The sequence below is a fragment of the Cucumis sativus genome, chromosome 6 (assembly GCF_000004075.3).
Source record: "Cucumis sativus cultivar 9930 chromosome 6, Cucumber_9930_V3, whole genome shotgun sequence".
Classification (NCBI taxonomy): Eukaryota; Viridiplantae; Streptophyta; class Magnoliopsida; order Cucurbitales; family Cucurbitaceae; genus Cucumis; species Cucumis sativus.
Window position 1 is genome coordinate 24,532,052 of NC_026660.2, and position 205,291 is coordinate 24,737,342.

General features: G+C 31.1%; 19 protein-coding genes, 1 long non-coding RNA gene and 4 other non-coding genes across 41 annotated transcripts; 14 read left to right on the forward strand and 10 right to left on the reverse strand.

The window, feature by feature from the left end:
• Positions 1-7,396: 7,396 nt before the first annotated feature.
• LOC101208318 (WAT1-related protein At5g64700) lies at positions 7,397-12,623 on the reverse strand. 3 transcript variants are annotated; one of them, XM_031886756.1, is made up of 8 exons: positions 12,579-12,623; positions 12,010-12,084; positions 9,914-10,185; positions 9,745-9,807; positions 9,458-9,574; positions 8,303-8,711; positions 7,940-8,091; positions 7,397-7,800 (listed from the first exon to the last, which is right to left on the reverse strand). In XM_031886756.1, exons 3-8 carry the CDS (start codon positions 10,084-10,086, stop codon positions 7,626-7,628), a joined length of 1,089 nt encoding a protein of 362 aa, XP_031742616.1. In that variant the 5' UTR covers positions 10,087-10,185; positions 12,010-12,084; positions 12,579-12,623; the 3' UTR covers positions 7,397-7,625. The 3 variants fall into 3 exon arrangements, with proteins under 3 accessions (XP_031742616.1, XP_031742617.1, XP_004142049.1); XM_031886757.1 differs by lacking the exon at positions 12,579-12,623 and having other exon boundaries at positions 9,914-10,161; XM_004142001.3 differs by lacking the exon at positions 12,579-12,623 and having other exon boundaries at positions 9,914-10,164.
• Positions 12,624-29,310: 16,687 nt separating this feature from the next.
• LOC101211592 (probable mediator of RNA polymerase II transcription subunit 26c) lies at positions 29,311-32,573 on the reverse strand. 2 transcript variants are annotated; one of them, XR_969854.2, is made up of 9 exons: positions 31,265-32,573; positions 31,097-31,165; positions 30,917-30,999; positions 30,724-30,794; positions 30,565-30,614; positions 30,436-30,469; positions 30,061-30,338; positions 29,824-29,920; positions 29,311-29,725 (listed from the first exon to the last, which is right to left on the reverse strand). XR_969854.2 is itself a non-coding variant. In XM_004141933.3 (9 exons), exons 1-9 carry the CDS (start codon positions 31,655-31,657, stop codon positions 29,610-29,612), a joined length of 1,038 nt encoding a protein of 345 aa, XP_004141981.1. In that variant the 5' UTR covers positions 31,658-32,570; the 3' UTR covers positions 29,311-29,609. The 2 variants fall into 2 exon arrangements, 1 of the variants encoding a protein (XP_004141981.1); XM_004141933.3 differs by having other exon boundaries at positions 30,214-30,338; positions 31,265-32,570.
• A 3,068-nt stretch (positions 32,574-35,641) lies between these two features.
• TRNAI-AAU lies at positions 35,642-35,715 on the reverse strand. The gene has a single exon. It is a non-coding gene; the product is annotated as a tRNA-Ile (tRNA).
• Positions 35,716-36,110: 395 nt separating this feature from the next.
• On the forward strand, positions 36,111-43,129 carry LOC101211343 (WD repeat domain-containing protein 83). The gene is made up of 9 exons (XM_004141932.3): positions 36,111-36,477; positions 36,587-36,689; positions 36,813-36,920; positions 37,013-37,122; positions 37,423-37,530; positions 37,626-37,671; positions 37,941-38,072; positions 41,831-41,974; positions 42,592-43,129. Exons 1-8 carry the CDS (start codon positions 36,269-36,271, stop codon positions 41,912-41,914), a joined length of 900 nt encoding a protein of 299 aa, XP_004141980.1. The 5' UTR covers positions 36,111-36,268; the 3' UTR covers positions 41,915-41,974; positions 42,592-43,129.
• Positions 43,130-52,161: 9,032 nt separating this feature from the next.
• On the forward strand, positions 52,162-58,989 carry LOC101211094 (cellulose synthase A catalytic subunit 2 [UDP-forming]). Its single transcript, XM_004141931.3, has 14 exons — positions 52,162-53,211; positions 53,876-54,071; positions 54,147-54,382; positions 54,475-54,574; positions 54,660-54,831; positions 55,085-55,351; positions 55,454-55,799; positions 55,955-56,092; positions 56,265-56,390; positions 56,532-56,744; positions 56,836-57,106; positions 57,209-57,402; positions 57,506-57,856; positions 58,098-58,989. Exons 1-14 carry the CDS (start codon positions 53,131-53,133, stop codon positions 58,677-58,679), a joined length of 3,273 nt encoding a protein of 1,090 aa, XP_004141979.1. The 5' UTR covers positions 52,162-53,130; the 3' UTR covers positions 58,680-58,989.
• A 2,916-nt stretch (positions 58,990-61,905) lies between these two features.
• On the forward strand, positions 61,906-62,829 carry LOC116404425. Its single transcript, XM_031886795.1, has one exon. It carries the CDS (start codon positions 62,109-62,111, stop codon positions 62,511-62,513), a length of 405 nt encoding a protein of 134 aa, XP_031742655.1. The 5' UTR covers positions 61,906-62,108; the 3' UTR covers positions 62,514-62,829.
• A 2,489-nt stretch (positions 62,830-65,318) lies between these two features.
• LOC101210844 (ribonuclease P protein subunit p25-like protein) lies at positions 65,319-69,208 on the reverse strand. Of its 2 annotated transcripts, none has more exons than XM_031888210.1 (9): positions 68,897-69,208; positions 68,660-68,785; positions 67,987-68,067; positions 67,815-67,903; positions 67,650-67,724; positions 67,142-67,203; positions 66,989-67,045; positions 66,263-66,445; positions 65,319-65,759 (listed from the first exon to the last, which is right to left on the reverse strand). In XM_031888210.1, the coding sequence occupies exons 2-9, from the start codon at positions 68,783-68,785 to the stop codon at positions 65,677-65,679; spliced, it is 756 nt and encodes a 251-aa protein (XP_031744070.1). In that variant the 5' UTR covers positions 68,897-69,208; the 3' UTR covers positions 65,319-65,676. The 2 variants fall into 2 exon arrangements, with proteins under 2 accessions (XP_031744070.1, XP_004141978.1); XM_004141930.3 differs by having other exon boundaries at positions 65,319-65,768; positions 68,897-69,207.
• A 704-nt stretch (positions 69,209-69,912) lies between these two features.
• On the reverse strand, positions 69,913-77,960 carry LOC101210603 (RNA-binding protein 39). 4 transcript variants are annotated; one of them, XR_004217635.1, is made up of 13 exons: positions 77,123-77,960; positions 75,642-75,720; positions 75,498-75,554; positions 74,974-75,029; positions 73,937-74,159; positions 73,299-73,385; positions 73,126-73,200; positions 72,906-72,995; positions 72,261-72,325; positions 71,903-72,098; positions 71,744-71,832; positions 70,455-71,421; positions 69,913-70,343 (listed from the first exon to the last, which is right to left on the reverse strand). XR_004217635.1 is itself a non-coding variant. In XM_004141929.3 (13 exons), the coding sequence occupies exons 1-13, from the start codon at positions 77,752-77,754 to the stop codon at positions 70,305-70,307; spliced, it is 1,797 nt and encodes a 598-aa protein (XP_004141977.1). In that variant the 5' UTR covers positions 77,755-77,959; the 3' UTR covers positions 69,913-70,304. The 4 variants fall into 4 exon arrangements, 3 of the variants coding, with proteins under 3 accessions (XP_004141977.1, XP_011657782.1, XP_011657783.1); XM_004141929.3 differs by having other exon boundaries at positions 70,455-70,569; positions 72,912-72,995; positions 77,123-77,959; XM_011659480.2 differs by having other exon boundaries at positions 70,455-70,569; positions 77,123-77,959.
• A 1,115-nt stretch (positions 77,961-79,075) lies between these two features.
• On the reverse strand, positions 79,076-85,006 carry LOC101210357 (protein LIKE COV 2). 2 transcript variants are annotated; one of them, XM_004141928.3, is made up of 8 exons: positions 84,841-85,006; positions 84,427-84,715; positions 83,000-83,052; positions 82,799-82,908; positions 81,352-81,519; positions 81,058-81,155; positions 79,859-79,985; positions 79,076-79,527 (listed from the first exon to the last, which is right to left on the reverse strand). In XM_004141928.3, the coding sequence occupies exons 2-8, from the start codon at positions 84,541-84,543 to the stop codon at positions 79,427-79,429; spliced, it is 774 nt and encodes a 257-aa protein (XP_004141976.1). In that variant the 5' UTR covers positions 84,544-84,715; positions 84,841-85,006; the 3' UTR covers positions 79,076-79,426. The 2 variants fall into 2 exon arrangements, with proteins under 2 accessions (XP_004141976.1, XP_031743734.1); XM_031887874.1 differs by having other exon boundaries at positions 84,427-84,968.
• A 4,362-nt stretch (positions 85,007-89,368) lies between these two features.
• LOC101210105 (ribonucleoside-diphosphate reductase large subunit) lies at positions 89,369-94,310 on the forward strand. Its single transcript, XM_004141927.3, has 17 exons — positions 89,369-89,779; positions 90,081-90,142; positions 90,246-90,333; positions 90,557-90,820; positions 90,936-91,176; positions 91,253-91,329; positions 91,456-91,626; positions 91,740-91,832; positions 91,914-92,063; positions 92,162-92,248; positions 92,356-92,520; positions 92,602-92,721; positions 92,821-93,023; positions 93,125-93,274; positions 93,360-93,507; positions 93,628-93,711; positions 93,810-94,310. Exons 1-17 carry the CDS (start codon positions 89,552-89,554, stop codon positions 93,900-93,902), a joined length of 2,424 nt encoding a protein of 807 aa, XP_004141975.1. The 5' UTR covers positions 89,369-89,551; the 3' UTR covers positions 93,903-94,310.
• A 731-nt stretch (positions 94,311-95,041) lies between these two features.
• On the forward strand, positions 95,042-101,631 carry LOC101208073 (serine/threonine-protein kinase/endoribonuclease IRE1a). The gene is made up of 7 exons (XM_004142000.3): positions 95,042-95,398; positions 95,510-95,744; positions 95,910-97,453; positions 97,915-98,087; positions 98,677-98,923; positions 99,160-99,463; positions 101,200-101,631. Exons 1-7 carry the CDS (start codon positions 95,220-95,222, stop codon positions 101,344-101,346), a joined length of 2,829 nt encoding a protein of 942 aa, XP_004142048.1. The 5' UTR covers positions 95,042-95,219; the 3' UTR covers positions 101,347-101,631.
• Positions 101,632-102,025: 394 nt separating this feature from the next.
• LOC101207832 (pentatricopeptide repeat-containing protein At4g13650) lies at positions 102,026-106,715 on the forward strand. Of its 3 annotated transcripts, XM_031886587.1 has the most exons (4): positions 102,027-102,391; positions 102,507-102,609; positions 102,909-103,040; positions 103,201-106,715. In XM_031886587.1, the coding sequence occupies exons 1-4, from the start codon at positions 102,326-102,328 to the stop codon at positions 105,609-105,611; spliced, it is 2,712 nt and encodes a 903-aa protein (XP_031742447.1). In that variant the 5' UTR covers positions 102,027-102,325; the 3' UTR covers positions 105,612-106,715. The 3 variants fall into 3 exon arrangements, with proteins under 3 accessions (XP_004142047.2, XP_031742447.1, XP_031742446.1); XM_031886586.1 differs by having other exon boundaries at positions 102,374-102,391; positions 102,746-106,715; XM_004141999.3 differs by having other exon boundaries at positions 102,026-102,391; positions 102,507-106,715.
• Positions 106,716-112,372: 5,657 nt separating this feature from the next.
• LOC101207587 (ethylene-responsive transcription factor ABR1) lies at positions 112,373-114,050 on the forward strand. Its single transcript, XM_004141998.3, has 2 exons — positions 112,373-112,710; positions 112,972-114,050. Exons 1-2 carry the CDS (start codon positions 112,434-112,436, stop codon positions 113,709-113,711), a joined length of 1,017 nt encoding a protein of 338 aa, XP_004142046.1. The 5' UTR covers positions 112,373-112,433; the 3' UTR covers positions 113,712-114,050.
• A 2,373-nt stretch (positions 114,051-116,423) lies between these two features.
• LOC105435896 lies at positions 116,424-117,812 on the forward strand. Its single transcript, XR_969855.2, has 2 exons — positions 116,424-117,220; positions 117,448-117,812. It is a non-coding gene; the product is annotated as an uncharacterized LOC105435896 (long non-coding RNA).
• LOC116404818 lies at positions 116,609-116,733 on the forward strand. The gene has a single exon (XR_004217922.1). It is a non-coding gene; the product is annotated as a small nucleolar RNA SNORD14 (small nucleolar RNA).
• On the forward strand, positions 116,889-116,990 carry LOC116404848. The gene has a single exon (XR_004217946.1). It is a non-coding gene; the product is annotated as a small nucleolar RNA snoR99 (small nucleolar RNA).
• LOC116404817 lies at positions 117,053-117,176 on the forward strand. The gene has a single exon (XR_004217921.1). It is a non-coding gene; the product is annotated as a small nucleolar RNA SNORD14 (small nucleolar RNA).
• Positions 117,813-118,315: 503 nt separating the features above from the next.
• Positions 118,316-125,287, reverse strand: CPC-1 (bifunctional 3-dehydroquinate dehydratase/shikimate dehydrogenase, chloroplastic). Its single transcript, XM_004141926.3, has 11 exons — positions 124,703-125,287; positions 124,081-124,316; positions 122,615-122,720; positions 121,995-122,213; positions 121,288-121,634; positions 120,959-121,022; positions 120,636-120,744; positions 120,407-120,550; positions 119,393-119,541; positions 118,914-119,076; positions 118,316-118,801 (listed from the first exon to the last, which is right to left on the reverse strand). The coding sequence occupies exons 1-11, from the start codon at positions 124,712-124,714 to the stop codon at positions 118,761-118,763; spliced, it is 1,590 nt and encodes a 529-aa protein (XP_004141974.1). The 5' UTR covers positions 124,715-125,287; the 3' UTR covers positions 118,316-118,760.
• A 10,128-nt stretch (positions 125,288-135,415) lies between these two features.
• Positions 135,416-141,246, forward strand: LOC101207337 (crossover junction endonuclease EME1B). The gene is made up of 12 exons (XM_004141997.3): positions 135,416-135,878; positions 136,069-136,230; positions 136,392-136,465; positions 137,848-138,006; positions 138,090-138,243; positions 138,326-138,435; positions 138,714-138,886; positions 139,577-139,640; positions 139,718-139,836; positions 140,157-140,246; positions 140,784-140,898; positions 140,998-141,246. Exons 1-12 carry the CDS (start codon positions 135,587-135,589, stop codon positions 141,175-141,177), a joined length of 1,692 nt encoding a protein of 563 aa, XP_004142045.1. The 5' UTR covers positions 135,416-135,586; the 3' UTR covers positions 141,178-141,246.
• A 2,564-nt stretch (positions 141,247-143,810) lies between these two features.
• Positions 143,811-148,690, reverse strand: LOC101207096 (probable serine/threonine-protein kinase At1g54610). The gene is made up of 7 exons (XM_004141996.3): positions 148,055-148,690; positions 147,560-147,844; positions 146,882-147,199; positions 146,174-146,395; positions 145,563-145,663; positions 144,997-145,102; positions 143,811-144,597 (listed from the first exon to the last, which is right to left on the reverse strand). The coding sequence occupies exons 1-7, from the start codon at positions 148,403-148,405 to the stop codon at positions 144,256-144,258; spliced, it is 1,725 nt and encodes a 574-aa protein (XP_004142044.1). The 5' UTR covers positions 148,406-148,690; the 3' UTR covers positions 143,811-144,255.
• Positions 148,691-150,159: 1,469 nt separating this feature from the next.
• Positions 150,160-154,501, reverse strand: LOC101206861 (TSL-kinase interacting protein 1). Of its 7 annotated transcripts, none has more exons than XM_031886582.1 (9): positions 154,379-154,501; positions 153,887-153,927; positions 153,377-153,602; positions 152,970-153,136; positions 152,628-152,863; positions 152,332-152,536; positions 151,514-151,930; positions 150,651-150,770; positions 150,160-150,553 (listed from the first exon to the last, which is right to left on the reverse strand). In XM_031886582.1, the coding sequence occupies exons 3-9, from the start codon at positions 153,516-153,518 to the stop codon at positions 150,452-150,454; spliced, it is 1,389 nt and encodes a 462-aa protein (XP_031742442.1). In that variant the 5' UTR covers positions 153,519-153,602; positions 153,887-153,927; positions 154,379-154,501; the 3' UTR covers positions 150,160-150,451. The 7 variants fall into 7 exon arrangements, with proteins under 7 accessions (XP_031742442.1, XP_004142043.2, XP_031742440.1 ...); XM_004141995.3 differs by having other exon boundaries at positions 153,883-153,927; XM_031886580.1 differs by having other exon boundaries at positions 153,883-153,927; positions 154,393-154,493.
• A 6,027-nt stretch (positions 154,502-160,528) lies between these two features.
• Positions 160,529-167,286, forward strand: LOC101209368 (UDP-rhamnose/UDP-galactose transporter 4). 2 transcript variants are annotated; one of them, XM_004141924.3, is made up of 6 exons: positions 160,529-160,955; positions 161,650-161,881; positions 162,051-162,235; positions 162,330-162,530; positions 162,775-162,936; positions 166,562-167,286. In XM_004141924.3, exons 2-6 carry the CDS (start codon positions 161,752-161,754, stop codon positions 166,886-166,888), a joined length of 1,005 nt encoding a protein of 334 aa, XP_004141972.1. In that variant the 5' UTR covers positions 160,529-160,955; positions 161,650-161,751; the 3' UTR covers positions 166,889-167,286. The 2 variants fall into 2 exon arrangements, with proteins under 2 accessions (XP_004141972.1, XP_031743709.1); XM_031887849.1 differs by having other exon boundaries at positions 160,529-160,727.
• An 11,438-nt stretch (positions 167,287-178,724) lies between these two features.
• On the forward strand, positions 178,725-182,321 carry LOC101209118 (systemin receptor SR160). The gene has a single exon (NM_001316763.1). It carries the CDS (start codon positions 178,725-178,727, stop codon positions 182,319-182,321), a length of 3,597 nt encoding a protein of 1,198 aa, NP_001303692.1.
• Positions 182,322-196,853: 14,532 nt separating this feature from the next.
• On the reverse strand, positions 196,854-199,414 carry WRKY43 (probable WRKY transcription factor 13-like). Its single transcript, NM_001375782.1, has 3 exons — positions 199,028-199,414; positions 198,242-198,499; positions 196,854-197,215 (listed from the first exon to the last, which is right to left on the reverse strand). The coding sequence occupies exons 1-3, from the start codon at positions 199,315-199,317 to the stop codon at positions 197,029-197,031; spliced, it is 735 nt and encodes a 244-aa protein (NP_001362711.1). The 5' UTR covers positions 199,318-199,414; the 3' UTR covers positions 196,854-197,028.
• Between the last annotated feature and the right edge of the window lie 5,877 nt (positions 199,415-205,291).

Genomic DNA, 205,291 nt, shown 5'->3' on the forward strand with positions numbered 1-205,291 from the left:
TATCAATATTTTAAAATAATATAAATATAGTAAAATATATTACTGATAGACTATTTTATAAGTATTGATAATAGACCATAAGAATCATACAACAATAAATTTTGCTATATTTTTCATTTTCTAAAATATTACTATATACTTCATTATTATTTTTGAAATTATCATCAATTATAATTATCAAGCATGTTTTAGAAAAATGCAGTCCTATTTTTAACTTTAAAAATGTCTACGTACTTATATTTTTTAATATATTTAAATTAAATATGGACCAATATATCTCTCCTCAAAGTTTACATCATTTTAAAAAAAATCCTAAAAAAATGTAAAAGATAATGAAAAAGCTAAATTGTTTTTTAAAATATAAAATTATTTTAAATTGATTTTTGAGAAATTAGGTTATAGGTTATTTTTTTACATAAAAAAAAAAAAGAAAAAAGAAGGGAAGATGCACCCGATCTCAACAATATTTTTCAAATAATAAGCATGTCACCTCAATTTTATAAATTGCAAATATAACAATTTTGTAATTAATTAATTTGATTTTGTTAAATTACCAAGATGTAAGTTACATGGAACAATAAATAAATAAAGTAGAATTGAATAATTTAATTTGACTAAAAAATAATATCTCAACCTATAAAATTTGGTGGATTTTATTTTTTCTATAAAATGCAACGTTAGAGATGTAAAAGAAGTAGAAAGTTTCTAGTGGCCACTACCTCTTCTTTAATAATTCGTGAACATTTTATAAGTTATTTCTATAGACATTTTTCAAAATATATCATTGTAATTTCTCTCAGAAAAATGGGCCAAAAAAATTTCACATTAATTAAGATAAATTTTGTCCATTTAAATACTAATCTTCACCAATCACAACTAGAATTGATGGGTATTGGTGATCAATTATATGCAAAATGCAATCCCAACAATATAGTAATTGCCAAGATGAACCAAGATTTTATAAATTTTAAATAATGCTTTCTAACAAAGTAATTACTATATATGTTTTTTTTAATTTTTAACATTATTATATATTAATGTATTCTATTGATAATTATGTTTATGGTTGTATCTATTCTTAATTTTTTTTTAAAAATCTCATATAATATATATATATGTATGTATTTGATCAATCTATATTAAGCATATTACTGCACATACGGATCAAAATGTACAACTTAAGAAAGGGTGAGAGAAAAACTAATTAATATAGCATGAAAAAAGTTTAATGAGTACATAATATGTAACTATAGACCATCGTAGATTCAAATTGTGTCTGATTGACCGGTTCTTCATAATGATTTTATGGTAGAGAATCTGGAGATGGTTGGTCTTGGTTATTTGGAGTAACCACATGCTTTTTGCTTTTCCCCCATAAAACACTATAAACAATCGTTACTAGCAAAATTGCATTGATTACAGTGTCAATATATCCATTAGCACGTAACATGTATTATAATTTATTTTTTTAGTTTTACATCTAATATTAAATCTTTAACCTATTGAATAATTTAAAATATAGAAGAATATATGAAAATATTAAAGTTTAAATATGATTACCTTCCCAAAGAAATTCCTTCTGCCAACAATAACTGAGAACCGATGATGGTTGCGACTAAATTCAAGGGCATCATCATGGCTTGGAAAACTAGACCCTTTTCTTTTATTTTCCAACATTGTGCATTATTTGCAATTCCAATCACCACAATACCACGAATCATGTCACCACGTTATTTTAATTCTATCGTATGGAAAATAAAATTTTGCTATATTTTAAACATTTTATGGTTCATTTTACTATATTTAAAAACAAGTTTTTTTTAAATTAATTTTTTATCAAATAAAATATATATTCATTTGTATGAAAACTTATTTAAGATTTGTGGAGAGAGCTAGAGAGATGCTTACACAATACAGAGAATAGCATAAAGTCTAACATTCCAACCGGTTTCCAATCCGAAGGATCTCTTTCCATAATAATAGCAACAATAAATCACTGAGCCACACTCATCACCGTTTGGACACACATGAATTCAACTTGATGAGGGTAACCCTTCAATAACTTAGCTTGAAACACGAACCAAATCCCCCAACACAATGTAACCACTAGCAGGAAAAAGCACCCCAACAACCATGACTTTTGAGATGTTGTAGTAATGTCGGTTTCAGATTCCTTAATGTCAAAAATTGGATGTGATATTATTGGCTTTGGATATGGTCGTCCTTTATAAAATGCAAGTATTAATTGCTGCTCCTCCCACACATATCACCATTCCTGCCACCTTTGCTATCCGCGTTGCTTGCTTCAAGTTCACTTTCTCCATTATGTGTAAGTTTTGGTCGCCAACACGAGCATACTTTAATCAGTTTAGGTTTATTTTCTCCCTTCCATCCAACCTTTTTAATTAACTTAAGATTAATTACATGATTTTTGAAAGACAATATAGGTTGATTTTTAAAAATGAAACAGGTTTCAAACAAGAATTATTAAAGTCTCACTTTTGATATTTTGTAAAGATAATGATTAGGGTAATTATTAGTAATTCAATTCTCGATAAAATTTATATATATATATCAATTCTCGATAAAATTTATATAGTTAAGTCTAAACAACTTTACTCTTTTACGTCAAAAGTATAAAAAAATACCTAAATAAGAAGGAGAGGATGAACGTTGAGACAAAAAGTTGCATCTCCAAAAGTTGTTGAGGTGTAATCAACCGCCACTCGATAAGCATTCATTATAAGAGTTATCCTAAAAACTCAATTCATTAATATAATTAAATTACCATCATTTTCATGATTCAACATTATTTATTTGACATTAAAATAACACTAAAATAATTTTTACTTAATAACTATTAAATTAAACAATACTATTTTTTAATAGGTAATTAATACGGTTATTATTATTATTATTATTATTATTATTATTATTATTATTATTATTATTATTATTATTATTATTATTATTAAACATTAATGAAGTACAAACCCTATCAGTGAAATGAAAAAAACATTGGCAGAGCTGTTTGAAAGACAATGATCTCTTTCTCCATTCTGAAACATAGTATACAAATATATCAAATGGTTAGCTTGGTTTCAACGAAGTTATGCTCGTATTGACGGTTCGAGAATAAAAAAAATTAGACGTATCCTTTTAAAAGTAAAGTTAGTGGGACTAAGATGAGATTGCCAATGGCTTGACGATAGAAGATGAAAATATACGTGTTCATACGAATAGTGAAGGCAGCCTTCAACATTAAGCTCATTCCAGCAAAAGTAATTTCAACTAAAATTGCAACAATGTAAGGCTTCTTGGAACCCATTTTTAGTAAGGTGAAGAATGATATGAAACTCAGTGTAGATTTCTGGGTTTTTGGCTGTCCGTTATATAAGGGCAAGTTCGAGGGCTGCAGATAGGAGAATACAAGGGAAGCTGAATGAAAAAATAATGATAATGATAAACACTCGTACGAAAACACAAAAGTATTTTAGACAATATTCTTTGTTTAGAAATGAGTCGTTCATATACATCATATGTGGTTAATAACGTGATAAGTGAATTATGTAATTTGAATTTTAAGTAAATAACATATTTCAATAAAAAAAAATGATTTTGGGCTGATTTTAGGTTTGCCTTTTGTTTTTTCAAAAAAATATCTTGCTGCTGAAAATTGATAAAAATCGACATGGATAAATTTTAAACATTTTTTTATATTTATAAATATTTTAATTTAGTTTTTATATTTGAAAATATATGTTTATGATTTTGGTAATGCTGTTTAGTTTTTAGTTTTATATGTCACTTATCAGCTTCTTTTCCTTTCACTTGTGAACCATTTGTGTCTAAAATAAGGTGGGAAAGCTTGACTTCTAACTCATCCTTTCCTATATATTTTTATCTAATGTTAATGTGTATAATAATTAAATATAGAAACAACTTTCTTTCACTGCCAATTCCATATTCATATATTGGAATTCTTTGACAAACATAGAAAAGAGAAATTAGCCCCCTTTGGATTTTTCAAAGATATGTTAATTTTCTTGTTTATAATGGATCCTAGTCAAGTTTTTAGAAACAAAAAATAATACTATTTTTTACTTTTTACTTTTCTACTTCTTCACATGTGTTTTCTTTTCATTTGTTTTAATATTTGAGATTGATTTTGAAATTGTTAAAATCATAATTATTAATGGCTCGAAAACACATGTTTAAACCACTAAAATTTAATATATTATTTAATTTCACTTTTAAATGTAATTTTCATATCATAAGCAACAACTTTTTAATATAATTAAAAATATCTTCATAAACTTTGGCTATTTAATTTTAGTATTTTATAATCACTTTTAAATATGTTTTTAAACGGAGATGATAAAACAAACAAAGAAAAAGCAAGAGGCATTAAACCAAGGATAATTAAGATCAAAATCCAATGAGTTATAGAAAACACAACTTGAACTTGAAAAACATTTCAAAATACTATATGCTGATTAATTAGACCTTGTGAAGCTCCAATCTCTATTCATATAATAAAAATTTTAATTAAAATTTAAAAACTAAAATCATTATTATGGCACACAAGACTAAAAGAATAAAAACATTAAGAAACAAAGTTCAACAAACTTATAAGTATATAAAGAATGAATCTAGAGTTTTTTTTTCTTCTTATTTTATTCCTACAACAAAAAAAAAAATATTTGAAAGCAATTCTCATGTTTTCTATCGTCACCTAGCTTGTTCATCATGTTTCAACATTGAGAGTAAAAAAACGTTGTTTGAGCAACCATATATACACGTACACAATATGGAAATAGAATATGAATAATAATAATCAAACTCCTATTTTCAAAAGTTGAATATGATATAATATTTTTTTAAAAAAATCACATGAAATGAAAGAATGACGTAAATTACTCAGAACAATAAATAAAGTAGAATTTAATAATTTAGTTGGACTAAAAAATAATATATCAAACCTATAAAGTTTGGCGTGGATATCATTTTTTTTAAAAAAAATACAATGTTAGACATGGGATAAAAGTAGAAAGTTCCTACTGTCTACTAGCTCTTCTTTAACAATTCGTGAACATTTTATGAGTTATTTCTATAGACAGTTTTCAAAATATATATTGTAATTTCTCTAAGAACAATGGGCCAAAAAGTTTTCTCATTAGTTTAGATAAATTTTGTCCATTTAAATACTAATCTTCACCAATCACAACTAGATTGATTGGTACTGGATCAATTATATGCAACATGCAATCCCAACAATAATCTGCCAAGATGAACCAAGATTTTATCGATTTTAATAATGCTTTCTAACTGAGTAATTATTATATATATGTTTTGAATTTATAAGTTTATTAGAGTTGCCACTTGAGTTTGTCCAACTTTATTTAAAATTAATTCAATTGTTAGATTAATTTTTATCGACTATATTTTAATTTTGTGATTAACCACTTTTTGTAAAATCAAAGTTATTTGTTTAGTTAGAATAACTAAATTAATTAGGTTAGACTAAGTAATACTAAATATATAGTAAATTATTTAAATTAGTTTTGATTGTTAAAAGCCAAGATAAATGTGAATGTTAATATTCTTTCAAATTAAAAAAAAATTAATCATTTTGAATTTTTAGCAAACGATAAATCATTTCTTCTTCTTCCAAAAATCAAAATTGTTGAAGATTGATTGGCAGACATCGAAAACTCAATCGAAAAGAATGGAGATTTTAACTGTAAGGAAAGGTGAATCGATTTGCTTTCAAGCATTTTAAAGGCGATAAGATTTATTCTAAACTTTTAAGTTCTATGTTTACTGTATACTCTTAATCTGTTTGATGAAATAATAGAAAGAAACTTAGAGTTGAATTCCCACACGTTTGGGGGATTATGAAGTTGGTTGGATCTAACGTATGTGTTTGTTTCTTTGCTTGGTTGTTAAAATCCTACCTTTTTTCAATTAGAAAACTACAAATCACTTTCTTTCATCCTTATCTAGGAAACAATGGTGAAATATATAGTTGAATATCATCTTCTTTTTAACTCAGATAATTAATGTGTGTTCAATCAACTGCCCCTTTGTGATTTTGTCCTCCTTTCAAGATTGCTTAGCAAAAACAAGGAACAACAAATCTAACCTCAATGCCAATCCTTCAATTGATGCGTCTCCTTTCAAGATTTTTGACATTCTTTCTTCAGGGACGTTTTTCTATTTGCAAGAATGGTAATAGTTAATACTTAATTGGAAGCTTGGGTACAATAATGATATCAAGCTTTTGGATGAACTTATCCCAACTCTTGAATAGAGATTTCCAGATCAGGTAATGAAAATAATAAAGCAGCAGCGCTCTCGAACAGATTAAGAGCATACAGTAAACATCAACTCTAGCAAAGGAAAGAATGATGGAGTTTTGGCCACGAAACGTGCCAACGCAAAAAAAAAAAAAAAAGTCAACTTCTTTGCATTGGCAAAGACCAAAATTCTTGTAGACGGATCAACTTTACTCTAATTACATCTAAAGTAATTAGAAATTAGCATGGTTTAACTATCCTAATTAAAACAAAATTAGAGTTATATGAACACTACTTAGCTTCGTAGCTTCCCATAATCTTCTCGCAAACTTGCCACTAGATTTGGCCCACTATTCTCTAGATTTAGAGTTATGTGAAGAAAATTGAGAGAGGTGAAAATTGGAGGAAGAATTAAGTTTGAGATTTGGGAGAGAAATGACTTTCGTATAATTTTGTAAAAAAACAAAATTTTCAAAAGTCTTTATAAAAAATGAAAATAAGTCTTTAAATAACCTAATTAGTTGGTCGAGTCTCAACATCTAACATTCCACTAACTATTAGTGGAACTTAGTGGGGTATGTAAACACCTATTTCGAAGTCAAACATTAATTCAAAATATTTTTCTTGATAGAATGTTTATCTTGACGGTCATGTACGTCAAAAAAGTCTTATTATTTTGTTGAAGAAATACAAAAAAAAAAACGTTAAAAAAAATGTGAATTCTTGATTTCCATGATTTCCTTAAAGAAATACAAAAGTCTCTTTAATTGAAATTATTGTTTCAAATATTGAAGTAACGAGGGATAAAATAAGAAATTAACAAATATTTTCAATTCAAGACTTGAAATTTAACCATCATATTTTAAACGAGTGGTACGGGTGCTAACATCTTCCTCATACACCATAAAAAAGATTGGTGGTGACTCTTTTTTTGTTTTGTTTTAAAACTAATCAATTTTGAAGATGTTGACCGCTCCACGTCGATTTAGGCATGACAAGTATATATTAGTGTTTTATTTATAATTATGTTTTTGTTTGTGTCTATTCTTAAAATTTAAAATAATAAAAAAAGTTGAGTCAATTCCATGACTATCCAATTACAAAACAATATTTTAATTTGAAGTGGATAATGCTTGAATTTCATCCTTCTTTTTACAAAAGATTGAACCTCTGACAAGGTTGAAAGTACATTCTTTATGTATTACATCAAGCTATTAACTGCATATTACTGCATACTCTGATAAAAATACAACTACAAAGAGAAGAGAGAGAAACTAATTCATATAGTATGAAAAAAAAAGTTAATGAGTACAAAGACATGTAATTTTAGACTATCGTGGAGTCAACTTGAGAACGATTGGCCGGCTCTTCAGACTCTTTTTGTGGTAGAGAATCTGGAGACGATGGTCGTTCTTGGTTAGTTGGAGTAACCACAAGCTCTTTGTTTTTTCCCCATAAAACACTGTAAAGACTTGTTACTAGCAAAATTGCACCGATCACACTGTCAATACACACAACATATATTACAATCAAGTATTTAATTTTACGTCTAATAAATCTTTTAACCTATGAGATAATTTAAAATATATAGGAGAGTGAATAATATATAAAAATTATTAATGTAGAAATATGGTTTATACCTTCCCAAGTAAATTCCTTCGGCCAAAAATAGTTGAGAACCGATGATGGTTGCGACTAAATTCAAGGGCATCATCATGGCTTGGAAAACTGGACCCTTTTCTTTGATTACCCAACATTGTGCATTGTTTGCAATTCCAATCACCAAAATACCCTGAATCACGTCACCACATTATTTTAATTCTATCATATGAAAAATGAAATTTTGCTATATTTGTAAACATTTTATAATTCATTTTACTATATTTAAAAACAATATTTTAATTAAATAAATATTTTATCAAACAATTAAAATTAAATATATTTATATGATCTCTTATTGAAACTTATTTAAGATTTGTGGAGAGGGAGAGAAAGATGCTTACACAATAGAGAACAGCATAGAGTCTAACATTCCAACCCAATTTCCATTCTGAAGGATCTCTTTCCACAATAATAGCCACAACAAAGCACTGAACTACACTCATCACTGTTTGAGCGCACATGAATTCAACTGGGTGAGGGTAACCCTTCAAGAACTTAGCCTGAAACACGAACCAAATCCCCCAACCCACAGTAGCCACTAGCAGAAAGAAGCACCCCAGCAACCATGACTTTTGAGATGTTGTAGTAATGTCGGTTTCAGATTCCTCAATGTGAAAAATCGGGTGTGATATTATTGGCTTTAGATATGGTCCTTTGTAGAAGGCAAGTATTGCTGCCCCTCCCACACATATCATCATTCCTCCCACCTTTGCTATCCCAGCTGCTTTCTTTAAGTTCACTCTCTCCATTCTGCATATTTGTTTAATTAGTTTAGATTCATTTCCTCCATTCTATTCAACTTTTTAAATTTACTTGAGAATACAACACTTTTAAAAGATAATATATAACATTGATTTTAAAAAATGAAATAATTGTCAAACTAGAATTGTTAGTCTCACACTTTTGATATTTTGTAAAGTTAACGATAATTAAGTGTAATTATTAGTAATTCAATTCTTTTTAAAAGTTATATATATATTTCATGTAGCAAATTTTGATTAAACGATTAAGTGAACGATACAAAAATATGTGTAGTACAGCTAACACTATAACTTTATATATATATATATATATGTGAAAGACTCAAAAACTTATGTGTCATATCACTATTACTGTATTGTTCCATGAGAATTGGGATCTTGACTTTAGAATTGTGTAGATGGGAAGTGTGGAAAATTAAGTATTTGTTTTCAAATCTCTCTTTTTCATTCTTATTTATAAAATATATAATAAAAATTAATTATTTACATTTTTAAAAACTAGTAATCTTTTTTTCTCAAACTAAATAAAAATATTTATATTATCTTAATGTGCATTTTTTTGAGTTTGCTATTGTTTGAAAAAAAATATGTCTATTTTAAAAAGTTATCTTTATGTTTAGCTACTTATCTTATAGACTATAATTTATCATTTTTTTTTTTATTATCAAATTTATATATAATTAATAATTAAGTCTAAACAATTCTACTATTTACTTCAAAAGCACGAAAAATCACCTAAATAAGACGGCGAAGATGAACGTTGAGACAGGAAGACAGTTGAAAGCTGCAGCTCCAAGAGTTGCTGATGTGTAATCAACGGCCACTCCATAAGCATTCATTGCAAGAGTTATCCTAAAAAACCAATTCATTAATATAATAAAATTATGATCATTTTCATCTTACAACGTTATATATTTGACACTACAATAATTTTTACTTGATAACGTAAATTAATTAAACAATACTATTTTTCAATAGGTTAATACGTTATTATTATTATTAAACATTAATTAAATACACACCCTATCAATGAAATGAAAAAACATTGGCAGAGCTGTTTGAAGGACAATGGCCTCTTCTCCTTCCTGAAACATAGTATGAACATATAAAGAATGAGCTTGGTTTCAATTAAGTTATGCACGTATATTGATAGTTGGAGGAAAAAAATATTTTGAAAGAAAGGAGACGTACCCTTTTAAGAGTAAAGTTAGTGGGATTAGGATGAGACTGCCAGCAGCTTGACGATAGAAGAGGAAGATATACGTATTCATACCGGTAGCGAAGGCAGCCTTGGACAATAAGCTCATTCCAGCAAAAGTAATTTGAATGAAAATTGCAACAAGGTAAGGCTTCTTGGAATCCATTTTTAGGAAGGTGTATAAGGATAGTTTAGAGTACACTTTTGGGTTTTTGGCAGTCCTTTATATAAGGGCAAGAGGCTGCTGATAGGAGGATAAGGGAAACTGAAATGAAAAAAATAATAATGATAATGATAAACATTCATGCAAAGACACAAAAAGTATTTTAGACGATATTCTTTGCTTAGAAATGAGTCGTTCATATACATTATATGTGGTTAATAATGCGATAAGTGACACCAATGGTTGGAATTTTAAGTACATAATTTATTCCACCAAAAAGGATTTTGTGCTGATTTTAGGTTTGTCTTTTAATTCTTTTAAAAAATTATTTCATTGCTAAAATTATTTTACATATATTACAATAACCTATTAAATGATAAATATTGACAGACATAGACTCTATCGATATTTATTCTTTATAAATTCGAAAATTTTGCTATACTAATAAATATTTTGATTCAATTTTCTATATTTAAAAATAAATATTTATTACTTACCAAATATTGTTTAGTTTTTATTTGTATAGGTCAGCTGTAAGCTTCTTTTCCTTTCACTTGTGAACCATTGTATATCTTAAGATAATGTGGGAAAGCTTGAGTTCTAACTCCTTTCCTATGTTCTAATATAAGTGTGTGTAATAATTAAATATAAAAACAACCTTTCTTTGATTAATTCCATCTTTCTTTTTTTAAAAAAATATATTGGAATTCTTTGAAAAACTTTTTTTTAAAAAAAAAGCACCTTTGATTTTTCTCAGATATACTAATTTTCTTGTTCTTAATGGATCCTAGGTCGAGTTTTTAAAAACAGAAACATATTTGAAAAACTATACTTAATTTTTTTTTTACTTTTCAACATGTGTTCTTTGTCTTTTTACAAAAAAAAAAAAGTATTTTTACATTAATATTTGAAATTGACTTTAAAAGTGTTAAAATCATATTTATCTAGTTAAATAATAACTCTAAAGCATATCTTTAACCACTAAAAATTAATATATTATTTAAATTCACTTTTAAATTAATTTTCATATGATTATGAATCATTTTTTAATATAGTTAAAAACATATTTAAATAGTTTAGAATTTTATAATCACTCTCAAATATAACATGGTGTTAAATATAGATTATAAAATAAAAGAAAATAAAAGATGTTAATTAAGTAAGTTAAGACTAAAAATCCAGCTAAGGACTTGAACTTTTAAAACATCCAAAAAAGAAAAGAATAGTTAACAAAGAAAAATAAAGAAACAGGCAAGTGGTTGCATATGTTCATCAAAGAAATTTCTTTAGGCCAAAAGATAAAAGATACCAAATTTGGTTTCAACTTTAGAAGTTATCGAACGTGTAAATTACCACCTTAGTTTAGGATGAAAAGAAATTAAATATATTAATTTCATATATGCAAAATATTAAAAGAGTTTAATGTTTTATTCACCGAAAAAATTCCTCCTAATTTAAATATTGTGGAAAGCATATGTATATATATATATATATATATATATATATATATATATATATATTTGCTTACGTCAACATTCTCTTCATTAGAAAAATGTTTCTTCATAGGATGACTCTGCCCAATATATATATATATATATATATATATATAATTAAATAAAGAATGGTCAAAAGAAGGATGTGTTTTGCTTCCAAAATATGATTGGACAAAGAGTACACTTTCAAAATCCATGTTTACACTAAATATTGAAAAAATAAATAAATGTAAATATAATATTCTATACCATAAACTCACTTCATGTTTTAAAATTTAAATATGTATAGCCTATTATTATATACTATAGTAACTATGAAAATAAGTTTATAAAATGTGATTAAAATATTTAATCGGGTTTAGAACAACTTTTAAATGAGTTATTGTGATTACATATTATTAAACGTCAATATGATAATAAATATAATTCTGACCTGATTTTTCTATTGGATTTCTTGTTTTGAAATCTTTGTTTTCAGCTTCTATCCATGTTATTTTCGATCAACCACCTGTAAATTTGAAGTTTCTATATTATTTTATAGTCTATCATTTTTAAACGAATACAACCAAAATTCAACATCCATTCTTATGTTATTTTAAGCATAATTTTCAGTAACATAAATGTTAGGGTTTGTTTTTTCTACCATCCATATTGACATTTTTTTCTAGTATATATTTTTTTTTTTGGCATTTGTGAATGGAATGGAGTGGAATGTAATAACTGCCAATTTTACAACATTTCGAATATTCGAAGCCGTCTATGAAAAGATCTCATCACTTAAAATAAGTTTAATATATAATCATCTTGTAATGCACTAAATTGACATGCATTTAATTTAACATGTAGTTTATTTATTCATAAACATGCATGCTTGCATGAATATATACATTATCCTAATAATATTACCAACAACTAAAACATATAATGGTGAGGATGATGATCAAATGAAGTTGCATTAATAATATTAATATTAATGATAAGATATGAAAAGAAAAAAAATACCTTAATGAATGAATGAATGAAATGAAATGCATGGGAGATCAGAAAGAAGAAGAAGAAGAAGAAATGGTGAGATTGAATTGAAGGATAGAAGAAGAGAAATGGGGCTTTTATAAAGATCGAAAGAAAATAATAATAATTGAGTAAAAGAGAGTGATTTTTGAAAAAGTACTTTTCCGAAGAGTTTGGTTGCGTATTTTGACCGCCGTGTGTCTACTTTGCCGTCTGCTTTCGTCTGCTTGACTTGCTTCTGTGCTGCCCATGCCATATTGCCAATATGAATCAAAACTTCATTGCCACATATTTGAAATTAATACATCTTTTGGTCAACATATACCCTATCAATTGTCTTGTCTGTTAATTTTCTCTCTCTTTTTCTTTTCTGGTTGGTTAACCAACAATAACTATGGTTTCTTTGAAGTCAACATCAAATCTAAGATAATATGTCTCTCTCGATATAGAAGCAGAGTAGTCAACTTAGGATTCGGGTGGAATTTTGCACCTTGGTTAACACATTTTTGAAGGAAAATAGTTTGGTCTCATGCTTCACACTATACGTAAATATCAGCTATTTCAATTTGGTAGGTCCTAGTGTAATATTGACATATGACAAAGAGTTAATAGAGCAGGTGTGTAAACACTTTTTGTTTAGTTACAAATTCGAATTTGGTCTTTTGGTTTGGAAAGGGCTAAAATATGTTGGAAACTAGTTCCTATCTGAAAATTATTTATTATATATAGTTCCATAACATCTCGTGAATACTTCCTATAGTTTGATTAACAAATTATACATGGACTATTTAAAAAGGTTTAATTATCAAATCATACAAATTAAATTCTCTAGTTTTTTTCTACATTTATTTATTTTGAAACATTGAACTAGATTTTATCGTGGCTGAGCTATAATGGTCAAATGGTCAAATTAGACATTTTTATTACTATTATTTATATGCTGTGATAGTTTTTATAGTTTAAATTACAATTTGTTATTATGTCATTTCTCTATCAACTTTATATATTATTCGTGAATAAGATTTATCCTTTGATCAATTTGATGGTGTGGAGACAAGTGTGTCCTTTTAAAACTTGTGTTCACATTGTGAGAGATGTTTGAATAATTACTTACGTCGTTATACAGAAATTTGTGCGAAAATTTGTCCTACATTTTCTTTAGTTGTGAACTTTTCTTGAGTTATTAGGCGCACCTTTTTGCTTTTTAAAAAAACACTAGCTAAATTATATATGAACTTAATTAGTGTTTATTTCTTAACTCACTTTATACTTTTTTATTTCTCTGTTCATTTATTATTATTTTTTCCTTCGTAAGTGAAAGTCTAACAAAACTACCGGCTATTTTAAGTTCAAACGAAAAGTTAACTAACCCATGTTCCATTCAAATGAAACAGGTTTTCAAATGGAATTTCAAGTCAATTTTGGCAACACAATCGGAACAAATTGTTACCATTGATATGATTTTTCACTCTAGGGTTTAATAATGATCCTTTTCAAACTTTCTCGATTTCCATTTTGTTTCTTTCTCTAAATCTCTTCTTCGGTCTATTTACTGTTGGTTTTTTCTCTTCAAATCTGTTTCTCTGTATTTTTCCCTCCGACGAAGACAACGAATGCAGTTGTTTTCTCTCTTCGTTCAACAATGTGCGGTAAACCCTAGCAACTAACAGGAAGTTTTTTCTAAACGTAAAATGAACTGTGTAAATGCCAAAAGTAAGAAAGTGAACCAAATAAAAGTAAGAGTGATCAAATAAATTAGAGAAAACGGAAAGAAGAAATATAATAAAAAATAATGAGATTTGGTGATGGCAACAAAAAGTTACGAAGTCTTATTGGAAAAAGTTGGTTAAAAAAAGACATATGGTTCATGTTCAAATATTCCAACTCTCAATTTCTAGGTTTGTCCTTGGATGAAATATCACTAGGCAACTTCAGTGAAATAATATCACCTTGATAATCTTTTTTAATCCTTTGTTTAAATCTATCAAAATATAAATAAAAATTTTCCTTTTGGTTTATTTAAAATATTTAATAGCTTATTTCATTTCTTTTATTTATTTAATTTTTAATTATTATTTCATAAAACACGTCCAACCTCTCACCAAATTAAAATAAATTAACAGTTAAAAATCCACTTTTTTTTAAGGTCATAACTTCAAATTATTAAATTAAAAAAAAGAACAATTTATGGACATCTAATATTGAGCTGTGACATAATTATTTAATGAAATCAATTTAGATATACCTAAATCAATGTAATCGTATATATGGACCATTATTAACAAGCTGATCATTATCAAAAACTTGATTGATTTAAAAGTTAAGTCAAAGAATTCAAACCCATCTTTATCTTATACTATAAAATATACATAAACATCTTTGTAGTCTAAGAAATGCAACAATATCATTGCTTTAATTAACTCCAAATTATATGAAAGAGAGAGATTCTCATCTAGAAATTAATTAGACTTAAATAAATAAATGAAAAGATAAGTTAATTTATAAGACAATATTATTGACTAGATTGTGTTTGAGCATATGCAAATATATACAGAGAAGGGATAAATTAAAGCTAATAAATGAAATTTCAAAATAGATGGGCTAATAAAGCAAATTGAAATTAAGAAGGGGAAGGGGGGTTTCACCCAATATACATATGGTATATACTTGATTTTTTGTGTCTTTTTTTTTTTTCTTCTTCTTCTTCTTCTTTTTCAAATTATTCTTATACCTTTGAACTTTACATGGTTTCATGTCTTGGTTCAAATCCCATGCATATTAAATTATGATTTCTATACCATTGTGTTTTGTAATTCCTTGATTCTTCAAATATGTATGTTTATATAATATATATTTGAATTGTCAATATATGTGGATTTCTATATCAATTTTATTTTCTATACACTTGGACCCCATATAGAATTTTGTAATGTATAAATTTTGCATGTATTATATTAATTAGCATATTCTCAACAATAAATTTCAGCTTTAAGTGGCTTAAAGTCTTGCATTTTCTTTTTCAAATTCAGTAGGAGATTCGTTTTCCTTTTTTCAAGTTGAGTTATACCTCAACTATCAATATGTTCTCCACGTCCATATTTTGTGTGTATATATATATATATTGCCGACATTTAAAAATACAAAAATGACAATATATTTAAATATATACCTTGCAATTGTCCCTTTATTAAATATAAATATGGAAAGAAAAAGAATATATAGATGATATATATTATTAAATTTGTATACCTCCGTCGTTGTTGAAGGAGGAAAAGAAAATCAAATGCCGCCAGTTAAGGAATAATTTAAGACAGAATACATAGAGATAGGGCAGTAGGAAGGTTCAAGGGTCATGGAAACTATAACTCATCTATCATTTGTATGAAAAAGATAAGAGGTCAAGGAAACTGCAATAATTTCAAAAAAAATATGATAATAGTAGGTACCCACATTTTTTAAATTGTAAAAATAGTAAATTCAAAAATTAATAATTATATAATATCATTCATTATTTATCATATATATCATATTTATAATATAGAAAAGAGATGTTACCAGATGAACTGTTATTTTCAGCCTGATGTTATCCAATTTTCTATGACAACCAAACTAAAATAAATGGAAATGTTATTGAATGAGATCATAATGTTTAATTAAATAATTTTGAGATCATAATGTTTAATTAAATAATTTTTTTTCTTTTTTTAACTTTCTTCCTTTTTGTATAAATATTACATTTTACTCCTTAATTTTATTTTATAGGATTATTTAAAATATTGTAAAATTTATATACTAAATGATACTTTATTATATTTTGTAAGTAATTTTATAATTGATCTTTTATTTGATGTGAAAATGATGAGAAGAGAATGCACGTATGTAGACAATGGTTACCTTTTTCTTACCGTCACTCAAATTTTTTTCTTCCTAGAATTTTCATAATGGTTATCTTTTTCTTTAAAAAGAACATTTTTCTATATTTTTCTTTCTTCACTTATTTTTAACTCTCTTTCATTTTTCTCACTTACAATTTTTTCTCTAATTTTCTACTTCTTTTTATCTCTGGAGTTTTGTTGAAAGATACACCAAAATGAAACAAATATAACTATAAATATATCAAAATTTTATATTCTATCAATCATAAATATATATGAATAGAGCATGAATTCTCTTTTAAAATTAAAATTATTTTCTGTAAACGTTTTTCATTCTCTTCAAAATGATTTCTCTATCTTCAAACTTATCTTCCTCTTCCTTTGCTTCTACGTGATCATATGAGTGCAACTTATTCTTGATAACGGTACGAAAGATATTAAAATTGATCACCCATTAATCCATGACAAGTTACTCAAAACCAATTATATGTTCGATTTATTCCTTTTAACGAGAAGCCTAGGTAACATGATGAATAAAGCCCTTCCTTCTCCTCGGTTTCTCAGTGTCAAGATGAAGCTCACCATTGTTCAAAACTTCAAACATCCGTTTCGCTTAGGATGATGATAAAGAAGAATTTTCTTTGATTTTTTTATTTTGGGTTGCGTTTTTTTTCTTTTCTATTCTCTTCCCTATCAACTTGTGAAACGTGGTCGTCTATTATTATTTAAAATATCCTCTCAATACTTTTGTTTAGAATTTACTTTGTTCATGTTTTATTGTATCTAAATTTTCTCTCCCAATTTCTCCTTTTTTTTTAACATTTTTTTCTCTTTGAAAATCCTTGTCTACCTTTTTTTCTTATCTTAAATTTTAATTTTTCTCTTTATAAAGTTTGTCTACTTACCCTTTAATTTGTTTTCAATATCTCACATATACAAAAAAAAAAAAAAAAAAAAAACTAATAAAATTAAATATTATAAGTTTAAAAAATTAAAAACAAAAATGAGAGGTTGAATCTTCATCCCGTGGATGATTTTACTACAAAAAAAATGGCAATTTAATGGTTCTATAAATACAAGATACTAAAAAGAACAAATTCTAAAATCGTATTTTGATGAGTTTTAATTTTTTTAAACTATTTTTGTTTAAATCAATTTAAACTAACTCTCTAACAAAAGATATTTTAAAAGTTACTCTTAAATATTTGTTGACCTGTTGACTTTGACCTTGACCTCAATCTTAGATCTTTTTATTTCATGGTTAAAATTTAAAAAGAAAAAAGAAAGAAAGAAGCCAGGAGAAGAAGAAGAAGAAGAAGAAGAAGAAGAAGAAATAGGCAAATATACATTATTGGATGAAAGGGAAAACACAAAGTTTTGAAGGAAAAATCAAGAAGTGGGGTTGCATCATGACTATATAAAAGCAAATTCAATGCCTACGATTGCTTTCTTTCACTAATGGGATTGATATCATGATGTACCAAACTTATCCATTCGAATACAAATTAAAACATTATACACAATATGTGTCCAAAACAAGAAGGAAAAAGTTTTTACAAAGAGAATTGAAGAGAAAAGTGAAGTCCCCTACAAGACAAGGTCCCTCTTTTAATGATTCTTTTTTCTGTTGCCCATTTTCCAAGGAGATGACTGTTCTATAACCATTTTTCGTTAATATTAATTACTTCAATTACTCCCAAAACTGTAGTTCAAGACTTTGTAATAGTTTCTTTGTTTAAAAGAGTGAAGACTTTATAATAGTTAAACCCATTATTAGATCAGAAAAAAGTTTTTGCTTTAGTAGTATTGTCTTGATCATTTTGACATTTGAAGGTAGTGCACGAGGGCGTATTTATAGGGATGTGCATGTGTAGTGTTGAAAGCTGTTGTTTTACACGAATATATTTTAATTGGTCAAAGAGTTACACAATACAAATTTATGAATTTTTAAAAGAAAAAAAATGTGATTAACTAACGTAAGTCATTCATTGATTCAAACATATATATTCATTTTCAGTTCACTGTTTGATCACGACGTACCAAATATAGTTTTAAAGTTTTTCAACTTCTTAGTTTGTTTTTCTAAACTTCTAAAGCTTGTATACAGTGACAAATTAGTATTTTAACTCCCTTTATATCCAAGTTAAAAATATTGTGTTTTTACATTTGTTTTAAGGTTATTTTTACTGAATGTATCTTTAAATCTTGAATATTTATTTAAAGAAGAAAAAGTAAAATTAAACGAAGCACTTGGGTCAAATGTGCCATGCATGACGAGATCTGTATATTTAAAATATAATTTAAAGCTAAAGAGAAACTTTCACCATCAGTATCCAAGAAAAAAGTATATACATAATAATACCACCATGTGTTTATAAACTTAATTAATTTTAATATATTTGCATGCCCAGAATCATTGTTGAAAACACATAACAACTTTAATTTATTTATTTTCTTCTGTCTTCATTGAAGCAAAGTTAGTATAAATTAATTAGTTTCCACTTAGAATAGGATCTAATATTAGTTAGACCAAAAAAAACATCATACTTTAATTTAATCCAATATTTAATAGACATGAATAGGAGGTTTATTATTTCAATTATATTAAATATACTCTCTAAAACAATATATATATATATATATATATACGCCCACAGGTAAAAAAGTTTAAGTGTGAAACACATTAAACTATAATTTTTCTAAGCATATAATTTGCATCAATCTATTTTATTTTAAATTTTCTTTGGATATAAAATCGTTATATATTTGAATAAATATGTCTTTATCATGTCCTATAATTTTTTCTAAAAGAAAAAAGGCAGTTATGTTTTTGTGTTTCATATTCATATTTATGCTTTTTAATTAGGAAAAACACATGTGGATTAAATTCAATTTTAAATTGGTCCTGATTTATTATTTTATATACGAACGTATTGACAATGTGTTTTATTCTATATAAAATTAAAAGTTTAATCAAAGGTTGAAACTTTATTCTATTTTAATTCTTCCATTAATCAATAACAAATTAAGTACACATGAGATGGCAATTAGGTATTTATTTAATTTTTTTTCTATTATTAAATTTAGGAAAATTACTGATAAAAAAATTTAGAAAAGTACCGTCCATAACACCTATTTCTTTTATATTACAAATATAACAATATGACAAATAATTAGATATATTAGACGACTATCAGATAGTTATCAAAAGACTATTAGAGAGTTAATCGCTTTTAAATTTGCTACTTTTGTAATTTCGAAAATATAATGACATGGACTCTATTATCATAATTTTTTTTTTTTTGCTATTTTTGCAAAATTTCTTCAAATTTATACAGCATCATGGATATTTTATTAAATTTTCTTAATTAGGGACATTGTTCGCACGAGATTTTCAAAGAAATTTGATTCGTGGTGTTGAACTTGAGTTGATGTTTTATTTTTGTTGATTTGATGCAATGTGATTCGATCTCTAGAATTTAATCCTCTAATTCTCTCTCGATTTGATGCTTACGCTTGATTTGAGGAAGCAGAACATGTGATGTTCTTGAAGTTGGAGTTTTGAAAGAAAGTTTGTATCTTCAAAAAAAGCTTTAGTCTTCAAGAGAAGTTAAAGTCTTGAAAGAAATTTTGTATCTTCAAAGAAACTTCAATCTTTCAGGGAAGTTGGAGTCTTGAAAGAAAGCTTGTAGAAGTTGAAGTATAAGTTGGAGTCTTAAAAGAAAGCTTGTAAAAGTTAAAGTCTTGGAATAAAGCTTGTATCTTCGTACCTCTTATGAGTATTCTTTCTACACCTTTTGGAATAAAAATTTCTCACCTTTACAATTTGAATTTGGGACAGTTCCAAATTCAATTATTTGTACTTTTCATCATTAATTTAATAAATGATGTAACAATTTGTGATTGATCTCAAAATTTTATATTCAATTGACATTTTTAAAAATATCAAAATATATACTAAAACTATTTACGGTAAAATTCATCAAACTCTTTTTGACTGTTTTTTTTATAAAAAAATTTGCTATATTTTGTAAATAGTTTCGTTTTCTTTTGCTATTCACGACAAATCCTCAAATAAAATAAAAAAAAACTAATTTAATAGTGTCAAATGCACTTAAAGAATTAATCCAAATACATTTTTAATCTACTTGGTATGTATAAGATCCAGTAAGTTTAATTTGTTAAAATTGAAGTTGGACAGAGTATATATTTAACGACAAAAGTAGTGGAAATGAGTTTGGTTTTTCTTTTAAGAAAAGAAAATTCTTCTGTAAATGGTAAGGGAGTGTTATGTAATAATAGCCATCCAATGTTGAAAATTGAAATGAATCCAAAGGGCATCCCAATTCCAGAGGTGAAATTGTGAGTCCAATTAATTAGTTGTATATATTTGCATTTCTGTATCCTTTTCATTTTGCTTGATCATAACGCTCATATATTCTCATTCTGATTATTCAAAAGACCCTTTATTTCATAATATATTAAATGAATATATAACAATAATAAAAATAAATTATTTGAGTGACCATTTAAAGTAAACATCTATTCTATACTATCTAAATTTAAAAAAGGGTAAAGAGAGAAACATTTGTTCCCTATTTGCCATCTTCAATCATCTGTTGTAGGTTATATAATGTAATTTAATTAAAACAATTAGATAAAAATAATTAACTTGAAGATATTGATAGTAAATTATATAAATTAGATTTGAATATTTTGGTATCATTTAACACAATACAAAAATGTATAGATTTTGGTAGATTTTGATTTATTGGTTTAGAATTTAATTATAGCATTTCATATCCAAAATCTAACAATAAAAAACAATTACACAATTTAAATTTGACTCTACTAAACCCTAATTCAACAATACATATTTATACATCCTTAAAAACGTAAATAATTTTCCATTCCAAATCTAAATTTTATTTGTAAATAGCTAAATCTAGTTCATCATTTTCCATCAGGTATGTCGTCCTCTTTTTCAAAATTTGTTAACCCTCTCTTTTTTTTCTCATTTTGTGTTAATGTGAACATATTTAACCAAAGTTTCTTCTCCTTCTTCAGAAGAAATATCACATCTATCTCTTTTTTTGTGTATGTTCTCATTTTCAGCTCTTTTTTCTCTTTTTAATTTTATAAAATCATATATATATATAGTGATTTAATGTATTTTTTACTATGCTTTTAGTATATATCTTTTTTCAATACATCAAATTCACCTACAGGGACCCTCGAGTATTCAATGGGTGGAGAAAAATACCAGATTTTGACGAATGTTTAAGAAATTTAAAAGCCAACAAAGTGACAAAATGAGACAGAGAAGACAGTGATTGATTCGTTTTTATGCTTTTTTTTTTCACTTTTTAATTTTTGTATATACCAATTTGTTTAAGGGTTGTGATAGTTTTTACTATTTTATTATTAAATTATACTTGAGATTTGTAAGAATGAGAGATAAGTTTTTAGGATTTTGATAGAAAAAGAATAATATTTTTTTAAAGTAAAATTTATGCTATATTTAGTATTCTTAAAAGCTGGTTTGAAATGTCAAAGGCTAAATGTACCTATTCTTAAAAATAGTTTAATTAAAAAGATATACATTGATCATAATTAATTTTAAAATATTTATACTATATAACAATAGTTTTTGAAACATTTACAAAAGATTAAAATCTAAATTAAAGGCCACTCATTGAGTTTGGTTGGTGTAAGTATCATTTGCTACACTGAATCTATCTATCAATCTTTACCAAAAGGAGATTGATATGAAACCACAACCATCCATCCCATTCCCTATAAAACTTTCCAATAACCCAAAAATTATATTATTTGATTGAGACTTCTGTGTCTTTTTTGAGAAAATTATTTGATTGGGCTTTGGCTTCCTTTCAAATGAGACATATAGGCTATACCTTTTAGTCATTTATTTTGCTTCTCATGTGTGACACAATTTACCTTCTAATTTAGTATAAAGTGTACTTGTACATAGAACATAGAAGGGGACTATTAGAATAAATATTATGCTTCTTTTGAACAAAAAATGGCTACTTTGATTAAAAGTTCAAAACTAACTATAGTTTAAAAATAGAGAAATTATATTATATAACAAAAAAAAATTTAATTGTTCATAACATTTTTTTTTTTTTTTGCATATTACAAATTTAACAAATATGACTAATAATTGATGCTATCAAATATGTAATCTTCTTTTAAATTTGTTATTTTTATAATTTAAAAACTATTGTTGATTTTAGAAGACAGACGGTAGACGATAGTTAATGATAAATAAATTAAATATTTGAATTATTTAAAGAATTAAAAAAATTAAACAAGTTAAAAAAAGTGAACTTGTTTGATCACTTATTCAAATTAGAGATTTTCAATGTGGATATTGTTGTGATTTAAAAGATTTAATTAGCTTTTAATTCTTAAAAAAATTTATGATAATAAAGTATAGGTGGTTGTTTCATACGGAATATTAAATGAAGATATTTAATAATAAATTAAAATTTTGAATTACTTAAAATTGTGAAAGAAATTCTATTATGAGTAAATTGAGGACCATTTATTTTAGATTATACTAGCAAACAATACGTATAAATAAAATTGAAATAGTCATTTTAACATTTTTATATTTATATATCTTTCATATTTAGAGTGTTTACTGGTCAAATATCTATTAAAAAAAGTAGATAATTACAAATAAATAATAAATAATTAGAATAATTGATTTAAAATTATCGTAAACTCTAAACCCTACATAAAAAAAATAGATTAACAAAATAAAAATGAAAGACGTTACAAAAGAGTAGAAAAACATGATTTGATTTCTTCTTCACCCTTAGCATTTTGTTGTGACTTGTAAACGTTAATGAAAAGAAATATAATATTTATATACCAAAGATTTGAAAATGAAGAATTTGAAAAGTTGAAATAGATACAAATGAGTTAATTAATACGAATAGATGATGTAAATAGTTGAAAAAAACGAGACAATAATTACAATAAATAATTTTAAATTAAGAAATAAAGTTAAAAGAAAAATTACAAAAAAACCAAAGTAGAAAACAAGCAAATAAACTAAAAGAGAACAAAATTAGAAGAAAAAAAAAGTTTCTCCACGTCCATCCTATATATATATATATATATGATATTTCAAACCATATTCTATGTTGTGATCTAATTTTTTTATTAATTATTAAAGATTTATTTCTATATCATTAAATATTAAATATTGAAGAAAAAATACAAAAAGAAAAAATAAACATAAACTTCAAAATAAACAAAACATAGTTTTCAGATATACATGTAGCAGTTAATGTAGGAGTGAGAATTTTAATTAGTTTTCAAAACTTTTGAAGTGCAACGAAAATCTTTAATATAATTTTTTGCTTTTGTCTATATATCTATCAATCATACAAAATAGAATTTGCTAGAGGAAACTGTGTAAACGAAAGTAAAAAGAAAAATCCTTATCTATCATTCAGCTCTAAATCAAAAAATGAATTTTGAGAAAAATTGAGTTGTGTGCAAACAAACCAAGAGAAAGATAGGTTTAAGAAAATGTAACGAATAAAACTCATTTTTATAGTAACAAGAATGATATTGCAAATTGCAAAATAACTAAAATTTCAAGAGTTTAAACCAACAAATCCATCAAAGTTTATCAACAACACGTGATCATCAAAATCTAAATATAATTTTTACTAGCATATCACCCCAATAGATTAAATAAAATTCTTAATAATCTCCTTTCAAATATTAAACATTTGCATATACTCATTCAACTAATCTGCACGTACGAGTGCTTGGTCATATTCATACACATAAATAAATAAAAAAACAGTAGTTATGATTTTTCTTTTCTAAATAAAAAATTAGGACAAATTTTCATATTTGCTATTGCACTTTAATTTGATTATCAATTGTAAAACATTTTTTCGATCATTTATTGTACCAATAATTAATCAATCTAATTATGATTATGTTATATAGTATAATAATAATTATTAGTTTTTGTGTCAGTCATATTGATCATATATTAAAGAAAGATTTGTTAATACTACGAGGTAACATGTTATATATATTTATTTTATACTTAAAAATATATTGTAATTGAACTATATACTACTTTAAATAACATAATTAAAACTCTAAAATATTTATAAAAAAAACTTTTATTTTGCATTTTTCAACTTCAAAAAGTAAGATAATGTGTTTTGCTTTTAAGAAAATATATCGAACCATAAAAAAGATTATACGTTGAAAAAATTATAAGAGAAAAACAAGAAATTAAACCGAGCAAAATAAAGCATCCATGATGATGATTTATGATATAAAACAACAAATTTTGTAGTAGGTTACTTTTTTTTAAAGAAAACAAATACAATTTATACTTTTAGATATCAAGATGAAATAAAGAAGGATTTGTTAGCGCACCAAAGAATATCATACCATGTTTATTGAATATATCTATCTTCATAAATATGTTAATTGACCTTTTGCGCGGCCTACTTTAAAAATCATGACGACACAATGATCTATTTTTAAATTAATTATTGTCATTGTATAACTGTAGAAGGTACCGTGCTAAATCAAGAAAATTGTTTGTTGCAGAAAGAATATGAGAAAAATGATATTTAAAAAAGACAAGAAATATTTGTAAAAACGTTAGAATGTTGAAAAATGAAAATGGTCTTTTTAATAAGAAGAAAGTTATAAAATAAAATTATTAATTAGATGGATTTATGTTCAAGAAAGGAAACAAAAAAACTGACTCATGGCTCTGACTTTAAAATATGTTCAAAAAAGGAAATAAATATGGGTTTGGCTTTGGCCAATCCTCCCTATCACTCCCAAGTCTTTTGGTAATCTCATATTTTTCTATTTTGGCTGCTGCCCATTGCACGTAATAATTAATGGAATTTCATTTACTATACGTACAAAAACTATAGGCAACAATTTATAGTGTTCACATTGGCTATATAATAATGTTCAAACGGAGTGCTGAGGAAGTAAAGTTAAGGCCCTAAGGGTAGTTGTATTATTCTAGAAGGTGAAGATCTAGACCATACCATTTTCAAAGAATATTTCCGTGTAGAACTCTATCTTTTGTTGGACTAAAGTTTAAATGTCAATCCAAACCCAATTATAGTTGAATTTAAGTCCAAATCTAATGTGAGCAATTAACATGTCCAATCTAATGTGAGTTTGGTAGGTGGTGAGAGCTGGCAAAGTGAAAACCATGAATGAGATTTTTTTTTAAAAAAATAGAGGAAATTAAATTATATGTTTAAGAGTAGGGTGGATGAGAGTTGGAATTAGTGAAACCCATCAAAGAATCATCTATTCTAATCCCAATTTTGGAAGATGTGATCATGCTCTATAAATAATATTTCAAACTAATTAAACCTATTATTAAACTTAAATTAAAAATTAAAAATTAGTTCAAAATTTATCCATCATTTTTAATTTAAAATCGTTTCCTATAAGTAAACACGTTTGAAATCTTAAGTTTAAGAATATTAAGTCATACTGATTAGATGAATATTTCAAATTTAAGAAAAAAAAAGAATGTGCTTTGAAATCAAAATTCACCCAATTCTAAAAATATATATTATATATAATTGGTTTCACCTACTTTGTAATTTTAATTTTACTAACTAAGTAATCAAACAAATTATGTAATTTATTGTTCATTTTCTTTCTAGATAACTAAATTAAAATAAATGCATTTATTTAGAGATCACTTGACCTTGATGTAAGCTAATTCTTGTTAATAATTATTCACATTACATCACTCCAATCAATCAATAATGAAAAGAAGAAAAAAAAAAAGACAATTAATTTTAATATTACTCTCCTCGAGTAAAACATCAAAAAATAATAATAATAAATTTTAATAATGGCTAATAAAAAAATTAAAAGCTATTGATCTTACTTTAACTAATTTAGAAATGCTTTCAATTTTATATTGTGGTATATTTTGGAACCTCATACTATCTTTTCTTGACTAAACTCTCAAAATTTTATTTATTTATTTGGACCCGTTGGGCAGATAATGGGCCGATAATTTGGACGTAGAGGCCTTCCTTTGATAAGTCTTCTTTTGGAAATTTACAAATCGGCATTGCCCCCACTTTTAATTCATGTTTCTATTTTGTCCAAAGTTTAGGGTGAAAATTAAATACATAAAGTTTTCTCATTATAAAAATAATTTTTTTAAAAAAAACTCGATTTAGTTCGAAAAACAATCAAAGTCTTATATTAGAGAAATTATCGTACATTATATAAGCAAAAACAATAATTTTCAATGGTATGAATTTAAATGTGGAATAAAACAATTAAATCATGTGGAATAAAACTTGTAAGATGTTTATAATATAACTAATTAAATCATGTATTATTTTAACATCAACCAAAACATTAATGTTTCTTCCTTTTCTTTTCTTTTTTTCTTCCTTTTTTGTTGACTTTGACTCCAATATCTTTTCCCAAAAAAAATCTAATATTTTCTAACATTTTTTCTTTGTATTTGTATTTTCATTTGATACATAAAAGTAAAAAAAAGTAGGTTTTATCTTAATTATACCTATGTTCATGCAATTCAAATGTCCAATTAAAAATTTTCATCTTACGTATTTTTCTTAAATATATATATACGTTAAAAAGTAGATTTTATGAGATTAGAGAAAACCATTGTTGCTTGTAAAAGTAAAATACATTTCAATCAAATCTTGTTTTTGATTTCTTCCTTGCTTCCTCTACTTATTTGTTTATATTAATGAAGTAGAGATGTTCTGATACACATGTTGACATATCTCGTATATTTTTCAAGAAAAGAAAAAAAAAGCAAACTTTGATACAAAATATTCTAACATAATCTTCTTGTTTTGAAGTAAAAAAAAAAAAAGTTGTGTTTATTTTATTTGAATTACATTATGAAGTATTTAATTTTAAAAGTAGATAATTTTTTTAAAAAATATATATATAATTAGAAGGTTTGGAAACCAATTTTAAACAGATTTATCAAAATAATTTAAATAAAAATGGGTTTTTAAAAATATTTTTCTGAAATTAATCCAAACCACGATTAGTCTACCAATTTTGATTAAAAGCCCTAAACCTTTATTTTTCTGTTTTTGTAAAAAACAAAATAAAAACAGGTTCATTTATTACTCCCAACAAATAATCTCTGTAACTTTCAATCATTTTCTTAAAGATTTTCGTAATTTTCTCTCAATTTTTTTTTTGTCAACATCAATGTTCTCAGCAACATATTCATCGTAGCTTAAAACCTCAATAGTCAATACCAACTAACATCAATTTAGCTAAACCATATAATTGTTAAAATGTCAGCCCCCCCATTATCACCAGCTTGGTTCGCCTAGGAATGAAGTGACAAACATGTGTCTACCTTCTCTTTCCTTTTCCTTTAACTTCATTTATTTATTTTTTTCCTTCTCGTGTGTTTCAAATTTATCGACGATCAATCAAGGTTGATCACGCTTTAGCCACAAGGAAATGTTCTGCCTACCATACTCGCTTCTTTGGAATTCAAAAGACATCATCAAAATCATATTTCAATGGGTCATAATTGATTACGCTGCTTTCAAAGTGGACTATGCTATATTTTTGGTCTTTGGCTGAAGTTGAGAAAGAGTGAGAAATTTTGTTTGTGTTAGTTAACTAGTTCTCTTCTATCATTTATCAAAGTTGGTAACATTTCGGACTATTATCATTATTTGAAAGCAACTTATTAACAACATAATTATAGTCAACAATAACGGCTTGGCCATGTGTTTCTTTTTCAATCATTTTCTTTATTCTGTTGTTCTTGATTAGTTCTACTTTCCCTAAAAAGTTTGCTCCACACACACAGTGAAACATCCTCTTAATGATGATGTTGAGCACAGAGGTTTATGGCTTTGGGGCGTTTTACCTGATATTACTGAGGTGGTAGAGTCTTTTAGTTCTAGAGAGTATTACTGAGGTGGCAGATATGTCTTTTAATTCTAGAGAGTTTTACCCCTTAAGTACCATTTTAGAGGGTATCCATCAAACACTGTCTAATAATGCATTCATGTGTGTTACGAAATACAAATGATCCTTTTCACAAAGTTCAACCATTTCTGACAAGTATTTGACATTTAATTTATTCCTACACAAATAGTTTTAACTTTCAGATTGTCCAACAAGCATGGAATACGTCTCTTTAGAGTTTTTCTCTCTAGGTGTGATGATTTTCCTTCTTAGTTGCTTTCATATTGCAAGCACGATACTAGACACTTTGTAATTTATTACGTCCCAAATGAGATTTAATCCGTTTCAAAAAAGAGAAAAAACCTTTTACTGTGGATTTCTAAAAGTAGAGAGATGTCCTAATTAGTGGTTGCCAAAATCTTCAATTCAAAAATAGAATATCATAAAAGTAGGGGATTATTTCAAGTCCAAACACAAATGAAAATATTCATCTTTTGTGAAAAAATGAATCCTTTGTCAAAGATCTTCAAGATCTTTGAATGAGCATCAAGTTTCTCATCCTCTACCCCACACCTTAGAAACGTAAAAAAGCTTTTTCCATGTTGAAAAAACAACCCTTCTTTATGTTAGGCCAAGCCCCCATGTTCCAAAATATATAATATATATTATATAAGAAGAAAATAAAGAAAAACCACTTGCAAAGCCAACAAACCAAACCCCATATCCACATTCACATCCCCCATGTGCTGGCCCCTCTATAATAAATAATCTTTTCTAAGGTCAAAGATGACTAATAAACCACCCTCCCCTGCCCCTTGAATTCATCCAAACCAGAAAAGGCACAATTGACATAAGAAAGAGACTAGAGAGAAAGAGAGATATGGCCTTCCTATTTGAGTTTTACATGATATAGAACAGGCAGTGAGGTTTCAAGACTCAGTAGATTAACAATATATCAGTATTAGCATTGCTTATTAAGAGAAAATTTACGCGAAAAGTAGTTTTTTGATTCTCTTTTTAAACTTGATAGAGAAGTTAAGAATTTAATGATCAAAAGATGTAACAAATAGAAAGGATGATGATAAACCGATTCGTTCGACGATAACGGATAACCCTAATTTAGAAGATGTTGTTTGCTTTTACTGCATTGCCAAATTATCTATCACCAGTGTCTGCCTTGAGAACCACCACCACTGCCTTTGTTCTTTGAGAAGAAGGCATTCTTTGGCTTTGGGATCTCATGGATGTCCATGACTTGAATTGTTCTTTGCCTTTTAGCTTCAAAAAAAGAAACAGACAAACAGAAATTAGTATGTTTTGTTTGTTCTAAAAAGAGCCAGAAATGAAATCAAAGAGAACTTAGATGTAGGCCAAACCATTTTCAGCTTCCTTGTAATTCTCTTGAAGCCTTTTTCTAGCCGATGCAAGCTTTTGGGAATCAAAATTTGCTTCTTTCTGTTGTTCTTTCTGTCTCTGCAAATGGCCATCAATTCAATTGACATAATAAGAAAAACATTCCTAAAACAGCTAAGTTGTTGAAGACAAAATTTGGCTGACTGTAAGTAAGGTAAGACCATGCATATCATCTGGGACCTGAGAAAATTTAGACCTACCACTCAAATTTTGTCAAATTTCAACACAATTGATCCCAGTTTGAGTTAAGTTTGTTATGTTTTCGGAAGCATAAGAATCGTAAGTTTCAATTTTCTTCCTCCATTTTTGGCAACCAAACATAGAGTTAAAAGACTCTAATTTGGTTACCATACATTTTGAGGAGTTAAAGACGACGTTGGAGCTTGTTGTGTTGGTTTCGGAAGGGCATCTCTTCTTGGAACGGATTTCCCCTTCGGTTCCGGTTCTGAGTTATTTCTATCGGACCCAGAACCTCCATCTACCAAAACAAAGAAAAAGGGAGGGATCATGAGAAACCAAATCAATCCGTGGTACATGATGACAAGTGAAACAATAAGCTCTAATTCAATACTCACTGTGTGGATTCGGAGAGTATGCAAAATCAGGAACCTACACAACAACAACAATAAAACATTAGAAACTATGAAAAGGATAAACTTCTTAACGAACATTAGAACCGAATACGATGAATGATTTCAGTTCACCTGATGATAGCCATTTTGAGGAGCTTTTTGCTGGGGTGAGTCGCCATCAGCTGTCATTGACAGTAGAAACCATTCTTAGCTAAATCTTTCTACAAACAGAGTGACTAAGATTTAACCTTACGAAGGAATTGAATGACGAAGTTCAAAACTGGTCTCTACCTAAGAGTGTAGCTGTTTGCTCCCCAGGCTGATTCAACCTGACCCATTCATCAACAATCTCCTTCCATTTTCTGTCGAAAAACAAATTGATATCGTTAACAAACAGTTGAATTGAACTGATAATTCACCAACTATCCTCTTCTGAAAATTACAAGCATCAACCATTCCTTCAAATATGTAAAAAATTATGTACCTGACAAGATGTTTCACCAATCTACGAACATCATTTGATGGATGCTTTCTCAACCGATTCACATGCCTTCCAATATCAGTTTCCTAACAAGAACAAGAAGAATTAAGAAACAGAGAAGAAGAAAAAGAAAAGGAATTTACATACACAAAGAACAAGAAAAACCACCCCATAAACACTTACCTTAAGAGCTTGGAATGTTATATCCATGTCTGCTAAGTTTTGAAGCAGTTCAACCAAAGCATCTTCAGGCTAAAACAGGCCAAAAAACAACAAATTGGTAAAGATAAGAGAAAAAATCCCTCAAAACAATCAAAGAATTCTGTACAATCAGTATCAAAAGAAGAAGACCTGCTGAGGAATTTCGAGCTGTTCCTTTATTTCCAGAACCTTCTTCTGTTCATCATCAAACAATCCTGCATATGGGTCTGCTCCATCGTCATCCCCTTCCACTACAACGAACTGCGGCGTTGAAGGGGAAGCTTCCTTAACCTCACCTGACCCCTGTTTGATTTCACAGCCATTAGAGCGACCGTCATGGTTGCGATCCGTATCACAGTTCCGACATCGAGATGGCGGCGAAGTCAACGCGTAGAGCCTCTCAACGATTCCATCTCTCCGATTCTTCAATTGGTTACCGTAATCTAATGAAGCGACCTCCATAGCTGTATCGATGAAAGTCCAAACATCGACGCCGGCTGTATCTAATATAGTTCGGAAATCATCTAAATCCAACCGAACCATTTTTTTAAGAGTCCGATTAGAAGAATCGGAGATTGATTGAGAGAAGAGAAAGGTTGTCTTCCCGATAAACAATCTGAAAAAGAAAAAAACGTTCGTAGTTCTTGTTTTCAGTAATGGACTCAGGAAACAGAAACGGATCTAAGATGGAAGTTTATTATTCTACTTCCAAACTCTGACAATAAACAAAAGAGAAGGAAAAACGCTAGAAATTGCACAGAAACCCCAGTGGTGGAAAAGCAAAATCGTCATAATCCATTAATGAAATTTTGTGAAAGAAACAAAAAAGAAAAGAAACCCAAATGACATAGAATAGATCTGATTCGATCCTAAAGAAAAGCTTAACCGATCGTTTTCAGAATCCAAACTCTCAGTTGCCGTTCGGAAGGAAAAAGAAGAAGTAGAAGAAGACAACCCGTCAAAATTACAGAAACCCAAGTCAGGAAACAAAATTAAGAACACAAAAAGCAACTGAAACAATAAATTAAAAAGAACCCAAATCAAAACTACGGAATATTCCTTGAGAAGACGAAGACAGCCGGAATTTCGTCCTCAAAGAATTAAAAGGGAAAATTTTGGAAGTGGGTCAATTCACATTAGGTAGAAGAAGAAGAAGAAGAAGAAGAATGTTCCAAAATCAAAACCCAAGTCGAGAAATTTTGTTTTCCTTTTGGAGTTTGTGGTTAAGTTAATAGTCTCATCCATCCATCATCATCATGCTCATAGAATCAATCAATATTGAAACTGATAGAAAACATGACCATGAAAACGAAAACCGAAGTTCCTGAAAGGAAACGACGGCCGGGAAATTTGATCTGAGCAAAGAATTAAGAGAATGAAGAACAAAAAAAGAAGAGAGAATATTGAAGCGTGTTGGGTTGAAATTTGTTCCTATATCCAGATAGGATTTTCCCTTCCTTTCACAGCTCTGACCCTATGAATTCTTCTTCTCCCATTCGCATTCATTGGCGCGTGTTTAATCTTAATTACTTCAATTAAAATTAAATCCCTCATTAATTAGTGGCCCAAATCCTTTTTCTCAATGCCTCTTCAAACCCAGGCCCATTTTTTCTCCTAATTCAGGGATTAGAACCTTCCTCACCTTTCCCCATTTTCACCTAATTTCTTGTTTTTTTATTAATTAATCTCTTTCTTTTTCAAACCCCTTTCTATTTCTATTTCTATATCTTCTTCCTTGTATTTACTTACCATTCTTTAGGGTACCCTTTTGTCATTTTCCTTTTCATTATTCATCCAATTACCTAAACTAAGTCGATTTAAGATCATAAACCGTTATGTAGAGTTTACCACTTTATTGTAAACATATATTAAGATACATACGACATTTGTAATCAATTATAAGTCAAAATCATACTGTCTTTTTCTAACCTAATCTACATTTGTAATCAATTAATGAAAATTGTTCTATTTGCTTTGTACATTACCTTTAATCATCTTTTATATATATATATATATATTATTGCAACAATTATGTTATATTACATATGTGTTAATCTTTATAGGATAAAATAGTGAAAATGCAACAAATACAAAATCTTTCAAGGTATGGTACCAAAGAGTAGTTCATGTGCAACCTTTTCTGGGTTGAACTTTTGAGAGGATGTGAAAGATTACAAATGTAACATTTGTTTGTCTATTGCAATGATTTGTACGGTAAAACTTTACGAACGAATATATATTTAAGAAAGTAAAAAAGTTATGATTTACCTACACGTTGATGAACTAAATTGTGTGAGAGACATATTGATATATAGATGGTATTCTTGTGTTTGAAGGTAAGCTTTAGGTTATGAAAACTAACACATGTTGGAGTACCTATGCTTTGAAGAAATCTATCAAAATTAAGCTTGTCCCTCGTCCTATATATAGATTGTGACATGCAATGTTATTATTTTTGTTGCATGGTATACCAGCTTAATTGATTGCATGTTATTTCCTATGTTATACACAAGGTCCAAGGACCAAGGACCATTGACCATTGACCATTGAGGATGAAGCTTCTTCATAAGATATTTTAATTGAACTTAATTGATGTGATATTCTTGTTAGGTCAATTTCATCCTACCTCAAATCAAGAAACTGCTTAAATGTTAACCAATTACCATGCAAGAAACTTGATTGTTGTTACAAAATTATATGGTCATCAATTATTGAAATCTAGTCATTATTAGGGTATATGATTTAAAAGGAAAGAAATAAGCAATAAATAAATTAAATTAAGGTAAGCCTTGAATGTATAATTTGGTGTGATGTAATGTAACCATACGACAAAATCTTTGTAATACTTTCGTCAAATTTTGAAAAAATAAATAAATAGTTGACTTTAAATATTAGAGTCATCGCAGTGTTGGAAGCATAACTCACATGAAAAACAAAAACGACTAATATACAAACTCTTAAAATCAAATAAAAAGAATACATTTAATAGAGTTTGATTTCAATTTTCTCAAATTTCAATTGTTCCACATGTTGTTAGACTATCTTATATATAATGTATAATCTTAGGTTGGTATATTGATATATATTGCTTTTGATAGAGGAAGTTAAACACAAATTTAGATATATATTAGTTAGATTATTCAAATAAACTAGCATTTTACAACATGATTTGGATTTAAATTTTTTTAATCTATAACATTATGATTAAATAGATATGTTTAATTATAATAGTTTGAAGTATGTGTGAGTTGGGCATTTTAATTGGATTTTAAAATGGTGACATTTGTTGGCCTTTTTCTCTCCACCTCTGTATTGCAATAATTTGTTTAGCACAGGAGTTGAAAGAATGAAGACGAAGAAAAAAACAAACTAAGAAAATTTGATGAGAAATCAAATCATACCAAATTAAATGGCTAAAGGAAGGGGGAAAAAGTAAAAAAGTAAAAAAGTAAAAAAGTAGAAACCCAAAATCATTAAGAAAATGTTTATAAAAAGCTCTATATTTGAAATGTAGCCAATATTTTGTTTAATAAAAAGTGTGCTTTTTCTAATTATTTCCATAAAGAAATAAAACATTAGTCAATTTACAAATATAAAGACAAGTTTGTTAAACTATATTTTTGGGTTTCCAAAATTTGCCTTAGTTTCAAAAGCACTCATAAAATAAAATGTTAACACTTTGATCTATAAACGGGAGAAGATTTATTAAGAGATAAGAATGCCTCTCATATTATCGATTTTTTGTATTTTAATAATTATTTTAAAATATTATATTACAGTATATATTAAATAATGAGTTGTTATAGCATAGTGGTTTAAATCTTGCATTTTTAATAATTTTATTTATTTTGTTTATATCAAAACTGGTTGAGAACAATTGTAATACAAAATTTTTAAAATAAAATAAATGGTTACGGAAAGAGTAATTTTTTGGTTTTTTTTAAAATTAAGCCTATAAAATATTACTTTGTTCATTGTGAATGTTTGAAAAGTATTTTAAAATCCAAAAGTATATTTTCAAATATAGTTTATTCAGAAAAATGGATGAATAAAGTTATGAAAAAGTAGTTTTGAAAAGAGCCGTAAAAAATAGACCATAAACCAACAAATTTAGAGATAAACGAGTGTTCGTAGATTTAATCTTCAAAACTGAAAGTAGAAAATCTTTTATTATCAAATTAGATGTAATTTTAGGGATATTTTCTTTTTAAAAAATAAACTATTTGCTTCCATTAAAAAAATTCAAAAAATACACACATAATAGGTAAATATTTGGACAATTTTACTATTACTTTTTAAACAAATTTTTTAGTACTCAAATAAACAAATTGGAAACTGACATTTAATTTGAAAAGAATAAAAAAAAAGAAAAAGAAGAAAAATAATATAATTCTCTCACGAACTTACAATTCAGATCGGTGGGAGTTCGGAAGTTAAAAAAAAGGCCCCAATCGCTTTTCCACGTGTTAATAATCTTCTATAGGCGGATAAGAACAATAGCGGGCACATAGAAAGGAAAATAAAAAGTGGCCCATGCAGGTTTCGAACCTGCGACCTTCGCGTTATTAGCACGACGCTCTAACCAACTGAGCTAATAGGCCATATGTTAGTAAGAGAACACATATGCTTTTATATTCCATTTTTTAAAAAAGAAAAATACCTTTATACATTAGAACAAATATTGTGAAGAAGAAGAAACAAGAAAAAATTTCAATTGCTTTAGGTTGTCGCGATCACCTCTATTTCGACTCTCCTTCATTTAAGGCAATTTGTTATTCTTTTACATTTACTTACTTCTAAAAATCTTTGAATATCCAATTTCTTATAATGACATTGTTTAAGGTTGAATTGTTTCTTTGAATTTTGGGACTTTAGAATGCTTTCCCATACTATTAGATTTTTCTTTTCTTTTGAGTTTATGGTTATGTTTTGAACTTGTAGGAGATTATTTGAAGAAAAAAAAACCACAATACTTTTGGGGTTATTTCTCATTATTCCCTCGAAAAGCACCCATATGGGCATGATAATTGATATCAATGGTCTTAAAGGGTTAGTTTCTTTTAGGTCATTTATATATTTCTAATGGGCAGTTGAATCTCAGTAATCTCCCGCGCATCTGATAATGCTTCTCACTGAAGCCGGTGAAGAAGCAATATGAGTGTCTCAGAATTACCTACGAAGGAGAGTAATGTCCTGAAAGGTCATGAAGGTGGAGTTCTAGCTGCAAGGTTCAATAGCGATGGCAATTACTGCCTCAGCTGTGGCAAGGACCGCACTATTCGTCTCTGGAATCCTCACCGTGGCATTCACATTAAGACCTACAAATCACATGGCCGTGAAGTCCGCGACGTCCATGTCACCCCGTAATTCCTCTATCTTCTGGGATTCCCCCATTTTCCTCACATTTCAATGTTAGGGTTCTTTTGCACTGCTACTGATCTTTGTATATGTATGCTCCTTTCTTTGCTTTAGAGACAACTCCAAGTTATGTTCTTGCGGCGGTGATCGCCAAGTCTTCTATTGGGATGTTTCTACAGGTCGCGTCATTCGAAAATTTCGTGGCCACGATGGCGAGGTTTGTCGAACTTTGTGACTTTTTATTGGAAATTTCGAGTTGGGTTATTCGTAATTTTTTATTTGGATGAATCAAAGTGCATTATTATAATCTTATGGTTATCGACATTTTTTTTTGGTTTAGGTGAATGCTGTGAAATTTAATGAGTATGCTTCTGTCGTAGTCTCAGCAGGCTATGATCAATCATTGCGTGCTTGGGACTGCAGATCTCATAGCACTGAGCCAATTCAGGTTTTAATTTTTACTTCTTAATTTACTCGTCAAAATAGTTTTGTTAGCTGTCAGTTTTAGCTGATTATTTATTTGATTTGGTTGTTCTTCAGATCATCGATACATTTTCAGACAGTGTAATGTCTGTTTGCTTAACAAAGAGTGAAATTATTGGAGGAAGTGTTGATGGTACTGTTCGGACATTTGATATGCGAATTGGCAGGTAAGTTCAGTTCAGTTTTTTCTACTTCTCTTACAAACCAAAATTCCAGCCAAATGATTTGCTAAATTAAGATAGTTTGTTCTTTTTTATTCACTCACAAAGAATTTTTCTTTAATAATTTGGCTTTGTGCCGCAGGGAGTTTTTGGTTTTATACATTGTTTCTTGTCCAAAAGATAAATTGGTTTTTCTTATTAAAAAAAGATAAATTGGTTGTGAAGATGAGTTATTAAACTATGCAAAGATGAGAAGCCCCTTGCATTCGTTAATGACAACTCGGATATTTTTTTTCCTACAAATAGAGAAATATCAGATAACTTGGGGCAAACTGTAAATTGCATCTCCATGTCCAACGATGCCAATTGCATATTAGCTAGTTGCTTAGATTCAACTCTCCGTCTATTGGACAGGTATGTCTAAGGTTTGTAGTAATTTAAAGGGTCCGTCACACGTGCTTTCTTAATTTTCAAAACTCGTAAACTGGTTTTTTTTTTTTTCATATAAGGTCTTCTGGTGAGCTATTACAAGAATACAAGGGCCATACTTGTAAGGTTAGCATGATCTGAATCTTGGAAATGTCATAGTTTAATTTGGATTGTTTAATCATCAATTTTTAACAAAAATGAATGGGCCTTCATTAGTTTCTTATCCTTGTAAAATTGTACTCTATTTGTACTGATGTAGATCTTTAAAGTATTTTTTATGTGTACTTTCATCATCTTCAAAAGAAAAAAGAAAAAAGAAAATTGGCACCATCGATTACTTTTGAAGCTTCACTTTCGTTCTTTATAACTCAGCACATCTCTGGTATTTTCAATAGTCTTACAAGCTGGATTGCTGCCTTACCAATACGGATGCACATGTAACTGGCGGATCTGAGGATGGATTTGTCTACTTTTGGGATTTAGTAGATGCATCTGTTGTCTCCAAGTTTCGAGCTCATTCCTCTGTCGTAAGCCTTTATTCCTTAACCTTTTCAGTTTTATATGATCTAGTGTAGTGCATTTCTTCCTCTCTATAAGTTTTTTCAGTGTTTATGATAAAGTGTTTAGAATAATAATATTTTTAAAAAGAAAAGAATAAGCTGCATATTCCTTAGTTGTAATTCTGGACCTTCTAAATGAGCTACAATCTTCTTATAGGAAATAGATGAACTTTATCATGTTGTGAGTGTTATTTGACACCGAAACTACTTTTTTGCATAAATAATAGGTAGTTGATATTTACACCACATAGATCTAATCTCACATATTCCAACTCTGCACGCTTGTGTTTAGTTTAGCTCTAACTGTGCTTGTTACCAGCATCAACTAGATGTAAAATCGAGCCTTCATTGAGTTAGAATGAAATTATACAAAGGATTCGAATGGGCATATAAAAAGATAGCTCTCCAAGATAAGCTAAACAAGTAGTTATGCATAAAGGCCACCTTTTCAGGATAATAAGTACTATCAAACAATTACAAAAACCATTGGGATGAGGTGTGGTTACTTGTTAGATTTCATGTGTCTAGCTGAAGAGTGCAATTTTTTCTTATATATAAAAAAAAAAAGATAAGTGCAAATTGTGTTGTCGCTGTTGTCTTGTTTGTAAGGTGAGGTCTGTATGGAAATACCCTTTCGACTTGGGGATTTGCTGACTAACTGTTGGGCACAGCGTAAATTTCCGCATGCACATTGGTATAATAACAAAATTGTCGTTGGCCAAACCAATTTTCTACTTGGTACTGACACCAAAATCTCCAATCAACCTGCCATCCGCACATTTGAGAAGCTGGATAAAATTTACTTGAACACACAAGTACAAGCACCTGACAAGATTGAAAACACTCAATAAAAAACTTGACTTTGGATTGATTGAAGCCATCGACACATAAATATTCTGTCTCTAAGTAGCCAAGTCCATAGCGTATTCGCTCAAGGTTAAACTATTATATTTGAAAGTCGTAAAAAAGATTGGTGCATTCGTTAAGTCCAAAGGTGTATAGAGCTCGTAATTTCCTTTGTGCATGCAAAATGCTGTCTCGAAAACATTCACTAGCTCAACCCAGATTTACTGATGTCTTAGACTCCAAAGCCTGCTTTGAGTAATGGTGTTTCTGCTTAGTTCATCAAGCAGTCTGTCTATGAGTCTATGACAGAGATCAGAGACTCGTATCGAATGATCTTTTGTGAGTACTATGATCTGTATGTAAATCATGGATATAAACAAAGTAGGTCACCAGTTTTGTTTAGCATTTTGAATACTTTGGATGAGTAGAATTGGGGTGGACATTCATCTGCTGCTCAGTTGAACAATTCCATTTTACATTTAATTGCATTCCTACGAGTAATGTGGATGGACCTAGCATTACGGGTTGGTGTCCCTCCCTTTTCTGTATCTTTTCCTAATAAGTTGCGTTATTAGTGGAGTTGAAGGCCATTGCTTGTGTTAGAAATAGTGGGCTTGGGTCTTGTTGAAAGCCGAAGTGTAGTTGAGATTTACTTTGCCCTATTTTTCATTATTTTAATTAGGCTCGTGTTGCTTATAAATATTTTTCCTTTGTACCTTTATCATTATCAGAAAATAATAAGAAACATCTATAGATTCTACACAGTGGTTTTTCTTCCTGTATTAGGGTTTTCACGTAGACCTTGTGTTCTTTCTTTGTCTCTATTTTTTAATAGCTTGGCTTAGTGACACTTCAGAGGACCTCGTTCTAATGCACTTTATAAGTTATTCATATTGTTACCATATAATGATAGATTTGTTAGGTCAACTCTTGCAATGTTTTAGTGACATGGCCTCTCGGCTTCATTGAAGCTTCCATCAAAGAACAAAGCATAACTTTTTAGATGGGTCAAGAATCCAATTCCAGGAACCATTCAGAACCAGTCAAAGAAATAGATGTTAGAAGATAGGAAGAGGGCCCACTCAACAATTTCATCATCTTTAAGATTCCCTTGAAGCTCATCTCTCATCTCCGAAACTTTGTTTTCAGCATGCCACATATTAGCCACATATTAGCCACAGTAACATTAGCTTGATTGTAGAGTATGCAGCTTTTCGGATACAATGTAGCAATTATGAATCATTGGACAAAACATCATGACAAAAAGAAGTGTGAATAGGATTGCCCAAACGTCTTCTAATTGACCATAACCATACTGTTCAACATTGAAATGGATCTCCATGGAGCTTTTGAAGTTCCTAAATTGGAAGATATTGCCAATGTTGGTTAGCTGCCGTGGGGTGGTACTTTGCATTAAGGATATCCCATCTAAAAGCACCATCTTCACGGGGAATCTCCATATCTATTTAGATCAAAGAGCTTCACTCCAATGCTCGAGATTGCCAATAGCTAATCCACCCAATTGAAGAGAAAGTTGAATTTTTGCTCAATTCACATAGTGCATTCTGTCATCTTCCTCGGCATCTCATGCTAAAGAAAATTCCTAATGACTTTTCGATTGCTTTTGCAATCTAGGTAGCATTTTGACTAAGGATAGATAATACATACACATATTAGAAAGGGTAGATTGGATGATTGTCTGCCAACTCCTTTGGGTATGAAAGAAAATTCCAATTAAGGAAGGGACACTTGTAAAAATAGCAAAAAAAATTATGATAATAAGGCTCATGTTACTACATTTTCTAAATTGCAAAAGTAATGAATTTAAAAGTCGATAACCCTCTGATAGTCCTTCGATAGTCGTCTGATAGCTGTGATATCACTAATTACTTGTCATATTTGTCATATTCGCAATATGCAAAAAAGAGGTGTCATTGCCTATTTTTTCTAAATGTTTTTGTCATCTGATACAATTTCTCATTAAGAAATGTCCTATGTTAGATTTTCTACCGGATTTGTATTCTGATTAAGATTCGCTCAGTTTTAGTTAAAAATGAAGTGTGGTCGACGGATGGGTATTTCTGTAAGAAGTTTGAACCATGGGATGAGAAGCTGGAAGGAAGTAAAAAATTCCCCCACATCGAGGGTGGTTTTACACATGTAGTTTCCTTCGAGTCAATAGAGTATTGAATGAAACCACTGTGTTCTTTATTAACTTCAGCCCTGTTTTTTTGGAACTTAGAAATATTTATGCATGGACATTCTCATTTTCCTTGTTATGTTAAGATTGTTTAGAGTAAGTTTAACTCAATGGTATTTGACAAAACCTTCAAATTTAGAGTTTGAAGGTTTGTTTTCCCCTATCATAGTTGTACTAAAAAACGAATGTTTAGTTAAAATAATTATGAATAAATTGATGCCATGCACATCCCACACTAACTAAAGTATAGTTGCACTAAAATTAAATTAACTTGATTTGTACAAAGATTTTCTTTTGTCTCACTAAAATAATTCAAAAAAGAAAACTTTGTTTTACTATTTAATTTCAAATTCAATGTGTTGTTTTCTTTATAATTAAATATGTAGTTTAGAAGGAAATGTCAAGTTAATATGAATTAGTAGCGTAGAAAATAAACTGAACTTAGAGTATACTGTAGTACATTCAGGGCATCTTTGTTCCCAAAAAAATATTTATGAAATTTTATGTAATCATAATACATTATTGGGCAGAAAGTTCTTTTATTTTAAAATAATATATATGTAAAACATCGTTGTCTAAATACTCATGTACAACAGTACAGGTACGACAAGATGTAAATTAAGGCGAGGTGATGGTTCTAAAATACACATGTTCATAGATGCTTCTTTCCTTTTCACAGGTGACAAGTGTGAGTTACCATCCAAAAGATAAATGTATGATAACTGCCTCGGTTGATGGGACGATTCGGGTTTGGAAGACATAAGAGCCAAGAGGAAGAAGAACATGAATTTCCTCGGCTTAATAATGCACATTATGCTCTGAGGTATTTACTTCTTGATACAATTTAATGCAGTGATTCCAATCTTGAATTATTAGAGTTTGAAATTAAACTTGTGGTGTTTAAGACTCATGATAATGCTGGTGGTATTTATTTTATCAATCAATATCAAGTTGACATAGAGTGTTTGATCATGGTCCAACAATAAGAATCCTTACTAGTACAATAATTCATCATTTTGTATCTTTAAACTTAATGAAGTTACTTGATAAAGTAACAACATGGTTGAAAAAGATGTTTTTCCCCTTTGGGTCTCAAACTTGAATTATGTTTGGCCTACAAGTCTTTAAGTGTACAAGATCAGCTAGGTTTTGATATCAAGATATTTTAGGTTTTGATATCAACTTCAACCCCCTAATTTATTGTTCTACCCTCTGCCGACATGAAATGTTGCATCGTATAGAGTTTTCCCCTAGTTTGTATTACAAATTGTTTCAAAACATTGAAAGTTTAATCTCAAAACTGATAATTTCAAGTGAATTAGTTGAAAGTCTGTTTTTCCATTCTCCGAAGTTTCATGCACAGATTTCTTGATTTAAAACAAAAGCAAATTATATAGCTCTGGGCATTTACATTTTTTTTTCTTATATGCTTTCTTTCAGGCTCTGCAGAATGCCAATCATAAGCCAAAGCCTCTCTAACTTTGTCCTTGAGTTTCAACTAATAATCTCATAAAGTTGTTTATTGACCATTCCAATTTCGAACTCCTACCATAATTTGCAAATTAATCGACGTTTTATGACCGCTAAATTGCAATCTCATTCATTGGCTCCTAGAATTGAAGTTTTCAGATCATCTGGTAAGGAACTGAGAAAGAGGTATTAAGGTATGTTAAAGATAATTTGTTTCCCCTTAGAAACATATTGATTACAAAGCAAAAACAAGGTTGATACCTTAACTTTGGTGTACCAAATTTTAGAAGAATGAAGTGGGCTTACACTGACAAAAGTAAATGAAGATTGAATTGAAACACAAGTCAGTAGTTGGACCTGCCTTCCAAATTCAATAAATTTCCATCATAATTTCACTTTGTAATTTCCTTCTTCATTTGACATCATTTCCTATGTCTTCTTATGGCTTTCAGATTTCACCAACTCATCATCATTATTATTATTATTGAGTATACTCTCTCTTACTTAACTTCATCTTCATTTGTTTTGGACTTTTTTTCCTTTTTTTTTTTTTTTATAAACTCTATATAGCTTAATGTGGTAGTTATACTCACTCAACCTTTTATTTATCTATTGGAAAATGAGAACTAGAGAGAATTAAACACAACATATTATAATGTTCAACCATTATCTTAATCACTTCACATTTTGATGTTCGTGTCCGTTAGTCTTAAACTAACTTTAAAGATTTGTCTAATTCATTTTTATGTTTAGTACCTCCTTTACTCTTTTAAAAATATCCAAAACGTCTTTAAACTCTTAATTCTGCCTCCAATGGATCCTAAACTTACATAAGTTATATAATCCCACCGATAGATCAAACGTATTATCTCTAACACCTTTATTCAATTCATATTCCTTTTTAAGCATTAGACCAATTCGTTGGGAAGTACTGATTAAATGTTCTAAACAGAAACTGGTTTGGGCGATTCATTGTGTTCTTTTAAAAAAATTGCTTTAAATTCAACATAAATTTTACATATAAAATAAGGAATTAGAAAACATTACACAGACGCACACACATGGAGGGAAATATAGAAATAAATTTAGGGATGAATTTGAAAATTGAAAATCAGTGTACTTGAAATGTAAAGTTGAATGGTACATAAATGCGAGATGTAAGGATTGTGCACAGAATTCAATGAGAATGTGAGCTCAATGCTCATCTCTAAAATAACCCTTTTGTTTTTTGGCATAACAACAATTTTATGAAATATATCTTTATTAAATTAACTGTTTATTTAGAATGTTTATGTTTTTATTTTTTAAATTAACTTCACTTCATCATCAGAAACAAACATTTCTTTAATCTACAAAATTATTCTCTCTTCTTACAATCATAATATATATAAATTATTTCGCTATAGAAGAACTTTTGTGAACTTTAAAAAGGTCTTGTGTGTGTTTTTTTTTAATGTTTTGAAATTTAAGTTCAATACTTGCTAATGTCTTTTATTAGTATGGTATATTTTTTAGTGGTGTTTTCAAGATCTATATTAAGTTCCAAAAACTAAAAAGAAATGTAGATTTGTTTGATGATAATTTCATTTTTAATTCTTTGGTTTTTACTTCAATTATGATTTTTACCTTTTTAATTAAAAGGAGAATTGTAATAGATGACAAAAATATATATATATATATATATATATATATATATATATATATATATATATATATATATATATATATATATATATTTACAAAATTTTAAATATATATAAAATATTAAAACTATTTACTTTCTTTTTTATATTTATAAATAGTTTCAAAATAACAATTTCTCTTTTGGATTTTCCTAATATATATTTGAATATCTTAAAGAAAACGGATGTGATTGTTGTTATTATTTTGTCACCAAATATCCACACACAGCTATATCAACACATCAATACATATATTTAAGTTATCCAATATATATATATATTTGTTAACAAAAGATTAGCTTGATTAAATTTGTACTAAAAAGAACCAAACTCAATTTCATATTAGAAACGTTACACCTTACAACATGGATAAAAACAAAATATGCAAAACGATAGAAAATCGATAAGAATTAAGATAGGTGGAAAAAGAATAGTATAATTTAGGCTTCATTCATCTTTATTCAATCTAAGATTGTAGAGAGAGAGAGAGAGAGAGAGAGAGTTTGGTGTATAAGTGGTTGGCTGGATTCCTCAATGGGTATAACACATGGGGCAGTCTCTTTTGTGTCCCAAAGACCAAACCCTACTTTCTCTATCTAACCCTAAAATTCCAATTGTTTTCAATTTCACTTTCCACCAAAGCAAAACACAAAAAGAGAAGTCTATGCCCTCCTCACAGCTGTCTTTTAATGGAAAACATCAACACTCTTTCTATTTAAGATTCTATATATGAAGAACTCACCTCTCCATTTTTCTTCAATATATATATTTTTCTTTATGTTCTTAACAAAAAAAAAAAAAACATCTTCACTTCTCTACTAAGTTTTTGCTTTCAAAAAATCTTACGTCTTTATTTAGTTTTGAAACAATCAATTACATAAAAAAACATAAAGTTTGTACCATTAATTTTATTTAAGTAAAAAGTTCAAATCTTCTGCTTCACACACCTAATGTCAACGAATAAAAGTTAAAATGAATGTGTGATATGACAATAGTAGAATCGTAGAGAAAATATGTTTTAGAGCTTTTTATTTAGTTGACATTAAGTTATTCGATGATTGGTTTTTGCTTTAATAAAATAAATTCTCTTAAGAAAGTTATTTTTATTGTAATCCATGGGTGTAGGAAGATGTTTCCAATCTTTTTTTTTTTTTTTTTTGTTGAAAAGCAATCGAGAAATAGTAAATACCAATTTACGTTTGATTTCAAATTTATCCCTAATTGATTCAACTCCATAAGTAGTTTTAAGTTAAAATCGGTTTTTTTTCTTGGAATCAACCATTAGAATTTATATAATTATTGACATATTTTATGAATACAATAGTTGAAATTCTAACCCAAATTCCTAAAACAAAAAAACAAGTTTTAAAAAAGCCTTTTAATTTTTAAAACTACTAGATTTTTATCACAAACAAATTTGAAGTGTTTTGCGTGTGTTCATATAGACTTGCTCTTTGTTTTTCAAAATACAAATTCAAAACTTAGACCAAAACAATCAGCTTTATTATCTAAGTCAAATCTATTCATGATAAATTTTATTGTCGATAAACTAAACAATACTCTAACGCTGATTAATTTGTACTAACAATATATAAAACCAAGATTAACTTTTATAAACTTTTTTTTACAATATATATTATATTTGCTTGTGACCCACGGATGTGGCATTCTACAATTGGTAGACGAGTCCATGAAAGTCTAATCCACGGTGGCTAATTAACTCAATTAAAATAAAATAATGTATTTAAAATATAAAAGTATAATAATTAATTATCATTTTGATTATTATTATTATTTCTATGGGTAATGATGCCCCAAATTAAAGTACTTTTTAATGAGTGGCGTTGGGTGATTGGTTAAAAAACTGAATTAACCTTCTGATTGTAATCCATTTCCCCCTTTTAACCCCCTCCCCTTTTTCCTCTTCTAATAGATTAGTGTTTCATTGCATTTTTCTTATAATTAAAATCATGCACTTAAATTCTCCTAAACTACTTTATATGTTGTACCTTCTCAATAATTGCCTTTATATATATATTCCTTCAATTGTATTTACCATTAAAAAAAAAGTTTAACTACTTTTACCACATCTACTACTTGTGTTATATACCTTCATTTTCAAAACTTTAAGATGATTTATTGATTCACGTGGCCTTGTTATCTTATCATCTCGTAGGCTATATATATATATGGTATAATGTTGCATCAGTTACTATGACTATGTTTTTCCTATTTTTATTTAATCATTAAAATGTTTATATTCAATGAAGATATGGTCCTCTCGCTTTAATTTAGTTGTGTCACGAACTACTCTTAACTAGAAATAAGTTATATTTATAGATACGTCATACCTTTATAACCCTGGAAAAACTAACATATATTTTAAATATTATTTGTCCATTTCCAAACATACTTTTCATTTCATGATTTTATTGTTTGCCATCAATATATCTCGTATACGAATTAAAGTTGTATTACTCTAAACTAAAATATTGTTGGTAAAGACAATGGAACCCTTCATGTCTTCACAAATTGTGTTGTACTTATTGTCCATGTTGAACATAAATTATGGTGGTTATACCATTAGAGATAAGTATTATGACTAATCTAGAAACTCATTGCATAATCATCAACAAACAATATAATATACATATGCAAATTGTACTTTTTAAAGTATGGTGAAGTATGTAATTAAATAAATATCTCAAACAAAATACTTAGAAACATAAATTGAGATTTTTTAGACTCGAATGAATTATAGAGATCAAACACTCGTTTGTAAAATAAGTAAATAATAATGATATAATAACAAATATAAGTAAAAAAAGTAAAAACCTAGACATAACCTTTTATGGTAGAGAAAAGTAATTATGGAACTATATTGCGGGAATGAAATAGTATTTTCCGATAAAAAAAAAGTCTATATCTTGATGCATTATTAATAAAAGTTTCTAATTTTGTTGTAAGAGATAGTTGGTCTTTTTGTCTTTGTCAGTCGATTTCTACAACATGTCACGTATAGATCTCTCTTGTTTTCTATTAATACAAAACTTTGTTTTCAACTCCCAATTGTTAGATAAAATAAGTAAAAGATAAAAGGTGGAAAAAAAAGGAAAGGAGTATGTGGGAAAGTAGAAAGGAATTAAAAAGAATGAATAGCATTATATTGAATTGGAAGTAACTGAATGTTGAAGAAAAGTGAAAATAAAAGGTGAGGGGAAGGGAAATTCACATGGAGGGTTTTGTATAAATTATTATAATGTAGGGTGTGGACAAGAGGTTTGGTTTGGTTTGGTTTTTATGCTTCCTTTGAGGTCACGTCCTGATCACTAAAAAGCAAGCAAAGTTGAGACCCCCATTTCATTTCCATTTTCAAACCTCAACTCTTTTACCCTTCCCTACACGTGTGTTGCCCATAATCATTTTCTCAATTCCCTCCATTACCATTTGCCACCTATATATCCATCCCTATTACCCCCCCTTTTATTTTCCAACTACAATTAGTTTCCCTTTTCTAAAATGAAATAAACAAGTAAATAAAAGAGAAAAAGGGAAGGGTCAAAATGAGAATATAAAAAAGAAGCAAGATTGATACAGTAATGATTCAGGTTAGAAATAGGGGGAGCCCATAACTTTAGATAAAAAGGAACAACTTTTGAATGTAAATTGTTAATTAATATATGAATAAGAGAAAAAGTAACTACGTTCTTTTGTTTCCAAATGAATTGTTTGTACGTTTCGTTCATTTCATCCACCGACACCGGTTGGTACCACGTGGCATTTCTTCAGTTTAATTATATTAAATCATTGCATTATTTTATTTTATTTCTTTTAACATAACATAAAATAAAATAAAATTGATGGGGGAAAAAAGATAAAAACAATTTATTAAATTCCACAACCAGTTTCACTTCTTTCTAAACCAAACAGTTTTAGTTTTATTTTTCCTTTTGGAAATAACAATAAAGAAGGGAGGTGGGGGTGTGTTCATAATTGATATCGTAATAATCTGACACCCATCTCTGTCATATTTGGTGGACTCCGTGACTTCCCCCCCCTCCTCTTTCGCTCAATTTTATTTTTTCACAAAACGCTTCTCTACACCTACGTTAATTTCCGCGCTACCATTCTTACTACGCTAACACCTTTTTTACTCCTAAATAATAATGACATAAAGTTACTCAGCTTTTAACCTTCATTTTAGACAACTTCACCAGATGCCACACTCCATCTAAAATAATATGACGTTCATGAGAACATTTGTCGTTAAGTCAGTGTGTCTAAACTACTCCCATTTGAGAAGAAATTTGAGTGAATATAGAATCATACCAGGAACAAATTACATGATTTTAGGTAAATACTATTTTTTAAAATTCTTGATTAACTATAATTTAACACCGTTTCTATTTACTAAAAACAATGTTTGTTTTTATTTATTTATTATTATTTACCATAATTTACTATTTTATTTTTAAATTAAAACAGTTTAAACCTTCCAAATACACGTTATTTTAATTCAAATTACTTCAATCATAAACTATATTATAACTTAATTATAATTAATAATTCATGACTATAACATTTATTTATTTATTTATTGATTTCACACTTTTGAATTTGAGGAAAAGAGAGGTGAAGTAAAATAACTCAAAATGGTAATAGAAATGATGCAATAATATAAAGATATTTATAATTAACGAGAGAGATTCTCATAATTAGGAAACAAATTTTAAAGTCGAAGAAATAAATATATTGTAAAGTGAAGAAAATACGATCGTCAACATATGTATATTATATTGTATATCAACTATGCAACCAAATATGAATACAGTATCTATAGTTTATTTATATCTATCGATTAGGTTAAAAAAAAAGGTCTAAATTTACGTGCACAAAATTAAAATATGTTGCCACTTTTGCAAACTATTTTTTTGTGGTGTGACGCATGTGCACATATGACAACATATATATGATTTTCCTATTTAATATCATTTTCTTTAAAAATTTTCCTTTTCTTTATTTTCATTTCTATTTTAATGCAAAATATCCCATCTCTCCCCTCAAAATCTTTAATGCAAAATATTGACACATCAATTTCTTAAACCATACATTTATAAATAGAAAATGTTATACAAATACCATATCAAACCATCTTGTACAGTTGAAGCATCCTTTCATTTAATTCATTTCTATAATTGTTACATGTTTACATTAAATATATATATACATGACAATGAATTAAATACATGAAATCATCCGTCAAATTTTTTACCTCAAAGTTAATAGTACAAAATATCGTTTCTATACTCATTTAACTTGTTGTGCATGTCAAAATTTAATAATAGATACATTAATTAAATTTATAATACACACAAGTCAAATAACAAATTCTAAGATTATTCTTTCATTTTTTATATCAAATATTAAAATGTTAGAAAATGTAGTAACCACACCATCTAAAGAAAAATTTAATTATAGAATCAAAATAGAATATATTTTGAATTTTTAAACTAAAATGAAATCTGATGGTATAGGAAAATTGGATGCCCAATACTAAAAAACGTCTTGAGTGATGGAATTGTTGGTGGGGATAATAATGGGTGATTAGGAAAGTTAATATAACTTAGGTGGAAGGAGTTATTTCTTAGGAGACCAAACATATGTACACTCAATTCTCAATTTACTCAATAAAGTGCCCCAGATAATCATTCAATACGTGACTACGTCATTCCCACAAATTTTCAAGTGATAAATTAATCACAATTTGTTAAGGTAAGCCTAACTTAATAACAATGTTTAACACGGCTAGAGGCGAGAGTTTGAATATATATATTCCTCATTCTCATCATTCTAGTACAAAAAAAAATGATTTGAAAATTTATCAAATCTTTATAATTATGGTTATCAATAAATAATCTTATATCCAATATTTGAGGTTAATAGTAGACTCGTGAGATATGAAAAGTTGTGAAGTTCTAGAGCCCGCAACATATATAAGAAGTTAATAAGATATGAATTGATGTTTTTTAATAGCACGACTCATAGATTCTTTGAACAAAAAATTTATCGTTGCTAGATGCAATGATCCATAATAGACCTATAATCAAAATATATTGCTACATTAAATAACTTGAAAAGTGTGTGGTTCAAATTAGCATAAATCTTATTAATTAATACGATTTTTTTATCCAAAAACTTCATATTTCAATCCCACTTTAAAAGATAAAATTTTAGATGAATGGGTGGCATGATGCATTTAAGTCTTTTTTGTTTCCTTATTTTATTTTTAATAAAGTTATGCTTAATTTATGAAGTAAAATCATTATACTAATGGTGTAAAAAATGTGATTTATGTATTCCAATAATTGCATGGGTAAGAACCAAACATGAAAATCGATATCAAAGAACAGCAAAACGAGATGCTTGGAAACAAAATTTAAACGTTTGAATATATATATTATTCATATACACAATCGAAGTTTTAAATATAATTGTGAAAAATAAAAAGAAAAAAACATAAATTTTCATCACACCCAAACAAAACATGAGCAAAATCCATTGATTCGTGAAATATATTTGATTGCTTGTTTTCCTTTTTCTGCCGTTTCAATATGAACCAAAAAGTGGATTTTAATAATCAAATACATAAGATTTTTGAAGGTGATAAAAATAGATTTACCAATTTTTAAATTATGGTCTCATGTTTATATTTACTCCATCCCAATTAACTAGTTAGAATTACTAATACTCCATTCAAACAAGTTTTTTACTTAAAGAAAACCATATTTTATTTGGTTAATGAAAAAAAAAAACGAGTACGGACAAAAATCAACCATATAAAGAAAAACACTCACATACAACTCAAAAGAAAAGGATCCATGGAGTGTAGGATCTCCACAAGAGAAATCTCAAGTCACTTATAACGACAAATAACAACGTTAGACCAAACAATCAAACTAATTGCTTGGGAATTACTCAATGTAGCCTCGTGAATGCACTTATTACACTCTTGCCAAACACGAAGGAATAAAAGCACACCAATCAACTCGTGAGAATTTAAGCCTTAATAAACTATTTTGCTTTAAAGTATCAAATCTAATCGAGCTTTGTATCCCAACGTGAGATTTTATAAGAGCACCTTCCCCACAAAAATATTTCCCCTAACATAGAGCCTTACTAAAAGGGTATCACTAAAGACTATCTCGTACATAGAACACAATTATTTGGTATATTCCAGTAGCATCTACAAATACAATCTCAGGTTTAGTAATCGATTACAAACAATAAGTCCAAAAATAAATGGATGTTTAAGAATTTATAACTTCAAATCAAATAAGATTAGCTCAAGATACCATCAAATGTGTATGATGTAAGAATGACGGAAAATACAACACACAAGTAAACCCTAAAAGAAATTGGGTTACCTTTCCTAATATATATATATAATACAATTAACAAAAAGAATGTTTTTTTTTTTTTCAATTATCATTTATCATTATTATTTTCTATAATTTTAACAAAACAAAAAGAAAAAAAAAAGATATATGGAGATAAAGAAAGTAATAAAGAAGGAAAAGTGAAAAAAAGAAAGGGGGGGGGGGGAGGGTGATGAGAAGATGGAAGGAAGAGGTAAAAGGAAACTTGGAAGGTAAGAAGATGAAGTGAAGCGTATAGTCAAAAGCTATTATTTAATAGTCAACTCCGTCTTCTTCGTAACGCTCCCCTCTAACCTAAACCCTAATTACTTTCTCTAATCCAAACAACAAATTTGTTCATTTGATTTTAGATTTACAACATTTACACCCAAACCCCCAAAAAAGGTTAAAAACGCGTTTGCCAGCAAACCCCCCCATTTCCACTGTTCTAAGATGCGAGAGATAGAGATCAAAGCGAAAGGACATAATCTTCGCCGCGTGAGCAGATCCTACTTCCTTACTTCATCCTTTTTCTCTCTCTATCTAATCTTCCCTTCTTAATTCTTAATCCAATTTCATTTGGGTTTTTCTTTTTTTCTGAAATTCTTCTCTCTCAGATTCTCTCTCTGTTTCCTCTTCACTCACTCAACGCAACTGTGGAATCTGGAATGTTCAATCCCATCTTTCGCACTGGACTCAACCCACTACCACAAATAAAGTAACTATCACCAAACCCGAACCAAACCACCAATTGCTTCTCTTCCTTTGATTCCCTTTGTTTAATTAAAACAAAACAAACACACTGTTTTTTGTTGTGGGTTTTTCGTTTTTCGTTTTAATTTTCTTTCCCCTTCTCTCTTCTTCCCTTTCGCCACCAACTCCGGTGGTGGGCACTGCCCAGCGCCACCACCACACTTCTGGGCCCACCTTTCTTTTCACTCACACATACGAACCCCTTTATCCCTTTCTCTCTCTGTCTGTCCATCTCTTATTATCTCCTTCTCTTCTACGCCTTCTCATTTCCACACAAGGATACAATCTCCTCCTCCTCTCTCTCTCTCTCTCTCTCTCTCTCTCTCTCTCTCTCTCTCTCTCTCTCTTTCTCTTCCTTTTTCTTGTTTATCCCTCTAGCACTGGCGTTGATTATGACCGGGGCTAGCTAGTTTTTGCTAAGGGGACTCACTTTACCGTATGCGGGAATCCTTCAAGATATGCGTTTCTAGTCGATTTTTCAATGGTGGCTACTGAAGATTGAAGTTTTTGGAAGGCAAAGATGAAAACTTTGTTAGGGTGATTTGTGAGGGGAGGACTCATTTACTTTGAGATCGGCGTCTAATTGGGATTCTCCTCTTTCTTCAATCTGGGTTTTGTTTCAGTTCAGGAGTTGAAAAATTGCAGTGCTTTTGTAAACGATGGACACCGCTGGTAGACTCATTGCTGGGTCTCATAATAGAAATGAGTTTGTTCTGATCAATGCAGACGAGACTGCTCGGGTAAGATTAAGACTCCTTGACATAAAGCATTGGCTCATTTGAGGAATTTTCCGACCTTTCTGAGTTTGTTTTTCGTTTTAACTTGGGGTTTCTTCGAAATGGACAATTTGGGGCTTCGATTCTTCATTCTTGCAAGGAATTTCTTCTGTAGGTCTTTGCTTCAACCGACGAAAAGATACTGTTTTCTATCATCCCTTTTCTTTTCCTCCCATTATCACTCCACTCATAGGAAAGCTAAAGATAAAGAAAGTAAAATACCTAGTCTTTCACGGAGTTCTGTGCATGTCGGGTTGCTTCTGTTGTTTTGGTTTGGGGAGGAGTTGATTGAATCGAAGAAATTTAGTGTCTGTTCTTATATAACATCTTGCATTTTGATACTTCAAATTTTCTTCAGATGCTTTCTGGAAATCTATGCGCTTTCTGCTTTGTGTTGTAAGTTTTCATTATTTAACATGTTTGTAGAGTCTTTTAAATCTACCCTGAATAGGGCTAGAACAAATTATCGCCCTTCAGCTCTATTTTTACTGTACTATGTTTGTTATGTTGATTCTGTTTAAGAACAGAAGCAATTTGATTTTAAGATGATCAGTGCTGGACTCATTTTAGCCACCACTCGAGTTTAGGTACTTACTTTACTGTTTCCATTTTTATTTGGTGTTTCCAGATCAAGTCTGTGAAAGAATTGAGTGGGCAAACATGTCAGATTTGTGGAGATGAAGTAGAGTTAACTGCCGAGGGAGAGCTCTTTGTTGCCTGTAATGAATGTGCTTTTCCAGTTTGTAGACCTTGCTATGAGTACGAGAGAAGAGAGGGAAATCAAGCTTGTCCGCAGTGTAAAACCAGATACAAGCGCATTAAAGGTAGGGTTTTTAGTATTGTCAGTCTATTATTGTGGCTTTTTTGGTTGCAATATTAATCTGTGGTGGAAATTGCAGGCAGTCCTAGGGTTGAAGGTGACGAGGATGAAGATGATATTGATGATTTGGACAATGAGTTCGATTATGGAAACCTCGATGATTTTGGCCCTCGCCATGCTGCTGAAGGATCATATGGATCGCACCTTAACTCTGGCCGTGGTTCCCACCCTAATGCATCTCATATCCCTGGACAGTCAGAGCATGAACCTTCTCCTCTTGGTTCTGAGATTCCCCTCCTGACATATGGTGAGGAGGTAAGTGGAGTTCAACACCTTCTTGTTCTCTTGGTTATGAAATTGTTGATATTCAAACCAAACCCGTGTAATGGTTCTTTTTCATGTGCCAGGATTATGAAATTTCTGCCGATCAACATGCCCTTGTACCCCATTTTATGGGTAATGGAAATCGAGTCCATCCAATGCCTTCTCCTGATCGATCAAGTCCTTGTAAGTCATTGAGGCAGTGAGATGCTTATTTCTAATATGCATGGTTATATACATTATGGTTGACATCTTGATTGCCATTCCGTAGCACAATGTAGACCAATGGTTCCCCACAAAGATTTTGCATTATATGGTTATGGGAGTGTGGCATGGAAGGACAGAATGGAAGATTGGAAGAAGAAGCAAAATGATAAACTTCAAGTAGTGAAACACCCAGGGGTTGATGATGGGAATGATATCGACGATCCTGATTTGCCCATGTAAGCCACTGTTCAAAGTGTTTTGTTTGTGTTGTAGGCTCATTTACGTACATTTTTTTTCTGTCTAAAATTGAACTTTTGTGGTCTGTTGTTAAACTCTACATTTTAGAATTCACGTGTAGTTTCATGTGAAAAGATTGGCATGCAATTCAACTTATTTCACAGCTTCTTTCTCTCTTCCTGTATCTATATTTCATCTTTTCTTCTTTAAGCTATGTAATAACTAACCATTTATTTGTGTACCATTCTACAGGATGGATGAAGCTAGGCAGCCTCTATCAAGGAAATTGCCCATCTCTTCAAGCAGGATAAATCCGTACAGATTAATCATCTTGCTTCGTCTTGTTATTCTCGGCCTGTTTTTCCATTACAGAATTCTTCATCCAGTTGAAGATGCCTATGGCCTGTGGCTGACTTCAGTAATATGTGAAATATGGTTTGCTGTATCGTGGATTCTTGATCAGTTCCCAAAATGGTATCCAATTGAAAGAGAAACTTATCTTGATCGGCTTTCACTAAGGTAATGTGGACACAAATCTTCTTACTGCTCATTTGGTAATTTGTAAAATTTTCCATCTACTTTGGGCAGCTGTCCCTGATAATTTGGTTTTCACATTTTTAGGTATGAAAAAGAAGGGAAACCTTCTGAATTAGCCAGTGTGGATATATTTGTTAGTACTGTCGATCCAACGAAAGAACCTCCTTTGATCACTGCAAATACAGTACTTTCCATCCTTGCAGTCGACTATCCAGTTGATAAAGTTGCATGCTATGTCTCAGATGATGGTGCAGCCATGTTAACATTTGAAGCACTCTCTGAGACATCTGAATTTGCAAGGAAATGGGTTCCTTTCTGTAAAAAATTCAATATTGAGCCTCGTGCCCCAGAGTTTTATTTCTCTCAGAAGATTGATTATTTGAAGAACAAGGTCCACCCAGCATTTGTCAGGGAAAGGCGAGCAATGAAGGTTTGTAACAGTTGCTGCTTTTTTCTCTTTCCGTTGATGTGATTTAGATAACCTCATTTACAATTGTGGTTGAAGTTAGGATGCTGATCTTCTATTCTTATGGTTTGCTGCACCAATATTGGTGACTTTATGTTTGTGTACTTTGCTTTCAACAGAGAGAATATGAAGAGTTTAAGGTTAGGGTGAATGCTTTGGTCTCCATGGCTCAAAAGGTTCCTGAGGATGGCTGGACAATGCAAGATGGTACTCCGTGGCCTGGGAACAATGTTCGAGACCACCCTGGCATGATTCAGGTAATATTCATGTCTTGAAATTTGTCAACATTTTGTGAATAAGAATGGCTTGGTGTTTTTGAGGCTCTGAAGCCTATGAACGAAGTCTTAGTCTGGTTGTAATTGTGTGAAACAAGCCAAATCATGTAATGTTTGTACAAGCTAAAGGTACTTCGCATTTGTGCCTTCACAGGTTTTCCTTGGCCAAAATGGAGTTTGTGATGTTGAAGGAAATGAGCTACCACGTTTGGTTTATGTTTCTCGTGAAAAGCGGCCAGGGTTCGAACATCACAAAAAGGCTGGTGCCATGAATTCACTGGTATGTATTAAGCTAGAGTCTTCATCCCCTGATTCCTAGATGATCAGCAATTGAGCAGTGCTCTTATGTGCATCTTCTGTACACTTTTGATTACATTTGCTGCCTTTAAACTTTTTTCTTATTTCATCTTTTTCTTTGAAGGTTCGGGTCTCGGCAGTTCTCTCAAATGCTCCTTATCTTCTCAATGTTGACTGTGATCACTACATTAACAATAGCAAGGCACTTAGAGAAGCTATGTGTTTCATGATGGATCCTACATCTGGAAAGAAAGTTTGTTATGTGCAGTTTCCTCAAAGGTTTGATGGGATCGATCGACATGATAGATATTCAAACCGGAACGTAGTATTCTTTGATGTATGTATATGCTTCATTGGTTGGACAGTGTACATGTAATTTTTTGTACTAATGCCTAGTTGAAAGCCTAATGTAAAAAAATTTAATGCAGATTAACATGAAAGGATTAGATGGACTACAAGGACCAATATATGTTGGTACAGGATGTGTTTTCCGTAGGGTTGCCCTCTATGGATATGATGCTCCTTCCAAGAAAAAACCCCCAAGCAAAACATGCAACTGTTTGCCAAAATGGTGCTGTCTGTGTTGTGGGTCTAGGAGCAAGAAAGGAAAGGCCAATAATTCAAAAAAGAAGAAGACAAAGCACAGAGAAGCATCAAAGCAGATCCATGCACTTGAGAATATCGAGGAGGGAATCGAAGGTAACAAATTAATTTAGTTTTGGAATGTTGTGTTGTATAATACTTTTGTGATTTAAGTAGATTAGGAGAAATCCAACATGACTTGCCATATATTTACTGCAGACCTAAGTATAGAGAAATTAAATGCGTCTGAAATAAAATTGGCAAAAAAGTTCGGGCAATCTCCAGTGTTTGTTGCCTCAACCCTGTTGGAAAATGGTGGAGTTCCCCATGATGTGAGTGCTGCATCTCTCCTAAGAGAAGCCATTCAAGTCATCAGTTGTGGTTATGAAGATAAAACAGAATGGGGGAAAGAGGTTAGTAATAACTGAAAATTTGAACTTTTTCTAAAGCAATATTAGTCCGATTTTGCTTCTTTGAGATTTCGTCTTTAAAATATTTCAATTTGATTGATTTCAGGTTGGCTGGATTTATGGTTCTGTGACTGAAGATATCTTGACTGGATTTAAAATGCACTGTCACGGCTGGCGGTCTGTGTATTGTATTCCCAAGAGACCCGCATTTAAAGGATCGGCTCCAATCAATCTCTCAGATCGTCTACACCAAGTTTTACGGTGGGCTCTAGGATCTGTTGAGATATTCTTGAGCAGACACTGTCCTATCTGGTATGGCTATGGAGGTGGGTTGAAATGTCTGGAACGATTTTCATACATAAACTCAGTGGTCTACCCGTGGACCTCAATCCCATTGCTTGTTTACTGTAGTCTGCCAGCTATCTGTCTTCTCACTGGAAAATTTATTGTTCCCGAGGTAAATCTCTTTCTCCTTTACTTTGGTTTGTTTGATTATTCTTGAACAAAAAATTCTCACATGCAACGAAATGGAACTGTATGATTAAATGTAAATTATTTCATGTATTTCCTACTATGTGTTGAAAGAAAGGATCCTTATAATTACTTCTGTTTTGGTTGCTTTTCTCACTAAATACCATTACGAAGAACCTCGTGAATATATTTGTTCTAATTACCAACATTTTTATGAACATTTGCAGATTAGCAATTATGCTAGTCTTATTTTCATGGCACTCTTCATTTCAATTGCTGCGACCGGTATTCTTGAGATGCAGTGGGGTGGTGTCGGGATTGACGACTGGTGGAGAAACGAACAATTCTGGGTTATTGGAGGTGTTTCGTCACATCTTTTTGCTCTCTTCCAAGGTCTACTCAAGGTTTTAGCTGGTGTTAGTACCAACTTCACAGTTACATCCAAAGCAGCTGATGATGGTGAATTCTCAGAGCTCTATATCTTCAAGTGGACATCATTGTTAATACCTCCCACAACCTTATTGATCATAAACATTGTTGGTGTGATCGTCGGGATCTCAGATGCCATCAATAATGGGTATGACTCCTGGGGTCCTCTTTTCGGAAGGCTATTTTTCGCTCTTTGGGTGATTATCCACCTCTACCCTTTCTTGAAGGGTTTGTTAGGGAAACAGGACCGGTTACCAACGATCATTGTTGTTTGGTCAATTCTTTTAGCCTCAATCTTAACATTACTCTGGGTAAGAATCAACCCATTTGTATCCAAAGACGGTCCTGTTTTAGAAGTTTGCGGGTTGAATTGCGACTAAGAAACAAGTTGGTTGGGACGAGACAGGATGATTATGGTTTTTGCAGGAAATTTGACTAATTTTTGTTGGAAGAAAGTTAATGCAGTATGTTGTAGATAGAGAGAGGGTTGGGTTGGTTGGTTGAAGGGTGAGTAATTGTTATTTGTTCTATAGATTTCTTTGATTCTTTTATTAAAATTACTCTGGCCTCTGGGTGCTTAATTAGCCTTTTACTAAATTGCTCCTTATTTTTGTCCCATGAAAAACACATCAACTTAATATAATTTATTCCCTTATCAAAACTCTTGGGGGATATGTAAAATTTGTCTCATACTCTCTCATTTTTGTTCCCTCTTGTTTCCTTCATAAATCTTTGTTAACGGCATTCTTCATCTTTCCCTCTTCTCAACAATGAATTAAATTAAATTCCACTCTATTGACCTTCCATTTGAATTTCAACTTTCAAATTTATTAGTCCTCAACCAAATGTTCCTTGTGTTTTTCAACATCTGTTACGAAGATGACTGATGCTCATATCCGTCTTGATATACATGGAAGTTTTACATGACAGTTTTTGATCGGTGTGAAAATGAACATACTTTCCAAAGTAAAGTTAAAATTATTAGCATTAGGACACTACAAATTATTCTTCTAAGGTGACATTCCAGTCTCAAAGGACTGACAATTCCATCAAATGACAAAAAAAGCAGATGAAGACAATCTTTGGCCAATTCAAACTATTACAAATACTTTGCTTTGAATTGAAGGTCAATTTTCTCTAACTCATATTGGTTTTTCTTCACTGTCATCTATAACCAACAAATGTTAAAATAAAAGCACAAAATAGGGATACTGTGCTTAAAAAACTTTGATTTATCATTGAAAATTATTCTTAACGTGTTATTCAACAAGCCAAATCTACGTTCTCATTACTAATATTACATAATCAATAATAAGGTTGTAGTTGTTTTCTTGAATTAACACTAAAAATCAAATTTAAATGGTGTTTGATCAACTGATTTTAGTTACATACGTCTCTTTTTTTTTTTTTCTTGAAAGAAAACAATTAGCTTAACTATTTATTTAATTTGATGAAAATGACTAAATTGGAAACTTCCTAAAATTCATGAAAAATAAACAAAATTGATATAGAAAGAGACAAAATGAAGCATGGTCCATATAGATAGACTTTTAAGCATCAATTTGAATAACCACAAAGTGAAAAAAAATAACAATATAAGAAATTGAAATAGTAATTTCCATCAAAGGAATATTTTAAAAACAAATTATAAAAAGCAAGTCACCATTTTCTTGTAGCAAAAGCAATTAGTCTTTTACACGCTTCATTATCATCTCTCAAACCCTAACCCCCAAGAAGAAAATGTCAAAAGTCATTCTTTTATATTCTTCCAAATTAATCCTTAACACCAAAGACATCATACACACCCGTTTGACAATTTCCCATTATTTTTATGTCGACCATGTCGTCCATGAATTCACATATTTCTCTTCATCAGTGGACACAGCTAACACACTGTTTTTTATTTCTTTAATTATCGATTTTATAACATGTTGGTGGAGTATGATCCTACCATGTGATTCCATGCTAACACGTATAATTTTCATTATGGGTCCCGAGATGCCTTTCTTTTCTTGAAAGACCATTTTATAATAGTGATTTAAGTCATAAATTTTTCCGTAATTATAGTCTCCATTTTAAGACATTATTTTTTTTTCCACATGTTTTGAGTTTAGTTTATTTAGTTTTCAGATTTTAAACATTTTTTTTAATATACAAGTTCTTAGTTTAATTTACAAATATTACTTTCTTTCTTTTTTCTGAAATTCAAGTTTTGAAGTCTTCCATTTTTTTTACCTTTAGTCAGATTATTTAATTTAACAGAGTTAAATTAATCTCACTAATTTTATCATTATCAAAATTAATTAAAAATTGTCACATTGTAATTTTCTAATATTTTACTTTTTATATCTTGGTTCAACCATAAATGAAAGTATATACTTAAATCAATAATAGAGTGTCATTTTTATTTTTCAATCTAAAAATGATTTAAGAGAAGTTCAAAGTTTATATATATATTTGCTTTGGTACTATAATAATGTTTTGAGTTGAAAAGATATGGTGCATGTTATGATCCATGGTTGATATATAACTAATCAATATTTTGAATTGAATTTACATACCATAGGGTGAAAGTCTATATTTATTCTTAACGAAAATCTTATCAAATTAATTAAGATCTTAGTAAATATATAGTTATTAATACTCCACAATTTAAGATAAATAAATAAATAGATTGTTAATTCTTATTTTTAGAAAAGGTAAAGTCAAAGTCAGATTTAGTTATTGTAGAAACGTAATTCACTTGTAATAATATTATAAAAATGTAACTGTAGCTTTTAAATACAAATAATACTATTTGTTCAAATAATAATTTAAAAAATGGGAACACTATAATTATATTATTAAGAAAAAAGAATAAAAAAAACAACAAAAATATTAGATACGTTAGATCTTGGAATGACATAGGTCAACAAAGTCAATAATGCATTTTTAAAATCCAAACTTTTTAATAATTTGATCATGTATAACTAATATTTGATCCCTATCATCCATAACTTAGCTTAATTTTTATATATTAAAGACGTATAATAAAATGAAAAAGTAACTTCTTTTTGTTGTTTTTTTTATACTTCTACATTTTTTTCAAATCGTTATTTGGTCACGATTGGATAGCAAATATAAAAATACTATTTTAAAAAAAAATTGTTATTTAGTTGGGCAAATATAAATGACCAAATCTAAACTATTGTTTTTCAAATAAAATTGGTTGTTTCCGGAACAAAATTAAATTAAATTGATTGTTTTTTAAATAAAATCTTAAAAAATAGTAATTGATTTATCAATCCAAATTACCAAAAACTTAGGAAAAGAATATTTTAGATTTAGATTTGATATTTAGCTCCAAATTTAAATTTTTGTGAATAGAGGGTTTTTAGAATTTATTATTAGGAGATTTTGAAGAGCATTTATAAAATTATGGACAACTTTGACTGATCTTTAATGGAACCCTCTAATTGATGTGGAGAAGTATTTTAATTTGGAGGCCCACGAACAAATTGTTTATAATAAAATGGGATGTAGCAAATGACTTGTAACAACTTTTGGTGTGTGTATAAAAGATATAATTTCCACTATTTTCCATCTATCTTCTTGGCACCAACCTCGCAATTTCTTTCTTTCCCTAACCATTCTCTCTCTCTTAAAAGCTTCTGCCAAATTCAACAATTACGCGCTATTTCGCAAAACCAACACAAACCCATTACAATTCACACACAATATATTCAACAACCAAAATTAAAAAGATATCACTACACACTTCATTCTCTCTCTCTTGTTTCTCTCTCTACCTAGAGCTTGCTTTTGTTTCAATGGAAGAAGAATCCTCGAGTTCGCCTAATTCGGAGGAGGTATTGGGTGCGGCGCAGCAGTTGATGCAGTTAAGCAACGACGACAATAGTAGCAATGTCGACGTAGTCGTTGCGGAGGCGAAGAAGAACAAGAAGAAGGATTTTGGTGGGGATGGGGGTGGGGGTGGTGGCTGTCGAGAGGAAGAGGTTGATCAAAAGAGATGTCAAATAGAATCGTCGGTTTGGTTGAAAATTGAAGAGATTTTTGGGAAAGATAATGAAGGAGATCATTGTTGTCATCATCATTCTTCTATTATTAATTCTCGTCCTAAGAAGAGACGATTTCGATCCATTCAAAGTATTTATATGAAGACTAAACCTATCACTAATGGTAGATTCTCTACTAAGACAATGGTCGGGAATTGAACGCGGTGGCAGTGGCCGTGCATGGCGACGACGGTGGTAGGACGTTATCGACTAATTTGGAGTACTTTTTTTAGCATAATTCTATGGTTAAAGTATATACATAATCTCGTATGTTTCGAATTTTACAGCTAATTGAATGAATTATGATCAAGTTGACAGTTTAATTTTGCATATATGATATGAAGTTTGGAGATTCAATGATAGGAATTGTACATTTAGCCTTCCTGCTACTTTCTATGTAAAAGCCATTGGAAGTAGAAAAGTGATGCAAATTATTGAATAATAATGATGGATCTTTATGAAGTTTTTATCTTCATTAATTGCATTTCCCTTCGATTCCATTTTAGTTAATTAGGATCAGTTGAACATGAAATTGAAAATCGTGGATGATGATACAGTGAAACCAATCTTTTTACTCATTTTAACAATTTACTTTCTTTTAATTCAATGATTTATTATTGCAATTGGGATATGGTCATTTACTAAACCCTTCTTTGGGTTTTTTCCAGTTTATGAAATTCAAAGTTATCTTAATGGTTTTGGAAAAGAGATTTGAATTATTCTGTTTAATTTCAAGGGGATTTTAGATTGAATTTCAAAATATATTAACTAAATTATTATCAGAATATTATCTATTTTTAGTGGTTACATTGTTGAGTTTTTATATTCACGTGATTAATATTTTATGTATGAAAAATGTATGTACCATAAATATAAAAAAACATTCAAAAACATTAATGGTAAAAAACAAAAACTTAACTTAATTAACTAGCATTCTTTCCAGCTTTTAAGATCAAGAAGTTTATACCTAAAAAAATGAAATTTTTGTTTGTGAACAATATAACGTTAAATAAACAATTTTTTTCCTTAGAACAAGTAACAATTTGTTTTTGTGTTGGATCTTTCTCTATTTTTTCTTTGCTAATTAGTTGAAATTTTGATAAGCTTCATATACAACTCGGCCACCTTCTACAATACACAGCAGGTAATTTTAGACGATCCTGCTGCTAGAGTGCTAGTCGTTTTTCATTTATGTTTAAATTATAAAGTTTAGTCCTATTTTACTTCCTATGTAGACATCATGTGAATAATAAGATGCACCCTTTCTTTGTAACTTTGTATTATACTTACCCATGCTCGAAGGCTGTCATTCAAAAATCTAGCATCAAGACACATTTCTTCATCTGTACTCGATTAAAGATTTAAACTGCCTACCATATGCTTGAAAATGTTGATTAAGCTAAGTTCGTTTTAACCACGGACAACAAAGTTAATACATCATAGATTACATTAGCATTAGGGTTAAAAATCAACGATAAATATTGAATATTTAAATCACTTTTGATGTTTTTAAAATCACTGTGATACATGCTTTTTAATCATTTATCATGATTTGAAAACTATTGTGCTTTAGACATGTACCGTTAAATAAAAAATTAATTTTGAACGATTAAATGATCTTAATGTAAGAGTGTAATTTAAAAAATACAAAAATATATTTTATATAGATATCAATACTTCACCGTTTCATCGCACTTGTGTGTATGTTTGAAAAGTGGTAGTAGATCCAACATGTAAAAATAGTTAAATTGAGTCGACAATAATATCATTGTAGGATTACTCAAGCATAATTGAGAAAATAAAATTATTAATTATCATTTTATAAGTATATGATTAAATAAATAGGTTGTTTAAAAAATAAAATTTCAAAACTTATTAATTGTTGATTATATAAGAAGACCGTTGTGAGGTAATGATTCATTTCCAGAAGTTTCTACAAATCTTCTGAAAGTGGAATTGTATTAATTTAAATTGGTGTATTATTTTGAACAGGAAAAAAACTATGTAATATATTTAATTATACCGATGATAACTTGTTTATTCAAAAACTATACTATACAATACTATTCATTTCAAACAATATTAATATCAAATTTTGTTATACAAATGTTTAAAGAAATCAATTTCTTTAAATCAATATTCACTCAATCTCTTCATATCTACTTTTTAGACATGTTTGAAATTTTAAATTTGGTTAAAATTATAACTTTTTATTGTAAGAAAGTCGAAGAAAATTGACCTTTCTTCACAACATTTTTTTCGTACGTTTACTTTTTTCATGATTATCCTATTTTTTGTCGTTAGTTTGAAAAAGAAAAATACTATTCTAGTTTAAAAAAAGAAAAAAAAAAGATTTATTGAACAATGATAACATTGGAGAAAAGCGTCACTCACACTAATAAATGTATATAATTCATCAATTAATGTGTCGAAAATTCAAATATTTTAAAATGATAAAAAAAATTATGACTATTTTGGAACAATATTATGATTTTATTAGAAAAAGAGTCGCGTGAAAGCTTGTTAATAAGCAGTAATTGTTGACCATATGGTTTTGTTTAATAGGATAAAAGATCAATGATAAAATGAAGCATGGTGTGCATGTGTTTCATAAATAACTTCACTATTGAGTTAATAGTGCAAAGTTATGGCTTTAAATGCTTTTTGTAGACTTAAGAGAGAAACATTTTCATTCTTCATCAAACAGCAACGTCCATGATTTACACATTGTCCACATTTTCTTTTATTTAGCTTTTTTGTTCTCTTCTTTTTGGATAAATTTTTAATGAGTTAGGTAAAAGGTAATATCACCCTATTATATCATCATCCATTAATTAATTTCATAATAAGATTTGACCTCCTCTTCCTTGTATTTCTATAGATTTGGCATCTTAAAGATTTGAAATCATATAATATAAATGTGTGTATATATATAAAAGAAAATGAAAGTATTCCAAAAAAGAATGAAGAAAAAAGATAGATAAGATTAGAGCATGCAAATTCACTTAAGAATGAAAGAATGTACTGCTGCTGCTGCTGCTACACTACCACTCTCTCCTATTGAATAGAGAATATGAAAAAATAATAATAATAATAATTTACAGCCATTTGCCTCGGATGTACTTGAGAAGTTAATTTGGAACTATGAAAATCTTCCTATCTCGACAAAACTACAGAAACTATTAACTCCTACCTCCATGGCAGCAATTTACGAACTTGAAAAGAAAACAAACAAAAAAAAGTAGAAGACAGAACTATAAAATATCGATATCGAGGCCATTGGCAAAATGCAACCAGCAACCACGTTGATCACGTTTGCCTCTCAAGCAGCAGCTGCTTGCACTGGACCATCGGATCGATAATAACCACCACGACCACGTGCCCGCCCCCTGCCACGACCACGCCCTGCAAAACCTTCAGATAATATATAGTCAACAGAATGTGCACTTCAACAGCCAACAGATCCAATCCTAACAACGGAAATAAACGAATAGCGTGTGCAGGTTTGAGGTTTGAAACAACGGCATTAAGCTTTTGAATTACAGCATTGACATGAAAATCAAGTAACACTTCATTTTAATCTCTTTTTTTTTTATGAAAAACAATTTCATTGACAAATGAAAGAGTATAACATAAACAGCAGAAAAAGATGGACCATAGAGCAACCCTATCAAAAGATAAAAAATTTGCATATGAAAGTATATGGGGAGGGGGGCGAAAAAAACGAGAACCGCGGTTAGAAAGCCAAAACTTGATCATCTACAACTTTTACCCCCCTCTCTTCCCCTACCTACCCTTCTGATTTTCTTTCCTAAAAGTGTCTACTTTTGCAATTTAAGCCTCTTTTTTCTATCTCACAAGCACCCTTACTTTTGGGGTTTAAATGTATCATAAATTCCATAACTTACCCCGACCCGGTACTGGTGGTGCCATAGGTTCACCATAATCATAATATCCCCCTGATTGGCGACCATAACCACGTCCCCTTCCACGAAATGCACGACCTCTTCCACGTCCTCGACCTCGAGGTCCAAAACCTCGCCCCCCATCCCAACCATCTCCCTGATACTCAGATGGACCGTTGTAGTTCCCTAGACAAAAGAAAAAAAATGGCACGGATTGTAAAATTTCAATTGAACATCATGAGAAGATAAATGGGTAATTACAATAGGTAGCAATTTTAGGGTTAATAATCAAGTGAAACAACATTTTAAAAAATTTACAAAAATATCAAAATCTCAATATAGACCAATTTTGCTATATGTGCACTTTTAAAAAAAAATGTAGCTATATATACTAATACTTTGGATCTAATTGCTATATTTGCAATTGTTCCAAAATAAATCTCTCATTAACCGAAAAATGCATCAGGTACATTTAAAAGAAGTGCTTTACTTGCAAGCATTTGTCTTCTTATTTTCTGTACTATAATGTAATTTTTATTTAAAATGAAACTCATCAACGTCATTCTTTTGGATTAATTATGTACTACTAAAATGCAAGTACCAAATTTACTATATCATACACAGGAAAAGTGATACCAGCATACAGTTACACTAAATAAATCCAAACCAAAAAATATGCATACACATCAGATATAACGCAATCTAAGAGAATAAAAAGAAGAATATTACCTCTACCCCTGCCTCTTCCTCTACCACGTCCCCTACCTCGTATTCTAGGTGATCCATCTAAATCAAAGTAAATTGGTGCAAATTAATTAAAATCAGTTCATCACTAAACCCAAATGAATTAAGATACAAAAAATATCATTTTATATAATTTACCTCCTTCATCTTCAAATTCATTCCATGGTTTCACTTGGTCAACGGGAAGAGGTGATTGGTATCTTCATAAAAGTAAAAACAAATGAGAATGATGGTTAAGAACTAAATCTATTTAAATATTCAAGAGCCTGGAACGTTATAATAATAATTATAATCCAAAACATGTAATAGTTACTTCACAGCTCAGACCGCTGATTAATAAAAAACTGCACATGAGTCCTCATTATATTAAAAGGTCTCAAGTATATGTGATTCTAAACGTGCTATGATTATTGATGACCATTTAATGTTAATCACAGCACGTTCAAATAAAACCACATGAACCAAAGTTTACTAAATTTAATCGTAATATTCAACAAAAGGACACAATCCTTAGACTTGAATCCATTTTTAAATATAGAGGTAGAGTTTACAAATTAGCCAAACCACATAAGTGCAATTATTCCCAAAATCAATATATTAAAATTAGAAAATATACATTCTGAAAGGGAATATGACAAATGTTTACCCTGTAGAAGATGTATCTAGCTCCTTCTTGGACAAGGTTATTGACACCATTGAAACATGTCTTGTAGTCTCGAGACTGCCAACAGTAAGGAAAATGAGCTTTCCCTTACTACAAAACTAACAACGGTAAATTTTCAAAAGCATATGAAAGGGTAGGAATTCATACGGAAGAAGGCCTTCTTCAAGTGGCTCCCACATGTCAGTTATATCCGTGGATCCAATTGCTGTGTTCTGATGGAGACCAACAATCCTTCTCTGAACAGAGAAAAGGTAGATAGTACAGAGGATATCACAAGAACACCAAGAAAAAACAAGCACAGGAAAGAGAATAACCCCACCTTAATTAACTCAGCTATCATAACAGTCTTATTAATAGCTCTGCCCATTCCCTTGACAACAATCTCGTTTGACCCTTTCTCCTGTGAAAGACACCAGCAATCACAATCACAATCAAAATAAATTTCAAAAGATTGTTGCAGAACAAAACATACAAGAAAAGCTCTTGATGCAACAAACAAACAGCAAACGAGAGAGAAAGCTATAGCGTGTGGCAACTACTTTATTTTAGGGTGGAGAAAAGTATCAAGTTTAATACGGATAGGGATAAACAACTATGAGAGTTTGTAGGTGAAAGAGGAACATGCATTAGGAGGAAACAACTGTTAGAAATTACCAAAAATGAGAACAAAAATAAAAAATGAAAATGTGCAGCAACCTATATCTGTTAACGATATCAAAAGCAAGTTTTCCCAGATCTCTACAAGGCAAAAGGTGCACTAAAAAATAAAATAACAGAATGAAACAGAAGTTAGACATTTCAGTACTGTATCTAAAGAATTGGCCTCAAATCAGGCATTTCAAGTATTAAAAGCAATAGCACTACAAAATTAGGAAGTACACATTGGAGGTTATACCATCTTCACTCAAATAATTAACAATTACCCATAATTCTTCTACATCAGCAACATAAAAACACACACACACACACACAAAGCCCCCGAAGAAATGAACCTGAAGAAGAGTGGTGGCATAAGTAATGTAATTTCTCATCCTTCCTTGAGTAGTAATGCGAATCTCATTCTCGTTTATAGGAGTATTCTCTGACTTGGGCTTTTCCACTCTCTGGTACCTATCCATCTGATGAGACCAGAAAGAACAAAACACAAATTAGCTAAAATCCCACATCAGAAAGATTAAGAAAGAAATGAATCAAATCTCAAAAATATGAACAGCCCAGTTGATTATTACCGTAAGTGGGTGAGGTCAGTAGTAGAAGAAGAAAGAAAGAAGTGAATGTCAGGAGAAGCTTGGAAAGAGGTAGAAGAATCTACAGCACTCCGTCTGTGTGTGTGTGTGTTGATGATTGGGTATTGGGTGGTTTATTGAAAAATGAAGCGCCTTTCCGAAGGCCCCGGTGGGTAAAGAGAAAGAAGGAAGAATATATAGAAAGAGAAGGAGAAGGAGAAGAAAAGGGGTGGCCGAGTATGAACCAGTGAGAGTAGGGCTTTGAGGTCCCGGTCTTATCGCCGCCGTGACCGCACGTAATCCTCTTGGATCACTGCCACCTACCTCCGCCATCTTCACTATCTCACTCTCTTTCTTCGGCCCAATTTACATCCACCTCTTCGGCCCATTTGGCCCATTTGAATATAGGTAAACTTGGAATGTCTACAATCCTAAAGCTGTGTGGATAATGCTTCCATCTCCATCAAAATAATTTTTCAAATACTATCTAAAGGCTAAATATATTGAAATTTTGATTTTTTATTATTATCCTTACTTTAAGGATAATGATTCTTATTCATAGTTCAAATATTAGATTGAATCCTACACTATGATATTTAAAAAATGTTGGAACTTATGAAATCATCTTTTTTTTTTTTTAAGAGTTAAGAATATATTATACGAATTATAAAATTTTCAAAAGCACTTTCAAATTCAATTAAGGATCACTAGTGTGGAACTACTAGAAAGCTTGCATATCAATAAGTGAAGCTAAAGAGAAATCAAATACTAACAAATCCAAATAATAAATAAGAAAAGTTATCCCTAATGGACTATGTTGTGTTATCATTTATCAAAAAAAAAAACTCTTTAAAATTTTTATTTTTCTTTTATCTAGATAAAGCACAGTTTAATGTTTAAAATCGAGACTTCGATTGATTTGATACATATATGATATATGTGCCTTTTACAAACATGGAAAAATATTGCATAAATTAAAGGCTTCAGAATGATTTACTGGAAGAAATGAGTCTTGTAGATGCAAGAAAACCCAACTCCAAAGAAATGTTTACTAATTTCTGGAAAACTTGTACAAAATGCATTACAAGAGGAATGTTCATAAGAAGTCAACACTAAATGCATCCAAGCCAACAAAAAGTATTCGCTTGACACTGGGTGTTACAAAGCAGGAAATTAAGAATAGGTACCAATATCCTCCCCCATATGAAAAGAACCCAACGTTTTACTTTTCTATTAAGACAATTGACCCAATTTTAACCAGTACTTCTATAACCACCTATTACAGAAAGGAGAAGACATTAGACATTGACCGAACGGGACAGGATGGGATGTCACCCGAGAAAATATAGAGCACGGATTGGCTAGAGGAATCTCCTGATTACTCGTAAGTGACAAGAACCACAGACGGCATTCAAGCTCCTATAAACTTAGCTTCATACACCTGCGGTTGCTGCAAGACAGAACAACATGATATTGAGAAGCAGAAACTGAGGACCAACAAAAGGAAACGAGTTTCAAAAGAAATAAATCAAGAGAGCACAATTTCTTGTTAATAACTAACCATGAACAAGACAGATATCTGTCTGCCTGCAAACCATCTCAGGTGCATTGCACGTTGAGCATTTATGGCCGCTTCCACGGTATCATACTGCAGATACACACATCCCGCGCTATTTCTGCACATTGAAAAATAATAAAAGAAAAAGAAAAACGATGAAAAGATAGAACAAACATCTATTTGATCACGTAATCGAAAGATTCGTTCTCTGATATAAAGGTGGAGAGAGCATCACTTATGGTTCAGAGGTTTTCTCCCAATTTAATGACACTGTTATAAAGAAATTTGAATTCTCAGTCAAAATCTAAAAGTAAAAACTATATTTAAAAAGCTGCCCATTTAGTTTTCGAAAACATTAGTAGAAAGTGAACATAATATAGAAATACAAAGATGAAGGTAGATTTCAAAAACTTAAAACTTTTAACGCAACAGTTATCAAATGGAGTCTTAATACGTTAGCAAATGCATGAAGTGTAAGAGCAATTCCCTACACTATCCCCCCTACCTTTACCTGCCCTCTCTCTTCTCCGTTAATTCAAGTACCATCAACATAAAATGATGAGCCTAACAATAATTGCATTCTTTTTATGGAAGCAATAACTGCATATTATTTAAATTCCTAAACTTTTAACTTCTAGATATATTGACAGTGGGGCTGCAGTGAGAAAGTGTAAGTTTCCCGAACCATCATTAGCTAACCATGTAAAAGTCCAAATAATTTAAGTACCATCTAAATGTTCGATCATTACTACAACTAGTTCTAGTTAAATAACTAATCTGGCTGTGTATAAACTAAATGGAAAATGTTGTCATTCAAGTATAGTTATAAATTTGTGATAATGCATGACAAAGGCTAATGTCAGCATAAGATAGCCCTTTCCATAACCAGCCTAAAATTAAATAGGGAAAATAAGATTCTCCCATCCATGAAGGCATTAGTAATTTTTTTCCATCCCTATTCCGGAAGTATCTGCAAATGAGGATCAAAGATCCAAGTCAATCCCCAACACGTAACAGAACAAATTCAAGAAAGATGTGAACAGGAAACATCCTGTTTTAAGTGTTGTAGAAATATATGAGTAACTTAAAAAGAAAGCAGAAATATAAGTTTGAACCAAAAAATAAATAAAGTTTCACTTGATAATATGACCAGAAATGATTGATATGATTACGGGGACAGAAAAATACTCAGTTATCCACATATATATGTTTAACGTGACCGTATTTAGAAAACTCCTCTCCAATAATATGACCAGATATAATATGATTATGGGGACAAGAAAAATACTCACTTATCCACATATATATGTTTAACGCGGCCGTATTTAGAACACTCCTCTTCAACATCTTCTTTGATCTCCATGTCAAAATCTGGTGCTGTCTGCAAGATGATTCATCTAATAAATAATCCAGCTTGAAAGATGAAAACAGAAAATACAAGTACTCAGTACCTCCGTCGAAGGATCAAACATGTTTTTCAATAGTAAACATTCACTAGGACTGCCAACAGATTGTAAAACAGGTGGAGTAAAATTCGCCGGAAGTACTGGTGCAGCAACTGCAGCTTGACCATTTACAGGCAAGCTCGTAGATCTCTGATTTGGGGCTGACCCATTCAACACTGGAGCTCCAAGAGATCCTGCAATACTGAAACCATGAAGCAATAACCATGAAAAAGTTAACTTCCATTGATCCAATATTTCTTTCTTACAGAATACAAATACATCCAAAGAAGATATAAGCGCACTAACGACTACAGAGGAAAGTTAGGACATCCTGCTACTTAATCATGCCAAAAGGGAGACAAACCTAGTAGCAATGCCAGTGCGGTCAAGCTTCTGCATAAGCAGAGCTCTTGATTGAGCATTCAATGCCTGCAATTAGACATTTCAATTAGCAATCAATTCTTCAGAAAATTAATATGTTAATAAATGTAATGAAACGTACAAGCACTCTATAGTTGGAAGAGAATAAAGAGAAAATTCAGCCACACAGTTCAACAGTCATCAAATAAATGATATGACACATGATCATAATCTGATGTCAATAGTCTCATTTTTCATTTCTTCTTTTCTCCTATATAAAACAAGAATTACCTAACACCAAGGGCAATTATATTATGATAGGAAGATGGGAAGATGGAGAGGAAAGTCATTGCAATTATTTAAAACGATGACAGGCCATTGCAATGTTGCTATAAGCACACACTCATGGTAGGTGCTCACACAAAGGAAACTCACCTAGTCTCCATAATTGAAAGCAAAAATGTCTTCAAATTTTATATCATTATTACAAGGGCAATATACTTTAAACACGAGATAATCACTTATGAGACAGCCACATTAAATATTTTCAAACATCAACTATAGTAAAAACCAAATTCTTGTGCTAAAAAGAAAACATGCTAAAAGAATTGTAAAAAGACATTTATTTAATCATAAAAGAAAACTATACACCAACCAGACCGCCTCCTTCATCATCATCAAGGTCGTTTGATTTTGCAACGCTCTCTTGTGCTCCAATGTGATCCGTTACAGATGAAACCTGCACAAACAGAGCATTATTTAGAACACACAAAACCAAGGACACCATCATTCCTTAGAGGCACTAATAAGAAATAAAAATATCAGTACTGAACATAAGTCAAATCTGAAAGGTTCTAGTAGAACACTACCTTGATGGTTCGGCCAGCAATTTCTAATTTCCCATTCAAGCTTTGTGCAGCCTTTGCATGCTCTAGATGGGCAAACTGGAAAGAATTCAAAAAATTAAGACAGAGCCTTACGAATCTATGGATACGATACATCATCAAAAACTTGAAAAAGTTGATAATAAATGATTACCCACTTGAACAAATCCAAAACCCTTACAGTGACCGGACTCAAGGTCAAGAGGTAACTGCACAAGCTCCACAGGACCAAATGCTTCAAAAATCTAATCAGAAAAGAAGTGATGATCTGTTAGACTTCCAATCCAGAAAATTTATTCAATGAATGAAAACATGGAAATGTAGCTGTTTCCTGTTTCTATATTTAGAAGTCAGTCTTAGGTTTCCTTGTTTGAATATTTTGATTAGGGAAGTTAATTTCCTTGTTTGAACATTTTAAATGGGGAAGTTAAGTTGGTTCTGAATCTTCTTTACATGTAGTGAATGCTGTGTTTTCTGAAAACTAGGATACAGGTGCATTTTCTGTGTAATTAACAGATTCTACAGAGAGATGGATGGCCCTCACAAGTTTGTCCTTGGCAAGTTGGGCTGTCATTTCCTGTGAAACCTATCTGAACGAAAGGGAATAACTACCGGAGCCAAAAGGTTACAATGCTACAGTTACTTAAGAGCCATAGCAAATAATTCTAAATCATCGATAGGCCTATTATTCATGGAATCCTATAGTTGTCACTTGTATAGAAAATAACAGCATATGAGATGAAATCAAATATGAGCGTCTTGAAACAAAATTCCACAGATTAATTGATCTTAGTACCTCTCGAAGGTGAGTTTCTGTCATATTAAAGTGTAGATTTCCAACATATAGTTTCCTGTCTACTGCTCCATATGGACCTGCACCAGAGGCCCCAGTTGTATTTGATTGAACAAGATTCTTCTCAGCCTCCGAAGGTTTAACCATTACAGGTTGCCCAAGAAGTAGTTGACCAGAGAGAGCAATAGCCATAGGCACAGACATCGCATCATAAAACTCAACATACCTGCAGTTTAATCAATGCCTCACAGTAAACTTATTAGAATATGAGACGGCAAAAATAAGCAGCAAAATTGACAAAGCATAAATAAATACACGGAGACCTCTTAGTTTCTTCCAACTGATTTAATGGTCAGATCAGTTCATCAAATGAAGAAGCAACACATAACCAAATACCAGATGACCAGCTTAGACGAGAAGTAGGGTAACTATTCATCACCCTTTCTAATTTTTTCAATGAGCATATTTCCATGTTTAAAAATTGGACAGTGTTTTATAGTAATAATTTAATATATATATATATTAGTCCACAGTAAACACAATGGGGAAGTCAAGATGCCACAGAAAACAAACTTTCTCAATTTCTTCAACTTTTCAGGAAAAAGAAACAATGAAAGTAGATGATACCCAGCCAAGCATGTTCATTTTAATACAGTGTAATAAAACAATCTTTAAAAGTTAATTCGAACCAAGAAAATTTCATAATAGAAAGAAATGATTCTAAAACCAAGACCAGAGATAACAGAGTCATAGGAGTTAGGACTGTTTCTTATCTGCACAAAAACATAGAGGAGCAAAATTAGGAGTACGATGGGGAAAACAACAAAGGAAACCTCAGGTTTATGTTATCTACCTTGAACAAGCAGCATGAATTGATTAAACATGACTGCATTGTATTCCCACCATCCCTCATCATTATCGCATTGCTAGTTCATTTAAAAATACAGTTAAATTTGATACTTGAAAACTACTATGTTAATAACCATATTAACAAGATCACAAGCATACGATACAAAAATTGCTCGCTCAAGACCACATACCCAACTCCTTTTGACCGTCTAGAATTTCTGTCCATGATCAGCCGGACATCTCTCACCTGAAAATAGAAAGAACAATGAAAACAGGTTGTTTTAGGAAGCCAGCAATGAAGAAGTAATGAAGGTTTCTATTCTTTACACTCGAGGCAAAGAGCCATTCAGCCATCAGTGAGATGACGACAGAACTCATACATTTTCACTCACCCCATATAAATAGAATGTTGAGATAGAAGAAATTGATTATAGTTTCGAAACTGAAGGCAGAGGAACAGTAACTGCAATATGAAGCAAATCTATCTCAATATCTATGCAATCATAACATTTCTAGCAGTAACATTGCAACAAAAATGCACAACACATAGAATACATGCCACAGAGGTGAACAAGTACAAGGTCCAAGGGGCATGCATATGACACTGAAAATAATATAGATGACTGTATGATTGCTAACACCTTTAGTTGTTCAATTATAGCAAAAGAAAAAATAAATACACAAATGTTTCGCTTGAGTAATAAGTTTCAAATACCTTTCCCGCTTTTGAAAAGAATTCGTAAACATCTCTCTCTGTGGCCTTCAAAGGCATCTGTACAAAGAATAGTAGGATAACAAAAATGATAAGCAAAATATAAACCGAACATGAAATGTAAGGAAAATAAGGGAAGCCACTAACCTGATAAGCAAATACAGTTCTTTGATCTCTCTCTGGATCCGCTTCAGGCTCTGTCGTGTCTTTCTTTTCCTTCATTCTCCTGCCATTCACACACCCAAAATATCAGGTAAAAATGAAGGAAAATACAGTTATTTAAAGTAAAAACAAATATTTAAAAATTTTAGAATGACTCAGTTTCTTCTTTCCACTCAATATTACAAGGGATAGTTATTGATAAAATTAAAACATTTTATCACCAAGACTTTCAGCGCAGTATATCAGCAATTTAGCCGATGCACTGTACTAAGAAGAGGGCGTGAATAGTAAACATATAAAAACAACTTAGATGTCCAAACTTTTATGATTCCATTTTGGTGCCTTCATTATTGAAAATCCCGAGCAAATTAAAAATAAATAAATTATGGGTTTCTAGGATTTCCACACCATGGTGTTGGTTATTATTGGTTATTTATCAACTTCTTAATCTATTTGCTGCAAAATACCAATTTGGTAACTGTCGAGAAAGCCTTTGCACTCGTCAACGGAACACTGGTGTTTATTCCATTCAAACAAGTAAAAATAGAATAAAATAAAATCTACCGCCGTTACCGGTTTTGAAAGAGGTCTAATTTCCATGGAATATCTGGTTTATCAATAATGCCAACCCAATAGCCTAGTTCTAATATTTACAAGCTTCTCTATCCAAAGCATAAATGGATTCTAATCAAAGCCACAAGTTTAATACAACAATTTATTTACGAGACAAATTCCATACAACGAATTCAAATTTAAGAACAATGTTGGTAAACAATTTTTGTATAGGCATAAAAAAATTTATTATGCCTCAAACTCTTCATCTCAACTAACGAGGTGGGCTGGTGTGTACCGTTGTGAAGATCACCTTATGGATTCCAAGAGGTTTAGGACTTGGAAGTTAAAAGGAAAGGATTAGCAACCAAGTGTGGCTTTTCCAGATTAACTTATTTATGGTTCTGTGCTTTGTTGAAGCATTAGTGTGTGGCTCATTTGGTGTGCATGAGTGATTTTGGTTGGAAAGTTAATGGCTTGTTTCACGAGGGAAATTTTCTATCCAGTTTTGGGTAGTTATCCAGTTAATCTCCATTTAGCCTGTAGCATGGCAGTGTTTGGTGCTTGGTGGAAGCCGTTTCTGTTGCTTTTCCTCGCTCACCTCTCAAGTTGTTCTCTCATGGTTAAGTATTTTCCCTCATGTTCTCAAATGTTTTATTTATCTTTTGGCTCTTGAAATGTCTGGGATCTTTTCTTTATTTTATTGCTTGATTGGTTATTTTTAATCCACTGAGGAGTCTCTATCCTTGAACATTTTCCATGATAAGTTTGTTTCTTGATCAAACACACTGCCCTATAATTTTCAAGAATAATAAGAAACAGACGGACAATAAACGTATAGAAGCAACAGCCAACAGTCAACTGTAAGCTTTCAAGATCCCGGTTCAACGTAAGGCACATAAATGAACAGTTACCTGCTTTCTCTGACATCAACTTCACGTTCTCGCTCCCGAACTGACCGGCTTCGGCTTCGCCTCGATCTCTCCTCTTCCCTCTCCCGCTCCCTCCTCTCCCTGTCTCTCCTCTCTCTTTCTTTCTCCTTCTCCTTCTCCCTCTCCCTCTCCTTGTCCCTCCTATCCTTGTCCCTCTCTCTGTCCTTCTCCTTATGCCTCTCCCTATCTCTTTCCTTATCCTTTCTATCCTTGTCTCTCTCCCTCTCCTTCTCCTTATGTCTATCTCTATCTCTCTCCTCTCTGTCCCTGTCTCTCTCCCTTTCCTTCTCACTGCTACCCCTCTCTCTCGTACGATTCCTTTCTTTATCCCTCTCTTTTCCCCCGTCTGTTTCCTCCTCTCTGTCTCTTCGATGCCGATCCCTCGCTCGCCCCGAGTGATCCCTATCCTCCTTCCCATTTTCATGCTCGCTTCTCGACCGCTTGACTTTCACCTCCTCGTCCTCGCGACCACCGGAGCCAGCTTCCTCGTCTACCTCTCTCTTTCTGGTGCTTTTCTCGTTCCTCTCACTGTCGCTCCTCTTTGGTTTCTTCGTCTCCCTATCATCTTGCTCCTCCACGGCTTTCTCCAAGTAATCGTACTCGTCGAAGTCCATCGAACCTTCAGAAATTCGTTTCCCGCGAAACGAAAAGCTTGAGATCTCGCCGGAATTCGCGTTGGAACAAAATCAGCGAAGCTAAGCTAGGGATGAAATTTCGAGGAATTGAGAATTCTAGGGTTTTTTGAAGGGGTTTCTGGAAGAGGAACTATTGGTTGGCTTGGCTTCACAATAATCCGCGAGTGAAGAGTTGGAGACTGGGGTTGTTGTTTTTATATGGATGAAAACAGATCAGATTTTCCAATGTAAAATTGAAAAATTAGTATTCACTTTGCGTTGTCTTCCAATGCCATTACTTATACATACGCGTGACTTAATACCATTACTATCTACTAATTACTAATACCATTATATGAAGAGCCAAAAATATAAACAGTATAATTGAGATGCCTTTAAAATACAATTGAGAACTACTAAAATTGGATGATTTTAGTATTACAAATTAAGTTCAAAACCTTTAATCAAACAAATGATTTTATTATACGTTGATAGTGTATAAGTAATAAAATGAGATTAAATATACTTAAGTGCAAATATATGCTATTAAGAAGTAATAAACCTTGAAATATTATCATTATTGGATTTCACGAGACTATTTATCCATTTCCAAGCAAACCAAGGAGAGTGCATAAGTGATTTTGAGATTTGGAGGTTGAATATTGACAAAAGTAATTAGTTAAAGCAATAGTGCAATGTGTTGAGGGAAATATGGTCGCATTAAATGTGGTTTGAAAAATACGGTTGCATTGTCACATCTGCACAATGACTTAGTAGTGGACAAAAAATTAATCGTTCTCGAGTCAATTTCCTTTAGGAGCCATAAGCAACTAATGTCTATGTATTTAATGGTTAATTGAAACTTATGTTAAAAGTTTATGCAATTTATTTATCTTGAAGCGTAAGCTCAGTCCGAACCTCTTAAAAATCAATAATAAAAAAGTAGATTGAAATCATTATAATTAAGTTTCACTACATAACATAAACTTGCAGTGAGATACGTGTCTAAAAATATTGCATGTAATTATCAGTATGTACGCCCAGTGAATTACAAGCACTTAGTATGGTACAAAATTGAACATGGCTTGGCATTAATCAAACCGTGTGAATTTGTCAATTGAATCATGGATCAAAAGCAAAACTCAATTTCATTGAAATCAGCATGTTTTTATTTTTTTCAGATTTACTTGCACGGTCGCTAATGAAAAATGATGGAAAGATCAGTGATATGTTGGAAAGTTATTTTTGAGAGAATCTAAAATCCAATCACACAAACAAAAACATTTACTCAGCGAGTGGCAATGAAAAAAGACCAATATTCTGCTGTTCAGTATTTTTTTTTTTTCACGGGCAATTAAATTCCATTCAACCTATTTAAGTTTAAGACACCATAAGCAGATATATTGGTGTAACACTATCAATAGATTTCTATCATTGCTGTGATAACACTGCAAACACATCAAATAAAGGCTAGAAAATAACTGACAACAACGAACCACCATTTTAACTCGCACTTGAATACAATAACTCAAGCTGGTAATAAAATGGTTCACATCGCAAAGCCAAATAGCCCTGTAATATTAGGTTACTAGTCTACAACTTCCACACTATTTATAGGACAACAAACTCCTAAAACAAACCAGGGATATGTTCTCATCTGCTGCTTGTCACACTACTTTATTCTGTTCAAAGTTATTCTATCACCCTGTCTATCAACTCTCTCCAAAGGAGTAATGATTTGTGGCATTGTCATACCGCCAGAAACAATTATCTCTGCACAATTCCCAGTAATATGAAATGAATAAGATGAGTGGAATGAAGTTTTTATTCAGTTTTAAGGCTTAGGGGTAGAAGCAAGAGCCAAGTTATGTGTTGGATTAGATTGGTGTTTGGTTTGAAAATGTAGCACAACTTATCTGAAGGTATAAACAAGATGTTCAATGGATCAACCTAACTACTTTGAGGAAATTATTTACAGCATTATCTTATACACAGAAAGAGAGCTGATAGTATTTTTTTTGTGAAAACGGATGAATAAGATCAAACCTTTGCTAGTGCAGCGTTTTATATAGAATGATGAAAGCAGTAAAGAGAGATGACATACCTATTCCTTCCCGAATAGATAGGTTTGGTCTTATGATGTCCTTAGAATTAACAAGAAATATATCCCCAATATATAGGTGATTCGTTGGCACGAAAACGCTGCATAGCTCTTCATCTTCGCTCTCTCTCTACGAGGAAAATCAATAATTATAAGATCACAAAAAACCGGCAACCTTGCATAAAGCAAACTTCCCAAATTTATGGAAGAAAGAATTCAGTCAATGTTCAGTACGAATAAAGTATAACAAATTCAGACAACAAAGATAAAACCTTTCCCCACAATTCCTTCGGTAGCATTTTCATTTTTCACAAATGACTCGAGCTGTCTCTTTGAAACCCCACAAGGCTTTGTTTAATTGCTATAATGATGGAGTGAAAAAAGTACTACCCCTACCCAAGGTTAAACACTTCAAAGAGAGTTCTGGAGATTTCCAGAAAAGAGGCAATCCGGAAAATATGGTCCTGAGCCGAGCCTATGTTTCTGCATTGCATAAGCATATGGGCGCAACCACAAAATCACTACCAGGATACACCCAAAAGATTACAACAAACCACTGTAGACCTCAGTGAATCAGGGTCTCTACTAGATTCAAATGACTACTCCATCCCACAATTCAGCTATATTTCTCCTTTTGGTGCTAACTGTGTCTTATTAAAATAGTATTTGTGCTCTATCTCCCAATCAACTATAAATCCCAAACCTAGGAAAATAGTATTCTTCCGACTACAGTCTTTATGGAAAGAAGGTTGGTACAAATTTTTCTGCCCAAATTCACGTCCCCCAGGAAAATTTGTTCTCGTTCTCATGATTTCACCTGTAAACCAACCTAAGTCACACCGTCCAACTTTATTCAAATGACAGAGTTCTGAAGAGAATCAATTTCAAATGGAAATCTTAAAATCTACAGCAAATGGCTTCTTCTCTGATTTTGCAAACTCCTAAACCTCCCGCAACTTTGTGACTGATCACTGTCTTCCAATTTTGTAAGTGATTACCGTTTTCAATGACCCAGTGTTTTATTCTTTTTTAGAAAGAAAAAAAACATTTATCCCCTTACCAATTAAAATGAGTAGAGTCCAACATTCAACAGAGAGCATTTATGCATTCTATAACATGGCTAGTTTTTACAAAAGAAATTAAATGTAATTATCGAGGTTGTGTACTTAGCAAATATAGTCTACTGCATGAAGGATTGTTACCTGGAGGGTAACAGTTGATGTAATAAAGCCAAATGCATATTCACCAACACGCGGATGGCGGATAATTGCAACTTCTTTGAAAGCTGTAGTATTTTGATCTGCATGCGAAGGAGACCTAACAAATTAACTCATATTTGATTTTTCTTTTGTGCATGATAATATCTTTTTTTCGTACATGATAATATCAACTCATATTTGAATTTGAGAAGATCATACAATATAAATTACTTATGAGACCACAAATTGCCAATCAACATTAAATTGAAACCAGAATGAGTGCTTATACAAAATTACCAGGAGAAATTGCAGCACTAATTTGTTTGGAGGCAGAATATAGATGCCTGACAAAGGGCATTCGCTGGATGAACCATTCTCCGAGCCAGAAGAGTGTAGAACCCAACCATGATGAGACAAATATACCAACGAAAAATACAAAGAGTAAAGATGTTATGAACCCAAGTCCTGCATCAAAAACCTGCTTTATGAGAATTTTCAAGAAAATGAAGAACCTATATGCAGGGAAAAAATGTCATGAATCATGGACTCCACGTAGAAAAGATTTCTCTTAGTTGATTTAGGTGCTATTCTTCAGCTTGGTGCTCCTACTAACCCTTATGCATCTCTTTTGTTGTGTTGGAAGTTTATTTTATAATTTGTATTTTTTGTATTTTGAGCGTTAGCTTCTTTTTACTAAATCAATGAAAAGTTCAGTTTCTGTTTCAAAAGAAATATATATATATATATATTACCGTAATGAAATGGGTGGTACATATAGTATCTCTTGTATGATCACATGATCGAATCAGATCCTACTTGTAAAAAAAATCATTTTAGGCCCAACAATAGTAGAATATTAAAGTTAAGAAAGAAATGGAACATGAGTAAAATCCAGAGTATTTTCCTTACACAGTTAACAGTGGAGTACAGGTTATGGACATCCACAATCTAAAGCTGAAATATGGAAACACCCTTACGACTGCTTCCTTTAAAATAAAAAAGAGTTGCATTATATTTAAAGCGAACAGAGAAATTCATGAGAAAGCAGAATTTAACAGACAGTCAAGCTAGGACTAATTTTATTGGAAGCTAGCAAATACCAGAACTACCCATATCCCAGTTGAAATGGTGAGCATCATATCCTCAATTTTCTTTTTCAGTTCCTATACACGAGAGGACATAAGAATAAAGTGACCTATTCTCGAAGTTGTAACCCAAGCAAAGCAGGAAATTTACGAAACAAAATAAAGTATAGGGGAAATGGTTCTGCTATTATCAAAGGTATTTCTTGAGGGGGGTGTATGTATTTCTAGGATTTTTCTAGAATTATTTCCTATTTTTTACACCCAAATCTGTGGAAGCATTTTACCGAAGTGTGATGCACAGCAGCAACAGAAGAAATAGCTTACAACTCCATTTTTGTTTGGATGAAAAAAACTCCATTGATGGTAGAGGTTCATCAAGTTAGAAGAAATATTCTAAAACCTATTGGAGATAGTGAATGAATGCCCAGACATTCTTATGCTTCAAGCACAACTGTCAAGGATCTTTCCACGCATGCAATTGAGGGGCATCTTTTAAACCATAATCTGAAAATAGTCGTTCATTTCTCTTCAAAATGCAACTACATTCTCGCGTGATTTGCACCGAGGCCAACATAAAGTTTTCAATTATTTATGTCCATATGCATTTTTTACATGTATAAAGAATTTTAATTCTAGCATACTTAGAAGTTAAGCCTTACCAAATATGTCAACTCCAAGCCTCTCATATAGTGGACTGAAGAAACCATCAACAAACTGAATGAACCACCAAGTAACAAAAAAGGTAACGGCAACAGGGAAAAGAACCACGCTGCAAGATAAACAATTGAACAAAATGTCAGAAATTATGAGAACAAGCGCCACAACACAAAGAAATGGAAGACAGCACGCAGCTAAATTACCATCCAGTCATAAACTTCTTTGACACCCAACTTTGGAGAACATAACAGCAAGCCTGCAGAAAAGAGAGAATTAAAGTCAGACTTAAATGAAAAAAAGGAATACAACCTGGGTATTCACACAGCAACAAAAAGAATAACTACAATTACAAAAAGAAGAGGAAGAAGGAAGGCCGTGAAGACAAGACAGAATAGGTTAAAAACAATCAATATACGACCAGAAGAAATAAGAAATATAATGACTTTCACCATGAAACACACCATATTTCCTACATATCCACCAAACAAGTATATCTCTAAGCCCTATTCTATGACTTCAGGTATTCAAATATGAGGTATCCATTGAGAGAGACACTTTCAACGTAAAATCCTTGAAATGGTTTTCCTGAGATTCCCATTTATGAGCGCTGTATGAAACTGGTCACAAAAAATAGCTGGTATAATACTAGATAAGAGTGTGACGGATAGTTCGGCCTAAAGAAGGTATTTAGGATGGCAGTACTTCAAATATCCAATGCTTGAGCTGAATATAAACAACTTGGTGAAAGCTTCTCATAGCTACAAGCACAGATGCTGCCATTAGAAATGAAACTAACCCATATTTGTCGTTCATTTTAAAGGAAATTAATCCTCCAGATTGTAGACTGAACAGTCCTCAACACTTTTAGGACTTTGACAAAAGTTCTCGGCAGTCAGCAATAAACTAACCCATTTCTTCTCCGATTTACTTACATCATCAAGTTTGTGGACTCGATATAACAACATACCAGTTTTTATATTTTGACCTAGCAAACTAGAATCCCAAATCAGTCAAAATTCGCTCACATCACGAATGACATGCAAGCCCTTGTTCTACTAGTTATTGCCTGGTGCTGTTTCTTTCTATGCTAGATTCACAATTACAGTCTATTTTATATCACGACCCAAATATATTAAAAAATAATAATACCTTTAAGTTTTTTAAGATCGAAAAATATATAACCCAGCTATCATTTTAATGAAAAACAAATTATTCAACCTAGTTGAGTCCAAAGTTATTTTGAGTGCCACCAGTCGTGAATACTTCCGCATTTTCTTTGCTGACTTTCAGTCATGCAAGTATAATATAACAAATATTGACTCGATTTTTTCCGATTATCGGGTGGGCAGCGATCCCTACCAAGGTCGATTCAGATTGTTCCAGTAACAGTTTCGAGTAGATATTCCAATCAGAACTGGATCGCCACCGGATCGAATCTCAACAATTTAACATCCCTTTTACCATAATAGGGCAAAAATTATAAGAAAACCGTCAACGGAAAAAGGGAAGCCTCCAAGTCCCAGGATCCAAAAAATCCGGCCAAATGGATCGGAGCAAATAATGCGACAGTCAAATAATAGGAAAACAAAAATAAACGGCAGATATTGAAAAGCATGAAGAAGATCCATACCTTACGAGTGGACGAATTAGGAGAACTCGGAGGAGACTTAACGGGATCCTCGGGATCCTGGCCGCCATTGTCAACTTGACTAAGGGGAACCGAGGTCGACTCCTTTTCTTCCGCCATACCCTTCTTAAAATCAGTTAAAACCTACTTGAATCTCCGACGAATCAGACCCCAAACATCGCAAACAACCAAACACCACCTAAACCAAAATCGAACAATCAAACTTCAGAGTAGCCACTGCGAGGGTCGTCGCCGCTTGATAGAGAAGGAAGGAAACTGGCAAGCAGTTGCACTATGAAAATGACATTAGCACCAAAATGGGGTTAGTTGAAACCGCAAGCAAATGCCAGGCGAGTAAACACGTGATTATGGAAGGTTATTGGACAAGATGGAGTGGAGGTGAGTAGAGAGAAAAACCTTATCCTCGTAATAATCGCTTGCCGTTGATGGCGTCTCGATCACTCCAAAACTCTCTGCCTGCCATTATTGTACGCTTACACATACGGATATGGTCAGAGAATCAACGATGAAGATCAATGCCGGATAATTCCATCTTCTTCAGCTCACCTTCTAATTTTAATTTAGTCTTAATTTATCGCTTAATAGTTAATTGTTCTTTTTCCAGTTCTGATTTGTGTAATTTTTATGAGTTTCAATTTATCTTTGTCAATGTTGTTCAAGTAACAAAAATCAAATAAATAGGTACACGAGAAAAAATAAAATTAAGTATAATAGGATTAACCTAATGTTTCGGGGTCGTTTTGAGCCTTGCTAAACAATTACAATCCTTTTATAAGATAAGGGTGTCAAAAATTAAAGAGTATGTATACAGGTCTGTGTATAAAAAGTTTGATGGATCAACTCTATAACTAGATGTTAAATATATGAACTTTGTCGACTCCAAAAATATTCCATGTTAAATATGCATATTCGTCGATAAAGTTTAAATTATTCTCTTTGTCACATGCCCTCCATCTAGCATTTATGATGACTTCATTCATTGTCAATATCATCTGATAGCTTCAACATCCATTGTTGTCTATATTGCCCGCACTCACTACTTGCATGTATTTTGACCACATTTGACAACAATTACCTCCAATGAATATCGTGTTTGAAACCAAGCTCCAACAATGGATACAACAATACCCACTTTTGGAGACAACCATCACTCAAACGTGTTTGAGTGAAAAAAGTCCAATTGAACACTTTTTTTAAGTAGGTAGTTAACATATGTACAATGTGATAAAAAACAACACTGAAGTTCCTTTTGCGTGACATGTACAAAAAAAAATGCAACGGTTTTCATGTTTCATATTTCACAATTCATGTTTTTGATTTGTTTGGGTTAAAAAAGTATCAACTACATTGATTTGATAATTAAACTATATACACGTAACTCGTGCTAATTGACTATACATTTTAAATGCATAGCAGCTAGTAGATCCATGTACATATCAATCCATGACAAATTAAGTTGGTTGTTGAAACAATCAAATAGGAAATATACAACACAATAGCTTGTGAGATGTTGTATCCGTACATAGGTCAACACGTTGGAATTTGAGCCAACTACTCATGTTGGTAGGTATATTAAAAAACCAATAGAACTGCTCCAAGTTGAGACAATACAAACTTCGACATCATAAACAATTGTGATGGCACTACATGAAACTAGTTGTGTTGTCCGACAATGATGATATAGACACCTTAATCTCTTTACCTTTAAAAAGGCATACAAACAATTGTAAAATTAGATAATTGTGTAAATATAGATATCACACAATCTAAAAAAAACGAATAAGCATATGTATGATAAAATTTAGATTTAGTTATTAAAATTTGTTGCAATAAAACACATCTTCATCGACAACAAATATCGATAACAAAGTATAACACCGACATAGACTAAGTAAAACCAATATCAAAATTCCAAAACCTAAGACCAAATGGAAAATATATTTTTTCCAAATAAAATTCAATTTTAAATAATCCAACTAGACAAAGGTCATGCAAGCTATAATAACATAACCATCTCCATCTACAATAAACAATATTTAAAAAATCTTCATCCGTAAAACACTTTTTTAAAACCCCTAATATGGTACAATAATTACTATCGGACATCTATAATTTATTTATTATTTGCTACCACACTTACTATTTTTCTATTAAACAAAAGTAGTATGTTGAAGAAAACACATTTTATTATAATTTAGAACTCAAAAGCAAACTAAAAGGCCATTTGGCCCAATAGGTTATTCATGTTGGGTTAGGATTACGATAACTCAACCCTTATTTGGAGAAAATGTTATCATAACCCCTTTTATCTCTTCTTTCTCAACCCCTATAAACCTACATTTTCAATCATCCATGATCCTACATTTCCAACTCCCCATATTTTTACTATTTCATTTAAGAAGAGGAATCTACTATTTTATTTATGAAATGCCATCTATTTTTAATTAATTTAACAATCTTAAAAAATATTATTTTTAATTTATTTTATTTACGAAATTAATTATAGTTAAATACTAATTATGATTAGTTTATGCCTATAGCCCTCCTTGTGAACATTTTTTTATTTCATGTATTTTTTTTATTTTTCTTAATCTTATAATATTTTATTTAAACTATTTTTGATAAATTTAAGGTAAATAAATGAGTAATTGTAATAGATGACCATTTGAGGAATAATAATTAAGGATATAGCAACATTTACAAAAAAATGCAAATATAGCAAAACTATCGCTGATAGACTTGTATCACTGATAGATTCGCATGATCTATCGGTGATAGACCACTTTTTACAACATGATCTATCAGTGATAGACTATATCATTGATAGAATTTGACAAATTTTGCTATATTTGCAATTTTTTTAAAATGTTGTTATATACTTAATTATTTTGAATTTAATTACTAAATTTACAACTATACCTAAATAAATTTATAAAAAAATGAGTTTTATTAAATTTATAAAAAATGAAAACAAAAATCAAATTAGGTGATTTAATATTAAATTAAATAACTTTTAAATGCTTGAATAACCTAAGAAAAATGCATAACAATTTTTTCTTTTTAAAGTATTTAAACTTTAAATATGTAATAATTTTATTTTAAAAAATTCAATTTAATGGTAAGATTTAATTTAAGATTATTTTGAATTAAACTTTTTACCAGATTATGCTCTACTTTTCAAAATCTATTTTTTTAGTTAGAAAAAAACGTCTAGTTTATCATTACTTTTAACTTTTACCATACACGTTATAAATAATAAATGTGGCAGGTGAATAATAAACAACAATAACTATATTTTACTTAAAATTTAGGGAGCCTATAAATTATAGATTTGTTTGGTTTCGGATGATATGACCATATTAATCACGTGCGATCCATGTGATCGCATTGAAGTAAAATAATAAACAGTTGAGAGGTCAATTTAAAATGATGCGAAAATAAAGGGGTAGATGTAGAAACTGAAAGCATAGAGGAAAGAGGGGAAGGTGGTGGGACACCGCTTGTGCCCAAAATACAAAACCCCCGCCAAAGCCCCCACTCCCAAAATGCGCGCTAATCCAAAATTTGGCGCTTGTCTTCTCTAGCACGTCGCCCACATAAACAAAGCTTCCCCAACAATTTTACACACACGGCTTCCACACCAAGTTTCCGTTTTTAAATACATTTATTTTCCTTCTAAATTTAATTAAACTCCAATTTATAATTTAAAAAATTTATACACTTAAAATACGATATATAATTTTCTAAAAAGATAGATATCAAACGACAAAAATATTTAGAAAAAATTAGCTTATGATATATTTTTGTGTATATTGCAAATATAGTAAAATTAATGATATCGAACGGAAATCATATGATTATCAATATTTAAATTTGTTACTTTTACAATTTAAAAAATATAGTAACATAAATCATATTATCGTAGATTTTTTTGTTTTTTTTGCAATGGCCACTGATTTTGATCTCAATATTGATATTATAATATTATAATGTTAAACAAAAAATATAAAATTGTTAGAAAAGCAAGTGCAACATAAAATTTTTGAACCATAATTCAAAGAATAACTATGAAAAATTATATTAAAATGTTAAAAACAATGTTTTTTTTACTATTAGCATAAAAATAGAAAGATAATCAAAATAGAAAAATTTACAAAATATTTACGGTACAGAAATAAAATTTGTGTTGGAGTGGTTTTTTCATCGTAAATATATATTTTTTACCATTTTGGAAAAGTCTACCCAAAATAGAATCTACGCTTTTTTGTGTTGGAGAAAGTATGAATGACCTCTATTAATAACTTTACAAATACAGTAATTAGGAAATTGAACGTCATCTGAAATTTATTGTATTTTAGGTTTTTTAAAATAAAAATACAAATGTAATAAGATACAAAGTGCTTTTCAATTATTTACAACTATATATTTTATAAAAAAACAATAATTACCAAATAATCCAAATAGAAAAAAATAAGAGAAAACATAATATAAACTAAATTTAAAATCAGATAAATAATAAAAATTATTATTGTAGCCAAAGGCAATTTTAGAAATATTAATTTTAAGTTCAATTTTTTATTTTCTAACCAAAGAATTTCACAAATTGTTAAGAAAAAAAGAAGAGAAGTTCATGCAAATAATTAGATTTTGTAGCAAATATTATTTTTATAATAATATAGCACATGTCACTCTATTTTATAAATTAGAAATTTAAAATTTGATAATTCTATAATTACCATTTGATCAGCGGATAGCACTAATTTTTTTATATTTAGATTATGAAAGATTTTTTAAAAATGTTTTTGTGATTTGATTTAATTTTTTAATAATTTAACAAAAACTTCGAAATATTCTTTCAAAATGAATAAAATATAAGAAAACAGACAAACATAATATGTAGGGGATTATCTAACCCTAAGGCGCGCTGTCCACTCTTCTCCCACTGTTTTGCGTGGGAAAATTTTTGAACTTTTTGAAATTCACTAAATTTCCATTTATTCCTTCAATTCCCGGTTTCTCTTCCTATATAAATTCAATTATCTCGACTATCTCTCTGCACACAACCTATTCGACGGAATTCCTCCTCAGTCAGATTATTCTTCCAACCATGTATGTGGTGAAACGAGATGGCCGTCAAGAAGCAGTGCATTTCGACAAGATCACTGCACGTCTCAAGAAACTAAGTTATGGCCTCAGCATCGATCACTGTGATCCAGTGTTGGTCTCCCAAAAAGTCTGTGCCGGCGTTTACAAGGGCGTTACCACTAGCCAGCTTGATGAATTGGCCGCTGAAACGGCTGCTGCTATGACTGCTAATCATCCTGACTATGCTTCTGTGAGTTCTCACTCTTATCCCAGTCTATTTCAATTTTGGTCTTCTAATTTTGTACTCTGCTATTGGTTTTTTCGTTTTTATGATTCTGTTTCGAGTCACTTTCATATTTTTTTTTATGGCGTATTTATGACATTTTTTAGGGTTTTGGTATCTGGTTTACAAATAATCTGTTGTTTTAGATCCATAATTTTCACCCTATTTCCACGAAATGATTTTCTTCATAATTATATGTAATCGATAATTTGAGAGGGAAATGTGTTTTATTTGGCTAACTTTTTTCGTTGTTGTTTTCTTAAACCAGTTGGCTGCAAGAATTGCTGTTTCGAATCTGCACAAGAACACTAAAAAATCATTCTCAGATACGTAAGTTTTGTCTCACTTGATTGTGTATTACAGTATGTAATTTATTTTGTTTATTTCTCTATAGTTGACTTGAAATTAATATTTGGGTTGTAATGGTGTTCAGTATCAGAGACATGTACTACCATGTCAGTGAAAGATCAGGACAGAAGGCTGCTCTCATAGCTGATGATGTTTATGAAGTAATCATGAAGGTAATAGTATATTCTTTATTGAATATTATGTGTCTTTGATGATCCATAGTTTTATAATGAAATTTTTGTCGGTCTGTTGATTGGTCATGTCCTTTATTTTGTTTATATTTGTGTATCTTTATTTTGTTGCCTTTGAGTGCACTTGGACTTTGTTATTGTATGATGGGAGTTTGTTTAACTTGCCATACTACTTAGTTCATGATTTTGTTTTGTTTTTCTATAGAATGCTGCTCGTTTGGATAGTGAGATCATATATGACCGTGACTTCGATTATGATTTCTTTGGCTTCAAAACTCTGGAAAGGTCATACCTCTTGAAAGTTCAGGGGAAGGTTGTGGAGAGGCCCCAACACATGTTGATGAGGGTTGCCGTTGGTATTCACAAAGATGATATTGATTCTGCTATTAAAACTTATCACACAATGTCACAACGTTGGTTTACTCATGCTTCTCCTACCCTTTTTAACTCTGGAACACCAAGGCCTCAAGTATGTTTTGATTTACTTGATATTTATTTTTGGAACGCCAATTAAAATTTTGTTTTCTTTAACTAGAACTTGGCATTTTCATTATTATATTCATGTGTTTGCTGTTATGTGACAGCTTAGCAGCTGTTTCCTTATATGCATGAAGGAGGATAGTATAGAAGGAATATATGATACCTTAAAAGAGTGTGCTGTTATCAGCAAGTCGGCTGGTGGTATTGGTGTTTCCATCCACAATATTCGTGCCATGGGTAGTTATATTCGTGGAACAAATGGGACATCTAATGGTATTTTGCCTATGCTGCGGGTATTCAATGATACTGCTCGATATGTTGATCAAGGAGGAGGCAAGAGGAAAGGTAACTTAGTGATTGAATCTCATGAAGATTTTAATGATCAATATTTGCATTCTCACATTATAACTGCCATTTGCAGGTGCTTTTGCCGTATACTTGGAGCCATGGCATGCTGATATATTTGAGTTTTTGGATCTCAGAAAGAACCATGGAAAAGTAATTACTAATTGCTTATTTATTTTTGGAAATTATGCTACAGTTTATTGAGATGATTCTACAATGGGTAGTAATTATACAGTTTCATATTTAAATGCTAATTGTTCAGCTGTTTCTTTCTCATAGGAGGAGCATCGTGCTCGAGATCTTTTTTATGCACTTTGGGTTCCTGATCTCTTCATGCAAAGAGTCCAAAGTAATGGAGAATGGTCATTATTTTGTCCAAATGAGGCCCCGGGATTGGCTGATTGTTGGGGTGAGGAATTTGAAAAGCTATATATTGGATATGAACAGCAGGTAAATACAATTTAATTGTCATGAAGTTGGTTTTGCAACTACGTGGGGAACTTTGATCAGCTCTATACAGTCAATATTTTCTTGTGTTGATTGTGATTTTATCTAACTTGTAGGGAAAGGCTAAGAAGGTTGTCAAGGCACAGAATCTTTGGTTTGAAATCTTGAAATCACAGATCGAGACTGGAACCCCTTACATGTTATTTAAGGTAAAAAAAAACCATCAGATTTTTTAGTTGTTTTCACCCTTGTTTGCCGTGAAATTTATTCTCTTTTTTGGCAATTTGAAGGATACTTGTAACCGGAAGAGCAACCAGCAAAATCTTGGGACAATTAAATCCTCTAATTTATGCACAGAGATTATTGAATATTCAAGTCCAACAGAGACTGCTGTGTGTAATCTTTCCTCAATTGCTCTACCTCGTTTTGTCAGAGAGAAGGTGAGCTATACCAAATACCCGTGTTTTGCAACATAACTTTGCTCTCTGTTCTTGGGATCCATTACCTTACTTTGCTTTACTATATTTTTCAACTGCAGGGTGTTTCAATTGAGTCTCACCCATCCAAGCTTGTTGGTAGCAGAGATTCCAAAAATCGATATTTTGACTTTGACAAATTAGCTGAGGTATCAATCATGAGATTCATGACTGTAGTTTGTTTTACTTCATGTAATAAAAATCTTTACTTTTTTTTTAATCTACTGATTTGTTTACTTGTTCTTTGTCAAATTAGATAACGGCTTTGGTGACAACAAATTTGAACAAGATAATTGATGTTAACTACTATCCTGTTGAGACTGCTAAAAGGTCAAATCTGAGACACAGGCCTATTGGTATTGGGGTTCAAGGTCTTGCAGATACATTTATTTTACTGGGCATGTCGTTTGATTCACCTGAGGTAATTCAAGCTTTTAGCTTCACCTTATGCTCTTAGCCTTTTACACCCAACTAAAGTTGCCCATATTGTAACAAATGCCAGGCCCAACAATTGAACAAAGATATATTTGAGGCCATTTACTACCATGCTCTTAAAGCTTCTTGTGAGCTTGCTGCGGTGGAGGGCCCCTATGAAACATATGCCGGCAGTCCTGTTAGTAAGGTATGTAATGTGATAAGGTTATTTTCCTTAAAAAAAGAAAGAAAAGGGTTTGATTTAATCTTAATAAGATGCCATGTTGATTTACCTATTTGTTTTCAGGGAATTCTTCAATTTGACATGTGGGGGGTAACTCCTTCAAAGCGATGGGATTGGGAAGGTCTTAGGGCGCAAATAGCTCAACATGGCGTTAGGAATTCACTTCTTGTGGCTCCAATGCCAACGGCTTCAACCAGTCAGATTCTTGGTAATAACGAGTGCTTTGAGCCATACACGTCTAACATCTACAGTCGTAGAGTTCTAAGGTATGTGTTTTTGATTTGGGATTCTAAACCTAAGTTTTTTTTATTAAATAATAACATATGTTTTCTTTACTTGTATTCTAAAATATCTTCCCATCCTCCAGTGGTGAATTTGTTGTTGTGAACAAGCATCTCTTGCACGACTTAACAGATATGGGTTTATGGTGTCCTGCACTGAAGAATAAGATCATTTACGCGAATGGTTCTGTTCAAAACATTGCAGAAATTCCTGATGATCTAAGAGCTATCTACAAGTACGATAAGTTTTTTTCCCTTGCATTTCTCTTGCCCTTCATGTTAATTGTCCCTTCTAACTCGTTCTTTATATATTGAACTCAGAACTGTTTGGGAAATCAAGCAAAAGACTTTAGTAGATATGGCTGCTGATCGGGGATGCTACATTGACCAAAGTCAGAGTCTCAACATCCACATGGACCAGCCAAATTTTGGAAAACTTACCTCCTTGCATTTCTATGCGTGGTCAAAGGTATAGTATTTGTCATCGCACTCTGATTTTTTATGCTTCAGAAATTCCTTTTGTTAGTATTTATTTCTGTTTTAGAACTACCGCTTGATTCCATTTGCTTTTCTTTTTTCCTACATCAAGGGTTTAAAAACAGGAATGTACTATCTACGATCCCAAGCTGCGGCTGATGCAATCAAATTTACAGTGGATCCTTCATTGCTAAAGGTACTAATAGTGTGTCATGATTAAATGTTTGTTTAACATATTGCCTTAGCTACAACATGTTCACTATATAATCAAAATTTCATTGATGGTCTTTATAGGAAAAATCTAATAGTGAAGATGACAGTACCAAAATGGCACAGATGGTATGTTCTCTTACAAATCGCGAAGACTGCATGGCCTGTGGAAGTTAGACATGGCTTGTGGAAAATAGGTCTTGCTCCAAAGGGATGGCTGGATTTCTTTCACTTTATAAATGTCTAAGTAGCTTTAGTATGAAGTAAATTTTCTGTACAGTTTTTTTTTTTATAAAAAGTTCTATATTGGGTAATACATTTACCCTTGTGTTTGATATTGGAGATGAATATTGTTGAATTATTAACCTGTTTGCATCTCAGTTCTGGAAAAGAAGCAAGTATAAGTCGAACAACTCATTTAAGCTTTGAGTTTAATATGAGGAAGTTTAAAGTTTGGAAAGTTATTATACGAGGAAATTAGATGTATTGGCCTTTGGGACTGATAAGTAATTTGCGAAATTTCAATTTACAGTGTAATTTTGACTTTGTATTAATTTAAAATTTGAATTTTGATAGTTGTATTAATTGAAATTTCAAACTGATGACACTCTAAATTTTGAAGAGTGTATCAATTTAGGTCTTACACTTATATTTATCAAATACTCAAAATTTGGATATAGTCATGGAAGTTAGCTATTAAATTAATACATATATGAAAGTTTAATATATTAAAGTTTAAGGTTTAAATTGACGTAAACTTTAAATTGATATAATAATCATAGTTTAAGTTATTACTTAAGTTTTATTGAAGTAATTTTAATAAATTTTAAAAATGGAAGTAATTTGAATAAATTTAAAAAGGAAAGGATGAACTTAACTTAAAAACAAAACATTATCTAAAATCTACCATGTGAGAATGATTAATTAGTGAAATAAGCCTTCTAAGTTAAATATAAAAAAGACTACAAAAATGGAAGACAATAAATATCAATTATTTTCATTAACAGTAGTATTTATCGATTCAAAGCTATCAATTCATTAATAAATGTATTTAAAAGATTCATAAATATATCTAATCAAAACATAATGAAGATTTTAAATTAATATGTGACTTATAAAAATTGAGGATCAAATTAACATAATTATTAGTTTAAGTTTAAACGTATATAATTATTAGTTAAAATCCAATATTTTTTAAAAATAAAAATAAATTGGGTAATATCGTAATTTTATTTTTGAGAAAGGTAACATCGTAATTACGAGAGGGTTCACAATGGCTATTGTAATATATATGTATATGTTACATAGATTAAAAGCAAACGAATTGGCAAATGGGTCTGGATCGAGAGCACCCGGCTGGATCGGAGGAGACGATTTAGGGGTGAGATTCGGATTCCATCACCTTGCTTCTTCTAATTTTCTTTTCGTTTTCCTTTCCAAAATAAAATCACAGATTCCTCTTCATTTTCATCAATTACTTCTCTTGGCTTCGGAATGAGGTGCCGTTTTTTTCGCCGTCTATGGCTGTTTCTACTCTTGATATCAAGATTTCGGAGTTTGACTGCCGAATCAAGAACATATGACAATTTGAAATTTTCCCAATTGGGTTCCTACGGGGAGAATTCTGATGAATTAGCTCAAATTCGTGGCAAATCCCTTCTTCCCCTTTCTTTGTAAGTCGCTTTTTTTTTTTTAATACGCACAATTTTTTTTTTTGATTTAGTACTCTACAATTACTTGATGCTGCCCTGGAGTTTCGCCTAATTACATTATTTCTGTTGCAGAAAAAGCAAAGGTAATACTGCTCTTATTGCTGCTTCTGGGGGTGATATTTATTTGGTAGATAGTGACTCGAAGAAGATTATTTGGTCATTTGCTTCTGGGACACCAATTTACTCCGCATATCAGTCTCCTACTAATTACAATAAAGAAAATGCTTCTGGTTCAACCCGCAGCCCCTTCTTTTTTGATTGTGGAGATGATTGGGAGCTGTACATCCACACAGAGCATGGTAGAACGGTATACTTTTGTGAATTGATTACACGTTGACGATTTGAAGAAAAAGTTTTCTTTTTGATTTTATTGTTTTTGTTAACTTTACTAGCCTAGTCGTGAAAGATTTCTGGGTTGCCCATATGCCTCAACAACACCCTAAAGTGTTTTTTTGGTCATTTGACACTGCAGAAACTACCCCGCACCATTGATGAGGTTGTTAGAAGTACACCATATATATTTGAGGATGGTTCCGTGATGACTGGTTCAAGGAAAACCACTGTGTATGAGGTTAATCCTGTTACAGGAAAGTTGATTCGCAATCATTCATCTGAACTCTCACCATCTGGGCTAAGCAATGATGAGTTTAGTGTTTTAAATGGCAATAGTTCTACGAATAAACTGGAAAATAGAGATCTGATACAACCTGGTTTGATGAAACCTATTGAGCAACGATTGTACATAACAAGAACAGATTATTTCCTGAAATCATCTTTCGCTGGGTCAGAAGAAGTTTCTTGGAGTTTGAATGTTGCTGACATTGGAGCTACTTTAGTCTGTCCAGATGGTGAGAATCCAACAAATAGCGTTCCTTTAGATTCTCAAAATAATGGTAGTTTTGAGTTTGATTTTACTCTGCCATTGTCTTGTCAATCAGAAGTACTTGTATATCGTGAACGCAGTCATGTGTTGACAGAATCATCTGGGCATAAAATGCTGTCAGATTCTCATAATACTGATATTATGCTTCCGGCGTCTGCTTCAAGTCTAATGCTTCCTTCACAGCCAAGTGTTAAGCATTCAAATATTCATCCTGAAAGATTGATGCTTCCTGGACCTGCAGCGAACATAGCCTCCCTTCTGGAACCTAATGCAATTAGTCAGCTAAACGATGATAGTCAGGCACTAATTCCAATGCCTCTGATGAAGATTAATGATTCAAGTGCAGTTCTGGGACATAATATTGGAACCACTAATGTTGACTTCATAGCCATGGTCCTTAATGGACCACTAGGATTATTTATTGCTTTGTTTATAACCATGTTTTTGGGATTAATCAACCGTGGCGGGGCCTTAGTTGCAAAGCTGAAACAATTTCTCTTAAAGGAGAAGCAACCCAGTGCTGTTAGTTCAAAAATTGTATCATCCAAGAAAAAGAAAGCTCGAAAGTTGGGAAAAAATGGAAATTTTGATAAAAAGGATGCATCTGCTTCATCTGAAAATGAAGATATGGTTCGAAGTGAGGGTGATTTTAACAACTGGTTTCCCCCTAATAACCTTATCGATACAAGTGGTAATGGACGTCAAATTGGTAAATTAATGGTAACCAATAAAGAGATAGCTAAGGGTAGCAACGGCACAATTGTTCTAGAGGGGGTCTATGAAGGTCGACTAGTTGCTGTGAAACGTCTTGTTAAGACTCATCATGATGTTGCCTTTAAAGAAGTTCAAAATCTAATTGCTTCTGATCGTCACCAAAATATTGTTCGATGGTATGGGGTGGAGTATGATCAAGACTTTGTATATCTTTCGCTAGAACGATGTACATGTAGTCTAGATGATTTGATTCAGATATGCTCTGATCCATCCCTGAACTCTTTGCTTAGCCTAGATGAAGATGCAGGACCTATGATTGATTACAAATTGCGTTTGGAGTCTCTCAAGAATGTAATATCAGATCTTAATCTATGGAAAAAAAATAGCCGTCCAGCACCACTTCTTCTAGGACTCTTGAGGTATGTACTTAATCAGTCACAAGTTTTCCTTCAATAAATTAAAAGTTCCCTACTTATATGGAACTAACCCTTATAGAAATTCCTGGGGTGTATTGTTTCCTTATTAACTTGCACATAGTAATAGAGTAAATTTTGTTCAGCTTTTGGTAGGACCATATCCTTGTTGTGATCGAATCATGTCACATTCATCCAAGTGTGGTTGTTTCATACTTTGTCGATCTATCTAAGATCATTTGTTATCTTTTTGTTGGTACTTAATGGAGTCCTGATTTCAAATAATAATCACTCTGTTTTTCTTTGACATATTTATGTGAAAATATATGCTAAAAAGATTTAATTCCTTGACCTTCACCTATCTCTATAATTTAGGTACTTAAGTTACTTTACCATGACTTATGAACTTCATTTGATCGGATAAGTTTCATGTCAGTTTTTCTTATTTCCTACCGTGTATGTTGTAGGGATATGGTCGCCGGGCTCGAGCATTTGCATGAGTTGGGGATAATTCACAGGGACTTAAAGCCACAAAATGTATTGATAACTAAGCAAAAATCTGTACGTGCAAAGCTCTCTGACATGGGTATTAGCAAGCGCCTTCTAAAAGACATGTCCTCCTTGGGACATCATGCTACTGGTAAGCTTTTTTAGTGTACTAACTTGTGCTGATTTATCAACACATTATCTTGTAGAAGTTTTCAAGAATTTTTTTAAACACTCTATAAATAAATATTTTTTAGTTTTTTTCTTTACATTTTCTAAGTGCAAACAACTTTGCAAGGGAAATGATATCCAATAACATATTAAATGTTATTTAAACTTAAAATTAACATTGATTTAAATGTGTATGTGTTGAATGATGTAATCGTGTATGCCAGGAATTTTATGTTTCAAACCTCAACAAATAATGTGCATGAGGTATGGTTACATTTGGAAACTCACAGACCTTATGATAGACCACCAGGGATAAAAGTGAATACACATAGGCATAAGAAGGGGAGAAATACATGAGGTAGTTAGTTAGCAAGTGGGCTTGAGAATATTGTTTGTATTGAGGAGGGGCGTCTGTTACAAATATAGAGTGAGTATGAGAGGGGGAGGATATCTTTTAGTATTATCTTGTAATTGATCTCTACTGAGAACTTGGGAGACATCGGGAAGCTCTTAAATACTTCCCCCGTTGTTGATAACTAAAATTGAGACTTAGGCTTATCACCTTACTGCAGGTTGTGGGAGTTCTGGCTGGCAAGCCCCCGAACAACTTCTTCATGGACGACAAACACGTGCAATTGATTTATTTAGCTTGGGTTGTGTCATCTTCTTTTGCCTCACTGGTGGTAGGCATCCATTTGGTGATCATTTTGAGCGTGATGTCAATATAGTGAGGAATCAAATGGATCTATTCTTGGTGGAGGGCATCCCAGAAGCAATGGATCTTATTTCTCAATTATTAAATCCAAATCCTGATTTGAGGTAAGAAATGATGGTTCTAGAACCCAAAGAAAATCCTGAAACATTAGTTTCATTCACATATACCAAAGAAAATGCTTTATAGTTCACTTATACATTCTTTTACTGACAACTCTGTTAGTTTCTTACTTCTGAACGGTAATTTTTTTTCTAAAATTATGTGTTATTTTTGTATTTTGGAAGATTTATACATCATGTAAGTAAATATGTATTTTAATTACTCTTGATTCTATTGTCAGGCCAAGAGCATCAGTGGTATTGCAGCATCCTTTGTTTTGGAGTTCTGAGGTTCGACTTTCTTTTCTACGTGATACTAGTGACCGTGTGGAATTGGAAGATAGAGAGACCCACTCTGATCTCTTGGAAGCACTGGAGAGTACTGCACCATTAGCTTTAGGTGGTAAGTGGGATGAAAAGTTGGATCCAGCTTTCATCACAAATATTGGCCAGTATAGACGTTACAAGTATGATAGTGTTCGAGACTTATTACGAGTAATGCGCAACAAGTTAAATCATTACAGAGAACTACCCAAAGAAATTCAGGTTATTTCTATTTACATGATGCTGTTCCTTTCTTTCTTTTTCTCTATTTTATGGCTCATAAGAAAGATTTCTGTGGGGCCTATGGTTGGTAAAACTATATAGTTATTTTTGGAAAATAAATTATAAAATTTAGTTTCAACTTTAATGATTGTATATCTTGGAATTTGAATATCTTATGAAAAAATACATGAATGTCACTAATTATATGGCTTTCCCTATTATCTTATGGGAAACCCAATTACCGTGGTCTACCAAAACCTTCTCCTTTCTCTTTTGACCTGCCGTGCCAACCTTACACTGCTTCCCTAGCTGGTGATCGTCCTTCCTCCTTCCTCCTTCCTCCTCATTTCCTTTTGTTACCCTTTTTCACACAATCTTGCGGACCCACTTGGAAGGGTAAATGGGATATTAATTCAAAACACTTACTGTGGATATTGGTAGAGGCTGAAACAAAATCAGATTGAGAGTAACAGAGAGAAGCAACCCTTCCATGAAATTCTCCCGGTGTTTTCTGGATCCTTGATGATATCCTAATGGACATTGCTCATCATCTCCCTCAACCATCAATTTCTTCAGAAAAAATCAGAAGATGTTATGTTTTCTTTGGGCTCAAAAAACTAATAGCAAGCCTAGCTTTGGAGGTGGACATGTCAGATTTTCAGCAATGGAAAGGAGAAACCTCGTATCATTGAATAGTGGTGGTTGGCTCACCTTCTAGTTCTACTATCCGCAGATCTAAGTTTGGCTTTCAAACTGAGGAAATCTACCTTGCTAATTAGAAGTAAACTATTGTTGCAACACGACTGTAGTTTCATGGGGAAGCTGTTAAACACCTTGGAGAACTACACCTCAACAGCTAAGAGAGCCAAACCACTTATTGTAGCAACATGACAGTAGTTTCTTGAGGAATTGTATTTGGTACTTAAATCTGTTAAACACCTTGGAGAACTACACCTCAATAGCTTAGCGAGCCAAGCCACATAAGTACGACACTACTCATCTCATTCTAACCATTGTGGTCCAGAGGTTGCCCATATTACATTTTCCTATATAAAATCATAAATGCTATCAGAGAATCAACCAATCCATGTTCTTCATCGATTGTTAAGAGAAGAATTTCGCTTTTAATATGCTTGTTACGAGAAGAACTTTGGATCATCAAAGAGATTGCCAGTATGTGAGAATGGTATGGAATCTTTTTTTGCAGGAGTTCGATGTTAGCTTTGTTGGGCAGAGAAACATTTGGTGCAATAATCGAGGAGTTCCTCCTCCATCTACCTTTTAGAGAGAATGGACGTTTCTTATGGCTTGCTAGGGTGTGTTCTGTGGTTTGGGATATTTGGGGGGAGAGAAATGATAGTGTTTAGAGAGAGGGAAAGGGATCCTTGGGAGGTTTGATCTTTGGCGGATATTCCATGTGTCTCTTTTGGCTTCGGTTTTGAAGCTTTTCTTTGTAATTCTTCTTTACGGGAAACATTTGCTTTCATTGGACTCCTTTAGTTTGGGTGTTCTGTTGGGCTGGTTGTTTGTTACATGCTCTAGCATTCTTTCGTTTTTTTTCTTCTCAATGGAAACAGTTGTTTCATTAAAAGAAAAAACAACTCATGTTCTTCATTGTGGAATTCCCTTAGAAAGAACATGCGGTATACCACTTCCTTTTTAAAAAAATTATTATACTTTATTTTATGAAGCTTAATGATTTATTGTCATTTTGATGTGTTTGCTGTATATTTCAGGAGCTTATAGGATCTGTTCCTGAGGGATTTGATAACTACTTTGCTAGTCGGTTTCCAAGGCTCTTGACCGAAGTATACAGAGTTATTAGCCAATATTGCAGGGAAGAGGAAGGGTTTTGGAAGTACTTCAAAAGTCATGTCGAGTAGACTTGGATACTAATTTGTCGGAGTGTCAGATAAATGATGCTATAATTAACTCGTCTGACGTATTTATAATACAATGTTGTATCTATCACTATCACGTACACTGTACACACACACAATTGTAAATATTGTTGGGACAAAACACAAATATCTGTAAAGCCTTCTAACATTAAAGCATCTTCAAGTTTTCAGAAGCATAGCTTTTGGCTCTCAAATGTTCACTTTCTATTCTTACTTGACAAAGGACCGCAAATCTAACCTAATAAACATTACATTTTCTTGTAGTAATTGATTCTTTCAATTGGATTTTCACGATTTATCTGGATGATATTGGCTCTTTAAAGGACTGGATATGCCATCAATATGCTGCCAAAATGTTTTAATGCTAATGTTTATTCATTTATTTATTTTAAAACTCCAACATTTGGAGTGAAAATTTAATCCTCACGACCATACCTCAAATATACATATTTAAACTAACTGCTATGTTTATCGTAGCTTGTTAGTTTAATATGCTAGTAGCATTTGTTTTGATGTATGATTAACATAAGCATATATAGCTAGCTAACACTTTTTTTTTCAATCTAAGTTAGATGTTAATATCGGGTAACAAGTTTAGGTTTTTACGGGTTCTAAAATACACAATCGAATTACATTAGAAAAAGACTACTTTGAATTGATCATAATACACTGCTAACCATCTTAAAAGTTAGATCCTTGGATTTTGAACTCTGATGTTGATTAGTTATATTGATTATCTGCTAGACGGTTATATTTTATAAAGATTACAGTTAGTTTTCTTCCTCTTTATCTCCCCGTCATCCCTCCCCGTCATCCCTCCCCGCCATTTCCATGAAATATGTTATCCAGTCGTTTCAGTTTCTCCCTCTGCCTCGCAGGCGGGTATAGTTACTTCATTCCTCTTCCTCTTTCTTTCTAACGAGATGGTGCTCATCAATAACCTTTTACAATAGCTTCATCTATGGCCGCAGCAAGAGTTTGGATTAAACCCACCTCTAATTTTAGACCATCCTTCACAACAATGAAAGTAAGTTCTCACTCTCGCTCTCTCTTTGTTGCTGCCTACTATGTTTCTTTTCTACAAGAAGTAAGATATTTAGCTTATTCTGTTTCATTTACGATATTTGGAACTCATGGCGCAGTGTATTGATTGGATTGATAAAACCAATAATGTAGTTCGAGTCAGTGGTGTTGGTGCGACAAACTCTCATTCATTTGATCAGACTACACTCCATATGGAACAAGGTAAATCAAAGAGGATTCAGTTAATGAATTTCATGGAAGAGCGTGGAGTTCGTTCCAACTATCAAAATTATCTTTGGTTATTAGAAGGGTGCTTGACTTCTGGGTCACTGTTTGAAACTATGAGGCTCCACTGCAGGATTTCGAAATCGGGTTTTGATGGAGAACCGTTACTAATCGATAGTCTTGTTGATAATTATTTTCGACATGGGGATCAACATGGGGCAGTGAAGGTGTTTGATGAAAATTCCAACAGAAGTGTATTCTCTTGGAATAAAATGATTCATGTCTTTGTTGCGCAGAAGTCGAATTTCCAGGTGTTTTGTCTCTTCCGAAGAATGTTAGCAGAAGGAATTACTCCCAATGGATACACTTTTGCTGGGGTTTTAAAGGCTTGTGTTGGTGGCGACATTGCGTTCAACTATGTAAAACAGGTACATTCTAGGACATTCTATTATGGTTTTGATAGTAGTCCACTTGTTGCTAATCTTTTGATTGATTTGTATTCGAAGAATGGGTACATCGAGTCAGCTAAAAAAGTATTCAATTGCATATGTATGAAGGATATTGTTACTTGGGTAGCTATGATCTCAGGTTTGTCTCAAAATGGACTTGAAGAAGAGGCCATTCTCCTTTTCTGTGACATGCATGCATCAGAAATCTTTCCTACTCCTTATGTACTGTCAAGTGTGTTAAGTGCTTCAACCAAGATACAATTATTTGAATTGGGAGAGCAGCTTCACTGTCTAGTTATTAAGTGGGGATTTCATTCGGAAACATATGTATGTAATGGTCTTGTGGCATTGTACTCCCGTTCCAGGAAATTGATTTCTGCCGAGCGGATATTCAGCACAATGAATTCTAGGGATGGGGTTTCATATAATTCACTAATATCAGGCCTAGTTCAGCAAGGATTTAGTGACAGGGCACTGGAGTTGTTTACTAAAATGCAACGAGATTGTTTGAAACCAGACTGTATTACGGTTGCTAGTCTGTTGAGTGCTTGTGCGTCAGTCGGGGCTCTTCACAAGGGAATGCAATTACACTCACATGCGATAAAAGCTGGAATGTCTGCAGACATTATTCTTGAAGGTTCTCTACTTGATCTTTATTCAAAGTGCGCTGATGTTGAGACGGCCCATAAATTTTTTCTTACCACAGAGACAGAAAACATAGTATTGTGGAATGTGATGCTAGTTGCTTATGGACAATTGGATAATCTTAGTGATTCATTTGAAATATTTAGACAGATGCAAATGGAGGGCATGATACCCAATCAGTTCACCTACCCAAGTATCTTGAGAACTTGTACTTCTTTGGGAGCCTTGTATTTAGGAGAGCAAATCCATACCCATGTTATCAAGACTGGGTTTCAGTTGAATGTCTATGTTTGTAGTGTGCTTATAGATATGTATGCTAAATATGGACAATTAGCGCTTGCTCTTAGAATCCTGAGACGGCTGCCAGAGGACGATGTTGTCTCCTGGACAGCTATGATTGCTGGTTATGTGCAACATGATATGTTTTCTGAAGCACTTCAACTTTTTGAAGAAATGGAATATCGAGGAATTCAATTCGACAATATTGGATTTGCCAGTGCCATTAGTGCATGCGCAGGTATCCGGGCACTCCGTCAAGGCCAACAAATTCATGCCCAGTCATATGCGGCTGGATTTGGAGCCGATCTTTCGATCAACAACGCTCTAATTAGTCTATATGCCAGATGTGGTAGAATTCAGGAAGCCTATTTAGCATTTGAGAAAATTGGTGATAAAAATAATATTTCTTGGAATTCGTTGGTTTCAGGATTGGCGCAGAGTGGGTATTTTGAAGAAGCATTGCAGGTATTTGTTCGAATGTTAAGGACCGAAGCAGAAGTTAATATGTTCACATATGGATCTGCAATTAGTGCTGCAGCCAGTCTTGCAAATATAAAGCAAGGGCAGCAAATCCATTCCATGGTTTTGAAAACCGGATACGATTCTGAGAGGGAAGTTTCTAATTCCTTAATTTCATTGTATGCAAAATCTGGTAGCATAAGTGATGCCTGGAGAGAATTCAATGATATGTCAGAAAGAAATGTGATTTCTTGGAATGCCATGATTACTGGCTATTCCCAGCATGGATGCGGTATGGAAGCACTTCGTCTTTTTGAAGAGATGAAGGTGTGCGGAATCATGCCAAATCATGTTACTTTTGTAGGAGTTTTGTCGGCATGCAGCCATATCGGTCTTGTAAAAGAAGGGCTTGATTATTTCGAATCCATGTTTAAAATACATGATTTGGTTCCTAAATCTGAACATTATGTGTGTGTAGTGGATCTCCTTGGTCGGGCTGGTCAGTTGGACCGTGCAATGGAATACATAAAAGAGATGCCTATCCCTGCAGATGCGATGATATGGAGAACGCTTTTAAGTGCTTGTGTTATCCACAAGAATATTGAAATAGGAGAGCGTGCTGCACATCATCTCCTAGAATTGGAACCTGAAGACTCGGCGACCTATGTGCTAATATCAAATATATATGCTGTTTCTAGACAATGGATTCACAGGGATTGGTCGAGGAAATTGATGAAAGATCGGGGGGTAAAGAAAGAGCCTGGTCGTAGTTGGATTGAAGTTAAGAATGCAGTCCATGCATTCTATGCTGGGGATAAGCTCCATCCACTGACAAATCAGATTTACGAGTATATAGGGCATTTAAATAGACGAACATCTGAAATTGGATATGTGCAAGATAGTTTCAGTCTTTTGAATGAGTCAGAGCAAGGCCAGAAGGATCCAATAACGCATGTTCACAGTGAGAAATTAGCAATTGCTTTTGGACTACTGAGCTTGGGTAATAATATTCCCATACGAGTAATGAAGAATCTTCGTGTCTGTAATGATTGTCATAATTGGATAAAATACGTATCGAAGATTTCAAACCGCTCGATTATAGTGAGGGATGCCCATCGCTTTCATCATTTTGATGGCGGAGTCTGCTCATGTAAAGATTTTTGGTAACTGCTTGTAAGAATACTCATCTGTTTGATTCTCTACTTCCATGGTTGGGTGATTGTACGACCCTAAAGCTTCCTGGTGTCAACGAACGCATACCCATTGGTCATACCTTGGAAGAATGTCTTGGGGAAAATGCTTGTTTGTACCGCATTTTTTAAGACAGATTGGAAATGTTTTCAGCTTTTACAGAAATGGATTGGTAAAGGCTGAGAAGATGAAAACTTGGACCTCGATTCAATCTGGACAGGAAAATCTTATGCAGTTGGGTAACATGCACCGTTTAGTTGCTTAAGGGCAGCCATAGGGAGGCGGATTACAAGTCTTCAAAAATTCTTTTGGCTGCAGTACTAGGATCACGCAGTATGGTCTCGGGGATTGTTTTTGTTTCAAGCAAATCAGCAAATGCTTCCTCTTTCTTTCTAAATTTCACAGATTTTCAAACGTTGGATCCAAACGTTGGATTGGGATCCCAAATCAGTGGTCTCAGCACTCAATTGCTCGAATTGAAGTCGGGTATTCTGCAAGCCTTTCCTTCAATCACATCATCTTAACCAAATCACTTTAATCAAAGACAATCAAACTTCTTCATTGGGGTAAACTTTGTTTCACTCCAATGGTAGTCTATGTGATCAACGCTACTGATTTTCCAGTGATGAAGAGGATTCCCATATTTTCCAGTCATCAACACTTCAGATTTTCCAATGAGGTAAACTTGTTCATTTGTTAGAACTTAGAAGCACACCATGCATGTTTGAGGATAGTTCAGTGGTGACTGGTTCTAGAAAAACTTGTGTTTACTGTTCAGATTAATCCTGCTGCTACAGGGAAGTGGATTCACAAACACACTTCTGATCTCTCATCTTCAGGCTAATAAGCTATGAAGAGCATAGTGTTTGGAGAATTTTTCACAGTAAATTATTGATCATTGACTAATGTAAATTCTGTATAGATTTTTTTCCCTGGTTTTGGGATTGCTGAATTGAGTTATAAAGTCAAGAGTTAATACATCGGAGTTAAGGTAGAGTTGTAAAAATTATGTTCTTCGATTAATACGCAAATTTAGTGAACATTATTGAAATTAGTGAACTTGAGTTATTTAACACAAAATTATGAAGTCGGTGGACCAAAGACTCCCTTAAAGGTAATAATTTGGTTCTACTAGACCAGTTTTATATCAAATCAGCTGAAGCAATTAATTTGATCACTTAATAGTGATACTTTTGGGATTGAACCAAATTGGACTGATTTTGGTTGGTGAAAGGAAACCAAGTTGTTGGGATTTTTTTTATTGAAGTTTTAAGTTTCAATAAACTTTGAAGTACATCAAGCAAACATAAACACTTAAATTCAAAGTCTAACGTATCTTACTTAGATAATTCTAAGGTCAAAGTACGTTATGTACCACACTGACAAATCAAACGTCAAGATTTATTTTAAGAGTTCCACTTGATTGACAATGCTAAATCTTTTTCTTTGGTTTGGTTTGTTTGATCCCTAATTTGGACGGCCTCTTGCATGGAAAAATCTACTTATAATTCAGTTGATATTGACCGAGAGGTCAAATATTCGTATCTCTTATTTCTCTAAAGAATATTTTTTAGAACAAAATAATTTACTTTCTATTTGATTCTTACCTTTCAAAATATTATAATTTTACGATTGAAAATTCATTTTTGTCTCACTCGACTCTCTCTAGGTTTCAAAATTATACTTTAAACATCAAATTTTCATCAAATATCCATTTTTCTTATAAAATGACATTAACGTCTAATAATTTAATTTTAAAAAATAAAATTAATTAAGTTTCACTCCCTTTTTATCACTGTTACAAATAATTTTAAAACTTCACTTCATAATTATTTTAATTAATGGATAAATATTAACAAAAGTGAATATTTAACGAAAATCAAAGTTTGGAAAAATGTATATATGATTGATATGTTTTGAAAAGTTTTGTGGACTGTTATTCATATGATAGTTTGGATCCAAATGGAGTACCCTAAAAAGGAAAAAATGAAGCAAATTTAGTGACATTTAGAGGGTATGACCGTACGGGCACCATTCATTTTTCTGTAGCATGTGGCCTTCCAAAGTTGATTTCTTCTAGTCTCCCTTCCAATTCTAGAAGTAGAATATACAAATTTATTTCCCTTTAATCCTCTTCAATAATATTCATTTTTTTAAAACTAAAGAAAATAAATTATTTTACTTAGCTTAATAAAATAATAATGACTTGTTCAATTTTATTTTACTTGTCAACAAATTGTCAAAAATATCTCAAATCATGTAGTCTTATGGCACCAATAGCAGTTGTCCCAAAATAATGATGATAATTGTAATAATAAAAATAAAAAGTGGATGTATTTAGTTAATCAACAATGCCAATTTAATACGAAATAAAAGACATATACATATATAGGCTTCATTAGAAAAATTATAAACTAATTTATGAGTTTAAAGTTGAAGAGTCCAGATCTTGTGTTCAATTTGGTTCTCAAACTTTCAATCTTATCTTTAATATAAATGTTTAATAAAATCTAAACTTGAAAGTTCAGTGTTTTCTAAAATGTAGAATTTAAATTTGTTGTATACTTTATAATGTTTAACTTACTTAATGATCACTATTTAGTTTCTTTTAAAAAAATATTTTAGACCTACCTCACAATTTAGAAACTAAAATTGTAATTCAACTTACGGATATACATACCCTAGATTATTAGAAAAATATTGGATTTTTTTTTTTTTGTGTGTGACTAAAGATGCAAATGGATGGATAAAAAATGTGCAATGGTAGAGAAATATTTAAGTAGATTTTGAAGAAGTTGAAAAAGCTTCTCACATGGGGGCTTTAATTACACAAGAAGTATATGTTGAATGGCAGTCTCCGAAATTGAACCGAGAAAAAGTGAATGAATGAATGGAAAAGTTGATGGAATTTTAGTATTTTATTATAAGTTGGAATCTTCTAACTTTAGAAGAAAATAATATATATATATATATCGATGAGACTAATTATCCGTTCGATTTTTTTGACTCTCGATAATAAATTATTAGTTTTAAGGAAAAGAAGATTAAATCGATGTCTAATAAATAATAATAAAAAAGGAAACAAAACAAAGATATGAATTCATATTGTATAAGTTGCTCACAAATTTGTTAGATATGTAGAAAAAATGAAAATGAAAATGTGGTCAAAATTAGCAACTTATAATACAACTTTAATTAATTTGTTGTTTAAGAAGGTTACGTAGTTATTCATCACTCATACAATAAATCTTATTGTAAAGCGCACAAAAAAAATTAGATCAATTTGATTAGATTTGATTAGTCAACTTTCGATTATTAATTACATCTCTACATGTATCACTTTCATATGTACTATTTTGTAATACGTCAATCAATACATCATAAAAAATTATGAAAACAAAAATCTTTTTTCTATACATTAGAAGATGAAGAGATTTATTGGACGTAATCAAAAGACTATTACTTGTCAAATGGGGAAGCTATTGAAGAAGGGTTTAAATTAAAGTGATTTTAACTCTTTCTCCTCCAATCACTTTCATTAGAGCTTAATTAATTTGTAATATAATGTGTAATTGCTCACATCTCCATTTGTTTTTGCTTTACCACAAATTACTATTTCAATTTTGGACAATATATCATTTTCTTAGGATAGTGTGTATTTTTATATTATATATAGTGCGCATGCTTGGATGTGTATGGATAGAAGTTGTTTGTATATCCAATTTTTAAAAATAAGAAGATTGAGCTTAATTCTTGTTGGATTTTTATTTTTTTAGCTATCATTTAAGTTAAATTTAGTTGTCGAACTTTTAGTTGTTTTTAAAATTTACAACATACAAAACAAAAATTTTATGATTTTAGTAGACCTAAAATTAAAATATACATGTATTTTGAATTTTGTTCATATCTATTAAACATAAAATTGGTAGTTTAGAAACTTTTGAACGAATGAATGTCTACTTTATTCATTTGAATTCTTTCTATTACTGTCTAACGTTTAAATTTAAATACAATTGTAATTGTTGTTATTTTTTAGTTGAATTAGTCAAAGAATTAGTTTTATGTGAAGTGGTTGAATCGGTGGAATTTAAATACAAATTAGTTTATGTTCTTTCACATTTCTAAATTTAGTTTTAAGTTTTAATAACTTTTTTAGAACGATAAGAGTTTTGACGAAGTAATTAATCTTCGTTGTTAGTTATAAATTAATTAATTACAACAATTTTCATCTAAGAAAAGAAAGTGAATATATAATTTGACGGTGTTAAAGAAGACACATAAATATTATTATTTTGAAGATAAAGAATAAAATAAATAAAAAAGTTTTAAAATACAATGATAAAAAATAACATTTCAAATTAGTTTTTATCAAATTTAATAAAATAACGAACAATAATTTCATTTAAGATCAACGCGAATATGTTTAAAAAAACTATAAATGAAAAAACCCAGCAAACATATTTAACCATGCATATAGATTGAATTTAGAGGTTTAATATTAACTTGGCAACAGTTTAATTCCAAAGTATTGAAGATGTTTTTAATGATTTATTAAAATTATAATGACAAAATATGTTGTATGCCATTTTTTATTATTTTACCAACTCAACCTATCTTTAATTCACCAACATGTTAATGCACACATTTAAAAGTAAGATTCCAACTACACCATTGAAGCTGTAAAATTCAGAAGAGTCTCAATTTTAGACAATCATTTTAAAGTTGAATTAATCACTACATAAGATGGATTTAAAAAGAAGCAAAAGTGAATACATAAAAGACGTAAATTGAATTAAAATCACGTTTAGAAAATGGAGAAAATAAATTAATAAAATAGAAAAGGTAGGTTTGACTAGAAGTCAAACATCAGGTGAGTCACTCTTTTTCATTCTTTGGTCGGTGCTCTCCTAACCAATCATTCTTTCCTTTTCTTTTCTTAATTGTTAATGTCCATAAAAAAAATCATAATAAATCTTCCAATTACTATTTTCCTTTTTATTAAGATTCATCAAAATAAAAAAAAGTTTACGTAAATTAATCTATATTTTGTAATTGATTTCTCTCTCCATATTCTCAATTTAAGAATGGTATTTTTTACTAGTTCTAACATCATAATTTGTATAAATTTAATCGGTTAATATCGTTAACTATACTTCTAGACTTCAAACTTTTTGATTTGATATGTATTCTAATATCATAATTGATAGTACGTGATTTTATCCCAAAATCAAATTGAAATGAGAGTATGTCATTTATCTTATAAAAAGGTTTGAGTATTCTTAATGTTGTTGTATTGAGATTTTCAACTAATTTCATTTATAGCAATATAGTTATTGTATTTCAAAATTTAAAACTATTTACTCCAAAACCTAAAAGTTGGTGTTAAGATTAATAAACTTTTGTGCATGTAAGCAGGAATTTTGGACCTGATATGCTTATGAACTACCATGTTCAAACGAGTAAATTTTAAAAAATTGATATTCAATTTTTAAAAAAGATTAATTATAGATAAATTCAATAAATTTTTTTAAAATAGTAGATTTTATAAAATATTTACCACTACAACTAATTCTATTTTTAAAATAAATATTCTAATTTATTTTACTATTTTTAAAAATGTATCATAAATTTTCCATAATAATTAAATCTTAAAACTATAAATAACCTGTAAATATGTATATTTATAAACATGAATTGCTACTTCAATTATTATTAAAAAAATGTATTGTTTCTCTCTATTATTTGAGACTTTTAAAAATAGAATAAATTATCTACACTCAATAATACAAAATTACTATATGACAAAATTCATTACATAATTTATATAATACAAAACTACTCTATGACAAAATTCATTATATGAGAATTTATATAAATGAAAGTAAGTGGAAAGTATTTATTTTGAGTTTGGATTAAAATTTTCATCTACACGGTAAACAGTTTACCAATTTTTTTATTTTTAAGAATTAGCTTCATTATATTTGATAAATATTTTGTTTTTTACCGTTTTTATTATTTTCTTTTATATACTGTAACCACTTTTAGGTAAAGCTCATAAAGTGTGTGTATATATAATAAATAAAAACAAAATGTACAATTAAATAGGAAGATATGATTAAGAAAAGAGAAGAGAGGGGAAGTCGGCATTGCCGAGTGTATCCCGTGGGGAACCACATTATCCACCTTCACATTTCTTTCCTATTCCCTTTGCTTTGCTTTGACTTCGCCTCAACTCTTCTCTTCCACGTGCACCTTCTTTTTCACTTTTCTAATACTTCTACTCTCTTTTGTAATATCAACTATTCAAATTAAATTAGTATAGTTCATTCATTCAACTTTATAACATAATATACTCATTTTTATCTTATTATAACTCTTAAATTCAAAAACAAATTTGTTTATTTGTTTTGATAGCTTCTCTTTTTACATTTTTACTTCTTATATCTAATTCAAATTTAATATTATAATAATTAAAGGGGTTGTAGGATTGTTTTTTCATCAATTAAGTAGAAGATAATTGTCTAAAAGAAGGAAGAAGGAAGAGAAATGAAATAGAAGGTTAAAATTAAATTCTTTTTTTGTTTACAAAATCCATTAGGAATACTTCAACAAGAAGAATTCTCAACTCAAAATAACCGACTTCATTCCATTGGCGGCGCGTTCATTCCAATGTAAACGCCTTTGAAAATTAAAATCACAATACATCCTTTCCAAATTATTTTTTATATATAATCTTTCTCTCCAGAAGAATTAGAAGAAAAAGAAAAACCCATTTCAATTTTTGATGAAATAAATTGCATGGCAGATCCAGAGGACAACAAGGCTTCAGAAATGTTTTTGAATTTCAGCAGAGAGATGGAGATGTCAGCTATGGTTTCCGCTCTCACCCACGTCGTCGCCGGCGACACGCCGGACAGAGATGCTTCTTATGATTCCACATGGACCTCTTCCTCTGTTTCTGCTCCCGCCGAAACTTCCGCTCTTCACGGCGGCGGTGGTTATAAGAGAGGCCGAACATTGGCGCTGGAAAACGGTGGCTCTGTTTCAGCTTGGTCACCATCCTCCGTTATTTCAGGTAATTGATGTTAAGCTTATATCAAGTGCTAATTGATTTGTTTATAAAAACAATGAATTGGATTAAAAAATATTGTTTCTGTCATGCTTAATTAGTAATTATACTTTGAATTATATAGAAAATGAAATTTGGCGATAATCCAACCATTGACAATTGGGATCCTTTTAATTTCAATAATGAAAAACAGAGAATTTTTAAATTTCTTTCGTTTCTGTCAGAGGATTGTCCGTTGTTGATGAACAAATTGGCATTGTTTTGCAGGAAATTCAAGCAATGTAGTAATCATAAGGCCACAAACAGGGTCGGCAACGGTGGAAAATTCCGTTTATGAATACGGCGGAGAGATTACAACCATGGCGGAGGAACCTCCGGCGAGAAGAAAATACAGGGGCGTACGGCAGAGGCCATGGGGGAAATGGGCAGCCGAGATACGAGACCCGTACAAGGCGGCGAGAGTTTGGTTAGGTACTTTTGACACGGCGGAATCCGCCGCACGGGCTTACGACGAAGCCGCTCTCCGGTTCCGAGGCAGTAAAGCCAAGCTCAACTTCCCGGAAAATGTCCGTCTCCGGCAGCTCCCGACCACCGAATCTCAAACGACCCATTTTACCAATTCGAGTCCTACAAACACCCTTTTGGCTATTCCGACACATTCCGAACCGATTGTTAGTTATCGGCCAACTTTCAACCTGCAGAGCTCTTCCGATGCTTCGCCAGCGAACTTCCTCAACTTCTCCGACGGTCAGTTACCGCCGCCAATCGACATGTACAGTGAAATTCACTTCTCGTCTTCATCGTCAATGGCTTCCTCATTTTATTCTTCTTCCGCCGGACTGTCTAATCCTCAATTTTCTTCGTCATCATCTTCTTCTTCGCCGGTGGTTTCTCTTTCTTCCCCACCTTTGTCATTCCCCGGCCGTCGGAACAGCGCCGGCGACAATGAACATTATTCAACAGCGGGTTGGTCTGAATTCTTCAATCATGCTGCCTCGTCGGGATGAATACGTTATTTGTTTTGGGATTTCCGGTCGAGTTAGGTTATTGAATTAGTAGAGTTGAGGTTTAGACTTCTTTCCTCTTTTTTTTTAGGGTGTGGAAAATTCAGGTTTTTTTCTTTTTCTTTTCTTATGGGGGATTTAATCGTTTGGTTTTAATTTTATATTTGATCATTTTTTTTTCAATATGAGAAACATTAGCCTTTTCAATCTTCTACTTGCATTAGACTTAATAATACTCTTTAATTAATCTCCAAAACAATTAATTTTGTAGAAGATGTTTGGTGAGTTTGTAAGGCAATGTAATTCACAATTTTGAATTGAATATCTTTTATTGTTGCTTCACTCTTCAATTTTTATTATTTCTATTATCTACAATATTGAATTTTCTGCAAAAAGTTAATAAGTTTAGTATAAATATAATTGTTGATCATAATAAATTTAGCAACTATAATTAAAAAGTGTGTGAGCCTATAAAATGAAATAATATATGTAATTTCTATGACCAATTGAAATAGGTTAGTTAATAAGTAAGCTAATACAAAGTTTATGACAATTTTATAATAAAATGTTGAATAATAAGCTAAAAAGATTACCAAATTGACTTGCTTTATTTTATAAAGAAAACATCTCTAGTATCAAATTATTGAATATGTCTCCATTTATTTTATTGTACGAAGTAATAACCGAAAGACATATCTATACAAATTTAAACTTCAAAGTATCATAACCAATTATTTTATGTTTAAATCATCTTTGATCCATATTAGAGGGACAAAGAGATTTGAATCCTAGATCTTTTGGCCGTTTCCACAAATACATACACATAATTCAGTTATGTTTCTTTTGAAAATTATTTGATATTAGTTATTTGATTTTTAGGTACAGAATTAAAAAAAAATGATATTTTAAAAAATATAATAAAATCGCAAAATATTTACTCCCTATATAACAATTTGGAATAGTTGCAAATTTAGCAATTATAATCAAAATACTTAAGCATATAGCAACATTTTAAAAAATATGCAAATCTAGCAAAATTTGTTAAATTCTATCGTTGGCAGAAGTTCATCACTGATATACCATACAAGTCTATCAAATAGTTTTACTATATTTACAATTTTTTTAAATGTTGCTATATCATTAATTATTATTCTTAAAACAGTCATCAATTACAATTATCTTTTATTATTTTGACTAAAACGTCATTTATACAACAAACCCTTCTTAAAGTCTATAGTAAAAGTGTCATAGATGATAAAAAAAAAATATTTAAAAAGATGAATAATATACTAGTATTTTGAAGACTAAATTCACTAGAAAAGACGTATGATCTAAAATATAACTTAATTAGAAAAATAAAATGGAGGTTTCAAGTAAAATGGTCAAAGACAATGAGATGACATAAAAGAAAAATCAAAAGATTTAGTTTATGTAAGAAAGTACAATGGAGAAAACATAATGAAAAGTCATTTTCTGTTTGGATCCGTCAAGTGGATTTTTGTTTGTATTAATCACATTTATTTTGTACTTTACTCCTTGCTTTCCATATCATATGTGAATTCCATATAAACTTTTATTTCTACAAACAAAAGAATCCTATTTTAACACGTAATTACAGCAGTGAATCATCCAACATCACAAACATTATTTGAATCATAATTTAACTCTTATACATATACCAATCTTTACACTAAGATATATAGATGGCAGTAATATGAATGATGAAGTAAACATTGATAGAATCATCCTAAATGGTGAGATATTTTTGAAGAATGGTAAAAACATAACGTTGAACGAGGAAGAAAGTTTAAGATCAAACGAGGCATTTGTGTTCTTTTAAATAAATGGTATTCCGGTTAATAATATTTTGTGATTTATTTTTATGTTTTTTTTACGACGTAGTAAGAAAGTGAGCATAGTACCGATAAAAATATCGACATTGGACCATAAATTTAATACCATGATGAGGGTCAAAAATGACATTTGAACAATATCAAGGTACAAACTAGTCTCATGCTCCGCTCTTAAAAGAAAATATAATACGAAATTGCACTTTATTAGATTTAACTTTAAACTTTTTTTTTCTTCTAATAAATCATATATTCAAATTGTTTAGAAATTAATTGATTTGTTAGACATAGATTTGATTTTTGCTTATTCAAATTATAAACTCTTATTTTCGTAACTATTATGTGTATTTTTAAAATATTGAACTGGTAAAAAAATCTATTAGATATAAAATTGAAAGTTGAATTATTTATAGATTCAAAATTAAAACATTTTTTCAATATTTTAAAAAACACTTATTATAACTTTAGAAATTTTCTAAACAAACACAAAAGTTATTTAAAAATCTAAAAACAAAAATGAATCATAAACTCAACAGTTGGTAGTGATTCAAAATTTCTTTTTTATTTCACGACATAAGAAAACAAATTATGGAAATGAAATTCAAAATTAATATTGATCTTTTAAAAATAGTATATAGATAATTTTAAAACGAACAATGGTTTCTATAATCAAATAAATTGATTTTTTAAAACAAATGAGATCTAATTTTTAAAATTTTTTGTTTTAAAAAATCACGAATGAGTTTTAGGGTGGGCTTGAAATAATGGGAAAATGAGGGATTAGGGAGCAAATAAAATTCATCTCTTAAAACCCTAATTTACACTATAAAGCCATCCTCACTCCCTCCCTTCCTCTTCTGCTTCACTACTCCCAATCTCTTGGCCGTCGTTCTTTTACATCAGATTTTTTTTTTTTTTTTTTATTGTATTTGTTTGTTTTAGAAAATTTTCTATTCTTTGCGTGATTGTTCTTGATTTTGTTTCATTTGTTTCTGAAATTTTATGGACTCTTGATTAATCTCTCTTGGTGCTGTAGATAATGTGGTAATGGGTCGGTGAGGATAAATTTATAAGGCTTGTTTCTCAAAACATTCGCAGTGGCCGCCTGAGAGCTTTCGCCTTCGCCGGGCTTGAGAGCTTCTGCTGTTTTTATCCTTCCTTGGATGTCTGAGACTCTAACGAACAATATGCATTTTGGTTTCTGTCTATTTAATCTAAATGCCTGGATATGGAATTTTCTGTTTTCTATGAATTTTGGATTTGGGTTTTGAAATTTCCCCTGAAATTCACTAGTCGGGACTTTGCGTCTGTCTCTGTAGTAGTGTTTTGAGTGCTTTAGGGATGAACAAAGTCCCATATATTCATTTCCATCCTTTTCACTTTGTCAGCTCTTTCTATTATGTCTTGCTGATCATTGCTGGATGGAAGATTTTCACTTTCATTATTCGATTTTACATGCTTGATTTGTATGACTTTTACCCGTTGGAGAACTCTTAACAGTGATGATATCCTTAAGGCTTGTTTCTCAGAACATTCGCAGTGGCCGCCTGAGAGCTTTCGCCTTCGCCAGGCTTGAGAGCTATTGCTGCTTTTTTTCCTTCCTTGGATGTCTGAGTTTCTTATCAACTTATGAAAAATAAAACCCAATTTGATAAATCAAAGGTGTGTCATTCATTGATTCCTTTATACATTCACATTCACCATGCTTTCTGTTGTTTGGAATTCAGTGTCATATACTTAAATCCTAAGGCTTATTTCTCAATAAACATTATCGAAAGAACATACACCAGAAAAATGTTTATGGTCGTTTCTTGTTTCTTCAGTTTTTTCTTTGAATTTAAAATGCTTGAATTCTCATATAACCTTGCTGAATTTGTGGGCTTTTGCAGCATTGAAGTTGCCTGTTCCTATGGAATCTTAATTTTCCTTAATTGGATTGTGGTATCCTTCCCAGAATGAAGCTGCAGATGGGATTGATATTGTTCTAACATATTGTTTTTCATCTAAGTGATGGTATTAATGGTGGTATGGACCAATCAAAACTAGATGTATTCACCAAATTTGTGTTTAGAATCCATTTTTATATGTACAATCATCGAATAGGACATTATAAAATATAAATCGCTTTTTACTTCACAATTTTTTTTTGAAAAATAAATTAGACTTTTCAATAATAGCTTTCTTAAATAATTTATCTTAAATTGTATACGATTATATGAAATTTTGAGTTACAAAAGTAAGTTTATGGAGCTAATCTTGAAAATTATATATTTCTAATTTAAAATGATAAAAAGTTATTGCAATGACCTTTAGGAATTAGGGACTTTTTTCTTTTTTGATTATAAAAATTTTGAAACTAAAAAGGTAAAATTTAGAAGAATCAATGGTCGATAAGAATTGTGAGCTTGAAAACTACCATGGAAAATCAATTTTGTTTTGTTCAAAAAAGCAACAACCTTATGAAAGTTTACATCATCTTTCCCTGCAACTGTTGAAGTAAAATACAGACTAGAAATCTTCATGACCATCTAAAAAACTCTTTTGGATTAGATGAGAGATCCTATTCATGAAAAATGTGGCCCTGAGACTTTATTAGTTCAATAGTTAAAAATAAAAGTAAAACAAACTGAAAGAAACGGAGACAAAATTTTATTGAGTTTTAAATCATATATATATATATACGTTACACTAATCAGTATGATTTTCTAAAGAAAATTATTGTGACTATATTGTGTTAAACCAAAAGGCAGAAGGACAAGAAACTAAGTATAACATTCTATTATCATTAGTTCTGAGGACAAGTTGATAGTACAATGATCAATTAGGCAATTAGGCAATTAGGCAATTCAATATATATTTGCAACTGTTTATCTAAGATTCAAAAGGGAAGTACCCTACAGGTTCAACTCGCTTGTCTCAAGGTTTCAAGATGAAAGAGTTGGAATTGAAGGGGGTTTGACATAAAAATACCAGTGATACAGTAGAATCAGTATATTATTCCACCCTATTCTGCATGAAATGGTTCTACGGAAATGATCGACTACAGTATAATCTTCGTCTCATTATTCTTCTAAGCAGTTGAAAAAGTCATTTCAGGCTCTTTGAATTAGATCCGTTGCAATACAATGACAAAAGTCTTACTGAATATGGTGAACTGGAGGAAAACTGCCAGTTGAGAATAATTAGGACAAGAACCACTTCATTAATTATCTGCCAAAAATTTCCTAATACGTTCCTTGGGTGCTGTAATTAACAAGAAAACAGAAAGTTCAGATGAAGTATAAAAGGAGCAAAACACTTGAAAGGAAATGCATTTAGATATATTAAAACTAATAGGTTACTTTGACTTTCTTACCAGGTAGGCCGGTGAACCCTTCATATTGTTCATATGCTTGCCTGGTGAACATCTCCAACCCAGGAACAATAGCTGCTCCAGACTCCTCAGCTTCCCGCAAGAGTCTAGTCATTCTTGGTGTGTAAACAGCATCGAAAACCAGGGAGTAGCGTTTTAGAGCATGCTGCAAAACACAGTCGCTTAGTTCTTTTCCCTTTGATATTTACAACAGGTATTGAAGTATGAGAATGTGTAAATTGTTAAGAGCGTGTAAGGCTCTAATGGAATTTAGTTCAACTTAATCTCAATTTGCCAGATCGAATTGCTTGTGATCAACAAGATATCCATGCATATGATTTTTTCTCATTGGTTAACTACTCTTTCAAATACACCACCAAATGCTAGGCACTTGCATGTGTGAGCAGTATATCTTGATTGGGTTCATTCCAGATATTGTAGGGCAGTTTTATTCAATACGACAAATGGCTAAAATGAAAAACCTTTGGAATGGGAGTTTCATCAACTTTGGGCTGCATTCCAATTGGCGTAGCGTTGACAAGAATCATGCCATCCTCTGGGTGAAAATTTTCTAAGTCAGCAAGTGACACAGACTGTCCCCCAACACGGTCTGCAAGTTCTCTAGCCCGATCTTCATGCATATGAAAGAAAAGTGTCAAATCCTACTCAATCAATAGATATTGTTAATAACCAACAGTCAGTGGGGGAGAAGAAAAAAAAAAGGGGGATAATTTATTCTTTTTCACAAAAAGGAGAAGGCAGGGAAGGCTTGCAAGGTATAACGCATCATACATAGGCTGGGAAGAATTCTAATCTGAGCACACATAGGAAAGAGATCGTTTCTGAATAAGAAAAAGGTTATTGTAGAAAAGTATTCCCGCTTAGGTGTTGCATTATTAAAAAAATGAGGAACTTGCTACATTAATAGAATAGAATTAGAGTCATATAGATCTTGAGGAGGGTTGGATTATGACTGGATTCCATTCAACGCCTACTGTTTGAGTATTTCTAACAGGTCTTACTTGTTATTCGGCTAACTTCTTCAACGAAAGAGGCCTTTTTTATGATGGTTTGTTCTTGAGCTTTGCTTTTGTTCTTTTGTTTGACAAAAAAAACCCATTCCTTTAAACTAGAGTTATTGATTTACCTAAATAAGGGTGGGTAACAGAAAAATGCTAAAAATCAGGGCAAGAAAATCTGAAGGGTAAGAAAAGAATTACTCAACTCAATGCAGGATATTCTTGCAACAATTACAAGAAAATGAAGGGTGTGTTAAAGTTATGCTGATGAAACTAAAAGGGAGTACTCTCATGCCAAGTTTTATGTTTTTTATGGTTGACATTACCATTTCCTAGTAGATAACGATTAAAGACAGCGCGGTAACAAAAGTTATTGACTATACTTAGTAACAGCTGACATTGTAACTTTTTCATTCATGAAACTAGTTTCACAAGATAGAGATTTTTTTTATTTTTTTTAAAACATCAAATTCTTACCAAACGAGCGGTTAGCAATTACAATCCTGGCTCCCTTTTGTTTTGCACCATAAGCAACAGCTTTGCCAACTCCACCAGCACCAATGACAACAACGAGCTTTCCAGCTAAGCGTGAACTGACTGCGAAGCTGTCGTTATGCAAGCCTGCAATACAAGAGTTGGGTATGGCAGACAATTATATTTATGAAAAAACAGAAGGAAAATGTGCATACATAGAAGTCACACAAACCGAGTAATCCGTCTTCAATGGCTGAAATAGCACCATAACAATCTGTGTTATAGCCACATAATTTTCCATCAGATTGTCTTCTAAGAACAAAGTTAACAGCTCCAGTTGCCTGCAAAAGTTTAAAACTCTTTCACTGGTCATGACCTTTTTTTTTAATATATAAATAATAAAAATTGTTGTTGTTGTTGTTGTTAGGGAGAAACCGGCCGTGCGTGTTACTTTAAAGTTTGACCCAAAAGGAAGGGGGAAATAATCAGTGTATGCACCCAACTGAAGACGGTCAAACTGTTAGAGAATGATAAAAAAAATAGTCAATAGTTTACCTTTGCAACTGAATCAACCTCATCGCAATATTTGAATACTGCTTCCTTGTGTGGGATTGTAACACTGAGATTTAAAAGAAAAAAAAAATAGAAGGTTAAAATAAAATGTCGGTAATATATATGTTGAAGACATTTCATAGACTAAGCAATCACTTATTCAACATGATATACATTTGCAGAATCTGAGAGATATGAGATGTAAAGAAAAATTGTTCATTATTTCAAGTTTTCAACCAATTGAAAAGAAGAAATTACAAGGAAAAATGCAATAAAGTGATATTTGTATTTAATAAATACACAAGTATTTGAAAGCGAGTTGAAGTTGAAACCTGAATCCGCCAATATCACTTGATGAATAAGTATCTAAGAACTTGGTAGGATCGTCCACCAATAAGGGAACATAAATGGCGTCGAGACCAACTAACTTGAAAAGCTCATTGTACAATGCAGGTAATTTGCTGTCACCTACAGGGTTTCCAATAATGCCAAAGACCTTAGTGTCAGGCCCTATGTGTCTGAAGTTGTATAGATTTAATAGATCTTTGATGGTCGGTTGACCAGGAGCTGAAACTATTCCCTCCTCAAGGGTACCAAAAGTAAGATAACCACCATATTTGGGGCAAAGTAGTCGACAAATGAATCCTCTATCCTTCATAACCAGTCCAATTATTGGAACCTGCAGGGTTTAGTAAGAGAAATCAAAACTAATTTAAAGGAAAGAAAGAACTTTAAAACTCAAAATTTCACGAGATGTTACTTTTTTGCTGAGTAGATATTTCAATCAATACATCAAAATCACACCGATGACAGTTAATGGTACTAAATCAGAAAATAACAAAATAACAAAATAACAAATCTAATCTTCAAGAACTGAAATAGAACTTGAATCTGATTATAATCAAGTTTACTACAGATGACTTCCTCTCTATGCAATATGATTCTGCATATTTTTTGCGCAGAATCAGGCTAGGGATATCGCCCAGAAAGGTCTGACATCCATGGATTATCAAGAGTATGGCTGAATTGTGCTACTTACTTGTGAATAGACAAGTACTTGAAACATGCGAGCAACATCAGTGATATCCAATGCAGTCGTTGCAATCTTCACAATGTCAGCTCCAGTTGCTTGGATTTCTGCAACAAGACTCCCTAAATCCTCTAAAGATGGGGTCTTCTTATAATTGTGATTGGAAACAATGACTTTAAAATTGTTTGGCTTCTCTTGCTGTATAGAGTCAATGAACTCCCGAGCCACCTATAGAAAGAGATAGTGGAAGAATAATCAAAATTTGGTGAATCAAATCCTGCTCAAAGTAGAGGTTATTATTTTGTACTATCATCCAAGTATTGTGGAAACTAGGTCTATATCTTGGAGACCTTTTATTTTAGGATTCAAAACATGTAGATAAAGCATCTAGAGCCTTCCAATTTTGTTGAAACATGATGAAAAATTGTATTAATAGCTAAATGTGTTTTATGACACCGTACCATCCTGATCTACGGCTGAATGTAATTTCTATCTCTCTTTCAGAATTTTAGATATGGTGTGTTTCTCTAAATGAATGGAATTTACGAACTTCACATATCATCTTGATGTTAATATTGAATATTTGGAAATGTTTTCTCTGATATATACATAATGAAGTAATGAACTACCTGAAGCTCAACATCAATATAGTCTGCTCCCAATTTCATGGCTAATCGAAGAACATCCAGTCGTTGGTTTTCATCACCATCATACTGACCACCCTCCCAATTTGGTCTGGGAGATTTATATAACATGAAGTAAGGTTAACTTATATTAAAATCACACAGAAACATAGTTTGGAATGAAATTTGTGGAAAAGCTAGATTGATGAAATTATTTGCATTGTATAAATTAATTAAGCTTAAAATATCAATTTAGTCTCTACATTCCCAAATGTTCAACCTTAGTCCATGTACTTTCAAAATATCTTAAAAGTGGCCCTTATTGTTAGTTTAAAGTTCATTTTTATTAAATTTGGTAAAAGAAAATAAGGGACAATTGCAAATAAAAAAATTAGAATCAAAATATTAGCATATACGACAACATTTTAAAAAACTTTGCACATATAGTCAAGTCTAGCAATGATATGTGCAAATTTTCAAACTTGCGATAGACTTGCAAGGATAGAAGAATTTGCTGATATTTGTAAATTTTAAAAAATGTTGCTACACAGTTAATTATTATTCATAAAATTGTTACCTATTACAATTACCCTATAAATAAGAAATTCATTCAATAAAAGCACACAATGTGAACATCCTTCTAAAGTTTATAGGGAAGAGACTAATAGAAACTAAATTTTTTTAAAAAAAGTTAACCATAAACTTACAACAGGGACCAATTTTCTGATTGATTGAAAGTATTGGGACTAAAGGTGGACATTTGAAAGGACACAAACTAAAATGGAATAAGTTCCAGAGTAAATGGACCATAATAGTAGTTTAACCTTGATTAAACAAGCCTACTCAATGCCCTTCATTAGAATAAAGGAAGTAAAGGCAACTATCAGCTAACATGGAGGATGCAATTCAGTGCCATATTCATAAGAGGAAAGATTTTGAACATCAACCAGCATAGAACGGAGATTTGAAGTTTATCAATCAAATGCATATCCATGAACCATTACTTACATTCGAATTTGTCATAAAGGCAAATGCCAATTAATGATGAAGTCTTTGGAGAAGAAGAACAAGAACTGAAGTCTTTTCTTTTTATTAAATTCTGAATTAAAAAACATAACAGCCTAAGATTTGAAGTTTTATACTTATGGGCAGTAGGTGATTTGATACCTATACAACCAGTTGACACTAAGGTTTTAAGCCCAGAAGATGCTATAAAAAACTAATAAAAGACAGCACAGTGACTAACTACCCAGCTATACAATAAATCAATTAACGTGTAAAATCCATCTAGTGCCAAAATTTGAAATATAAGTAGGGAAAAGGAGTATTGACCATGACCAACATGAAATAACAATGCAAAATTGACCTAGTAGACCCACGTGGCCCAATCTAGCAATGAATGACAATGTGATACAATGTCTGCATCGGACAAGGGCACACAATGCTGTGGGGGGAAAATACCAGCAAGATACCTGTAAGTGAATAAGGTGGGTAGAGGGGACTCCTTAATGAGAAGTTTAAGATCTTCATGGGGATTGAAAATCTTCAATGCGTCCAATCTTATCTCCACAATGTCAGCACCATTCTCTCCAGCTTTCTTAACGTCAACAATCATCTTGTCAATTGATTCTGACATTATTGGCACACAAATAAGTGTTGAATTCCTGCTAATCCCTTCAGTTCTGATGCCTAAGCCAGAAAATGCCGGCTGAAAAGCAAACCATAGAGAAAAAAATTTTAAACACAAAGTTGAAGTTGTAAGAGTAAGTTTGCACGCATTTAAACAGCAATCAAAATTCAGGCTGGCATAATTCACACAAAAGCTTAAATAAACTCCTATCAGGCTGGCATTCTAATCCTTCGTGCAATAGTCAAGCATTCAAAATTCAGTTAATCAAGAACCAAGACATCGAATCAATTAAATTCGAGCAGCTTTCATTTCAGGATCCAAAGATCCCAACAAGATGGAAAAGGCCTAAAGTTTCATTTCATTACAACCCCATTTTCTCAGCATACAAGCCAAAAAAGGAAACCAAAACTCATCAAAGAGCAGGAAATAAAACATGGGTGTGGTAGATTCAGTTCAGAATTTACCCCAAACTCCATTTTTCCTTGGCGTGCGTCAGAAATCTAGCAATTGGGCAGCGTTGAGAATGTGATTAAGATCCCGGCAGAGAGAAATTGAAAGAAGGGAATGAGAAGGATGGTGAAGAGGAGATAGGTAAGCCGTCAGGGGGGGTAGGTGGGGGCAACAAATAAATTAGTACAAAAGAATTGGGGAGGGCCAGCCATGATTGACTGTCCTTGAAAAGCAAATGTAGAATGGTGTAATCGAATAATTTAGCTCAAACATTGTAATCGGAGCCCAAAGATAATGAATCGAACGATGAGTGGAGTAAGAGACGAAACTGAATTTTGTCGATCCTAGGTTGGCATCGACATCTTTGCCCCAAGAACGGTGGCAGCCACATGATGGTTCTTGTCAACTCTAGATTCGCCATCGTCAAGATTGAAGAAAACTAGCAGAAGAAAAAAATGAAAATTAAGTTTCAGGCTCCGGTTGCCAATATAAGAGAAGGTGATTTGGAGCCTTTAATTTATGTTACTTAAATTGTTGTTTCTTGTTCTTGTTCTTGTTCTAACCCCAAAATAAGTATTGAATCAATGTTGAATCGATTTAGGTAAAGACCAAACAAGAGTTCCAGAAATCAAACTCGCTTACTCCATTTTTGAATTGTAGACATTTTTAGTATAACCTACATCTTTCTATACAAAAATTCTTTTGGTGTCTACTTCTTTTGTTATCGAATTTACTATCTCCTTTGAAACTGCAATACTACAATAGGTTGCAATCCAAATACACAACCATAGCAAGCACCCTTAAGAATTTAGGGTTTGAATTGGATTAAGTTTAAATTTTTAATTCTTATCACTCAAAATTAAGGACGTTAATTGTTTTTTTTAATAACTTTTGAACAAAAAAAAAGAAAGAAAGTAAACATGGTGTCTTACAGTTTTTTTGGGTTTCTTTTTTTAGAAAAATATAGGCTATACTAAAAATATATAAAAGGGTGCCTTTTAAACTATGAAAACGTATATAATTTAACCCTTTTTTCTTTCTTTCTTTTAAGTACCATTGAAATGCACTTGGATGATATCGTTAGTTAATAGCGTTGAAGTGCCTCTTTATGTATACCTATGTGCCTAACACTTCTGGGCCATAATGGTTTTTTCCCCCCACAGAACTGGACCAGTGGCAGCCTCATCTTTATACGCTTTCATAACAGTGTTGGGCCATCTGTATTGCCAAATATATATTCCGAAGTTTGAAGTAATTGTACATCAAACTATACATATACATACATCATATATTTATATTTTGAGTACATCTGGTAAAGTGGCAAAAGTCCCAACCAGAAAAAGGAAAAAGTTAAACACACATAGGTAAGGAAAATCATTTAGGATAAAGTGAAAATAGAAAATTGAAGCCACGCGAGATTTCAAAACTTGAAGTGCAACACCAGAAGCAATAAACAAAAGTATTCAAACTACGACAAATATAGATACAAGTGGTAACTTCCAAGATGAGAAACTTTGACCTCTTATGTAAACAATGAGACTTTAGAAAAATTTGACTTAACCAACATTTAGTAATGCATAAATATAAATATAATGCTCTAAGCCTAAAACATATTGTCAAGAGTTTCACTCCCTCACAACCAGGAGCAAACTTAAGACTAACTGTGCAAGCACGTCCCAAGTTATGATAAATCAACCACCCTGGTCCATCTAAGTTGGATTATGAAGTTCACATAACATCTGTATTCATTTTCAAAAGAGAAGAAAAAAAGGGATGGTGGGAAATGTTAAGAAAAAACACCCCTTTTGTCTTTACCACAAGAGATATACACCATGGCAATGAGCCTAAAAATATGTGTTTGACTATGGAATCACAAACTGCCTCAATGTTCGGCAACCTGTTGCCTTTGAAACAGCATTCTATTTTCCTAGTCTAGATGATTTTACACCAATATTTCTAAGATTGTCCATAAGTCCACATAAAACATTTGAAAATAATGTTGTCTCATATATTAACAGATTATGCATCTTCAACGTAAGGATGGTAGATTGTCATGTTCATATTTTAAAAAACCTCATGCCAGTCATTTTTTATTTTGTTTATTTAGCATTAACATCAAAGAAGTGTATGTCGCCATGTAATCAATCTTTCTTAGTATAAGTACTCTTGTCTTCGTATTTGCAACGCTGGTAATTGGCTGGGGGTGGTGGGATGGGTTATTTTGTGGGATAATGAAGGGCAACTCTGAGATATATATGAAATGCAGTCGTGGGGAGTTTGATCATTTACTTGTGTAGGTGTGAGCCATAGCAAAGGGGTAAAGGTTGTTGCTCTGAGTGTACTGTGTGGGACGATTAGTGAAAAACTTACTACATAGTAAACGTTTTACAAAATCATGTGGAAGACTGCTTAGTTTTTTTTACAGCTTAATGAGATCACATGTTCTTAGGTATTGTGGAAATTTTTTCTTAATTCAATCTGTTGATTTGTTGAGGTGGATTATAGATATGTTAATTCCTTGTTAGTTTTTCATATTTGGACTTTTACTTCAACTTCCTTCCATTATTATTTTTACTATTTTCATTTGTTTAATATATTTTTTAATAACATATATTTTTGTTAATAAATAAGTTTTTTAAAAAAACAATATTGAAAATTGAAAAAAAATTATGTATACTTTTGATTAAGGAATAATTAAATTAAATTAAAAATGAATTTAATAAAAATTGAAGATTGAAGATCGAGATATTTAAATATATATATATATATATATATATATATATATATATATATATATATAAAATAAATTAATTTAATAAATAGAGATATTTTTAGAACTTAGAATGTTTAATATATATATAATATTATATTATATGTGAGTATGTATATATAAATAACGAGAAAAAGTAAAATGTGTGGGACTGATGTATATAAATAATGATAATATAAAAAAATGTAGACCCAATGTAGTATATATATATAAAAAATAGAAGATGTGAAGTCTACTGCATGGAATTAGTGACAACCTATAGTAAAGTAAAATATTGTGAATTCACACTCTATCCAATGTTATTTGTTTTCTAATTAATATTGAATATAGTGTTTTTTCTTAAACTTTAAGACATTGCATTCTTATATGTCTCTAAAATATATTCTCAACATCTTATCTAACACAATCTGAAAAAATAAATGTAACAGTCTAACAGAATACTTAAACATACATTTAATGTTAAATTATATTAACTCATATACTTAATTTGGAGTGATATATATTTTAAACATTAAAAAAAAATAGAAGTGAGTAGATTATTACTCGAGGTAATATATGAGTAACAAAAAGTAACACTTTTCGAAATAGTAAAATATTAAAATTATTTATGAAATATAATAAAATACATCAAACTTCTTATAGCCTATTAATTATATTTTTTGGCTATATTTATAAATAGTTACAATATTTTGCTATCTTTAACAATTTTCCTAATAAAATAGGTACACTCCCATTCAAATATGAACTAAAAATTTCCATAAAAGAGAGGAAAAAAGAGAAATATATATTTATATAGATGTTATATATAACAAGTTGATTGGTTGGTTGTCGTGGTTCTAGTTATGAACTGGACGGTTCTTTTTGGGTGGAGAGTAATCAAGGTGATATACTGAATCATCATTTGTAGGACTTAACTCTTCATTTCTCTCTTCACTTTTAACGTTTGTATAACCCATTTTAGGTAAATTTCGACCTGCAAAGTAGTGAAAAAAAAACATTAGAAATTCATAACTTAAGTTATTGTATTAAGCTTGAGATTACATCAAGTTCGAATATTTGAGATTCTAAAATGTACCAAAATATTATGATGATTATTATTATTTTAACTTCGAGTATGTTGGATAGAAATTTACTGTAAATAAGAAAAACCTATTATAAACGATAAAGGATGAATCAATAAAAAAGTAGATTGAGTATTGTATTTAATAGAGACAAAGTAATTAGGCTGAGATGTAAAGTTCGTGTGCTCGCAACCTTAACCAACAATTTTTAGTTTGACGAGGAGTGGATGGTCAAATTATATCAACGAGATAATAATTGATGTCTTATTGGTTAACTCTAATGTAAATTAAAAAACCACGTCTTTTTCTTAATTCAAGACAAATTAACAATAATGAAAAATTAATGATCCAATTAGTTCAATTGTGGTTTATAAATGCAATTTCAATAACTTAATTAAGCATCTATAGATGCAAAAACATTATTAGTCAATTATCCACTCCAAACAACTATGTTCCTATACAAATCATATATAATTGAATCATATCTTGTATAAAAATTAAACTTCCTTTCTCGTCATGGTTCGATATAAAATTGATAGTCATCATTTACTTTTAACACGAAAGTAATATCGAATCTTGATGGTGGCATAATTTTAGAAATTAAAAAAATAAAACTTTGGAAATTAAAAGAAATTAACTCACCCAGAGGGAAAATAGAGAATTTTTGAAAGAGTTTGTATGCAAAATGAAAGAGAATAAAAGAAAACATATTTGTGATCATTACCTTGGGTTGCAAGGGGAATGAAGCACAAGAGAAACAACAAGACGAGGAGAAGGCGATTGCATGTGATTTTAGATGCCATGCTTAATCTCTCTTATTTTCCTCTCATCAAAGTTGTGGACCAATTTATAGATATACCACTTAACCTAACTTTATACTATTCTATTAATTTTGTAAATTATATGTCACATGATTTTCGACTCAACCATTACAAAATAAGTTTTTCTCTTAAATATGAAGCTAGCTAAGTAATCTTCATTAAATGAAATCACACTCCATCACTAATTGATTTTGTAAACGTTGTACAAGGGGCTTGATCTCCCTTAACTTTATACTCTTAATTATATATATTAATTAGTTAAGTATAAAAACTAAGGTTTAAGCTCCATTCTTTACAATGACATTTTTACTTATATAAAAACTCAATCAATAAAATTTTTGTAAAAGTTTAGGTATCAATAACGTTCTTAACTACTTTAAAAATAGAAGGTAAGTGAATTTTATCCGATGTACTGAAATTTTAATTTATAAATATTGATTTTTTTTTCTTTTCCAAAATTATAACTAAAACCCATTAAATCGATTTCCAAAATCAGTGTATTTTTCACTAAATAATTTATTTTAAGTAGTAAAATATGTTGAGATATGGAGTTGTAAACGACTTGAAAGAAATAAGTTTAGATTATAAATTGTTTAATTTTGTCAAAAGAAAAAAAAGCTATTTTGAAAAAACTAGTATTTTTGTACAAATTAAAATAATGTATTTCTTAAAAATTAATTTATAAAATAATCTATTTTAAATTTTCAACTCATTTCTAAAAGTGTTTAAAAGAAAATGTATTAAGTTATTAGAACATATCCATATTAAATATCATTTATATAGTTACTAGTGAGTTATGTGCTCACCTTATCCATATATACTTGGTTATGATTTATTTAGTTTGATTGAGACTTATTTCTGATAAATATTATATTAATTATTACATGGCAAATAGTTTTTTATTTTATTATAAATTTTCATCTATATATTCACATGAATGAACATGACATGCTAGCAATTTTAATTAAATTGCCATTGAAATGGATTTTTAGGTTAATTTTGATTTAAATAAAAAATCATATGAAAATAATTTACGATATTGTTGCTGTTTAATTGATTAAAAAAACAAAGTTATTTACTAACAAATTGCTTTTCCTTTTAATTTTTTTAAATGTTTTTGAATTATAAAATATTTTTTTATACACAAATCATATCTTAACCTCCAATATCATTTGACAGCTTAATATAACGTAGAATTAATCTATAGTTTAAAAAAATATTAAATAGTTAATATTTTTTTTTACTTATTATTTTATTTAAACATGGGTGGATTCAAATCTCTGAATTTAGGTTAAAAACATGTATGCTTGATCAACACGAGTGTATGCTAAAAAAAAATTAACTAATATAACTTTATTTTAAAAATAAAATCATTGAAAAATCTCACATGATTTCTCATGATGTTACAGAAATAGATGCAAACTATTGGCCAATTGTATTTGTAACTTAACCTAATGCAAAATAGCTGATAATTAGTACTAAAAAGAATAGTTGATTGGTTACAATTAATCTAAAATAATAAAGCTGACTAATAAATTGAATATTGATTTTAAGTTTGAAATAATTCACTTTTTCTAGTTAAAATTAAAATATTGGATATTATCTATTTGGAAGGAAGAAAATGAGGGTATTAATTAGTAATTAGCTAAACGCATGGGTATTCCAATCATTGTTTTAAACCATGGTTTAGGCTTGTGGAGAAAGATAAACATATATATATATATATATTATTTTGAAACCATGAACTTAGGCTAAGTTCTATCAATATTCCTATAATCCAATTTCACTATATATTATCAAGTGGGAAGGTTTGGGCTGTTCTTGCAATTCATAGCCATCTACTCCTATGTGCATGGGTGTCTCCAAAATGCTCACACTTTTGCATCAAAATTCTTTTAAGGAAAAAGGCATTGAAAATGATATTTCGTTATTAATATGTCGCTGAACACTATCGTACGAACGATATTTTGTGTATATTTTCAAATATCTTATCCTAAAAAATAAGTAATCTTTAAAAGAACAGAAAAGATATATAAATCAAATAATTGAACGAGTAGTTTAAAATATGGTATGAGGATGATGGAAAAAAATATAACGCATCATTTTAAAGAGATTAAATTGAATTGAATTTTGATTATGGTTATTTAACCTTTAAAATCATTAATAAATAAATTTATGTGATGATTAGTGCTTGAAACTATATATTTTGGTTTATGAGCCACTAAATATATTTTATGAATTTCACTTTTTAAACTCATGTTTCTTAAACAATGCAATTTTTTTAAGGAAAATTTTATAGTGAAATTAAAAAGCACATGAATATAGACCATTTGTAAAAAATAAAACGGTTGATACTTACATTAATCAACAGTAATGATTTTATCTTTTATTGGTTTTGTTCTATGGAGTGTATAAATAGATAATTTATCGATTTTTTCTATTTTTGAAGAAACCTAGACTAAAATAGAATGTTAATGCGAGTAGTTTTACCTTTTCATATAGATTAAAAATGAGTTTTTTTTTAAGAACACAGGTATAATCTTCAGTGTAAAATTTTCTTTCATTTTAACATTAGTTGAGTTAAAATGGAAGGAGGAAAAAAAAAAGGAAAGTGACCCATACTTTTTAATATAATTATTAGAGACATTATACGATAAAAAGTACTCCACCACCCAAAACACACTTATTCTATTGCATTTTCCAAAATGCTCTAAACATACAAGTGACACGAAATATATGTACACATCATAGACTAAATGTTAAGGTTTCAAAAGACAAAAATTACAAAATGGGAAAGACTTTTCAACTGATCAATTAAGTTTTTTTCTTGAAAGATATGAACAAAAAAAGAATCAAATCTGAAAATGGGCTAATTAAAATCCAAATTGAAGATATACCTCACATATAGTGATGTTGAAAGGCAAGGAAAAAAGAGAGTTGCAAATCATAACTTCCCCATTTACAAAGGTGAAATGAAAGACGAAAATGGCATTCACTAATTTCATTCCCAACCCATTTGGCCTCCAACGAACCACGCCTCCTATTTTCTTTTCCTTTGCATGGTCAAGATGGTTAAGCTTCACTTTAATGGATTGGTCAAAGTGATACATATAGCATACCACTAAACATTATATATCAAAAGCCAAATCAATTAAAATTCTTTCCTACAATACTCTCAATCACATTATATCGACACGACGCTATCTATAGTTTGTTTAACGAATTATTTATATATAGTACCTACAACTAACGAAAGTCATAATGAAATGTTGGCCACAACATAAGAGACCAATCTTTTCTCGTACAAAAGTGAGTGATATACTAGTGAAGCTATATGGAAAATATATTTATATTTTGATCGGCATCAATTCTATTGTTGTTATTATTTAATTCAAGTGTTTAAAAGTGTGTTTGGTTTAACTTTTGAAGCGTTTAATTAATTTTGCAAAAAAATTGAACGGCTTGACAACCACTCAAAATAGCTTTTGGAAAGAAAATAGTCTATAAAATAAATTGGTTTAGGGTAAAAGCTTAAAATCAACCTTTAGAAACATGATTTTGTATGTCTAATGGTTAATTTCTTCAAAATTTGTATAATTTTTAAAATTTCCAAAACGCCCTCAAAAGTCATCAACCTATTGCCTTACTTCCACTATGTTGTCATATCTACCATCGCCCTCTGCAGGTCATATTGTCCCCTCGATCAACTTCTTGTGACCACGATTTAAATTATTGGTTCATACTATATTTTACAATCGTTTTAGTGTTTTGACATAATAAAAAATATTTTTAGAATATAACAAATCAAACAAACTTGCATATAAAAACACTTAGAAAAGAGTTGTCATATATATAAGTATTTTTATTTTTAAACCGTTTTTGTCAAAAAGTGTTTAAATGAGAATAACCTTTTAAAAAATTTTAGTCAATATAAATAAGTGCTAAATGGATAGAAAATTAAAGTGCTAACTATTGTTACAAAATCAACAAGTAAAGAATAAAAAGAAACGTAAAGAGAAATCGATCCACACATATATAAGTGATTTACCAATAATGTGTTAGCTACGTTCATGAAGAGAGAGAGAGCACAATATTATTTAGATATAATATTTTTCGACTACAAACGATGTCACTAGGTTAGATGGTTTATATATTGCATGTCTCTAAACTCTAGCTAGGATCATAATCGTAAATAACCATATAAATAATTACACGTGTAAAAATGTCCATTAAACTTGCAGGGTCACCTCGAACAAAGCAAGAAATGGAGGAGGAAGTTGGGAGTAGTTTTTCCTATTGAAAATTAGGGGTCGAGGCCTGGTCCGGAGACTAGGAATACATTCCCCGACCTCGATCCCACCCCTTCCCAAAAGAAAAAATATATATATATATATGGTTCTCGACTCTGTCCCGTAAATATCTCTATACATATGTACTTTGTCTTTTAAACATTCTAATAACTTTAATTGAAAAAAAAGGAAAAGAAGTATACATCACTTTATAGAGTTGAGATTGGATATTCACTTCATTGAAAAACAAAAAAAACAAAGAAGTATATGCTTCACTTTATTTGATCCGCCCTTTTCAAACTAAAAGTAGTTTATATATCTCAATTCCACATCCAAATTTAATAGAATGAATTTGAATTTATCCCCATCTTCAATCAACTCCGCGTTTTACAATCAAAACTAATTATGTAAAAATACAATTTAAAGTATTTAAAAACATATTTAAAGTGTGTAGGAATTTAGATTAAGATTCGTTTTTTTTAGAGTAAACAAGAATTATTAGATAAAAATATGAAACACTTTTAAATATAACAATTAAAATATTTACATAATAGCATAGAAAATATATTAATAAATATTGATAACAAAATCTATCGTATCAATAATATTTGTTAATAGAATATAAAATTTACTTATTTCTACTTCCGATTATGTTCATAAAATTATTCTTATTTGAGAGGATTTGTTGCAATTAATTATTTTTGCATTCCATGAATAAGGAAACAGAGAAATTGATGATTACTTATTCCCTTCAAGAAACTATGGGTTGCCGACAACGACGATCATGAAGGTAGAATTTTGGTAGTCTCAAAACTCATTGTTGGGGTGACCAAAAAGTGATATGGACGTCGACGGAAAAACAAAATGCATTTCCCAATTGTTACCTAACAATCCTATCAATTTTAGGATTCAAATTTTATTATTTGAAAGTTCAACTTTTACTATTAGATTTTACAATCCTAATACTAAAATAGAGAAGAACAAATTCAAAATAATACAAGAAATTTTAACCACTACTTTAAAACTAGAAGAAGAACTAATATCGAAAAATAAATCCAATTACACCAACCTAACAAAGGAGACGACATGGACCTAATCAGCTAACTTGACTAACTTTGTTCCTTGGAAGAGAAATATCCTTGGAGAGATCCAAATCCTCACAAAAAAAATCTCCATGTAAGCTCAACAATTTACAAACTAAATTTACATTTACTTAAGGTAGATCAATGTTGCTCACACGAGATTTCGGAGAAATGTATTTCATGGAATTAAATTTTGTATATTGATAAATATAGCAGATACAATCTCTAGTATTATACAATCTCTAGTATTTACTCATTTGATGATTTCTCTTGAATACAAGTTAAAATTTAGAACTTCTTGATATTCGATTTTCAGGATGTTGTAGTTGTAAGTCAATTTGAACTTCGATCTTCTGGAATCCGAGGAAAGTCTAATCAAAAGTTGTCGATCTCGAAGTTGATACAAACTTGCAAAGTTTTCCTGTTGGACTTGAGTTTGAGCTGATTTGCTTGTTGGGCATAGACCCGTTTATTTGTTAGATCTGAATTGGGTTGGGTTTTGAGTAACATAATTACCAAAATTCAATAAAAGAATAATTATCACAATATTTGCCATACAATATTTGGTAAAATGAGGTGCTCAAATTTTGAGTGGTAAAAATTTGTTGCTCAAATGTAACTTTCTTTTTTTCTTTTTAAATGTTGATAATGTAATGTAACAATTGAAAATAGTTAATCAGAACCTATTATTACGGTTTTACCTGCACCCACCAAACGCACCGTTTCTTGAGTTCCCTCATCCCGCGCTCCGTTCAGATACAAACTCATCTCCTCCGAAATGGGACCGAACGTATGAACATTAGGGCCGCTGCCGTTGCCGTTGCCGTTGCCGTTGCCTTGCCGCTCCTCCTCTTCGGTTGCTCCGCCACATTCCGATGTCCCAGCCGATCATCCTCTCCGACGAGGAGGACCGTTACTCTACACCTATCCCCATCCCCTCCAAGAAACGTCGAACTGAATCAGATCTCCTTCCGAACATAAAATCCACTGTTCTTGTGCTGGATGATGATCCGACTCCACAAAAATCCAATCACAACTCTGCGGCCTCGTTCGTGCCGGAGACGCCTCTTTCTCCGCAGCCGAGTTCTGACGTCGCAATTGTTAAATGTACGAAGGCGGGATTGAACTTGCATGCTAGGGATTTGAATTCGGACCAGAAGTTTGCTGGTTAGTGGAATTTATTCTATTTAGGTGATTAGTTTTATGATTTTATTAGTTTATTATTGTTTCGGTCCGCTGCTCGTGACGGTTGACTTAAATAATTTTCCCGCGCAGTAGTTTTGATCAAACTGTGTTGATGCTGACTAAGAATAGTCTGAAATAGATTGGCACCTTTTTGTTTGAATTAAACCCTCAGGAATCAGTGGATTGATATGCTTGGAGTCCGATAACGAGTCTGAAAGTGATTCTCAGAAGAAAAAGTGTGAACAGAGCGAATGGATTGGTTCTGACTGTTATGAGATGAAGAACATAGGAGCGTCTCTTCCATTTGACTCGGCAGGATCGGGATCTTCTCTTGGTAGGTTTATGTTATCCTTGGTTCCCTTTCCTTTCCTTTCCTTTTTTTTTTTCTATGTCAATTCCTGCAATTCTTACTGACTGGAGAGAGTAGAACTGTGTTCATTTTCCGGACTTCGATATAGTTAAAAACTATGGACATTAACGAAAGTGTTTTGTCAGGTAATGACGATCTGCAGGAAATTTCTGGGGATATGAAGCATTCAACTTTTGGGCGAGATGATGATATATATCAGGTGGATCCTCTCTTGAAGCACGGTCATAATATTTATTCTTTTCTGGTGATTGCAAATGAATAGGTAGTAATAATGGCTTATAGGTTTAGTTATTAATGTAGCGTGGTGGATTATGGAGCATAACATACTAGATTGAGAACTGCATATACATGTAAGACCTGAATTGGTTACTTTGGCTGCTGCAACAGTTATTGGCCTCTCACTTTAGAGAAATGCTTGTTGGATGCTTTGGAACATGACATTGTTCTCGAGGATGCACTTGAAAAATTGGAAACATAATCAAAATTTGAGTTAGAATTAGAAACATCAAACTTCTTTTGACCATATTAATCTTGTCGTACTGGATCTTAATTTTCTTTGCATACTTGTTTTACAGGATACTAAATTAGAGATACACGTTGAGTTGGTTTTGGTTTCGTTTACAAGGAATTGTGTTGTTTTGAAATATGCATCTTTCAGAATTCTATTTTAAATTTCTCTTTCGCTTTCCAGTTCTCATAACTAAATATTTGATTGAAAATTACTGTGGGCTCGGTTCTAGTTTGAAAATGACAACTTAGGTTCTATTTTGTATGATTGGAGCTCTTTTATTTAAGGACTCCCTTCTTTTGTGGGCTTGGTTTTTTGTGTGCCCATGTATTTTTTTCATTTCTTTTCTCTATAAATTAGTAATATCAAAATACTACGTGAATTTTCTAATTTTCTGCAATGTGTCTGATTTTCTTGTTGTATGCATCCTTGTCATGTGCTTTTAGCATTCTTGTATCTGTGTCCTTGCTCTTGGAATTGCTCAATTTGAAATTACATTGCTTATGCTATTTGGATTGTGGACCATGGTAACAAATTATGCCAGATCATCGTATTTTTCCTTAACTTATCAGATTGTGTTCTTTGATTGACCTTTTCCATTGGCCTCTTGATTTTTGTTACCTTCATAAGATAAACTCTGTTGAGTTTAATTTGTACCATCAAAAATATATTTTTCATATTTTGTTGGATCCTGTTCCCACTGCAGTCAAATTTTCTGTGCCTGAAGTTAGTTACTTAATGAAGCTAAGTGATCACATTAGCGTCTAGCCAGCTAAAGGGGAAGCTATTACTATGGACCTTATGTTCATATATTTACCTTGTCCGTCCTTTCTTGATGGAATCTTGAATGGTTTTATTGAAACTTATAATTTAGGGCTGGAGTTGTTTAGGGAACATTAGTCCTGGGATGTCAAATTTTAAGCTATTCGTCGATGACTACAAGAGCCATGTTTCTTTATGATTATCAAAATTAAAAGTACCTAACAACAATGTTTTCTAGAATTTATGCTCCTTTTTTTGTCCTTTAATCCATCATGCGTTGTTCTGTGCAAATAAGCTGGACTTTTTATCAGGTTCATGATTATCCTGAAGAGGATAACGTTGGAATGGAGCAGAATGATAACAGTATGAAAACAACTGGAAGGAAAGCCAACGCCGAGAAGGTCACGAGGAAGAAGGCAACTAAAGATGACAAGATTAGCTTAATGGAAGAGAAGAAGAAAAAGAAGGAAGTAGGTTCTAATTGTCCACCTGAATTTAAAGAGAAACTTGTAAATCTTTTGAACTAAATTGTTGGTGATGATATTGGACGTAGCTAGAGAAGTTGCAAAAGGCAGCTCAAAAGGCTGAAGCTGCAGAGATGAAGAAAATGCAGAAAGAGAAACAAAAGTGGGAAAAGGGCAAACTTGCATTGAAGTCCATTGTGGCAGAAATTGATGCAAAAGTGGTGGAGTTGGGATCAATCGGTGGTGAGTGCTCTAATTTCTGTTCACTTGTCATTTCTCAAGATTTCAAACACCACACGAGAACAAATTCATTGTCTTACCATAGGTCATCTGCTGACAAGGTTTGCTGAAAAAGGCATTACATTCCGTATCAAGTCCAATCCTATTGAAAGGTCAATTTTGTGGACTATGAATGTTCCAGAGCATATTTCTGCGGTAACAAATGCATCTTTATATATGTGTTTATATACATACATATATCTTTTATTTCATGATTATATGCACATATTTTATATATTATTAAGTTGAGTGTTTTTTTCCCTTTCTTTTGGTAAAAAGAAGGCCCACATTTCTACAAATTGTAGTTTTATCTGCCAATGTAGATTTGTCCAGCATATTGATTTCATTTGCATTCAGTTACAAATTTTTCTTGTGTATAATTCTTAATTTCTTATTCTTTAATTTTTAACAATATTTTAATTTTTTTCCTATAGTCTTCAAAAGGACTGGAGATTTCATATGTATTATTAGTGTATGAGGCTGAAAATTTTTGTGAGCTTCTTAGCAAGGAGTCATTTATGGATCACGTTGCCAGAGTACAAAGCCGTTACCCATCCCACACTATCTGTTACCTCACCAATAGGTTAATGGCATTTATCAATAAAAGGTGAGGGTTTGTACAGTTCTATTCAATATGACTTTTCTTAATAAAAGAAGCTTGGCTTAGAAGCAAGTTTGAGATCTTTTTTAAAAAAACAGAAACTAGATTTTTCATTGAAATAATAAATGAGTCTAATGCTTAAAGTACAAGAGTTGTAACAAAAATAAAAACTGCAAACTTGGGCAAGAACCATAATATAAACCCTAAACTAAACTTCTGAAGAAGCAGTAAAAACATTCAAGTTTAAACAAATAACTTGAGTTGAATAAATAATCAGCAAAGTGTTTCGACAGAGAACACCATGGTCAACAAGTTTGAGATCCTATAAATCATATTACATTGTTTCTTGAAATTAATGTTAACTAACTTTTTAATTTTAGAGTTTTCCGTGGAGTTCCACAAATTTGTGTTTTGTATTAATAATGCTTGATTTGAATTTTCTTGGATCTGTTTACACTTTCCAGGCAGGATTAGACGTGATACTAATTACAACTTGTGTGTGTGTGTTTAGGGCAACTTGTGTGCATCTCAACTATTCTCACAAGTTGTTTGACACTACACTAACACACACACACACACATATCACATTCTCTTTGCAATCCCGGAATCTTTGTCTCCTTTTCCCTTCATTAATTGTTTAATAATTTGAAGTTACAAGCTTGAGATTCTGAAAATCGTATTTTTTTAACTTTACAGGGAACAGGAGAAGTACAAGAACTTAACATGCAGTAATGATTGGATACGCCCACCTGTTGAGGAGGTTTGAATAATAACCATGAACGTACATGAGCACAATCCAAAATTTAAACTCTTATGTTTCTTGCATTTTTCATCTAGGAATTGGCGAAATTGACTACGCACTTTGTCAAGGTGCGTTCTAGGCAGTGTGTAGATGAAGCAGAGGTAGCTGACCATATAGTTGGTTTGACATGCGGTCTGGCATCCTGCCAGTTCAGGTGCTAAATGCCGTTCCCTTATTTCAGACTAGCATAACTTCTCAATGTGTAAAAAATTAGTTTTCTTATAACTTGGCTTCAAGTGCAAATGTAATGCATAAATTTGTGGTGAAGTAGGGTCGAGTAGAAAGGATATTTCATGTATTGTTCATCAATCCCATGGACTAAAATTTGTAAGCCTAAATCATGAGATTCCTGTTCCAATTTTTTCGGATGTCCTAGAAGGGACAAATCATGAGATTCTTGTCAAATACTGACTTTAGATGTATTAATCCTTAGTTTGAATTATATATTTAGATTTGTTTGCTTGTATAATTCAGGAAAAAGCTGACACATCTATCTGTCAATGCAAACGGATCCATTATACCCAAAGACTGTGTTGACAGGAATATGATAAAGAAGAGCTTGTGGTGAGTTTTTACCATTCTTTTCTTATAAAAAAATTTTGTTTTACCATCTTTTAAATTTTATCCACATTTAGTTTCTTAACTATCCTGGTACTTGCTTGTATATGTATTAACAAATTTATGGCTGTAATCAAGTTACTGCAAAGAACAACTTGTAGGTCACCAAACTGCCGGGTTAAGAGCTAAATAGAGCCAGTTGTCTCATGCACTGCACTTGATATCTGCATTCATCGGTCTATTTTATGCTGAACACTATTCTAAACCATATAAATTAAAATCAAAGGCATTTCCTTTTCCTTAATTATCCTTGTTTTTTTTTTTTTTTTTTTGTCCCTCTTTTTTTTGTAAAAAAACTTTAGAAGACTTGCATTATAAAATTATGATATACTTGGTTAAATCTCTATTTTCTCTAAGAAGAAGTAGTTTTCAATCTCTTGTTCCAAATGTTATTTGTCTTCTTTTCTTGCAGTTCTTAACTTCTTTTAATTAGCTTTGTTGGTTTAACATATCCATATGAATCGAGTCGCGTTTTGTAATCAGGTTAAAAGCCTTAGTAGCAATCCCAAAGGTACAACCACGGTTTGCCATCGCAGTATGGAAGAAATATCCAACAATGAAATCTCTTTTGAGTGTGTACATGGATCCACGTAAATCTGTGAGAAACAACAAAACTATTCACCTTCTCCTTATTCCTTGGTTCATAACTAGCAGTCATGGTAGATAATGTTTCTTCTTGTTCCACTCGTGTTAACAGGTGCACGAAAAGGAATTTCTACTGAAAGACTTGACGATCGAGGGTTTACTCGGCGACGATAGAAGATTAGGAGAGATATGTTCAAAGAGAGTGTATAGGATACTTATGGCTCAAAATGGAAACATGAGAACTGACGACGTTGAGGAGGGTGCTGACTTGTTCAGATCCCAATTGTCTTAAATTAATTATCATAACTTATATTAACACAAACATCATTTTAATGCAATAGCTCATTGCGTTTAACTGTCACAGACAGGTCCAAGGAGTATCATCGTTGGGCCATTACCTAATCACAAATGCCACTTGGTAGTCTACAAGGTAAAATTGTCTCTCTACCGACTCGGAGCTGAGGGTAAGTAAATATATTGTTGTTGTTCAATTCAATAACCATTTTCTGAATGAAGGAATCTCGTCGATGCTCTCGTGAATAAGGTAGAAACTAGAAACAATTATACTAAATAAGCTTTTTGGTTCTTAATCTCGTCTGTCCTGCCAGGCTACATGGGGACGAGAAGAAAAGAAAGGTTGAAACAGGAAAAGTATGTCATAAATAAAATGTGATAAAACAGATTTTTTGTAGTGGACAATAAAAGCTTAGCTCAATCGGTACTTGTATATACCGAATACTGAAAGGTTTGTGGTTTAATACTCACATTCTCAATTAAAAAATAATAATAATAATTTTGTAGTTAATGCACCTTTTCCTTCCATTGGTTCAAAATCCCGAACTTAAAAACGAAGTTTTTATATGCCAAGTTCTTCAAATAAGCAATACGCCCGAAAGTAGAGAGAATATTGCGGCAATAGTTACTGAAGAGGATATGATGATGAAGATGCCAGCAGTGACAATAATTTGGTGACATTATTTTTGTCACGAACACCATGCTTTCTAACATTCCATCCAATCCAAGGTGGATTTTAAAAAGTTGTGGTTTGAAATCAAAAGAGAGGATGATTGATATGATCGGAAAGCGTTGCATTCGTACAGGTGGAATGTTCACATTATAGGGTTTTGTGTACTAACAGAGCCAACATTTTATTGATTGGTACCTAAATCCATTTAAATTAGGATAATGGCAAGTGATACAAGACTTATAATTAAGTGTGTATTAAGAATTGCAACTATACCAAAATTTAATTGTAATAGACTATCGTTAGATCAACACACATATAAACGATAGGTTGTATCATTGATAGACTATATTGTAACATATTTTAAGAATAGCAAATATATTAAAATTTAATTATATTATAATTGATCAATATATCTCCGGTTTTATAGAAGATGAGTGGAATGTTTGTCTTTTCAATGGTCCATTAAATTATGGTAGGTCATGATCATCTCTCTAATCCAACTCACCATCATCCTAACTCCATCCCTTAAAAGGTTTCCACCACAAACAACACCCACTAATGGGTGCTCCCACCAGCACCACTTATGTTTTGAATCTCTTTTTCACCCAAAGATATCTTGCCTAAATGAACGATGGATCTCTTTTTAAAGTTCGTGGTTTTATTTTCCTTTTTAACAGAGGTAGACCGTAGAAGTGGGATTTAGACATTTTGTGTCTAATGATAATCTTAAATTGATTTGTCAGCATTACGTTCTTTATTGATCGATGTACATCATTCTCCAACTCCACATCTCAAACACATATGTTAGAGTATTTTCTTACCTCAATTTAATACCTCAATTCACCGCCTTCAACTCTCCCCGAATTTGCAATTCGACCAAAATAACAACAAAACAGAGGCACTGTTTTCTTCCCTCCTTTTCCATAATTCCACCTCATCGCCAGCTATTTCATTTCTATAAACATCTACCAGAACCACATAGTAAATCATTCATAAATCCATTGAATAGCAAAATGCTTATACAATAATCCAATTACTCTATAGTCACAATTCTTGATGTGACATAAAACAAAGACTTCTTGCTAATTAAAATAATATGTGTTCTTAATGCTCTCACTATTGAAATGGCAAAATGTAAGACCATAATATGAAAGAAAGCTAACAATATCTACTAACAAAGAAACTTTGATATGATTTATACCCACACAAAGATTTCTAGTATCACGTATTTATAGGAGAGAAGACAAACTTATGAACCATATCCAAAGTTTCTAATGATGGAGAGAAGCAAATCATTAAGTGGGTCTTACTCAAAAGCCTATGGAGATGTGAGGTTTGGATTTGAGGACAATCCCAAATCATACAGCTTCAATGGAACAATCAAAAAGGAAGATGTGGCCAATCAAGAGCTCAAGAGAAGGCAAAGAGTAGCTACTTACAATATGTATTCAATGGAAGGAAAGCTGAAGAAGTCCTTAAGAAACAGCTTCAAGTGGATCAAGAACAAGATTTCCCACAGCTTTTATGATGATTGAGCTGAGACTTTTCCTTTTGTAAAACTATTTTTGTTTCTCTGTAAAATTTGTCCATCTCCTCATACTCAATGAAGAGGAGTGTTTCAAGCTGATAGAGACAACAAGGTTATGCAAACTTCTAAACTATATGTAATAACTTCAATTCGATGGCTATCTCTACATTAATCCCCAATCATAATTCATTATACAACTGAACAGTCAGTAGAGCATCTAGCAGGGTTTTAATTTAGTAAAACATAATGTTATTTACCTAGCATGGGTGCAACAATCTTGTCATAAGCTCATGAGTTTCAAGGAATAATATAACATCATCAAATTTTGAATGATGCTTTGCTTCATAGACCAGAAAAATAGATGGCTTTCACATTCTTCCCATACCATCTCCTGGAGCCATCACAGAAGCTCCAATTTGTATAGAATGGATTATCAAAACAAAGAAATTTATTGTCTTCCCCCACACTTTTTAAGTACTGACCACCCATATAGGTGCAAAGTATTCATACTTTTACATCATTGAATTTCAAAAACTTCATCAGAAACCAAACAGAAAGAAATAAATAAATGAGTAAAAATGAAATTTTTACTCTTAAATGAATCAAAACTAGCGTTTTTTTTCTTCTTTTTTTTCATTTAACAACAGGATGGTAGAAATTTAAACAAATAATTGAAGGCACCATTTTGATCAAACAGTGTCTGAAGGGGGCCAGAGTAGAGCAATATACACCCTAAAGTCAAAAACTGATTATTACGAATTTGTGTAATAAGTAACAAATAAAATAGCCCATAGCATGCGAATGCAGATGGGCATGAAATAACAAATTTGACTGGTTGAAAGACCATTTTCAATAGATTACTATTCTCTATCTGTTTAATGGTGCATGGAATGCTTATCGAGATAAAGGCTGCGAAGATCCAGTGTAGAAAGAGACCTTTGGTAGTAAGTCAATGCACTGCCTTCTTTGGGGTTGATAATGTCTGTGATGGAGGCCTGCAAGAGTGTAGAAGCCTGCAATAGGTTCGGGTTTTTTATGTTCTTAACAGCATTAGGATGACCTTCGGTTTTGGGGGATCTTTTACCATGTGATTGAAGAATTGGAGAAAGGGACATTCGCATGTTCTTTACATTCTTAAAAGATCTAATACTTGAGGAAATGCTGCTAGAGCTGCTCCCCGTCCATCGACTATAAGTACTTGGATGTACACTATTCTCCTGTAAATTTCAAAACAGTAGGTTTTTTTCTCTTTTACTTCCAAGCTAGGGAACAGTAGATGTACAAGTTCAACAAAAGAAAATATATTCAAATGGTCCATTTTATTTGGATGCTCAACTAAGCAAATTTAAACCAACGAACATGAAGGGGGAGACCCTTAATAAGCATAATTTACTGTAAACTAACTAGTATACCTTCATGAGTGTGCATGTGATGGCTAGGGTGCACCAATCTAAAGAAATATTTAACTTAGAACAAATGATGGTCCATTGACAACTTTTATATCAATAGATCATCTATTCAGTAGGTAAAATTGAATGTGACACATCTAGTTTCACTCATCCGGATCTCATTTATGATGTAATTTCTTGAAAGTAAAATAAAATGAAGTATATTACCTCTTTCAAAGATTCGGAATCTCTTGCTTTTGTTGGATTAGCTACTTGCTGAGATGCAACATGTGTTTGAGAAAGGGATGAGTGCAATTTTCTTGAGCTCCTTTGCCTAGAAGATGAAGAGATACAAGTTAATAGCACATCAGTAATAAATTTCCACTGCGCTGAATCATATATAACCATTGTTTCAAGAGATTACAGAAACGTTGAATACTATAATTTATAATCCTAAAAAAATAGATGCAGAATTTCACATCTGCCATGCCTCCTTGCAAGAGAATAATATTTTCCTTCTTTAACACCTTAAGTGGTTTTAGTTCCACCTTTGGAGTAAATAAGGTCATGGCAGAAAAACGCAAATATTCTGCTTAAAGTTCTTTTTCCAAAAACACAAGCACTGTGACAGAAAATTTAAACGAATAGAATATGATTTATGAATTGTTTGATGTTTTATTCTTCTGCCAACCACAAGCTGACCAAATAAAAATTGAAATGAAGGTGATAATAAAGAACAGGCTCGCTCATTCATATAATATAGGGAGTATCATTTTCAGAACCAAGAAGCATACTTCTTCCTATTTCTGATTTTAGCTGCCTCATCCTCCTTGTCCTTGTGGAAAATTACCGGCAACTCTGAGAGCTCGCATGGCAGTGGATATACACTAAAGAACTGAAAGCCAAAGATAGCTATGACTATGAGAATAATACTTAATGAAAAACTTTATCATGTATAATAGAAAAATAATAAAAAAAAAAAAAGAAAGAAAAAAGAAATAGAAGGTTAATAAACTTTCTATCCAATGTCTTACTATGATTTTCCAGGTAACATAAAGTTTTTCAATCTTTGAGTTAAGGCAAGGTTCAAAGGAGTCTGTTGGATAGAGAACCCAAAAATTAGGAGAAAAACGTTGAATGACAATAGTAGAATGGAAGATTGTCCCGTGTAAAGAGTTCAGGGATTCGGGCATAAATTTCGAGACAATAGTAGACTCACCTGATTTCTTTTTTGCTGTATGATAAAAAAAAATCTTTATGAATATCACTAAAATATAGGATTTTAAAATATTGGCAGAAGTTGTTAAGTTTGAACCAAAAACATATAGCTCTTTTGTTTCCATTTAGCTCCAAAAAAAAATTTTAAGACGATAATAATTGCAAAGGAGTTGAAGTTTATACTTGCCTCACTTTGAAGAGCAGACGATGCAGTGCCACGGCGCGCTGGGTCTAGTGAGAGAAGTGTAGTTAAGAGACGAAATGAAGGAGTAGAAAAACCTGAGAAAGCCTCTGAGTAACCAGGTTGATAATTTTGCGGAGGACAGAAGCTTGCAGGTAGTTTCATTTTGTCAAAATAATCCTTGGGGGGTGAACCACAAAGCTTCCAGATTTTATGAAGTTGTTCGACCTGAATAGGGATCAAAATACATGAATTAATTTCCAGTAAATATCATAGACCAAAATCCTTCAGACAAAGAAATCTATCTAAAATATTTTTAACTAATAGAGTAATGTATTATTGAATTATGAACCATTGTGATTTCTTCATATTACACTCTGAGGGTTTTGAACATGGAATGGAAGCATTGACATAAACTGGCAAAGTAGACATAAAATTAAATTCGACGAGATGAGTAGTAGTCCAAGAAGTCCAAAAGGCATGGGATTCAAGATAGCACCTAAATCTTTCTTGACAGAGAAATATGAAATGAAATTATCCTGACACTTCCTATATTTAAAAAATAAAATAATAACATAAATTTCCTCAAGTAGATGTTATAAGACGAAAATAATTGCTATGCGTGAAACACAAGGGGAATAAGTAAAATTTTCTCTAAAGTGTTCTGTACCTAAACATCTTAAGTTCCACAGGTTGTGTTTAGAAAGTCTCTACCTCTGTCCTTCCAGGCAAAATTGGCTTTCCAAGAAACAACTCAGCTAGAAGACAACCTGCACTCCATAGATCAATACCAACTCCATAATCTGTAGAACCCAACAGCAACTCAGGAGCTCTATACCAGAGTGTAACAACTCGGTTTGTAAGAGGACGTCTTCGCTTAGGAATGAAAAAATTGGCTAGACCAAAATCTGCAATTTTTAGCATCCCACTTTTATCAATCAGCAAGTTGGAAGGTTTAATATCTCGGTGTAAAATTCCCCTATCATGGCAATGCTGAAGACCAGATAGAAGTTGCTCCATATAGGCCTTGACCTGGAAAAACGAGCGCAAAAAAGATCTTAATGTTCATAACATACTTCCAAATAAGAACCTTACCATCGAAAAGAATCTTGGTATCCAAAACAACAAATGTTGCACTCATATTGAATAAGTGATTATAGGATAATACTGGTCCTAATAAGGAAAATAGAATGTCACTTTGTCTTTCTCAATACTAAAAGAATTTCTTCCCTGACTCGATTAATTGCCACATCCACATAAGTTATTGATCCTTATTCACGTACTTCCCAGAACAATTATGAACAATAACTTTCTGAAGCAAACAAATCTATAAATGATAAGTTAATAATTATTGACAAATTGCTCTAGAACTGCGAACAGGTAAAACTATACCTGATCTTCCCTGAGCTTCCTGCTGTAACGAGATATTATTCCAGTCAAGTCAGACTCCATGAAATCAAACACTAGATAAAGGCTGTATGGCATCCTTGATGTGACTATTCCTTCAAGCTTGATGATATTGGGATGATCAAGTTTCTGCAACACCATGATTTCTCTTGCCATAAACTTGATACTTTCAGAATCCGACGTGTCAAATCGAACTTTTTTCATAGCAACAATCTTTCCTGTGTCCCTGTCTCGAGCTTTATATACATTGCTGTATGTCCCTCGGCCTACCTATAAACCCCAGACATCAGATTAAAATGAAGTCAAATGATGGCGTCTCACTCACCATCCTTGATTTTTCTTCGGTAACAACAAGTAGAGTAATGACGGGAACTGAATGTAACGGAAACGAAACTCATGACCAAATATAACAGGATTGCTCTACAAATACCAAATAAAATTCATAACAATGAAGAATAAGCGAAAGAGAAAAACAATAACCTTAGCCAATTTGTCATAAGAATCCGCCCCCTTCGGGACCAAACCAGCCAAAGCATCTTTAGGAATATTTTGAACTAGCCATTTCGGCCAACCATCCACAAGCTCCTCTTCTCCAGCATTATCAGATACGCTAATCCTCCTCGAGACATTCCCAACATCACCACTCCTCTCCTTCTTGGTCTCGATATAAACCACTTTCCTGATGCCGCCATCATTCACAACAACCGAGGTTCTCCCAACCTTGGCAGACCGATTCCGATTCCCCCCGGCGACGTGATCGCGTTCGGGATTCAACTTGCGGATACCACCATTGGGGGAGTACTGAAAGGAGCTTGACTGAACACACCCCATGGATCGTAAAATGGGAAATCCAGCACCGTGTGATGCGAATCAAAGTTTCGGTGAAAGCTAGGCAGCATAGTGGTGAAAAAAGGGTGAAAAAGAAGAATGTATAATAGAGGATATCCGAATTGATGAATCTGGAAAACACATTGTGATGATTCCATCGTCCGGACGCCGGCAGGGTTTGGAATTATGCCGAAAGAGAAGAAGATCGAATGGTTTTTGTGGATCTTTGAGATGTCCGAAGAGAGAGAGAGAGAATAGAATAGAGAATGAGTCGTACAAATTTTGGCGGGTGAAACTTAAGGGGCAATTGGTAACATTTCATTGCTTCCAACTTCTTCTCAATTTTATTATTCAAATTTTCAAATTAAGTTCTTTTTGTTTTTCAAATATAGCAACAAATAAAAAAAAATAAAAAAACTTACAAGTAGTATCATTCTTTCAATAAAAATATTTATCGATTATAGCAAAATTTTGAATTCTATCACTAATAACATAAACTTATACCGTTATCTACCAATGTAACTAATAGTACCAATAATAGAATTTGAAATTTTTGTTATATGATATAAATATTTTTTAAATATAACAATTTTCCTACAAAAATTTTTAAGGATGAGAAAACAAGTTTTTCAACCATCATAAACTAAGTTTTAGTTTGTGATTAAAAAAATATTATGATGTCCGATAGTGATTTTAAGAATAATAACTAAGTATTTAATAACATTTTTTAAAATTTATAAATATAGCCCATCTTATTAGTGAGATTTTGATTTATTTATAATTTTTTAAATATTGTTATATGTGCAAATAATTTTAAGAAAATTATTTTAAAGTATCAAACTTTATAAAAATATTTACAAGTTATAGTAAATTGATATGTTATTGTGATAGAAGACTATTATAATAGAATCCAAAATTTTATTATAACTTGTAAATAATTTAATTTATTTTACTATTTTTAAAAATGTTTTTAATTTAAATTAATTATTATATTTGTAATCGACCCTTTAAAATTTATAAAGAAAAAATACATTAGGCGAAAGTATTTATATCCACCATTGAAGGTAAATTTTTACACATTTGACAAGACAAATATACAATTTTATGTGGACATTATTACTTGGATAATTACATTGAAACCATGCAATTCCATTTGCTTTGAAGCTTATCTATAGAGCCAACACAAGCAACTTAGAAGACGTTTTTCCCATTCATTATGTCATCAGAAAAAACTAGGTGGCTTTAATCATTTCGTTTTTTTGTTTTTATTTTTAAATATTAAGTTTAGTTTTTCTTTATATCTTACCACTATTTACATTTTCAAACTTTGACTTATTTTTTAAAACAAATAGAGACAATAAATAAAGAAATTTGAAGATAAAATTAATGTATAGGCTTAAATTTAAAAAACAAAAAAATAAAACTGTTAAAATTAGTGTATATTCTATTTATTGTTTATGGTACCTATTATAATAGTCATTAGAAAATAATAACAAACATTCTTTCGTTCAATATTCAAATTTTTACGTAAATCGATATGTATTTTGTCTCTATTTTCAATCAAAACAATTACCAAACAAAGCTTTAAACAATTAATACCTCCCCAAACATAAGATATATATCCCAAATTTGGTTAAGAGTTTGACCCTCCATTCTACACATGGTTGAATTTACTCAAAAATAAAATGTCAAATTAAAATAGTCCATAGGCAAAGTTTGATATTCAAACCCCTCTACTTGTGAGAAAGAAAGAAAAAGAAAAAACTGTAACATGGCCATAAGATTTGGCAAATACTTTTTCCTCAAATATATGATTTAGTATATGTACTCTCCATCTATACACCATCTCAATGCAATGGACGTATGCCTATAAGTCACCCAGATCAATGCAACAGCTTCTATAATCACAGTACATGGATTAAATTGACAAAAGCTACAGAATATTTAAAGTGAAGAATCTATACAGTTGCATCAAAATTATTGTTCACCAAGTTCTTTACTATGCAATAGTGCCTTCCGTAGGATGGAGTTGGTTCTATATTGTTAAGGCTATCTGACAAATCCACTCATGCTATTGCTAAGAGTATCACCGCTGGAGGAGACCTTACGGGGAACAGCCAAGCCAAGGTCAAAGGGTCCTAAAGAGTCGGTCTGAATAGAATATCAAGGGGAATCATTAAAAGCTACTCCCAAGAAAATGAAAAGGGAGAAGAAAAAAAAAGTGCACGAATTGCAATGAAATGTGTACCCAATTGATTCCTGACAGGCCAAGGCTGCTTTCATCATGATAAACCCGCGAACAGAACGAAGGATCGGTTTTGGATTCTTTACCAGCAGGATCTTGAGAAAGGTCAGATCGGCTATGGGCCTGTAAAGTGATGGCAATGGTAAAAGCCAGATTTTAAAAGAGAACAAAAGTGACTGTTAACTGTTAGAATGCATAAAAAGGATTAAACATAATTTACTGGCTAAGTTTTTAGATTTAGGGGTCATTTAACCTGAGATCAAAGAAAAAATTCTAAATTTGAACTGACACACCGTGTGTTTAGAATGCAAATAAGATGATATAGTATGTCCTACCATGTATGAACTGGATAGAACTGAGTTAGTGGTTAACATTACACATAACACCTTCACAAAAAAAAAAAAAATGATAATAATAAAACAAAGAACGATTACACGCCACCGTAGAGTTTGCTCAACTTCAAGTAATTTTTGGCACTGAATCAAATTATCTGTACATTTAAATCATTAATATTTTCCCTTAAATTAATTCTAAACTTCATCAATCAATTTTCTATCCCAAGTTCCTAGATAAATGCTTATATATTATACCCTGACTTGAGTTCAAATAATATTTAACTTTGAGTTTTTTAACAGTTCCAAGATTTAGTAATACATAGTTCAAAGCAAGCAAACGTAAATAAGATCGGTCAAATTGGAACCATCTGATTACTCGACCAGGGAGCTATTGACTCCATATGATGTCATTAACCATTTCATCTCTAAAACAGACGAAGATGTGCTATTGACTCCATATGATGTCATTAAACATTTCATCTCTAAAACAGACGAAGATGTGCACATAGAGAGAGAGAGAGAGAGAGAGACCTGAGGTGTTTTAGGAAATTTGAACTTGGAATCCGCATCTTGGAAGGTGCCCCTAGTAGTAGCATCTAGAGAAAGAGTATCTTTGCTCGATGAAGGGAGTCTTTTCATAGAAAATGCATCACAAGTCTGCTCAGCATCCAAAATAGACGAATGATGTTCATTATGGGGCTGCTTTGAAACTCCAGAAAATCTCATCTGGGCCGCAGCAATGCATGCATCAAGGGAGTCAGTTATTACTTCAGCTGGCTGCACGCTCGCAGTGCCCCCTGTTATCTTTGGATCCCAGTTACTGAATTTTCCCATTAAGGAAGCTTCAGAAAGGAGCCCTCCCATGCTTATATTCGATATACTATCAAACTGCAGGATTCCACACTCTGATGACAACTGACGACCAGAATTTAACGGTGGCTCATTACCCTAGTTCAAAAAGTGTTGTCAAATTTCAGAAATCATAATATTTACTCCAAGCAACAAAACACGTTTAAATATAATAATTTGGTTTTTCAAAAAGATAACAATAACATGCATGCACACACTTGTTGATGGAATCAGATGTAATGCATGTGTCTTGTATATTTGTTTGATTTCACATCATTCACCAGTGTAGCATAGCCAAAGTTCGTAACCCTTCAATGCGTCAAAATATTTACAACAGGACATATGATCAACGGTTCATTTCATAGACCTTATAAGCAATGTGAACAGGGGAAAAAACCGTGTAAATTAAATTATAGAATGGATTTGTTCTCTTGTAGTAATACTGTAGGAGTGTTCATTTAAAATTTTAACAAAAAATAATGGGAAGTTGAATATAATACCATTGGATTAGTTGGACAATCCACAGTCTTATCTGGTGCAGCAGTGTTATTCATTTCATTCATATTGCTTGACTTGATCTCATCCATTGTTCGCTCAGATTGTTTGCCTTCCCCATGTATGATTTGCAAGGTACTACTGCAACCTTTCTCCAACCCTTTCGAGAATGAATGAAATTTTGGAACGGATGTGGAGACCCAGCCGTATCTCAAGAAGGACAATAATTTCAATTAACACATTTAACTTAAATGAATAAATAAATCATTAGCAAGGCAGATGAGATGATAAAACTGGGCACCTTAAGCGGAAAACTGAAGGACCTCCAACAGCTGCATAGACATCTCCAGCACTGATGTCATAATCTTCCAGAGTCCATTTTAGACCACTGACAAGACTTGATGGCTTATTGTATGGAAAAAGCGTGAGCTCCCCTCGTGCTACATTAGATCCCCACTTGCTAATTAGATGGTTCAAGACCGAAGAAATTTTCTTTCGAGCCTTTAAAGTCAGTTCCAAATATGGATGATATCCCTCCTACAAAAATAAAAGGCACAGTTCTATCACGTTTCAAATAGAACTGAAATACAGATGTCATACTCATTTGTGCTTAATGGTCAGTGTTTTGTCCTTGTGTCGATACCTTTTCCACTGCCATACGCATTTTTTCATTTATTGGAAAAAGTTGAAGCTTGATTTTTGTGCGAGGATGGGGCATCTGTGTGGGATAAAGATCAAGAAGAGGTATCCTCTCCGTCACTTCTGCTGGATTAGTTCGATCAGCTGAACTCTCTACATTCTTCAAGCTATCTGCACTAAATAAAAAAAGTATGTAGTTTGTAAACAACAGTCTTGTAAAATAATGAAGAAAATAACCGTACGCAGAGGAATTAGTTCTTTCTTGCACTCGAACAGCACATATAATCATTATGTAACGATGCAGGGACACCAATTTAAGAAATAAACAAATCCCAAAACAAGGCAAGAAATTTTGGAGAAATAGTTTGTGTTGAAAGAACAATGTGAAACAAAGGGATTTGGTTATCAAACCTTCAATGTGTGCGTTGTCCAGAGCTTTCATCTCCTGAGAAATAATCTTTCTAGACTTCTGAACTCCAACCCTGTCAGCAGACTTCACACACCTTTTCCCCAACTTTTTTGACCTTCTATCTGGGCGCTTGCCTTTTTCCATTGTGTTTCAACCTTCCAGCACTCAATAGGGTCTGAGGAGAATCACTTGTACTATGTCCTAAAAGAATAATTAAGAAGGCAGAACCTGAAAGGACTAACAATCAGCAACTTCTCACCATATAAACTGTGTGTTCCATTCATGACAGATGCTACACAGGAAACTACCAAATTGTTCGTACAATTTTATCCCCTTTTTACATCCAGAAAACCTAATTCCATGTACAGATTTCCTTTACGATTCTAATACTCCCTACCCCATAATAACCATGATAATATACAACCATGTTAAGTATCGCAAAATCAAGCAGTTCCATCACTGCCATGATATAAACAATAGAACTCACTGTACTAACTCGGAAACGTACCTACCACAGGGATCAGCAATTCTCCAAGCGTCCTTAAGAATAACTCTATACAAAAAAAGAGAATATAAATCACGCATTCAAAAGCCGCAATTCGTACTTTAATGGTTGAAAACTATTATCAAACCAACTGAGATGTACAGATCATAATCAATATCTAATACCTAATGTCTACAAGGCATACTTTAGGTCATTACATCGCAGAGCAAAAATTGCAGCAGAACATCAACAAACTACTAAAATTCCACACAAAAAAAACAAACAAACATACAAATCAACAGAAGAAAAAAATGACCATTAAAAGCTGCTAAACATAAACGAAATTGAGCAAGACAAACGTACTGAATCCAACTGGAAAGAAAAAGAAAAAGAAAACGCATACAAATTGAATTTCTCGAGTTCCAGAACGAAGATAGAAGATAGCAAGTAGACACAGTGAGGTGAAGATCAAGATGAATTAAATTTGAATAAATCGGTAGATGACAAAAGAAAAACATACAGTGAGGTCAGAACCTTTCGCCGGAGAGAGGCGTTCTGCTTGAGAGAGGTTTGAATTAGGCCGTGAAAATGATAAACGCGGGAAATATAAAATTTTTCAGATGAGTCGGTTGCGTTTTCGCCGAAGATTTTGGCTCTCTCCCGCTTTCATATATTCCACTATTCCATCAAGCCAATGACGATTTTACCCTCCTGCCATACGGAGGCGGCGGTAAAAAGACTATACGGTTCAAATACCCTTGGGAATTTTATTTTTATTTTTCAAAACCATTATAAAAAATATTGATATACTTCGAAATACTAAAATAAATTAAAAGATTTGCAAACTATATTAAAATTTTGAATTTTATCGATAATAGGAACTGATAAATTGTTGTCACTGTCTATCATTGCAACTCATAAAAGTATACCAGTGTCTACAAGTATCCATCGTTGCCATAGTTTGAAAATTTTACTATATGTTGTAAATATTTAGTCAAATTTACTATTTTTTACAATTCTCCTAAAAATCAAACTATTTATCCTTTTTTTTCCATGTTAGGCTTTTAATTGTAAATTTGTGGATAACTGAAAATGCACGATTGTATTAAACATAATAATAATATTACGATATGTAATTTAACAAAATTTAGATTCAACTTTCAAAATAGGTAAAAAAAAATAGATCTTAATCATGATAATACAAGAGTATCAATAAATAGTCTTCTCCCATTATAATTAGATCAAAGTTACATCAAAGTTAAATTTTCACTGCAAACCATTGCATGTGTTGGGTAAAGTTTTAAAAAGTAATTTGAGTATAAAATTAAAGTTTAATAATATAACTCTAATACAAATAAAAAAGATTTAGAATCATTATAAAAATCAATGTTTTAAAAAAAAGTAAACAACAAGCATTTTGAATACAATAACCATGTTAAAATCAAATATAAATTTAATCTTTATAATGAAAATAAGGTTATTGGATATATGGATATATCCAATAACACCGTGATTGAAAAGTTCAAATGGCAAATCATTTTATTTAATAACTTAAATATTAAATTACATCAAATGACCCTACAACAAAGTTGTAGCAAAAACAAAAAATTTCAATCTTAACCCCTCTCATATAGTTTAGATTAGATTTAGATTTTATTTGAATAAATATATTGGATTATAGATTGATTTTATGTATCTTAACTTAAGTACCTATTTATAAAAATACATATATAGTTTGAATTAATAGTTTTTGGAAGAAAAAAAAGTAAGAAAATTTCTCAACAACTATTGAAGTAAACGTATATCTGGTTAAATTCTTCAATCCTATGTACTAAAAAACTAATATTTATTACAACAAATAATAGCTTACGCCTTAAAAAAATATTGATAATCTTTCGTCGAAAAAACTCAACTAAAAACCTAATTAATTATTTGTTGGATTGTTTTTTATTATATTTACTTCTGGTCGGCATAAGAGAGGAGGATTAGGTTAGGGTATGATTTTAGTTTTCGTACTTTGAATGTCTAAATAAATTAAAATGTCAAATTTGAATGAGTCCTTTAGCCATCGCAATAAAAAGTACATTTTAGCACAACTATATTTGACATAATAGAGTGATTGGACAAAGTGACTAATCACAATAGATAGAGTGGTGGGCAAAGATGATAAGTTTGAATGAAAATGGGGATTTTATAAATTTGACCCTTTTCAACTTTTGTAATCTGATTTTTTTTTCCAATTGATGGAAAATGACTTTGTTTTTTATCACCTTTATTCATTTTTCTTTATATGACCTAACTACGGTTAAATTGATAATTGAGAAATTGCTACTATGTTTTTTTTAATAATAAAAATAATTGAAGATATAACAATTAGATTCAAAATAATTAAATGTATAGCAAAATTCTAAAAATGTACAAATACATTAAACATGTCAAAGTCTATCAATGATAGATTAAAGTTTATAATTGATAAACCGTGTAACAAATATTGGTATATAACAAACAATAAGAGTCTATCCGTAGTATAAGTCAATTGTTGATATATTTTTTCTATATTTGCACTTTTTAAAAATATTATTATATACTTAGAGCCTATTTGGTAACGTTATTGTTTTCTGTTTCATGTTTTTATTTTCATTTTTTAACAAACATATGCATTTGGTAACGTTTTATGTTTCTCATTCTAAAAAAAATAGAAACGATTTTCATCTTATAAGGAATTATTGAGAAAAAAATAGTTTATCATGTTTCATTTCTCAATTATTTGTATGGTTTCCTTTTCTTTTTATTTTTTCTCAATTATTTCTATTGATTTTATTTTATTTTTTCTCAATTATTTTTATATGTTTCCATTTTATTATTCTCAATTGTTTGTATTGATTTTATTTTTCCTTTTTCTCAATTACTTTTATTAGTTTCATTTTATTCTCAATCATTTTTATTGGTTTTCTTCTTCTTTTTCTCAATTATTATATCAATTTTATTTTCTTCTTTCTCAATTACTTTTATTGATTTTCTTTTTTTTTTTCTCAATTATTTTTCTATTTCATTTTCCATTTTTACAAGTGATTTCCTTTTTCTTCCTTTTTGTTTCCATCTTTTTCCCCAAATAATCACTCTCCATGCACTTTCCTTAATTTTTCTTCCTCTTATCTCAATCATCTATCCTAAATAACCATAATCTTCCCCTTCCTCTGATTGTCTTCTCCATCTTCCTCCCCGCCTCTCATCGTCTTCCTCTACACGTTTTTCTCTTCGTCGTATTTGGGTTTTTCTCTTTCTTTTCGCTGTGGGTTTTATCGAAAAATACGTGGGTTTTTGCCATATTTGTGTTTTCGACGTGGGTCTTTGTCTTACTTTTCGCTGTGGATTTCAATCCTCATCTTCATCGTGGGTTTTCCTCTTCCTCCTCGTCAGCTCTATTCTTCCGATCTCAATCTTCATCTTGATCTTCATAAAATTAAAAAACCTGAGTTTGATAAAGTGAGTGGTACAATATTTAATTGAATTATATGTGAATAAAGTATATAATAAATTCGAAGATAATAAGAAAACAAGAAAAAGTTATCAAACAACATATTTTGTTTTTTTTTTTTTTCAAGAAACAAGAAGCATAAACAGTTATCAAACATATTCATATTTCTTGTTCGAAAAAAGAAAGAAACAAGAAACAGAAAACATGAAACAAAAATGTTACCAAACAGACCCTTAGTAGCTATACCATTTTTTAAAAAAATAGTTTTTGGCTCATCAACTAATCTAGCCTTAGAATTCTCAATCATATAATTTGAAGACTTATTTTAAAAAATAAAGAAAATTGACAAAATACTTACACTTCATGTGAGACCCGTTTTTAATTCTAGTATCAGAAGTAAAATTTCTGCTAAAACTACTATATAAATTGTCCTTTGAATATATGCGCGAAAAGGATTAAGCAATAAAATCTTTTATTGTTATAATAAGTTTTGCGATTAAAAAGTTAATTCGCGAAGTAGTTTTGAGAAAATAAGGATTTGTAGTATAATCTATAAGTCTAAATGCTCTCAGATGAAAGTCCGTAAGTTTTAAAACGACTAGGGGTTTGGGTAGTCTTTGCGATAAGAACCAAGAGTTTCGCGATGAAAAAGTATGCAAGTAAGCCTTGAAGTTTAAATTCACGATAAGTGTTCTAAGCGAGTAAAAGTTGGTTAGTTCGCAATGAAGGTTTCTTGAAAACATATATAACTACGCTATAAGGTTATTCGCGAAAATTGTTGTGGTTAAAGTTATTTGTGGTATAGGGTTAGGCGAGAAGTAAAGTTTGACTAAGAAAATGTTAAATATGATTCGATAGGGGTTAACGTGTTAGATTAAGAAAATGTCTCTTCCCTCTCCACGAGTACAGAAAGAAGATAATTTTTGTTAAAGTGTGGTGGGTGGTTTTCTTCTTAAGTGTTTTGTGGTTTCGCTTTACTATTTTGAGATGATTTCAAATGAGAGTTTCAAAATGAGATTTCAATGAGAAGTTTGTGTGTTCTAGTATTATAAAAATAATGTTGAAGCTTGATTTGATGATCTATTAAGATAATGCTAACTTTTATGTGCACATAAAGAGTCCAAGCTGCCATGGAACGTATGGACCACATGGTGATAAGAAGTTGGCTTATGCATTGAAAGAAGTGTATAAAGCTTAGCAGTCTAAGCAACAATGATGAATCTATATGTTCTCGGATGTCGTTGATACAGTAGTCAAATGCGAGGTAATGAAACCAAACATAGATAATGATTCATGATCCTTGGTGAAATGGATGGATGTTAACTAATATGTGTTTATGTGAAATTGTTATGTTATTAATATGTTAAGCATAAATAAAGGTTTATGCGAGATGAAATTATTTTATGTTATTTTATGCGAAATGATGTTTATGAAAAGGTATTGCGAAAATGATTTCATAAAACCTAGTATTTTAGACATTCTTTCAACAATTCATCTTAGTTTAAGCCAGGTAGAGAAGGTTGAAGGATTTGCAGCGAGATAACTCCATATGTTTTGGAAATAGAGCCTTGGTTGTTTGGTCAACGTGTTGTAATTATGTATCAAACGCATGTTATTAATAAACATTTTGATAGATATTTATTATACTTGGTGTTTAGGTTGACCAATGTTGCGTTTTAAGTTTTATTGATAGTATAAAAGAAGTTGAGAACAATATTTTGCAATAAGAAAATTTCAAAGTTGTAACAAACCCACATCTTATTCCTACTATTTCGACATTTTCGTTAATAGTAAAGTTTGGGGTGTGACACTTCAAACACTAAACGACAAAATTCATTCAACTTCATTTATATGAATTATAAATATTTTGTCAAATATTATATTTTTCACCATTTTTCTAATTTTAAACCAATTTGATACCTACTTTTTTTTTATTTAACAATGAAATAAACTTACCTAATAAACACCATAACATAGTTTTTTTTCCCTATTATGTATATTGCTATATTTAAAACGAATACTATAAAAGTTGTATTCTTAATTTACAAATAAGGAAGCATTCAAAAGTAATTAAACCATATACCTTTTCGTTTAAATCATTCCCCCCATTATTTTTTTTTTGAGTATTTTCCATTTTTGAATTTAAAAATATATTAAATATAATATATATGGTTCTATATATGTTCCCATATTTACTTGATTGGATTTAGGGTTTTTCATTTAGGCTATTTAATTGGTTTATTTTTCTTCCCAAACTCTCATTTTCTTGTTTCTTCCATCTCTTTCATTCTACGTTTTTTCTTTTATCTTTTTCATTAATAATTCTTCCATTTATGTATTTAGTATTAACGCCCCTCTTTTTTATTTATATTTTTTTATCTTGTGTTTAAAAAAAACAAACTACTTATCCAATCAAAAACCAAAAATTCATTCGATTTGAATGATTATTTATATATATATATATATAAATTATAATATTTTATCTATTTTTTTATTTCATTATTTTTCTCCTGTTAGAGAGTGTCCATACCACTTATGGCTAATTAGTTATCGAGACTTTATATACTTCTCAACTTTTCATGATAGTTGCTAGGGGTCATTGTTGTTGGAGTCTTATTTGTTTTTTCCTTTTTCTTAGTTTAAGTTTAATTAAGTGTATATATTTTTTATTTAACACTGATTTTTTTTTTGTTCATTTTCCTTTTATCACATTAAAAACACCCCAATTCACGTGATGAGGGCAAATAAGAGTCTTAACTAAAATTATTCTTTAGGATTAACACATGATGTATGCAACCAAAATCTTGTTTAGGCTTTTAAATATAAAGTTTTTAGTTACTAAAAAAAACAACTTTTTAGTATTTATTTTATTTTATATGTTAGATAAAAGTTGGTGAATAGCCCTTGCAATGTAATAGTTTATAATTTAACAAATCTAAATTTTAGATTTTATTATATTTCTTAAATACTTTGATTATTTTGTTATTTTTTAAAAATATTAATTTATTTAAGAAGGTAAATTTTAGATTTTATTTAATATTTTATCATATTTGAATCGTTTTTGAAGTTTATATTGAAAAAACTTTTTAAGGTATAACAATAGGTTTAAATGATACAATTATTAAGGGTTTAATGTTGTTGTTATTGGGAGTTACATTAGGAATAAATAGATGAGTGTCTGTTATGAATGGGAGTGTGGTGATTGTCTTTAGTGGGAGAAGAAAAATAAGAAAGAAATTTTATTAGAATTGAAGAATGTCTCTACCAATTCAATCTTAAACATTCTCTGCCATTTTCAGCATTTAATGGCGGCAATTCTGGGGCGTTTCTTCTGTTTTTCAACTCCTTTTTATATACCCTCTTCTTCTTCTTCTTCTTCTTCATTTCAAAGGTCTGTAGTTACCTCGACCTTTCACAATTTTGACTCTTTCTCTCTTTCTCGCCTGCTTTTGTTTCTTTCTTTAATTCCAATAACTCCTTTTTCCACCTAATTACACGCCAACCTACGTTGATTCTTCTATTTTTCTTCTCTTCGAGTCCGACTTCATAAACCCTATTATTGCTGTTCTTCCTGATCCCTTTTTCCTGCAGATTCTGGCTGAACTGGATCTAATTTAATGTGGGTTTTTTTTTTTTTTCAATTTTGTTGTTTTTGTGTTTGTTTTTTATTTTGTGGAAGTGGGTATTTGTTGATCGACTTGTTATACAATCTATGCATGTAATTGGGTCTCCTTTCTGATTTTGACCTCTTGATTTTGCTCTTCAGCTCTTGGATATGAATGTTTTTTCTACTTTTGATTCATTTTTTAGCGTCTTGTTCAATGATTCTAATTGTTTTAGCTTGAATTTCTGTTAGTTGGATTTTATTTTTTCTTTTACCATGGCCTAAGAGTTAATTATAGAAAAAACGTAACGATTCTACAAGGAACCGTCTCTTCGTTACCGTTTTTTTTAGGTTTGAGATCTGAATCTCTTTGTTCTAAATGCTGTACCATTGAAAGCATTTAAGTAGAAGGGACTGCGCTGCAAATTTGGCCTGTGTACACGGAGTTTTCGTTTATGGTTGGCCAGTAGATGTTTTTTGTCATCATTTTCTTGTAAAATTTGGAACTTTCTTTTAAAGTTTGATTTTTCCCTTTGAAACTTGTTGACCTTTAGGAGTTATTTTTCTTTACTTGTCTTTTTGACTTCTATTCAGGGTTATTTTCTCTCTGCACCTACCGGTCATTTGATATGTTTAAGTTGTCTTTCGCCTTTCACTTATTTATATATTAGTCATTGATACTTTGCTAACAGCAAATTGTGTGCTGCAGATAGTACTGGTTGAGCATCAAGATCAAGCACTTCAGGTTTTTTCTTTTGAATGAAGATTGAGAGCTTGAAGTGCTGATTAAAAACCGAAGTTATAGATTATAATGTCTTCACCTGGCAAGAGTGATCATAAGGCAACTCTTGATGCTGCCTCATGGATGTTCAATGTTGTCACGTCTGTTGGGATAATCATCGTCAATAAGGCATTGATGGCCACATATGGATTCAGCTTTGGTGCGCATGATAATTCTCATCTTATATTTAAATTTTTTATATTTCTAATAGTTCAGTTTCCATGTTATAGATAAAGTGAACTTTGTTTCCTAGACATTATTTTGACAAATTTAATTTTGTTGGGAACTTGACCTTTTTTTTAATTAATTTGTTCAACACCATGATGCAGCTACAACTTTAACTGGCCTTCATTTTGCCACAACCTCCTTGCTGACTTTTATTCTCAAGCAACTTGGTTATATCCAAGATTCTCACTTACCATTCCTTGACATTCTTAAATTTGTTATATTTGCAAATTTCTCAATCGTGGGAATGAACGTCAGCTTGATGTGGAATTCTGTTGGGTTCTATCAGGTATTTTTTTCTTTTTTCTTAATTGTTAAATGTTCGTTTTTCCCCCAATTTCTAGAATTAAGATGTTAGATCGTAATGCTTCTTTCATTATCAGATCGCAAAGCTGAGTATGATCCCAGTATCTTGTTTTCTAGAAGTTGTTTTGGATAAGGTGCAATACTCAAGGGACACAAAACTTAGCATTCTGTTAGTTCTATTTGGCGTTGGAGTTTGTACTGTCACTGATGTTAGTGTCAACATGAAAGGTTTTGTGGCTGCCGTAGTGGCAGTATGGTGCACTTCCTTGCAGCAGTATGTAAGTAACTGCATCATTAATCTTAAATTGGTGCTGCTGTGTAAAATTATTTGAAACTATCAATTTATTTTCTGGTAATCTTGTAATTACAATAATGGTGTATGATTAGATTTATTATAGATAACTTTTACCTCTTATTTATTTATTTATTTTTTATTTTAGCATGGTGGAATAAAAGAAACTGATAATTTCTCGAACCAATTATTCTTGTAATACAACCTTGGCTTTGTTTCTCTGGGTGCAGTATGTACATCATCTCCAACGAAAATATTCTCTTGGATCCTTCAACTTATTAGGTCATACCGCTCCAGTGCAGGCTGCTTCTTTGCTGTTACTTGGCCCCTTTTCAGACTACTGGTTGACTGGAAAGAGAGTTGATGCCTACGGATTCACGTTTATGTCACTGGTAAGTTGCTTTGTTCATTAGTAGTATACTTCAGAAAGATTTTACTTGGTTTAGAGTTTCAAATGCGTGTTGCTCTGAGTTATGGTTAGCATTAGAGCTAGTTCCTTTCCTCTTTTAAAATGAAAAAACTGGCGTTGTATGAAACTCCTAAATTCTTCTTAAAGGAAACATAAACTGATAAAACATTTCACTGACATGGGGAATAAGGTGCTTAAAAATGGATATATTGGATATACCCCTAAAAAAGTCCAACAATTTTGTTGCTTTTTTATCATTTAGGAAATTTGAAATTTTAACCACAATAAACCAGTAGATAACTCTTGAGTCTGTACAGAACGTTGTATGCATGTGAAGTTAAGTTCTGTCATTTTCTTTAATATGACTACTTACGGATGTCTATTGATTATGATGTTGTCTACGTCCGTTTATTTGGATGGAGCTTAGATATTTTTGTAATTCAGGAAACACTTTGATTGATGTGGGGAAAATTAACCAAACAAAAAAGTACTATATGGACATCCTACCCAATCCTTCCAAAAGCGCACATCAAAGGTCAATATGATGCAGTTCTAATATTCGGATGGAATTCATTGAAAACTTGCCCAATTATTATTGATACAAAAGATGAATCATTGAAAACTTTCCAAAGATGCTAAACAAAACGATGATATTTGTCTATTCAAACACACAGCTATTATTCCTTTTCAACCAGGAACTTCATAGCGTGGATGTGCTTTTGCATAATTTCCTATGGATCATCTCATGCCATGAGCGCTTCCCTACATTTCTTGTTTTTATTGTTGAACCATCTGTCTCCTAGACACTTCTATATATTGGAGAAGAGAGAAACTTTATTGAAAGAACGAACCAAAACAGCCTAGTGCCCAATGAGCTGAGAAATGCCCTTTGCCTAAAGTGAAGAATCAAACAAACATTCCCAATTTAGATTTTGATGATATAAGCAAACTAGTTGAACTTTTCTTAAAGAAATTTCTAGAACATTTCTTTTCAAATCGGATTGGAAGGTTGTAATCAAGGAGAGGAGTCAAATCTCCTAAAGCTTTCATAGTTTCATTGGACAGAGGAAATCCTCCTGTGAAAGTCCTTATCCCTGTTTCTCGAAGAAATATGTGAGCATCTATAAAATAAGATTGAAAATAAAAGACCTAACCTCTTTAAAGTTCAAAGTCCCATCCAATATGAGTAGTCTCCATAGCTCAATTAGTTGTAGAGGTTGAAGGTCTTAGTTTTCACCCTTTCCCCATTACTTTTCTAAATAAAAAGGCTGTGCCTCTTTCCTATTTAGAGTTCATAAGACTCGTCTCTTCTTGAATAGAGGTGCCCTATCAACATCATTTAGATTATGACAAGGCTAGATTATCTTTACAAAATACTTTTTGGTCTTTGGTCTTCCTTCTATCTTCTCGGACTAAGGACAGATTGTCCAAGTGTTTGCATTTATCTCATAGCTCTTTGGCTGGTTTAAGCTTCCTTGGTTGAAATCCACTTCATAAGGAAGTAGTTCTGGACCAGTGTTTTTTAAGGCTCAAGGCGCAATGGTCCTCTGGAGCCTAGGTGCAAGACGCACAAAAAGGCGTGGGCTTTTTTTCATAAGGGTGCATATATAAAAAGAAAATACACACACACATATGTATCTACAAAATTGAAAGGAGTTGAGCAACAATGTATAAAATATAAGTATGTAACCAAAGGGGAATTGAGACTTCACTCTAATGTATAAAATATTACAAAACACATTATCGTTATTTAGAAATCTTTGAAAAAGTCCTATTTTGCTTCAAAAAAGCCGGGAAATAGCAAGGCATTGTCCTATTTGATTTGAGAAATGAACATAGTTTGAGTTTCTGGCCCGGAGAAAGAGAGGTCTATTATTCTCAATATTCTTTGACCCTCCAGGTTATGAAAGAATAATTATTCTTGAATTCGAGTGAATGAGTTCATTCTGCTTTCTCGCAATATTCTTTGCGCCTTCTACGCGAACAGAAAACTACTCTTTGAAATGTATAAAGTATTCTTTGAAGCTGAAGCAGAAAGGGAATGGAAGAGGTAGATGGAGACATGCGTTGAAGAAAAGTCGAGCGGGAGAAGAGTTGTTTCTTATCTTTCACGTAATAGTTTTAAAAAACCTATATAATAATCTTTTTTATTAAAGCCCAACCCATTAGTTATAAAGAAGCCCACACTTAATGCGACTTGAGCCTAGGCTCGCATAAGCCTGGCGTTAGTGAAAACGCCTCGCTTCTTCACAAATAAGCCCTATCTGTGCGATTTGAGCCTAGGTGCGGGCCTTAGTGAGCCTTTTAAAACACTGTTCTGGACACTGTCTGTTTATCTTTAAGCTAAATGGAAAATTCTTGCTGGTTCTTTAGAAATGCCGTTGTGATCTCTGATTTTCCTGACAGATGTAAGTTTTCGAGGACTATTGAGCCACAAATGTAATTCCATCTTCCTTTTGATTGTTTGTTTTAGCGAGGAACAAAAAACCTCACTAGTTATCCCAGCTATAACATGATAGCTTTCAGACATTTTACCAAACCAGAAGTTTATATCAGGTCATTTAGTGAAGCCACCACATAAATTCATGGGCTTCCAAAGTCCGTAGACTTGAGAGAGTAACATTCCTTGAATTTGTCCACCCGCCACAGGCTTGGTATAGCATCAATCATGTCATGGTTATTGTTCACCGTCTCTATTGGACATTTCAATATAGCTTTTCTATGATGGATTTTCTTATAGATGAAACTTGGAATCTAAATTCACCCCCAATTACTGTGAAACTACCATCTGGTAATCACTATTTTTTTTCTAGGGACTTTTCTTACGTCCTAGTCAAGCTTTCTTTTGAGGGTAACATCATAGCAAAAGTCAAGAGAACTTATTTATGTTTTCTTCCCTAATCGCTCTGGATGACTGACTACAGTATAAGTCAAGCCATTTCTTTGGCTTTTTTCTTAGAGGGACCCCCTTGAAGTTTTCAAAGAATCTGTTAATGTGGCCCGCCAACTCTTTCCAGCTTTTTGATTTTCACTTCAAGAAATGATGACAAACTTGCCTTTGTTGTTTCTGCAAAACTTCCTTTATTTTGTCAATCTGTTGAATGTAAAGAAACCTATTTTCCTCCGTTGTCTACTATTAGAGAAAATTATTAAGAAGAGAGAGCTTGGGAGGAAAGGAGAGACTGAATCTTTGTGGATATTGAAGGGTTGATGAGATTTTTTTTATAGGTGTGTTAGTACTAAGTAATTTCATTTGGGAACCTACAAAGTCTCGTATAATAAACAACCACAGTAGTTCAACATCTGCTTGGATCTTGTTGGAGCCAGAATCTCATTATCAAAGTTAACCTTGCATGTGAATCTTTGATGTGCATCAAAGCTTGAATCACCTGTACAAATCAAGTAAACCTTATTCCTGCTACGTGGATCTTGCCAATAAAAATTTCAATCTTAAATGGAGTATTTATAGTTCTTTCAGGGTGATGCTAATTTAAATAACGCAAGATACAATTATTTGATCGCTGCCTTTTTTCCCACTTGTTCTGCAAAACTACATGGGTAGTTGTTTACTTATTAACTGATGCTTACCAATGTGTAATTGTTTTCAGGCGTTCTTAATCCTTTCATGTACCATTGCGGTAGGGACCAATCTCAGCCAGTTCATATGCATTGGTAGATTCACTGCTGTGACATTCCAAGTTCTCGGCCATATGAAGACCATTTTAGTCTTGACGCTAGGATTCATTTTCTTTGGGAAGGAGGGCCTCAACTTACAAGTGGTTATAGGTATGGCCATTGCAATTCTAGGAATGATCTGGTATGGCAATGCCTCATCTAAGCCAGGAGGGAAGGAGCGTCGTAGTTTTTCGTCAACAAGCAGTAAGGCATTAAAGCACACCGGATCAGAATCTTCGGACCCTGATGAAAAGGTCTAGAGTTGAGTAGAATCCATAGTTTTTATTCCTCCCTTCAATAATATCCATTGAAGAAAAAATAAAAGGGAAATGATACAGAGAGAGAGAGAAACAAAAGAAAAACACTGGATGTTTAACTTCAGTAGATTCCAGGAGATTCTCGACACCTAATTGGCCGGCCCCTCACTGATTTTAGTTCATTATAGCTTCTTTTTTCCCCTTTCTTTTATTAACATGAAAAGGTATGTCATCTTCTGAAAGGATGCAGCCCAAAGTTTCCCCCTACAAAAAGTTTACAATGTTACAGAGACCACAGTTATCAATAGTATAGATATTTTAATCTCACATGTCTTGTCGCTGTTCCAACATTTTAGTTCATTGGTTGACAATCAAATGATAGTATTTTATGCTCTGCTGATTGAAAATTTCTTACTATATATGATTACCCCATTTCAATAGCCAAACATTAGTGGACCATTAGTTGCAATCTGGTTTTCTTTCTTCCTTATCTTTTTGATTGAGTCAATCTGATTTCTTCTGAAAACCACCCAGAAATTTCTGCACGTGAGGAACATAACTTTGGAATGTGTTAGTGGAAGAAGAAACCTGAATTATTGGAGGACTCTATGCACAAATAGTAACCTCCTGTTGGTTCAATTACTATGGTCCCTCTGAAACCCAGTTTGATCTTCCAGGGTTTGTTTTTGCCTTCCACAAACACCTTTGAGACAAAGAACAATGCTTATAAATAGACATACACTGTTGCAATTCTTCTTCAGGGAATAGTATACTTTAGCCCTAATATGACACTAGTGGAATATATCATCTATGCAGGGCTTAGACAACACCTAGAGATTGGCCATGGGTCAGGACCGGGAATGACTTCTCCATCCTCATCTCCGCTCCCCATTTCATTCCCCAAACCCCGAAATTCTCCACAAGAAATTCACAGTGATCGGATTTCCCATGGGAAAATTTTCCCCTATCAGCACCTCCTGCTTCCTAGGACTTCTCATTTGCAGATTGAAAAATGTTATTAGTGGGTCTCTCTAACTTGTGGATATGCCTTATTTCCTATTGTAGGTATGAAAAAGTTGACAATCTTTTTCACCACCATAAATATTTGTTTCTCTGTGCTCATGATTACAGGAACCAAGCTTTTACACTTTTCCAACTTCACTTGTGTTGTATTATTTTAATATATATATATTTGGAGACAACCTAATGTTTATAGGTTGGTTATGTTGTTGCCCAGTGGTTCTTAGCCCTCCATCTTTCTGCTTGATGAGTGATTCTTTTCAGTGATGGAGAAAAAAACAAGAAGAAAGAGTTGATGAATTTTGCTAAAAAGGCTTTAGAGAGAGAAAATTAGGTTGAGATACAGCTGCATCTGGGTCCAAGAATATGTCCCTATGTGCCCTAGAATGGCCATAGCTTGCCTAAGATTTGGGTACAAAAAATTTGGACATTATCTACATTCATATTCCTTTTAACATCATTATTCATCTCCTTTGCTTCCACAATTATCCTCTTGTTTTTCAAAGCTGAATATTATATAGGCTTTTGAGTTGTGAACAGTATACGATACTGTTCAACTACTTTTGTGCAAATTATAAGAGAGAGAGAGAGAAACACTTAAAACATATTTCAATCAAACAATAATTGACTCATTGCACATTGCTAATATCAAATCATGAAAGGGAACTATCACTGGAAAAAATTATATCAAATAATCCCATTGTTTTGAACTCACTTCGGTTGTTCTTTGTTACTAGCTTTTAGATTATTTTTTTTTCCCTTTCTTTCCAAATTTAAGACATACGGGATAGAGATTTGTTTAAGTCAATTGTATTAAAGACAATCAAATAACGTTTTTGAGAGTGATCTACACTAGCTAAAATCATTTTTGTTATTTTAAAAATTATTCTTAAACATATTTTTCATCCTAAAAATCTACTACATGTTATTTTGGTATGAAGTGTAAATATTTTGCTAATCTTCCCAATTTCCAAAATTAAAACGTATAACTAATTACTTATTTATTAATCGTGAATATCAACTTTACAAATTGGTTGAAGCTCCTAAGAATCCAAATGGAGCGAAGTTTTAGGGCTTCATGGGCCACAATGACCTTAATATTTGAGAGACTTGGACCCGTCTTGGCTACATCATTATTCTAATTTTCTATACTCATTTTAATTTTCATTATCTATCTCTCTATATATATTATCAAATTTTACCCAAAAATACAATCTTTAAACGAATGAAAATTACCTCGAAATCTTTACGATAATACTTTCGTGCAACCATTAACTCAAAGATAAATTTAGTTTTAAAAGAAAATCACATTTTTTAATAGATAAAAGAAAAATATGTTGACCACACAGTTTTTTTTTTTTTTAATTCGAGTATGTGTTGCCAAAATAACCACAATTGATCATAAATGATGTCGAAATTAACAATCGGTTTCAAAATTATGAATACTAAATCAAATTTTAATTTGACTTTTCAATATCTAAAAGTGAAAAAATTTAGTTTTAAGCTGATTCAAATCTTAACCCCTTGGAATAATAATGTCCACAATAAACACAGATACATAGTGAAGTAACTTAGTATATAATTGAAGTGCACAATGATTGAACAAAACATAAAAATAATAAGTAATACATAGCTAATTAATGTAATTGAAGTACATCAATAAATTTCTCAAAACAAATAAATGCTCGAAGATGATTTTAGAATTAACTCATTAAATCACTCTATTAATATAATTCAAACAGAAAGAGCAAAATTTATAGTTTCTCTGAGCTATAAGACTATAGTTTTAGTCCCTACAAAATTTCCCCATTTCTCTTCTGGTCCCTTACGTCAATCCTAAATACAGCCCTCACTGTGCATAATTTGGGATTCATTAATTTTGTTACGTTTTTTTCCACAGCTCAAATAATAATAATTTTAAGTTTTTTTTTTTTTGGAAAATAGAAATAATTTGAAGCTGTTGAATTTCCTTAATTTTTGGGCAGATGTGAGTATAGAATTAATGAAGCAATTGGAAGCCAGCTTTGGGCATATCCTATCCCTTTCAATGTGATCTCTTCACTAACTATGGTTAACCTTCACTACTTGTTTATCTCAACCATCCATTTGAGTTAGGTTCCATCCTCGTCTTTTGCTTCTCATTAACTATATACCAAAATAATCAAAATATAAATTATCATAGTCTTTCTACAATTTATATGCTACTATTTATTCTTGTATGTAGCAAAATGGATTGTTATATTTTTTGCTATATTTGTAAGTATTTTTTAATTTAAAATAATCTATCTTTTAAATACTTTAATTCATATAATAAAAAAAATGATAAAGATTAGTTGAAAACATTTTATTGAAAATAAAGGGATTGGAAGTGTCAAACCTCCAAACCTAACTTTGATTTTTCTTCCACCGTCTTTATTTTTTTAAAAGGTAATATTTTACTAAATTTGTATTACTACAAAAAAAATCAACATAAATTTAATATACCAAATATCTCGAAATCGAGCATCAAATATATAAAAAAAATACTAAAATCTAGAAATCGGATAAAACTAAACTTCAAATTCATGACATATATTAATCCGTTACAAATTAATTACATTTAAACTTTGGAGGGCAAAAGCATAATTTTGTTTCAATTTAAATAAATAATTCTCCTTTTACTTGAAATGGCATATTGTCCAAACACCCTAAGTTCCATCATAGCACAACAATTAATAGAATTTTAACCAATCTTAGTGTATAACTAAAAAATCATTGTTATTTTCTACCATATTTTCACAAATATAGTAAAATTAACAAAAATAAAAAAATAAAAAAATCTATGTGTAATAATTTTGTAATACGTGTATATATATATATATATATATTAGAAAAAGGAATAGATTACATTAAACCGAAAATAAAAATGGTGGGTCAAGAAAGTGGGAAAAGCGATGGGTCTCGTGTGGGTAATTGATTTTATTAAATATTTAGTGAACTATTCATTGGTACTTTCATACAAAGAAACACCAAAAAGAAACTTAGACCCACAAACACCTTTTCAACTCCCCCTTTCTTTCATTTCTCCCTTCTTCATTATTATTATTCAACCTAATCCTCTTACTCTTAATTAACCATACTTTATTTTCTTTACTCATTTATTATATTCATTCCATATCATTTTCACACCTAAAGGCCTAAACCTCATCGCCCCTATTTACTAGCTCCCTTTTTATTTTGTTTTAATTTAATAAATTGTATTACTTGTATTCAAAGAAAAGTTATGTTGAAAATGTTGACTTAAGTGACTAAGTGTAAGTAAGAAACAAACTTTTCTTTTGCTACATCACAATTCTATATATATTTTATAGACGTAGTAAAGAAAAAGACACCATGATATATATTACATTATGTATGTACATGTATGAGAAGCAAATTGAGTTAATAACACATATCATAGTATAAAATAGGTGACACTCTATTTAGAAAAATAATAAGGCCAAAATTATCTTAAGACCCTTACTAGAAGATGAGAATGATGAGATTGGAGGAGGAATTATAAAAGAAATCACATAGAATTAAGTTAAGCCTCGTTTGATAGTAGGACATGAAAAAACAGCATTAGAATAAATAAAAGAAGACAGGAACCCAAAGAGGAAAAGGAGAAGAATTCCATAAACCCTATGATATGGATTTAAAATAGGTTTTCAAATTGGATGTTTTTGTTTTATTATCTTTGAGGAGTTGTCTTATATTTTCCATTTTCAATCAATGGTAAAAAAAAAAAAATTCACGATTCAAAGAAAAACAACTAAATATTTGATATAATGAGGAGTTGACCTCATGCATACTATCAAATATACTTGGTCTCAACTTGGGGTCCTCGACCTTAGCCCAAATCTCTAGGTTAAACTTTGACTTGCTTTGAAGTTTTTATCTTCGAATCTCATTTGTAATTATCTGACAAGTTATATCCCAATAGATATGAAAACACAACATTTATACCTAGCTAAAATATGTCTAAGCAGATATATTCTTTCAAGATCTTTATTAACTAAACCACATTATAGAAGAAAGAAAATAAAAGACACTCATTATTTATATATCACATTAATGATTGTTTGATTGATGTACATTCGATCATATAGAGATTTGCCTTTTTTTTCATATACCAATTGAAATAAATTATTAATCTTATTAATCAGTAGGTTACATTTTGTTCATCCAACTATTAAATTTCAAAAATGTCAAACAAAAATATCTAAATATCACATCTATGTGTTTAAATACGTAACTAAAATCATAACTCAATTGTTCATTATACCCAAAATTCCTACCCTAACTTAAAATACATAGTTAAAAAACGACTTAAAGATCTTGACTAAGTTTCTAACATTTTAGTCGGGAATATAATATTGTATTACTAAACAATTTAAAATAGGGATATAGTTTGTATATTATATAGGGAAAAAAAGAGGAAGAAGAAGAGGGAGAGAAAGAGGATTTTAGTAGATTAAGGGGGGAGTGGGGCCTACAATATATGTGGTGGGACCCAGAAAACCTCCAATAATTGTATGTATCTGTGTGTGTGCACGTGTGCTGTTCTCTCTCTTCTTTTCCAAGTTTTCCTTTTTCAATGTATCGCGTTTAATGCCTTTTCTAACTTTTCCAATCACCCCCCTTAACTTCTTCTATTTTCTCCTTTCCCCCCCCTTTTCTTCTTCTTATTATTCCCTTATTTAAATTCTAATATATATAATAATACAACACTCCCTTTGTATTTCTATTATTATTTTTTACTTATATTCAAAACTATATATATATATATATATATATATTGATATTGGAGGGAAGGGTAGAGTAACAGTGACAGGCTGGCCAAGCTGTCGGTGACCCAGCAGTCAAACATAAGCGATGGTAACACACACCCTACGTGTCAAATTCATCCACGTCATTATATTGGACATTGGCACGTGTCCATGGCAGCTTCTGGGTCCCTCTTCCCACAACATCATCATCACCATCAAATTTGTTTTTCCCCCCCCCCCCCCCCCCCCCCCCCCCTCAAATTTCTATTTCAAATTTATATAAACCCCATCCCCTCTCTATACAAAATACATTTACATCCATTATTAATTTCTTAACATTCATGCATTTACTTTCAACTTTCAATTATTCTATTCTATTCTATCTATAAATCTCCATTTTTTTTTATTTTACAAATATGTTTCTAAAACATTATATTTAAAATGCATCCTCACAGCAAAAAAAAAAACCCATAATTAATTAACTTAAAATTATCATGAAACAGCTATATATTGTAATCAAGTAATTGAAAATAATTTGTCCACCTCTACCCTCCTCCCTCCTCCCTCCTCCCATGCCAAACCAAAGCTAATAATTCTCTCTCTCTCTCTCTTCATATATTGAATAAAAAAGAAAGGAAAAGGGTAGGGTCCATTTGGAGGAAATAATAGGAGTTGTGGGACCCAATAGTACCAAGAGAAGGACAGAAATTTAGAGACAGAGAGAGTTTAGACTGACAGTCTCATCAAACTCATCACCCAATAAATTTATGTAAAGTGATTGTGTAGTAATCCACTATGTTTGTTCATCACATTTTACATTATACACTACACTCACTCACTCACTCACTCTCACATTCTTTACTTTCTTTTAACCCAATCATTCTCCTCCTCTTTTTCTTATTCACTCAGATTTCTCCTAGTCCGTACTCAATACATTTCAACTTTTTACGTTTTTTTAATTATTTTTTTAAATACATATCTCACTTACTACACTCATTCTCACTTTTCTATATTTTCTTTACGTTAATTAACTCCTTAACCCTAAAACATAAACTTTACCTACCTTACTTATTCTTTTCTTTCTTTCTTCTTTTCCAATTACACGTATAAACTGAAACTGATGTTGAGATAATTGTTTTTTTAACATAAATTAAATGAATTGTTAAATAAATAAAATAGTACACAGTGTAATCCAATGCAGTAGTCTTTTTGTTATTAAACAGTGTGTCTAAATAATATCAATTTGACACCTAATAAATTTATGATATTTGAGAAAGTATGTGTGATAAATCATTTAAATTTAGTTGTTAATTAGTTTATGATACATTTTATTTACGTTCAAAGAAGATTTTAAGACCCCTTATATTTGATCTATCCATAGAATTATTTGATAGAAAAATAAAGTTTTGAATGATTGTAGACTTCAAATAGTATATTAGTCCCAAAACCAAAAGTAAACGTTTTAAAGAAAACAAAAACTTTTATTTGAAACAGTAAAATTATTCTAATAGTTAAATTCTCGAATGAAAAAAAGTTAAACAAATTATCTTACGGATTCTATAATTATATATACTGAAAGACTTAATTTTAGACCTATTTTAAAATATACTAAAATGAGTATATATTTGAGATTATAAATTATATTTGGTAAATATTTTCAAATAATTGTTTAGAATGAATGTTTAAGGATATAATTAGGCAATCATGAGTTAATATATATAGAGTTGGAGATTTGGTAAGAGAGAGAGAGAGAATAGGAATGAAAGGTTAAATGTAAATGGGGGTATAAAGTTGAGTAGATAGATGTAGGAGACAGCGAGAGAAAACGTGATGAAGCCGAAAGCCCAGATTCTTTGTGCACACGTGTCGGGTGACGGAAGCGAGTTTTAATGATGTTGTACACGCCCATTTTAATTATTATTGTTTTCTTTTTCTTTTACCATAAATTCCCTACCAAATATCCCTATTTCTTTTTCCTTCTTTTAAATAAATTAATTCATAATAAAAACTCACCAATAAATGATCCAAAGGTAACCGTAAAAACTGATTCCATCACCTGCCTTTCCAAATATCCCTATTTATTTTCCTTTGTATTTTTCCTTCCCAATTTCTTTCCATTTCCTATAATCTTAAATATGCGGAATATTAGAAAAACAGTAAATATTTTATCGTGAATCTTGTTCGTTTTTGTTGTATTTTTAGAGATGAAAAGAATAAATCTACTAATGCGTTAACAACTTTGGCTTTCTTTTTTAGTTTTGTTATTTGATGCGTACACATGTTTTTCTAAGTGATATTTTCTCCCTCTTTTGTATTGATGTGGTGAGGGTATTAAGTCGAGTGAGAATGATTTTCTTTTTTTTTTTCTATCTAAAAAAATGTTAAATATTATATACTAGTTTAAGTTGCAATAATACCATTATTATTTCAACAAATCATTTTGTTTAAGCGATCAATAAAATTTGGAACGTAACTAGCTAGAGTAGTGTGTCATTGATGTAAAACAAAAAAAAAATTAATTGTAATACAAAGTTCTAATGAATTGAAAATTTGATAGAATAAAGGTACATACTTAGAAAAAGAAATAACAAATTCACTAATATTTTCCTACCATTTAACCTAAAATTAGTATAATTTAAAAAATAAATAAAGAAACACCAACGAGAAACTATTTAGGTTTAGGGATAAAAAGGAAATAGGGAAGGAAGAACAATAATGGGTTTTAGCCATGTATAAAATTGTGGAGTCATTTGACCAAATTCCAAAATTGGAATAATTTGTTTTCTTATATTTTTAGGCAGTGTGTTTGTTCACCTTTTGAAAGAAAAAAAAATCTTTTTATTCTTTTCCTTTTTCTCACGAAACAAACAAATGCATGAAAGTAAAAGTGTTTCCATTCAAACTGTTAAATAAAAAAAGAAAGAAAGAAAGAAAGAAGAGAATCAAGCTTTTCAACGAAGTCGCTTTTAAGAATTATCTTAGCCTTATAGATTTTTATTTACATTTATCAAAATTCAAAAGAAAAATATGGTTTTTTTTCCCTTTCAAAAAGGATTATTTTCAATATTCTCACTCACATTCAAAAGAGAAAGGAGTTTGAAAGTTGAAAGGCAAAATGGACAAAATGTTCTAATTTGTTACTTGTGGGGTTAACATTTGTTTGACCACTTACCCAACTAAATCCATTTTTTCCTTTTTATAGTTTTGACTAATTTCCCCATTCATTACTTTCTCTTTTCTTAATCTTTTTTTTTTCTTCAAATGTTTACAAAATTTATAGGTTGTTTTGTTGGGTTTTGTGCAAAATAGTTTTCTAAATAAACCTTTATATATTACAAAGTTCTACCTAGATTTTTCCCCTTAGGAATAATTCAAAAAAAAAAAAAAGGAAAGAAAATCATGTAATGAAGTATTTATGTTGATATTTAATCAAAATAATACCAAAGCAACAATCAAATGTTTTTAGTATAAAGATTTTCTTGTAGTGTAACATAATACTATCACATTGCAGTTTCCAAACATATAAACCCTAAAGGGATAAAATACATATAAAAAAGATGGAATAAAATAAAAATGATTAATCTTGAGATCTAAAGGGATACAATGTCATGTCAATATGATTGAATGGGAAAGAAATCATAAACAACTGAAAATGGACAAATACAATTTATATTCATCCACAATATCAAATAATTGTTAACATAAATGATGCTATCAAAATTAAAATTCTTTTGGAAATATTTACTAACATACACCAAATTATCAATCATTATTTTTAAAAAAATATTATTAAATTGGCATGATTCGAAAGAGAAATGCATTATAATGAAAACATAAATTATTTTTTTGAAAAATATATATATCAATGTATTCCAATAATGATTTTAAGTTCTATTATTTTCCCCTCTTTTGAAGAAAATCCATGAAAAATGTGATTAAACTTATAATGCAAGAAAACCAAGTCCCTAAAATTAGGGATTTTTGTTGGCCTATTCTACTTTTAAAAGTTGACTCTATCTTTATTTCTACTCCAAAAAATAATATAATTTCCCCTCAATTTTCCTTGGCATCTCTACCTATTTTCCTACCACTTTTATCCCAACACACATTTTCAAGTAAAACCATCACTAATTTCTTAGTGGAAAACTTTTGGGCCAAATTAGGGTTTGTTTGGGCCTCCTGAGCCCACAAAAAAAGCCCAAGTCTCCCTTCTGAAAAGATAATCTAGAAAGTAGTGAAAGTTTAGGAGTGAAAATACTGATCTAAAAAGACAGTTCGTCCTCCAATTATCCCAACCATATCGGACAAATTATGTGTAATCACAAATATACCCCCGAATTTGTCTTTCACTCAAACCCAACAATTCCAATTATCTGATGCCCTCCGGTGGAATATTCAAATTTCCCCACGTAAGGACTACAAACCCACCTGAAATCATTTTATTTTCCCTTTCCCTTCTTTTCACATTTCCCATTTCTCATTCCATGCTTAACCATGACGCATTTTTCAAATAAATAAGAATGCATCACTACGGTTCAAAATTGAACGAAAACAATCACGGTTGGATTAAGTTCACTTTGCTATGTTATGTTGTTTTACATGTTATTAAAGGTTTATTAAGAAAATTAATTATTGGATTTGAATTTGAGTTGCGATTCATTTAATGACCAATTGAACAAATGACGAAACTTCACGTATTTATGGAACTCGAATAAATAAATGTGATTCTCTACTACCAATAGTAAGAGAGAATGAAAGATATACATTAAAGACTTTTAGATCATCTAACTTTCGTTTCTATATAAAGGACCATAAAATATATATATAATCAGTATTTTCAGGAAAAAACGCTTATTATCATAACCATGTGAATGATACAAAGCAATTTTCAAAAGAGTAACTTTCTCGTGATAGAGTAGAGCCAAATTATGATTACATGGTAAAGCTTGAAACAATTCGGTTATGGATATTTGGGTATAAAATAATAAAACAAACAATATCAATTCACATATTCAGTGTGTTTAATTCAACAAATCATATCTCCCAATTGAGAGAATGAAGATTCAATGAAACATGAAAGGAAAACCCAAATAACTTGGTTGAGAAGGAAAGATAATTAGAAGACTTGACCACATGCATGGAAATTGAAATTGAAAAGAGGTCACTATTTAATGAAGGGAAAAGGAAAGGAAAACATGCAATGTAATTGCAACTTCCTTCCACATTGGGTTTAGTTAATTTAGACCTTCTAATGAATTTTGTTTAGTTAATTAATTAATCAAGATGAATAATAATGATTAATTATTAAAAGAGAGAGAGAGAGATGGGAAAAGGAAAAAAAGAGTTCAATTAATTGATGGTGATGGATCAATCGTTGATCACACGTATGTAAACATAAAGCTAGAGAGACAAAGAGATCATTTTAGAGAGAGAGAGAGAGAAAATAAACTCAAAGAAACAAAAGCCAAAATAAAATTTAAAAATTAAGAAAAGATTAGTTTAATTAAAACGGATACTTTAGCAGATTTCACGTACTCATAACCCTTTCAGAGAGACAAATAAGCTGTTTTGGAGCCACAAATTTAGTAGAAATAAACAAACACTCTTAAATAAATAAATAAATTTATAAAATTTCAAAGTTGAAAAAAAAAAAGAAAAAAAGAGAAGTAATTCATAGATAAGCTAAATGAAGCTTTTTTTGAATTAGGGTTTAAATTAATAAAGAAATTATGTTAGATAATCACATGGCATGTGAGCAACAGCTGTGCCCATTCTCTCAACTTGATAAATACCCTTCTTACCTTCCTTACTCAGACTTTTGACCCTTTTCTTTCATCTTATTTCTTTCTCTTCTTCTTCTCTCTCTAACCACCAAAGAAAAAGAAAAAAAAGAAAAAAAAAACCAACTCTCTCTCTCCAAAACCAGAGCCTACTGAGCTCTTCTTCTTTCTCTCTAATGGCGGACTTCAAACCCTAAAACCACTCTCCACCTTCTCTTTTTTATTTTTTTTTCCATTATTAACATCAAAACAATGATACCCTTTTTCCCATCTTCTTCAAATTCCTTTCTAACCTTCTTTTTCTTCTTTGTCTCTCTTACTTTTCTTTCCTTCTCTGTTTCCTCTGTAACTCCTTCTTCTTCTCATGGTGATACCCAGAAGTTGGTTTCTTTTAAAGCTTCACTTCCGAATCCAACCCTTCTTCAGAACTGGCTTTCCAATGCTGACCCATGCTCGTTTTCTGGTATTACTTGTAAGGAAACTAGAGTCTCTGCTATAGACTTGAGTTTCTTGTCTTTGAGCTCTAATTTCAGTCATGTGTTTCCTTTGCTTGCGGCTCTTGACCATTTGGAATCGCTTTCTCTTAAATCTACTAACCTCACTGGCTCCATTTCTTTGCCCTCTGGATTTAAGTGTAGTCCTCTGCTTGCTTCTGTAGATCTGTCTCTTAATGGCTTGTTTGGTTCTGTTTCTGATGTCTCCAACTTGGGGTTTTGCTCCAATGTTAAGTCGCTTAATCTGTCCTTTAACGCCTTTGATTTTCCTCTTAAAGACTCTGCTCCTGGATTGAAGCTTGATTTGCAGGTTCTTGATCTTTCTTCTAACCGGATTGTCGGGTCTAAATTAGTTCCATGGATTTTCTCTGGTGGGTGTGGTAGTTTGCAGCACTTGGCATTGAAAGGAAACAAAATCAGCGGAGAGATTAATCTGTCGTCTTGTAATAAACTCGAGCATTTGGATATCTCTGGCAATAATTTCTCTGTGGGTATTCCGTCGTTGGGTGATTGCTCTGTTTTGGAACATTTTGATATCTCCGGCAATAAGTTTACCGGCGACGTTGGACATGCTCTGTCTTCTTGTCAGCAACTCACCTTTCTGAATCTCTCCAGCAACCAATTTGGAGGTCCAATCCCTTCATTTGCATCTTCAAACTTGTGGTTTCTTTCGCTTGCTAACAACGATTTCCAGGGGGAGATTCCTGTAAGTATTGCAGATTTGTGTTCTAGTTTGGTAGAGCTCGATCTTTCTTCTAATAGTCTTATTGGAGCTGTACCTACTGCTTTGGGGTCTTGTTTTTCGTTGCAAACTTTAGACATTTCGAAAAATAATCTCACTGGTGAGCTCCCCATTGCCGTTTTTGCCAAAATGAGTAGTCTCAAGAAACTCTCTGTTTCAGACAACAAGTTTTTTGGGGTTTTGTCGGATTCTCTGTCTCAACTCGCCATTTTGAATTCTTTGGATCTGAGTTCCAATAACTTTTCTGGGTCGATTCCGGCGGGACTTTGCGAAGACCCAAGCAACAATTTGAAAGAACTATTTCTTCAGAACAATTGGCTAACAGGTCGAATCCCGGCGAGTATTAGTAATTGTACACAGCTGGTTTCTCTTGATTTGAGCTTCAACTTTCTTAGTGGGACGATCCCTTCCAGCTTGGGATCGCTTTCTAAGCTTAAGAACTTGATTATGTGGTTGAATCAGCTGGAAGGGGAGATTCCATCCGATTTTAGCAACTTTCAAGGGCTTGAGAATCTGATCCTGGATTTCAATGAGCTCACTGGGACCATCCCGTCCGGGTTAAGCAACTGCACCAACTTGAACTGGATTTCATTGTCAAACAACCGGTTGAAAGGAGAGATTCCCGCTTGGATTGGGAGCTTACCGAACCTTGCCATCCTTAAGCTCAGCAACAACTCGTTCTACGGTAGGATTCCTAAGGAGCTCGGCGATTGTCGGAGCTTGATCTGGCTTGACTTGAATACCAATCTGTTGAATGGAACGATCCCTCCGGAGCTGTTTCGTCAATCTGGTAACATTGCTGTTAACTTTATCACGGGGAAATCTTATGCTTACATTAAGAATGATGGTAGTAAGCAGTGTCATGGAGCTGGAAATTTGCTTGAGTTCGCTGGAATAAGACAGGAACAAGTGAATAGAATTTCAAGTAAGAGTCCTTGCAATTTCACAAGGGTTTATAAGGGAATGATTCAGCCCACTTTTAATCATAATGGTTCCATGATCTTTCTTGATCTTTCCCACAATATGTTGACTGGTAGTATTCCTAAGGACATTGGTTCCACAAACTATCTCTACATTTTGGATTTGGGACATAACAGTCTTTCGGGACCGATTCCACAGGAGCTCGGCGACTTGACGAAACTTAACATTCTTGATCTGTCTGGCAATGAGCTTGAAGGATCAATTCCATTGTCTTTGACTGGACTTTCCTCCCTCATGGAGATTGATCTGTCCAACAATCATCTCAATGGTTCTATACCCGAGTCAGCTCAGTTCGAAACATTCCCCGCATCAGGTTTTGCTAATAATTCTGGCCTTTGTGGGTATCCTCTTCCTCCATGTGTTGTTGATTCAGCAGGAAATGCAAATTCTCAGCATCAAAGATCTCATCGGAAACAGGCATCCCTTGCTGGGAGTGTTGCAATGGGGTTACTCTTCTCTCTTTTCTGTATTTTTGGTCTGATTATCGTTGTTATCGAGATGAGGAAGAGAAGGAAAAAGAAGGATTCTGCACTCGATTCTTATGTTGAGAGTCATTCTCAATCAGGCACGACCACAGCCGTTAACTGGAAATTAACTGGTGCCCGTGAAGCATTGAGCATCAATCTTGCAACATTTGAGAAGCCACTACGTAAGCTTACATTTGCTGATCTTCTTGAGGCTACAAATGGGTTCCACAACGATAGTTTGATTGGTTCAGGGGGTTTCGGCGACGTGTATAAGGCTCAATTGAAGGATGGAAGCACAGTAGCCATCAAGAAGCTGATTCATGTTAGTGGGCAGGGTGATAGAGAATTCACTGCAGAAATGGAAACCATTGGTAAAATCAAACACCGAAACCTAGTACCGCTTTTAGGCTACTGCAAAGTCGGAGAAGAACGGCTTCTGGTGTACGAGTATATGAAATATGGAAGCCTGGAAGATGTTTTACATGACCAGAAGAAGGGCGGGATCAAATTGAATTGGTCAGCAAGAAGAAAAATTGCCATTGGAGCTGCAAGGGGACTGGCTTTCCTTCACCACAATTGCATCCCTCACATCATTCACAGGGACATGAAATCAAGCAATGTTTTATTGGATGAGAATTTGGAAGCCAGAGTATCAGATTTTGGAATGGCAAGACTGATGAGTGCCATGGACACTCATTTGAGTGTCAGCACATTAGCTGGAACACCCGGTTATGTCCCTCCCGAATATTACCAAAGCTTCCGGTGTTCAACAAAAGGCGACGTTTACAGTTACGGTGTCGTCATGCTCGAGCTCTTAACAGGTAAACGACCTACAGACTCAGCAGATTTCGGGGACAATAATCTCGTTGGATGGGTAAAACAACACGTCAAGTTGGACCCGATCGATGTTTTTGATCCCGAACTCATAAAGGAGGATCCAAGCCTCAAGATAGAGCTTTTAGAACACTTGAAAGTAGCTGTTGCTTGTTTAGACGATAGGTCATGGCGGCGACCAACAATGATCCAGGTAATGACGATGTTCAAGGAAATCCAAGCAGGGTCAGGGATGGATTCACACTCTACAATCGGAACCGACAATGGAGGATTCAGTGTCGACATGGTAGATATGAGCCTAAAGGAAGTACCAGAACCAGAAGGGAAGTAAAAGGGAAAAAGGAAGAAAGGAAGAGAAATTCTTTTGAATGGGTGGAGAAGATGATGAGAGATTTTGCAGCTCCAAATTTTAAAAATTTTCTTGTGTGTACCACTTTGAGATGGCATGCAGCTGCTAAGTGTATCTCTCTCAACCAATTGAATGTATGTAATCTTGTTATTCTATACATAAAAGTTGTTTAAAACTTTTTTTTTCTTCATAAAAAATGTGTATATAAACAGTTTCTTTCAGCTGTTGTTATTGCTTTCTTTTTTGGTTGTTGTTTATATATGAGAGACACCAATGGATGATTATATTCATGTGAAAAAAGAGCAGGCTCCTCCTCCATTTTTTTTGTTGACCTCACTTGATGGAGACTAAGTATAGGTTTCTTTTGGCCTTTACTTCCACTCCTCTCTCCAGTTTCAATTACGTCTCTCTCTAAACCTATCATAATAAGTTAATATATTTGACTATAATAATAATAAAAATAAATATATATATATATATATATGAATGGATTTGTGGCCTGAATTTGGAAGTTACTTGTTGTATTTCTTTTACCATAAAAGTGAAATAACTATATATATTCTCTTAAAATAAAAATGTTCATAGGAGGTGATTGAATTTACAGAATTCTATAAATGATTGTGAAAGGCTTTTTGTGAAAAAATTGTTGGGTATTTTGATTTAGGCATTTGAATAAAAATTTAACATACATTTTTGGACCACCCTTGAATGGGATAAAATGGTCAATCATAATTGCAAACTACTACCCACATCCTCCTCAATTACCTTATATCCTTAAAGAAAAGAACCCTATCTCTCTCTCTCTCTCTCTCTCTCTCTCTCTCTCTCTCTCTCTCTCTCTCTCTCTCTTCTCTCTCTCTCTCTCTCTCAAAGCTCACACATACACATACACATACACATACACACACTCTCTCTCTCTCTCTCTTGTTGTTTATAATAACAATAATAATAATATGGATGGATGGATAAACTATTTAGTTTTGTCTGTTTATCGATGGACAGTGTGCATCACACATGCTCGTGACCCAGAAAGCAGAATATTTTAATCCCTTCTTTCTATCTTGGAAAATGTGTCCCCTCTTTTCTTTTTTCTTCTTTTTAAATTCAAAATCCTTTTTATTAAAGAAAGATTATGATCATTTTATTCGAATCAATGGGTTTCCAAACCTGTAATGGAAATCTATTTCTCAATAATTATGATGAAATGACCTCTCAGCATTAATATAACTCTTCCCAATTTTTAAAGAAAATAAATTGGTTTATTTTAAAGACAATCCCAATTGGGGTTTATGCCAATAAAATTTAATCGTTTTTCGGTGTTACAATTTTTGAACTCTTACAAATGTTTTTGTTTTTAGTAGTCTATATTTAAAAAATTATGCCTACTCCTAATTGTACTTTTTGTATACCATAACATTTTACGATTCTTACTAATACTATTGTTAGACAATTCTATTTAGATTTTAAATACAAGTAATGAAAACTGATGGGTGAAATAGAAATTAGTGTATCTTACAAATAAAAAAAAGGAGTCAAAATTTGAAACGAGTAGATGTTCGCACGAGATTTCTAGAGAAAGTGTTTCGTGAAGTTTAACTTGTATTAATCATTATAGTGCGTTCTGGTTCGTTTTATTGTATTTGATCCTCTGATGCCTATGCTTGATTTGAAAAAGTGGTACACATTATGTTTTTAAAGTCCGAATCTTTAATTTGAAGAAAACAATTTTCAAAAGTCTTTTGGTACTTGCAATAATTCACCCCATACTTATGGAGTAAAAATTTGTCTCTCTTCATTTGTCGAGTTATCTAGTGGGTTTTATGAATCTGAGTTTTGTTCATTTATAGATCAAACACATGCGCTCAACAACGTGGGTTTGAGTCATATTTAACATTTGAGCTAAATTAAATTTGTTCAATTAAAATCTAGCCAAAATAAATAATATTTAATTGAACGAAAATAATTAACTTAGTCTAACGATTATGATGAGAACAGGCGAGGTCATCAAAATTGGTCAATTAAAATCTTCCATTTCAGTTTAACACATGTCAATGTTTAAATATCAAAACTTCAATTATTTGAATTTTCCTCGTTAATTTGGTAAATAATGTATCAATTTGGGTCTCTTCACTTTAAAAATTGTTATATTTTTCATAGTTCCAAATTTAACCCTCCTTTCGGTTGAATAAAAATTAATTACTCCAAAACTTTAGTTTATTTGTAACATTTATACATATATAGTGATTAAATTCTTGTTTAAATATTTGGAAACATGTTCATCCAATATTCTTATTTTGAATTGAAATTATTGTGATTATTTTATTAATTTTAGCCAGCAAAATCCTTTAAAAAAAAGTTGGCAAAAATTAATTTTAAACTAACAATAAAGAATAAGATTAAGATTTATTAAAAATACAAATAATTAATAAAGTTTGATTTCTGAAAATATAGTATAAAATTAATTAATGGAATGAGTTTAAATTACATAGGCAAATTTCTTTGCTCATTCATTTATGATTAGATTGTTAGATGGCTATATAATTACAATTTAAACGTTCCCACAATCTAAAACCCGTAGGGTTTTAGAAAATTAACATTAAATTAAATTAAAGTTAAATAATTAATAAAAGAAAACTAGATCAGTAGGTTTTTTTTTCTATCCATGAATTTCCTAAAAAAATTATTTGAAAAATCAAATCACCATTAAATAATTTTATTTAGAAAAATTATTGTAAATAATAAAACTATTAACGAAGGAATGTTAACAAAATATAACAATTTCAAATGTTATCAATGTTTATTAGTAATAGATTTGTAATTTGGCTAGAAAATGCTCATATTTATGTATTTATTTTTAAAAAATAAAGTAGTCGATTTATTCTTGAAAAAAAAGGAAAACAAGGAAGAAATGATTTATAATATATATTCTAAAATGATGTATTATTAACTTAGCTATTTCATGTCATTTTAATTTTCTAATTGGGTTGGATCCAAATTAAGTGAAACAGCTGGGTGACATTTTTGACTTTTCATCCAAATATTCAATTCCAAATTTAAATTATTTTGAAACCTTTATTTATTTTATCAAAATTTAATATTATTTAACCTTATCATTTACATTTTTTCTTTTTGCACAATAATTAACAACTCTTTCTTTCTTTCTTTATTTTCATTTATTTTTTTAAGATTATTATTGCTGTACCAAACCCATTTTGATAATACTATTTTTGGGTCATAACAAGTTTAAAGGATATATGTATGTATTAATGAATAAAAGGTATATTAGAATGTCATGAATATATTATCGGATGTATTCAAATGATCAAACAGTTCAACAAGTCAAGGTCCAAGATTAATGCGATGCACATTAATCTTAAAAGTGTAAGTAATATACATGTTATATAGCTACAAGTTTGAAACTAAAGTGTCAAGAGGTGAGCTATACTTAAATCTCTTAGCTCTACAAGTGTTTCTATAATTTGTACTCTTTGAGATATCTTTGCATGTACCAGAGGATCGACAAATTTCAAATTCAATTCCTCCATCTTCCTTTTATAATTTTGATAAAATTTATCAAAATCTTAGCTGTCAAATCGTATTAATTAACCTACATAAGAATTAAATTTACGGTCAAGATTCTCTCTTTTTATCAAAAAATTTATAATACAATACTTATACACTAAACAATTATATATAAATTAATTAACTCCAATAAAACTTTAATCAAGTCACCATCAAGCTTCTATAATTACCCACACAAGTCCTTACAATAATAATTAACATGCATGTATTTCTTAAGTTAATTATATAAGTAAACCAAGGCAATAATTTCCACAATAAACTCTAAATCTAAGAAATTATAAGAAAATACCCTTATCCAGAAATGGGTTGAGAAAAGTCTCTAATATATATACAGTATGTAATTAGGAGAAACTTTGACTTGTAGATAAATTATTAACATCAAATTTGGGATGATCACTTGGACTGTTAGCTAAAGGTTAATGATTTGTGTTTTGTTATGAGCATATCTTTGCATTAACAAATCTAACTATAACTTTTGGTTGAACTATAAACAACTATATTTTTTCTCTCTCTCTTGTTCTATATATAAGATAGTTGATAAAGATACGTTATGAAAGAAGATGCAAAGGGAAATCTTCACAAAGAAGACGTTCCAAAGCAGCCCCTTCAATCCTGCTTCATTAAAACATCAGAAGTAAATACAAGAAGCAGGAGATAATAGAGGGCTAGAGGGAAGCCCAAAAAACTTGAAACGCTAAAAAGCATTTAAGTTTAATGCAATAGAGCTAGGCGAGTAATTTTTGAGAAAAAGTATATTATAACTTAAAAGAGAAATTTTAAAATAAGTTAAATTACATGCATATAATTATATTCCATTAAATAATTTTAAAAACATGTCTAATAAAGTGTTTGAGTATTTAATCTTGTGTCTAATAACCTATTGAACTTTGAATATGCAATAAGATTTTAGGCTTATTCGTCTAACAAGAATGGTGAATAATTATCATTTTTTGTGTCTGTGTGGTTGAAACTATGAAGTTGGATGCTCGTTGATTAGGGTTGGAATGTTGTTTGGTTTTTTTTACGATTTTTAACTTTGTATATAATAGATATTAATTTTTTGAATATGCCAGTGGAGTATGTTAGATACAAAAATTAAAATTTGAACGTTGTTAAAGTAGAAATTTGAAATTTTCAAACATATATTAATATGAAAGAAATTTAAAGGATACAAAGGATAACGTCCAATTAGAGACAAACATGCCAAACTTTATAAAAGAGAATGCATAATTAGTTTGAGAGTTGAGCACTATGATGGGGGATTTGGAGGGATAAATGAAAGGCAAAATCATAACTTGATGATTAGGTAATTTAGAGGAATGGGAGTTCTGTATTTCATTTTATTAAAAAATTAGAAAGAAAAAAAGGATCAAAGTTTGTCATCCATGCAATTTATTTTTTTAAAAGGCTGATTTTATATGCATGTCATTTTCTTCTCCTTCCTTTTTTTTTAATGTTTCTTTTAATTATTGCTTCAAAAAGAAAGGTGTTTGATTTTCTTGTATATTATGGCCTACTTTAGAATAAAGTTTCTCCTCCCTTATATCTGGGGCCACAATATTATCCAAATTTTATTTCTTTTAATACAATTTATACAAAAACAAAAACTTTGTAATTATTCAACCCTATTTGTTTAATTTTCTTTTCACTTTTCCAATCAACTTCTTAAAAATTCCCTTCTTCATTCCTAACTAAATTGTTGACAAAACTAAACTAAATATTTTAGTTTAACACTAACTAAAATTTTATTTTAGGTAAATTCTATATGCAGAGATTTTTTAGTTTAGCAATATGAGAGCGTAGTTGGATTATGGTTACCCATACTCACTCTTCTTTCTAAAGCAGAATCTCTCTTCAAGTTTTGATATTGGTTGTTGGTGTTGGTTTTAAAATTTAAAAAAGAAAAAACATTCATAAATAAAAGTGATAGTCATTAAAAGAAAAGTAGAGAGAATTTAAAGTCAAAGTCTGGACATAATTTAGTGTGTATTTAATTTTTGTGAGATTTGAATTTGAAAGAACACAAGTGGACATAAATTTAGGTATAAGGGAAGTGAATGAGATGCTTCATTATCCAATCCCTCTTGATCTATATAATCTCAGATCCCAAGATAGGGTTTGGTTTCCAATATTTAAAAATATTTGGTGGCTTTCAAAATTTAAATTACATTCATGTCCCTTATTATTGTTATTATAAAAAAAAAAAGAAACTAAATTGAAGAAACAGCTGTGAGAAAAATTAAAAAGAAAAAGAAAAACAAAAGGTAAATAAATATATAGAGAGAGAGTTGGAAAAAGAGTGATTAAATTAAATGAAGTTTGCTGGGGAGGGGGGGCTAGGGTTTTGATTTCTTAGCATATCGTACAGATTCGGATTTTAATCTCCACCGATTTTCTTTTTATTAATTTAATATTCCACCTGTCATATTTTCGTTTATTTATTAATGCAATTCTGATTCTTTTCTCTCTTTCTCTCGCATGCACCTCATTTATTATTTTTGCTTTTTCCTCTTTTCTCAATACAATTTTTTCTTTTCTTTGTTGGGAAATTTCGTGACATTTATTTATATCTACAATATCTAATTTCATATCATTCCTACTTTATTTATTGTGGGAATTGGTATGTGTTTTTCAAGTTTAGGATGATCTATAATTTTACAGTTTTAAGGAAACTAATGTTGGTGATATATATTTTATACTTCATTATATTAAAATACAAATTACTCTTGTTCTTAAGTTCATATATAGTATTTAATGACATACATTTTATAAGTAAACAAAAGAGAGAGTAATCTTCATTATAATATTTAAATAGACTTTACATTTTTTTTTACCTCCATTTAAAACAAAGAATATAAACACCACATTCATTTACTAAATTTTATTCTATATTAGTTTTGATTTTTTGTTTTGAGTACTTTGAAAATAAAAGTTAAATTCTATAATTAAAAAAATGTTTTTGTTTTTGAAAATTGGTTTAAAATCGATATATATTTATCTACCCAATATGAAAATCACGAGAAGACATGTACTATTTTTTAAAAGAAATAAAAACACAATTCAATTAACATAAAACTAAAAAGAAAAAGGTTGAATGAAAGCAAGAATTGGGAAGTTTGAATATTATAAGAAAGAATTAATGAGTTAATAATAAGAATAAAAAAAGATAATCCACGTGTGATGTAGAATGGGGAAAAAAGATAATAATAAGGAAAAGGGTGGGGAGTGGAGTTGGGAAGAGAGAGACTGATGTGGCGGAGGGAAGAGGAAGGAGAAGCCATCAGAAACAAAAACACGCGTTGGATGGGCGACACGTGGGCCAATGGACCTGTTCGACTTGTCGGAGCTCTTACCCTACACTGTCGTCTTCCTGTGGCGGTGCTGTCGTTTTATTTGTTTTCTTTCTAAACCCCTTTCTCCACCCTTTGATCCTCATCTCCTCTCTTATCCTACGGTCCCACCTCAACCCAACTACTCTACACACCCCCATACTTTATCATAACCCTCAACTACATCCCCGCCTGCCTTTCCCAAACCGCTCTTGTAGTTTTCAGATCAATCACCAAAATGCAAATTAATACCATATTATTAGGTGTGAGAATAAACTAAACTTACCCTAACCCAAATATTATTCAAACACATGACAGTCTAAATATACAAATAATTAAGAAACCCTAATAAAATTACTTCTTAATTATCTCACGATCTAAAGCAAGAAACATCTATATTACTTCTTCTCTTACTATTGTTGTACGATTGAGAATTATTTGAGAAGCATGTTGGGTAGACAAATAGGCTAACAACTATATTTAACTACTCCTAATTGTTCCCTTTTAATTAAAGATAAATGTACTACCATTAATATTTTATAACCTGAATTATTCCTATTTCCAAAGAGGTAAATTCTTATTAATTTCTATACTTTTTAAGGTGAGCTTGTCTAATCTCATTTAGATGCTAATTTATATTCTAATATGTTTTATTTTAGTCATTAATTTTCTATGGACAGAATCTAAGTTGGGCATCTAATGCTACATATTCATATTGTCTCTTTAGCATAGGACTATATATATTTTTAATAATTTGGATATACTTTAATAATAAAAAGGGGGTTTCAAAACGTACTTCAGATTTTTGTGTGTATGGCATTTGTAGTAACATTGTTGCATTATTATATTTATTTGAGTTTAAATGTTGGGCAACACTTAACCTATTGTTACTACTCACCACTATCTAAGTGTTAAATTTTTCTGTTACTTTCATGTAAGGAAAGGTTCGAATTTATGTACTCGTATATAAATATAGATAGAATGTGTGTTTGGATTGATTAAATGAAAAGAAAGTAAATTGCTTTTAAAATATTTTTATATAAATTCTCTTGACAATAATTGTTTAAATAAAAAATAATTTGAGAGTGTTTTTTAACTTATTTTGATTGTTACCCAACACTTTCTTTTAATTAAAATGAACTGTTTTTAAAATTAAACAATGAAGTATTGCTATTTGAATCTAATCCACCTAAGTTAATGTTCAATTAAGCATATTATATTTTTACAGAAGTCAATCATTTCCACATCCATCTCTCAAAGAATCCAAACTACTCCATCCAACTCATTTTCCCAAATTCAAATTTTCCCTTTATTGTTTAACTGTGTTAGTAAACAAGTTAATAACTTTATTATATATAAAATACCACTAAGATATATATTTCTCAAAAATTAATTAACAGTAATTAACACAATAGTCTAAAAAAAACAAAATTGAAGTTAGAATATAAATTTTATGATCTAAATATTAAATGGAATAAAAACAAAAGATAATACAATAAAATAATACTAAATTTTTTTAACGTAACAATAAAATTGAAATCAAGCACTCAAAATTTCAATAGTAAAATTAACATTACCAATATACTAGATTTAAAAAAAAAAACAAAAACAAAAAATAGTGTATTAACTAGAAATCTAATAATAAGTCTAAAAAGCTATATGTCTATAAAAACTATGAATCTAATAGCAATAGCAATATATTAATAAAAGGAATGAAAAGAAAAATAAAGAGGAAGAAAAATTGAAAGCAATGTATAATAGAATAAAATAGAGGGGTTAATAATAATAAATAAATAATAATAATAATAATAATAGTGATTGTTGTACGAAAAACAAAGTGAGAATCAAAGTCACGCGTGTGATGGAACTAGAGCAGGGCCCACTTTCTTTTATGATAATCATATTATAATAATAATAATAATAATAATAATATTTAGTATTTCTTTACAAACAAAACCTTATAAATAAATATATCTTTTTCTCTTTTTTATTTTTAAATTTCTAAAAAGAAATGGAAAATCGAAAAGGTAGATGTAATAGAAGCCGTTGGATTTAGTGGGAATTTCTGAAGTATGCGTCAGCAATTGTGAATAACCGTATGATGGTGACTGATTAGAGTAGAAGTAGTGGGCCCAGAATTTAAAGGTAGAATGACGAAGAAATCTATTTTTTCTCTTAAAAAATAGAAAAATAGAATCCCGTATATCTGAAAATTCCGTTGACTGGGAGTTCCATTCGTTCAAAAATAAAAGTGAAGATTCTAACTGTAAACGGAACGGACTCCACCACTATCCCCTCTCTCGAATTGACTAATTAATTTCAATAATAAAAACAAATGTGCAAAATTTTAAATAATAATTTAAAATCCTTCTTTACTCTTAACACATATTCTTTTTAAGTTTTAATCCAACTCTTTACAGCTCAAATTGAGTTATCAAATTATTTGAATTGGAATGAATTTTAATAAATGAAAATTGTAGAAATAGATTGTTTCGTGAATTTATCTAAAATAACTGAAACCAACTTAAATTAGTCTTTAAATTATTATTAGCTTCTATTCAAATTGCATATTTTGTTTCCTTATACTAGAGTAATACACATATTTATTTTGATAATAAGAAAGTAAGATATGTGGGTCTCTTATTTGGAGAATAGTCTTTCTTCTCTTATTTGAGGGTGTCAAATACTGAAGCTACTACTTGCTTCTTCTTTGACACTTGTCTTTGGTTATGTGAGGTAACAATGTTAGTGTAGTTACAAGACTTGAGGTTGTTCTTTCTTCGACACTAGTCGTTTTGTTATGCGTAATGTCAATAATGTAAGGGAGATTATGGATTCGACATGATTATCCCTTGAATTTATTGGATCTTCTCAAAATCTAAGGTCTTGTTTTTTGCCTCCTGAACCCATGTATTCTTAAGGTGACCTTATTTTCCTTGAACTTTTAGACCTTGTATTTATCTCCAAAATATCTAATTTCATATCACTCCTACTTTATTTATCGTGAAAATTGGTATGTGCTTTCAAGTTTAGAATGTTTTAAAGAAACTAATATTGTTTAAATAAATACAAAGAGTATAACTATGAAATATAAATTATATCATCAAGAACATGAGACATAATATTTATAAAAACTTACACAAATACAGTACAAATAGAAAGTACAATATTTCAAACCATGGCAAATATAGATGGGTACACCTTGTGAGTCAAAGACAACGTATCATAAGATACCTTCAAAAAATAAAATAAGTAAATATAACGTAAACAATTAAACATTTATTTAAAGTGAGTTTAACTCAACCGTAAATGACATTATACTCTCTTTAGATGTTGAACGTTTGATGTTCAATCAGTATCATTATCATATTAATAAAATATATAATAAACAATAATTTTTTACTGATAGATTCAAAAAGTAAAAAGATAAAGTCACTTGGGGCTCTGTTCCGAGTTAAAATATGAGATTAATAATTTAATAGGAAATTAAAAAAAGGTTAATTAAAAGTAAAAGAATGAAATTTAAAAAGAAATATATAGATTTGGGAAAGAGAAGGTTGAATTGTTTATTAAAAAAAAGGTTGAAAGGAAGGATTAGGTTTGAAGGGACGAAGATGGTGTACGGGCGCGAGACAACGAGTTTTGGGTATGAGCGATTTTTGTCTTCTTGTTTCACTTCCCTTTTGACCGTAACTAAAATGTGTGTGATCACTATGCACTATGTGTCTCATTAGCATACGTTAAATACAATATAATATAAGGTTTTAGAAATATCTTAATTATGCTTTAGGAGTTGGCAAGGTATTGGTGTGAGCGAGACACAGGCTAGAATTTCAAGGCCGAGAAAATTAAAATGAAATATTATTGTATATGATAATAAAGAAGAAAATAATTTTGGGGGTTCGAAGGAGAGCTAGAAATTAGGGTTTTGAACGTGCGGGTCACGAGGTACCACGTGGTAGCCCCCCAAGTGCCGGTGGGTCCCGCCACGGGTTCTAATGTTTTCTTTTTTTATTTAAAAACAAATTGTAATTTGTAATTCTTAATAATTATTTTGGTTGGTTTTTCGAGGCTGACTCGACTTTTTACGTTCATTAAGATATTAATTACGTATTACTAAAATTCAAATAATATTAAGTTAAAGAAATTGTTTATTTGTTTTTTGGAATTATGTGACGAAAAATAATTTAATAATTCCACAACATCGACGTTGAAATTAGTAGACCTCACGTGCATTACCTTTTTCTTTCTTTCTTTATTTTGTTTAATGTTATTTCTTTTTGTCTTGTTTTCACTTTTTTAATTAATTGATTAACTATGGAGGGTAATTTAATTTATCTTAATCGTGTCATTACTTTACACGTACTTCGATTATTATCACTGACCTTGTTTTCCTTTGGTAAACATCATTAGAAAGTTGTTTCCTGATGTTTCCTTTCTTTTATATATATATATAACTATTACTCTATTCTTTTAATTTATATGCTATCATTTTGCACATCTTATATAAAATATTTGAATTATTAATCGTTTTTCTATAAATATGTTTATAAGACCCTTTCTTTTTAATATTCATATTTACTGTCAAAAAAAAAATGCATCGCTAACATGAAGATAAATATACAATTTATTTATAAATTTAAGTTTAAAAAACTAAAAACTAAAGAAAGAATTAAAGTTTAAATTTTAAAGTATGAATCATTTGTTTTAAATCTCTTATCATTATAATATTGATGAAGCAAATATTTAAAAAAAACATGTTCAAATATTTAGAGATAAGAATTATCAAGTAAAAAAGAGTTTGTGAAGGGTTGGGGATAACAAGGGTACGTCCTCTTGGTACCAAAATTAGGTGAAGGCATTTAAACCAAAATTCAATGCATTGTGAGGTTGATGTTCGACTTGGTATCTTTATTAATTCAACACCAACAAAAAACCACATAATAGTTTTATATATAATATATATATATTATATAAATTTCAACTTTAATAATAAACAAAGTTTCATGTTATTCTTTAAAAATAAACATTTAGTCTCTTCTATATATCTCAAAAAATAATAAATAATTTTAAGATATTAAGTACTGAAGGTGAAAACAGTGACAAGAATGAGCATTTTTATATACTAATAGCTTGAGGATAATGATACACTTTGCCATTACCTTAATATGCACAGGGAGAAATTATTATATGTTCTTAATTTTATTTGCGATCACAATAATAATAAGAAGAAGAATAAGAATAAATGTTCATATAAATGTACATTATTTCAAGTGTGCAATTAGATTCTTTAGTAGTACGAAATATGGGTTGAAGAGTTTTTTTTTTCTAATTTGAAGCTCATCCATGAGTCTCTACCGTCCAATCACTGGTGAGTAGATTATTAAGAGAAAGTATATAGTTATTTTATGGTGGAACAAGGTCCAAATTTGTTGATCTATTAGGATGTCTATACATGACTATACTTCTATTTTAACACCCATCTTGATGATAACCAACTATCAAATCTCCAACTTGTATTATAGGAAGAATTGATGAAGATGCACTAATAATGAATGGAAATACTATAAAGAAAAGTTGAAAAGTTGAGAGAGAATTTAAGAAATTGGGCCTCCATTTAGAAGGGAGAGTCCCACCACACTCACCATTGAGTTATTACTACACTTTCCCTTTTCATTTGTCTTCCTTGAAAGTTGAAACCCTAGCACTACTTACTTTCAATTCATTTGTAGAACAATTTCTTTTCAAAACCCTTTGCCTAATTCAACCTCTACATTTGGGTCCCTACCCCCCCATACAAAGATCAAACCATTTCCTTTTCTTCTTCTTGTTTTTTCTCTTCCCATATCTTTGAAAGATAAAAAAACCAACAAACAAAAAACTTTTTGTTTATTAAAAGTTTTACATTTTACTTTTATAAAGTTGAATTTCCAACTTAACCTTTATTGGTTTATGTGAATTTGAATATTAAGCATTTGATTTTTTAAAAATCCACTCTATTTCCTTTAAATTTCTTAATTTTTCAAAAATTCATTTTCTAAATTTAACTTGCTTTTTAAAACATTATAAATTTGATAACAAAGCAAAAAATGTAAAAGCAAAAGAGATGTTTATAGTCACAGTTTTTCAAAATCTAGAAACCAAAAGCAAAATGTTTAGGCCAAAATAAAACAAAATAAAAAAAAATGGATTGAATAAAATTTCGATCTATCATATTACTGATTCGTTTTTTTTTTTCTGTATTAAGCTTGTTTTAACCCACGGTTAAGAAACCATTTTAGACATAGTAGAAAAATGAACTTGGATCTCTAAATAATAAATCTAAAAATACTTTGCAATATTCTAAATATTTTTTTATCAAAATTTTTTAGTTTAAAATCATATTGGACATGTGTCATGTCTATTTGTTTGATGGCCTTTAATAATTGTTGCAAACTCCATTGATATTTTTTGTTGTGGTTTTTCCAAAAATAGAAAAACAATTGACAAAAAAATTTATTACACTTCATTTTCTTTTTAAGTGTATATATTTTTGTAAAATGTTATATTTTGACAATTTCCTTTTTTTTCCCCCTAATTTCCAAAACAAAACACACGTAATGCTATTTTCTGTTAAAAGCCCAAGTTACACAACCACAATGGTGGATCCCAATCTCACCCAAGTAGCTTATAGCTCAAATGAGCCCAATATTCAAACCACAGAGCGGCCCAATAAAACAGAAGCCCAGCGGGATAATGGAAACTGGGCGTTTCTAAAGGATCGTAAAAGCCTAGAAGCCCTATAATTTTGGGCCGATACTATTGGGATAGTGTCAAAGTTTTAGTCTTAAACAACCCATCTTCTATGTAAATCGTTACATAAAATACTTTTTTATTTTAGAACGACTTTTGTTATGGGGCGAAAGGATCAAATCTCAAATCTCGGTTCACGTGGTGTTCATAAATTCCAGAATATGCTATTTGTTATTATTGAACTAAACGTACTTTAAATTCCAAAATTATGTATCAAGAAATATGTTACATAACAAGGCAAGAGTTTTATGATTTTCAAATGAGATTTCACATAAAAGAAAGAAAAAAATAACATAAAAAGTAGCCAAAACCCCATTAAGAAAAAAAGAGAAATTATCAAAAGCAACAAAATTGACAAAATCAAGCATAATATAGTTTTATTTTTTAGTATTTTTTTTATGAAGGTTAAATAGTTAGTTTTGTAAATTATTTTTTAACCCTAAAAAACCACTACCTAAAATTGGACCGAATTGTTGGAAACCAGCAAGTGCAATATGAAAATAAAATGGCATTTGAAAATATGTAAAATGGAGATTGAATTGGTTTTGAATGATTATAAACATCAAAATTAGTTGAAATATGACACCGAAACAAGTTTTGTCTTCAATAAAATTACATGTATTTAAAAGTTGTTATCAACTTAAAATTCATATAAGAACAAAAAAGAAAAAACTAAAAAGAAAATCGTTGACAAAAAAAAAAGCTCATATAGTCTTCAAGTTTTTAGATTTATTTTTAAACATATCAAAATAATTAAACTAAAATATTTACATTATAGAGATATTTATGAGAAAGATATCCCCTAACATTTCAACGTTAATTGATCATTCATTCAAACATATACTTAATAGTATATATTAATTATGTACCTAATCACTCTCATTCGAAAGCTTAATTTACAATGAAAATTCATCATCATAAAGTTGAAACACAATATTGATCTTATATTATTGTAGAAAACCCAAAGCATATATATATGATTAATTCTAGCAGAAGAAATTGGTGAGGTGGGAAGAAGGTAAGTGACCCATGAAAGAATCTTCTAAATTATGATCCGAAGGCGAATGAGCATGTCTTCCTTCATATGTTGTTATCACCATTCTTGGATCATCCGCTAACCTTTCTACTCTCTTTTTTACCTTACAATTCTCTTCCGTGCAACGATAGTAACTCCTATCATATTCAAAACATAAAATTTCACGTAATTTTTATATATTATTATACACATCAGTTGTCACGTCAATTTTCATAACATGAGAGATACATATGAACAAACATGTTTTTTTTGTTAACACGAATTTCAATGATCATTTGTAAGAAAAACAACACTATTATTTAAAATTAGGAAGATTGAAATTTAACCAATTCTAAAAATTTGAAGTTCTTTTGTATAATTTGAACGAAGAAGAACCAAGAAAGTTGTTCTAGAAAATATTCACGTTACTGTGTGGTTCAATTTCTAAATTTTCATAGCAAAACATGGTTTTGTCATTTTCAATTATTCTTTTAGCTATGTTTGAGAATATAAGCTCTACAATGGGCCTAGATCTTGACAATACACAAACAAACAAACATAAAATGAGTTTTCTAAATTACCATCATTGTGAACTTACTCTCTTCAGATTGATTTTCAAATTTAATATATGATTTGGCTGGATTAAATAATGATGAGATCACATGAGCAATTGATAAAGAAAATTTGAGAAATATTATGAAATATTTATTAACTCAAATATGTTCTATTGAGTATATAATTAGAGCAATAAAAATAATAAACATAGTAATACATAGGGTTTATATGGAAAGAATATGAATGAGAGTAATAATGAGAGTTATAGCTATCTTTGTGCATTACAATCTTTGACAAGATAACAATAGATCTCCTTATTCCCATTTAACATGACATTATGATTATTATTATTATTTCACATTTAATATAAAGGTGATCCAATATGGTAATAATGAAGTCCTCATTTATAGCAATTATTTCAAAATAATATACTTACACACGCTCAAAATATATAAGTAGATTATTTATTCAAATAAATATAGCAATCCATACTGCCCATGCATATACTAATCAAAATAACTAAAACACACCAAAATTACTTAATTCAATCATTAGATTATTCATAAGAAGCCCAATGGAAAAGGAAAAGGAAATGGTGAAAAGTAGTGGAAGGAGTAAAATGAAATTACCTTGGATGGAGGGTGTTCTTAACAACCTTTTGGCCATACTTTCTCCATTTGTAACCATCGTCAAGAACATCCACGTCCGTCATCGTTTTAAAGCTGAACCTTGGCTCTCTCACTTTCTTCCTACCTTTTATCCTTTTCATCTTCATCGTTGACACCCTCAACCGAGGCTTCCCGTCATTTTCGTTGTTGTGATCATCCTCGCCGCCATAATTTCCAATCGCATTTCTCCCTCTCATAAAGCTCACCCCCCTCTCATCCCTGTAAAAAAATTGATTAGCATTGATAATCGAATCTTTACACATGAATGGGAGATTCCATTATCTAATAACCTAATCTCTAACTTGCATGTATGGTTCAGTTTCGAACAGGTTCGATTCGCCCACATCGATCTTCTACTTCACACATCTTAGTTTAATGTCTTTGCAAATATATTTGAAAACAAAAGTTCGATTCTCCCCGCACATTAATTCAATATCTTTATGCTATAAAAGATTGTTTTTAAATAAACAAAAACCCTTAATTATTTTCAAAATAATTTTGAAATCAACAAAAAATTATTTCAATGGCTCACAAACATGACATAGGTTTGAGATTCAACCTAAGAAGGGTGAATCTATAAGAGAATTTTAAAACCATGAAATTCTTGCATCAAAATAGTTAAAATTGTTTTTCGTCGATTAGTTTGTAAAATTAATAAAACCTAAAGCAAATCTACACAAAGAGGAATAACTGAAAAAAAAACATTATTATTAAAAAATTTAAAAACAAAAGGACGTCGTAAATTACCAGAGAGATGAAGGAGAGGATGGGAGGAGATGGGAGGTAGTGGTGGTTGAGGGAAAGCAAAAAGGGAAAAGGGATTGTTGTTCTTGTTGTTGGTGGTGGTGGTGAGTAGTAGTGAAGAAAAGGGGTTTTAAGGATTGTTGAACAACACTAATAATATTGTTCTTGTTGTTGTTTTCAGGCAAACAAATCAAATTGGTGGTTATTGCGGCGGCGTTCACGGCGGCCGCCACTTGATCTCCTCCTTTTAATAGTCTCACCATCATCTCTTCTTCCGACGCCGATGACCCCATTTCTCTCTTGATATGATATAGTTTCACACCTTTTTTACTCTTCTTTCTTCTCTTTAATTTTGAACCACTATTTCTTCAACTATAGGTTATGGAGACAGAAACTTGGCCCAAATTCTTAGTATCATCTAATCATATATATATGTGTGTGTATTGGTACTGTCCCACTTTTTTTCTTTTTTAAAAAAATTTATTTTTTCTTTTTTGTATGGGTTTAGTTTTCAAAAAGTAAGTTATTTCTAGAAAATTGAAATATTTGGCAATTTTTAAATATTTTTTATCGTTTAAATAAAGATTACTGTTTTAAAATATACTTTTTCTTTTAATCAATCCAAAAATAAATTCTAAATTTTTTACAATTTAGTTTTGGAATAAGTATTAATTCTAAGTATGTTAGCTACAACGATAACAACATCACCACAATCTTTTGATAATCATACAATCAAACTAAATCTCAGCCAATTTTACTTTCCATGCTTTAGATATTTTAGCTTTGACACCAATCATTATTGCTTCGATTTTTTTAAAAAGTAAAGACATATTTAGAGATGAACGTATGATATTCTAATTATACAGTTAACTAGGTCTTATATTCTTCAATATTATTTGACCTTTCTTTTATTTGTTTACTTATTTATGGGCGAAGGTAAGTATAATATCAGTTCAATGATTTGTATATTCTGGATTGTTTGGTCTTCTCTGTGTTCTTGAGGTTGTTGTTCAATTCCTTTGGGAGTTTTCTGTCCTGCTTTACCGTCGTTTGGTGCCTTGGCCACGGACACAAGCAGGTTTTTGTTTTGTACATCTTTCATTCTCTCTTTCCTCGTGGATCACTTTCCCTTTATTGAGATTGTTCTTCCATTAATTTCTTTGTTTGTTGGGAATCTTTGTCAAGATACGGTCCCCAGCTCTTCTCTCCCGTAGGTAGAGTTTCTGACTCTGACTGATGAGAGAATGACTTTTTCTTGTCAAACTCAATTTCATCCAGCCTTGTTAAAGTTACTATTTTTCCTTTTTTTTTTCTTCTTGCAAAAACTTGTTCATGGCTTAATTAAAAAAACCCTAATACATGTAATTATAATATTGTACTGATCTTGGCCCTCATACTTTCGTTTAATTTCATTATACCATTAATAATTTTCACACTGAAGCTAACATACATAATACATAAAAAAACTACATAGTAAAATAAATACCCAAGGAGGGTTTGGGTCTGGGTCGTAGATATTAGACTTGTCTAATTAGTATTAAATGATCAAGCCTATAAACGTAAGAGAATCAAACTTTAAAATTCACAGATAAAATTGAACTTATTAATCCTAATTTTCACGAGCTCAATTTTACTAAACTAGTGAACTAAAAAACTCTAGCAAAGAGAGAGAAAAAAATAATAATTTAAACAAAATCGACTTAACTAATAATTGTATTTATTTGAACTCCAAACTTATATAATTATAAGCCAAGTCTGTGGATTTAAATTGATATGCATGGAAAATTCATTATTAAACTTTAAATTGAAATTATTATTAATTAATAATTTAAATTTATAGATATGTTAGTGTAAATAGATATTTTTCTGAAAAATAACAATGAAACGAGGATGTATTATTTGTTAGAAAATTAGAAAAGAGAGGAAAAAGAAGAATTGGAAAAGAGATCAGAAGACAATGATGGATAAGTATCTTATATTCAAATCTGTCTTTTCTCGTTCTGCATCGGCGGTGAAGAAAAATGATTGTGATTCATACAGATAAAACCTCTCTCTATGACCTTTTCCCACAAGGAATATTTCTAAATCTCTCCCTTCTTTTCTTTTTTCCATAAAATTGTATTATAAAAAGACTTTCACTTTAATATTTACCGTTTTATTTTAATTTTAAGTTTCCACGAAACTGATTTTAGGGTGATCCATGCATCATCTTCAGTCTTTAAAAATCAAATATTCCCTCCTTGATCGATCAAAGACGAAACAAAAATAAGATGTCACCCAAACACTTCATATGAAAGTTAATTATTTGATTTTTTTTAGTTTTTGATTTTTTATATTATAATTAATGAACTTATATTTGTCTCACTTTGTTATTTGTTATTTGTTTTCACTAAGTTTAAACCTAAAATAGAAAACTAAAAAGTAGTTTCTAAAATCATTTTGTTTTTAATTTTCAGAAACTAAAACATCTATAAAAATTCATCAAATTGAACAAATTAATTAAAGAACTTTATAAAAAAAAAAAAGGATAAGGGGTAACATTTCAATTTTTCCTTTTTGAAAATTGGTTTTGATTATTTGCTTTTTTATGCTCCAACCAACTCCACATCTAACCACCCAACCTCTCATGAATGTGATTCAAAAATTTCTAAACTCCTAACTTATAATTTTGTCATCATATTCACCTCTCTTTATCTTGAGCATCATGATTCTCTGTCCTATTGTTTTGAAAATATGTTGAAATGTATGCAAATTACTTTTTATTTAGTGTAAAAAAATTAGTTAACCTTCGATAAAGAAACCCCACTACTCCTTTAAATCCTATGAAATGAACTATTAATATACTTCACAAATATGAAAGAAAAAGGATGAATTTTTCTATGAGTTTACTTTAATTCCTTTATTGTTTTATATACATATATTTTTCATTTTCTTTTAGTTTTAAAAAACTATTAAATTGTATTTTTTAACAAAATGCTTACATTTCTACCCTCTAAAATTCAATTATTTTCTATTTTAATCTCTCCTACTCTTGAATGTTTTATTTAATAAAAAATGTTGACATATAATATAGTCTATAATTATATATATGTTTTTTAAAAATTACATATAAGTTTATAATTATATAGTAATTATACTTTATCATTCATCGTTGAGTAATAATTCATCCAAGTTTAATTAGAGAATGATTCATTTGGATTGAGTATAATATTCACATTTCATCATCCATACCTCATATGGCACTCATGGAATATGATATAACAATATTATAGTTAAATATCAATTTAAAAAGGAGAGTGTAATTAATAAATTTAAGGTAGGGAAACCAATGTATGGTAGATTTAAATCATTGAAAAATTAAATTAATGACCAAAGCTTTATTCAAAACATCCATAAAACGGGTAATATCCAATGGCCAAAGAAATATTAACAATTATTTCACTTTTCTTTTTCAAAAATCAATAAAGATTTGGAGTAAAGGTCAATGTAGGGGCAGCCTTATCATTGTTGGTATTTGGGGCCACAATTCCAATAACAATAAAAATCAACTCTAGGTTAAAAAGATCAAGGTGGAAAAGATCAGTAACTTATTGACACTCTACATTTTCTTTCATTATTTCTCCCCAGTTGATTGGTTTTGACATTAATTAAGAAATTGTCATTCGATGTGTTTGATGCTATATATTGAAACAGACTATTTCAAATTTCGTTGTATTATAGATTTTCTCACTGATTTTCAGCATCAAAATCAATTTTTTTCATAGTGTCAGTAACTATAAGAACATGCATATGATCGTTTTCCTCTATTCTATCTATGAATATGTGATTTTATAACCCAGTTATAATTTTTTCTAATCTATTATTTATTAACTAAAAGGGGAACTTGAGGAATAATGGTGGCAAATATAGATAGAGTTTGTCCAACAAGAAAGAACACGTTGATGGTGGGTAGTGAAAAAGAAAAAATAGAGTAATGATTAGAAGATAAAAGATAGAAATATAATAATGCAAAAAAAAAATATTTTATATTCTTTTTTTAAAAAAAAAATGGATCTGAAACAGTAAATTCATGAACTGTGGAATAAAAGAGAAAATTGGAAGATGACCTTTTTCAGGGGCACAAATACAATTTGATTTGGGTTTTAAAAATGCTAATATTTATTTCTCTCTCAAATTTGTATAAGCTTTAATTATGCTCTTCAATTTTTTGTTTGTATAATCTCTCACTTTAGGTTTGAGGTTCAAAAACTTGTGATAGATAATGACAATAAATATTATGTATATTTTTCTACATCTTGATTTCTATCAAAGTTTGTTCTATTTGAGCCTATGTATTTTTAAATGTTGGATTATATAATTCTAAACTTAAACTATTGAAAATTAACTTGAAGAACAGTGATAAATTAACTAAAGAAAAAATAATTAGTAGCATTAAATTAGCTCAATTTAAGGTTGACTGTACAACAACTAAAAATTGAGATTTATAAATGTCAGTTTTTAGCTGCTTTGATTTATAATGTACTTCACCAACTTTCTTCTATTGTTTTGATATTTATTTCTTTTGGCATATTTGGAAGCTAAGGCATTTCATTTGTCTATCGTTCCATATACGTATTATCAATTTTTGCTATCCTTGAGCTCTCTCTTATAATTTATTTGGAGATAATGCATTGTTTTTAGTTGTCTCGAGATGATGCGTTATTTCTAGTATCAGATGTAGTTGGCTTAAATATGTGTCAACTTAGTTTGAGTTATTGAGTTCATCCTTTAAAAGTATAAATGAATTAAGTTTGATTAGTTTAGGAAGATTTTTGAATGAACTCGAATTTTTGAGTTAGTCAAATTAACCATCCAAATAAGATATTCAATCCAACTCAATCCTTAAAGTTTAGGTTGGATTTAGAGTTAATTATTTATTTATTTATTTTTAATATTTTTTATTTAACCTAAAATATTTAAATATGTCTACAAAGTAAACATATTTTATAGGAACATTTTTTAAAATCGAACCACAGTGAAACTACTTTTAAAAAATTAAAAATAATATATATATATATATATATATATATATATATATTAAGTATATATTATTTATATGTTATAATATATATTTTAATAATATTAACATTTTAGGTTAACAACTCAACTAAATCTTCATAATTTGAGTTCGACATAATTTGAGTTCGAATTATCGGGTTATTTGAACATCTCTAACCTTTTGTTCATAATGTTATTGAACTTGATGATTCATCCCCGTATTCATAATATCTCTTAATTACCATTGACTTGATGATGCGGGAACATTTTGATTGATTATCATATGGAGTTGAATACCTTTATTGGAATTTCTTGATACGTACAGAGAAACAATCATAAAAATATTTTTGACCTCCAAAACTTTAAGGGAAAAAAAAGTAGATATATGATATAATTAGTACTTCTTAGTTATGGTGGTTTGATTTGATAATTTGCAGTCTAATTCATTTTCGAATCACGTGAAATTAAAACATAAAAAGAATCATAATTACCTTTGGATTGAAATTGGATGGGAGGTCAACTTTTTTTTTCTCCAAATTGTTCACTCATTTTCCTCACATTCTTTTACCTTTTACCACTTTTTAAGATCCGATTTTATTGAAAAGAATCAAAACAACACAAAGCCCTAATTATTATGAACAATTAGGGTTTCCTCGGAACTGTATTGGTGACATATTGATGACCTGTATATATCGTCATAATAAATCCCCATTTTTATGTATATATGTCCTCTTAAAGGTCTAGTTTTCAAATTTATGTTTTAATTTTAAAAGAAAAAAAAGTAACGTTTTAAAATTAAAAGGAAAATTGACTCTCTTTTTCTGGGCCATTGTCTAGTGGGCCAGAATCCTCGGAAGAAGATAGCTAGGGCATGGGTGTGGGGGTGCCAAACACATCATTTCTTTTTGTCTCTCTTGTATAGGGTTCCCATTATGCCCCACCTTCTTTCTTTATTTTTTTCAAATATCTTTTCCCTTTCAGTATTTATTATAAAATTTAAGACTTATTGTTATCTACGAACTAAGATTATAATAACGACAATGTTTGACTAAAGCAAATACTATCTAAAGGTTCTTAACTTATAACAAGAGTAGTCTATATTTGAAGAGTCTCACTCCATTGTCTTGTTTACTATTTACTACCATTTTTATCTTTTTAACGTTTTATTATTTACCTTCATGTTTATAATTTACTTATCAAGCTAAACTAACGTAGCTATCAAACATATAT

Excerpts from the sequence above, each read along its gene's own strand:
- LOC101208318 (XM_031886756.1), bottom strand. The coding sequence starts at position 10,086 with ATGGATTCCAAGAAGCCTTACCTTGTTGCAATTTTCATTCAAATTACT. Across the intron at positions 9,808-9,913 it reads CTAACTTTACTCTTAAAAGG|GAAGGAGAAGAGGCCATTGT; the intron begins GTACGTCTCCTT and ends ACTATGTTTCAG. Across the intron at positions 8,092-8,302 it reads TCTATGCTGTTCTCTATTGT|GGTATTTTGGTGATTGGAAT; the intron begins GTAAGCATCTTT and ends GACGTGATTCAG.
- LOC101210357 (XM_004141928.3), bottom strand. The coding sequence starts at position 84,543 with ATGGCGGAAGAAAAGGAGTCGACCTCGGTTCCCCTTAGTCAAGTTGAC. Across the intron at positions 82,909-82,999 it reads AAGAAGTTTATGACTGGATG|CGTGGTTCTTTTCCCTGTTG; the intron begins GTAATTTAGCTG and ends TTTATCTTGCAG. Across the intron at positions 81,156-81,351 it reads TAGTGCTGCAATTTCTCCTG|ATCAAAATACTACAGCTTTC; the intron begins GTAATTTTGTAT and ends CTTCGCATGCAG.
- LOC101211592 (XM_004141933.3), bottom strand. The coding sequence starts at position 31,657 with ATGGTTCGGTTGGATTTAGATGATTTCCGAACTATATTAGATACAGCC. Across the intron at positions 30,470-30,564 it reads CTCAAAATGGCTATCATCAG|GTTCCTGATTTTGCATACTC; the intron begins GTGAACTGAAAT and ends GTTGTTGTGTAG. Across the intron at positions 29,726-29,823 it reads TTACAAGGAAGCTGAAAATG|CTAAAAGGCAAAGAACAATT; the intron begins GTTTGGCCTACA and ends CTTTTTTTGAAG.
- LOC101211094 (XM_004141931.3), top strand. The coding sequence starts at position 53,131 with ATGGACACCGCTGGTAGACTCATTGCTGGGTCTCATAATAGAAATGAG. Across the intron at positions 54,575-54,659 it reads TCCTGATCGATCAAGTCCTT|CACAATGTAGACCAATGGTT; the intron begins GTAAGTCATTGA and ends GCCATTCCGTAG. Across the intron at positions 56,745-56,835 it reads GGAACGTAGTATTCTTTGAT|ATTAACATGAAAGGATTAGA; the intron begins GTATGTATATGC and ends AATTTAATGCAG.
- LOC101208073 (XM_004142000.3), top strand. The coding sequence starts at position 95,220 with ATGAGGTGCCGTTTTTTTCGCCGTCTATGGCTGTTTCTACTCTTGATA. Across the intron at positions 95,745-95,909 it reads ACACAGAGCATGGTAGAACG|AAACTACCCCGCACCATTGA; the intron begins GTATACTTTTGT and ends TTGACACTGCAG. Across the intron at positions 98,088-98,676 it reads CTTGGGACATCATGCTACTG|GTTGTGGGAGTTCTGGCTGG; the intron begins GTAAGCTTTTTT and ends ACCTTACTGCAG.
- LOC101207587 (XM_004141998.3), top strand. The coding sequence starts at position 112,434 with ATGGCAGATCCAGAGGACAACAAGGCTTCAGAAATGTTTTTGAATTTC. Across the intron at positions 112,711-112,971 it reads ACCATCCTCCGTTATTTCAG|GAAATTCAAGCAATGTAGTA; the intron begins GTAATTGATGTT and ends ATTGTTTTGCAG.
- LOC101210603 (XM_011659480.2), bottom strand. The coding sequence starts at position 77,754 with ATGGACTTCGACGAGTACGATTACTTGGAGAAAGCCGTGGAGGAGCAA. Across the intron at positions 71,833-71,902 it reads TGTTTGATCCTTCGACGGAG|ACAGCACCAGATTTTGACAT; the intron begins GTACTGAGTACT and ends ATCATCTTGCAG. Across the intron at positions 70,344-70,454 it reads AGATATCTGTCTTGTTCATG|CAACCGCAGGTGTATGAAGC; the intron begins GTTAGTTATTAA and ends TCTGTCTTGCAG.
- CPC-1 (XM_004141926.3), bottom strand. Across the intron at positions 122,721-124,080 it reads CCCACCTTATTCACTTACAG|ACCAAATTGGGAGGGTGGTC; the intron begins GTATCTTGCTGG and ends TAAATCTCCCAG. Across the intron at positions 118,802-118,913 it reads AGGGTTCACCGGCCTACCTG|CACCCAAGGAACGTATTAGG; the intron begins GTAAGAAAGTCA and ends TGTTAATTACAG.
- LOC101209368 (XM_004141924.3), top strand. The coding sequence starts at position 161,752 with ATGTCTTCACCTGGCAAGAGTGATCATAAGGCAACTCTTGATGCTGCC. Across the intron at positions 162,236-162,329 it reads ATTCTGTTGGGTTCTATCAG|ATCGCAAAGCTGAGTATGAT; the intron begins GTATTTTTTTCT and ends TTTCATTATCAG. Across the intron at positions 162,937-166,561 it reads GATTCACGTTTATGTCACTG|GCGTTCTTAATCCTTTCATG; the intron begins GTAAGTTGCTTT and ends AATTGTTTTCAG.
- LOC101207832 (XM_004141999.3), top strand. The coding sequence starts at position 102,326 with ATGGCCGCAGCAAGAGTTTGGATTAAACCCACCTCTAATTTTAGACCA. Across the intron at positions 102,392-102,506 it reads CATCCTTCACAACAATGAAA|TGTATTGATTGGATTGATAA; the intron begins GTAAGTTCTCAC and ends CTCATGGCGCAG.
- LOC101209118 (NM_001316763.1), top strand. The coding sequence starts at position 178,725 with ATGATACCCTTTTTCCCATCTTCTTCAAATTCCTTTCTAACCTTCTTT.
- LOC101210844 (XM_004141930.3), bottom strand. The coding sequence starts at position 68,785 with ATGGATAGGTACCAGAGAGTGGAAAAGCCCAAGTCAGAGAATACTCCT. Across the intron at positions 68,068-68,659 it reads ATGCCACCACTCTTCTTCAG|GAGAAAGGGTCAAACGAGAT; the intron begins GTTCATTTCTTC and ends TGTCTTTCACAG. Across the intron at positions 67,725-67,814 it reads CTTGAAGAAGGCCTTCTTCC|TCTCGAGACTACAAGACATG; the intron begins GTATGAATTCCT and ends TACTGTTGGCAG.
- LOC116404425 (XM_031886795.1), top strand. The coding sequence starts at position 62,109 with ATGGAAGAAGAATCCTCGAGTTCGCCTAATTCGGAGGAGGTATTGGGT.
- LOC101207096 (XM_004141996.3), bottom strand. The coding sequence starts at position 148,405 with ATGGGGTGTGTTCAGTCAAGCTCCTTTCAGTACTCCCCCAATGGTGGT. Across the intron at positions 147,200-147,559 it reads GGAAGCTCAGGGAAGATCAG|GTCAAGGCCTATATGGAGCA; the intron begins GTATAGTTTTAC and ends TCGTTTTTCCAG. Across the intron at positions 145,664-146,173 it reads CGTCTGCTCTTCAAAGTGAG|TTCTTTAGTGTATATCCACT; the intron begins GCAAGTATAAAC and ends TTTGGCTTTCAG.
- LOC101211343 (XM_004141932.3), top strand. The coding sequence starts at position 36,269 with ATGAGTGTCTCAGAATTACCTACGAAGGAGAGTAATGTCCTGAAAGGT. Across the intron at positions 36,921-37,012 it reads ATAGCACTGAGCCAATTCAG|ATCATCGATACATTTTCAGA; the intron begins GTTTTAATTTTT and ends GTTGTTCTTCAG. Across the intron at positions 37,672-37,940 it reads ACAAGGGCCATACTTGTAAG|TCTTACAAGCTGGATTGCTG; the intron begins GTTAGCATGATC and ends TATTTTCAATAG.
- LOC101207337 (XM_004141997.3), top strand. The coding sequence starts at position 135,587 with ATGTCCCAGCCGATCATCCTCTCCGACGAGGAGGACCGTTACTCTACA. Across the intron at positions 136,231-136,391 it reads AGGATCGGGATCTTCTCTTG|GTAATGACGATCTGCAGGAA; the intron begins GTAGGTTTATGT and ends GTGTTTTGTCAG. Across the intron at positions 139,837-140,156 it reads CTGGCATCCTGCCAGTTCAG|GAAAAAGCTGACACATCTAT; the intron begins GTGCTAAATGCC and ends TGTATAATTCAG.
- LOC101210105 (XM_004141927.3), top strand. The coding sequence starts at position 89,552 with ATGTATGTGGTGAAACGAGATGGCCGTCAAGAAGCAGTGCATTTCGAC. Across the intron at positions 91,833-91,913 it reads CCCCTTACATGTTATTTAAG|GATACTTGTAACCGGAAGAG; the intron begins GTAAAAAAAAAC and ends GGCAATTTGAAG. Across the intron at positions 92,521-92,601 it reads TGTCGTTTGATTCACCTGAG|GCCCAACAATTGAACAAAGA; the intron begins GTAATTCAAGCT and ends AACAAATGCCAG.
- LOC101206861 (XM_031886582.1), bottom strand. The coding sequence starts at position 153,518 with ATGGAAAAAGGCAAGCGCCCAGATAGAAGGTCAAAAAAGTTGGGGAAA. Across the intron at positions 153,137-153,376 it reads GGACAACGCACACATTGAAG|ATAGCTTGAAGAATGTAGAG; the intron begins GTTTGATAACCA and ends TATTTAGTGCAG. Across the intron at positions 152,864-152,969 it reads TGCGTATGGCAGTGGAAAAG|GAGGGATATCATCCATATTT; the intron begins GTATCGACACAA and ends TTATTTTTGTAG.
- WRKY43 (NM_001375782.1), bottom strand. The coding sequence starts at position 199,317 with ATGGGGTCATCGGCGTCGGAAGAAGAGATGATGGTGAGACTATTAAAA. Across the intron at positions 198,500-199,027 it reads TCCTCTCCTTCATCTCTCTG|GGATGAGAGGGGGGTGAGCT; the intron begins GTAATTTACGAC and ends ATTTTTTTACAG. Across the intron at positions 197,216-198,241 it reads AAGAACACCCTCCATCCAAG|GAGTTACTATCGTTGCACGG; the intron begins GTAATTTCATTT and ends TGAATATGATAG.